The sequence below is a fragment of the Alosa sapidissima genome, chromosome 13, assembly GCF_018492685.1.
Source record: "Alosa sapidissima isolate fAloSap1 chromosome 13, fAloSap1.pri, whole genome shotgun sequence".
Classification (NCBI taxonomy): domain Eukaryota; kingdom Metazoa; phylum Chordata; class Actinopteri; order Clupeiformes; family Clupeidae; genus Alosa; species Alosa sapidissima.
In genome coordinates this window covers 812,845-1,044,937 of record NC_055969.1, presented here as the reverse complement: position 1 = coordinate 1,044,937, position 232,093 = coordinate 812,845, and the positions used below count along the sequence as shown (strand labels likewise).

The window sequence follows — 232,093 nt, the reverse complement described above, 5'->3', positions numbered from 1 at the left end:
TGTTGACAGTTTTGTCGAGAATAATTTGCAAAAGAAGCAGTAAACCACATAATTTTTCTTTGAATAAATTAGCTAGCTTTGCTTAATTTCCCCCCATTAACTATTGTCTATGTATAGTGGTAGTGAAAGCTTCGTCCATCTGATGTTTTGGGGAAGTGTCACTAATTGGCACTGGCCCGCTTCTTACCATCAGTCCTGATCAGTCCTTTCTGAGTCGGACAGGAATGCTGACCATTCAACTGGGTCAATCGGTTCTGACTATTGCTATTAAATCAATTATCATTATCGTTATCGCGGAAATATTAAATCTGATACAGGACTCGTATTTTGACATATTGTAACTCGACCGGAAGTCAAGACAGCAAGTTTGTGGCTCACGGAACTCTGATACTTGTTTAAGACGGCGGGTTTTTATGTTGACAAGGAAAAGAGACTGAAAGCGTCTATGCTTTCAATGAGACGTTGGTTGCCGCAACTTCCTGCATTTAGAAACGAACAAGTAAGTTTGCTTACTCAAGTCAGTTTCGCGCAAATATTTTAGAGCGTCATAATTACTCAAGTGCCCGTTTTCTATGCTCATCATGAAAACGTAACGTATGTGTACACAGTGTTGCTTGACCAGCACAAATGAAGCATATCAAATACATTTGCAGGTTCACGTCATTCGGCAAGTATTCTGCTTAAATTGCCTAGCCGTCACTCACATGGACATGATTACGTTTAACCAGAGAATGTCGGGCTCTGGTTTAAGGGTGCATTCAGAGCACCTCGGAATGACAAGGACCGCCCCCATGGCTACTTTCTTTTTCCGGCAGCAAGTGTTCAAGTGCTTTGCCATCGAATGTGTGACAAACACGGATGCCACAACAAAGGTTAAAACATACACTCACTAATCTTAAACAAACAACTGTATTGCTTAAAATATAGTGTAAGATGCTCGTGAAAGAAAGATATGCAGCTTTTCAAGTGATAAAAAGGGCAAATTCCCAAGTTCACATTAAAACTTGGACATGAAAGGCCACATGGACTACAAACGAACTACAACGTGATGACGAGCCTCTAACTGGGCAACTCTGTTAGCAAAATCTAGCCCCAGTTTCCGACCTCTGACTCACACATTAAGTGACGTGAATGACGCGGAATGATGATGTTTTCACTGGAGAAAGGTTTTTCCGAAGCCCATGAACGCTAGGTAACTTAGCCAAGGGGTTATGTCATTGGTTAGATCTTTCAACGTCATTTGACACAGGTAATGCGAGATACCGAAACTGACCATAGATATTCTGGTGCGATCAGTGAATTCATAGACTGTATAGAGCATTACAGTCCCGCTCACAGCCGATGCCGGAAGTAAAAATTCAATGCAATTTCTCCATTGACAATTGCGGTATAAGCCATAAAAACTTAACTGCACGTGGGTAGACTTAAAGGAATTATCCGGAGTAAAATGCACTTTAGATCGATTTACGGATTAATGGGAGTACATACGTTGAGTTGACATCCAAATCATGTCATTCGGATGTGTTTTGAGAAAGTTCGATGTTACCGTTTTTAGTCAAAGCTCGTTAGCGTGGAAGTGAGAAGGGCATATTATTTCGCCGCTACAAAACGCTATTTTTATACCTCTTCTACAGTTCCAAACAACATTGCACTTATGTGGTAGTGAGTAGAGGGTCCCTAAAGCCAAACCGAAGTATCCCGAGGTCTTTATGTGGTCGGATAGAGAGTCCAGAATGAATTTCATCAAGCCAGTACCTTTCTGGAAATGTTGCCATCTCGATTGCCAAGTGTGCTCTGGAAATTCACAATTTCGTCGCCGTTTAAAATACTACATCTGCTAATTTTGGAAAAGCTGGCTCAGCCTATTTCTGATTCTTGAGATAAGGGACAAAACATGTCCCCCATCAAAATGTTGCAATTTCCTTTAAGAAACAATACATTATTTCATTTAAAAAGGCTTTACAAGTTGGATATGAAAGAATTGTGTATGTTTAGACTTTTAGTTTTGGCTATATTTATATTATTTCATAGTAATTTCATAAAATACCGGCACTGTACTATGAAAGCCCATGCAAATGAACTCGTCCTCCGCAGAGGTTACAGTATCAAACTGCAAAAATAAAGTGTTTTAAAATGCCCAAAATGCACAAATATGATTATGAGGTTAATTGGATGGCTTATTAAAAAATCAGAAAATACTTAACGTGAACATTGCATTATTTTATACATTAACAACAGCCTTTCAAAATCTGTCCTCAATTCATGTCAACTCCGTCAGATATTTTTCAAATTTGAAATAAATCAGGCATATTTTGGTCAACTTTAACCCTGAGGACCCCCTTTGACTTCTTTCTGTTGATGGATGCAGCAGTCCAACACATGGTCTTATAAGTGTTTTTAAAAAAATAAATATTCAGCGTTGAAAGTTGAAATCCCTGTGGTCACAGCTTTTATGTGTCAACACTGTCTTCAAAGTAGAGCTGAATTCAATCAAGAAGTTTGAAATAAAAGTTGGTATTTTGGTTTAGTTTAGTTGCAGCTGGCAACTGAGAAAAATTAAAATGGCTACCATCTACTACACATGATTAAGTAAAGAAAACATGTTGTTTTGTCAACTCCATCAGACGTCAACTCTGTCAGATATTTTGTCTGACGGTGTTGACATGTAAGCTGACGGAGTGGAAAAGTGCTCCCAAATACTCATTAAGTAATGTATAACAACTACATAACATGATAATATGATCTAAGTATGCATGTTGATTGACTTAAAACATCTTAATATACCCAAATGCCAAATAACTTATAATAATAACTCATAAAAAGTATTGTTTTTATCTGTAATCTAGGCAGACAGGAGCAAAAACAAAGAAACAGTACCAGAGAAAAGGGAGAGAAAGAATTAACAGTGACCCAGAAAGCAGAAGGGACAGTTAGACAGTAAACAGCAGTTAGAAAAGGAGAGACAGAGATGGAAGGACAGGGTCCAAAACAAAAAAGTAAAACAAGTAGGAGAATTAGGACCCAGAGCAAAAAGGCACCGCAATAAGTATTGGAGGAAAGCAAAGAAAAGGTCCAGAGCTATGCAGAATAGATGGCTAAATGAAATAGACACCCCACCAGAATGTCCTCTGGACCAGGCTGTTGAGGAGCCTACTTCAACCCAGCGTGCCCTTGCAGATGAGAGAGAGAGGAGAAAAACCAGGAAAAGACACGCAAGGGAGATAAAAGCATTGAAAGAAAAGGTTAAGAAATTAACAAAAGAGCAACACAAACTAAGAAAGCAGGAATGGCGGAAAAAGAAGGCTCAAATAGAAAAGTCAAATGTCAAACTAAAAGATAAAATGATTGTAGATTCTCCATGAACAGAAACAGAGAGGATGATAACGGGAAGCCAACATTGGAACCCCAACATTAGGAGATGTCTTCTTTTCCACAAGAGCTGAGAAGGAATTATACACATTATTATTATACATTGTGGCACAGAAACGAGCCGTTGAAAAATCAGGCCACAGACAACTGGCATTACACTGCAAAAACTGCTTATCTAATAAAATCTAACCAAGATTATTAATCTTATCAAGATAAAAAACTAGCTTGTATTGTTTTCAGTATAAAGAGACTTACCAGTGCTTTCTCATGAAATCATTTGACTTTTCAAACTTTTCTTAAATTAAGACATTTCATCATGAAAACAAGCAGATTTGCCAGTGCATTGAGCAAATTTGTCCTAAAAACAAGCCAATTTGTCTGCCAGTGCGTTAAGTAAATTTGTCTTGATAAGACTCCTTAAAATAAGTCAAAGTTTTCTTAAATTAAGTCAAAATGACCTTTCAAGAGGTAAGTCTTTTTATACTAGAAACAATACCAAATAGAGTTTTTGATGTTAATATAAGATTAGATTTCATTTTTTGCAGTGTATTAGGCAAGGTTCTAAAGAAGTATCGGCTTCTCCATAGGCTTCGCCAGTTTGGTGTTAGCTACAGACTTAACATAATGATGACAGAGTTGCGACGGTTCCACATGAATTCCCTGCTACTTGAAAACAAAAAAGATGGATGCTGTTGCTGGAAAACAGCGGTCTTTGAATCACGACTGGAGTTAAGCTTTTTTTTTTTTAAGTTGGCAAAAGTTTGATCACTTGTGGGACTCCACTGGTGGGAAAGCGCATGGGACTCATGAGAAGTAGGCAGTGTTGGGAAGGATACTTTCAAAAAGTATTCTGTTACAGAATACAGAATACATGCCCAAAAATGTATTTTGTAACGTATTCAATCTGAGTAACGTATTCTGAATACTTGGATTACTTCTGCATTGATTTGCAATGCAGCCATCAAATCCTGCTTACTAAACAGGCCTATTCTGATGTGTTCTTCTGTTCCAAATGGCTAAACCCTGCTGGAAAAAAAACAGCTAGAAACCAGCTTATGCTGGTAGCTGGTTTTAGCTGGTCTGCTGGTTTTCTTCCAGCTCTTGCTGGTCTTTGCTGGTGTAGCTGGTTGGGCCACCAGCTGGATATGCTGGTGTGACCATCTGGGGAAGCTGGTCATGCTGGTGTGACCAGCCTCTCTTGTGGGATACAGCTGGTGCAAGATGGTCATGCTGGTGACCAGCCTGTCAAGCTGGTCATGCTGGTTTGCTAGAATGACCAACATAAGCTGGCATGGCCAGTTAAACCAGCACTATAGACCAGCAACACCAGCTAAAATGACCAGCTTGAGGTGGTACGACAAGCAAAACCAGCTGAATTACCATCATAAGCTGGGAAAACCAGCTGAAGGTATGTTTTCGCAAGAGTTTTGCTTGGCTAGTAGGTCAACCATCATAGGGTGGTCAAACAAGCTGGTCAACCAGCAAACCCCCTTTAGCTGGCCAGGCTGTTTTTTTCAGCAGGGAAGTGTTAGGCCCATATAGGAGAATGTAAAGTCAACAAAGCTACCAGATACAACTATAAAATAGCAAGGTGACCAGTAAAACTACAGCAGGCAACTAGGCTAGGAGGAGGGATGTCTGTTTCTGTCCAGTGAAAGATTTTGAAACTGACAGGGACCGCTTGTTCCCTGTTCAACACCTCTTGTCCAATGTCCAAGTCCCGCAGGTTAGACAAACTATTATATATAAATATATAATACTTGGCTCTACAGCGAAGGCAGTAATGACAGATAAAACATTATATGTACTTACTTGCTGAGAGAAATTGGAGCAAATCATAGAACTTACTTGCCTGAGGTCCTGTAGAAACTCTTTGTTTTAAGTTTGATACTCTTTTCCTTGATACTGCCATGTGAAAACTAGTCAAATATCTTTAATCAGTGTGATTCTCGAATAGTTTGTCAACACCGTCAATTGTCAACACCGTCAGTTGTGTGTCAACACCGTAAGATGGAGTTTTTTCATTTTTATAAAAAAATGTATATTTATTTTGTTCAATTGAGTGTGTTCATACATTAAAACAGCAACTTATCTACATGCATCAGTGTCTTGTGTGCACAAAACCACTAATTGTATATATTAAAAATTAAAAAATAGTAAACTAAATTAAGGTAATTTAAAATGGCTTATTTCAAAACAATGTAAAATGATATTAAAAGTGTATATAATGCAATTTATCACTAAACCTTTCTAAGGCACACCATTTCTACACCCTCAAAGACTTTAGAGTGTTGTTGAATTGATCAAACACACAAAAAAACATATTTTCATGTGTCAGACGGAGTTGACAAATGACAAGTTACTAAGTCAGTAAATGTCATTTTTTTTAAAAAGTGGTTAATAAAAAACCTGTTCCTTTTCAGGCATGATAGATAAGATCTATGTTTATGATGATATCCAATTCAAATTAATGTATTATTGATTTTTTGTTTGTCACTTTTCAAAAGTACTTTTGTCCCTTATCTCAAGAATCAGTGATATATATTTATTTGGAAAAGATCAATAGCTTCACTGCACAAGGCTCAATGAAAGTGAAGCTATTGAATACCCCCCCCCCCCCCCCCCCCCCCCCACACACACACACACAATATTGTAAGAATGGTGAGTGTAGTATGTTGCTTGGGACGCCCTAGATGTGTGTTGTGATTTTGGAAGCTATAGGCTCAATGAGTGTGGTGTGGAGAGTGGTGTGTTAAGATTGTCTTGGTAGTGTATAGGTCTAATTGAGTGCCTGTCACTTTAAGACGTTTGTGAGGGAACCCTTGCAATTGTAACACCGTTAAAAGGCTGCTGATGTGTGGATGCAATTCATAACGTTTTCTATGTAGTTAGTAAAAATAAAGGTTCATACTTCTCCTTGGGACAAGCACTTTTGAGTCTTGGAAAACACTTACATTCCATTTACATCGGGATTTTGCAAACATTCAGTGTCAGAGTCAATAAAATGAGCCCTGCATGAGTAACGAAATTGACAAGCAGCTGTAAGAAAGCATGCTAAACTCGACATCCAAACAGTATTCTAACGTTAGCTTTGAGATACTGCGTGATTGCATAACTTAACTTAGTTTAGTCTCCTCAATGTACTATGTTGTGATAAGCCCTCAGCGGTTAACTTTAATGCAGCAGTTTTGAACAAATTTAGATAGATAGATAGATAGATACTTTATTGATCCCCAAGGGGAAATTCAAGGTCTCAGTAGCATACAGACATCACACACAACATGCACTTACAGCAGAAATGGTAAATATAAGTATAAACATATAACCAAACTCCACTGTACAATAGAGACAGTAGAAGATTTAGAAAAACTAACAATACTAAATATACAATATAAATTAAATTTAAAAATCCACAGTGTGCTTGAGGGTGATCAAGCATGAGACGCTTGCAGTGACAGGGCCGGGACTGGCCTGTAGTTCTGTGTGCATGGTGAGGTGCTCAAGAGAGTGAGTGTCATGGCGAAGGTGCAAAAAGTAGTCCAACAGTAGTCCTGTAGTTCTGTGTGCATGGTAAGGTGCTCAAGAGAGTGAGTGTCATGGCGAAGGTGCAAAAAGTAGTCAAACGGTAGTGCAACAGTGCAAGAATAAGGTCTAGAGACCATCATAAATAATATGGACAAATAAGAGATTAAAGTATAATGTAGACAAGGTAATATAAAAAACTATGTCAGTGCAAGAAAAGGTTGAGGTAATAGGGTTACAGCCATTCAGTATTGTCAAGTCAAATTTATTTATATAGCACATTTCAAAGCAATAGCATTGCACCAAAGTGCTTTACATAAAATAATAATAATAAAAAAAATAATAATAACAATAATACATATACATACATATAAAAAAAGGGAGAGGTGAGGGAGTCTAGGAGGACAGTAAGGAATTAAAAGATCACATAAATACTGAGGTGCTAAACCATGTAAAGCTTTGAAAACAAACAGAAGAATTTTAAAATTAATTCTTTGTTCCACAGGAAGCCAGTGCAGTTTAGCCAACACAGGTGAAATGTGGTCACGTTTCTTAGATCCAGCTGGAGTCTGTTTAGAGTAGATTTAGTTACACCTACATACAGTGAGTTGCAATAATCAAGCCTAGAGGAAATAAAGGCATGTATAAGGATTTCTAAATCACTGTAGGAGAGAGAAGACTTGAGCTTTGCTATTGTCCTAAGTTGGTAAAAACTTCCCTTGACAACGCTGTTGACTTGCTTATTAAAAGTCAGAGAAGAGTCTAGGAAAACACCTAGGTTCTTGACCACACTGATGGTTAACAGACAGAGGGCCAAGATACTTGCTTACATTGTTGACAGAATTCGGTGGTCCAAAAATTATTACTTCTGTTTTGCTGTCATTTAGCTGTAATAAGTTGTTAGCCATCCAATTCTTAATGTCATTAAGACAAAGAAAAAGGTTTGTCAATGAGCAGGAATTTTCAGGGGCCACCGGTATATAAAATTGGGTATCATCTGCGTAGCAGTGGTAACGAATATTGAATTGATTGAAAATGGAGCCCAGGGGAAGCATGTATAAAGAAAATAATAGAGGCCCTAAAATAGAACCCTGGGGGACACCACACTTAATGGGAGCAGATGACGATGAAGCATTGCCTAAATGCACTGAAAAAGATCTATCAGTTAAGTAAGATCTGAACCAATTTAATACAGTGCCTTGCAGACCAACTTCAACAACCAGGCGTTTTAAAAGGATCTTGTGGTCAATGGTGTCAAAAGCAGCACTAAGATCTAACAGGACCAATAGGGCACAAGAGCCAGAGTCAACAGAGATCATTATGGACCTTAACCCTTAAAGGAGTACCGTCACACCGGTGTGACGGGAATGTTGGGAAATTAACATTCTAAAGAATATCTGGGTTCATTGAATTCAACATAGAATTTTAGAACCTTCGATTGTTGCGGAACTTAGAATGTTCAAAAACCTACACCTTTTAAGGGTTAAGTAAGGCAGACTCTGTACTATGAAGTGGTCTAAAACCAGATTGAAACTTGTCAAGGATATTAGAGGTGTTTAAATAGGAAGAGACTTGTGACAGAACAACTTTTTCTAAGATCTTAGAGAGAAAGGCCAGTTTAGAAATGGGCCTATAATTTTTCAAATCAATGGGATCAAGGGAAGGTTTTTTCACGAGAGGTTGCACAATAGTGTGTTTAAAGCCAGAGGGTACTACTCCATTAGCCAGGGAGCTATTAATAATGCTCAAGATAAAAGGGCAAATAGCCGCAAAAGCTTCTTTGAAAAGGTGAGATGGAAGAATATCAGAGTGGCAAGAAGAGGGCTTCATATGAGAGACCACGTCTGACAACTGTGAGGAAGAGACTGGTTGGAAATGTTGGAGGCGGCAAACTACAGACTTATACAAAGCAGGATCAGAAATTGAGGGTGTGATATGAGACTTTATGTTGTCAATTTTGTCAATAAAGTTACAATACAATTGTAGCAGAAGCCATTGGTCATGTGTGCTAATATAGCATGAAAAACAGTGTAGCAGTAAAACATAAAAACATTACATATAGTAAAAACATTAGGCTGTGGACAGTAGTAAAGCAGTAGTGGGCAGTCAGTACTCAAACATGGAGAGGGTGGAGAGGCAGACAGACTATGCAGAGAAGTCTATCTCTCCTCTTCCCTTCCCTTTAGTGAAGCATTGAACAGTTCAATGGCCCTGGGACAAATGAGTTCCTCAGCCTTTCAGTTGTGCATGGCAGTGAGCAAAGTCTCCAGCTGATCAAGCTCTTTTGCTTTTTAATAGTGCTGTAGAGTGGATGACATGTTGATCAGTTTGTTCAGGGTCCTTTTGTCAGATATTGAAGTGATGCACTCCAGTTCAGCTCCCACTACAGAGCCAGCTTTCCTTACCAGCCTGTGCAGCATTGTCACGATGCTAAGTGGATTTAGTAGCAATTTAGCCCGTCATCTTCTATGCAATGCTTCTATGTGGCAACAACAATCCTTTAACAATCATTAATGTTTTGTTAAATGCACATGCAGAGGAGGGGCAGCGGGCTCGTTACGAGAGAGAGTGGGGCGGGCAAGGAAAGGCTGCGTGCGTAAAAAGCGCAGCTCAATAAAAGGATTTTATGTTATCTTTAATTTCAGTTCAGTTCAGTTAACTTTATTGTCCCAAAGGGAAACTTGTCTCGCAGTCAGGTACACATAAATAGCACAAGATACACAAAGACACAAGATGGGGTTTAATATAAGTTAAGAAGGTTAAGAAAGAAAATAAGAAAGAAAGAAACTGTCTTCAATATCAATCTACGTTCCTGACAGATGCTCATCAGAATCGTTTCTGTGCAATAAAGCAAAATTGTGCAAATTTAGCAGGCGTATTGCACTAGGAATAAAAGAGTTGTTTGTCCTATTGGACTTATAAAATGGGACTCTTAGTCTCCGGCCTGAGGGAAGAGCTTCAAATGAACAGTGAAGGGGGTGATTTTTACAGTCCAGTATAGAACTTGCTTTCTGGATGACCTGCTTCTCGTAAATGGTCAGCAAGGACAACTGCGGATAGCCAGTCAACTTCCCAGCCACCTTCACAATGTGGCTAAGATTGTTTTTGTCCCTAAGACTGATGCCTCCGTACCAAGCAATAAAAGAAGAAGTGAGAACAGATTCTATAAAAGATTTGTAAAATAAAGACAGCATAACCTTATCCATATTAAACAAATTAAGCTTCCTAAGGAAGTATAACCGTTGTTGTCCCTACTTACAAATAGCCTCAGTATTTACATCAAATTTGAGCCTGTTGTCTAAAATTGTACCGAGATATTTATACTGATCAACCATCTCAATGCAGCTTCTATTTATATAAGTCAGTGGTGGAGAACATGATTGGTTTCTTCTAAAATCAATGACCATATCTTTTGTCTTTGAGATGTTTAACTGAAGAAATGACTTGTCACACCAACTGACAAACTCATCAACCACTGGCCCATGCTGGGATTCATGTTTATGCAGTAAACTAACAATGACTGTGTCATCAGCAAATTTCAGGATATGCCTATTTATATGCTGACTTCTACAGTCATTTGTGTAAAGGATGTAGAGCAGAGGGGAAAGTACACAACCCTGAGGAGAGCCAGTGGAAGAGATGCGCCTTTCTGAAAGACAACCATTGACCTTTACTCTCTGTGATCTGTTGGTTAAAAAGTCCATAATCCAGCCCACAAGATTATTCTCAAGATTAAATTCTGATACTAGTTTTCTAACTAAAACATGTGGCTGGATAGTATTAAAAGCAGAAGAAAAGTCCAGAAACAAGAGCCTGGCATGTGTGCCAGGACCTTCCAGATGACTGTACAGGAGGTTAACAGGGCTTAAATTTCACTGCGGGATTGCGGGTATTGCGCATAATTTGTTCAAGTCCCGCAGCTCTAGCCATCATAATGCGAGAAATTCCCGCATACACTTTTACAGCCTGTCTGATGACGTTAATATAGCCTAATCATTAAGTGGCGTGAATGCGGTACTATTGACCGGACTGATCAACTACCGAGTTGAATTGAACATAGCCTCATGCAGACGCACACACACACACGGAGAGAGAGAGAGAGAGAGAGAGAGAGAGAACCACTTTGCGCTTACGCAAATAGGCTACGCTACCATGGCAAACTTTTACATCGGGAAAGAGCTCCTTGTTAACTATCCTGCTAGCTCAGGTCACGTCAACACTTGATCCCAGAAAGATTGTCTTCGACATGTCAACATTTATTGTATCTAATGACATAGAAAACATAATGATTTGCATACACATACCGCACTATGCACAACTTTTATTCACTAGCGACTACAGCCTAAAACCGTCAGGTTGAAGGGGGGCTAATTACTCCATAGAATTACTCTCAGGTATTTTCTTAAAGTGACAGGCACTCAATTACACCTACTCATCACCAATGTGCACTCAATTGGACCTACACACCACATTAAAGATATGCCTAAGTGTTATAGGTTAAACGTCAATATGAGGCATTCAAATGACTAAATATGTTTAGCTAGTAGTAATTACTAGTAAAATGCTATACTTTAAAAAATGCATTATTAAATAAATACACTCTATATGAATTCAAAAATATATGATAGAAACATATCACATAAGCTATCATTTTCAGTGTGTGTTTGTGTGTGTGGAGAGAGTCAAGCAGAATCTAGGATGTCCACTGTTGTGAATGATCCCACTACAGTATATATTACTGATGACGTCAGGGTGGTGGGGGCCCCAAAATCAAACACTTTTTTAAAAAAAGTATCAAAGTATTGAAATCGCAATTCTTGACTTGGTATCAGAATCGACCCCCCCTCCCCCCCAAATTGTGTAAATCCCCCCTACATGAATAACCTAAGGGGAGAATTCCCCCCCATTTTGAAAAATGAATTTTAAGCCCTGGGTTAAGTAATGCAATTACTTATTATTATTAGCTCTATATTCAAACTGCATAGGATCCAAGGCCTCACCCACCCTTAACAACAATAACCATTTCACTATCTTTTCAAATGACTTCATGACCAGTGAGGTCAGTGCCACTGGTCTGAAGTCATTTAACGTCTTTATATTGTTGCCTTTTGGCACTGGGACTATAGTAGATTCCTTCCATATCTTTGGAACCCTTCTCTGTTTTAAGGACATTCTAAAAATATCAGTGAACACCCCACAGAGCTGTTCTGAACAGCACTTTAGCAATCTCCCAGTAATCCCATCTGGTCCTGGACTTTTATTGACCTTATTTCTTTTAAGTACTGACCTTACGTCTTCCTGTGTAATTAAAAATGTACATGTAGTGGATTTTACCAGAGATTGCTCATCAGTTAATTTTTGAAGTTCATCTGAAAAGTCATGAGTGTCAAAACGTGAATAAAAAGTGTTTAATGCTTCAGAAATATCTCGATCACTCTCATAAGCTGGGATATGGACTGGCTTGTTTTGTGTTCTATGCAGGCCTGTCATTCTCTTGACACCTTCCCATGCTGCCTTCAAGTTACTGCTGCCCAGTCTCTCCTCTATCTTACTTTTATATTGTAGTTTAACTTTCATGATTTCTGATCTGACCTCTTTTATTGCCTCTCTTTTTTCACCCTCATCCCCTTTGTGAAAAGCGCTATGTTTTTTCCTTAACACTTGTTTCATGGATTGAGTGACCCATGGCTTGTTATTCGCATACACTTTTACATGCTTTTTTGGAATAACAGTATCCTCACAGAAAGAGATATAACATACGGTGTCAGCCAGTTCATCAATATTTGAAGCAGAGTCCATGAAAACAGTCCAATCTGTGCAATCAAAACAGCCCTGTAATTGGGAAACGGACTCATCATTCCAGACCTTGATCTCTCTGGTTTTTACTTTCTCCCTCTTAAGCACAGGTCTATACCTAAGAGTGAGATGGATAGCATTGTGATTGGAGGAATCGAGAAGGGGCCGAGGGGAGGCCTTGTAAGCCTCCTTAATTGAGCCATAGGACAGATCTAGAGTCTTATTTTTCCTAGTTGGGCATGTGACATATTGATAGAGGTTGAGACTTTAAATACTTTAAATTTAAATAGTACAACATAGAAGATTAATGTGTGGCGGCCAGTTTTGATTTCATGGCGCCCCGCCACAGATTAGTCAACGTATAGGAAACGTCGCTCCATACGTCGCGCCAACACATGCTGAATCAGTAACCTACATTTAAACACAATTGTTGTGCAAAGTGGTCCTGCGTGCGTGATTGTTTCTGCATGGGGCTACGACCGCTACGTACAATTGAAGTCAGAGTTGGTCTGTCCAGTCAATAGTCCCGCATTCAGGCCGCTCCATTGACGTTATCAGACAGCGATGTAAAATGTGTGCACAAATTTCTTGCATTATGATGGTTAGAGTTGCGGGACTTTTTATTATTATGCGCAATACCCGCAACCCCGCGCTGAAATTTAGGCCCTGGTTTTAAATGCCCATCTTTTTTTTTTCTCTCACTCTCTCGGAGGTGGCCAGCTGAGCATTTGGACCTGCTTACTGCAGCTTCGGTCTGCATGTCCTTTTAAAACCGCATCTTTTTTCTCTCTTTTGAGCATTTAATCTGCTGCGGCTTGTCTCTTCCACATTGCCTATAATGTTTGATTGCATTGCATTCTCCACATTTGTAGCTAAATTTTCATGTACCACATCAGCATTTTTGTTCAGTGAATCTTTTGTAAATTGCTTTACATTTAACGTCGGGCCTATAGGCCTATCGCCTGGCTTGCCTCAGCTTCGGTTACGTCCTTTTAAAACTGCATGTTTTTCTCTCTCGTGAGCATTTAATCTGCTGCCTGCTTGAGACTTCACATAGCCCACAATACTTGATTGCATTGCATTCTCCACATTTTTAGCAAAATTTTCATATACCATATAGGGGTGTCACGATTCTCCAAATCCTTGATTCAATTTAATTTTCGATTTTAAAGTCACGATTCGATTCGATTTTTAAAAAAAATATTACTATACATGGATTTCTGTGCAACGTCACGAAAACATGCGTGCGCAACCAAGAGGCAGAAAGCACCATAGAACAGCATAGAGCAATGCAAAAGAGCAAAAGAATAAAATGAGTTTTTGTGCTGAAAACTGCACCAATTTGAAATCACGATGGTTAGAGAATGTTAAATATGTTCAATATCCCTAACGGAATGCATGTCTTCGCCAAAAGTGACAAAATACGATGTTATATTAATAATGCAAATGAACGGCAAACTTTGAAATATAGTCTGAAATGAGATGTTATTATCATTGAGACAACAGGGGTATACAAAAAAATCCGATTGTAGCTTACAGCAGCCGACTATTTAGGCTAAGTGTCTTCTGCCCCACGGCTGCGCGCGCATCTAGTTTTGTTGGTAAACGGAAACCCATGTATTAATGCATTCCTTATTTTATTTACTTTATTTTGGCCTTTTCCTTTTCTGTTTCGTGGGGCTTTTATTTTGAAACCGCTTTTTAATTTTGAAACGTTCCAACCGCAAGGTTGTAATTTAAACAGAACAAGCATTAGGCTAAACAGAGACATGAACATAGTGAAATGAAACACATGAATGATCATTTGATTGTTTTAGCACACTTGATCATTTTTTCACTTGCTACGTTGAGTAAGCTAGCAGCTAAGTTAACGTTAGTGTGAATTGACGTGAATGAACGACAAAATACTTCCACACTGGTGATTTCAGAGTAGCAAGAGGGGCTTTGATTTCGGTAGGTTGATGTGTAGCCTATATTTTAACTGGCTGCAGCGGAGGAGTGTTGACGTCGCAGTTTAGCATGTGTGTGTGCGTTTGTGCGTCTTGGCATGTTGGACGTGAGAGGGGGTGTGGCTGCATCGTCGATTCTACTTTTGAGTTCGAAGTTCGATATTAAGATATAATTTCAATCGATTTCGATATAAAATCGAAATCGTGACACCCCTAATACCATATCAGCATTTTTGTTCGGTGAATCTTTTGTAAATTGCTTTACAATTACCGTCGGGCCTATAGCCTGGCTTGCTTCGGTCACATCCTTTTAAAACCGCATCTTTTTCTCTCTCTTGAGCATTTAATCTGCTGCCAGCTTGTGACTCCACATCGTCCAAAATACTTGATTGCATTGTATTCTCCACATTTTAGCTAAATTTTGGTGTACCACATGGCATTTTCTTTCAGTGAATCTTTTGCTTTACAATTACCTTCTGGCCCTCTTCTTGGCTGCCTTGACTCCTTCGTCTTCATTAACATTAATCTTTTTGGCCTCAATTATGGAAGCATATGTGTAGCTTAATTCAAATGAGAATGCAACATGCAGTTCAAAAAGACATTACATTATGCAATTGCCAATTCATTATGCAATTTAATATTGCAATTTGCAATAATTTCCAACAAATTGTATTTTAATCTGCAAAGTGACAATGCAATCCTAAAATCAATTTGAATAATTTTGGTTAAAAAATAGAATAAACATGGATTGAATTGCATTCCATTTTGCCATGGTACTTCAGTCTCAAAATTCAAATGGCAATTCATTTTGCATTTAAATTTTCAATATTCAGTTTCATCATTTAACTGTCAATTCGTTTTGCAATTTAATACTCAAAGTGCAATGTAGGATTGCATTTTGAAAACATATTTGGCAAAACTGACAATGCCAGCCTGAAAACAATTTGGATTATTTTGGGCAAAACGTTTTGCCATCGTTTTGAGGCATTTTATTCAAATGGAAAAGAAATAGCGCCCCTTTACAGCCAATTCGATCTGTAAAAATGCTTAACATAATGATTGACGGCAGAGTTGCAACGGTTTGGTTTGAATTCCCTGCTAATTGAAAACAAATAAGATAATGTTGCTGTTGGCGAACAGTGTGACACGAGTTAAGCTTTTATTAAGTTGGCAAAAGTTTGAACTAGCCAGCTAGCTCCGCTGGTGGGAAACACATGGGACTCATAGCGCTGGCCTATTGCGTACAGAGGGAATTTGAAAGACAACCGATTATCCCGCCCCTCGGACTGAGCACTGCGAACGGTGAATGCCCAGACCCTACATTTTAATGTGGGTCTGGCTCGTCAGGCTAGTAGAACACCACCGTGTCAACGAGTCTGACTCAACGGACAGATTACTGAAAATTGACGACAGAGTGGGCTATCTAGCCCTACTTGTCCGATCTGATGTCAACCTGGTCCGTTCAAAGATTTCTGAGGCCTTACAGCTAATGGGCGCTAGCCGGTGGGGAGACCTTCTGTGGATATACCACTGGAGGGAATAAAGGGGTTACCTCTCTTATGAGGGAGATCGCGGAGCTCTTTGGAGTTCACAGGACAAGTAGGGCTAGATTGCCCACTCTGTCGTCCATTGTCGTTAGTTAGGCTAAAACTCACATAGCCTCTCCTTGCCCTGCTCACACACACACACACACACACACAACCTCCGTGGTCTGGCTAGCCTCTTAAGCGGACCGGGGGCTGCGGTCGCTCAGGGCCCACGGCTGCCACGACCGCCAAGGGGGCCCACGTTTGGCCAAATCTATCTCGCTGAATTGTTGTATACGATGCTTATTTGTAGGCTACTGATTACTGGGGGGTGATTGCTGGGGGGAGGGGGGTGCTACTAAAGATGCCACTGGTTAGACAGGCAAAGTTATCAGCAGCAACATAAGAGCCGTAATAATGTAAGAACACAGCTGGGTCTCGCGGACACTAGGCCTACTCGTGGTCACGGTTAACATTATTCATCAACTGTGACATGATATGTTTGTGCCACCAACACTCCTCCCCCAATAAAAAAAAATGTGCCCCCATGAATATCGCAAATGCCCCCTCTGTCACTGTACTCTACAGCGGGGTCTGTCGGCCAGAGACCTTAGTGCAGCTGCAAACTCCTCCATTGCAAACGCTACCTGGGTAAGACGTAAACACGGAAGTGACGTAGCCTAGTTCCCGCCTTGACGAGTGACTTGACAGATTACAGATCGAATTGCCATTTGAATTTTGCAACACAAAGAGCGTGGCAAAGTGCAATGCAATCACGGAGGGCGCTATTTCTTTTCCATTTGAATAAAATGCCTCAAAATGATGGCAAAATGTTTTGCCCAAAAATAATCCAAATTGTTTTCAGGCTGGCATTGTCAGTTTTGCCAAATATGTTTTTAAAATGCAATCCTACATTGCACTTTGAATATTAAATTGCAAAACGAATTGACAGTTAAATGATGAAACTGAATATTGAAAATTGAAATGCAAAATTAATTGGGGCCCGAGCACCGACGGTCTCGGCCTTGCGCACCGAGAGGTGCGAAGCCCTATTGTTTTTGGAAAGATTATTATTATTAGGGCCCGAGCACCGAAGGGCGCAAGGCCCTATTGTTTTTGTAAGGATTATTAGGGCCCGGGCACCGAAAGGCGCAAGGCCCTATTGTTTTTGTAAGGATTATTATTATTCTTTTTTTTATTATTAGGGCCCGAGCACCGAAGGGCGCAAGGCCCTATTGTTTTTGTAAGGATTATTATTATTATTATTATTAGGGCCCGAGCACCGAAGGGCGCAAGGCCCTATTGTTTTTGTAAGGATTATTATTAGGGCCCGAGCACCGAAGGGCGCAAGGCCCTATTGTTTTTGTAAGGATTATTATTAGGGCCCGAGCACCGAAGGGCGCAAGGCCCTATTGTTTTTGTAAGGATTATTATTTTTCACTATTATTATTAGGGCCCGAGCACCGAAGGGCGCAAGGCCCTATTGTTTTTGTAAGGATTATTATTATTATTATTATTATTATTATTATTATTATTATTCAGTATTATTGTTATTCTACTTTTTTGCTTTCCTGTTTTTGAGGTGGTTAACATGGTCGAAAACTCTTGAAATTTGGCACACACGTCAGGTGTCACGCATCGCAGTTAAGTACAAGAGCTTGACCCCGGGCGTGGCCCAGGGACTCGCTAGCGCCCCCTTAGGTGACTGATCCCGTGGTTGGCAAATATTTTGAGGTGGTTAACATAATCGAAAAGTCTTGAAATTTGGCACACACATCAGATGTCACACAAAGCAGCTAGGTAAAAAAGCTTGGCCCCGGGTATGGCCCAGAGACTCGCTAGCGCCCCCTTACGCCCCCTTAGATGACTGATCCCGTGGTGGGCATATACTTTCAGCTACACACACCAAATTTGGTAGGTGTCTGTATCTCCCCAAGATGAACGACTTTCGTATGTGCAATGCATTAGCCACGCCCTACAGGAAGTGTGGTATTTGGGATTTTGTGCAGACTAATATGTGATGAAATATGTGATGAATCATGCTGCCAAAAGAGGTTCTTCCTATGGGTGAAAACGCATGAAATTTGGCACACACATCAAGTGATACAGGGATAAAAGCTTGGCACCGGGCGTTGCCCAGGAACTCCATAGCGCCCCCTTATGTCACTGTGACTTGTGGTTGGCATATAGTTTTAGATACACACACCAAATTTGGTGGGTGTATGTAACTCCCAAAAACAAACAACTTTTGTATTAACATGTCATTAGCCACGCCCACAGGAAGTGAGGTAATTGAGATTTTGTGCGTTGTGGACATGATCAATTTTAACGTACTCCTCCTAGACGGTTGATCCCATTCATGTCAAAGTTGGTATACATGACGCCGAGATGTTCCTGATTATAAATTGTGAAGCCTTTTTTTGATATGTTGTAATTTGACGAAATGGCGAAATTATTAATTTTAATGCCCTTCCACATAAACAATAAATGTGTCATAATTCACCATGCATGGCTTGAAATGTTTTACATTTCAGAGGTCATTGAAGACCATGTTAATGATAATATTCACATGCCCATAATGCATGTTTGGCATAGCGCCACCAACTGGCAACAGAAAGAATGACAATTATGCTGATTTCACATGATCAATTTGAACATACTCCTCCTAGACGGTTTGTCAGATTCATTTGAAATTTGGCCAAGATGTCGCTGATGTTAAATTGTGAAGGGATGTTGTAATATATTTTATATGATTTTAATATCTCACCACATAAACAGGAAATGTGTCATAAATCACAGTGCATTGAATGAATGGTCTGAAACTTCTCAGGTTAATAGATATCATGATTATGATGATATCCAGACACCCAATGGGCCTGCCTGGCATAGCGCCACCACCTGGCCAAGCAGGAAATGTGCCAGAAATGGACAATGCCTTAAGTGATTGATCTGAAACTTTATAAAATATCGGATATCATTATTGTGATGATATTCACATTCGTAATTCACAGGCCTAGCATAGCGCCACCATCTGGCCAAGCAGGAAATGTGCCAGAGATTCTCTATGCTTTGAATAAATGGTCTGAAACTTCTCATGTTAATAGATATTATGATTATGATGATATCCAGACACCCAATGGGCCTGCCTGGCATAGCGCCACCACCTGGTCAAGCAGGAAATGTGCCAGAAATGGACAATGCCTTAAGTGATTGATATGAAAGTTTACAAAAAATGTGGATATCATTATTGTGATGATATTCACATGTGTAATTTCCATGCCTAACATAGTGCCACCATCTGGCCAACCAAAAAGTGTATCAGAAATGTTATTTGCTTAAAATGAATGGTCTGAAATTTCTCAGGTTAATATATATTATAATTATGATGACACCCAATGGGCCTGCCTTGCATTGCGCCCCCACCTGGCCAAGCAAGTACATGTGGCATAAAGTAAAATACAAAAACAAATAGCACACATATCAAATATATACATTTCACAAATGCACCACGTCGGTGCTTTGTTGGATTCCAACATGTCACGGGTTGCGGCCCACAGGTGCTCGGGCCCGCCATTGCCGCTTGCGGCTATATTTGCCATTTGAATTTTGAAACTGAAGTACCATGGCAAAATGGAATGCAATTCAATCCATGTTTATTCTATTTTTAACCAAAATTATTCAAATTGATTTTAGGATTGCATTGTCACTTTGCAGATTAAAATACAATTTGTTGGAAATTATTGCAAATTGCAATATTAAATTACATAATGAATTGGCAATTGCATAATGTAATGTCTTTTTGAATTGCATATTGCAGATTGCATTCTCATTTGAATTAAGCTACACATATGCTTCCATACTCAATAGTCCAATTACACAGTCTCTGTTTTTGGTTTTGGATTTTGTGAAATACATTTCTAAATAAATGCAACTTATACTCCGGTGTGACTTTTATATATGTTTTTTCCTGTTCATGACTCATTTTTTGACTGATGCGACTTATACTCCGGAGCGACTTATAGTCCGGAAAATACTGTAATTGGCTTCAATTAAAACACAGATGTCCTGTTTTTATTTGAGAATTGTAACCAGCTATTTTTTATTTTAACATGTGTTCAACCAAATTCACTTTTAGGAGTCTGGACAAACTTGAAAAATGAGTAGAGAAGATGACCGTGGTGTTGATGTGTCTGGCCTGACACAGAAGGTGGAGTCACTGGAACATGAGCTGAAGATGTGCAGAGCAGAGCTCCAGAAACTCCAACATCAACTTAATCAAAGACAGCAGCATGAAAACACAGATGACTACAATGAAGATCTCAGGCAGCAGGTTTGTAATTTATTCTGGTGCATTTCTAGGCTTTGTTCAAATAGTATTGTAGAGATGAGGAAATAAGCCGGAGTGGGAAGAAGGAAGCTGGAAATTCACAGCCCTTCTTCTCTGTTGAATTGCTCACGGAGTACATCACACAGATATCACACGCACATCACGTGAAAGAGAAGAACCTATGCTTTCCAGTGATATTAGCCGCCATCAGTTGCTGTGTTAAACGGTTGAAAATCAACATTGAATTTACATGAAATTGAATCATATTTACATTCTACACACAGCTTTACACCCAAATTACTCACGGTGGAATATCTCACAAACTCTTCACTCAACACATGTAACTGTAAATCAAAAACACAAACAGTATATCAAAACTAGATGTACCGCATAGCGGTACAAAATACGACCGCCGCTCAGTCCTGTACATCCGTTCCGCGAAAATAAATCACACTTCAATTTGTCTCCATATTTTACTCCATCCCCCACTCTTGAAACTTTTGTGTATGCTTGTTTGGCATGCCTGAGTGTGTGTGTGCGGCTGCACAGAAAGTAGCCTACTGGTGCTGAAAAGGTGAATAGATTGTAGAATAGCCAAAGAAGATGTAGCATTGTTATAAAACCTTTAAAATCTCTAAACAATCACAAGTAGGGCAGTTCATCACAGTTCATCCATTGCAACTTTATTTATTTATTTATTTATTTATAAATAAACAAAAACATCTCTCTCAGTTCCATGCCGTTTTCAACAGCTATCAAAAACAAAGGTCATTTTTGGATGGATGGATTTTTTGTGAATGTTTCTTCTACATAAGATTTTAGTCATCTTTAGTTCATGTAATACTTTATTGTCAATGCACAAATTAAGTAACAGTAGTCTGAAACGTTATTGTTAATGCACAAATTTAGTAACAGTAGTCTGAAACGAAATGCTGTTTTACATCTAACCAGTGGTGCAAATAACTGACATGTCCAAATGGGCCTTGATGAAATGCGTCGCTAGACTGTTCATACACATTTTAACGGGCCAAAGTTGAAGAGCTGTTGTCCGTTATTGTTTGTGCAAATATAGGCTGATTCATGTTCCCTTGCATTGTGTAACTGAGGTCCATGGCTAGTCTGGCTTTCACCAGACCAAGCTCAATCTTTTAAGAAATCAAAAAATAAATAGCGGGCAGATCAGGCTGGGTTCACCCAGCCTGGTCCATAGGCACCCGATATTGTTTAATTTTCCGATTGAGATATCCACGCTCTGGCTATTCTAAATGCAAAAATGCATCAGGGAGTTATGACAAAACTGTAACTAACAAACTAGATCCTAATAGAAAGCTGTTAGCTTCCCTAAGCTATAGGTAGGCTTATAAGGTAGGCCTATTTACAACATAAATTGTCAATAAGCTATGCTGGCGACACAAATAAAATCTCCTTTGGAAACCAATGGCTTACGCCTTACAGTATCAAGCGGACTTAAACTGCCATATCGTGCCGAAAAGTTGTAATAAAATTCACGCAGCTCCATGAGTCATGGAAAGCGCGAATCAAGTAGCCACTTCTAAATGGGACCCGCTACACAGTAGCTTAAGGTGTGTTGCTAAAGCAGCCATAATGAAATGAAGGTGTCATTGTTTGGATACTTCACACACACGTGCTTTTTAATTTCACAGACTACAACTACCAAGCTGGAATCAAAGCACATCGATTCCCCTCTCACACCCTGCACGCACGCAAAATAAACAGGCGTCTCAGTCTCAAGCATGTATAGGCAAAACTGTATCAGACCGGTGTAACGTTGGTAAATCTTCCATAGCACAGAATGATTTTTGTAGCACGTGCAACAAATGACAGTCGAAAGATACAATTACAGTGCTGCTATCAATTTGCTTGGTATAACCGCATTTATAGTTTTCTACAAATGCAATCAATCAAATTGGCCTCCATCACTCAACCAACGCTAACGGTAACATTACCTAGGTCCTTATTGATATTATAAGATTAACGTACCTGCAGTAAAAACCAAGCATGTCCGATAAACATCCTCAGATTTATTTAGGCTTCAAGAAGAAATGGGAATTACATTTCATGTGAACATCGTCCTATCCTTATTAGACGTTCTCTGCGGTAAACTTCAGTCCTTGTAGGAAGCGTCCATTCTTCATCCTCGGTGCCACGGATCAGGTAGTTATTTAGGAAAAACTGCTTTTTTTGCGGTTCGGAGGGCCCCCGGGGACGAAACAAAATTTTTCCGTAAAAGTCTAGTGGGGCTACATACCCACCAAATTTCATGTGCCCCGGTGGTTCGGTGTCCTGGGTATTGTTGACCAAAAATTCAGGAAGTAGATGACTGGGGGGGGGGGGACTTTGACAATCCCTATATGACCGCTTCGCTATATATAAACAACAGATCTTATCGAATATGAAGATATAAAGCATGCCCCACAATAAGCCATTCCCAAGCAAATGTCTACATTGTCTCTAACTTTGGACTGAAATTCTAATGTAATAGCACCCCAAAATAATAAACGTCCTTTCCATATCAAAGAATCAAAAGTTGGGCATAGCATGCAGAGATCAACTGTGCTTGTGGCTATATGACATCTGCTTATTTCAATGACATGGCAACTGCATCTTTGTTTCATTCACGTAACAGCGTGATAATTATTCACACAACTTACTCACCTAACATCTGTACAACATCTTAGCAAACACTGTTACTGCTTCATAACCCATTCCATGCCGTTAACCCTGAGAACTTCAGCGGCACGCCGCTGAGGCACCCTTGGGAAATTACCAACTTTAACAGACTTAACCTCGTTGTAGAGGTGCCACAGGTGTCTATCGAAAGGTTACAGGGATCACACTAAGCTGGTTTTCTGATCTGTGAAGTAAAAACAACGTTATTCTCATTTTAAAAACATAAAAACGCGACCGGAATGTGTCAAAGATGTTAGGAAAATATAATAGCGGGGGAAAAACTCACAAAACATTGTTTTATCATTATTTTTTGACCATCAAAACCACCAGGAAGTAAACTGAAACGACCATGGGACGTTTGTATGGAAGTCATTTTCTGTCCATGTTCTGTTCATTTTCTGTTCATGTTCTGACCTAAATTAACTAGGTCAGCAACAGCGCCATCTATCAATAGACCGCAATCCACCCATTGACTTGCATTATAGAAAGTATTATCAACATGACTTTGAGGAAGGATATCTCTCTGACTGATAGTTGAGGTAAATATGTCAATGGTATTTATTTCAGAATAAGTGTGTGTATGATTTCAATTAGTAAAAAAAAGTTTAGTCTATGGGTATGTGTTTTGCCCAATCATTTATTTAAAAAAAAAACAAAAAAAAAACATATTTTGATTTTGTTTTTTTTTCTCATGTTTGTGTATAGTTGGTTAAGAATGACAATTCTTTAATCATATTGATTAGGGTGTGCTGAGAAAAAAGGATAGTATCAGTATTGCACTTTCCTGAGGGGTCTGCCGAGAGACCTGCCCCAATGGGCATAATTAAGTTGGACCATTAAACCACACAATGATCCAAAACATACAGCCAAACAAGGCTCGAAATGGTTAACTGAGAATAATATCAACATTTTAGAGTGGCAGAGCCATAGTCCAGACCTAAATCCATCAAAAAAGTGAGCACAAGGCCAGAGTGATGGCAAATAATCGCTCATGACTGAAAACCCAGATTGCTGTTAAAAAGGTGTGGTCTAGAATCATTGTAGAGACATAGAGAGGCTTGGTAGATATTATAAGAACCATATTGAGAGTTGTGAATGCCAATAAAAATGTTTCCATTGATTATTTAAAAAGGGTATGAATAACCCCTAATGTTGAATCACCTGATGATCTCTGACTCTTCGTAAGGAGATAGAAGACCAGGTTAGCGTTATCTTGAACTGCATATCTTGTACAGTATTGTCAAATAAATTTAGCACTGATAAGTTGCTCACTAAATATAGGCCAAAATAACAAATCCATAACAACATTATTCATATTGCATGACTTATATGAGCTATAGTTTCACAGACTAAATTACTAAATGCAATTTACAAATATTTTTTCGAAAATAACCTCATTACCAGAAGGATTACTCGATAAAGTAGTGTATGACATCTTGTAACGTCAGCTAGGACATTTATGGTAGCTAGTAAATCGCGCTTGCAGTGGGGGTGGGGGGTGGGTACTGGAGTCTGTTGCAATATGCCTCACTGCTAGATGGGAGCATTTCCTCCAAGAATTAACCCATGAAAGTACACAATGTAGCTTTAATGATAGAGATGCCGTTACATCTGCTATTTACAAACATACCTGGTCTTCCTCATGTGTGATACTTTAAAGTTTGTTCAGCGTAATTGTCACAATTGATGTACAATCATTCTCTAGTTTGATGTGTCTGTGTTTCAATGTGATTTTATCCTTCAGGTTAACAAGTTAAGTGCTGAACTTTATGCACAACAGAAGCAAAAGAAAAAACTAACAGATGCAGAGACGCAGACAGAGCATCACACTTGGACAGAAATAGGTTTGTCTGATACTGCCTCATTGGGCTCTAATATTCATGAAAGTGCATGAAAGAAATCTAATTTAATTATAGATTGTATACTTTTTTGCATGCAGTGTTCTAGATTTTACTTTACTATTATGACAATTAAGCAAAAACATAAGTGGGAGTGACACACCATGATCGAGGAAACTATTGGAACGGATAGAGGGATAGCTGTAGAGGATATATATACCTGTAAATCCTGAGCACTCCGGTAGGGCGCACAGTTTCCACAGTATATGTCTCTTTGTGATAGAAAGTAAGCCATCTCTAGACAGATTTTGTTTTGCTACAGGAATATATAGGAATACTAGGGCTGGGCAATATACCGAATATACAGTACTCAATATATCGCAGTTTGCTGTACGTGAGATCCATTAAAGTTATATCGCAAATATCGAGTATTTCAGTCATCATTTTTTAAAGCGGCAACACAACACTTACTTTGCCGTTTCCACATCTCTCTTAACCTCTCCCCCTCCCTCTAAGTAACAGCGTGAACAACGCACATCACACACTCACCAACCAATCCTGAACAATCTATTCAGATGAGGGTGTGACATCTAGGTTTAGACGAGAAGTTCTGATTTGGTTACACAAAACGAAAAACGAAATACAAGAGATCTTCAAATTAAAGTTACAACGATATCCGTGCTATGTCTATGTGCACGTCTGACTGTTTTGAAACAACAGTGCACACATCTCACTCTCCACACATGCCTTTCTCGTGCTAAATGTTCATCTATGCTTCCCTCCAGATTGATTTTTAAATTAAATGTATGAGATCTGCGCATTGAGGCAGATTAGTCTATGAGCGCATCTGACTGTCTCAAAACAAAAACGCAACCATGTCTTATTTATCAACCAACAACCGAACGACTAAGTAAGGAAGCACGCACCACACCGTACCTTACCTTTCTTTTACTGTCTATGTATGTCAGCCATTATCATTCATATGGAGACATATTAGTGGCAGATTAAAACAAGTTAAATTTATTTGGAAAGTTGGATAGGCAGATGGGCAAGGAAAGAAGAAGAGAATGATAAAGCCAAATAACAGGCCATGAGTAATGCTCTGCAAATAGGCTAAAATAAATCAATTGATATACCCTATTTACTGTAGTTGTGTTGAACATTTTTCATTGTTTTCAAGAATTCAAAACTACACCCTGCTTTACCCCTGCTTTTACATGCAAATTTAAAATAGAAACCACCTGTGAATAACCAAGAATGTTTTAATGTGGATATAATTTGCAGGGATTGGACTGGTATGATTTATCCTAGCCTACTGCATCATACTGGCATGATTTAAAACATCACAGGGTTAAAATGTGAGAATTCATCCTTTCGTCCTTTTGAGAAAATTTGAAAATATCGAGATATATATTGTATATCGTGAAATAGACAAACAATATCGTGATATTATTGTTTAGCCATATCGCCCAGCCCTAAGGAGTACCATTGTTACTTTGCAGTTGAACTTTGTGAAATACATCCCAACTGGACAAAACAGGATGTTTAAGCCTGTTAGGTCTGTCAATTAGTGACCCCCATGACACTTTCTTTTCATGCCAACAACTCAACCATATTTACATAAATTGCTTGTGCATTTGCCATCTTTTTTATATTCCTAGATCACAACAAGTATGACTTTGGAGGTTACCATTATTCTGAGACAGAAACGGAAGTTTTAGAAGATGCTGCTGCAGAGAATTCCAGTACTGTTTACCACAAAAACATGAGCTTGTGCCATGGCAGTAAAGAAAGTGGGAACATAGATTCCAATAATTCTCTTCAGCCACAGGTAAATAAGTCCAAAAAGCTTTTCACTTTACATGTTCTAGAACAGGGGTGGGCAAACTGCGGCCCGCGGGCCGGATCCGGCCCGCCAAGCACTTTCATCCGGCCCGCCGAGCATTTCATTTGGTTATCAGGCTGCTCGCTATTTTTTTCCTGCGATAGAGACGACGTTGGTTAGCTTTACTGCAAACTGCTTTTCACTCTCCTTAGAGAACGTTTACAATGTCAATGTAAAAACATCATGTTAAATAGAGACAACATCATGTTAAACTAAGTTAACTCTTAGTTATCTCCTTTGCAGCAGATCTAACGTGAACATTATGCGATCCATTTAATTGGGAACGCGGGGGGGTTGTTGTGCGGCCCGCCGGCCAATTTTCAAAACCCAATGTGGCCCTTGAGCCAAAAAGTTTGCCCACCCCTGTTCTAAAACAATGTTTCATACACTGCCACAGCCACTGAAATTTTGAAATGCTAACTCCTTACCTTTTAGGTGTTTGGGGTGTGTTTGGGGGGGGGGGGGGGGCTGCCAACTGGGATGTAATGATACACTCAACTCACAATTTGGTACAATTTTAAGTTCACAATCCAAATTTCTCATTTTTTTAACAGAATAAGCTGCAGCCAAATTATGACTCAACAACATTCCATTAAACATAAACTGGGAGGAACACAAGACCTGAACTTGTCACCTTGTCCCAATGAATGCATATTCCAATTAATGCTTATTCTGCCTTATCTAACTGATATTTATATAAGTAATTGAAGATTATGAAAAAAACACTATTGCTAGTTTGAAGGCAGAAGCAGATTGACCTCCCCTGTAGCGTTGCTGCCAGCATGTTTTAATCCACTTACGTCTGCGATAAGGCATCTCGTCTTCATTTCAGTCACAAATACATTGAAGGAATCAATGTATGAAAAGTTATCGTGAGAAAACTGGTGTGAAGGAGTAAGATATGTGTCTGTTGCCTGAGCCGCTAGCCCTGCATTAGTTTATGTGTATCAATGCGTAGCTCCACGATAGTTTTTTAGTTTTTTAATCATAGCATACACATGGCAGCCTTATTTAAACGCAGCTTGCAGGCCGCAGAAAAATTGAAACTGGCCAGAGTACTAGCCAATCAGGCCAGGGGATGAATTTTACCGTCATGGATGATGTGGCACAATTAACTGATTTAAATGCATAATGAACTGGCGGAAATGGGAAGATATTGCATTAAATATCAGCTATTACTGGATATATCGCTGTTAGCTATACACATGGCAGCCTTATTTGAAGGCAGCTTGCAGGCCGCAGAAAAATTGAAACAGGCCAGAGTACTAGCCAATCAGGGCTTGGGATGAATTTTACCGTCATTACATTACATTACATTACATTTGGCTGACGCATTTTTAACCAAAGCGACTAACAACATGGTAACGGTTAAGTTTTAAAGTAATTCTCTCAACAATTTTAGGACAATTTAAAAACGGTAGAGTACAGTAAGAATAAGTACATCAGTGAGTGCTGTTTTTAAACAGTTGAGTGTCAGTTCAAGACGGGTGGTAAGTGCTAGGATCAACAAGACTTGTGGTGCTATGAGAGGAGATGTTCTCTTAAGAGCTGGGTCTTCAGGGGTTTTTTGAAAATGGAGAGGGATGTCCCTGCACTTGTAGGAACTGGCAGTGTGTTCCACCAACGAGGAACAGCAGATGAGAAAAGTTTGGATTGGCCTGAGCGTACCGGTGGTAGAGCTAGACGTCGTCATGGATGATGTGGCACAACTAACTGATTCAGATGCATAGTGAACTGGCGAAAATGAGAAAATATTGCATTAAATATCAGCTATTACTGGATATATCACTGTTAGCTGGCCTGCACTGCGGTCTTCTGATGAGCGTCTGTTGTGTCGACCAGCCATAAACGCTAGGTCAAATTCCAGACTCTTTTCCTCAGTGGTTCCTTGTTGGGGGAATGAGTTGCCCAGTGCTCTCCGTTCCTGTGATAGTTTTGGGTCTTTCAAGAGAGGTCTAAAGGCATATCTGTTCAACATGCACTTAGTTGATTAAGCGTTTCTTTGTTATGGTTTGTATATTATAGTATTTTTTTTCTATTAGGCTATTGAATTGACATTGTTGTTTATTATTGCCATTCTCCTTAATGTAGTCTTACCAACTTTTTAAATTGTTTACTGTTAAATTTAACTATTGTATTGTCGTTATTTGTATGTTGCTTTGGACAAAAGTGTCTGCTAATTATCATAACCATAACCGTAACGGTGGGTAATCCTTAGATTGAATTTTTGATCAATTGAATGTTATTACAGAAAATTGCTCAGTGATTTTAACAATAGTGTATACTTTCTGCATGTGTTAAATTGGTAATATTTTCCTTTGTTGACCCTGAATGAACATGTAACATACATATGTATATAACATGCCTATAAATGGATTACTTTATAGATATGTTTGTGTTGACAAGATAAAAAGGGTGTACTGTTTATGTGTGTGCAGACAGGTAATAGTGGATCTATTGCTGATATGCTGCGTGCCACTGCTGAAGAGGCCCTATCTCATACAGGATTTGTTTTTGATGAGAACTCTGGAATGTACTATGATCACAGCACTGGCTTTTTCTATGATTCGGTAAGTCTTAAACTAAGAAATGCTTGGACATTATTTAAAATAAAAATGTGTCCATAGACTCCTGAATCCATAAACACATGATATGGATTATGGTGAAAAATGAAAGCAATAATGGCTGATTCAGATGTAGTCCTACTTTTTGATAGATTGACTCAGTTGATACATGAAAGCCAATCAGTCAAAATGTCTATTACCGGTTAATGATTAAAAAGTTGGTTATGACCATCCCTCGTATGCAATATACAGTAGGCTGTATCTATACAGATATCTTTAAAATCATGCCCCCAGAATTTAGCACTGGCTGCAGCAACTCATGCTAGGTAGCACTGATTTCCCTTTTCCCCTTTTTTTCCTGTACTGATAGTACTCTGTGACGTCGGGAAACGGAGATCTATGGGAAAAATTGCCAGAGATTTCCTTTAAGGTCATCTGTATTGTCGGATCTAGTGTCTTTCATTTTCCTCTTGACAATACCCCATAGATTCTCAATCGAGTCCAGGTCAGGCGAGTTGTTTATCTAATCAAGCATAGTAATACCATAGTCAGCAAACCAGTTACTAGCAGTTTTGTCATTGTGGCCAGGTGCCAAATCCGGTTGGAAAAGGAAATCAGCATTTCCATAAAGCTTGTCAGGCACAATTTAGCCAGTCATTTTCTATGCCAACAACAAAGCTACCATGCTAGTTGCGCGTGTAAATCCTAACACCCCTAACCTTAAGAACGCTTCTTACCGCTGAGTTGGAAGCCTGGGCTTATAGCTCAGTGGTTAGAGCGTTCGACTCCCATGCCGGTGTGTGTTGAGGTGGCGGGTTCAAGGGCTGCTAACGGTGGGACGGACCGACCTCGGTTACACTAGGATATTCAAGTATTTTGATCCAGTGCCTGAGAGTACTTGGTCTTCTTAACCTTGGTCTCAGATAACGCTTGCTGGTGAAATGTTTGATCACATACTTATTAGACTCTTTACAATGCTAGTAGAACGCTCCACTGACTTGAATGGGATTTCCCATCATTCTACGGTAAGACCTATAATATAATTATATAAACATGTAATCACCGCTGTCAATGGCAACGAGTTTTGTGCTTCTTATTCACGTCTTACAAGTCACTCCGCAAGTAGTTTGGTTACTTCTTGCAATGGAACTTCATTCAAAACTGAAAGCAGACGGTTGATCGGTGTAATATGCGGGATAATGTATAGACAGAGTCATATCGTGTGGAGTTTATTTTTTCGTTTTGGCAAGTAGCCGTGTAAAAAGCAGGATAATGTAATGTAAAATCTTCATTGTTAAACACTACACTTAAATTATGTACCGGTATATGAATGTCACTGAATTGTACTTCTACTTCCTTGTCTTTGTTTTTTAACCTGCTTTTCCTTGTCCATCTTTCCCCACCACTCATCCAAGCTTAGCCCATCCAGAACATTAACAACCATGTCTTTTTATAAAAGTTTACAAGTTTGTAACGGTTGTGTATCAATTCACCCTTCGCTAAGCCACACCCGAAAACCGCCACAGGCCAATCGTGGCTTAGCAACCCGTCACTAGGCACGGGAGGTCTGACACGCTTTTCGAGTTTTGCCATGTTAACCTGTGGAGACTGAAGGCCTGTGGGTCATGAAGGGCACTTATTTGGATGTGTGGTGCCCTAACCCGTGTAAAGACACAGTGAAATAACATGTTACACTATAGAAACATGATATAATTGGGAACACATATTGTTCTAACTATAAAAAATGGCATATTGCATGACATTTCCATAACCGTGAGATACACGCTTCACGATAACGGCAAGAAGTTGTTAACAGACGTTCACCAGGATGTATAGCCCATCAGCAATCTATTTAAAATAACACCTATTTGAAGTACATTCATGATATGTTGTCAAATATTGAAGTTGTGGGAAGTACATAGCTTAAATGGTATGTTTCTTTCGTCCCCCATGCCTGTTCCATTCATTCTAGCCAGGAGAGTCGAATGAAACAAAATGCACATTCGACTTCTGCTAAAATAACTCATGAACGGTTTTGTTCAGAGATGAAATTCCAACTGTATTTGACAGAGGGCAGATGTAGGTTGCTAGTGACAAAATATTAGCTTTCAGTGTGGTAGATGTCTTTGTAAATTACATTTCATTGAAAAGTCCCGGTTCTCCCCCTATGTAATAGACGTGCAGGGTGCTAAAGCTTGTCAGGCATAGCAACAGTAACTAAGGAGGGCGGGACTTAGCGAAGGGTGAATTTGTGGCGCAGTTATTCTGAATGTTGGTCACAGGTGAATGGTTGCAGTGTTTTATAATGGCATAGAACACAGCCAATCACAATCAAGGACCGGTATTATCTATTTTAGAATGACTGTTTTATTTAACACAACCACACAAATAGTTACTTGTTTGTGTAGATTAAAACTATATAAATGTGAATGATGAATGTGAAAATGATGAATATCTTGAGAGCCAGTTTTATTTTTTTGGTCATATGGTCATATTAGAATTTGTTTGATGTCCCTGCTTAGGTAAATCAGCTCTACTATGATGCCAACACAGGGATATACTACTACTATGATGCAGACAGTGGAAAATATCAGTTCCATTCAAGGATACAAGTTCCCAGCACACAAGGTTTGGCTCAGGACCACGAGACTGTGGACGAGAAAAACAGTCAAAAGAACACTATTGGTGCTCTTGAACACAAAGATGGGGTAATTCCATGCTTATCGAATAATTTTGATATGAAAAATCTGAGATTTGGTAATAGTTTTATTTTAAATGATTAATGGAGACTGATAGCACGTAGAGACTGGTAGACCTGGAGCTCCAAAAGCCGACCACAATCTTTTTGGTCTTGAGGGTGTTCAGCTGTCTGTGGTTTGACCTGCACTATATCACATAAGCACACTTCTCATCATCCCTTAATAGAGCCCACAATTACATGTTCATCTGAAAGTTTATTTATGTGACATGAATCAGAGTTGTATTTAAGTCATAAGGGTAAATGGTGAACAATACGGGAAAGCACAGTCCCATGTGGTGTGCTTAAGCAATAAGCCCCGAGAGGCCATAGGTTATACTGATTTTAGAACAGCTAAGGGCCGTTGTTAAGGGCAGCTAAGGCATGATGCGCTAGCGGAGTGCCTAAAACCCCCTTAGCTATTCTAAAATCAGTGTAATCTACAGATTCAAGGGGCTTACTACATACAGTATAGCTGGCAAGATTTCATAAAATAAAGGCACAGCAATGAGATTTATTCATAAATAATCATTCTTCCACCAAGAAATCTGTTTCCTCCATCTGAATGGTTGCCAAGCAATGTTGTGACGCATCTACATTAACTTTTGTATCAAGTTATGGTAGCACAGTAATATGGAACAAAATGCGGTCAAGGTGTATGTTTGTACTGGATTTTACAACGGCATCGTACACGATTCAGCCAATCATAATCACGGACCGTTTTAGAATAATACTTCTGACTCTGTCTGTCTCCATGAGCTTTCCAGGACACCAGGTGTGAGCCCACCCTATTCTCTAACAGAAATGTACTATTATTTCATGTATATTACGCCATTCAGAGTGAATAGAGCTTTCTACCACTTTTTTACTGTGATGTTGTCTACTTTCAGGACAGGGTAGGAGAAAGACTGATGAGTGGTTATCATGAGTTTGACGCATCGGATGTAGTGTGCCAGAAGAGGAAGAAAAGTGTGAGCAAATGCAGACAATCATGCAGCACAAAACATGTGCAAAAAAAAAAGACATCCAAAAAAAGCCTCCACCTCTCTGTAAAGAAGAAGAAGACCAAAAAGAAGAGGATAGAGGGTGACACACATTCAGAAGGTACAAGGAGGAAGCATAAGAAGACTCAGAAGGTGAAAAAGATTCACAGGAATCAGTGCATCTTATTACAGCACCATGAAGATAAACAGAGCAGTACAAGAGATCCCAGCACAGATAGTGAACTTGAGGAAGGAGAAATTATGGGGTCGGGGGGTGATGAGTCAAATTCCTCTACCTCCTTCTCTTTGACCCCTAGTAGTCCCAACACCGAGGAAGGTGAGTTACCCTACAACTGTGTTAGTTTTTAATTTGTTAATTTTGCATGCATTTTTTTAAATTAAGGCATTAAGATCAATTCCAAAATAGGATTTTTTTTTATTCTTCTGTTTAGTCAACTTAAGCATGTGTATGCTAAGGGTATGTAAACTTCTGGTTTCAATTGTACATACGCCGTTGTCCCTGTCAGATGCCCTGGGATTTGAACAGAAATATTTTACAGACCTTGGTTTTGGGACTCATTGTTATATATAGACAAGCTTTGAACAAAATTTGAGACGGTGCAGCAACAACCTTGACATGGAATGACCCTTATGTCATACGGAAAACAGCAGCAGCACAAGTTAACCATCTAGCCTAGCGGCTAACTAGACACAAACAATCGCAACAGAACTCAAACAGAATTTCCCCCCTCCATATCACAACCCAAAAAGGATTGATCGAGCCGTCCCTACTTCAAAGTGATTAGTAATAATTGGTGTGTATATATTTGCTTCCCTTCAGGATTGGAATTTACTCATTGTTTTCAGTGTAAGAGTAAATCATCATGTTCTGTTTGTGGAGAATGCTGTACATTACCTGTGAATTGGTTTTTATTACTGCTACTCATGAACAAGATGTACAAAATTGGTTGTTACTTTGTGTGTGCAGTGGCTCCTGAGGCTTGGCCCCCCTGTGTACGTGTCACAGTGGTCCGTTCTCCTGCATTACAAATCGGAAGTCTTTTCATCCTCACAGCAGATGCTGCTGCTACTATTGGCAGGTGAGGAAATTAGAAAATTTAGATTGTTTCCTGTGTGTTGGTTATGTTTGTGTGTGTATGCACAGTGGCAGCACATGAAGGCATAGCAGGTTCTTAAGGTAGAGACTATGCTATGACGTTTTAGGGGAAACTGTGTAATTAAGTGGTATTATTATTCCCAGCGGATACCCAAAATACTGCTATACAAAACTTATAAAAGTTGCATGGGCATCTTCTATGCCAATTTCCTCAGTCATGCTGGCTGCAGCTAGGTATTACTCCTCGAAACAGATTTTTACCTCAACGAGAAATATTGTCACATTGTAATGTCGCGAGATCTTGTTAAATTCTCCACAACAAATGCACATAAAGATATTGAGGATAAAATAAGGTGTGATTGCCTAACTTGTTTTCAATTAGGAATAAAATAGTATGTGGGGTAGCTAGTAGGAGCACAAAATTCAATGTGTGAAGAGCATAGTTTAAAATAATTTTGTGTAGAAAGTGTCGATGATGTATTACCATACCAATGCACTTACTTAGATAAATTGTATACTTATGTTTTTTTTTATTTCCTTTCATTCCTCATTGTTTCTGAGGTAAAACAATGATTTTTAACTCTTAATTTGTTGTACAAAATTGGCACTATGTTCTCTAAATGGCCATACATTGAGGTAGGTTTCATGTACCTACTAGCTATCTATTAAAATGAATGGCTCTCAGGTGGAGAGGGTAGAGAGTTTCAGATATCTTGGTGTCCATATTACTAAATCCTAGATTCCTCAACTGAAAAACTTAGATATCCTCCACCCTTACAGTCCATCATGGTCCCTGTGGTCTTCTGACAAGGATCGGCTTGCCATACCCCGCACCAGACTCCAGACCTTTGGGGACAGAGCCTTCTGTGCTGCTGCCCCCAGTCTATGGAACAGTCTACCCCTCCACATAATAATATAATAATAATAATAATAAGCTTTATTTGTATAGCACCTTTCATACACAGAATGCAGCTCAAAGTGCTTTACATTTGAAGCATGTAACACAATAATAGTCAGTCAGTCATTATCAATCACTTTTCTTCATTGCTGGGGCTGTTTATGATCCACTCAGCAACATATCAAAAATATAGAAAATGACGTCATAAGACTGGCAGCCTTAACCCTCTTACCCCCCACAAGCACGCCATATGGCAACTGTGGCAAGGAAAAACTCCCATATTCCAGGAAGAAACCTTGAGCAGAACCTGACTTAATAGGGGGAGCCCATCTGCTTCTGGCTGGCTGCGCCCTCCAATAGTAGCAGATGTAGAATAATCTGAAAAAGTAGTCTACAGGATAAGATGAGTTAACTAAAAGCTTTCCTGTACAGGTATGTTTTCAGATCTTTTTAAAAAAATATTTACTGAACTCGCCTGCTTGATGTACAGAGGCAGGGTGTTCCATAGTTTGGGGGCATAATGGATAAAAGCAGCTTCTCCACTTTGTTTGTGGAGCACTTTGGATACGATTAAAAGATTAGAATTGGATTATCTAAGTTTCCTTTGTGCACTGCAAAAACTGCTTATCTAACCAAATCTAACCAAGTGTTATTAATCTTATATCAAGATAAAAAAAACTAGTTGGTATTGTTTTCAGTATAAAGAGACTTACCTAGCGCTTTTTTGTGATATCATTTGACTTAATTTAAAAGAAATTTGACTTATTTTAAGACATCTCATCTTGAAAACAAGCAAATTTGTCTGCCAGTGCGTTAAGCAAATTTGTCCTAAAAACAAGCAAATTTGTCTTGATAAGACTCCTTAAAATAAGTTAAAGTCTTCTTAAATTAAGTCAAAATGCTCTTTTGAGAGGGCGCTAGGTAAGTCTTTTCATACTAAAAACAATACCAAATAGATTTTTTAATCTTAATATAAGATCAATAACACTTGGTTAGAATTCATTTTTTGCAGTGTGGTTGATAAGATATTAAAAGCTCAGAGATATATGAAGGTGCTATACCATTCAGAGCTTTGTAAGTAATTAACATAACCTTAAAATCAATTCTATAGGAAATAGGGAGCCAGTGCAGTTCAGCCAACACAGGGGTGATGTGTTCTCTCTTCTTAGTCTTAGTTAAAAGTCTAGCCACAGAGTTCTGTATGAGTGCCAATTTCTTTAGATGTTTTTTGGGAAGACCAGTGAAAAGTGCATTGCAGTAGTCTAACCTGCTAGTGATAAAGGCGTGAATTAGTTTTTCTGCATCTTGTTGAGTTAAAAAGGGCCGCACTTTGGCAATGTTTCTCAAGTGGAAATAGGCTGTCTGAGTAACTTTACTGATATGGGGCTTAAAACTTAACTCTGCATCTAAGATGACACCGAGGCTTGTTACTTTTGGTTTGACCTGGTGCGCCAAGTTCCCCAGATTACTAAGAATAATATCTCACTTTAGTTTTGGTCCAACCAGAAGTACCTCTGTTTTGTCATCATTTAGTTTCAAAAAATGTTTGCTCATCCACTGATTAATGGAGGTTAGGCATGCAGTGAGGGAGCAAAGGCCATCTGGGTTAGTTGGCTCCACAGAAATATACAATTGGGTATCATCTGCGTAGCTGTGGAAGTTTACATTATGCTGACTTATGACGTTTCCCAATGGAAGCATATATAGAGAAAATAGCAGGGGACCAAGGCCGCTCCCCTGGGCCACAACAATACATACACACTGCTCCCTCCCTAGGCATGTTCAAAAAACACCCCTCCCTTTTGTTTGTTAACTCATTGCTAGAAATTGCACACCGCCTACTAACAATGGCCCAGTTTCCACATACTTAATGGCCGAAAGCGAATGATCGGGTGGCGTGGCAGAGTCTAGATGTTGACGTGAGCCAACTATTGGAGCTGGCATTGAGAGGGAGCAAACTTAACTTCATTGGGGACATCATCTTCGATGTATGCAGAGAGAGGTTTGGCGAGGTCAGTAGGAGAAAGCCCACATCCCCGGGCAAGGGAAGAAGAGAGAGAGAGATTGAACAGCTCATCAAAGCAAGGCGCCAGCTCCGTCAGAACTGGAGGAAGGCTGTACCCCAGTAGAAGAAAGGCTTGAAGGAGCTGTGAGATGAGCTCAGACAAAACCTTGCCAGGCTGTGGAGGGTGGAGAGGATCAGAAGGAGGAGGAAGAGAAGAGAGAAAGAGAGAACCAACTTCTTCAGAGATCCCTTCAAGTATGCCCGACAGTTGTTGGACGAGAAGAGAAGCAAGGAGGAGCTGGAGCAATACATCAAGAGCCAGTACAGTGACTGACTTTGCCTTGGAGTTCTTCCATGTCCCGGGTTGTGTAATATATAATATATCTGTATTATTTTATATCCTGATATAAAAAGAGAGAATACTGAATGTCCGATATTAATGACAGCACACGTTATGCAGGTTAGCCTATAGCCTAGGCCTACTGATTCCTCCTGCTGAACGTCAGCAAGACCAAAGAGATTGTTGTTGACTTCCGGAGAGGTCACACCCAACACCTGCCACTGACCATCGACGGTGCTGTGGTGGAGAGAGCGAGCAGCACCAAATTCCTGGGGGTGCACATCAGTGAAGACCTCTCCTGGACCACCAACACTGCATCACTGGCGAAGAGAGCTCAGCGCCGCCTGTACTTCCTGCGGAAACTCAGGCGAGCAAGTGCTCCACCAGCCATCATGACCACATTCTACCGAGGCACCATTGAGAGCATCCTCTCCAGCTGTATCGCTGTGTGGGGCGGAAGCTGCACTGAATACAACAGGAAAGCCCTGCAGCGCATAGTGAACACAGCTGGAAGGATTATTGGTGCTTCACTCCCCTCCCTGAAGGACATTTACACCACCCACCTCACCCGCAAGGCGACCAAAATTGTGAGTGATGCAAGTCACCCCGCTCACAATCTGTTTGATCTACTGCCCTCTGGGAAGAGGTACAGAAGCCTGCGCTCCCGCACTACCAGACTCACCAACAGCTTCATACACCAAGCTGTAAGGATGCTGAACTCTCTCCCTCCTCTCCCCCCTCCACCCTCAGCTACATAACATCCTGGACATTGGACCCACAATGGCCGCCTGCACTACTCCACTTGCACACTTGCACACTTGCACACTTGTACACTTTACAACTTGGTGTTGTTGTCCTGAAAACACAACACTTCTGCTGCTCTTACATAACTTGCACCACTATGCCACTTTCTTTCTTACTTAGGTCAAACAGAACTACCCAAGCCTTTTATTGGCCTGACTTTGCACTAGTATTTTATTGACTGTCTATGCACAATTTCAACCAAATTTTGCTGCTCTTATTTTTTCATTATTATATGTGCCCTCTTATTTACTTATTTACTTACTTTTTTTGTTTACTTGAATGTTATGTTTGTCTGTGGACCAAAATTGGTAAAATATGTCTTGTCTTCACCGTGGGATAGTGAGAAACGTAATTTCGATCTCTTTGTATGTCTGGAACATGTGAAGAAATTGACAATAAAGCTGACTTTGACTTTGACTTTGACTTTGACTATTACAACTTACAACTAGAATAGTTGGCTAGCTTATCATAGTCTACTGATTGGACTGTTCAGTTTCTCCATGTATGTTTAAGTTTCAAAGTACACTGCAAAAAGTGATATCTTACCAAGGGTTATAATCTTATATTAAGATAAAAAATCTAGTTAGTATTGTTTTTAGTATAAATATACTTACTTTGAGCTTTCTTGTAAGATTATTAAAATAAGTCGAAATCTTCTTAAATTAAGACATAAAAAACAAGCGAATTTATCTGCCAATGGAATAAGAAAATGTACCTTAATTTAAGATGAGATTTAAGATATAAGACAAATTGTCTTAAATCTTACATTTTAAGATATATTTTCTTAATCCATTAATCCAGATAAATTTGCTTGTTTTTTATGTCTGAAAATAAGTCAAAATGTTCTTAAATCAAATAATCTTACAAGAAAGCTTAAAGTAAGTATCCTTATACTAAAAACAATATCAACTAGATGTTTTATCTTAATATAAGATTATAACACTTAGTAAGATATCGCTTTTTGCAGTGTAATACTTGTTCTCCTTGGGACAGGCCCTTTTGGGAAACATTGGTATTGAAATCATCAGTCACCGTGAATGCAAGAGTTAAAACAAATTTGTGCCGCATGCTAATGATACTAAGCAGATTTAATAGTTATTTAGCTAGTCGTCTTCTATGCGTCCTTGCTTTCACAATTGTGAAAGTTTTATTTGGTTTGTGTTGGCCGAGTCGCACGTGTCCATTGAGCAAGAGAGGGATAGGGAGGGAGGGAGGGACGGTGAGAGAGAGCGGGGCAAGGGGGTTTACTTCTATACTGTTTGGTAAAGTTGAACACATAGTCTACAATGAAAGCAACGAGTGGTATGCAATTATTATTTATTTATTTTTGAACAACGTAGGCTACCGGTAAGTAAAGTGGGAGATGTGTGTTGCCTATGCGGCCGCGTAAGCTGCAAAGCATTGCGTGAAACTGGGTGTGTCGCGGTTCTGCCTTTTCACACCGCGACACAGGTTTGTGGATATGAGTGTCGCGAATCGCATATTGTTACAGCCCTACCAGATACTTCAGCAACCTGCATATGTGTTTCACTCCCACCATCTCCCCCATCCTGTTTGTGATAGCCTTTGAGGTAATCCTCATTGGGGCCAGGAAGGTAGTTGGAGGTATCAAATTACCATCAGATGTGAGGCTTCCAAGCATCCTTCAAATGGCTCCTTGCACAGTCAGGCTCCTCAAGCGTTTTGATGAACTTCTCACATGGGCAAGGATGAAGGTCAAGGCAGAAAAATCAAGAACTCTGTCGATAAGTAAAGGGATACCTCAAGTCCAGGACATCTTTGTCACAGGAGGGGAGCCCATTCCATGGCTGGATAAGAAACCTCTGCGAAGCTTGGGGAGGCAGTACATGGTAGACTTGACAGGCAGATGGGAAAGCTAGCCAAACATCAACTCGCTGGCGGACTGACTAAGATTGATATTGATTGCCTGGGAAGCACAAGGTGTGGTGTTACCAGCACATCCTGTAGCAACGTATCCTGTATCGCCTCATCAGAAGTCAGCAGAATGGATAGCCTTGCCAACAGCTACATACGTAAGTGGCTAGGCTTGCCCCGATGCTTTTCAGACGCAGGTCTCTTCGGCCTCTTTTGGCACTGACCCAGGGACGCTTCAGGTGGCACCATGATCAAATCCTGACAAAACTGGCTGAGATCCTGGAGAGCTGTAGTGTGGCAGCAAACCATTCACTGGCAACAGAAGAGCATGCCCTGGTAGGGTTTGTAAAGCCTGGCGGTACACACCAACCTCCTGCTCAGAAGAAGAGCATCATGCTCGCACCTGATAAAGAGTGGCAGATGTTGGCAGACCTCAGGAAGCAGCTGGTCTTTCCAAGAGAGATCATGACCACCACTCTCCGGCCAGACATAGTCATGTGGTCCACAGTGGCGAAGCGGGTCCTCATTGAATTAACCATCCCCTAGAGTATGACGGCAGCCCATGAAAGAAAGCACCTGTACTCCGAGCTAGCAGCTGAGTGCCAAGATGCTGGCTGTAAAGCAACTGTTCACCCTGTGGAGGTTGCTGAGCAACATTCCCATTGAGATTGGGCAAGATAATTTCTATCTGAACGATTTGGATACTTGGGAAACGAGACCAACCATCTGTGAGCTTCTGAAATGTTCAATAAAGATACCAGGGTCACGATAGTGAAGCGAGGGGAAAAGAGAAGCTTTGTATATCTTTTCACTCCGTTAAGTGTTTATGTTGAAACCCAAAATGGACATTTTAATTCATCAAATGCTTAAAAAAACAAAAAACTATGGATTCCCAAGAGTCCAAGCTTTCAAATGGTGTATAATATTACTAAATTGCATAACAATGTTTTTTTTTTTTAAAAAAAAAACGCCAGAGTTTTTTTTCTCGAAACGTCCAATTTTGACATTTTAATTTCAAAAGGCTATTTCTTAAAAGTGATGAGAGACTTTCTGTAAATTAGAGAAATATTAAGGATGACCCAAAGTTTATGTTGGGATTAAATTTTCCCATCTAATTTGCATATTATGACGTCATATGGTGGCGGCCATCTTGGATTATAGAATTTTCATGAAAAGTCACATGTTTGAATAATAAAATGCAGCACTTCTTTCCCCCCAAAATGTCCCTCACCTTCTGTATGCTATATTGCACAATAATGAATGCTCAGGTAAATAGTTTGTTTACTACTTACTATGTAAATCCTTACTAATAAATGGCAGAAACAATGCATGTAGCGGTAGGCTGGCCTTTTGCTGTAGATATTTTCCATTTACTACATACAGTAGGCACTCTGATTCCATGTATGGGGCACATATTATTCATATGACACAAGACAAGACCTGTTTAGTTCAAAAGCTCACTTGCCAAGGCAAGCCATCAGGAGTGAGATGACGAGATAAGACGAGAGACGATGTTAGTATTTTTTTTCTTTTTGTTGATTTTTTTTTGGTTGTTTTGTTTTAGCTGACAAAGACACACACATCACAAGGACATCAACACACAAAAAAGAACACATATTGTACACTACTAAATGTGACCAGGCGTGGAATTGAGGGTCGCAAGTGCGTTTTGAGGCATTTTGAGTTATTCACAGATTCTGAAAGTGTAGGTTTTAAGCTTTCTAACAATGTCTTACACATGGAAATCCGATAACATTGGAAGAAGTTGTAGCCATTTTAAAGTATACACATCTCAAAGCTACAAGCTGAGAAATCAGCAAGCAAAGATTGGCTACTTTCTCCCTGAAACCATGGGAGGGGAACACAATGGTCCTCATTTGCATGACATTAAGATCAACCCTCCCCCCTGTCACGGTCACTGATCTGTCAGCCTGCAGTGCAGAGTGTGTTGTAGTGGTCTGAATAATGGTTAACCATTGCAGTTACTATGTGTGTTATTTGATGGATGATGAATTAGAAGATACTTTGTTGAAATGAAAATGATTTTATTACCAAACATGACAATATAAACATAATCACACACACATAATCACAGACAATGACAAGGCACCAGGTACCTAACCTGACTCTCGCCAGATGAATTTCGTTCCGCCTAGCTCCACTCACATCCATCTGGGATCGCTTCCGTTGAGAGTGATTTCGGCAACAGATTTTATGGTAGAGCCAATCAGGACGCAGGGCGGGAGTTTCATAGATGTGACGTAGCGTAGAAGCGACTGTGAGACTGTTCTCAGCGTCACGGGTTGGCTTCAATGTGAGTGGTTGAAGTAGCACGTCAATAGATGATGGACAAGTGGCTTATCCAAACATATGCAAGGATTTTTGATAAGGCCCAGCCTTCTGAAACACCTCTCCAATGGATCGATCCCAGATGGATGAGTGGAGCTAGGTGGAACGAAATTCATCTGGCGAGAGTCAGGTTACCAGGTACCTGCCATCAGTCAATACAAGACATTCACACATTATTCAAATGAATTGCCCATCGTAACTAGTCGTCATATGATGCTAATGACCCATTGAAACTATTTGTAATGGGTTACAGAACCAGCTAGTAGCAATGGATAAAGTAGTCTAAAACAAACATGAGATCACGTTTGCACACTTTTGGACACAAAACGCAAAGGTAACGCTTTAGAATAACATGTGCTTATTAGGTATTAACAGTGCATAATAAGCAGTTAACAATTCATTACTAACAGTTAGTTAACTGTTGTTATCCTTTAATAACATTAACTAACTGTTAACATGCACCTTGTAAGTGTTAATAAGCAGCCTTTTAAGTTACTTACAAGCATATTTGTTAACAGTTGTAAGTGTTAACAAGCAGCTTGTTAATGCTTGTTAATGGTGTATAAGACAAAGAGGTGGATAACTAATACGCTTATAAGACCTTTCTTACCTATTTGTAGTACATTTTGCAGCCCCCCAATCTAAAGCGAGGACCATGTAGCCTATAGTTCCACAAGCCCAACCTTCTATCTCTCTATATACTGTATCTCTCTATCTAGCTCTCTATCTAGCTTGGTTTAGCTGTGAGAAATGCACCTTCGAAATTGTTGCAGTGAGCAGGACTTGAACCCCGGTCTCCCGCGTCAGGGGACTTGCACTTCTTGCACTTTAATTTAATGTTTATTGTCTATGGCTATGTCTATAGTATGTCTATGTCTGTATTTAAAGTATGTCTATGTCTGCATGGGAAAGTAAGAAACGAAATTTCAATTCTTTGTATGACCAGTGCATGTTAAGAAATTGACAATAAAAGCCGACTTGACTTGACTTGACTTGAAGTACGTCTGTTTGCTTCGAGATGCCCAATTATTCGCATGTCCTGCCACTCTCTTTCGGCAGCCAGAGAATCCAAGCGGTAGGTAGGAGGTACATAACCTCTGGAGAAAGTTTGTGCACTGCAAAAAATGAATTCTAACCAAATGTTATTGATCTTATATTAAGATTAAAAAATCTATTTGGTATTGTTTTTAGTATAAAAAGAAGTACCTAGCGCCTTCTCAAAAGAGCATTTTGACTTAATTTAAGAAGACTTTAACTTATTTTAAGGAGTCTTATCAAGACAAATTTGCTCAACGCACTGGCAGACAAATTTGCTTGTTTTTAGGACAAATTTGCTTAACGCACTGGCAGACAAATTTGCTTGTTTTCAAGATGAGATGTCTTAATTTCAAAAAATATTTGACTTATTTTAAGTCAAATGATTTCACAAGAAAGCGCTAGGTAAGTCTCTTTATACTGAAAACAATACCAACTAGTTTTTTTTTATCTTGATATAAGATTAATAACACTTGGTTAGATTTTGTTAGATAAGCAGTTTTTGCAGTGTGACTACACGAACGTGTACCAAGGAGAGAGTTTTCCTTTCTTCTTCCATAACATTTGCAGTCAAAGTTACGGATTTTTTCCATTTCGCGGTCTTTATCCCCGTCAAATGTAACTGTGGAGATAGCATCTGATATCTTACGATCTAGCTCCTCTGCTGCCAGACCAAGAGATAAACAAACAGCATGCTGGTTCAGTATGAGTAGCCATTAGGTTACTTCTACACTGCAAAGCTGCTTTTCTAACAAAATCTAACCAAGTGTTATTAATCTTGTGTCGCTATTACAGTGTACCTACCTAATTAGGTACAGTGGTACAACCTGTGTAACAACATGTACCATCAGGTACTATCATTGTACTTGCATTATGTATTTGTGAGTACCTACATATAGTTGTTACAAAAACTAGTTGGTATTGTTTTCAGTATAAAGAGACTTACCTAGCTTTTTCTTGTGAAATCATTTGACTTAATTTTTTTTAAAAAATGACTTATTTTAAGACATCTCATCTTGGAAACAAGCAAATTTGTCTGCCAGTGCCTTAAGCAAATTTGTCCTAAAAACAAGCAAATTTGTCTGCCAGTGCGTTGAGCAAATTTGTCTTGATAAGACTCCTTAAATTAAGTCAAAATGATCTTTTGAGAGGGCGCTAGATTAGTCTTTTCATACTAAAAACAATACCAAATAGATTTTTTAATCTTAATATAAGATCAATAACACTTGGTTAGAATTCATTTTTTGCAGTGATAGCATACAGCTGATTGGCCGACAGAACAAAAGAGCACTAATGGTCACGCCCAATTCAAACCAGTGGCGGCTGGTGGTATTTTTTTACCTGCCAAAGTTGGTGAGGTTGAATGTATGTGAAGACACATGATGACATTGAACTGTCTGCAATGGCATAAACAAAAGCTATGTTGTTTGATCAGTCAGAGAGCTCAGAGTAATTTGTTGAGAAATCAAGACCTGTTTACCACCATCTCAAAGTACAGGCCACAAATGGGGTGTAGTAGGCCTGACAGTAAACAAGGTTTATGTATTATTATTCAGTGTTTCCCACAGAATTGGATTCAATTTGTGGCGGTAGCTGACTTTGTAGTAGTGTATAGGTCTAATTGAGTGCCTGTCACTTTTTAAGACATTTGATGGAACCCTTGCAATTGTAACACAGTTGAAAGGCTGCTGATGTGTGGATGCAATTCATAACGTTTTCTACATAGTTAAAATAAAGGTTCGTACTTCTCCTTGGGACAAGCACTTTTGAATTTACATCGGGATTTTGCAAACATTCAGTGTCAGAGTCAATAAAATGAGCCCTTTAACGAAATTGACAAGCAGCTGTAAGTAGGCTAAGCATGCTAAATTCGACATCCAAACAGTATTCTAACGTTAGCTTTGAGATACTGCTTGATTTCATAACTTAACTTAGTATAGTCTCTTCAATGTAGCCTACTATGTTGTGATAAGACTTTAGCAGAGTTCACTTCAATGCAGCAGTTTTGAACAAATTTGCGCAGCATGGTCACGATGCTAAGCGGATTTAATAGCAATTTAGCCAGATGTCTTCTATGCAATGCTTCTATGTGGCAACAACAATCCTTCAACAATCGTGAATATTTTGTTAAATGCACATGCAGAGGAGTGGCAGCGGGCTACGAGAGAGAGCGGGGCGGGGCAAGGAAAGGCTGCGTGCGTAAAAAGCGCAGCTCAATGGCAATGCAAGGATTTGACCTTATATTTAATTTAAATTAAATTAAACATAGAATATTCATCTGTGGCGGCCGATTTTTATTTCGTGGCGCCCCGCCACAGATTAGTCAATGTATGGGAAACACTGATATTATTATTATTATAAGTTTGCATATTTTTGTTAGACATATTGCTTGCAAAGACTAGGCTATCTATGGTCATGCCCCCAAAAAAGAGCATCTCCACGTTAGCACTAATTAGTGACTAGGTAAGTCTCTATATACTGAAAACAATACCAACTGTCATAACACCAACTACCATAACATAGGCTAATGTTATAACACATCAGTGAACTTATAGGATGGCTACGTTGAGAAGCTGCACTTTCTAATGCATAGCCTACTTGGAACAAGATTAATCTTAACCGTAGCACCCACGAACTGTGTTAATTTCACAGAAAGTCTCTTGGTCTCCCCTCTACATTCACTCATAGGTCCTCATTTCAAAAAACTGTAAAGAATCCTCTAAATTGCGGTCAACGATGTTCATCGCCTGAAACTTCCGTCGAATCCATCTTGCTAGGACTTCGCGAGTCACTGACGTTAGCTGTGGGGAGACTGCTAGCAAGCTTTCCCCCCTCTGAAACACAGAGCTACACACAATACTTCTAAATAAAACGTTCTCCCCTACACAGAAAAAAATCCGATGTACCTTACAAAATGAATGTAAACAAACTATGTGAATGAGTTACACAATTCATAATGAAACTCTAGTGAGGTCACAGAAGGCAACTGAAAAGTGATGGCAAGCTAATGGAGACAGTGATTGGCCAGAGTGTTGCGTCAATCATATTCAATGGCAGGAAGTGTGAAATTCTGCCCAATCGGTCACTGCTTCACGGGTGGGACTTATCTGCCATAAGGATCAATTGAAACGGAAAAAATCCACGAGCCGTCTGGGGTTTCACTCGATTTACATTGAAGTCAATGGGGAAAGATATCTGCGTTTTGCAGTGAAGCAAAACGAAAAGTTGGTGAAGCAGTCTGATTCACTGTAATTCTCCGTTCCACCGCGGGTGATGATGGCGCTGTTGTCACTCACAGAATTGATTTCAGGAAAACAGTTCGTGTTAGTGACTGTATTTCTGTTTCAAAGGAGTAAAATTGGGATTATTATAAGATTTTTTTTGTGTTTTGTTTTTTACTTTTTTTTTGTGAAGCACTGCTTCACCTGTAGCCTTATAGAAGCCTCCTCTGATTCAAACGCTGGTTTACTTCTTGAAACTTAACCAAAATATACACTTTTAAAGCAACCAATGATGTTATCTGAAACATGGAATTGCTTCTTTAGGACTTCAACTTGCACATTCTGCAAAAAAACGAAAATAACTAATTTTGAAAAAAAAAAAACTTCAACGTCGTTTTTCGCGACTTGCGTCTCTGCGACTTGCGCCTGGAATTCCCACGCCTGGTCACAAATGGTCACGGAAATAGATAGTAAATCAACAGTGTAAATCATTACTAATAAGGCCTACTAGGCCTACTGTCATTCTCATTGCGACTCCCCACCCTGCCTCTACGTTAATTGTCATAACTGTCCTATGATCACTTCGACCTCGTCTAACATACCCAGTAGCATTAGACAAAGGCTCCACCACGTCACTGTTGCCGCTATTGCGGAGAGGCACAAGGTCAGAAGACAAAGAAGCTAGCGCTAGATGGACATTACCACCAGCCTCGTTTGCCACACCACTAACACGCCTGCTAACTTCCCTATGAACAATCCTACCCCATAAAACTTCGTTCCCACCACTGACATTGGGCAAAGGACCATCTACATTGGGCAAAGGATGCAACGTTTGTGCTTGGTGTAGGGCTAAACTCTCCAGCTGCACCATTGCAAGGCAGGGACGCATCTGAAGCCTGGTCACTAAACGAATCATTCAGTCATTTTCTCCGCGAATAGAAAACCCAACACTTCATTTCGGGTAAACTTTTTTGATACCATTAGATGATCATCTAATGCAAATACTCGCTGACGTTGACAATATCGCTCTGATAAAATGGCTTACACGCACATTAGCTCTGCTATTGCTCGCACTGATTCAACACGCTTTAGCTTGAAGATTTTGTTTAGAAGCATGACGATTTATGAGTCGTGGACATGGGTGTACTGGCCATCTGTCATACCGGGCATTTTCCCGGTGGCCATCAGAAGTTAATCGAAGTTGCCTACACGAAAATTGCGGCGGATGCCGGTAGTGACAATAGTGCAAAAGTAACACCAATGTAGAAGCTTCAAAAATACAATATTGCAAGTAGGCTAGCATATGTCAGCAACATGTTGAAGTTCGTTGAGTTTGAACAAGGATGTAAGCAAGCATACAGAGGGACAGTGAGCAGGTGGTGGAGCCTTGCGGCTACATGATAAGAACTCAGTGGTGGAGCAGGTAGGCTATGTGTGACATGCCATGCTGACGATGATGATTACTTATTTAATTGCGATAATGTAATCATAATGATGTGGTTATGATAACGTAAGGCCGTGCTGTGATTATAATAACAAACAGCGTAACTTAAATGTTCTAAATTAACGATTTCCAACCCCGGACAGCAAAAGAGTGTCAAATCGATGTTAATTGTTGGTCAGATTGATCAGTTTCCGTCAGACGCCCAAAATTCAACATCGATGGCATGAGTGGTGGTTGGTCTCTCAAAGTAGAGCGTCGAAAGTGTTCTATCTTGGAAGGGTTAATTATCATGGTAAAGATGGGCTAAAAGACTGTAGACTGACAGGAATGTAGGCTACAAAACATCAAGTCATATTCATGCACAAGCCAACTACTATACAGTAACCTATACGATAGGCTACTGGAAGACATTAACCCTTAGAACCCGATTGACGCAAAGTGCGTCAAAAAACACACCCTTTCTTCTCTGTTACATTGCTCCGCGACTGTTCATCACAACGAGATAAAACCTTTATTTTATGACAGAGAAGAAGTGGGGCTTTCCAAAGAGACTACACACTTGTCTGTACGATCAAGTATGAAAATTAAAAAAAATCATGAAATTAAATAAAATTGCATCATATTTAAAGTCTATACTTCTCGGCGTTCACCTGCGCACCCATTACTCTCGTTTGAATTACTCGCGAACCCGTGATCGCATATATGGCAAGCATATCAGATGAAAGAGGAGAAACAGGGCTATCCATTGGTACCATGGATATCGATCTTTCTGGCTTATAAAAACAGATTGCAAAGTGATTGCAAAATATTAACGTCATGTACACAAACCAACGCTGCACACCCATTACTCTCGGAGTAATTACTCGCGGACCCGTGATCAGATATATATGCCACATATGTTAGATGAAAGAGGAGACACAGAGCTATCATTTGATACCAAATACATCCTTCTGGGTTATAAAACAGACGAAGTGACAGCAAAATAATAACTTCATATAGCTGGACTTACCCCACGTTTTTGTCTGTTTTTGTGGCAAAGCATGTTTATAATCCAACGCTATTGTGTGTTTCTCTATGGCAAAACATGTTCATAATCCGGTTTTGAGATCCTAGCAAATTCCTGCATGGCATCCAATTCAAGGCTCACATTGCATCCCAATTTGTTGAACAAAGAAACACCTTTTTTGCCTTTACTTTGTTCATGGCAATGCAGTAAAAAGTTGAGAATCATCATGAGTGCATACACCATAGTCACACATGCTAACAGGCAAACTTGGGTCAAGTCGGGTCAGATCAGTTCGTGTCACAGATATGGAGCACAGAATGGTCATTTTTCATTGCTAAATAAAAAATGGCATTTATTTCCGTAAATCACACACAGCATATTTCTGTAAATTGCTCAGCCCCAGAGTATCCCTCCAACATGGCAATTATATTGCCCATTTCAGGACAGTCTGCCCTACACACACATGAAATGCATGTAGAGCTATGAGCTTGCTGTGGTGAGATACAGGTCAAAATATAAGAATTTTCATAATATGATTTTTATATTTTAATTCTTTAAAAATCTAAATAAAATCAATGCTAGTACTAATACATGAAATGATGATCTGGATAGCCTAGACTCTGCTGAAAAAAACAATATATAATATGTGTGTGTGGCACTTACAATGACCAGAATAAATCCTTAAGAATAAAGGTAGTGAAAATGCCCTAAAAACAGCTTAGGGTTCTAAGGGTTAAAGATAATTAGTTAATGTAGCTATAATGTTCCAAAATGTACCAGCAATGTAGTATGGCCTACAGGAATAAAATATTTCCAGCAACAGCCCTATTTATTTTGTGTTGTTTCAGTTGTCCTACAGTGATTAACATCTACTACAATCTAGGTAATTTAGCTCTTTACACATAGGCAAATTCAGTAACTGTTTGGTGATGCTGTCAGTTGAGCATTGTATAGTTTAAATGTAGCCTATTGAATAATTTTAAATGATGCTTTGAATTCAAGCAGAAACTCTATAATAATTGCGTGTATAGCCTAGGCTACTTGAATATGGAGATCATGTAATCCATGGCTGCCTACCTCTGATCAGACAGAGTGATAGCCAATGAGGCCTATCTCTTTCAGTGCTCCATGACAGTTGAAAATATATGCATATTTAAGGGTAATGCAAAGATTTTGTATTTAATTAGGTGTGCCCGACCGATTTGAGGGCCGCTTAGGCAAAAATATGCCGGAGCCGATTTTTGGACCCAGTCCGCCCCTGGTCGTGGATGATGTATGACATGTCTGCCATCTAGTGGAGTGGAGGTCGAAATATGACACCCTATTTGACAAAATCGGCACTTTTATTCAGTGCCGCATCTTGTCAAGAAAACTCGACTGTGGCGCCTAGAGGGTTAAACATCATAAAAATAGACTATGAGAGGCTAAACATATAAAAGAATCTTCCCTAACCCTACCTTTCTGTATTAATGTGCATTCATAAACAACACCAATGGTGCATACAATTGATTTAGAATAATTATTATTAAGTGTACTTGAAAAGCAGCACTTTGCACTTGCTTGAAAAGCAGCACTTTGACCAAGCCGAGTTCAACGCACCCTATGATGTCGATTTCTGCCATGATGGATTTTCCGCCATTTTGGATTTTTTCAAAAACCTTTAAAAAGTTTCACGCCTCACATAGTTTGTCCGATTTCCACGAAACTTAGCACATTACATCTTCAGACCAAGCTGCACAAAAGTTTATGATTCACGGTTCACGATATGTCACGATATGATTTATGGTTCACGATTTTTATCTTCGGAACTAAAACCGTTTGCCCGTAACAGCCAATCGAAATATGCGGCAAAGCCGCCAAACAGGAAGTGAGCTCATATCTCAGCAACCCTTTCATCTGTCATAACCAAACTTAGTGCATGGACTTATAACCCCATCAGTAGGGCACTCAAAAAATCTGGTGACCTTTGACCTCTAGGGGGCGCTGTAATTAGCGAAAATGCATTTTGGCCTGTAGCTGTTGATGTGTTTGGAATTAAAACATACTAGTGGTGTCTGGTAGTACTTTTGGATGTCCTTAGGCTGACCCAGGCCAACTTGTGATGTCAACATAATTGATTCGGCCACCATATTGGATTTAATCAAAAACACTAAAAAGTTTTCACAGGATTAATTTTCTGGAACAATTGACAAAAGCATTCGCCCGTAACAGCCATTTGAAATTGGTGGCGAAGCCGCCAAACAGGAAATTACCTTGTAACTCAGCCAATCTTGGGTTGTTTGGCATGGAACATGCTGTGACTGCTTAATGCTATATGCCTGATGCAACCACATTGAGTTACATGGTAAATTTGGACTGCTGAACTGCGCCTAGGCCCTTTGAGACAGAGACACCGTTCCAACTTTTAAAACGTCCGGTCAGTACCGGTGTAAGTTGCTCGCGAAGATGACGTCAGGTGAGTGTCGTTGGTCCGCCATATCGGATTGAACGGAACGCCACGAAACTTGACGTACATTATCCTTGGACCAAGCCTCACAAAAGTTACCAGAAGGATTTTTGATTTTCGAAAGCGTTTGCCCGTCACAGCCAAACAAAATCGGCGGCGAAGCTCCGAAATAGGAAGTCGTCCATATCTCAGGAACACGGTCACATATCGATACCAAATTTTGTATATGAACTCGGGACTTCAATGTGAGGGTGCATAAGCTAAAAAAAAAAAAGAAAACATTCCATGAGTTTCCAGCATTTGGCAAACCACCCACGGGTATTTGGTAACTATCACCTTTCACCTATGCAGTTGTACTTCTATCACAATGCCTTCCAAGTATGCACAATGTCTCTGGCCAGCCTTGCCCAATCATCAAATCCTTGCTCAGCCATTGGTGTTTATGGACTTACGAACTGAAATGGTAAGGAGAACATTAGCTATTTATTGCTGACGTAGTACAGTTATTTCACATTGACGGTATTCAAATTAAATTTTTCATTATTGTTAAATATCATGATGGGAGAGTATTATTAAAAATGGCACAAGTATGAAAATTCATATGTTTACGGGCATTTAGGTTTTACTGTGTTGTTTTGTTGTAAAGGCATTCTGGGCCATGTAATAAACAGTGGTCGGCAGTGGTCGTTCCATACGTATTAATATGAATAGGTGTTTCTGTAAGGGAACCTAGGGACAATAAACAGCTATATCTGTTACAAAAACGAGCTGGTAATCGCTCATTGAAGAGGGAACTATGATAAGATTGTTTTCCTAAAAGCATGGAGTTGACTAAAGAATTAGCAGGAAATGTTAAATAAACCTGAACGCTAGGTGGCAACGTTGTATTACATTTCACTAAATTTCGTCCTTTATGAAAGTAAGTGTTTTATAGAGTTACAGACATAATGAGTCATGTTGTAGTGGTCAACATAAATGTGCCCCTTCTGTTATTAGAATGCTTAAGCGGAGACTAAGCATGCTAAGCAGAGATTTAACATCATTCATTTCTTGTGTGGATAGAAGCTATAGTTATGTCATAGGGAGGAGATGTTGCTGTATGGGATTTACTTAGTAACTTAGTGGGAGTAACTTTAGGACTCCTATTTTTTTTTTTTTAATAAGGGTAATTCAGGAAGCATTTTAGCCCTAAAAGTAGCGCGAAAAAAGAGTCTGTGACAGCTTAAAAGAAGTCGTGAGGACTCCTAACTCACTAAGACCGATTCACAAACAATTTTTTTGTGGTGGCGTTGCAATGTTTTGAAATGCGTCTACAGGAGCTTCCAATTGCGAGGGAACAATTTTGCATTGTAGGCATAACTAAGGGATGCAGTAGGCCTAACACCACCACCCCAACAACCAAAACTAGCCTACTCATTGTCAACATGTACATTAAATGTAACATTTCATTGTGAATCAAATTAAAATGTTCTCCTCTTTGCAAACGTAGGCATAGGCGTATGGTGACAGATTAATTTAATAATGTTGCTGCGTGAATCACGGTAAGCACGAATGAAGTGGCCACTTCTTAATGGGACTCACTGTATGGAAGTAGGCTAAGTAAAATAGAGATGTTTCAAATAAGATAATTAGGATATGCCCGCTTGACAACGGCAGAGATAGAACTGGCCTTTGGCCATAGCAACCATCCATTTAGAACGACTGGCCTTCATAGCAACCAAAGATCTTAGCTGTGATTCATGTACAGTATGCATGCAATGTGATGCAAAGTATAGAAAGGTGATGAAATATACAGACAGGTCAAGATATATAGTGCAATGTAGACAGTAGTATACAGTTGATTTACAGAAGGTGGTTTAGAGTAATATGAATTAAATATAAATATGTGCAGTGTATTAGCAGTTACCTCATACAATAAGTAGAATAATGTATGTAGATGTAGCAGTAACACAATAATAGTAGAAATAATAATATAGATATATGCAGTGTATTAACAGAATCTAATACAACAGAATAAATATGGATATTCAATATGACAAATATATAACAGATATGTACATAACATACAGCTATGTGCAGTGTGGAAACAGTGTTATTGCAGAAACAACATTATAAGAGTAGTAAGAATAAGTCTATGTGCAGGATGAATAGTATGAAGATCAGTAGAATAACTATGTATAAATGTAATTACAGTAGGCCTATGTACATTGTAAATAAATAGAAAACTATGGGTGAGAGGGATAAATTAATTTTATTTAATCGTAAAAGTAAATCGCATTAAATTAAATTGCAATTAAAAATCTTTCCAGTAGGCTTTAATGACACGCAAAAAGTACAACCAAAGCTGAGCTTGATCAACTAGAACGTCTAAAGAACCAGAACTTGAGTGTAGTTTTTTGCTGGGTCCCAGGCCATGTTGGTCTGAGGGGAAAATGAGAAAGCGGACAGTGCTGCTAAGCAAGCCCTCAATGAAGAAGTCACAGAATGTCTAATCCCTGCCCCAGACCTTAAACCTATACTGAACTCTTACATCACAGATAAGTGGCAATCTGAATGGGATTAATGTACCAACAACAAGCAAGGAATGTGAATTTTGGCACGTTTTCATGATCCACTGGGTCGTTATGGGCCACACAAAATACGATGTTGCAAAAATGACTCCTATTGTGGCTATTAGAGACATGCGTTCATGAGTATCCAGCTACATTTAATGAGTTAAGTAAAATACATTCACACACACAAAAAAACATCACTAATGTTGTGGACATTCCTTTATTCTATAGATACATCAATAGGGTCTCAAAACATTCCCAAACAGACATAAGGTCTTTATAGAGCAAATCCATATAGATTATTTGTCAAATAAACCAGTAAAACAGAATTAGGGGATGGAATATATAACATTCACACTCATAGCTCATATTAAAATAAATCAGTGAAAAAGTATCCTGACAAACAAGCAGCATTTTAATGCCTTAGTCATATTTCATAATTTCAAAATTTTCTCTAGGTTATCTGATAGCCAAGTTTGAGAAGTGCAAGACGCGTGACATTATTTATTTTTTCAGCCAATCAGTGCTGTTGGTTTATTTTATTGATTTGATCTTAGTCATAGAAGCTAAATTCGAAGGCAGGCCACAGGTAAAATCCAACGAACCGCATTCACCCCGCAAGCCAATAGTTGAATAGCCCTCTCCTAGAGCTTTTGAGGTATTGCACTGCTCCAACACTGAAAGGCACTGTTAGAATGCTTGGATCAAGCCAGGTTCAGCATAGCGTATGCCACTGTCTGCTCACGTTGGTGACCGGACCAGGGCAAGCACACTTTCGCAGGTTCCGCCGGAAATGCAGTCTAGTTGTTGTTGTTGTTATTATTATTATTATTATTATTATTGTTATTATTAATAATAATAATAATAATAATAATAATAATAATAATAATAATAAAATAACTGGATCTGGTATTGGAAAATTAAGGAGATCCATAGGCCGATCCGTTCACTTCAATTGGTGGTCCGGAAATTTCATGGACTGAGCATTGACGCACAGGCAATGAGCAACCAGCTAGATAATAATCTCATGAGTATATTTCGATTTTTGAGGATTTCAGGAAACGATAAATGATCAGGGTTCCCACGGGTCATGAAATTGGAAAGTCTATTCCAGACATGGAAAGTCAGGTAATTTTATATTCTTGGGTGGAAAGTCATGGAATATCAGGGAATTTTGTTGTAGCAGTTTAACATTTACTTGCCAAAATACATTAATAAAATATTTCCACAGAAAACTGGTGTATATCTGGTTATTAGCTTTAGTGTTTGTTTGAGTAGCACAACTTTGTTTATTCAATGCCCATTTATTCATCTCCCGCTCTAGTCATTGGTCGGTGTATTGTACCATTCATTATATAGTAAGTCATGAAAATTAATTGTTTTATCAGGGAAAGTCAGGGAATAGTCATGGAGTGGGAACCCTGAATGATAAATCAGCTGATATTCATTTTTAACAAACACAATGTAGAAATTTACTCTAATATTCAGTATATTGAAACGTCTTATTCATATTGTACACCCAAGTCTGTGATGACTTTTCTCCATGTGCCCAACTTCCATCAAACTGCGCCCATGGATGTATCAATGAACAAATATAAGCGTGGTCTGGCGCTTGATCTAAAAATCTCTATCTTACACCCACTAAAAATCATTACGCCACCGACCAAGAAAAACCTGGTCTATAGCAAAAAGCACATATAAAGCACAGGGGTAAAGACACACTGTCACGAAATATAAGTAGCCCTAACAACAATGGCAATGACTGATTTTCAGGATGAATAAGCTATCTGTAGGATTTTTATTCATTTAGTCATTTGAACATTATTGGGGTACATTTTCCCTTTTTTCAGGGTAGTGAAAGTAGATAACTTTCTGTTTCGTTTTGATCTGTTTTGTCATTGCTTTTGAAAGTTAATTTCAGTTCAGTTTGCCTATAAGTTCAAAGTACTAGTACTAGTGGATGCATTGATTGTTAAAATACCGACTTGCTGTTTGATGTTGCGTTGCTGGCTCTTAAAGGAAATGGCATTTGAAAGTCTCATTGCTTTAAAGGATGTAATGCCCAAAAACGGCATTCCATTGCAGAGGACAGGATTGGTAACTATTCATGTAAATCTTTGCTTAAGACTCAAGAAATTACATGCATTTTTAATGTGTGTGCTTAACAATTTATACAGGGAAAAGGACCTGGATCATGCGATTCGAATACCAGAGGCTGAAGTGAGCAAAGTAAGTGATGCTTATTGGGTCATGTATACATATTATTAGCTATCTACAAACCTGGGAATCACATCCAAATGTTATCTTTCCCACAGAATTGGATTCAATTTGTGGCGGTAGCTGACTTAGACAACGGGGGGTGGGGGGCGTGGCGCTTCTTGGTAGTGTATAGGTCTAATTGAGTGCCTGTCACTTTAAGACGTTCGTGAGGGAACCCTTGCAATTGTAACACAGTTAAAAGGCTGCTGATGTGTGGATGCAATTCATAACATTTTCTACATAGTTAAAATAAAGGTTTGTACTTGGGACAAGCACTTTTGAATTTTGGAAAACACTTTTCCATTTACATCGGGATTTTGTAAACATTCAGTGTCAGAGTAAATAAAATGAGCCCTTCAACGAAATTGACAAGCAGCTGTAAGTAGGCTAAGCATGCTAAATTCGACATCCAAACAGTATTCTAACTTTAGCTTTGAGATACTGATATTTAGCCAGACGTCTTCTATGCAATGCTTCTATGTGGCAACAACAATCGTGAATATTTTGTTAAATGCACATACATGCAGAGGAGGGGCAGTGGGCTACGAGAGAGAGCGGGGCGGGGCAAGGAAAGGATTTTGTGGCGCCCGCCACAGATTAGTCAATGTTTGGGAAACACTGATTAGGTCTGTATCTATAATAGTTTTGAAACTACAGCTTTTTAAAATTTGAATTTTATGCATTTTGTGGAAGCAGCCAATAACGTGATCATGTTGGCCTTTTTCAATGAATTTGCATTGAAGGTATCTACTATCTACATAAGAGTGACATGACACTCATATCCCTAACCCTAACTTGTCATGAAAAAAAATGAATGACACTAACCCTAACTTGTCATGACAATAACCAAATAACACTTCACAGAAGTGAGTGACAGAAGCGTTATGTCATAAACGTTTATGACTTATTTGTAATGTTGATGACACATTTATGACGGTGTCATCCTTTTCATAACTTGCCAATAACGCAGTAACATTTCTGAACCATAACATTTAGCTTTTTGCCGTAGTGTTTTTACATTATTATCACCCAGACAGAAGAAATACTCTTTTCTGATTAGCTGTCTTCAGTCGGCTTCTTTTTAAACGGAACTGCTTCTTTCCTTTGCATGCTATAAAGGCTTATTACACGGCTCTTCACAAGGCAAGTAGAACGCTCCATTGGCTTGAATGGGATTTCCCAAAGTTCTACGGTAAAATATATTCATTTAATTACCGCTGCAAACATATAATTACCGCTGTCAATGGCAATGGGTTTTGTGCTTCTGATACGTCTTTCATATCACTACACAAGGACTGGAACTTCATTCAAAAGTGAAAGCAGACGGTTGATCAGCTGTGTTCTAAAGAATGTTTGATTCAAGTTTAGCGTGTGTTGATGCAAACTATTTGTTTCTCAGCAAATGCCACGATGAACGGTAACAAATAGGCTAGGCTATGTAGGCTAAAGTCATATAGTGGGGAGTTTATTATTTCGTTTTGGCAAGTAGTCGTGTAATAAGCGGGATAATGTATAGAACGCCAATCATTATTGGGAAAATAAGTCCCTTCAGGGCGGAACAAGACCCCTCCACTGCGCGTCGGGGTCCGGTTCGCCCTGTCGGGACTTATTTTCCCAATAATGACCGGCGTTCTATACATTATCCCTTACATAATTACCGCTGCAAAGTATATAAATGACTTTGTGCTTTTAATTCACGTCTTTCATTTCATTCACTTATTGCAATGGAATTTCATTGAAAGTGAAAGTCGGCAAGTAAGTCATTGCCACGCAACACCTGAAACTGTCAAGTTCTATCTGCGTGGCAAACTATTTATTTTTGTCAGCGGAAGCCACAAAACAGTAGCAAAATCATTTTTAAAGACCTATTGTGTTAAGTTTCTTTTCTCGTTTTGGCAATCCAATAGCCGTATAATAAACGGGATAATGTATCATCCATTGGCAATTATCAGAAAATAAGTCCCTTCAGGTTGAAGCAAAACCCCTCCGCTGGTCATGCCCCCTCCCCCCCTCCGAGTGGGTAGGCTGAAAGCAGATTTTAGGATAACTAGTCAACCTTTATCTGCATTGCACTGCAAATCACAAAATGTATGTCATGAACAGTGTTGGGCAAGTTACTGGAAATTAGTAATTTACAGTTACTAGTTACTTCTTTCAAAAGTAATTGAATTGCTTTACCAATTACTGTAAGCTTATATCAAAAGTAATTAGTTACTAGAGAAAGTAACTTCTGAGTTACTTCATGCTTTTAAAATTAAATGTCAATGTGAACAGTACTAAACAATCACACACACACATAATAAACATAATTTCTAGACCTTATTGTAGTCTTAATCATTCAAATCAAACAATAGCCTTGTACATGAGTTCTCAAACTTTTACTTTTGAAGAACCGGCTCAATAAGGTGTTCCAGAGAGAAGTTGTATGTTCCATTGAAGACAAATAAACCCATAACACCATGGACGTCAATTCCGATGTAAACATAGCCTAGTGCAAATAACTCAAGTCGTTATATTGTAGGCTATTTGTGGAGGGTTCTTATTTGGAAAAATCCGCATCCGATGTAGAAAACATCCAAAAACAATTAGCACACACATCAGATATGTGCATTTGACAAACACACCACATGTAAGTGCTTTGTTGGATTTCGAAATGTCACAGGTCGCGGACCGCAGGTGCTCGGGCCCACCATTTATTTATTTGGGAGCCAAGCAGCGAAGCTGCGAAGGCACCCATTGTGTTTCTATGTTTTCTTCCCTATTATTATTACACTTCTATCATTGAAGTCAATGGCAGCCCATAACCGTCTGGTAAAAAGTTGTGAAATTTGGCACACTAATCAGACACAGTGCCATGATTAAGGCGAGTAAAGCCGAGTTCAACGTCATTTTCCGCCATACTGGATTGGATCAAAAACACTAAAAAGTTTTCACAGGTCACAAATGCTGTCCGATCGTCACCAAACTTGACATACATGATCTTAAGACCAAGCCTAACAAAAGTTGTGGTGTTTTGTCTTCGGAACTAAAACCGTTCACCTGTAACATCCAATCGAAATTTGTGGCGAAGCCGCCAAACAGGAAGTGAGCTCATATCTCAGCAACCCTTTCATGTATCATAACCAAACTTAGTATATAGACTACTGACCCCATCAGGAGGACGCACAAAACATATGGTGACCTTTGAACTCTAGGGGGCGCTGCAATTAAGAAACATGCCTTTTGGCCTGTAGCTGCTGTTGTGCTTAGAATTAAAACACATTAGTGGTGTCTGGCAATACTGTGGAAGGCCTTTAGGTATACAGAGGACAACTTGTGACATCAACGTAAATCGGCCGCCATATTGGATTTAATCAAAATCACAAACAAGTTTTCGCAGGTCACAAAGTTCAGCTGATCCTCACCAAAATTGGCAGAGACCATCTTCAGACCATGCATTATTAGTGCATTGTTTTCTGGAACAATTGACAGAAGCGTTCGCCTGTAACAGCCAATCGATATGTGACCAGGCGTGGGAAAACCAGGCACATGTCTCCCCAGAGACATTTTGAGTTAGTGTAGTTTCAAAGCTATCCAATGATGTCTCACTCATGGAGATCTGATAATATTTGAATAAGTTGTGGTCATTTTAATTTATACCCCTCTGAAAACCTTTTACTGAGAAAACTGGCCTAATAGATTTGCAAATTCTCACCTCACCTGAGTCAAAGGAAAGACAATTGTGCTCATTTGCATCTCATTGAGATAAGCCCTCCTCTACAGATGTCACACTGTGACATCTGGTATCTGTAGCCCTTCCCCCTACAGGTGTCACTATGACACCTGGATCTGTTAGCCTGCAGGGCAGAAAGAATTGTAGTGTTGTTAATATTGATGTAGTGTTATTTTCATTAGGCACTTCACTGGACTTAGACAGAATTAGAAGGTACTTTATTGAAATGGAAATGCTTTTATTACAAAAGGCCCTGAATTGCATGCATTAATACACAGGATAAGATGTTACAATCCCATAATCCAAGGTATAAACCACATCTACAGTGGGCAGTGCTTCGACTTGGCCAGCTTCACTCGCCAACAACAACCAAAACTAGGCTAATCATTGTCAACATGTAAATTAAATGTAACATTATTGTGAATCAAAGTAAAATGTTCTCTTTTGCAAACGCGATTTAGGAGTAGCCTACTCTTAGTAGTAAGATAAACGCCTTTGTGAATAGCCTACGGCCCCAGTTATTCATCATCTTCCGTCCTTGTGTAGCGCACGCATTCTGAGACCTGTCACCTGTCACTCATCATCGTAAGGGAGGTGTTTGGAATCATGCCCAAGTTACAATAATCAGCCAATCAAGGTGGTCACGCTTGCCCATTTACCCAAATTAATGGTCGAATATTACTGATGATCATTGTTATTTAAGAACATGCAATGTGCGTAGGGTACCAAAAACATCTTGCTCGTAAAAAAGCATCATAACGCACATTATGGCGGGTCTGTTATTTACTGTAGGCTGCGCAAACCACAGGCCTTTATTTTGGGCATTCATTCATTCATTCAACCTTTATTTATTCTCGGAGGGCCATTGAGGGAAGCCCTCATTTTCAATGAAGCCGAGATTACAGAAGCGAAGCAAAGCGCTCTACAAACAAGACAACATTCAAGGCCTTCTGTTGAAGAATTTTATATAAAGCCTGCGCTAACAGTAATCCTCCTGCCCCTGATAGGCCTACCACAGCTGTGGATAGTGTGGAATGTTCAAGTAATAACACAATCCAATGTGTGTCTCAATTGTCCCCCGCTGACCACCTCACACATTTCTCTAGATTTTGCAATGAACTTACATGACACAATGCCATATAATATGCCAGTTTTAGGACACAGAATAATGTTTGTAATGATACCAGGTAGGCCTACGTTTAACAGTAACAAGTGTAATGAGCTATTCATTGTCGAAGGTGCATGGTGAAGTGAAATTCTTACTTTGGAAAACAAACATTTGCCGATATCATCGCCGATCATCAGAATATTGCAACAGATTCGGTGTTCTGGACTGCAGGTAACTTGTTAAGCCAGTGGTTCTCAAACTTTTATTTCATTCCCCACTTTGATCAAGGGTCATGACTGATGATAGTGGAGATAACGTGTTATCCCGAGGCTTTTGCAAGTCAGCATCTTCGACAAATATAAGTTTTCGATGTCCCAAACGGAGAGCCATACTTTATTGTTTTTAACGATCTCTATGCTACTCACAAAAATATAGGCATGGGGACATGATGAAGTAGGCTATCCAACTGTCGTGTGTTAAATTATTGTGATTACGAGCCAGTGGTTTTCAAACCTTATGCGTGACTCGGACATCTAACTAAATGCAACAGGCTCATATTGTCCTCGCATTCGCAAAATGAGGACCAGTGTTTTGTCAAATTGCAAATAGCTATTCGTTTTAACGATTTTTTTATGATAGCCTATACAAAAAGCACTTCATACTATCTTAATCTTGGAATATGGGGAGGGAAGTGGCGCGTCTGCAGTCAGCCAAATATGAATGTAATTCTGCGGCATAAAGCAGATGTATTTGTTTATTGTACAGAAAAATAAAAATGACATGTCAAGCAGTCAATTGACTACATTACAGTCAAGAAGTAGGGCAAATTTAGACACTGTTTTGATTTGCGTAGTTGCGTTACCCCCAACACCAATAACCAGTGGTGGAATGTAACGAAGTACAAATACTTCGTTACTGTACTTAAGTAAATTTTCCACGTATTTGTACTTTACTTAAGTAAAATTTGTAGTGCATACTTTTGACTTTTACTTCGTTACATTTTACAGCAATTATCTGTACTTTTACTCCGCTACATTTCTACAACAACATCGTTCCTTTTTACGATACATTTTATGATCAGTTTTTTTTTTCTCTCTGACAAACACGTTTGTTTTACCGGGGGGTTGCTACCAAAGATTCTGGAGCGCTACGTGCATTCTTAGAAACATAAGCTTCTAGTCTAGACCAGGCAAAGCGTGAGCTTGTAGCCATCTGCATTCGGTAGGCTATATTCACCAGACCCATGGCTACACTGTACATGCAACTGTGTTCTGTGCCTTTCTCTGTCTGTTATCTGCAGCGTTAGGGCCTCCTCTCCGATGAGATTGCTATCCGCGGATCAGCGAAGTTACAGGCTATGCCCATGCTTCTGTCACACGTCTGATCATTTGCGGCACAAATGAATGGTAGACTATTAATGAACCGGTGGCCGGAAAAAACGTAACATTTTCCAGATTAGGAAATATTCCTTAATTGTGTGTGATTAAATAAAGATGCATAGCCTACAATTGGGGGGTAGTAACGTGAGCGCTCATTCAATGTCTATGCGTCTGCGCAAGTGAAACTGAACTTAATCATAAAGACACCTTTCTCAGCAACTTTTCTGTTCAATCAGCATAATTGGCATTACGATCCACCCGACGTTTCCCTTGTCTACCCCGTTAAACTTCAGGCTCTCGTGTTTTGCTGAATGATATTACTCAGCAGATCACCCTAGTAGATAACCAGAATTACAGTCTCTAGAATTGTAGGTTAGAATGTAAACTGGGCCACAGATGGTAAGCACAATTGCATTAACTTAAAACTATCTAGTCGAGTATAACCTAAAACTAGCTTAATTAAAATGCCACAGCCCATACTGATTTTTCCTTTTAGAATATAGATATTAAGAGAATAAATCATTATGCAAATACTTTTACTTTTAATACTTAAAGTACATTTAAAAGCAGGTACTTTTTACTTTTACTTAAGTAGGGTTGTCATTGTGGTACTTTTACTTTTACTAAAGTAAATATTTCTCTGTGTATTTGTACTTTTACTTAAGTACTGAGGTTCAGTACTTCCTCCACCACTGCCAATAACATAGACAGCAAATTAAGATATTTTTTCGTTTTGTGGAGCGGCACCGGTAGGCTATCAAAAGCAGATTTCGATTTTCGCTACCACCGTGTAGTCAAGCCTTAAGCCATACCCAAGTAGCCTTAATCGAGGTAATGTTTAATTACGATTTATTTTGTTATTGAATTCGTAGGCTGGGATTCCTCTCGGTAACAATTACGTTTAAAGGTAGCCTAGCCTCCTGCTAGGGGCGGCAGTCAGGCTACTGACAGGGCGATGTACAGTGGCAGAGCGACGCACAGTGGCTGAAAGTGGTACTAAAGCTTCACGCAGCTTCACGCCTCATAAAGCGCGACTGAAGTGGCCATTTGAAAGCGATGCCCACTGTAGTTCCCAATAGAAGACCCAATAACATACACATACAACAAGCAGGATTGCAAAATGGAAGTCAAAATGAATCCAATAGAAAAATAAGAATAAAGATCCTATACACTAGACAATAAGAATAAAGATACTATAAAAAAGATACTAAATAACAAACAAGGTCCACATAAATGTGCTGAGGCTGTGTGATAAGGGTGACAGGGCAGGGACTGACCCTGTGGTACAGGAGAGTTCAGGTATTATTTGGTAAAGTGCAAAAAAGTAAGGCAAGACAGTGCAGTTTTAAGTCAGTAGACTTTGGAGGCAACACAATAAGTCAGAACTAGAGTTAAGTGAATTTAGTCCAGGCTGTTGGAGGGAGGGAGAGGCTGTGCATAAAGGCTAACATAGCAAGCAAGAGGCTGTGAAGGAGAGTCCAATTATTTGGTGAGATCACATCTGCATATTCTTCTGTGCACTCTTCTGTGCTGTGACCCTTGGCGCTGGGCATGTGATGTCTTTTGCCTCATCAGCACAGAAAGGCCTGATTTTTTCATGCAGATAGGTCTGCCTGTCAATGTTCAGTCCAGGTGGGACCAGGACAGGAAGACTGTCAACAGGGGGCAGAACCACTGAATTGTGCAGTAACTGAAATTCCACAGGTTCTGCATCACCGTGAGTTCTCGCAAGCACCACACCAGGTCTCTTGGCATCAAAGCTGTGACAGAAGAAGCACATAAGAAGACAATATGTAGCAAGACATTTTATGCATAAGGAATTTTGTTTTATATGTACACAATGTTAAAGTTTAAATATACATACCTGAAGTGCTGATAACTCTTGATCTGTGGGAGCCTTCGGAAGTAGGGACTCGGATGTTTCTGCCAATCAAAGGTCTTGACTAACACACTGCCATCTGCCATTCCAACAAGCTGTGGAATGTTGTAGTGACTCTCAGGAGAGCTGTCTACCTACCACTACCTCAGCGATGTCTGCCAAAGTGTTGACTCTGGTCTTCATGTATCCTTGCTTGACTAGTCCAAAGCCACAGTCAGGGGAAAATTTGGTGTGGCCAGCAATAAGGAAGTGGATGTCAATGTTGTTGTGAAGCTTGTGCCCAACCCGCCAGGCAGCGTACCAGAGCATGAAGTTGTTTTTGTTTTGCCCGCTGCAGTTGTCACAATGAAGATCCACATCTGTTTCTCCAACTCCAAAGTTGCTGAAGAAATGATGCATGTAGCTGATGACTTCATAGCTGCCCTTACTTGATGTCATGGCTTCATCAATCAGGAAATTCACCTGTTTGTGCAATCCTTCACAGGAAACACCGAACAGGCCACATTTCCGAGGGGTCAGGAAGTACATTGGCCCAGGCTGAAGAGGGTTTGAGGGAAAGTGTAACTGAAGAAGACAGAGGGACAGAAGGAAATGGGATTAGATTAATTGAAACACATCTATGTCTATTCATAACTAATATGTATAAATTACTTATTGCTATTATGCAACCCAGGCAGGCAGCAATCAGCTCGTTGTACAAAGACCTCTCTTTCTGCACAAGGGCAAGATGATTGTGTTGCTTCTTGACTGCTGCAGACTTTCTATCATCTGGGAGGTTTGCACTTCGTATCAGCAGGTCGTTATTACTTTGGCACTGCCAGCAGAGATCTGTGCGTGGCCTGCAACTTCTGATGTGTGGGAGAAGTTGGTTCCACAGTGCTAAAGCTTGTTCTACAAACTGCACGCTCACCTGAAAACGATGCAAGGCACCCTGCCATCAGTCAAAACAAGACATTCTCGCATTATTCAAATCAATTGCCCACCGAAACTATCTGTAATGGGTTTTGGCTAGTAGCCTATGGTGCCAATAGCTAACGACAGGCCTACGTTAGCTAAGTTTCTAACACACGAACTAAACAAACATGAAATCACATTTGCACATACATAATATGGTGCCAACAATTATGCAAACGACATTAGGCCTACTAAGCTAGCTAAAAACAATGTATAAGAAAAAGTATGAAAACGAATTAGGAAAATAGTCTATAAAACCACTTTGAATGGACACAAAACGCAAAGTAGATAACTTACCCCATAAGAAACATAAAGGTGTTCCTGCAGACATCAGTGCCTCCAATGCAATAAGTCGTCCGGGCACACTTTCTTTTTTTCGGGAGCTTTTTGGTTGATGTTGTCATCTCTGAAGTACGTCTGTTTGCTTCGAGAGGCCCAATTATTCGCATGTCCTGCCACTCTCTTTCGGCAGCCAGAGAATCCAAGCGTATGTTGTACATAACCTCTGGAGAAAGTTTGTGACTACACGAATGTGTACCAAGGAGAGAGTTTTCCTTTCTTTTTCCATAACATTTGCAGTCAAAGTTACAGATTTTTTTCCATTTCGCGGTCTTTATCCCCGTCAAATGTAACTGTGGAGATAGCATCTGATATCTTACGATCTAGCTCCTCTGCTGCCAGACCGAGAGATTCTTCCTCGTTGTAATTATCTTCGGCTAAGGTCAGCTCTAGATTAGGGATGTTCTCAAATGTAATGCAGTCGCCTTCATCATCAGAGGGCTCTTCGCAGAAGTACTTCCATACATCTGTATTGCTGCAACCACGATTCAGCTCATCTACAATCCGCTGTGCTTTGTCCATCTCCATTCCAATTGTAAACAAACAGCATGCTGGTTCAGTATAAGTAGCCATGAGGTTACTTCTAGCATACAGCTGATTGGCTGACAGAACAAAAGAGCACTAATAGTCGCGCCCAATTCAAACGCTGGTTTACTTCCTGAAACTTAACCATTTTCAAAGACAAAATATACACTTTTAAAGCAACCAATGCTGTTATCTGAAACGTGGAATTGCTTCTTTAGGACTTCAACTTGCACATTCTGCAAAAAAAAACGAAAAATAACAAATTTTGAAAAAAAAAACTTCAAAGGCGTTTTTCGCGACTTGCGTCTCTGCGACTTGAGCCTGGTTTTTCCGTGCCTGGTCACATATTTGCAGCGAAGTCGCCAAATAGGAAGTGAGCTCATATCTCAGCAACGCTTTCATGTGTCAAAACCAAACTTAGTACATGTTCCTCAGACCCCATCGGGAGGACGCTCAAAAAATTTGGTTACCTTTGACCTCTAGGGGGCTCTGTAATTGGCAAAAATGCATTTTGGCCTGTAGTTGCTGATGTGTATTATTCTGCAATGGAAGTCAATGGCAGCCCATAGAACCATCTGGTAAAAAGTTGTACAATTTGGCACACTGATTGCGGAAAGTCCAATAATTAATTTCACCAAATTTAATGCTGGCACCTCGAGCGCTCTAGCGCCACCAACAGGCCCCCTCATTGCTGCTTGTACCTATATTTCAACATGTGTTTGCTATATGGGCTGTTTTGTGCAGGTTCATTCAGTCTCACATACCAGAAACTATATACTGCCTTCCGTTCACAATTTGTGCAGTATAGATTTTGTATGCTTCCTGTCATAATTATGACGTAAGTGAAAAGAAGCTATAAAACCATTTGTGTGTTTGAAAAGTCTTCCTTGTTCTTCTTGTTTTGTTTCAGTCACATGCTGAGGTATACTTTGACTCTGACCAGCAATGCTACATGCTGGTTGATCTAGGGAGTCAGAATGGAACCGTCGTCAATGGCAACAGAATATTTCAGGTAAGATGCAACTCTTGCACTGAATTAGTAGAGAAATGTGTTGTAGCAAGCTTCTCTGTTGATATTTCTCAAAATTTGTCGTATACAGTTTTTGCCAGTTCCAGACTACAAAACCAATCCACAATTTAATGTCCTTAAATAATATAAATTGTGCAATTTTGCTAGTTACTGTTATCTTTTGACTAACATTCTCCAAAAAAAAGGACAGTATGGTAACTATGGTGCTCAGACTGGGAAGTGCCCTTGCTCTGATACTAGAGCTTTCAAATGGCAAAGCTTCGACAGCAGGGGAGACTTGCCCCTGTTTGACAGAGCTTATGGGCCAAGGTAGGAGGCTACCACCACCTCAATATGTGGCATAGTGATGAGTAGGGTTGGGCACCGAAACACGGTTCTAATATGGCACCGGTGCCGACGCAAACGGTAGTAACTGCATTGAATAACAACGTGGATTTCGGTGCTTAAATCGCTTTTTTTTTTTTTAATATATACAAGGTATCACTGCATGTCATGCGCCATCTCTAACGTCTTGCTCTGATAGCAACACATCCAGATACAGTTAGCTAACATAAACACTGGCTGGATGTATAAACAGAGGGGTGCACCACATAGGCGAGTGAACAGTGTTTGACAGCTTCCGTGAGCCCAGGTAGCTTACTTTAAAGATATCATGAGCTCCTGTCAAAATCTAGCAGTGGGCCTAACTACACACAAGCAAAAGGCTATAAAACAACATCAACAGTATACTTTACACAATGTCCTTGCTAATGCGCTAACTGCCATTTATTTGAAGTGTTATCAGCAAAGTTGTAAGGTGAAAACTTTATTTCACAGTGTGTTCTAAACAACACAATGGCATGATGTTAATCTTTCATGTGCATGAGGCCCATATAGCATCACAATGAATATGAAGATCATGTTAAAAGTTAGCTGGCAAAAACATAAATAGGTTACATACCTGATGTCACTGAGCTGTCAAAGAGGCTACGGACCCATCTCTGTACGTTATCGCTAATTAAACTCAGCTGACTGGTGTTAGCACATAGCCATAGTTGCTGTTAACATGCCTACTACAAGCGCTGAGAATCTAAACACTTCAACACCGACATAATGTAGCCTAATATGTTCAAAACTATTGCGTGTTATAGGGGAAGACATGAAATTTCTTGAAGCATTTGGGAACACACTGAATTAACTGGAAAGTGTCCCTGTTAGATTAGCTTGCTTGCAAATGCCGTTGTCCATGACCTGGAAGTTCTATGGCAAGCGGTTTTAACATACCTTATGGCAAACCGCCTACACTGGGTAAACTTGAAAGCAGAGCTTACCATTGTGTGTGCATCCATGGCAAGCTGTTTTAACATTTAAATGTATTATGCGTAGGAGCAATGAGATATTGATAGTAAACTGAATATAACAGTTCAATTTCATGTTCAAAATAGTCTTATAAAAAAAAAAAGGAATTCATGCTTTAGACCATTTTAATTTTTTAATTTAATAAAAACAAAGTACCGGTTCAGGCACCGTTTCGGCATCGGCACCGTTTTAAAAGCATCAATTTAGCACCGGTATTGAATGCTCATCAACGGAGAGAGACAAGCTTCACCAAGAGGATCATCCATATCTCTAACTAGACAAGGAATATTCCTTCCAAACAAAGGGGTCCACGACCATGGCACCTTTGATGGGGACAAAAAGGAAGCGATCATCCTCAGCTGTAACATTATAATAGTAGTAAGAAAAATGTAGATATATATAGATATGCAGTATATGAACAGAATATAATATAAATATGCATATTCAATATGACAAATATAGACAGATATGTACATAACGTACAGCTATGTGCAGTGTGGTAACAGTGCCATTGTAGTGCAGAAACAGTAACACTATAAGAGTAGTAAGAACAAATGTATGTGCAGGATGAATAGTATGAAGAGCAGTAGAATTACTATGTATAAATTAGTGCTATCAGTTAAACGCGTTATTAACGGCGTTAACGTAAACCTATTTTAACGGCGTCAAATTTTTTATCGCGAGATTAACGTTCTTTTTGGTGTAACAAACTTTGTAGTTTTTTCACAAGCTGTTGCAACAACTAGTAACGTTAGAACAACCACAACACCACACTGGATCTAGCTAGACCGTGCTGCATGTACACGCCCCCTTTTAGGGGAAAGGGAGCTGTTTGGATAATGGAAACCTATGCTGCATAGAAGTGGGGAGCGAAAAGGGGTTATACTTAATAAATCTGTGAATAAAAGGCACAAAATAAGGTTGGTGTAAGAGTTATCTGTGTGTTTATGGGATTAATGAGACCATTATGTTCCTATTTTTTGCTCTTTCCAGTTTAGCCTACTAACAGGAGTGTCACGAATGTAGGCACAGTCAAACTGCCCGTGGCTAACTATAACTAAGTTCGGCAAGCTTAACTTTACATGTCATAACATCAACTAAACATAAGTCACACATTCATTCTATCACTTGTAATATGAACGTAGCCTTTTTCCTACAACTAGGTGAGATAATTGGCTATGTCTGTTATACTGAAGTTCCACAGTTAGCTAGCTAGCAAGCTAACCGTTTTACATGGGATATGGTAAGTGTAGCTAGTAGGCTACGTGCTGAATGGGTTGTAATGTAGCCTACATCGTTTCCACATGAGTAGCCTAAGTAACATACACATAATTCTTTATAACTGCCGTGTTAGTAAAATTATTGAATGGCCTGTAAATTAATAACTAGATGTAACGTCAAGGTGTGTATAGGCTATCTGTCTTTCCCATTAAAATCAATGATATATGTATGTTAACTTGTTTTCCGTTAAAATGGGGCGTGATTCAGATTAAATGTAGGCTAGCCTATCTTTATGATGATGCGCCTTTAGTAGGCTACGTAAAGGCATGCTGCACACACTTGTTTGGGCTTACGAGCCGGCCAAAGAGTAGATTCGTACAATAAACACCAACGCAGTTCTGAACTCCTGGTCAGCTGAATGGTGTTTTAAATTGCTGTGGACACCGATGCCGACATGAGTGAGATGCACTCTGCTTTCGTCATTCATTTACTGTACATTAGATTCCATTCTTTTCAATACAACTCTGCACACCAGCATCGCACCTTGCCGCCGTGTAAATCACGATTCAGTTATATTTGGTCGACGCCGCTCCATAAAATCCATTGTTCATCCAGAGTTTTTGCGTGTTAAAAACTTCGGCGCTGATGTGTGTGGTAAGTGACAGCGCACCATAGACTGTAGGCCTATAAAATGGCAGTGTACTCATGTCGAAAAGTTCCTTATTTTCAACTGAACTCAAAGATAATGAATATAGTATTTTATGTTTGTTATGCCCTTTATTAGCTATATTTCTGAAGAATATATTGTGTTGCCTCAGGTCTGCTGCACGTCTTTTGAAATTTGATTTGAAATAATCAAATAGACCTACGTCTTAAAGTTAAGTTAATGAAGTAACTTGCTTTGCTTTCATTTGAATCCTAATCAGGATAGTATACACAATAATTGCTTTATATTGTTAACATGGACTCCTGGAAAGTTCAGAAATGCAAAATAATAGAATTTTAATCATGCGATAAAATATGTGATTAATCGTGATTAACTATAGGAATTCAGCAATTAATCGTGATTAAAAATTTTAATCGTTTGACAGCACTAGTATAAATGTAATTACACTATGTACATTTGTAAATAAATAGAACACTGTGGGTGGGATAGGGAAGTGCAATTGTAAAATTAAATTAAATTAAAAATATTTCCAGTAGGCTATATTTAATATCACACAAAAAGGATACAACCAAAGATTGTTAAGGCAGAGCAAGATCATCAGGAGCCACTTCCGGGAACCCGGATCGCACAAGGGGGGGGGGGGGGGGGGGGGTGTCAAAATCCCCCTTTATGCAGAGCAGAGGAAGCGACTGTTCCATTGAAGTCTATGGCCATAGCTCAGAATGTCACCACATATGCTAAGATTTTGGTTCTGTAGAGTTAGGATTAGGAATGTGAATTTTGGACACACTTTCATGATCCTCTAACCCTTCTGAACATTTCAGATTTTTCAAGTTTTTTTGAAGTTTATTTACCCGTGACAGCCAATAAAATATGGTGATGAAGCCGTAAAACAGGAAGTGAGCCCTTATCTCAGCAAGACTTTGATGTATGAAGTCCAAACTTGGTAAGGGTAGTTGTTAACTGATTGTGATGATGCACTAGGAAATTGGCATCATTTGGTCTCTATAGGGGGCACTACAATACAGGAAATGAGCTCATATCTCAGCAACACTTTGATGTATGAAGTCAATCCAGTTCTGGCGCAGACAAGAGTGGCAGCATGTCGAAGTAGCTCCGTGTCTGTGTTTTTTTCTACGTTTTTTGTTTACTTTTTACTTCGCCACTTTTTGGATTACACACTTTGAGGAGTGTTTTTATTCTATCCTATGGATATGGACCTATTGCAATGCTCCGGTGGCAGCAAACTTGTGTACACAAGGAATCAGCTGATCGCGCTACGACGGAATGCTGGCTGTGTTCACGTCAACATCCCAGAGGAACTGTGGTGCTTTCGGGGTTGCAGAGCGGGAGTTAAAGTGAAGACGAGGCGTCGGGAGAAGAAGTGGAGATATAAGCCCTCAGTTCCATCGATGGTGATGGGAAACGTGAACTCACTGGCTAACAAGACTGACGAACTGGCTGCCCTGGTAAGAAACCAGAAGTTGTACAGGGAATGTAGTTTGTTATGCTTTACGGAGACGTGGCTAACTAGCTACAACCCCACTCCTAACATTGAGCTGCCCGGCTTCAGTTTAGCTCGTTTGGACAGAGACTATAAACTTTCTGGCAAAAAGAAGGGAGGTGGACTGGTGCTGTACATAAACAATAGATGGTGCAGTGTTACAGTATGCTGCAAAGATGTGGAGTTACTAGCGGTTAGTCTCCATCTGTACTACATGCCGAGGGAGTTCTCGCACGCCATTGTTGTCTGTGTTTACGTTCCGCCGCGAGCTCTCCCAGATACAGCGTGTGACGTCATCCACTGAACTTCTGTATGGACATTGTTGTTCCCACCAGAACTGTACGTTGCTTTCCTAACAACAAGCCTTGGATAACCAGTAATGTCAAGACCCTTCTCAATAGACCGGTTTCAGGTCCCTAACAACCATAGTCAAGAATGAACTCGGAGGACAAGCACTAGTTTGTTTACACTGACAGCGCATAGAAAGCAAGCTGGCTGAACTTGATATAAGATGAAGAATAAAAACAAATTGCCGAAATATTTCGGTGTAGCCGAGTCTGGATTGTTTTCATCTAGAGGTGTAGCGGATTTACCTGCAACGGATTTTACAGAAGGTAGGCTAAACATTTGTCCAGTCACTGTAAAGTTAGGTTAGGGTTAGGCTAATGTTAACGTTATGGCTTCGACTGCACAAACAATTAGTTTATATTTAGATAAAAGTGAGAACATTACCTACTCAAAGGCTACATAATGACAGGGGTGGACAATCATTTCCCCCTGAGGTCAGAGGATAATTACTTTGATAAAGTAGCTTATGCTGGCCACACATTGAACGATTGACTGAAATACAATGCACAAAATGCATTGTGCTGGATATTAACTGACAGGAAAGTAGCCTATACGGATTAAGCTAGCCTACCTTATAGTAGGCCTATGCAATAACGTTACTTGCAAGCCCATGTCTTCTTTCTTAAAACAAACAACTACCCTGCATCTTGTCATTTGCTTGAAACGTAGGCTAACGTTAGCCTCTGTTCTCATGAATCATAAGTCTCTTATTAAAATGATATGCTGAGGAATATGATAAAACACTAATGTCACTAATGTTAAATAATGTTATTTAGCCTACATGAAGTTTTTCCTCTTGAGCATGGAAATAACATTCGTGGCATAACTTCGTAGCTTCATAATGTATGATTCATATCCAAATGTCTAGCACCTAGGCCTACCTACTTTATTGGCGTTTTAATTTTTTTAGCTTTGAACGGACACATCACAAAAAAATTAGATGTCTCCTGTACCACACAGGGGAAATTCAGTCTGCTTTTCTCTGCCAAAACGATTTTCAAGCACCTTGCATCTTTCTTTCAATGTATTGCTATATGGCTCTGGGTTTGCTTGTCCTCCGAGTTCATCCTTAACGACGGTTGTTAGGGACCTGAAACCGGTCTATAGGAAAAAGATGGCGTTCAGAGAGGGGGACATGGCAGAGCTGAGGCGCGTACAGGGGGAACTCAAAGTCAAGCTGAAAGAGGCTAAGGAGGACCACAGAAGGAAGGTGGAACAGAAGTTGCAGGAGAACAACATGAAGGAGGTGTGGGATGGTATGAAGACCATCACTGGCCTTTACCCTTAAGAACGTACCGTCACACTGGTGTGACGGCCGTTAACTATCCGTAACAGCGTACCGTCACACTTTTGTGTTTGGAATGTTGCTACATAAGTATTCTAATTGCTGCTTAACAATGGGCTACCACTTGTTGGCTAACATGGGCTGACATTGTACATTCTCAAAGTCAAAGATGGTCTCTCGCAAATCACTTTGCCACTACCATTTTGTTATGTCCACATTTTGCAGATCTAGTTTATATTATGATTGTGTGGTCGGGCTATACATGACAAAATCCACGGAAGTGGCAAGTATTGGGAAGAAGTTTACTTACAGGAGGCTACAAATGTTGCTAGCTTCACTGCCATTTATTGCCATATTTCTGAATGTCAGTCATTACACCAAGCACAATAAAACAAGCAAAATTAGTGATTTTTTAAAATTAAATGATGATGTTATTCAGTGTTTAGTCAAATCTCATGGCCACTGATGAGATGAAAATCAAAATGACCGCGAAATGTACGGAATGCTGGAAACAAACATCGTTCATTCACAAGCTATGTAGCTTTGAGTAACGCACGGCTCAGGAAACATAGTTTGCTACATTCATGACATTAAAACTCGCACAAGAAATGCGCATACATCTTTATCTTGTCCCATTATAATCACAGCTTTATTTGCGCAATAGCAGTGCATCCAACAAGTCCGTCAATTCAAAACATTACATTACATCTCGAAGTTCATTCATTCAGAAAACAATCATAGTATTTACAGACGCTATACAATTTCATCGATAATATTAGTCATGGCACATTTGAAAAGGCGTCAGCTTACTGATGAAGAGATCAGGGTTATTTTTACATCTAATGACGACTCTGATGCGGACATTGAACATCCGTCTGAGGTAAGAGCAGAGATATTCACATGTCCTGTTATCCTCGTGACAATTGTAACACGTTGTCAGCGCGACTTCATTTGCGTAATCAGGTGCATGCATGCAACACATGTGATCACATGATGAAAGCATGTGTGTGTGTGGTACTTTGCAATGTTCACGTGAAATAAAACGGATCAGGCCATGCTAACACTGCATAGATTGTAGGCCACCTAATAATGTCTATAGAATGTCAGTGTAGAACGCTAGTGACGCAGCCCAAAAAAACTCACCCAGTGGAGTACGTTGGTTTAAATAAAACCTACGTTCTTAAGGGTTAAGAAGAGCAGCAGCTCTGTGGAGGGGGACCTGGACAGGGCGAACCAGCTGAACCACTTCTACAACAGGTTTGACTGCGCTGCTCCAGCTCCAATGGCAGTGGTCTGTCCACCACCCCCTGCAGACTCAGACACTGCTCTTGCTTGCTTGCCTGCCCAACCCACACCTCCCCCCTCACTCTCAGTGCAACACTCACCCCCATCATCACAGGCTATCGCACCCATCCACATGGTGAACGGCTTCAGTCAACAGCCATCAGTCTCCAGCCAATGTGACAATGGCTTCAGTCAACAGCCATCAGCCACCCGACAACCCCCTCAGACGCACCCCTCCTCCCCCCCATCATCACTGCTGATCAGGTCAATGGACAGCTAAAGAAACTTCGACCTAGGAAGGCAGCCGGGCCAGACAGACTGTGTCCAAGGCTGCTCAAGGTCTGTGCTGCTGAACTGGGGGAGCAACTGAAGCACATTTTCAACCTGAGTCTCCGTCTCAGACGAGTACCAGCACTGTGGAAGACATCATGTCTCACCCCCATCCCTAAGAAGCCACACCAAAGTGAGCTTAATGATTACAGGCCTGTGGCTCTAACATCACATGTGATGAAGACAATGGAGCGACTGGTCCTGCGCATACTCAGACCCCAGGTACACCATGCGCTAGACCCGCTACAGTTTGCATACCAGGAGAAAGTGGGCGTGGACGACGGCATCACTTATCTCCTACACAGGACACATTCTCACCTAGACAATCCTGAATTACAGATTACCTGACGAGCGGCCACAGTTTGTGAGACTGAAGAACTGTCTCTCTGACAGTGTGATCAGCAGCACCGGAGATACACAGGGAACTGTGCCCTCACCTGTCCTGTTTACCCTCTACACATCTGACTTCTGTTACAACACCGAGTCATGCCACATGCAGAAGTTCTCTGATGATACTGCAATTGTGGGGTGTATCAGGGACGAACAAGAGAAGGAGTACAGGAGCCTGGTGGAGGACTTTGTGCAATGGTGCAAACTCAACCACCTTCAACTCAACACTTCAAAGACCAAGGAGATGGTGGTGAATTTCTGCAGGTCAAAGCCTGCTCTGCTACCAGTCTCCATTGATGGGGTCAATGTGGAGGTGGTAAACACCTACAAGTATCTGGGCTTACAACTGGACAATAAACTGGACTGGTCAGCCAATACTGAAGCACTCTACAAGAAAGGGCAGAGCAGGCTGTACTTGCTGAGGAGGCTGCGGTCCTTCAATGTCTGCAGTAAGCTCCTCAGGATGTTTTACCAGTCTGTTGTTACCATCGTCCTCTTCTATGCTGTGGTATGCTGGGGAGGAAGCACAAAGAAGAAGGATACTGGGTGACTAGATAGGCTGGTAAGGAAAGCTGGCTCTGTCGTGGCAGCCAAACTGGAGTGCATCACTTCAATATCAGACAAAAAGACCCTGAACAAACTGATCAGCATTGTGGACAATGAATGTCATCCACTCCATAGCACTATTGTAAAGCAGAAGAGCCTGATCAGCTGGAGACTTCACTCACTGTCATGCACAACTGATAGACAGAAGTAATTTGTCCCCAGAGCCATTGAACTGTTCAACGCTTCACTTAAGGGTAGAGGAGAGAGAGACTTCTCTGCATAGTCTGTTTACATGCTATATTAGCACATTTGCACAACCCTGGACTGTGGCCGTACTTGATGCTTAATTGACTTAATTGACTATCCCCACCCTTTCAACTGTATATTGAATCTTGCTTGTGTCTGTTGAGGGGCCCACGACCATGGCACCCCTGACGGGGACAACAAGGAAGCGATCATCCTCAGCTGCACTCTGAATTACGGACTTAGTCCCTGCCCTGTCATGCTTGATCATCCTTAAGCATCCTTAAGCACACTATGTTGATATTTGATATTTGATTTAGTTTCTATAGTATATTTAGTATTTTAGTATCATGTTTATCTTCTACTGTTTCTATTGTACAGTGGAGTTTTCTTATATGTATATTACTTTTTCCTACTGTAAGTGTATGTTGTGTGTGATGTCTGTATGCTACTGAGACCTTGAATTTCCCCCTGGGGATCAATAAAGTATCTATCTATCTATCTATCTATCTATCTATCTATCTAGGTACAGGGACTCAGTACTTGATTGTGAGGACATGCAAGGAAAGTGGTCTCATTTGGCCTCTAGGGGTGCTTTAATAAAGAAAGTGAGCTCATATCTCAGCAGCGCCTTGATGTATGAAGTCCAAACTTGGTACAGGGACATGGTAGCTAATTGTGAGAACGCACAAGGACATTGGTGTAATCTGGCCTATAGGGGCATTGTAACAAAGTAAATGAGCTGATATCTCAGCCATTCTTTATCCAAGTTGCTGTGAGTGCTTGCTCATCCCATGGCAATGCCATTCCTGCTAGTGTACTGCTAGCCCCCGACATTACTGCTTGCAGCTATATTTGATATTGTATCGATATTATTGTTTTTACTACTAATGTTGGCTTAATGTAGGCTAACCATTTTTTAAAATACTGTTTACTGTTCATTTTAACTATTGTAATGTTCATATTTTGTAAGCTTTGGACAAAAGGGTCTTCTAAATACCATAACCATGACCATCATTCTAAATAAGGTTGGTATAACTGCTAATGTCTTCTATTCTTTGCTAGCCCAAAGTTCGCTGTGAACCTTGTCCTCTCAGCCATGGGGATGAAGTCAGGATAGGAGAGACTGTCCTTTCCTTTCATATCCACCCAGGGAATGACACCTGTGATGGCTGTGAACCTGGACAGATTATTGCTCATCTCAGTCGACATAGAAAAGAACACAACTCAGGTAATGTGATGCGCTCATTTTCCAGTAGTTTCAATGACATGAATATTCACTCTGTCCATTTACTTCTTTGTTTCATTGATATTTGGATTTAACCCTCTGTAGTCAGGAGCTTTGTTTTGAGTCTCATTTAGATAAACAAACCTAATGGCAACTCATTACACCTGCATGATGCTGCTTTGAGCTCTCCCTCAAACAGGTTCAGCTCGCACCTCCCCTACCCAATTCAAAATGGTGGCTTGTGCAAGAACTGTTCATGCAGACTACAACTTGCGCGATGTAGCCTACACAACTTTGTTTAAAATCGATGCATTCAAGTTGACTTTGCAAAGTTAGTATTATAGCCTATCTATCACGTCTATCGCGTTGTCAATCGCAAACGCAAATTTATTTAAACATTTCTTGACGGAATTACCTGTAGCTTAACTTGTGGAGGTCGGAAAGAAAACACCTGTTTGATAAATGAGCCAGTAGTGGAGAAAGAACTAATCAGTAGCCTAGGGTAGGCTTCTGCAAAAAACAATGTTGTTGGCGATTTAAAGGTGCCATGTGTAAGAATTGAGGTAAAAATATCCAAAAAAAATGAGCTACACGCATCAAAAGAATGAGAAGAAATAAGGGCGATGATGTCATTAAAAAAATGACAAGGTATAGTGCTGCAGAGATATCAACCTGAATTAGCATGCTAAATTACTAGCCACAGCCTGACCGGTGTCATAATACCAGTTTCGATGATTCCTCTTTATATAGTATAATACCAGTTTCGATGATTCCTCTTTATATAGTATAATACCAGTTTCTGCCATGGGAGGCGGTATGCGGGCAACATAACCACCAGCCAAACTGCAATACACGTGTCTCGGTTGTTACTCTAGGGTAGACCAACTCACTTTCTGGAGGTATACTGCCCCCATCTTTTATGGAATGTGGAGTATGAATTGATTTTTTGCCGGACATTACACATGGCACCTTTAAACTATCTAGCGGACGTTTAATAGGCTACAAGCAATAGAGGCTTAGATAACTGTATGGCCCACGTCGAAACTGAATTTGCCCTACTTCCAACTCTTTGACTGCACTGTAGCCAATTGACTGCTTGACAGTAGGTTATTTATATTTTTCTGTAGGCCTACAATAAACAAATTTGTTCGTTCAACTTTATACAGCAGCTCTATGCACTTGGCCAGCCTACAGAATGGGAACATTTTGGACAGGGAATGAGAATGTATGCACGCAGGATCTGTAGGCTATTTGTGGCGGGTTACCAGCAAACAATGTTTACGTAATGCATTAACTCAAGACTTCAAACATTTTATAAACAACATAAACAGAAAGGATGCAGGCATCAAATGTAGAAGAGTCATTTCCAATGGAAGAACAAAATGTTGAACGAAGCCCAAAGCTTTACTGATGTCAAAGCACACACACATATCGGTAAAATAAAACTAAACAAAAGGTAAATTTAGCAAAGGTGACAAAATTAATATAGGTTATTGTTAGGCGTGAAAGTAGGCCTACTAGGCTACTTTTAGCTGACCAGTGTCGAATCTGAAATTGCGAATATTAACAATGTAGCCTAACCCTTTGAATGTTGCACCCTGGTTAGAGACCAACTTAAAAGTAAAGTAACGGTAACAAGTAACAAGATACTTTCCAAAATGACTAACGAGTAAAGTAATTTCATTACAATTTGAAGAAGTAACGAGTAACTAACGCATTACTTTTTTTGAGTAACGACCCCGACACTGTCCACATTTATTAGCCCTCCTCTTGGTGAATTGGCTTAAATAATAAAATAATAATACGTTTATTTTATATAGCGCCTTTCTCAAACCCAAGGTCACTTTACATAGTAGGAAGGCAAGGAAACACAATAACAAACAAACAAAACAATACAACAAAGACAAGTTATCTGTATGGAGCTATGTGTTGGGTGTGGAGGAGAAGTGATCATTAAACAGAAAGGTCTTGAGATGTGCTTTGAAGAAAGGAAGAGAACGGCAGGCACGAAGAGGTTGGGGGAGGGAGTTCCAGAGTTTGGGGGCCAAGGCACTGAAGGACCTGCGACCCAGGGTGGAGAGTCCAAGAGGTTTTGGTCAGAGACACCGTCTGAGTAATGATTAGACAACCAGGTGTTGGGCTTTACACAACATGAGCCCTGCCCCTCGGAGCCTGTTTCAAACCGTTCTCGCCGTGCACTTCACCCCAGCTGCCATTTGACATGCTTTTTGTAGGTCACTTGATTGTTGGGAGGTTGTTTTTAGCAGTCAAATTTAAATTTTCATGAACTTAACCATTAAAGGTGCGACCATTTGTAGGATTGTTACCGAATGTTCTGTAGGCCAAAATCAAAACACTGGTGAACGTTCTCAAGACTACCAGACGCGAGCCTCTTCTGGGTTGCCAGATGTAATGAAGACTTAGCTAACGTTAGTTGACCTGCAGCTGCTTTAACGTTTCTCCAACCATGACCCAGCTACACATTACGGAAACAGTGAAAAACAGTGGATTGTTTGATTATAGCGCTAACTGTTGGGACTGTCGCAGGAGACGTAGTGTAGGCAGCCATCGAAATTAATGCTCATCATGGGGTAATATTGTGGAAACAAACGTTGGGTAGGCTAAATTTATGGTCCATACTGTAGCATACTGGCGTCTGTAGACTCAAAGCGGCAAAAGCCGATGTTCCCCTGCTCACAAGTGCCACCTAGTGGTTGTTTGGGTCATTGCAGCTTCACTGGGGAAATATAAATAAAAGACGCGTGATTCACACGAGAAGCTGTACAATTGATAGTAGTTGTTAATTGCTAATTAATTGTAGTACCCACTGTATTACAATTACCATCACCAATTGAGTATTTCTGACATTCAGGTTTGATTGTGATCAAAGTATGTACTTCTTTCCCCAGGTCATTTAGTAGGAGAGAACAAAGAGATGCAGAGGCAAAGAGAGCTAAAACAGATGAAAGTCAAATATGGTCTCAAGGTCAGTTTCTGTTCTTTGCAGTGGGCATATTCTGTATAAGTATGACATTCACTATCTGTTAATTCCAGGAACATCTGTTTGTGTGTGTTTGTCTTTGTGTCTGTGTCTTGTCTGGTCTTTGCATGTCTCTCAAACCATTGGTCTGAGAGACCACACTTAGCAAGTGTATTGTTAAGGCCACATGAGAGTGCACAGTGTTGAGTTTGAAGTTGTTTGGCTTAGTAATGCAAAAAACAAGGCTTTATCAGGTCTTTCCCCTCTTGCCACTCACTTTCCCCCCTCCCTTCCTCTTAATACCACAGCACATCACTGCACACCTACAGAAAGTGAGTGCAGTGTTGAAGCTGTCTGGATGTTGAAATATGAAGGAAAATGTTAATAGGCAACATGTGTCCAACCTCAATGATGGAGATTGCCTCTGGATGCAGTTTACCTGTAGGCATGAACACATTTATGCAGGTCTTGCCCTCAGCGACATGACACCGGAATGCCGTGTCCAATAGAAACGAGATTAAATAATTTGTTCATTATCAGACACTCAGAACATACAAATCATTGTGTAGTAGAGTGTCACACTATTGAAGACTATTTAGATATTTGCTATTCTGGGAACCTCAGCTGAAGAGACAGAGTGGCAGAGCATGACATCATTTAACTAAGTAAAAAGGCAAGGCTGCACTGTTTGTTCTTGTAATTGTAGGCTAACTGCCTAATTACACCTAACCCCTCACTGCTCCCCGAGCACCGCTGTAGCAAAGCAGGTCACTGCTCCAGGTTAGTGTGTGCTTCACCTCACTGTAAGGGCTTTCAGACATTCGTGTAAGACCGTAGGTTCTGCGGATGTTAAACAGTTGGGCCGTATATCTGAACAACATAAACGGTCATATGGAAGTTCTACTGCTCCCCACCTAGTATTTCCTCCGGACATTATGTAAATGAGCTGTGTCTGAACGAAACAAAGAACATGCGGTTAAGTGGCGGGAGCACTTAAATGCCAGGGTCATGATGGAGTGGCATTGTGCTGTCCAGAAAATCTCTGACCAGGAAAGACGAAAACATCACGGAGCTACTGTCCATGAGGGCAGACAGCGTTGTGATAGAACACATGAAAGGAACGGCAAGAGACACGTTGATGTACAACCGCATCGCAAGGCCAAAGGAATTCAAAAGACCAAATCATCATAAGCAGTAGGTGACGACGAACAACGACGTTGTTGACGACAATAACAGGAGTATTTAATAAATTGTTAGCCAACAAGGTCGGTTTTCTGTTCATTGATAGCCTTCTCATGAACTCACTGTTGAGCCCGATATTTGTTGAGATTTAGAATGAATAATGCCTAGCTAGAGAAAATGAAAATGAAGAAAACCCAACTTTGTTCCACGCTCCTTACGTAAATGCAATAGACACATACAGTATTTGACTAGTTTGCAGGAGCACACAAAAGGCATCTGAATGGCAGATTATCATTTAGACTGCCATTCAACGAAATGCAGGCACACAGTTAGCAGGTGTGTATCCCACAAAAGGCACCTGCCATTGGGACGGGGGAGGTTGCTTTTTTGAAAAATAAACCATGAAAAAACGAACCACTTCACCGTTATGTTAGTATTTTTGTTTGTTGTTTAACCCTTTGCAGACTGTGCCGAACATTCCATTTTTTCATACTCGATGGCCTTATGGCACAAAAAGGCTTATTGTATGATTATGCTACATGACAAAAATACAATATACCCACCACTGTAATCAGGAGAAATAGCCCTTTCAAATGGTATAAAATATATCTAATTTTTCTCCCAATTTCTATTGTAGATAGAGAAAAACATAGAGTGTATGGGAGATTCACAAGTTTGTCCTCTACTCAGTGATAAAAACAGAATCAATGTGTCACCTTTTGTTCAAAAGTTATGATAAATGTATTAGACCTTTGCAGACGGCACAAAACATTGCGTTTTTTCATACTTGATGCCCTTGTGAGACAAAAAGGCTTATTGTGTGGCCATGCTACATGACAGAGATGAGATATACCCACCATTGTAAACTAGCCCTTTAAAATGGCACACATTATAGTTAATACATTTGAGTGTACCACACATTGTTTTTAAACAAAACCTGCAAAATTCAACATCAAAAAACGTGAAAATATCAATTTGTCAAGATGAATCTTTCTTTTCACCTAATGTCTGTTGTAGATATAGTGTGCAAAGGATAGCCAGTGTTGTGTTCTCCTCAGTGAAAAAAACAGAATCAATTTATCACCTTTGGTTCAGAAGTTATGATTAATTTACTCATAACAGTAACAAGTAGAATTTTTAAAGAGTAGAATGTTTTCATTTCCCGGTTTGGCATCTGACCTAAAAATACAGATATAATGGTCATGTAAAAAAATAAGATGTTTTACCATCAAAACAAGCTCAATATGGGATGTCTTACTGTACTCTGAGGAGGCTAAATCAATTGTGGGGAGGACAGATAAAGGCTGAAAGACAGACTAGCTGATTGTAACTGCCTCTCCGTGTGCTTCATTCTACTATGAAAACAAGAATATAGAGACACTGGCACATGTGTTAGGTTTACGAAAGGGGAAATAAATCATTTTATTTAGAAAAGTCTTAAACAATGTGATTAAATAACCAGGAACAACAACTTCAGGTAAATAATATAAACATATGTTTACAAACATGCAGTAACTAATAGAACTACAAGAATGACAAGACAACAGTATAACAAAGATCAACAAATCTTACATGGTGAACAAAACATCAATTCATACTAACATTCACACACATATATATAAACAATTAAAACGTTAGAAGAAATTCAATACATTTAACAACCATGCAGCATATAATTCGATACAATATATAATTATCGATATCATTTGCCCTACATATAAGGTGATACACTAACGCCACATTCACACCAGATCCGTGGTGTGTGCATTGTCACAGCTGTGGCGTGGTTGTGTGTGTGTGTGTGTGTGTGTGTGTCCATCTAAGCTTAGCAGACGATGGGGTGTAAATGCTATTGGAGTTGGTGTCTCTGTCTGTGTTGGAAGGATAGGCAAAGTGTATGCTTTCTACCTGACATGGGACTTGACCAAACTCAAAATAAAGAAATTGTCAGATAAGAAATATAGAAATTGAATTACAAATCTAACCAAACTATTATCACTATAATCCCTCTCATTATTGTTATAAGCAACACTTATCACAACCAGAAATGTGATAATAATAATAATAATAATAATAATAATGCATTTTATTTATGGGCGCCTTTCTGAACACTCAAGGTCACCTTACAAAATCAACAATAAAACATTCAATCCATTAAACAAGCAATCAGAGAAAACAAGCAATAAAATAACAAGATAATACTATTAATAAAAAAAAAAGAGCGAAAGAAAGAAAGAAAGAAAGAAAGAAAGAAAGAAAAAATTAAAGAGAGTAGGCCTGTCTGAAAAGATGAGTTTTTAGGTGAGATTTGAAAGTGGTTATGGACGTGGAGTGTTGAATGTAGTGGGGCAAAGAGTTCCAGAGGTGGGGGGCTGAGTGACTGAAAGCTCTAGACCCCATGGTAACCAGACGAGCAGGTGGGAGGATGAGCTGGATGGAGGAAGAAGATCTGAGAGAACGGATGGGTGTCTTGATATGGAGGAGCTCAGTAAGATACTGAGGAGCAAGATTGTTAATAGCTTGTAAATTATGCGGTATTTGAAGGGGAGCCAATGAAGTTGCTGCAGGACAGGTGTTATGTGACTGATGGAGGGGGTTCTGGTAATGATGCGGGCAGCAGAGTTTTGGACCAGTTGTAGTTTATGGATAGATTTGTCAGGTAAACCATAGAGGAGAGAGTTACAGTAGTCTAGGCGGGAGGTGACCAGGGTGTGAACCAGAATTTCAGCATTGTTGGGGGAAAGAGATGGGCGCAAGCGAGAGATCTTCCGTAAATGGAAATATGCTGACCGAGTGATGTTATTGATGTGGGGACTGGAATGACAAAGTGCTATCTAGGATGACACCCAGACTTTTAACCTGGGGGGAGGGGGACACAGATGAATTGTCGATGGAGATGGAAAAGTCATTTATTTTAGAGAGGATGGATTTGGTGCCAATAAGGAGGAGTTCAGTTTTGTCACTGTTGAGCTTGAGAAAGTTTAGGGAAAACCAGGATCTAATTTCCTGAAGACAGTTGGATAGAGAGATGGGAGGGAGGGATGTAGTGGGTTTAGTGGATAGGTAGAGCTGGGTGTCATCTGCATAGCAATGGAACTGAATGTTATGTTTACGGAAAATATGGCCAAGAGGGAGAAGGTAGATAATGAACAGAAGGGGTCCAAGGACAGAACCTTGGGGAACACCAGAGGAGAGGGGGGAAGAGTGGGATCTGAAAGTTTTGAATTGGACAAACTGAGTACGGCCAGAAAGATATGATTTAAACCAGTGCAGGGGTGTATCAGATAATCCAAGGGAGGCTAGTCGGTCAATGAGAATGGTGTGGGAAATGGTGTCAAAAGCCGCACTCAGGTCCAGGAGGATGAGAATAGTTAAGAGTCCAGAGTCCGCAGCCGTGAGGAGGTCATTGGTTATCTTAACAAGAGCTGTTTCAGTGCTATGGAGGGGACGGAAACCTGATTGGAACTGTTCATAAAGACTATTGTGGGAGAGGTGGTCATGAATCTGAGAAGCAACTGTTTTTTCCAGGATTTTTGAAAGGAAGGGGAGGTTGGAAATTGGGCGGAGATTGTTGAAGTTGCTGGGGTCAGCTCCAGGTTTCTTGAGAATGGGGGTTATTGCAGCTGATTTGAGGGGTGACGGAACAATACCAGAGATAAGAGAGGAATGGGTAATAGCAGTCAGGGGTCAGGGAGTGAATGCAAGCTTTAACCAGTGTAGTTGGGAGAGGATCAAGTTGGCAGGTTGATGGTTTAGATTTGCAGAAAAGGTTGGTTATTTCAGCAGCAGAGGGGAGGGTAAAATCAGAGAAAGGATGACCAGAAGATATTTGAAAGTCAGAGGATGGTTTGAGGTTTGAGATCTGGGGGGCTAACTGTTGATGGATACGGTCAATTTTAGTATTGAAAAATGTCATAAAGGAATTACAGGAGTCAGTGGAGTAAAAATGAGGTGGGAGAGAATCAGGTGGGCGTAGTGTTTTATGAACCAGTGAGAAAAGTGCTTGAGAGTTGCCAGAGCCTGATCTGATTAGATCTGTATAATAGTTGGACTTTGCAGTGGAAAGAGAGTCTTTATAGGAAAGTAAATGGGTATAAAACATTTGTTTGTGGATGATGAGACCAGTTTTTCTATAGAGGCGTTCCAGTTGACGATGTTCAGAAGTAAACCAGGGTGCAGATTTGGAGAAGGAAACAGTCCGAGTTTTTAATGGGGCCAGGGTATCGAGGAGATGGTGTAGGCCACAATCGTAGTGACCTGAGCAGTTCATCAGGGGTGGATGTGAAGTCGATGTTGGGAAGATTGGCAATACCAGAGTCTAGAGCTGCTGGGTCAATGGACTTAATGTTGCGGAAAGAGATTGTACGTGACAGTTTTGTTTTGAACAATGTCACCTTAGTATTAAATGAGATAAGTTTATGGTCGGAGATGGGAAGGTCAAATGCAGTACAGTTAGAAGGAGTGACACCAGAGCAGCAGAGTAGATCCAGGGTATGGCCTTTTGAATGGGTGGGGAAATGAATAAACTGCTGCAAGTCAAAACTATCAAGGCATGATGGACGCACACACACACACAAACATGCTTACCCAGCTGAGGATGATGGGAGATTATCTCCTCCTGTAGCACATCATTGTCATCTTCTTCATCCAGAAGCTACCCATCCATGTCCCATGTCCATGCCACCGTGGTCCTTGGGGTCATATTTGCCATCAGCAGTCGGCTGCTTTCACCCCAGTTGCACATACTTCTCTCCCTCCATCTAAAATAACAAAAAATTCACAGGTCTGATAGTGAATAGGTTGTTTAGTTTTATTTTACATTACTTCCACATAATCTTAATCTAACACAGTCTTCACGTCGGTAACGTAACGTTGTCATTCATGTCATATGTTTCTATCTAAGTATTAGTAAGCTAAGCAACTTGGCTACAAACAACTGTAAATTGTGCTGTACATATTACGAAGGAATGAAAGGTTTATTTGACAATAAAATACCGATTAGGTGTACTTGACATAAAGTTGACAGTCATGAAGCACGGGAGTGAACTTTATCGTGACTACGCGTCAAGGACATGTTGCAGCCTCTCCTACGACGGAGTATTAGGGCCACACATGAAGAAAAAACATTTTTTGCCATGGCGAGATTAAACTCGACATGTTGACTTTAAAGTCAGCATGTCAACATTAAACTCGACATTTCGAGAATAAAGTTGAAATGTAATGTCGACTTTAATCTCGACGTGTCGACATGCTGACATTAAACTTGCAATAGGCCCTACTGTTTAAACATAGCCTACACAGTTTAAGCTATGTAGCCTACACTAATACACAATATGTTACATGAAAAATGGGCTTCAAATAGGTGTTATTTCAGATAGATTGCTAGATTGCAGATATTCAGATAGATTGCGTCTTGTCTGTTAACTACTCATTGCCGTCATCATGAAGTGCTGTCTCGCGGTTATGGAAATACCATGCACTATGCCGTTTAGGCTAAATAGCTAGAAAAATATATATATCCAATGATATAATGTTTCTATACAAAATGTTATTTCACTCTGTTTTACGTGGGTAAGGCCACTGCACATCCAAATAACTGCCCTTCATGACCCACAGGCCATCACTCTCCATAGGATAACATGGCAAAACTAATTTTTCTAAAACTGCTTTTCCATGTCTCACCTGGAATACGTAGGCTATAGGAGGCTAGAAACACAGGTATAGCCTAAGCATATATACTATTTTGATCCCGGGAGAGAATATGTGCGCATGCACTTTATTTATGCACTAGGCTACACTGCAAAAAATGAATTCTAACCAAGTGTTATTGATCTTATATTAAGATTAAAAAATCTATTTGGTATTGTTTTTAGTATGAAAAGACTTACCTAGCACTCTCTCAAAAGATCATTTTGACTTAATTTAAGAAGACTTTAACTTATTTTAAGGAGTCTTATCAAGACAAATTTGCTCAATGCACTGGCAGACAAATTTGCTTAACGCACTGGCAGACAAATTTGCTTGTTCTCAAGATGAGATGTCTTAAAATAAGTCAATTCTTTTTTAAATTAAGTCAAATGATTTCACAAGAAAGCGCTAAGTAAGTCTCTTTATACTGAAAACAATACCAACTAGTTTTTTTATCTTGATATAAGATTAATGACACTTGGTTAGATTTTGTTAGATAAGCAGTTTTTGCAGTGTATGTGTGCATATGTGTGCATGTAGGCTAGTAGCCTACATGGGGTGGTCGGGAGGACAGCTTCATTCGTCCCTCCATAGACATTCAGCAATAGGCGGTTTTGCATCCATTACAAACAAGCAACGTGAAAGTCTAGGATTGGGGAGAGCGCCTAGTATGCAGTTGAACCTTTAGATGAAAAACAAGACTTTAATAATGGGCCTACAATAAATAAATAAACCGCTAATGACGTTTAGGCTACTTTTGACCATCGCATTTATCGCCTGTAGCTCCGTGATAGGCTACTTTGCTGTTAGGTCCTATTTGGCTGAGCAACGTAGGTTAATATGTTCTATGTTTTGTCCACATGATATGTCAAGTCAAGTCAAGTCAACTTTATTTCTATAGCACATTTAAAAACAACTGAGTTGAACCAAAGTGCTTACAAACAAACATAAAACAATGACAATGGTACAACAACAATATAACATGGGGGAAAAATAAATAAATAATTGAAATAATACACAAATTGGTCAAAAATAAAATAAAGAATAAAGAGTGTGTGTGGGGGGGGGGGGGTATTAAGGTAGATTAAAAGCTTGGGACGTATGGAAAAGAAGGTCGGCTTAAATAGGCCTACCCTGCGGCGGCAGTGGGTGAGTTAATTGCTGTCAATCATCCCGAAGGCTCCACCCGAACTTTGTTTATAAAACATCATTTAAAATTTAAAGAGGAGTCAAAGAAAAGATATAGTCCTATGTCTAATCATTGTTGCACTCGAACACTCTGAATCATTGTTGCACTAGTTGCATTGTTTCATTCGTCCTCCCTTTCAATCGTCTCGAGCGGTCGTTCTCTCTCCAAACTAACTTTATTCTCAAAATGTTGAGTTTAACCCTTTCGTGCCCGTGCCGAACATTCCATTTTTGGTGCTGGATGACCTCCTTACACAAAAAACCTTATTTCTTGAGTATAATACATACCATCAATGGGATATACATACCATTGTAATCAGAAGGGTCAGTTCTATCAAATGATGTAAAATACATATGGTAATGTTGATATAGTAATGAACAGTCTTTGAAAATCCTCTCCAAATGTATACCGAAATTCATTAAAATTGAATTTCATTCGCATAAAAATGAATTTTCATCATATTTCTATACGAAATAGAGAAAAATATAGAGTGTATGACATGTTCAGCAAGTTGTGGGCTATTTAACAAAAAAAGACTGAATTGGAATATCATTAACCTTTCAAAAGTTATGATAAATTAAGTGATAAGTGTAAAAAAATGCCGGAAACGGGATTTAGAATGTTGACAGAATTCACATTCTCTTTCTCACCAAAAACATAAATGTATGCATAAAAACTAATAATGAAGTCAGACACAATGGTTTAGATTTATTTGGTCCATAAGAATAAACCATTTATTTGTATATAAGCAAATGCTACAGTCAACAATAATGATATATAAAAGAAAAACATGTACCTTACCAGTAATACAGGAAGTAAGTATACTGTATATTATAAGATCAATTCTGAATAGAGACATAGAATACATTTGATTCAACAGATACAACTTCCTTATATAAATTAGTGTAATATGAAAATGATATACATCTATAAAATGTATTATTTATGAAAAGCTAGGAATACAATCAACTTCAACATCACTCAAAAATCAATGTGTCTAAACATTTGAAAGTGGATTACATAGAACAAGCCTGTTGAGAATAAACACATACACACACAAACTCACACACACGCGCACACACACACACACACACACAGAGGAGGATAGGAAAAGGTGGGGTGGGGAACCTGAAGGTTAAACACAGAAGACCTATGACTCATAACGAAACGCATCCCCTTCTGTAGAATGCCAAATCTGACAGCAATTTTGTTTACCAAAAAAGCAGTCACCTACCGCTAAACTCCAGGTCATACAAGCTACTTTAGTGTTATTATGTATTGTTTTTATAACAAAGCCAACCATTTTTCTTTGGCTCCTGCTGTACAGGAATATGTACTTGATGAAAAGATGACAGAGTAGTAGTTGGAGCAGCTGAAGGCGAGGCTGAAATTTTGACGGAAATGCCTGCCAGCTGTTGTGATAGATTTTTGCCAAAGTCTTTCTGGCTGTAGCTACCAAACCTAGGTTCAACACCAGATTCTGCATTGCCAAACTTGAAATAATAAGAAACTACTGAAACAGCAATGTCAATGGAGAAAAAGTGTACACAATATGTATTTCTCATTTGGTCAACGCTCCCTGATCCCTTCAGAGACTTGGTTCCCCAGTAGGAATGGATATTAGGGAGGGAAGTGAAGTCCCATGTCAATGATCAATCCCAGAAAACTGTGAAACTCTTCTGGGGTCTCTTCGTCCCATGCCCCTGCACTGTGTGTTTGCATACGACGGCCTACTAAGCACAACTTCCCACCCGTTCCGGTTGGTAAAACCACATATGCCTGGGACAACATAAAAATCAACATAACAAGTCTATTTCACAGTGTTTTAGTGGCAGTCTACACCACCCTACGCACGCCACCTAAATCTATACCTTCTTCCTCCATCCTCACATGGTCTTCAACATTGTGAGCGCAAGCTCATCAGCAGTCAGCTACCTCTTCAGGCCTGCAAGGAGGTCTGTGTAGGTCTTGTCATCCTCCATCTGAAACAACAGTAAAATCATACAAATGTAATACATTTATTAATTTAAAAAATAAAATCACAAAACTACAGATATGTGCGTGTGTGCACATACATACACAAGAAGAGGTAACCTAAACTATTGAAGCATTTTGAGTAACTCAAAAATATTTAGAAGTATGAAAAGTCATTTTATTACACATAGGTTTAGCTACCCTAAATCTGATTGCCTGGCTGGCATTAATATAAAGACAGATTACATTTCACCTAGTAACTAACTGCTTAAATGCAATAATGACATTTCTGGCATAATATGTGATTTCACATCATGTTTTCTATAAAACTACATATTGAGAAGAGTAGAATATCAAGTCATGCCATCTTGTTGAGACAAGCACGTCTGATGTTTGTCATTTAGAAGTTAGCAAGGTAAAACAGTTCACTACAAACTGCCTAGCGAGGTAACAACCCGAGGAGAGGCAATACGTTAATTAGCACTACATTTCTGACAGAATCCGTGATTTCACATCTTGTTTTCTACAACTACATATTGAGAGGAGTAAAAATATGCTCAACTTATTTCATGTAAGAGAACTCAACTTAGAAACGCGGCGCCCATTGATTTATTCAGCTTTGGTATGCTATACTGACTTGCCAATATAATGCTTACCTAACTAGCAAATTGGTACTAGAAAACAAACTTACTTACAGGTTATATACTAACAGGTTTTTAAATGAAATTGTCAAATGAAAATAACTGATATCAAAAGCAAACGAGAATACTGCAAGCAGTTCAGAGTAATGCAGCTAGCTAAAGTTACATGACGATGCACTTAGCCCCCGCTATGACATAATGTTGACGCTGATGAGAAAGCATATTACTGTCAAATAACATGATTTTATGACTACAAATTAAGATTAACCATAACTACAACCGATGTAAAAACATATATTACCTCAGTTTATCCAGCTGTGTGGTTTCCAGTCGAGGTAAACTCCAACGAAGTGCAGGTGACATCTGGCGGTCCATGTTAAAATGTACGACTGAAGTGAAAAGTTTTTTTCACGACTCATCTTCAAGTATCCAAAACATTTCGCGCCATTAACCCCTTAACCAATCATATCAAATTGAAGCTTATGTTGTCAGCATTACAGGGAAGATTTCAGAAATAAAATCAGTCATTGGACAGCTGAGATATTAGATGATTGGTCATCGTTAAAATTTTAACGAAATTAGAACGGTCGGGCTTGTAAGGGTTAATGTCGACACGTTGAGATTAAAGTCGACATGATATTTCAACTTTATTCTCGAAATGTTGAGTTTAATGTCGACATGGCGACATTAAAGTCGATACGTCGAGATTTAAGTCGATCTTATATTTCAATTTTTTTCTCGAAAAGTCGAGTTTAATGTTGACATGGCGACTTTAAAATCGACATGTCGAGTTTAATCTCGTCATGGCAAAAAAAAAATTTCCTTCATCTGTGGCCCTAATACTCCATCGTACTCTCCTGATGCTAACGTTACCTAACTTAGCTAGTTTTCTATCAGATGACAAGCAAGCAACATCGTTCAAAATAGAACAAATCGTTAAAGTGTCAGTCTTAGTAGGTCTGTAATCTTGGTTGACATATAGTAACCCCCCAAAAATGACTGAAAATGATGAGTTTACTAAAGATTACGGTGTGCTAAAATACCAGCTGTCATCAGCTGAAGTGAACACACACACGCATTATGTTACGGCCATGCATACAAGGTGTAATTACCAGCAAAAATAACTTTTAAAAACGATTTTGAAATAATAACATGGATAACAAGTAATAATATCATAAAAGGACTGGTTTTTACCTCAGATGATCCAGTAGTTTATCCTTTAGACGATGTCAAGATCAACGATGCATAGTGCTTCCTGCTGTTTTTCCTCTAGTGGAGGGAGACGTCAACTCTTGATTTTTCCTTCACGTAGTAAAAGAAATTCGCGCCACAAATCCCTTAACCAATCATATCGCCAGAAAGCCTATGATGTGACGTTTTTGAGGAAGTTTTCATTAATAAAATTGGTTGGGGTATGGCGGAGTTATTAGACTGAACGTCATCGGTACTGGGGTACCGAAATTAGAATGGGCCGTCTGCAAAGGGTTAAAAAAAATGTTGTATATTATGGCCTTGAAGTCTTGAGTTACAAGTTCTACAAGTTCATGCATGCTCTCTCCAACGCAAACCAGATTTGGGTTCCATAGCCAAGTAATTCTGCTACATAACGTTGAAAACAGATAAATGCCCCCCTCACTCGACAACCACACGGAGATTCTCTAATGTGTTTGTATGTCGTTCACACATAGGTCAGTATAAGGTCCACAGGTTAGCATCATATCTGAATCACCCGAAGGGTCGGACGTCCGTTTGACAAACCTCCGCATATACTCCAGAGGTTATGTCTGAAAGCCCTTTGTGTGTTCACTGTGTGCTCTGTGTGTTCACTAATTCACGGATGGGATAAATGCATAGACCAAATTCCTTGTATACGGAAGTATACTTGGCCGAGAAACCACATTTACATTTAATTGTAAAGTCATTTCTAGTGATGCACCGATATTGAAATTCTGGGCTGATACCGATATTTAAAATTTCACAGATATTTTTTTGATACACCTTTGTTGGTATTAAAATTACATTTCAATTTTTTTCAACAAGAAAATTAGAAGAGAGAGTAGGGCTTAAAATATTTTTTTTCAAAATGGAGGGAATTCCCCCCTAAGGTTCTTCATGTATGCATGGGGATGCAGGATGGGATCCATGTATTGTAAAACAAAGGTGTGATATGGTGCGATTGTGGAACCGTCTTCTCAGTCTGCCAGAGGAAAGGCTAACTAGGAAATGTTTTAATTGGGATAGAGCAAAGCATCACCCCTGGTCTGGAGAGGTTTCAATAATACAGTCTGCGTCTGACTTGCATATAATGTACCAAAATAATTTGCAATGTAATATAAATGTTGACAAAGATTGTCAAGTAAATATGAAGATCAATGGAAACAGGATATATGGAAGAAGCCAAAACTTTTTGTTTATGTTCAGTTTAAGAATGATTGTTACAGAACCAGATATTTTCCTTAATCTAAATTAAGGCAAACTAGTGCTCAATTGAGAACTAGTACCTTACCTCTGGCAGTGGAAGTGGGTCGATTTAAAGGTACACCTTAACACTTACGTTTGTGTGAATTCTGAGATCTTCAGGTTGTGGAAGATGAATTTCACGTTTTTTATTGTCCTTTATAGACCCTTTCAACAATAAAAACAAAAACAATGTTTGAACGTTCTATTTGGGCCCCAATCTACTTCCTCTGCATTAAGATAACATATGGAATGTTAAAATGGAAGCCTTGTGGGGCCAACTATGATGCTGATAATGGAACTGTCTTGAAAGGGTCCATACTGCGACTTAACTCATTGAATGCCAAGCTGTTTTCGGGAGCTTTGTCCTAGAGTGCCAGCAATCTAGACCATTGTTGATGATTTTTGTACAGCCACAGCATATTCTGTGTTATAGCTATGAACACATACAATGGCTTGATTAAAAGGTGAGACTTTAAGCTCTCGGTGGGTGCAAACTGTGTATTTCTACACGCCTCTGTTCCTGAGAAATCCTAAGCTAAACAGTGGCTAGTTTTCATCAAAATAGCTGTTCTAGAAATGGAGATATATCGTCTTTCATGAAATATGAAGTGTTGCCTGTTACTTACTTGTGTACTTTCCGGGAAGTGATCAGCGAAACCTGGTGAGACTGCCACCTAGTGATAGACCCACGAAAATGGCCTGGTTTTGACTTGACGTGCATGCCAGATTGTGCGTTTTCATGAGTTTTCGATCGTCATATATTTCATTTCCATTCATCACAGAGTTCCCAAAATCACATATAAGGTGTGTTAGAGTGTCTAGTTTCGTAATTTAAAAAAAAAGCTAAAAACGTAATGTTATGTTTTTTGGCACTCAACGCATGGGAAGGAAAAACGTAATATTACGTTTTTGGCACTCAATGAGTTAAGGAACTCTCTTTTTGAATCAATTCAGTTAAAAATTCCTGATATATTTTGGAAATATGAAGGGGAGATTTTGTGCTGGCTGTTTGAAAATGAGGTGAAAATGAGGAGAAAATGCCTGGTATCTGCGGCAAAGTATTTTGTATTATATCCCATCTCTATTTGTATGTATACTTATTTTTAGTGGTTTAGTTATGTTATGTTGGGTTCTGTGTTACGTCACGTGGTTATCTGGAGATAACTGTGAAATTATTATTGCAGTGTCTAATAAGCCCATGAGGGCTGGGCACCATGGTGTTTGACACTTAAATAAACAAATTAATCAATCAATCAATCAATCAGTCATGTAAGGGGGATTTACACAATTGGGGGGGGGGGGCAATATTGAATGTAGTGTTATCTAGACAAGTGCTATTTCAAGAAAAAGTCCTTGTATATGGGTTTAGAGGCATTTCTTAGTAAAAGTTGGAAACAGGACTTTTTATCATAATTAACATGTGCTGAATCCAACTAGCCCTGTTCCCAAGCAGAATTTATTTATACCATGTAAATAAATTAATATTGTTCACATCTGGGCATCTCAGAAATCTCCCGTGGGCAATAAATAAAAAGTAAAGGCTATGAAAAATATAAAAATGCAAAAAAAAACTAGTATTATGCTAATTAGCCTTATTATCACCTTATTATACTCTTGACTATGTTTACGGTCCTCTTTGGCAAAGAGTGTGGCCTGACTTCATTGGTAAACATCTTCTTCGTGGTGGGTGGACACATGTTTGGAGTTTAAAATCATTGGAGTTCCTTCGAACTAATCACGAACAACCGTAGAAATATCAGTAGAATATTGCTATGTTTAAGTGTAATAAAGTGTGTACATTATAAATATAAATAGAATACTATGGGTGGGATAGGGGCAAAATGTTCGCCTCCTTGTTGTCCCTGTGAAGGTTGCCATCGACATGGACACCTCAACAGGCACAGGCAAGGAGGCACCGGGGGGGGGGGGGTTGATGGAGGGGTGTGAGGAACCAGTGATGCGCTGAGCAGTTTTCACCATCCTCTGCCGTCCTTTCCAGTCGGAGGCAGAGTTCTTTAGTCTCCTCAGGAAGAAGAGATGGTGAGCCTTCTTGGCTCAAGGTAGAGGTGTTGAGGGTCCAAGAGAGGTCCACAGAGATGTGGACACCCAGAAACATGAACTGGTGACATGCTCCACCTCAGTCCTGTTGATGAGGATGTGGCTTTGTGTGCTAGCTTTTGACTTCCTGAAGTCCACAATGAGGTCTTTGGTCCTTTGGTGTTGAGAGCCAGGTTGTTGTCGGTGCTCCACGATGTTAGGTGCTGGACCTCCTCCCTGCAGGCTGTCTCATTATTGTTGCTGATGAGAGCAATCACCGTAGTGTTGTCTGCAAACTTGACAATGGTGTTAGAGCCATGTACAGGTATGCAGTTGTAGGTGAAGAGGGAGTAAAGGAGGGCTCAGCACACACCAGTGTTCAGGGGTGAGGGTTGAGTGGGTGAGGTTATCTAATCTAACAGACTGCGGTCTGTTGGCTAGGAAGTCCAGAATCTAGTTTCAGAGGGAGGTATTGATGTCCAGTTCACTGAGTTTGGTGATCAGTTTGGAGGGGATAATGGTGTTGAATGCTGAACTGAAGTCAATGAACAGCATTCTGTTCAGCTGGGAACAGCTGAGGGAGGAGGCTACTTGAAACTGTGAGTTTCGGTCGGTGTGAGCGAGCGGACTTTCAGTTGACAGTAATTAACACCCTTTTGAACAATCTAAGCTGTGCGAACGTCAGAGGGCGGTCTACGCTGATGCATCATTAGTGGGACAGGAGGACAGCTGCATGTAATTCCTAGAAGAATAAAAATAGTGGCAGCTGCTGAAGCGTCAGCATAAGCGGCAGCCTTCGTTTCAGCCAGCCTCGTTTAAGACGGACACGGTCAAGACAAGCAAGTTTACCTGTGCAAGTTCACCGAGCACAGGCATCGACAACGGCAAAATGTGCCGTTCCACCATATCTGTTATCACCGGCCATTGCAGAAAACGGCATCATGCCAAAAGGGGCAGAAATGTCAAAAGGGGCAGAAATCCCCTTCACCTCCAGGAACTTAAACGGTCCTCTCCGACAGAAACCTCCTTCTCCATGGGCTTGTGGAACTGTCAATCCGCAGTCAACAAAACCGACTTCATAGCTGGCTATGCCAACCACCTTTCGTTGGAACTCCTTGCTCTCACTGAGACTTGGATCAAACCAGAGAACACTGCCACCCCGGCTGCACTCTCCACTAACCTTACACTATCCCACACCCCTCGCCTATCTGGACGAGGAGGCGGGACGGGCCTGCTGATCTCCAACAAATGGAAATTCACCCCGCTACTGCCTTCAAACAAATATGTCTCATTCGAATTCCATGCCATCACAGTGATCGCCCCAGCAAAACTCTACGTGCTGGTCATCTACCGCCCTCCAGGCCAACTAGGCGACTTTATTGACGAACTTGACACTCTGCTATCCTCCATCCCTGAGCATGACTGTCCGCTTCTTGTTCTCGGTGATATGAACATCCACTTAGATGCCCCAGGCTCAGCGGACTTTTTGGCCCTGGTCCACTCCTTTGACCTCGAACTGGTTCAAAGCCCACCGACTCACAAAGCTGGCAAAGAGCTTGACTTGATCTTCACTCGGAACTGCAGCACAGACACCCTCATGGTGACGCATCTCCATCTTTCTGACCACTTCTTCATCCAGTTCAACGTCAGCCTGTCAGAACAGCCTCCGGCTCCTCAGCCGATGGTCACGTTCCGCCGCAACATCCGGAACCTGTCTCCAACGCACTTCTCCTCTGTGGTTGCCTCCGGTCTACCTCCACTCAACACCTTCTCCTCTCTGGAGGTTAATGAAGCCACTGACTCGCTCTGCTCCACACTGACCTCGTGTCTAGACGAGCTGTGCCCTCTTACCACAAGGCCAGCTCGATCCAAACATTCTCATCCATGGCTAAATGATACCCTCCGATCACAGCGCACCAAACTCAGAGCCGCGGAGAGGAAATGGCACAAATCCAAACTAGCTGACGACCTCAAAAACTACCAGACACTCCTGACCTCCTTCTCAGCCAGCATCACTGCTGCTAAGACTGCTTTCTACCATGACAAAATCAACAGCGCTACAGACACTCGAAAACTTTTCTCAACCTTCAAATCGCTACTCAACCCTCAGCTGCCTCCTCCTCCATCCAGCCTTACTGCAGATACCCTCGCCTCATTTTTTACAAACAAAGTGGCGGCAATCAGCAGTCAATTCTCTACATGCCCACTCAACGCATCTGACTCAGATACCGCACTCCTACAACCTCTAGGGACTGCTGGAACAACTTTTTCAGCATTCACGCCTCTCTCCGAGAGTGAAGTGTCCAGACTCCTGACATGCAGCCGTCCTACCACATGCTCGCTGGACCCTATACCTACGAGCCTACTTCAGTCCATCAGCCCGACCATCGCTCCAGCTATCACACATGTGATCAATGCCTCGCTAACCTCCGGCACATTTCCAACAGCGTTCAAAATGGCCCGGGTAACACCGTTACTTAAGAAAGCTTCTCTCAACCCTGCTCAAGTCGAGAACTACCGCCCTGTCTCACTACTGCCTTTCCTATCCAAAGGCATTGAACGAGCAGTCTCCAAACAGGTCTCTGACTTCCTTTCACAGAACAACCTTCTGGATCCAAATCAGTCTGGGTTCAAAAGCGGCCACTCTACCGAAACGGCTCTGCTGTCTGTAACAGAAGCCTTAAAAGAAGCCAGGGCGACCGCTCGGTCATCAGTACTCATTCTGCTTGACTTATCAGCTGCCTTTGACACGGTTAATCACCGTATCCTTCTCTCTATACTCGCTGACATGGGAATCTCCGGTTCTGCTCTCTCTTGGTTTGAATCCTACCTCACAGGACGCTTATTTAACGTATCATGGCTTGGTCAGCTATCCGCACCTCACCATCTCACCACAGGGGTCCCCCAGGGCTCAGTGCTGGGCCCCCTCCTCTTTGCTATCTACACCACCTCCTTGGGACAGATTATCCGTTCGCACGGCTTCTCATACCACTGCTATGCAGACGACACACAGCTCTATCTGTCCTTTCCACCTGACGACCCCCTGGTTTCAGCACGGATCTCGGATTGCCTTTCAGACATAGCTACATGGATGAAGGCACACCACCTCCAGCTGAACCTCTCAAAGACTGAACTGCTGGTCATCCCAGCTAAACCTACCATACACCACGACATCAACATCAAATTTGACTCCCTGTCTGTTTCACCGACCAGGACTGCAAGAAATCTAGGAGTTGTTCTTGACAACCAACTAAACTTCTCGGATCATGTTGCCTCAGTCGCCCGGTCATGCCGTTTTGCACTCTACAACATACGGAAAATCAGGACTTACTTGACTCAAGATGCTACCCAACTCCTGGTTCAGGCAATAGTCATCTCACGACTCGACTACTGCAATGCCCTCCTGACAGGTCTCCCAGCCTGCGCAGTGAAACCACTTCAGATGATCCAGAACGCGGCGGCGCGCCTGGTCTACAACCAACCCAAAAGGGCACATGTTACCCCGCTGCTCATCCAGCTACACTGGCTACCTATGGCGGCCCGCATCAAATTCAAGTCTCTAACGCTTGCCTACAAAGTAGTCTCCGGTTCTGCTCCCACCTACTTGAATGCCCTCATACAGACTTACACTACCTCCAGACCGCTGCGCTCCTCTGACGAACGACGCCTAGCTCTACCACCGGTACGCTCAAGCCAATCCAAACTTTTCTCATCTGTTGTTCCTCGTTGGTGGAACACACTGCCAGTTCCTACAAGGGCAGGGACATCCTTTTCCACTTTCAAAAAACTCCTGAAGACCCAGCTCTTTAGAGAACATCTACTCTCATAGCAACACTTACAACAAGTCTTACTGATCCTAGCACTCACCAGCCTTTTTAAACTGACAAGTAACTGTTAAAAACAGCACTTACCGACGCACTTACTCTTACTGTACTCTAATGTTTTTTTTAAACTGTCCTAAAATTGTGAGAATTGTTCTAAAACTTACTGTTTACCATGTTGTTAGTCGCTTTGGTTAAAAAGCGTCAGCCAAATGTAATGTAATGTAATGTAATTCTCACATAGGTGTTGCTATTGTCAAGGAGGGACAGGGCAGAGTGAATTGCCGTAAAGATGCCATCCTCTGTGCTCCTTTTTGCTCCTGCAAATTCTCTTGAAGCATTCTATACTGCAAACAAAATCTACCTCTGGGTACAAATAAAGTAACTTAAACTTGAACTTGCACTAGTTATAAAGTTATTCATCTAGCTATTAATTCACAGGACATGCAATCATTTTACTAACACAAATGTTCTGAAGAAATATGGGAAACACTTTATGGTAAAGGTACATGAATTATCATGAATTCATGCATGAATTAATTCATGATTTATGCATTATTTCATTCCTTTATATCCTAAGAATCATCAGGAATTGACATGAATTCATATACTCTCATTCATGATGACCTCATGTATGAACAAAGAGTAAGTTTTAAAGTCCGCACATCCAAATGTCTGACCTGGGAGCAGGACAAACAAACGACCAGACAAAAAGAAGGGTGATTACCCGAAACGTCACGGAAAAATAAAAACAAGTGGGAGCAGAAAACCCTGGTTGAAGCGGACTTTTTCTCATGTATGAACAACACATCAACTAAAGCATTAGGTGTGATGGGTATATCATTATGATTTATGATTTCTTAAGCATGATCATCATGATTACATAAATTTTAGGATAATTGCTCATGCATTCATCATGTCTGTGGCCCCTCAAATAAAGTAGTGAATAATGACATGTGTTTAGAGAACTCCAAAGTTATGTTCAAATCAGAATTTGAGCAGTGATGACCACATTATTGGCAGAAAAATAAAGTCATGATCATGGTTAATACATCATAATTCATAATGATGTGCCCACCGTACCTAATACTTTAGTAATGTGTTCATGTATGAGGTCACAAATGACAAACTATGAACTCAGTAAATTCCTGATGATTAATTAGATATTAATGAATTAAGTAATACATAAATCATGAATTAATTAAAGTACCCTTACCGTAAAGTGTTAGCGAAATGGGTAAAGGCCTGTGTAACTTACTCCGAGACTACATACATTACCAACCCAATTCGCTTCAATTATGTAAATGTAATGTAAATCAGGTTTTATGGCCAAGTATACTTGGGTATACAAGGAATTTGGTCTCTGCATGTATCCCATCCGTGAATTAGTGAACACACAGGTCACAAATTGAAGCACACATTAACCTGGAGCAGCTGCCTTGCTACAGTGATGCTCGGGGAGCAGTGAGGGGTTAGGTGCCTTGCTCAAGGGCACTTCAGCCGTGGATGTGGGCATGGGAGACTAGTGCTCAACCTTTCCACCACCCACATTTTTCCTACTGGTCGGGGATCGAACCGGCAACCCTTTGGTTTCAAGCCCGAAGACCTAACCAGGCCACAATTTTAAACTTTACATTTCATCACTACACATCTTTCTTGACCCTCAAAAAATGTAAGTCTCATTTTACAAATACCGTGTGCCTGCTCAGTTATAACATTTTAACAATTACATTTTTCAAAGGTTTTTTCAGGTAATTAACCCTTAAAGGAGTACGGGAATGTTGAGAAATTAACGTTCTAAAGAATATCTGGGTTCATTGAATTCAACATAGAATTTTAGAACCTTCAATTGTTGCGGAACTTAGAACGTTCAAAAACCTACACCTTTAAGGGTTAACATGGGCATAATACTAGATTTTTTTTCTTTTTTTCACAGCCTGTATCCTTGATCTATTGGCCAAGGAAGATTTCTGTGAACAATATGAATTAATTTACATGGTATAATGACATCCGCCCAATGAAAGTGCCCAAAATCGCCATTTTGGCAACCATTTTGTTTATGCTAATTCGATGGTCATAAACTCAAAATTCAGCTTGGGAACAGGGCTAGTTGGATTCAGCACACCTTAATTATGTTAAAAAGTCCTGTTCACAACTTTTACTAAAAAATGCCTCTAGAAAGCACATATCTCAAAAATATCACCTGTCTAATCCTAGATTCTGCTAAACTCTCTCCACACACTCACAAACACATGGAAAATGATGGCTGGTGTCATATGTTTCTATTTTATATATTTTGAAAATCATATAAAGTGCATATAGTTAATAATGTATTGTTTTTTATAATATGCATAATTACTAGTAGCTAAACATATTTAGTCATTTGAATACTTCATATTGATTTTTAAACTATTACACTTAAGCTTATCTTTAATGTGGTGTGTAGGGCTAGGTCTAATTGAGTGCACATTGGTGATGTGTAGGTGTAATTGAGTGCCTGTCACTTTAAGAAATATGTGAGGGTAATTAGCCTTCAGTCTCACGATTTTAGGCTAGTGAATAAAAGTTGTGCATACTGTAGTGCATAAGGATATGTGGATGCAATTCATTATATTTTCTATGTCATTAGATAAAATAAATGTTCAAAAAACTAAGAAGTTGAGGAAAATCTTTCTGGGATCATAGAAGAGATAAGTGTCTTCAAAGTCAAAGTCAAAGTCAAAGTCAGCTTTATTGTCAATTTCTTCACATGTTCCAGACATACAAAGAGATCGAAATTACGTTTCTCACTATCCCACGGTGAAGACAAGACATATTTTACCAATTTAGGTCCACAGACAAACATAACATTCAAGTAAACAAAAAAGTAAGTAAATAAGTAAATAAGAGGGCACATATAATAATGAAAAAATAAGAGCAGCAAAATGTGGTTGAAATTGTGCATAGACAGTCAATAACAGTCAGTCTTGCAATGTTCATTAATGATTTTAGTGAGCACTACTGACAGACGTGACCTGAGCTAGCAGGACAGTTAGCAAGGAGCTTTCTCCAGATGTAAAAGTTTGTCATGGTTGCGTAGCCTATTTGCGTAAACGCAAAGTGGTTCTCTCTGTGTGTGTGTGTGTGTGTGTGTATATGTGTGTGTGTGTCTGCGTCTGCGTGAGACTATTCAACTCGGTAATTGATCCATCTGGTCAATAGCCGCATTCACGCCACTTCATGATTAGATTAACGTAGCCTATGCAGGAAATTCTCGCATTATGGCAGCCGTGGCCCACTGGTTAGCACTCTGGACTTGTAACCAGAGGGTTGCCGGTTCGAGCCCCGACCAGTGGGCCGCGGCTGAAGTGCCCTTGAGCAAGGCACTTAACCCCTCACTGCTCCCCGAGCGCCGCCGTTGTAGCAGGCAGCTCACTGCGCTGGGATTAGTGTGTGCTTCACCTCACTGTGTGTACACTGTGTGCTGTTTGTGTTTCACTAATTCACCGATTGGGTTAAATGCAGAGACCAAATTTCCCTCACGGGATCAAAAAAGTATATATACTTACTTACTACTTTATGCGCAATATGGAAAGTTTTCAGATCTGCACTCTTAGAATAGGTTTGCGACGCTTATCAGCGATTTAGTCGTGGCCAGCATATTTGAAAATATCGGCCACTAATATTGGCCGTTTCGCAGATGGCCGATGGCAGCAAAAAAGTCCCATATCGGCCGATACCGATAGCCTGCCGATATATCGGTGCATCACTAGTAATTTCTTAGCCTATATATAGGCTATATGGTTCGTTCATATTTTTGTTATAGATGCGATGTAAAACACATTCATATTTCCCTGTTTCTCATACCACTGCTGCTTTGCACTCTACAACATAAGAAAAATTAGGCCGTACCTGACTCAATATTTTACTCAACTGCTGATACAGGTCATGGTCATATCCTGTCTCGACTACTATAATCACCCCTCTACTGTAATGCCCTTCCAGCCTGCACCGTATAAATGGTGCTGGTCTTGGATAGAGGAGGTGGATAGAGACGAAAAGCGCTTTGGAAGCAGGTGTCAAAAAACTCTGGTGACCAGGAGCATGTTTCTGCACTTTGTGCGCAAAGAAAATATTATATGGAACTAGAGGGGGGGGGGGGCGAAGTGTTGCCATGGCACGAGTTACACCCTAGTCATCAAGCAGTTGTCCGAGCAATTCTCCGAGCAATTCAACACGCCTCACGTAGGTGGCTGTTTACTCGGCCGCTCCTCCGCTCAATTTCGCTCCCTGCTTCACTTAAAAATCATCCCGCTGCAGTGAAATCACTCAACGCTCGCTCCAGTTTAAAAGAGGGAGAAATACAAGCCGAATTGTCACTTTAAACAGAAAACTTAAATCCCAAAGAACTAAGAGCAACGGCAATTTCACTCATAGAACATATTTTAATGTGTCGCTGTTACAGTGTACCTACCTATTAGTAATTAGGTACAGTGGTACAACCTGTGTAACAACATGTACTATCAGGTACTATCATTGTACTTGCATTATGTATTTGTGGGTACCTACATATAGTTGTTACATTGTAATACTGAGTGCTTTTACAAAACTTTGCCAATTTGCCTAAATTTTCATCAGAGGCAAAGAGCTGACCTGAGATCTGCTGGATGGGGTAAATCTGGTCATGATAGATTTGATATACAAAGCATTCTTAGCTCCAGTCAAGGCCTCATTGTCTTCAGTGTACATGTATTAGCTGTGCTGCTACAACCTTGTTACTTTACAACCCTCTTTACTCTCCGTAGTCATGTATGAGTATTGGGAAATTTTCAATGGAAATTCCACATTGAACATTCCCAATACTCAAATTAAAAACCATGTTTATCAAAAATTAGGCAATGGGTGAGGACGAACTTGATTTTGTTTAAAATCTTATACATTTGAGTTGAGAATAATACATTTGGAGTCATTTTTAACTCTCGTCTGACATTTTAGCCTCATATCAAGACTATCACCAAGACATAGGTTTTCCATCTTAGTAACTGCTAAAATGAGATACATTTTTTCACGGTGTGATGTGGAAACATCAATTCATGCAAAGTATGTTCTTGACTTGATTATTGTAATGCTGTTTTCTGGTCTTCCTGATTGTGCTATTAGTAGTCATTCTGTTCAGAATAGAAGCACATTATTTGGCAGAACTACTTAAACCATTCACACCACCACATCCTCTCCACTCTCTTGATGGTTTCTTGGTTTCTTATCATTGGTTAAGAAAAGCTGGTCACAGAGCATTCACCAACTGTACTCTTTATCTTTGAAATGGCCTTCCATTAAATGTTAAGGAAGTAGCATTAGTTGATCTCTTTGGGCCCTATTATGCACCTGGCACCAAGCGCAACACAAGGCTTGTTCATATCTTACACCAAGTTCAGTGATGAACCAGGCGCTCCTCTTCTATTGAACATTGCACCCATGGTTGTGTCAATTAAAAAAAATAGGTGTGGTCAGGAGCATGATCCAAAAATCGCTATCTCACCCTCTAAAATTCATTATGCCGCTGACCAAGACTCATATAAAGCACAGCTGAAGACGCATTGTCACAAGATGTAAGCAGCCCTTGGCAACAAGTCCCAAGCGATTTGTCAACACGATACGCTGTTTGATGTTGCCCAGCTTCCTCTTAAAGCAAATGACAGATGTCACTTTCATTGGTTTAAAGGATGTTACGCCCAAAACACACCCATGACTGATTAAGAAACATAAGAACAACCAATTTGAACTATGCGCCTGCTGTCTGATCACAGAATTACGTCATTAGATTAGCGAATGTGGGCTGGACACGCCAGAAACCTTGTGTCTCTGAACAGGTGTTTCATATCACTAAAACATTGCCCTAAAAACCTAAACTAAACACAAACTTTTACCAGCAAAAGTTGTTGGTGTGGTTGAATATTACAAACTTTTGATTGTCTCTTTTATATAAATATTTTTATATAAAATACTTTGCTTTACTTTTCCTGTATATTTCTGTTTTATTTTTTAAGTGATTTTGCACTATAAATAATAAATTAATTATCATGATTTGGATGTTTTACTGTAGTTGATGCTATTACATTTTTATTGCAACATTTCTTTTTTATTTTTATTGTAATTCAAATATTAAAAGTTGCTTGGGATACAAACTAAATACAATAACCATATTACTGTCTGTGATAACGGTCTGTACATACTCTTTGTGTTGGAAACAGAACAGTGACTTTGAGGCCACCAAGGCTCTTAATAACCCTATGTATAAAGATCGGGCTAAGACCAGAAGATGGATTGTTGGCAGTGAGGGAACCTTCTACAGGGATGATTCTCCTTCCTCTTTGCATGTGTGAGTGCCTTTGAAACACAGTTCCTGGGTATTTTTGCTGTCATTTTACTTTTGTTATCTCTTGTGACAACTATACCACACATGTTGCTCCCTACTTTTTTGTCAGTGAAATCAGTGAGGTCAACAAAGGCAGGAAAATCCTGGAGAAGATGGGATGGAAAAGAGGGGAAGGGCTGGGAAAGGACGGTGCTGGAATAAAAGATCCTGTGAGTAAAATAGCCCTGGCTTTTATTACTTTCATGCTGAAGTTTTTTATTACTTTCATGCACAAATCTAGTTCATGGTTATATTGTTAAATGTATTTAACCGATATTTTAGTCTTATTATTGTGTACCACTGTACCGCCCATGGTAAACCTATTTCCGGCGATAAACTCGCCTTTACGTATCTGTCTGTCTCGAGGCAGCATGCGGGCTTATTAGGCATCTCGCCAGAATTTAAAAGAAATCTGTCCGACAAGCATAAGAATAACATGTTTAAAATAAATGGTGCATATTTTGCAGAAACATGAATGTCTCCTTGTTCATGCCCTTTAGTCAATGGTAAGGCTACTAATCAATTCCTAGTTTACTTTGAAGTATTATAATTGCCACCCACTGACCTTTTTTGGTCTGGCTGTAGTATCTGTAGTCTCAGTATGCTATACAAGCAATAAGTATGCAGGTAAGTCCTGCGCATACTCAGACCCCAGGTACTGGGGCTGGGTATCGATCCAGATTTTCTGAATCGATTCGATTCCAATCCACAAGGTCACGATCCGATTCGATTCTCGATTCAATTTGATTCGATATCAATTTATTTAGGGATTTCTTTGTCAATAATAGTTTTTCTTGGTTATAAAATGACTTGAGTGGAGCATATCCCTATGTCAATGGCCTGTACTACAATACAAACTTTTCCAATAAGTGGTTATTAAGTACAATCTCCCTAATCCAATTGCTGGGTTGTCAATTTAAATTAAAATTACTTCTGCACATGAATAACTGTAACTGTTGACAGGAACTGTCTCGTGTGTGTGTGTGTGTGTATCTGTGTAAGAGGGACAGAGAGAGAGGGAGAGTCAAAGAAGTTAGGAGCAAAGAAGTTAAAGAATTAAAGAATTCCAGGTTTTATTTAAATTCTTAAGTTCAATCATGATCATAACAAAGTTAGTAGCCCTGTTTTGGCAATGAAATGATAACCACAAAAATGGTTGAGCAACAGTAACCATGAAATTAATTGGTTGAATAACAATACCCATGGCAGAGTTAAACAACAATGACCACATCTGGTCAAAGAAAAAAAAACAGTAGCTCAGCAACCACAGCAAAGTGCAGGAAATTCTGCTTGACTGATAGGACCATCCTATTCTTCAGGAATTACAACATTTTTCTGGAGGAAAAGGAGCTGGTCTACATGTGAGGCAGTTACTTTGAGCAGTAACAATATCACCAGCGGTTGAAAACACTCACTCAGATGGGACACTAGTCCCAGGTATGCAAAGGTACCGCTTTGCTAGGTCTGCCAGAAGAAGAAACTCCCCTGCATGCATGCTCCAATCCATGTCAGTGGATTTTGAGAAAGAGGAATAGATGTTACTTTCCTGTATCTGGTGACCTCATCCTGAGCTTTTTCAGTAGGAGTTTTCCTTAGTGGTGAAGTTTCTGGTGTGTAGGCTGACCCCAGTAAAGCCATCAGAGCAGATGAGTCTTTTGGCCTCTTTGGTTGAGTTGGAACAGGCACAGCCACATCAGCTGAACCATGGGAGGTGTCTTCTTGCTGTGCAGGTGTAGTTTCCTCAGCTGTCTGTTGATGTAGAAAAATATTAGAAAATAAAACCCAAATTCACCTGTTGAATATTACAAACTTTTGATTGTCTCTTTTATATAAATATTTTTCATATAAATACTTTGCTTTACTTTTCCTGTATATTTCTGTTTTATTTTTTAAGTGATTTTGCACTATAAATGATAAATTAATTATCATGATTTGGATGTTTTACTGTAGTTGATGCTATTACATTTTTATTGCAACATTTATTTTTTATTAGTGGGTTTGATCCAGCAAGCCCACTATTGTTCTTCTTAAGTTTACTTATTATTATTATTATTAGTGGGTTTGATCCAGCAAGCCCACTATTGTTCTTCTTAAGTTTACTTATTAGTGGGTTTGATCCAGCAAGCCCTGCGGAGCAAGCCCACTATTGTTCTTCTTAAGTTTTCTTATTATTATTAGTGGGCTTGCGGAGCAAGCCAACTATTGTTCTTCTTAAGTTTTCTTATTATTATTATATCTTCCTATTTGCCCACTTTTTGGCCGAACTACTGCTCCTAGACCGTTTGAGCTATCGACGCAGTTCGAACTCCAAAAATTCAGGCCGAACCGGTGTAACTTGCTTGTTACTTTCGTGTCGCTGGCCCTTGTCGTTTTCGCGGTATTCCCGTTTTTTCTGTGTTTTTGGGCCCCATTGAAATGAATGGCGGAATGTTCAAGGATTCTAATTCCGATTGTGACATCACAGCTCTAATTGTTTAAGCTTGCACCTGGCCGAGTTCTGAGCCATCTGGCAGAGCTCTAATGGGCTGGGCTGGGCTGTCTGTGTATATGAAGGTGTGTGCATGTAACTTTTGACCCGTATGTCCGATTTTCATAAATGAGGTACCGTTGGAATCCTCGAATGAAGCCCAGTTCAATGCCTTGCCAGCACCAGTTGTAAAGGTCATGTAAAAAAAGATGAGACAGCGCTTCTTCTTTTTTTAAAGCCAAACCATGTTCATATAGGTCATTAAAAAAAAAAAAAAAGTATTTTCCCAATCCATTCAGCCCAGTTCAATGCCCAGCTAGCTCCATTCAAACCTAGTCATGTGTACAGTTGTATAGATTATAACACACATTCACACAGATATTAAGCACATCCACGCAGCACTACCATTCATGTTAAGTTACTCATCATTGCCCGGCAAGAAGTCCACTATAGAGTGGTGAAGTCCCGCCCCTTCCGTTTGCCTCCATGGGACCTATCTTTCAAAAAAATTTGAACGGCAGTCTATGGCGAAAAATAAATTATTTTCTGGTCCCGGTTGACTTGTGCCTTGAATTACCCATATGATGTTTGTCAATTTTAAAGACAATTTTTCATGTAAAGACATTTGCAGTTTGTTTCGTAACTATTGAATTACAACATTGTGAAAGATCGTAATTCCAACGACTACAAACCCATCAGTCGCGCTAGTGACGTTAGCTCATTCACAGCCACACTAGATTGTACAAGCATACCAGCAACAGGTCTTAATTGGGCCTTCCTTGCCGAAGAAAATACCATAAGTCAGAGTTAACATTACATACTGTTAAGTGACATAGCAGGCAGCAAGATGCAACCGTTAACTAGCATAACAGCTCTTATCGTTTCATTACGTTGGTGACGTACATTGTTCGAGACGAGAGATGTAGTCCACTGAGTGGATTCGCACAAAACCAACATAACGTATCGAACAACAGTACTTTCTTGACGTGAAAAATTATCTTTTAAATTCACACACATCATATGTGAAATTTGTGGCACAATTCAAACTGGACCAAAAAATAATTGTTATCTCTCCATTAACTCCCGTTCATAATTTTTTGAAAGATAGGTCCCATGGACCGGAAGTAGAAGGGGCGGGACTTCACCACTCTATTAATTCAATTGACCGATCCCAAGCCCCTCCCCCTTTTACTATGTCACAATGAGGACGTCGGAGGACCTCGGTCAATTTTGAATTTTATAGTGTCCATTCTGTAGCCTACAATACGCCGGTTATGTGAATGCTAAATCTTCTTTTGCGAGTAGCCTAAGTAACTAAAGAGCTCAAAAGGTTCAAATATATGCCTGGGATACTTGTAGAAGTGACATCCGATATCCTGACCGTGTGAAACGTTGACAGACATAGGCCTAACTTTGCAAACTTTGGATAGGCTGCTACTTTTCAGTAAAGAAATCTGAGTGTGTACGAAAAATTTCCCTTTTTTGTGTTCATAACTACATACAAAAACATAACTAAACCTGGTTTCCACTGTTTAAACGACAACATAAGCCTACGCAAAAAATTATACCTACCTTGCAGGAACTGAACTCACAATCATACAATTGGAAGTACGCGCAAATAGGCTACACCTTCAATCACGTATCGCCTTACACACAATAAGAATACTTTCAGCTTTTAGGCATAGGCTACCTTGCCATGTTTAACTTGGGATAGAAGACTGTTCACAGAAATAAGCTAATGACCATTTTTTCAACAAACGGAATAGACTACTGCGATGCATCATTGATGGCGGAACGAGAGATAGCCAATGTCTTCTAAAGATCAAATCATGTGCCGATTGAAAACCTTGCTGTATAGGCTATGCAGTCTCGAAATCGCCAATATTAGGCCTACTACATTGCCCACATTTAAATTAAGTATAGCATAAGCGGGCACTGATGAAGTCTTGTGCAAGACAAATCACGTCTGCAAACTGCAGATATGTCGTGCGTTGTATGGCAAGACAACAACTGCAGTGAGTTGGGAGAGAGAAAGCAAGAACACATAGGCTACTACTGGCCAAATCCTCTCCAATTGTTAGAATTGGACTCTGGGCGTTTGGGAACAGCTGAGGGAGGAGGCTACTTGAAACTGTGAGTTTCGGTCGGTGTGAGCGAGCGGACTTTCAGTTGACAGTAATTAACACCCTTTTGAACAATCTAAGCTGTGCGAACGTCAGAGGGCGGTCTACGCTGATGCATCATTAGTGAGACAGGAGGACAGCTGCATGCAATTCCTAGCAAAATAAAAAATAGTGGCTACTGCTGAAGCGGCAGCATAAGCGGCAGCCCTCGGTTTAGCCAGCCTCGTGTAAGACGGACACGGTCAAGACAAGCAAGTTTACCTGTGCAAGTTCACCGAGCACAGGCACCGACAAAGGCAAAAATGTGCCGTTCCACCATATCTGTTATCACCGGCCATCGCAGAAAACGGCATCATGCCAAAAGGGGCAGACATCGCCTTAACCTCCAGGAACTTAAACGGTCCTCACCTACAGAAACCTCCTTCTCCATGGGCTTGTGGAACTGTCAATCCGCAGTCAACAAAACCGACTTCATAGCTGGCTATGCCAACCACCTTTCATTGGAACTCCTTGCTCTCACTGAGACTTGGATCAAACCAGAGAACACTGCCACCCCGGCTGCACTCTCCACTAACCTTACACTATCCCACACCCCTCGCCTATCTGGACGAGGGGGCGGGACGGGCCTGCTGATCTCCAACAAATGGAAATTCACCCCGCTACTGCCTTCAAACAAATATGTCTCATTCGAATTCCATGCCATCACAGTGATCGCCCCAGCAAAACTCTACGTGCTGGTCATCTACCGCCCTCCAGGCCAACTACGCGACTTTATTGACGAACTTGACACTCTGCTATCCTCCATCCCTGAGCATGACTGTCCGCTTCTTGTTCTCGGTGATATGAACATCCACTTAGATGCCCCAGGCTCAGTGGACTTTTTGGCCCTGGTCCACTCCTTTGACCTCGAACTGGTTCAAAGCCCACCGACTCACAAAGCTGGCAAAGAGCTTGACTTGATCTTCACTCGGAACTGCAGCACAGACACCCTCATGGTGACGCCTCTCCATCTTTCTGACCACTTCTTCATCCAGTTCAACGTCAGCCTGTCAGAACAGCCTCCGGCTCCTCAGCCGATGGTCACGTTCCGCCGCAACATCCGGAACCTGTCTCCAACGCACTTCTCCTCTGTGGTTGCCTCCGGTCTACCTCCACTCAACACCTTCTCCTCTCTGGAGGTTAATGAAGCCACTGACTCGCTCTGCTCCACACTGACCTCGTGTCTAGACGAGCTGTGCCCTCTTACCACAAGGCCAGCTCGATCTAAACATTCTCATCCATGGCTAAATGATACCCTCCGATCACAGCGCACCAAACTCAGAGCCGCGGAGAGGAAATGGCACAAATCCAAACTAGCTGACGACCTCAAAAACTACCAGACACTCCTGACCTCCTTCTCAGCCAGCATCACTGCTGCTAAGACTGCTTTCTACAATGACAAAATCAACAGCGCTACAGACACTCGAAAACTTTTCTCAACCTTCAAATCGCTACTCAACCCTCAGCTGCCTCCTCCTCCATCCAGCCTTACTGCAGATACCCTCGCCTCATTTTTTACAAACAAAGTGGCAGCAATCAGCAGTCAATTCTCTACATGCCCACTCAACGCATCTGACTCAGATACCGCACTCCTACAACCTCTAGGGACTGCTGGAACATCTTTTTCAGCATTCATGCCTCTCTCCGAGAGTGAAGTGTCCAGACTCCTGACATGCAGCCGTCCTACCACATGCTCGCTGGACCCTATACCTACGAGCCTACTTCAGTCCATCAGCCCGACCATCGCTCCAGCTATCACACATGTGATCAATGCCTCGCTAACCTCCGGCACATTTCCAACAGCGTTCAAAATGGCCCGGGTAACACCGTTACTTAAGAAAGCTTCTCTCAACCCTGCTCAAGTCGAGAACTACCGCCCTGTCTCACTACTGCCTTTCCTATCCAAAGGCATTGAACGAGCAGTCTCCAAACAGGTCTCTGACTTCCTTTCACAGAACAACCTTCTGGATCCAAATCAGTCTGGGTTCAAAAGCGGCCACTCTACCGAAACGGCTCTGCTGTCTGTAACAGAAGCCTTAAAAGAAGCCAGGGCGACCGCTCGGTCATCAGTACTCATTCTGCTTGACTTATCGGCTGCCTTTGACACGGTTAATCACCGTATCCTTCTCTCTATACTCGCTGACATGGGAATCTCCGGTTCTGCTCTCTCCTGGTTTGAATCCTACCTCACAGGACGCTCGTTTAACGTATCATGGCTTGGTCAGCTATCCGCACCTCACCATCTCACCACAGGGGTCCCCCAGGGCTCAGTGCTGGGCCCCCTCCTCTTTGCTATCTACACCACCTCCTTGGGGCAGATTATCCGTTCGCACGGCTTCTCATACCACTGCTATGCAGACGACACACAGCTCTATCTGTCCTTTCCACCTGACGACCCCCTGGTTTCAGCACGGATCTCGGATTGCCTTTCAGACATAGCTACATGGATGAAGGCACACCACCTCCAGCTGAACCTCTCAAAGACTGAACTGCTGGTCATCCCAGCTAAACCTACCATACACCACGACATCAACATCAAATTTGACTCCCTGTCTGTTTCACCGACCAGGACTGCAAGAAATCTAGGAGTTGTTCTTGACAACCAACTAAACTTCTCAGATCATGTTGCTTCAGTCGCCCGGTCATGCCGTTTTGCACTCTACAACATACGGAAAATCAGGACTTACTTGACTCAAGATGCTACCCAACTTCTGGTTCAGGCAATAGTCATCTCACGACTCGACTACTGCAATGCCCTCCTGACAGGTCTCCCAGCCTGCGCAGTGAAACCACTTCAGATGATCCAGAACGCGGCGGCGCGCCTGGTCTACAACCAACCCAAAAGGGCACATGTTACCCCGCTGCTCATCCAGCTACACTGGCTACCTATGGCGGCCCGCATCAAATTCAAGTCTCTAACGCTTGCCTACAAAGTAGTCTCCGGTTCTGCTCCCACCTACTTGAATGCCCTCATACAGACTTACACTACCTCCAGACCGCTGCGCTCCTCTGACGAACGACGTCTAGCTCTACCACCGGTACGCTCAAGCCAATCCAAACTTTTCTCATCTGTTGTTCCTCGTTGGTGGAACACACTGCCAGTTCCTACAAGGGCAGGGACATCCTTTTCCACTTTCAAAAAACTCCTGAAGACCCAGCTCTTTAGAGAACATCTACTCTCATAGCAACACTTACAACAAGTCTTACTGATCCTAGCACTCACCAGCCGTTTTAAACTGACAAGTAACTGTTAAAAACAGCACTCACCGACGCACTTATTCTTACTGTACTCTAATGTTTTTTTTAAACTGTCCTAAAATTGTGAGAATTGTTCTAAAAACTTACTGTTTACCATGTTGTTAGTCGCTTTGGTTAAAAAGCGTCAGCCAAATGTAATGTAATGTAATGTAATGTAATGTATGGGTAAACTCGGGTAGATCTAGAGGTTTCTTTTCAATAGCCTACATTTGTATCATGTTTATTTGAACTCTTCCTTCTAAAGCCTTCAAAATAATAAGTAGGCTATCGGCCTACCGAAGCGAAGCTATCTCTTCACCTCCCCAACATGAGCTGCTTAACAGGCTAGCCACTCTCCCAAGTTGCGTGGGAACTTGGATCTGCAGCACTTGGACCCGTCTTTAATTAATCCTCGAAATATGGTTAGATTTTGTTATGGACACGTCAACACCATATATTTGGACAGACCTGTTTATTGAATCAGTCACATCTGCAGCAAATAAGGTAAACTACCTGCTTGTGATAACGTGCTAATTGTTTATCCCCAGTTAACATGCATCCCATTAAGATCCGTAACACCAGATTGGGTTGTCCTCAATTTGTGGTGTTCCACCTCGTTGATAACAGCAGACATTGTGAATGTGTCCTTCCGAATACTGAAGGCCTTTCTGGCCTCTGTTTTTTGAATATATCAATATTACTTGACGCCCAGAAATCTAGCATACACTGTTACACTGCTAAATGGTGCAACACTGCGTACCCATGTTGAACACGCGTTCTCGCACACTTTCCTGCAAACTTGACCGACTTAGCAACAGTAACTATGGGACTGACAATGGGAGGAGGGGCTTGGGATCGGTCAATTGTCTTGCCACGATCTGTGGAGCTTACAGACAACGGTAAGCTATTATAGGTTCTATATGTTATTTAAAGCCGACCTAACAATGAGTCCAGAGAGGGTTAAAGCGGAGCGAGAGGCGCAAACGTTCGACAATTTCCGCGTTCGATTATTGCAAGGGGGAGGGGGGGAAATCCCCCTTTATGCAGACCAGAGTAAACCCTCGCTGCACTAATGTCAATGGAGACTTGTGGAATTTTACCAATAAATTGGTCATTATGTCTTTCTGGATTTGTTGAGGGTTTTTTGGAAATTTTTGTCATAATCTGTAAGTGTTTGGGATCATTTCAAGCCTAAAAGTGTAATTTTTTAGCGTTCGGATTTGTGATAAAATAACTTAATATCAGACCATGCTGCTGCCAGTTAGTGTCCGGTTGTTAGCATGCTAGCTATCCTCTTAGCTAAGGTAAAATTTTAAACGGAGAAGTGTAATTTCTTTGACATGACAACTAGCTGAATAACATTACTTACATTAGTTAAAGTGGATAGTTTATACTCAAGTGAATTTGCAACAGTATATTAAGTTTAAGCGAAGTCCTTCAACTACTAGTCACTTGTTAGCGCATAGCTGTATTGCCATAGCTACTCCCATCCACTTGTATAGCATTTTAAGCTAGCGTTAGCTAGCTAGCTAGCTCGGTTCACATGACTAATTAAATTATTCATATCATGTCCTAAAGAATGATTCATTGGTATCATACATGATTATAGACAATAATACTGTGAACACAATTAGGTTTATCTGTTCTTATTGCTTATTAAGAGAGAAAGTTTATTTAGTGACATAAGGTGACACTCCCACTTATGCAGACCGGAACTGTCCCGTTTTGCTCCCATAGTAACGAATTACGTTGCTCTATCTTGCTAGTAATCAAGGATCTTTGATGAGTCCCTTCATGACGGTGTGTTGCAATGCATTCTGGGTGCTGTGCTGTGATTAGAGTTAAAATAAATCGCTACCAAGGCTCCAAATAGCAACACACTTACACCGTAGCATAATGAGGGTATCTACATGTAAACCGAAGCATTGAGAACTGTGTAAGTCTACAGGCAGTTTATTAAAAAGAAAAACAGTACCGTTCACGTCTCGTTCACATATACAGACGGGCGCCATCTTGGGAAAACTCTCTGGGATGTGGCGTAAATCCATAGCGTAAATCTCGCGTGAAACCTTGTTGCCGGAACAGCAGGGAAGAGGCAACAGGATAACAGCACAAAAGATACACAGGATACACACGGAATTCGAACGAATTTGAAGACATCGAAGAACGAACCCTTTTAGTTTGATGGACGTCCTTATCAGTCTATGGTCTAACTTATGAACGTGTCGGGTCAACGTCAACAATAAGTAAGTTAGGCTAACGTAAACGTTAGCTATTTGCTGTTGTCATATGCAACCTATTAATGTTAGCTAACATGCTAGGCATTGAAAATGAATGCGTTAGCAATAGCCACTGCTTTTTTTGAGCTGACAAGCCCTGGAAATGCGTTAACGTAATCAGCCAAATTGATCACTTCTTAAGACCCTTGGTATGGTGTTACAGCGATGTGGAGTCGAAATGTAAATTGTTAGTATGGTTTTAATGTGTAAACAGACCAACCGCGATTTTGCAATGAAGTGAATGGAGTCATTTTAGGTACTACTTTTACGAGGTCTGTAGTTCTGTCAAAATGTATCTTATCTTTGAACAGACTACATGGTTATCTTACTTAGACTTCGTAGATGTAGTTACTGCAATTTGGAGGCGAAATTCGAAGTGTAATATGGTTTTAATGTGTAAACAGAACAGCCGCGATTTTGCGAGCTAGAAAAAAGGAAGTGAATGAATGAATAGTTACTGCTTTTCTGAGGGCTGGCGTTCTCATAAAATCGACGTAATCTTTGAACAGACTACATGGTTATCTTCCGTAGTCTTCGTAGATGTAGTTTCTACAATTTGGAGTCGAAATTCGAAGTGCAAATATGGTTTAAATGTGTAAACAAGACGCCTGATGTTTAATATATGTTAATGAATGGGCACAGTATTATTGTGTACAGTAATGGGCTATCAGTAGTATGTAAACAGTTCATGTGTTATGTGATTTACATAAACTAGTAAACAACAGAAATGTTAAAAGCTGGTATTGTGTTTCCTGAATTCTTACATTCAGGCATTCAAATGAAATGTAATTAAATAGCATATATATACTCTATCAGTGTATGATGCTTGCATGAGGGAAACATCCCAAAACAACGGCACCCATATAATTGCTGTTGTTTTGAGAAGTATTTCTCATGCAAGCATCATGCAACAATGCAAAAACAATGAAACTAGTGTAGGCCTAATTATATTTTACATTAGTAAAGTAGTACTCTGATGTGCATGCTTTCACAAACTTTTGTGAACAATCTTAGCACTTTAAACATTGACTGTTTTGAAGTGCATGTATAGCAATATAGTAAAAAAATAATAATAATTGTGATATCATTACAATTTGATGGAGGGGGTGGGTTCATGTAGGTGGGCCCTATGACCCCAAAGTATGCCTTGACTGGACCTCAGGTCAAAGAAGTTTGAGAAAGGCTAATGTAGACGACAAAGCAGCAAGGAGGCGTCGTGTGATCATTTAAACAAGTTTTATGACAAGGTCGATGAGGGTGGGAAAAATCGTACATTTCTGTGCAAACTAGTCACATTCAGTCACATTGTCTTTTAAGAAAATGCAGTCCATTTTTCGGTTCCAGCAGCCAACAACCTCAAAACTGACCCTTCAGGCCTCTCAAGAGGCACTGGCCTTCTAACCTAGCGACTACCATAGCAACCAGCATGATTGCCCTAGCAACCAGCATAGCAACCACGTTATTTATGCGTTTTAGCTTAGTGGATGTTGCGTTAATGCAGATAACTTTTGATCCATGTGCTCGATTTTCATAAATGAGGTACCGTTGGAATCCTTGGATGAGGCCGAGTTCCATGCCCCTGATCAAACCCACTCTTGCAGTTCCTCGGAACCGCAATTCTAGTTGTTATTGTAATTCAAATATTGATATTGCTTTGGATACAAACTAAATACTATAACCATATTACTGTCTGTGATAACGGTCTGTACATACTCTTTGTGTTGGAAACAGAACAGTGACTTTGAGGCCACCAAGGCTCTTAATAACCCTATGTATAAAGATCGGGCTAAGACCAGGAGATGGATTGTTGGCAGTGAGGGAACCTTGAGGGAATTCAATTGATTTGCTTTTCCAACACAATAAAGATAGCAAGTCTAAATATTCAAATGTACATATTTCTGCAAACTTACATCAGTTGATTGATTCAGATGAGCAGCTTCAGAGGTCAATTTGAAGAATACAGCAGCCCATGGCTCATCAGACAGGAATGGTAGAGTCTTGAAGCGTGGATCCAATTATGATGCCAGCCACAGGTTATCCTTCAGGGCTTCATATCTAAATAGAGGAATAAATATCACTTGTACATATATTGTATGAATGCATATTGTATGGATGTGTAACTAAACCAAAGTACTAGGCCTAAAGTTAAAGCATACAGATGGAACAGACAGTCATGCAAACACACACACACACTGTTATATAATTGTACAGTCTAAAATTACAGGTTAAATGGTTGCTCTGGGTAAGAAATTAATCAATCATTGACATGCCAGAGAGAAGTGTGTTTTAAGTAAAACTCCATGTATTTGTTTTAAAACATTGCAACTCAGTGCTACTAGATATGCATGTTAAATGAGCATACCTTGGATTCAAGTTGTTGTAAATCGCTGTTTTGAGCTCCTTAATCACAGAAGAGTCTTCTACAGTACATCTCATCTGAATCAAAAGCTGGGACTGCAGTGGTGCAACCATGGACATAGTTGGAGAAGCCTTTTCAGACATAGCTAGCGTGGCTGTCTTCATTGGCCCTAGATTTTTCACCACGTCCTCTGCTGTGGTTATGTCCGTCTCTGTCAAGGTGCAGATGTCACTTTCCTTTCTGCGCACGTCAGATGATAGCAGCGCTGCAGAGATGGCTGGTTGCTGTTCTAAGAACTGTTCCAGCATCTCTAGGGAGCTGTTCCATCGAGTAATGACATCCATCACGAGTGTATGTTGTGGCAACTGAAGAAGTATTTGCTTCTGTTCTAGCACTTGCTGTGAAAAAATGAGACAATTCGCCTTACTCGCCCCAGTAAACGCGTGACTGCTGTAGTTTTTAGATCTGCTTGTGAAGCCAAGTTGATAAGGTGCGCAAAACACCCCATGTGGAAATGGCCCATCAGCTATACAGCCCTGACAATGTTCACAGCATTATTTGTGACAATTGCAGGGTCTTTGTCAGATATTTCCCACTCTTGTATCGCTTTGGTTAGCAGATCAGCAAGATTGCTAGCGGTGTGGCTCATTTCAACAGCTCTCACAAATGCATTTTCTAGCTAAAACTCTGTGGTGCCTGGATAAGTGGTTTCGGAGATTTGTGGTATTGCCACTATATTTTACCTGAATTTGACACAGTTTGCAGATTGCATTTCTTTTATCCAGTTCCTCTCTATCTGCGTAACTTCTAAAACCGAAGTGTTTCCAAACGTCGGCCTTTAGGCCAGAAGGTGATTTTAATGGGGCAGCTTCAGCCATGCTTGGTTCGCTCTGCCTTAGGTTTCGGTTTCGCCGAAGTGCTTTTAACACCATCCAACCCCTCAGACTGAGAGACAAGCTCTTGCAGATGGGTGTGGACGCTCATCTGGGATCCTGGATCACAGGTTACCTTTACCTTACCTTTACATTACCTGACCGAGCGGCCACAGTTTGTGAGACTGAAGAACTGTCTCTCTGACACTGTGATCAGGAGCACTGGAGCTCCACAGGGAACTGTGCTCTCACCAGTCCTGTTTACCCTCTACACATCTGACTTCTGTTACAACACCGAGTCATGCCACATGCAGAAGTTCTCTGATGATACACTCCACAATTGCAGTATCAGGGACGAACAAGAGGAGGAGTACAGGAGCCTGGTGGAGGACTTTGAGCAATGGTGCAAACTCAACCACCTTCAACTCAACACTTCAAAGACCAAGGAGATGGTGGTGAATTTCCGCAGGTCAAAGCCCGCTCTGCTACCAGTCTCCATTGATGGGGTCAATGTGGAGGTGGTAAACACCTACAAGTATCTGGGCTTACAACTGGACAATAAACTGCACTGGTCAGTCAAGCACTCTACAAGAAAGGGCAGAGCAGGCTGTACTTGCTGAGGAGGCTGCGGTCCTTCAATGTCTGCAGTAAGCTCCTCAGGATGTTTTACCAGTCTGTTGTTGCCAGCGTCCTCTTCTATGCTGTGGTAGGCTGGGGAGGAAGCACAAAGAAGCACAGTTTTAAATAGGCTGGTAAGGAAAGCTGGCTCTGTCGTGGGAGCCGAACTGGAGTGCATCACTTCAACTTCAGACAAAAGGACCCTGAACAAACTGATCAGCATAGTGGACAATGAATGTCATCCACTCCATAGCACTATTGTTAAGCAGAAGAGCCTTATCAGCTGGAGACTTTGCTCAATGTCATGCACAACTGAGACTGAGGAAGTCATTTGTCCCCAGGGCCATTGAACTGTTCAACGCTTCACTTAAGGGTAGAGGAGAGATAGACTTCTCTGCATAGTCTGTTTACATGCTATATTAACGTTTTTCATGTGACGTATTCTAGGTTCTATAGCATTGTTTACATCCACCTGGTAGGCAAGGGACAAGTTGAACCCATTGAACATTGTTGTCTGCAGCTGCCTCTCAGTAGGCTACATCTCTGTATTTCAGCAATGTCAACATTTCAGGCATCAATAAAGGTGATGATGAAACGTTATCCCATTGTTCAATATTTGCTAGCCTGTCACAGGAATGTTATTTCGCTAAAATCGCCCTGATTTGGTGCATTGATCTGTATCGATAACGTTATGGGAGAACCTGCATGTAGCCTATGGTAGCCTAACTTTTTTTTCTCTGTTCAAAACTCGGTTTACACGAAGATGATAGACTTTCTTAGAAGCTGTGAAATTTGGCCAGAAAAGAACATGTCTTCCCTCTGAAAGTTGACACAAAATCAAACAATATTTGATAATTTAACTTGAACTGAACAGCGACAGGTTTTGGTAGGCAGTAGACTCAGCAGACGTTAAAACGGTAGCCTACATAGCCATGCAGCGTCAGTCAGCATCATGTAGCATTATGACGTTAAAGTCATGAATCCTGTAACATATTATAACATATAACAGTGATGACTCATTCAAAGACGATCTGCATGGATATATAACCACCCAGAAAAACTCAGAATGTGAGGTGATAAAGTTCATTAATTGTATGAAACCTTTTTACTATAATAAAGCTTTATTTGTATAGTAATAATAAAGCTTTATTTGTATAGCACCTTTCATACACAGAATGCAGCTCAAAGTGCTTTACATTTGAAGCATGTAACACAATAGTAGTCAGTCAGTCATTATCAATCACTTTTCTTTGCTGTTTATGATATGCTCAGCAACATATCAAAAATATAGAAAATGACATCATAAGACTGGCAGCCTTAACCCTCTTACCCCCCACAAGCACGCCATATGGCAACTGTGGCAAGGAAAAACTCCCATATTCCAGGAAGAAACCTTGAGCAGAACCTGACTTAATAGGGGGAGCCCATCTGCTTCTGGCTGGCTGCGCCCTCCAATAGTAGCAGATGTAGAATAATCTGAAAATGTAGTCTACAGGATAAGATGAGTTAACTAAAAGCTTTCCTGTACAGGTATGTTTTCAGATCTTTTTTAAAAATATTTACTGAACTCGCCTGCTTGATGTACAGAGGCAGGGTGTTCCATAGTTTGGGGGCATAATGGATACACGCAGCTTCTCCACTTTGTTTGTGGAGCACTTTGGGTACGATTAAAAGATTAGAATTGGATGATCTAAGTTTCCTTTGTGGTTGATAAGATATTAAAAGCTCAGAGATATATGAAGGTGCTATGCCATTCAGAGCTTTGTAAGTAATTAACATAACCTTAAAATCAATTCTATAGGAAATAGGGAGCCAGTGCAGTTCAGCCAACACAGGGGTGATGTGTTCTCTCTTCTTAGTCTTAGTTAAAAGTCTAGCCGCAGAGTTCTGTATGAGTGCCAATTTCTTTAGATGTTTTTTGGGAAGACCAGTGAAAAGTGCATTGCAGTAGTCTAACCTGCTAGTGATAAAGGCGTGAATTAGTTTTTCTGCATCTTGTTGAGTTAAAAAGGGCCGCACTTTGGCAATGTTTCTCAAGTGGAAATAGGCTGTCTGAGTAACTTTACTGATATGGGGCTTAAAACTTAACTCTGCATCTAAGATGACACCGAGGCTTGTTACTTTTGGTTTGACCTGGTGTGCCAAGTTCCCCAGATTACTAAGAATAATATCTCGCTTTAGTTTTGGTCCAACCAGAAGTACCTCTGTTTTGTCATCATTTAGTTTCAAAAAGTTTTTGCTCATCCACTGATTAATGGAGGTTAGGCATGCAGTGAGGGAGCAAAGGCCATCTGGGTTAGTTGGCTCAACAGAAAGATACAATTGGGTATCATCTGCGTAGCTGTGGAAGTTTACATTATGTTGACTTATGACGTTTCCCAATGGAAGCATATATAGAGAAAATAGCAGGGGACCAAGGCAGCTCCCCTGGGCCACACCAAAAGGCAAGTCATGTTTTTCAGATACATGATCTCCTAGACTGATATAAAAATCTCTGCCAGTAATGTAGGTTTGAAACCAGTTTAGAGCATTATCAGAGAGACCCACCCACTTCGCAAGGCGGTGAATTAGGATGCTATGATCAATGGTGTCAAATGCCGCACTCAAATCCAGAAGAATAAGGATTGAGACTTTGTTTGAGTCGGTAGCTAGTCTGAGATCATTGACTATTTTTACTAGAGCCGTTTCTGTGCTGTGATTTGATCTAAAACCTGATTGGAATTTTTCAAGGATACTGTTTTCGTTGAGGAAGGTATTTAACTGATTACAAACAACTTTTTCAAGTACTTTGCTCAAAAACGATAGATTTGATATAGGCCTGTAGTTGCTCAGATTGGTATGGTCAAGATTTGACTTTTTAAGTAAAGGTTTCACAACAGCGGTTTTAAAAGCAGTTGGAAATATACCTGTTTCTAATGAGGTATTTATTACCTTGAGAAAAAAGGGAGCTAAGCCATCATATACTTTTTTGAGGAATGTAGTAGGGATTGGATCTAAAACACATGTTGAGGAGCCGGTTTGAGTTATAATTTTACCAAGCTCAGATTGAGTAATAGTGCTAAAGGACCTTAATTTTGGGGGGCTGTTTTTGGGTGTACTATCAAACATATTACTAGTTCATTGCAGCATCGGCTATATTAGGCTGTTATGCTAGCTCAGCCTTTAAATATGCTGTTATTTTATTCATGTGGACTTGATTAAACGGGTAAAGATAATTCATAAACTGCTTATTTCTTACATGACTGAAGCAGTAGCCTAGGTTCAACAGTGGTGTTTGAGGTTGCTGTGTTAAGTTGTTGTGTGTGATCGCTAAACAATTCATAGGATCAAATCAGTTTATTTTGACAGACGGGAGTTAGCCTAACTGACCTGTAGGCTATAGCACATAAGCCTATTCTGTTTTCATTTATTAACATTTGTTGTGATTATATAATCAAATGACACTCATGATAACGTGAAATAGAAGGACAGGAGATAGGTGATTGATGTCCACAAGCACGAATTTCACGAGACAAATTAGAACAAACTGTAAAAAAAAAATCTTGCCATGTTTAAAATGTTGCACTTTTTCCCTTCATAGCCTATCTCTGGCAATTCATTTTTGGATGACTGTAGATAGTTGTATTTTAGCCTACGTCTTCGTAGACAGTAGGCTACACCATTAGGCCATCTTGAGAATAAAAGACTTCACAGCTGCTAACGATCATTCTCCACAACCACGAGGATAGGTAGGCGAAACAGTCGTTTGTCGCCTTTTTGCTTCTTATTGTAAAACCAACTGTTAGGGCATACACAAGTGGTCGGCATCCCGGTCAATATTTGATATTAAAATTTCAATTTTGAAGCTATTTGTAACTATGTGTCGCCTATGCAACCCGACTGCTGTAGGTTTGCCTACCACTCTCTGCAGTGCCTTGCCTACCATTCTTGCCTACCACTCTAGTTGTAAACAAACGGTCACATGACATTATGACGTAGGTGCAAAACCTTAATTAGCACATTTTCACAACCCCTCCCTCCCCCTGCATAGTCTGTTTACATTCTATATTAGCAGATTTGCACAACCCCTCCCTCCCTCCTGGACTGTACTTGATGCTTAATAACGGTAACGCTTTAGAATAACATGTGCTTATTAGGTATTAACAGTGCATAATAAGCAGTTAACAATTCATTAGTTAACTGTTGTTATCCTTTAATAACATTAACTAACTGTTAACATGCAGCTTGTAAGTGTTAATAAGCAGCCTTTTAATGTGTGTTAAGGTGTTTAATTTCCATAATCTTTGTTCAGTGAACGCATAAAACAGTTTGTCAGCAGTCTAAAGATATGCCAGCTTTGTATATAGTTTGGTTACCTAGCAATCAAATGCTTAAAGACGATAAGTGGGTGCGTTCAAAGCTCTGGTTCAAAGTTGCAAACATAGGCGAACGTTCGTGATCGATCTGAAACATGTTTCAGTTTGCCTTGAACAGAGGCGAACATTCGTGGTCTGTTGCTGCATTAATTAAACACCACTTTTCCATCAGAAACATATTTGTAAAAAGCATAGTATAATATAGAACATCGGAAGTAACATCAACAAGTAGCGATGCACTCTCTGACGCAGGAGACCGGGGTTCAATTCCTGCTCACTGCAGCAACTTTGAATTTCTCACAGCTAAATCAAGCTAGATAGATAGATACAGTATATAGTGAGATAGAAGGTTGGGCTTGTGGAACTATAGGCTACATGGTCCTCACTTTAGATTGGGGGGGGCTGCAAAATTTACTACAAATAGGTAAGAAAGGTCTTATAAGCGTATTAGTTATCCACCTCTTTGTCTTATACACCATTAACAATCATTAACAAGCTGCTTGTTAACACTTACAGCTGTTAACAAATATGCTTGTAAGTAACTTAAAAGACTGCGTATTAACACTTACAAGCTGCATGTTAACAGTTAGTTAATGTTATTAAAGGATAACAACAGTTAACTAACTATGCACTGTTAATACCTAATAAGCACATGTTATTCTAAAGTGTTACCTTAATACATTATACTCAATACTTGACCAATGGCTGTAACCCTTTTACCTCAACCTATTCTTGCACTGACATAGTTTTGTTATATTATCTTGTCTACATTATACAGTATTCTCTTATATGTCCATATTACTATCCCCACCCTTTCAACTGTATATTGCATCTTGCTTGTGTCTGTTGAGGGGTCCACGACCATGGCACCCTGGACAGGGACAACAAGGAAGCGATCAACCTCAGCTGCACTCTGAATTACAGGATCAGTCCCTGCCCTGTCATGCTTGATCATCCTTAAGCATCCTTACGCACACTACAGTGGGCATCGCTTTCAAATGGCCACTTTAGTCGCTCTGCCTGCCGCCCCGTCTGAAAAAGCTTGATTTACCTCGATTTAGGCTACTTGGGTATGGCTTAAGGCTTGACTACACGGTGGTAACGGAAATCGAAATTTGCTGTCTACATTATTGTCAGTGTTGTGTTAACGCAACTACGCAAATCAAAACAGTGGTGTGATAATTGAGCCAGTAGAGGCTACGCTATACAGTAGAGGCTTAGACAACTATGACCCACGTTTTGGTTTTGTAAATTAATTTGCCCTACTTCTTGACTGCAATGTAGTCAATTGACAGCTTGACATGTCATTTTTATTTTTCTGTACAATAAACAAATACATCTGCTTTATGCCGCAGAATTACATTCATATTTGGAACTTACATAGTCCAATGCATCGTTACACTACGTTAGTGTTTCCCAAAACCATAGTAGCAACAAACATTCGCAACCACTATCGTAAAGTTGTGTAGTTACAACTACACCTCTCGACCTGTGATAGAATGCTAGTAGAAGCATAGTTCCAGGGATGTTCATGTCAAAGACGTCACTGACGCCAGTTATTTGTTTGCAAATTAATAATTATAAATATATTTAGGTTTCTAATTGATATTTACACTTCTAACCACCATACATCCATATTTTAAAATGTCCAAGGCAGACAATACATAAATTAAAAGTCAATTTGCAGCCATGTGCACGTAAGTAAAAGTCACACACCTGCAGATAATAATAAGGTGGTGCGCACTTTTTGACGAGTCAGCTGAGAATATGTAGCCTTTGATTTTCATGGAGGGGGGGGTCCTTGTTAGTTTACTCAAACCAAGCCAAGAAGGCTGATTCTGATTTTGATAATATGATCTGCACAAAAGATAAACTTAGGTAAACAACAATGTCAATATTGTTGTCAAAATCTTAACCTAGATTCGAACTCTTGGACAGGGGACTGGCAACTGCTGTGCAACGGCGGCTGTCATCTGCCGGCCTTAACGCAATGCGCCACAGAAGTATGTGCAGGTGCCCGTTCACGTGCTACTAAACGTCATTAACCACCTTAGTCCAGACTACTGAAGTTTGGAAACTATCATGGTCCAAACTTACAGTACTATGTAAGTACGACAGTTTTGGGAAACAGTCGTAAACGTACATGTTGGTTAGTTGAACGATGCATCCTGTTAGTAAAAAGCTAACCTCCATTGCAGGCTTGCCCAAAAAAAGGCCTGTGGTTTGCGCAGCCTACAATAAGTAGGTCTTAGTGAGTTAGGAGTCCTCTAGACTTCTTTTCAGCTGTCTCAGAGGTGGAAAGTTGCGTTCGTTGGGGGCAGGGCCGGATTAACAATTCATAGACCCTTGGGAACAAATGTCTGATGGCCCCCCCTGCCCCCCAGCCAATGTGAATCGGGCGGTCAGTTAATAGGCCTATCGTGAAGATTTGTATTGCCATTTAAGGCACGAGCGCATCTGTGAGGCCAAGCCTCACCAAGTAGCCCGTTTGTTTACAACTAACATTACATTTAATTAAACTGCTTATAGGCTATGCCGAAATAGTTTCAACATTTTGAATATCAGGGTGAATTAGGAAATGCCTTATGGCTGAAAGCTGCTTGGGATCCCCCCCTGTCAAGCAATAACCATACAAAAAGTTAAAAACAGATGACATGATGCGCGTCACTGACATAATGCGCAAATAATATAGCCTAGATATTCCAATATATTCGAATACATGTGTTTATTTTAGAGGGGATATTCGAACGTCATTTTTGAGCAATTTTGACAGCCCTAGTCCACTGTAGGCTACGCCAATCGTCTATTAACACCTTCCACCTAACCCCGGTGAGTGGGGCTCGCTATAATGCGTGTGAAATAGCACCATTGAGTAGCCTATGCGAAATAGCCTTAAAATCGTTCCGGTGTTGTGTGCCTTCTGGTTTCTCCATCTACTGGTTTCCTTGCGCGTGCATGCGCTGCAGCAGTTGTCAGACATTCACAAACAAGTTGTTTTAGGCGGTTTGAAGTCGCTTTTCATACGCCATGAGCGCTCGGCTGCATTACAGCCACTCGGACAAAAGACATGTAAAAAATATATGTTTTGAAAACTAGCATTAAACTGGATTCGATCCCGCAAAAGCAACACACGCGTGACTCTCTCCATCCTGATTCCCTACTCTTTGAGCCAACTAATATGTTACGCGAATCAATTAACTATTGTAGGCTAACATTAATTAATAATGTATGCAACACCCAGGTAACATGTTGTCCAGGCTATCTGAAACAAGGGGTTGCCTCTCATCTACAACAACTGGTTACCTTGGGCTGCTACAGTCGTCAGTGCACTGTGCACAGTAGGCCTATGCTACTCTTTGTGGTTGATCAACTAAAAATAAAAGATGTATTTGGTGATGACGTTATTGTAGGCCTAGTAGACCTAAATTCTGAGAAATTAAATGGTACGAGAAACGATCTACATAGCGCACCAGACCGCGATGTCTTCAAGGGTTGAATGAAGGGAGTTTGCAAAAATGAGTGTATTTTTTTAATAGTAAATTAAAAGTCAATAAACATTCTTAATTTTCGAATGTCTTTGTCAGGGAACATCTAACTTTTAAAAAACCATAGGCCTGGTAGTTGCTCAGACAAGGAGTTATAAGATAAAGGCAATACCATTTGTGTCACCTAATGCAGTTCAGTGAATTAGCAAGATACCATCAGAAGCCAACAATCATAAAAAGCACCTGTGCGCGCGCGCACTCTCTCCCCTGCGCATGAAGCTGTCTGCGTGTTGTAGGCTAGATTTGCGGGAGTTCTTTCTATCTGCTTTACTTTTGTGAGTTGCGACCACCTAGGCTATGTTATAGACGTTCTATGAGGTACCAGTGTTTAGCTGTGTCACAAAACGATAAGCTTTGTCAGACTACTTTTAAAATGATATTCAGGGCTATATACATTTTAAACATTCGGGGCTGAAGACCCGACAAAGACTCGCGTTAATTCTTCAGGTGGGAAGTGTCAGGAATTTTCATACGAGAGACGCTCTCATTGGTATATGGAGTAGGGAATTGACAGCAACATTATGAGAGATGCTGAATTTAACATAAACTGCAATGTTTGATTTTAAATTAATGTAAATTTAGCCGGGACTGTAAGCTGGCACACGTGGGTGCTCGATGTTTTCAGTGGGTGCCCGAGAGACGGAGCACCCACGGTATCGGCGCCTATGACAAGCGTATCTCGCGGTTGCATCCATTACAAACAAACATGCAATGTGAACGTCTGGGATTGGGGAGAGCACTAAATGCTCTTCTGAATAAGCACGTCAAGCCTTTAAATGAAAAACACTCTTTAATAATCAAAATAAACGCTAATGAAGTAAACTTGTGACCATCAAAAATCGTTTATCGCCTGTAACTCTGTGATAACAGGACGTAACAGGAAGGCATTTGGCTGAGCAACGGAGGTTAATATGCTCTATATTTTGTCCAAATGATGTCTGTCTATCATCGTTGCACTCGGAGAAAACCAGAATGTTTAATTTGTCCTGCGTTTCTTCTACGGCTGCAAACGGGATTCACTCGCCGTTAACCAAATATTTCTTTATTAGGGCAGGGCAGGCATATTTCTGGCTATTAAATTATATCTAAACCAGTCTGCTAAAGTCTGTAGTGAAGTCTGTGTAGGGTTTTCCAGCTCCATTTCTTTTTACGAGACACCCTGCTCACTTGAGACCTCTGCCGGTTGTTGCAGCGTCGTTGCAGCGTCACTGGAAAAATACAAATTAAAGTCGCGTGATGCCGCGTGAAGCACTGCCCACTGTATGTTGATACTTGATATTTGATTTAGTTTTTAAAGTATATTTAGTACTTTTTCTGCTGTAAGTGCATGTTGTGTGTAAAGTCTATTTGCTACTGAGTCCTTGAATTTCCCCTTGGGGATTAATAAAGTATCTATCTATCTATCTATCTATCTATCTAAGTGACTAGTTAAAAGCAGGGATGAATTAGTGAACAGGCCTACCAGGCCCAGGGTCCTAGGTGCTCTGGTGCTCTACACAAAGATGCTACTGTAATATAGGTTTGTATTGGGTTTGTTCATCTCAGGTCTGAATGATGTCCATTTATATCCACAAAAATCACTAGAATCTATCATCTAAGGGACTATTTATCAAAATCTTCTCCCAGGGGAGCACACCCCTGGATCCTGCTTGACAATTCTATTAATCAGGGCATATATCTTGGCTTAGGGGCCCGCTTACCTCCCAGGGAAAAAAGTTTAGGCTCAGGATTTTTTTTCTACTATCACACCTGTTACTATGTCTCAATTAAATTTAATCTAAAATGCCCCCCCTCCCCTTCCTCTGCCTTTGGTGCTTCCCTACCTTCTTGCCATAATGTATATCCTTAGCAATGTATAGATGCATCATATTGGGTCTTGCAATGTCCACAAGAAATAGAATATTCATGTTTTATCCAATATACATTGTGCAGATGTATAGTCCATCTTATACACACCTATTGAATCAACAAAAAAATGCAAAAATGGAGACTTCAAAAGATAATTCTGACTCTTTCCGATACATATTCATGATTCAGTGCTAGGACACATCATCAGTGATGTTCCCTGAGGTCTTTGGGTGTTTCAGGTTTTTCAAACATCATACACCCTCACTCATGCGACCCGACCAGGGCTGATCAAACCCTGGCCTGTGCCCTAGCAGCAACCTCTTAGCACCAGTCTCACTAGCAGTCTCTCTCCCATTAAGCCGAGTGCGGTGTATGCCTTGCATAGTGACTGGCCTGCAAAGCCTCGACAACCGATCTCCACGGGCCAACACTTGGCTCTCCAGCTTCTGCTCTGGCAACTGGCCTTCAGCTCCTCATACTTCTCCCTCTTCCGTTTATCCGTTCCTCCCATGGTATGGTGAGCTTGAGCATGAGGACCTGCTTTGATGAGTCAGACCACAGAACGATGTCTGGCCGCAACCTCGTCTGTCTGATATGGGATGGGAAGCACAGCTGTTTGCCTAGGTCTGCCTCCATCCTCCAGTCCTGTGCGGTGAAGAGCAGCCCCATCAGCTTCTGATATTGTTTTGCTTTTTCCCCCTCTTTGACAAAGTGGACGGTGTTCCTGACTGCCCCCGTCTTCCGGCAGATGCTGATGTCGCTGCAGATTGCCTCAGCAATCAGCCGGAGGACCTGGTTATGCCGCCACCGATAGCGGCCATCGGCGAAGGCTCTTGGGCAGCAGCTCAGGATGTGTTCCAGGATGCCAGTTTTCCCACAGAGGGGGCTGGCTGGTCATTCTGTGAGGCCCCAGCGGTGCAAATTGGATGGACTAGGAAGGATGTCATAAACAGCTTGGATGAGGAACTTAATGCTGTGTGGATGCATCTTCCAGAGATCATTCCATGTGACCTTGCGCTCCATCACTTGCTCCCATTTGGTCCAGGCACCTTGTTGTCTCATCGCTACTGCTCTCCCCGTCCTCTCATCTTCCACTGCTGCTTTGATCTCCTCTTGGATCAACTGTCTTTGCTCATTTCCTTGTGCTTTGTGAAATCTGGGAACTTCCAGGCTTCCAAGGCCAGCTCTTTCCCTGGCGATAGCTCCCACCAGCACTTTGTGGCGCAACCGCACTTCTCTTACTCGCAAGACTTTGAACTCCTCCTCAATGGATTTGAGGGGGAGCCTCAGTTTGCAGCTGTTCCCATACAGAGCAGTGCTGTTGATGTTTCTCGGTAGTCCCAGCCATCTTCTCAGGAACCGGCTGACTACCCTCTCCAATTCAGTGACCGTAGAAATTGGGAATTCATAGAGCAGCAGTGGCCAGAGGATCCTTGGTACTATGCCGTGTTGGTATATCCATGCTTTGAACCGCCCTGGGAGGCCAGTCCTGTCAACCTCTTTCAACTATTGCTCACACTCCCTACAGGTGTTTCTGATTGCTGCCTTGTCCCTGAGTGTGGCATCAAATGTTTTCCCAAGGCTTTTGATGGGGTGTTCTGTGATGGTGGGAATTTGGATGTCCTCTATTGATTTCTCGATAACTCTTCCCTTCTTCAGCACAACAGATCTTGATTTTGCTGGCTTGAAAGACATCCTGGCCCACTTCATCAGACTCTCAAGCCCCTTCAGAATCCACCTAGGACCAGGCATTGATTCTGTTGTAACCGTCAGGTCGTCCATGAAGGCTTGTGGATCCCAGATCTTTTGGGCACCAGCCGATTTAACCAACATGTTCTTTGCCAGGGCAAACAGGATGACTGAAATGGTGCAGCCTGTAATGATGCCAACTTCAAACCTGCACCAGTCCGATGTTATCGGTCCTGTTCTGACTCTGAAATGGAATCCGTTGTAATAAGTCTTCTGATACTATATGGAACATAATGCTTCTGCAGTTGTCAATTTCTGCAGTCTCATTTCCACATCACCCTTGGCTATTGATTACAACATCAGGTCCACATCCTCATCAAATCCCTGTCATTGTGCTGTCTGGCTGGCCTTAGGCCATCTGATCCGCACTGTCTGTGATGGTATTCAAGGTGGCACAGTTTGCTGCATATGGAGGCTCTGTGTACTGTGGGGTGCTTCCTGACCCTGCTCCTCTTGTCTCACCAGATTGGGAATCTGCGCATTGTGGTGCTCTCTGCTGCTCTTGCATTGACTGGTGAATTTTCAGACCTCTCAGACCTACACATTTTGCCACAGATGCACTGAATACTCGTTGTCGATACTGCATTGTCCTGGGTCGTGAGCCTTGTGTCCCCCAGGGAAGCCACACCCCCCCCCCCCCCCCCCCCCCTCGGGCTTCCCTGGGGCTATCTTTCCATGTTGTGATCCGTTTAACGCTATATCCGTTTAACGATTAAACGCTTTAAAGTTAATGGTATTGATATTTGCGAAGATCTAACTTTCTTAATGATAGCTTGGGTTCAGCTGACGCAACCATCTAACAGCCATTATCTAGAACCATACAATGATACAATTATTTATCATTAAGAAAGTTAGATCTTCGCAAATATCAATACCATTAATTTTAAAGGGATGATAGAAACCGAACCGAACAGTTCGGTATGTAAAATAGATAGATGATAGATAGATAGATAGATAGATAGATAGATACTTTATTGATCCCCAGGGGAAATTCAAGGTCTCAGCAGCATACAGACAACACATACACATTCTTTAACAGCAGAAAAAGTAATTCAAGTATATAATATAAAAACACAACTAAGCAATAAGGACAGTAGAAGATAAAGAATATACTAAATATACTAAAATACTAATTATACTAACTAACACTTAATTAATAGTTTTAAACATGTTACATATGCTGGTGGTGAGGTGTTTCGATTTCCAGCGCTAGTAGGCATTTTAACAGCAACTAAAAAAATATATTAAAGAAATATATATATATACAGTTAGGCTCATAAGTTTTTGAACCCATGCTAAAGTTGACTAAAAAGAGGAATATAAAATCATCTTTTGGAAATTGATCTTAATGCCTTGTTCCCTTGGTTCCCTCCCGGATGAGCGGGCTTTACAGATGTAAACAAATCCATGTGGGACTGCTTGGTTCAGGTGGAAGATAGATAGATAGATAGATAGATAGATAGATAGATAGATAGATAGATAGATAGATAGATAGATAGATACTTTATTGATCCCCAGGGGAAATTCAAGGAAGAAATCATTGCTCTGCTGCCATGTTTCCACGAGGCATAGAAAGTCTAGTTTATGGTCCACAATGAAGTTGCTGACGAGAGAAGCTTTGTTGGTGAGGGATCTTATGTTGAACAATCCAGTTTTCAGTTGGTTTGACTGACTGTGCACATCCGATCTGGGATCTTGTCGATCAGGCTTCAAATGAACGCGATCAACAGTCCAGAGACAGGGTATTATTTTGCCATCCTTGCAAGCCATGCAGATTTTGTTGCAACGAGATCCTTGGTGGACATACTTTGGATGTCGGAGAATGTTGCATTGACACAGAAGCTCCGCAGAAGGTGCATAGTTCCCCCATAGCCTGTAAAGTTAACTTATTAAATATTTCCTCATCCTTACTCCAGCAGATGAGGCAGATGCATGAATTTGTTGTGGGTAAGTAGGCCTAGTCCTAGAGGGCTTATGGCTTAGGCTAGGCTACTGCGGTGAAGTTTACTTGCATCCTCCGGTCAAAGACGCAGGTCAGGCATGTCAGACGTCAACCCCATATTAAAACAAGCACGGTGGAGAGAGGATAAAATGTGTAGCTATATATAACTATTGAACTTTGTTAATGAACTGAGTATGAAAATCAAATAAAATGATCAATATATTTGTGAGAAAAAGTAAAATTACAGTGGGTACTAGGTAAAAATGGACACTTCATTCACGAAAAATGTGATTCACGCAGCTGCGTGAAATATAAGTACAACTGCAGCTGCTTGGGGGCAGCATAAGTTCGCTGTGGCGTTCCCCGGTCGAACCGGACGGAGCGTTCGACAGCAAGGGCTTTGATTGGCCGAGTTTTCAGTGTGTTGTTTGTCAGTGTTTTTAGCAGCCCCTGCAACATGCTAGTCCACTGTAGCCTATAAGCTTTGTACATAATGTCAAACATAGTTTTGGATTCAGTGGTAGGATTTCTTGATTGTACAGTGCCTGTCTCTCAGTAATGTTTTAAAATGAGAGCTTCGTCAGCTGGCAGTAGGCTACTTTGTCGGCAGTCATGAGAAGTTCGCTTGCTAACAGAACTAGTGTTGCACGGTGTATCGATACTAAAAAGGTATCACGATGCCTTCACGCAAAAAAACGATACGATTTCCGATGTTTTTAGAATCGATACTTTATTAAAATTAACGTTCTGTGTCTGCGTGAACTGCTGCTCTCACTGCTCCTTGCACGCATCTAGGCAAGTGGGCGTGTCAAGCAGGCAGCTCTGAGTGAGTGAGTGCGCAGCCAACGTCAACATACAGTAGTTCTTTGCCGACCGTCCTCGGCCTTGTGGATAAAACAAAAGGTGAAAAGTGAAATCTGCAACTATTTCGGATACATCGCGAATAGTGAAGGCAAGCCATCAGGTACACAGAGGCCCGTTTGTGAAATATGTTTCAAAGTCATTTAAAAGCAGTAGGCTACGCATGGAACTTGGCTAAACACCTCGCAGACATATCCCAACATTTTTGTTCAAAGAACGACAGGTTAACGAATATGCTATAGAAAACACGACTGCATGGTTAGTGCCAAGTTCTTCTCTTCTGTTTTAGTCTAGCCTAAGTGAAACGAGTATGGTACTCTGGGATAAAGCGAACCTTCCTTCATCAATGAATTTTGACGAGACATAACGAGCTGTAATCATTTTGACGAGACATAACTAGCTGTAATCATAGGGTGCTAACGTGATGAAATCGCAATGTTCACGCCAGAATAACATTACCATAACTTGTAAACAATCTATTTCATGTTCGGTCAGTACTACTGGTAATATTTGTCATGGCATGTAGACTGCAATTTGTTCAATAAGTATTGCCCAGATGTAGGATAGGCTACCCGAAATGCGCTAATTAAAGCCCACAGCATATAATACCACCAAAGCGTGTTGAGTCCTAATAATAATAGCGGCTTATTGTTACGTGGTAGCAAATCATGTTATCAAAGAAATAGACGTAGGAATGCACACAGACATATTGCAACAGGTAATGTTGTAGGCCTATCTCACGAAGACCTGAGTGGTTGGAACGTCGTACTTGTACACTGGGCGCAAAGAAGACTATTCTCACATTTTTCCCTTTGCAACTGTCAAAGAAATCCCATGAACACGGGATGGCCTAGGAAAGCCTATACTGTACATCAGATGGCCTAAAGATTAGGCCCCTCTGCATAGCATTCAATGATTTGCATGCAGTAATTTCAACACTGACCTTGATCTAGCCTAGTTTGGCTATTTAAAGCTACTTTATTGGCAAAACACAACACAATGTAAATGAGCTATAACAAAAAATAAAGGACTTAATCACACAAAGTAGGCCTACTATTTTACTGACTATAAAAATAATTATGTAGGAAGTTTAGAACCCAGAATTGACCTGCACACTACAAAAGTGCACCGAATTCAACACAAATGACTCAATACACTTGGAGGAGGTATGAGTCCTTTCTTTTCCAGATATCTTAGGATTTCGCCGTAGTATCGTTTCAGTATCGAGCATCGTGATATTTATGGTATCGTATCGAAGTCATAATTTTGGTATCGTGACAACACTAAACAGAACATAAATATGCTGCCCAGAAACCTCGTGAATAGTAATATTTTTTTTTTACTACACTAACGAGGTTGAAATATATAGCCTTTCCTACAGCATCTCCTTAACAGTAATGTTAACAAAATGACAGCATTTATATGACAAAGGAAAACGAATTCGGTCACTCAAGGCTGTGCCACAGCAACCAATGTACAGTCCTACCCAATAGGCCTACTCAAAGCAGCTAGCGTTCTCTGACAGTCGAGTGGGTTAATGCACGTATTTCCAGAACAGGTCTGCAGTCCTGAGTTTGAATCCAGGCTGGAGTAATGATGCGACGTTTTTCTTTAGAAATCTTTTTATTGAATCGAAGTTGTAGCCTACTACAGACAGTCGATTAGGTGTTCTGAAGTAGCCTAGGCTTAGACTGGGTGTATGTTACTTTGAAACTTCTGCGGGGTAACGGGAGCATTTGTTTTTAAAACATAACTTGCATCTTTCCATTCCAACCATTATTAGGCCTAGGCCTATTTTTTTATTTTTTTGCAAGGTGTTGCTCCTGACGTTTGGTGATTAATTGATAGCTGTTTTTGGGACACGTTGAACTTTCTTTATAATGAGCACATAGCCTACGGGGAGTAAAATGACTTGTTGCCGTTTTGGGACATTAAGCTACATGGGCTCTGAAAGTCTCCTGGGCTGGTCTGTGCTAAAAGTGTCAAAGGCTGTTATCACTAGCAGTGCATATGCATATGTAAACCATTATCTGAGTAGGCTATTATGATAGTCTAAATTTGTTGTCAGTTTTTAAGAGTAAGCTATCATGCACACAAAATAAGTAATGTAACAGGGCTCAGGCATGGGCCAGACTGCTAAGTTCTGAAAATGGCCTGGATATAGGCTAGGATTATATCTTAAAAAATGTCTGATAACCTTATGGTACATATTTGCTTTAAGCTCTGAACAATGTCTAAACCAAAAAAAAAACTCAAATAGATAGCAAACACCCAAATGATATTACTGTAATGAAAATAGCCATATGTAATTTATAGAATATTCTTTACCACCCACCCCCCCCCGGAAAGAGCAATGGCCCCTTAAATGTCTGTGCACGGTCCCTGCTCTTAGATCTAATCATTCTTTCTGTGGTGTCTTAGATCCAACTACAGGTACGGAAGGCTCAGTCTGGACTTGGCTCCTCTATGTCTGTGGTTGTGGATTATGCATCTTTGTCTTCAACCAAGACCCATGAAAAGTGGAGGAAAGCCCAGGAGCGCTTTGCGGAGACTTGTCAACCACCTCCTCTGACTTCTAACGCAGTTGAAGACAAATCATTCAAAGCCTGGGTAAAAGGGGAGTCCACAGACTGACTGCAGAATATGGTTGTTCTTTCTTGTATGTGCAAGTTAAATTCATAATAAAATTAGCCAGTTGCAACTGTTATTGCAGTCTTTTCATGTGGTGTCTACAAAATGCCTGTATGATGTGGCCCTTTCATCCTTTAATTTGTGAAAGATACAGTATCTCTTTATTTCTAGAAATAGGTTGCATTGTTGTTCACTGGCATGAAAGTACTAACTATTAATTGTTTAAATGGCACTGAAGTTATTTAAGCCTACCACATGAGGGAAAGTCTCAAATGTTATATATTCAAGGTAGGCTATGCAGACGGATTCCTTTATCTTTGTCAGTTAGCCTACAGCCAGCTGAGGAGGCCAACAAAATTAGATGAAAAACCTTTGTCTGTCACACAATAACTTGAAGAAGAATTTTATTGTAATGACAAAACACAAATTATTGAGTAGATCACTTTATATTGAGGTATGCCTAGGTCAAACTAAATTGTGACTCCTTTGGCGGAATATTCCTGATGCTTGTTAAACGACGCAAAAACAGAGTTGTTTTGTCAAGTGGAAGAGCCAACTAAATATGAATAAGAAATGACAAATATTATAAGTCACATTCACATGGTGAAAATGTGTATTGGTAAACAAACAACAAGAAAAACTCCAAGCATACATTTGACAATAAAATGAAGGGCTTTCCTGAAAGAGTACACCTGAAATCTTTTTGAAATTCTGGGGCAATTAGACATTTGTAGAGAAGAATACTAATGGATGAAATATAAATATGATAGACTTAATGATGAAGGAAAAATAGTAAACAAAGAAGATCCCCTGAATGTCATAGAGTGTCTCGGCATTCTGATTCTTGGCAACTGATGAGTGTGAATGTTGATTGGCTGATGTCATTCAGGTGCTGTTCAATGGTGTGACTCTTAAATGACCAATAGCATGTGCAGCTTGATCCTAAAGTTCTAACGGGGATTCGAACACTCAACCTAAGAAACACCAGTACAAGGCATTATCCCACTGAGCCACCAACAATCATACACATTGAGCAGTCACATTCACATGGTGAAAATGTGTGTTGGTAAACACACAAGAAAAACTCCAAGCATACATTTGACAATAAAATGAAGGGCTTTCCTGAAAGAGTACACCTGAAATCTTTTTGAAATTCTGGGGCAATTAGACATTTGTAGAGAAGAATACTAATGGATGAAATATAAATATGATAGACTTAATGATGAAGGAAAAATAGTAAACAAAGAAGATCCCCTGAATGTCATAGAGTGTCTCGGCATTCTGATTCTTGGCAACTGATGAGTGTGAATGTTGATTGGCTGATGTCATTCAGGTGCTGTTCAATGGTGTGACTCTTAAATGACCAATAGCATGTGCAGCTTGATCCTAAAGTTCTAACGGGGATTCGAACACTCAACCTAAGAAACACCAGTACAAGGCATTATCCCACTGAGCCACCAACAATCATACACATTGAGCAGTCACATTCACATGGTGAAAATGTGTGTTGGTAAACACACAAGAAAAACTCCAAGCATACATTTGACAATAAAATGAAGGGCTTTCCTGAAAGAGTACACCTGAAATCTTTTTGAAATTCTGGGGCAATTAGACATTTGTAGAGAAGAACACTAATGGCTGAAATATAAATATGATAGACTTAATGATGAAGGAAAAATAGTAAACAAAGAAGTTCCCCTAAATGTCAGAGTGTCTCGGCATTCTGATTCTTGGCAACTAATGACTGTGTATGTTGATTGCCTGATGTCATTCAGGTGCTGTTCAATGGTGTGAATCTTCAATAACCAATAGTATTCGAGCTAGAGCCTAAAGCACTACCGGGGATTCGAACTCTCAACCTAACAAACACCAGCACTAGGCATTATCCCACTGAGCCAGTGACAATCCTACATATTTGTCACATTCACATGGTGAAAATGTGTGTTGGCAAACACACATCAAGAAAATTCCTAGCATACTTTTGACAATAGAATTAAGGGCTTTATAAAAAAGAGTACAGATCTGAAAATGTGCACTGTTAATGGTATCCACATAATGATGGTTGTATGGTTGTTCTCCAAGGGAAAAAAAATTACTCATATAGGAATATAGGTGATATAGGAGAAATGGGCTGAGTGGTCGAACTTTATTGGTCTATATCTCTGAAATGGAAAAACATATCCAAATTCTTTTGCTTTGTCTAAACATTGTCTGTGAGAATTTTGGTGAAGATTTGATAATTTTTGAAGCCTGTGAAACTTTTTATGATGTTTGGCTTTTCTCTGAAATTGTGGCAAAAGTAAACATTTTTAGAGCATAAGACCAGGGTGAAAAAGATGCATCTGAACGTAGAGATTAATATGATGAAAAAAATTTGAGTCTAGGTCAATCTGGTAAGGAGAAATAAGCATTTTTGACAAGAGCGCCACCTTTGGGTGCAGTACCCCCAAATTTTGGGTTATGGGTAGTGGGGGGTACTGGTAACAATACTTGAAAATGTGAAGTTTCTAGGACTTACGGTTAATGGGAATATAGGTGATCTAGGAAAAATGGCCTAAGTGGTCTAACTTTATTGGCCTATATCTCTGAAATGGAACAAAACATCAAAATTCTGAGCGATAACTTTTGTGAGGCTTGGTCTAAACATTGTCTGTGAGAATTTTGGTGAAGATTTGATTATTTTTGAAGAGTGTGAAACTTTTTATAATGTTTGGCTTTTCCATGAAATTGTGTCAAAAGTAAAAAATTTTAGACCATAAGACCAGGGCCAAAAAGATGCATCTGAGTTTAGAGATTAATATTATAGAAGAATTTTGAGTCTAGGTCAATCTGGTAAAGAGAAATTAGCATAATTAACTTTTTTTTTCCAACAGCGCCACCTTTGGGTGCAGTACCCCTAATTTTGGGTTATGGGCAGAGGGGGGTACTGGTAACCATACCTGAAAATTTGAAGAGTTTTGGAGTTACGGTTTAGGCTGCAGTATGACTTTTACAGATTTTTGGCCAAAAATGAACGGTACAGAAACAATAGGGGTCCTGCAGCTACGCTGCTCGGACCCCTAATAATAAAAGTAATTCATTGTTTGTTTCAGTTTAGTTGTGTTCAAAAACAAGGCTGTTTTCTAAACGTCTGGGTCCAGTTCTCAATCTGTAATGTCTTTCAGGGGGAATAAGCTGGAAAAAAGTGGTGGTTTGGGTTAGAGGGATCTTTGATCTTTGAAAGGGTCTTGTGTCATGTCAGTTATATTATTTTGGATTTATTAGTTTTACTTCAAAAGGCCATCGCGGCAGGCTAAATGGATTTTAATGTTTTAATTAGCATAAATTAGTAATAATGAATAAGGAAATGTTTTTAAATTATTTAAAGCCTTGTGACAACATCAACATTGGTCTGACACAAATTCATCCCTCGTAACCAGTGCTAATTTTTTTTTGGAATGTGTCAAATATCCAACATCCTATATCAGTGATATTCAACTGGGGGTCCGCAGAGGTACTGCAGGAGGTCCGCCAAATTATTTCATCTGAAGCATTTTTTTTCTCTTCCAAAAATCCACACATCCGATAGGAAATTCACAATTTCGTCGCCGTTTAAAAAAAAAAAAAAAAAAACATAGTCCAGTCCATACAACTTCATTTCAATTTCAAAAGAAATACTGGACTATGTTTTTTTTTTTTTTTTTTTTTTTTAAACGGCGACGAAATTGTGAATTTCCAGAGCACACTTGGCAAACGACTCCTACGGACTTTCCCCTAAAGATGGCAGCAAAGATGGCAACATTTCCGGAAAGGTACTGGCTTGATGAAATTCATTCTGGACTCTCTATCCGACCACATAAAGACCTCGGGATACTTCGGTTTGGCTTTAGGGACCCTCTACTCACTACCACATAAGTGCAATGTTGTTTGGAACTGTAGAAGAGGTATAAAAATAGCGTTTTGTAGCGGCGAAATAATATGCCCTTCTCACTTCCACGCTAACGAGCTTTGACTAAAAACGGTAACATCGAACTTTCTCAAAACACATCCGAATGACATGATTTGGATGCCAACTCAACGTATGTACTCCCAATCATCCGTAAATCGATCTAAAGTGCATTTTACTCCGGATAATTCCTTTAAGGCGAGACACGGCAGTTGAAAACATTGTTTTTTCATGCACTGGTCAATTTCGAGATTTTGGGCTAGATTGCCATCATGTATTCTTTCACACTAATAGAACAAAAAAGTCTGATTTGCACATTTATGTATTTATTTCATTACATTGTGTTAACTCGCGGCTGTATATTTTTCCTAAATTCACCAAAAGTTAGCATTCTAACCTTGCAGGCATGACCGTGATCCAAAACATATCATGTGTTCACTAGTTCACATTCCTGAATTTGCATAAAGACATAAAAGCATAATAGAAAAGCATGTTTGGCGAGGTCTCTGGTCATGGTCCTGAAGGGCTTCGCGGAATCGTGCCGGAGTCGACTGCGCAGGCAGGAGTTGGGCAGGATTCCGCCATACACCCCAAAAATTACATTTGAAGATGAAGGACCCTATGGCAAGAACCACGCTGAGCAAATTCAATGGAAGGGGAGTACAGCTTGCAGTTGCAGAGCTCGGGGTCAGTGCAGGGGAGTACAGCTTGCAGTAGCAGAGCTCGGGATCAGTGCAGGGGAGTACAGCTTGCAGTAGCAGAGCTCGGGACCAGTGCAGTGGGAATAGAGGACTGATGTAGTTGCTGATGCTCATGGCATGTGATTCGAAGATTTGTGAGTGATTCATAAAGTTAACATTCCAAATTACAATCTACAATTCTGCTGTTTGGCAAGATCCCTAGCCAGGGTCATGGAGTGTTTTGCAGGGATCTTGCAGGAGTGTACTGCGCTGGCAGGAATCAAGCAGGATCCATGTCATGTGATCACCCCAAAAAATGCAACCCAATTGAAAAGACCCTGGCTAGGACCATGTAGGCTATAGATAAGGTGATATGAAAGGTATCTAAGGCGCCTAGAGTATTTGAGCAAGTGCTCGGGTAGACCGTTATTTGCCTGAATGAAACATAAACGGTCTGTGCCAATACCAATATGCGTTGGTAGATATCAGAGTTGCCCTTAAAACCAATGAGGGTTACATGTGCAAAAAATGTCAAATATATGCTATAAGGGGAACTTAGACATTACATAGCGTACACATGGTCTGAATATAAGGATAGTTACTGAAAGGTGATAAATGGGTGTTACAGGTTTCTACTTTGCTGTATTAAGTTTGTAGAGAACACTGAGCTACCTAGCATTATGGTAGCCGATCTAGAGAATAAATATGAACCTGTAGCAAACAGCAATAGAGGCAGTTTGCATTCAAGAGCATGAGAAGAAATTTAGAGAATGAGAGAAAGCAGCTAGGCTGGAGTAGGTTAGGCATGGACATGAAGATTAGTACAAGTGAAGAGCCTGAAGAGCCATCTTGAAGCTAAAAGAAGGATGCGGTGGATAGAAGGATGCGGTGACCAGTGTTTCTCACAGAATTGAATTCCAATTGTGGTGGTTGGTTTGCAGAATTAACTTGAATGGAACAGTTTTTATCAAATTAGCACAGCGTGGTTATGATGCTAACCAGATTTAAGCACAATTTAATACAACCTGGAAAATCATTGTGTGGTGGTCAGTGTTGATATTGTGGTAGGCCGCTACAAATAAGTCAATGTATGGGAAACACTGGGTGACCCCATGGGTGGTGGCACCAATCCAGGGAAAGAGGGGTGAGGGAGAACCAGGGACATGCATTTGAAACCAGAAGCAAGTGACGGAGCACCCGTTGTCTGTAGCAAATGGGGGATCTAATGGGGATGCGATAGAGGAACGACTTGAATTAAGACAGCCAGGGGCGCCTGTCGTCTATGGCAGATGGAGATCATGGGTGGTGGCACCAATCCAGGGAAAGAGGGGTGAGGGAGAACCAGGGACGTGGTCCCTGGCTGGGGAAGAGACACGGGCACGAACGCGGTTCACACCGGTGGGAGATGATGGGGAAAGGGAAAAGGTAGTGATGCGGTCGCTACAGGGGAGGGGGAGGAGGTTGGGTCTGCAAAGAGAAGAGGCTTGATTAGCTGGAATAGAGAAAAGAGACCGCAGTAGTGGAAGGCAAGGTAGAGGGCTGCACGTGGGCACCCATAACTTGCTGGGTTGACAAAGCATGTTGCATGGACAAAAGGAGAGACGCCAGAGGAACAGCTCCACACTACGGCGCAGGTGCCTTGCTGATTGGCTAGCAGGAGGGAAAGAGAAAAGGATTGAGCTTAACACTCTGACTGAGGACAAGTTTTAGGAGAAAATCGGGAAAGTGTTGGCCTTGATTTGAAATTGTTTAAGAATGTATGTTTCATTTTAGCCAACACCTATCAAGCAATTCAAAATGAGCGAATTACATTTAGCCACAAAGTACAATGGAGACGATAGAAGTCTAGTAGTTGTAGGCTGTTGCTTACAACATGCTTTGATGATACAGGTCTAACACCCCAGGATAGTGCATATAATTACATAGAGTTGTGATAATTGAATTTGAGTAATCCAGGGATAGCAATAGCGCCAATTTAGCAATATGAGGTGCTATGGAAACGGGGAAGTAATTAAAATACTGTAGCTAACGGCAAGAGAAGTGGTGAGCAGCACATTATTAGAGAGGATTCCAAGGAACAGCAGAGCTACACGCTGGTGTAGGTGCTTCCATGGTCAGCTAGGAGTGTAACAGAGCAAAGCTACACGCTGTACCTGTGCTCCCATGGTCAGCTAGGGAATTCAATATGCTGGCACTCTCAACACAGAGGAAGGCGAAAAAACTCCCAAACACTTTAAAGGAGAAAAAATTCCTTCCTTGCCCTCTTAGCAATGAGCGACAGAGCAACAGCTCCTGTGTATCAGCTGCCTTACGGCCAAAGCCGGGATTGAGGTGGGGGTAAAAGCGCTTGCGCTGGAATAGCCTCCCTGTCTGTGTGACTACAGATATGCGTCTGAAATGTCAGCTGGAATGTACGGAGCCCCGGATATGTCATGGGGAAAAAAAATAATAAGTTGTGGCCACAAAATAGCAATTCGTTCCCACAAAATAATAAGTTGTGGCCACAAAATAGCAATTCGTTCTCACAAAGTACTAATTTGTGGCCACGAAATATTAATTCGTTCCCACGAAATAGTAATTCGTTCCCACGAAATAGGTAATTTGTGGCCACGAAATATTAATTTGTTCCCACGAAATAGTAATTTGTGGCCACGAAATAGGTAGGCCTATAGGCTGTGCACTGGACAGCTGGATGAGCAAATCAAGCGCAACTCCTCAAACAGGAGCAGTCGCTGGTGTTGTGCTATTTTAGGCTGGAAATGAAATACAAAGACATTTTGAAAAGCCTGGCATTGGAGGGATTCATTATTAGCGAGAGGCATCTCCACAGACTATTAAGAGCCAGGTCGCTGCACCGGCGTAGGTACGACTTGAACGTGTCTCTCTCGTTTGTGTTTTTTTTATAAGGCGGCCGTGAACATTTCCATTAAAACATGCATCAGATAGCTGGAGGTGAATCTTCATTCCCCCCCCCCTCCTCACTCTCACTTTTTCCCCATCCTCATCTCATCTCACGCCTTCTACCCACACACCCATCACTGTTCCATTTCTTAGTTATTATTTGCATACGCCGCGCCCTGATGAAATCATATATCGGGCACTTCTATCTTTTGTAAAACGTTGTGTCGCAGAGGTGCGCTGACCCGAGGACCTGTGCCGAGATAGATGGACGGTCAGGAGCAACGCCGAGGCTGATGGAGAACCGGGACAAATGAAACACTTGAATGAAATGAATGAATTGAATGAAACGTAATTTACAAAGACATTGTAAAACACTGAAAGTTAATATTTTGTCACTAGCAACCTACATCTGTCCTCTGTCAAATACAGTTGCATTTACAGCTCTGAACAAAACCGTTCAAGAGTTATTTAAGGAGAAGTCGAACGTGCGTTATGTTTCATTCGTCCCTTCTGGCTGGGACAAATGAAACAGCATGGGGGACGAATGAAACATACAGCTTAAATTATGTAAACTTCCCACAACTTCAATATTTGACAACATACCATGAATGGTACTTCAAGTATGTGTTATTTTAGATAGATTGCTGCTGGGCTATAGGCCTATGTATTGGTTCATGTCTGTTAACAACTCATTGCAGTCATGGTGATGCGCGTATTTCGCGGTTATGGAAATAGCATGCACTATGCCATTAATATAGCTAATAATGCATGTTTCGAATTATATAATGTTTCTATAGTACAAAATGTTATTTCACTCTGTTTTTATGTGGTTAAAGCCACCACACATCCAAATAAGTGCCCTTCATGACCCACAGGCCGTCAGTCTCCATAGGTTAACATGGCAAAACTCGACCCCCTACCTGATAGCCCCAAATATATTTGCATCTTTCTAAAACTGCTTTTCCATGTCTCACCTGCATAAAATATAGTATAAACACAGATATGTGTGCATTGACTTAGAATAAATGGGGTTTACTGCCTGGTCGGGACAAATAGGTGTTTCAATCGTCCTCCCATAGAAATTTAGCATAGGCTGTTTTGCATCCATTACAAACAAACATGCAATGTGAACGTCTGGGATTGGGGAGAGCACTAAATGCTCTACTGAATAAGCATGAAGTCAAACCTTTAAATGAAAAACACTCTTTAATAATAAAAAAAAAACGCTAATGAAGTAAACTTGTGACCATCAGAAATCGTAAGGCATTTGGCTGAACAACGGAGGTTAATATGCTGTATGTTTTGTCCAAATGATGTCTGTCTATCATCGTTGCACTCAGAGAAAACCAGAATGTTTCATTCGTCCCCCGTTTCAATCGTCCCGGTTGTAGCCTACTGCAAACCAGAGAATTGAGAGCTGGTGGGGAGTGATGAGAAAAGACACGACAGGCTTCTACTGGCACTCGATTTGCTCACCCAGCTGTCCAGTGCACGTTAGATTATACATATTTCCAGACAGCTAACCTTGACATTCCCCCACCAATCTCAGAGCTGCTTAATATTCCCTCTCCCAAAAAAATACTCTCCCAAATTTACAAAATTATATCTCGTTCAGAAAAAACAATTGGCCTGCCATATCACAAATGGGAATTAGACTTATCAATTACTCCCGGTGCCGACTTCTGGACCAAAATGTGCAAAAACATCTACCTCATGACAAAGAATAGTAATCTACAACTAATACAATACAAGGTTCTTCACAGATTCCACTTCACTGCACATAAATTGGCTAAAATGGGGTTTGGCTCGGATCTTTGCACTCACTGCACACAAAATAACCCAGATACATACATTCATGCGGTTTGGCATTGCACTCCAATCAACCACTTCTGGGTGAGTGTCACAAAATCTCTCTCTTCCATCTTTGGCTGTCACATCCCAGCATCCCCTTCCTTATGCATACTTGGTGATACATCCACAGTCAATTTAAGCAACTCCTGCAATAAAACACTGCTGGTAGCGCTGACTATCGCCAAGAAAACAATCCTCATGAACTGGAAATCTAAGAAAAAAGCTCACATCACTCATTGGAAAAACTTGTTAACAGACTATATATCATTAGAAAACCTATCAACTACAAACTTAATCAATACTCAGGATACAACCTCTCCTTGGTACCCCTTTATCACCTACTTACAGTCCTGACCCTCTTTGCCTGAGTTCCATCTCCACACGATCATAACACACTTCATCAACAGATACACATATCATCGAACACTAGGCAGGGGAGGGTAGCTGGAACTATTATTGTTATTATTATTATTATTATTATTATTATTATTATTAGTAGTAGTAATATAAATAGCATCCCCTTCTTTCCCTCCCCCTTTTATTTACATTCTCTGATAACTTTACTAATTTCACTCTTTCTCTCTGCCTCTCCCATCGTTATTCTGACGGGGCCCCATTGGATGGCTTGGGAGACTCGGTCCTGGCGGGTCGCTGTGTGGTTTTGGCATTGGTTGGGTCCTGTGGGTTATCTATTGGCCCTGGGCCCCCGGTGTGCACCCTCCTCATACGCTCATGCACATGCCTTGTCCTGGAAGCACACAGCACGCTTTACTCTCTTTTAATCGCACTACATGTTAGGTGACATACATAAACAAAAACTACAAAACAGGCTAGGGTAAGAGTGGAGTGCAGGTAGATGCCTCATCAGGTGTCTATCTGCATGCCTCACTTATTTCAATGCACACATTGAGGAGGCATACATCTTACACAGGGTAAGTGTGGTGTGCATGGGGAAATCCTGACAGATATTCACCATGCATGCCCACTTCTTTTAATGCTACACTCTAGATAGACCCCTCAACCTAGCCATTCACATACTGTACATATTTAGGTCAAGAGTGGCGTGTTGGGTGAAGGTCTGGGGGCGAGGTGTGGTTGGTCGTGGTAGTGGGGGATGTGTGCATACGCTGGGGGCCTGGGGCGATGGGTGGCACGCAGGTCCTCCCCTCTGTCAGCTCGTCGCAGTATAACTGCAGGGGCTGGGTGGAACTGTGGCCATTAATGGGTGCCCAGGTTGGCAATCAGTCAGGCAATCAACCAGGCAATCAGTTATTCCTATTATTATACTTATCTTTAATTACAACTCCTCTCCTCTGAAACCCTCCCTCTCTATGTTCCAGCTTCTCTCCTCCTGGCCCAACAGCAAGCCAGCCTTATACATATGCGCACACACACACACACACATACATCCTCACATACTCACTACCCCTCACCCCCCATCCCCACCCCCATCCCAACACCACCTCATTCACACTCTTAGAGCTACCATCCGCACCCCCCCCCCATCCCCCCTTCTTTTCATTCCGGTCATCAATTTCATCCCTGATAATCATATCTGTAATCATCGTGGACGCAAATCATCCTTAGCCGAATTGCTATTTCGTGGCCACAACTTATTATTTTTTTTCCCAAAGACATATCCGGGGCTCCGTAGGAATGTGAGCCCGGCGAGGAGAGATGCTTATTGATGTCACAGGTGGGCTAGTTGAAACTTTCAACTTCTGTCAGAAAAAGACGTTGAGATTGGTGTAGCAACGTAGCATAGGCTGTTTTGGATAGCGACATTGGACAGAAATATAGACATAACGAGTTCATTTGATGAAGAATACGTGCAGTTTGAGCCATCTAGATCGACAAAAGGTGAAGCAAATTGGCATACTTTATCAGTATAGCAAAGGCTAATGTGAATAGTTGAATTAAAAGCTCCTAAAATGGGCTGGTGCGTTTTGTCGAGTTCAGAGACAAAAGCAGTGTTTGACATGGTAATGCTGTCTTTTAAGAAACGTTCAGTGCAGTAGACATAGGGTGTGTTCGAAACGGGTAAAGTTGCTGTCTTTTAAGATATCTAACTGGGGAGCAAGGCAGCAAGTGCGGTTCGAAACCGAAAAAACAAATTCTGCTGCCTTTTAAGATATCTTAGAATTCCCAAATAACGGTCATTTTTGAAGGCAGCATCGATGCACACTTCATGCTGCCTCCTACCCATAATCCCTTGCGGCAACGTCTGAAACAGCTGTGAAAGGTAAACAAACATGGCGGATGACATCGGTAATGGCTGCTGAATCTGTTTAAAATGTCATTTGTGTGAACTTATTTTGCTTAGATTTGCAGATTACAGATTAGAAATAAACAATTTACTATCTGATTATGCCATTGTTGTAACCATTAATAGCGTCTGGTCTGATATATATGCCGGCCGTAAAACTAATTTATACCGTTAGCCTGCTAGCTTACGTAAGCTAATTTAGTTTAACGTCAGGCCTTTGCTAACGTCATAACGTTTGGTGTTAACCAAAGATTCTAGAGTGCTACGCTCATTTTTAAAAGATGCATTTAATCCAAAGTCATGTCTAGTGAGACAGCTCTCTATGTAGGGAGGGAGGCAGTAGGCAGCTGTCTCCCGTTTGGAACACACCCCTAGTCTACTCTACAGGGTTTAACATGTATGTGAACACTGGTCACACAACTTTATTGGTTGGTTAAACACACTAGCACAATCCCACAATCTGTAAGTAGCCTAGGCTGCAGGTTAAAACATTTCAAACCAATTTTACAAATTAAAGCCTAGTCTACCCTACCCAGTTTATTTATTACCTGGTTTTGTCCAACAAATATTCAGACTTATCTTATTCAGACTTATTCTAATAGTCTACTATTAAGTGTCCATTAGAACTATGAAATCTTCAGAAATGTCTGATAACTTCAGGCATAAAGAAAGAAAGAAATAAAGAAAGAAAACTTGTGTAGATCCGCCTTAACAATCTTTGCAATTACCCTTGGCAAACGGCAGCAGTTAGCCTAGTACCAACTTCGTGTGTAGGCTAACCATTAGCCATCTGCAATGAGGGAAAGCTAGTTGCTTGCTAAAACAAACAAAGTGACAAGAGATGTAACGTGTTAGAAGTTACAAGCTGGGACCCACGCAAATCACGGAATACAGGCACATTGGCTACTGAAGCAAATTTGAGTGACAACAACTTAAAAGAAGTGTCGTGGCACACTCAGAACTTCAATATGCAGTAATTTTATTACTGGGATTGTACAATGGCGTGCTTGAAGGAGGAGGGGACAGTGCCATTTGACAGAGCAATTTATCATGGCTAAATGAGGGGGCTGATTGCAGGAAAACGTCTTTAAAAATGTGTGATTGAATGACATCAGAAGGACAACATGTTGCCTTCATCTTTGCCACAACTTCAAACAGCTGGGAGGGTAAGACTGGAGTGAAGTATTGGAGATGGCTATCTGAAAGAGTTTGCATCTCCGGGTAATCCGAGAATTAATTGTATCGAACAACACCTTTGGTCTTTGGGCATTTCTGTTGATGATATTTGACGGCTTGCTGATAATGCTTTAGCTGGTCAAGTAGAATTTCATACGTGATTTGGAGTTTTACTTTTTTCCACCTACACTCAGTCTGCCTACACCAGGGGTGTCAAACATAAGGCACGGGGGTCAGATCAGGCCCGCCAGCAGGTTTTATACGGCCCCCATATTTTGGGTAGGAAGGGAAAATTAGAAAAAAAGATATTCACATCCAGTTGTCTTCAACAATGTGTAATAAGCAATATCTCTATGATAATTGATAAATTGATTAACTACAAACCATCCTCAGGAAGGAAGAAGCAGAAAGACTAACATGGAAGCAGGGCATTTCAAGACAGAAAGAGCAGTATATGACAGCAGTACATTATTTGTACTTGTTTGCTCATAAGTGATATCATCAAATAACAAAATTATAAAGACCATGACAATGACCCCCCCCCCCCCCACGAGGTCTCATTCCAACAAATCCGGCCCACTACCTAATATGAGTTTGACACCCCTGGCCTACACTCACGTCAGAGTGCACGAGTGATCTTATTTAGCCAAGGAGAGACTGGGTTAGTCTTAGGTCTCTTAAGTTTAAGAGGGCATAAAGGCAAAATATTAGCCTAGAAATCTAGACGCACCCTAGCAGCAGCAAATTACATTTGCTTCTAGGGCTAGTCTAGCAACTCTCCGTTGGCTTGTGAGCTCGAAAAATTAAACTTCTATCAGGCCAATCAAATCGTGTATAGAGGCGTTAGGCGGGCTTAACATAATGATTGATGGCAGAGTTGCAACGGTTTGGCTTGAATTCCCTGCTACAACAAAGAAGATGGATGTTGCTGTTGGCCAACAGTGTGACACGAGTTAAGCTTGTTTTAAGTTGGCAAAAGTTTGAACTAGCCAACTAGCTCCGCTGGTGGGAAAACGCATGGGACTCAGCGCTGTCCTATTGCGTGCAGAGGGAATTTGAAAGACAACCGATTATCCCGCCCCTCGGACTGAGTACTGCGAACGGTGAGTGCCCAGACCCTACATTTTAATGTGGGTCTGGCTCATCAGGCTAGCAAAATATAGGCATTTTCAGTTCCTAGGTTGTATAGCCATATACTTAAGTTCCTAGGTTGTATAGCCATTCCCTGACTTAATGTCAACACTTTCTTTTTTATTTAAATTTAGTGTATTCTCGTCTTTCCAAAATTGAAAAATGACTGGGGGATTTAGCCTCTGTGTCACTTTATTTTCATACCTTTGTGAAATAGAAAGTCATGAACTACTTCGGAAAGTTCAAAGACACTTTAATTAACTTAAAGAATTAATTAAGAAGAAACATTTTGTATGTAAGCTTATTCTTGGGGTGCCAATAATTGTGAGCAACGTGTTTTTGTTAAAAATATTCCTTTTTGTATGAAATTTTCCTTTTTCTCAAAATAAATTAGCTTCCCTTCAAGGGTGGATTTTTCCTCTTTGTTTTCACTGTGAGTTTACAATAAATTGCCAAAAGATTCATTTATATACCCGTTTTTAGTCAACTTTACCAGATGTGCCAATATTTGGGCAGCCGTGGCCTACTGGTTAGCGCTTTGGACTTGTAATTGAGGGAGGGTTTGAGGGTTGAGGGTTGCCGGTTCGAACCCTGACCAGTAGGAACGGCTGAAGTGCCCTTGAGCAAGGCACCTAAACCCTCACTGCTCCCCGAGAACCGCTGTAGCAGGCAGCTCACTGCGTTGGGATTAGTGTGTGCTTCACCTTACTGTGTGTTCACTGTGTGCTGAGTGTGTTTCACTAATTCATGGATTGGGATAAATGCAGAGACTAAATTTCCCTCACAGGATCAAAAGAGTATACATACTTATACTATATATAATAATTCTGGAGGGTACTGTACATATTTTGGTAACTTTTTAAGACACAAGGTGATTGTTCCGCCCATAACCAGAAGTCCATGCGATACCAATGAACTATTTATAAAATGTACATTATTTACATGCAAACCGGGTCGATGCCCAGCAAGATGCAAAGGCTAAGCCCGAAAGGCAGAAGGGCTGCTCAGGTGGGTCTGCAAGATGCAGGAACCAACGCTAGAACACAGGTAAGATGCCGCCAGGTGCAAAGGCCAGCCCTGTGTGGATAGGCAGCCCAGGTCAGCCCACAAGACACAAACCTCTCCTGATGCATTATCTGAATGGGGGTCGCCTCAGCAGTAGCCTTCTTCTGATGGGTATGCATTGTCAGCTGCAGAGTGGGGTGCAAAGAAGGACCAGATATCAGCATCTTCTGGATTGTCCTCCACCCCATGGCAGTGAGGCCCAGGTGTAGACACCTTCACCTTGCCAGGGGGTAAGAATGAACGTGCTTCCTGTTAGATGCGAACAGCACTTAAAAGTAAAATTCAAAAGTGGTCTGCACCAGTATGCACACGTACTAAGCAGACCTCCACTAACCCAACAGACTGTGAACAGTGATATAATAGGGCATTGTACATAACAGGACGGTGATATAAAGTTTTTAAACACTTTAATTATTTACTTACCTTAGTGTGTCATTTGTCGTTTGTGTGCTAGCTAGGGTAGGGCACCGAAACTCGGTTACCGAGTACTCAGACTCTTGTCCAAAGTGAGTGAGTCTGGTGATACCATTCGTATGTATGGAAGTACTTCACCAGAAAATGAGACCTGTTCCACAATGGCATGTCATTTTTGTGCAGCTGTACTTGTTGTGTGCAGCTAGCTGTAAGTATAATAAGAACATATCCTGTCAATAACCATCTAAAGAAATGAAATATTTGCTGCCAACAGCTAGCCCTATCAGTGATCACCTTGACAATGCATGCATATTTGGGGGTCATTTTATGCATGATACATAGCTCTGAAAGAGCCTTGTGTTTAAGATTGGCAGTCAGCTATTGTGCACATGCAGTCTTGACAAATAACTCTTACAGTATGTTCTTTTTGTAGAGCACTGTGGAAAATCTTTTTTTATTATTATTATTATTATTATTATTTCAGTATCAGTGGTATGGAAACATGCCAGAAATTTGGTAGACATTTTACATCACCCAATACCAAATTAGAAATGACTGTACCTTTGTGAATCTTCTAGTATGTTTGGCACCACTGACTTCTATTAAGCCCTTAGAATTGTCAGTGTTTTTTACCCGTATTGTGGATGTATTTCAATGGGATGATAAAAAAAACATGTTTTTTGGGAACATGGAATATTAAATGTTAAGAACTTTTCGTTACAATGATATTGCATCTATGGATTAATGGGGTAAAGTCTTGTAGCTTTGTAACTAGCACCATTGGATTCCCTGACCCTGGCAATGTGGGTTTAGCAATTACAATTCCAACATTCCAGCTTATGCCGAGATATTACAAATTAAAGTAAAAAAATAAAAAATTCAACATGGCCACATAGACTTCTGGGCAAATGCAAAAATCGATTTTCTGACTCTTATACAATAACCTTTCCAAAAATGTATAGTTTACCAAATCCCCCAAAAATTCCCACAAAAATATATAGTGAACCTGACTATAATTGGCATCAACAAAGTTGTAACGTGAAAACTTTGTTTCACGATATGTTCTGATAACATCCAAACTACATAATGACATTACCATATTTTCCGGACTATAAGTCACACTTTTTTTCATAGTTTGGCTGGTCCTGCGACTTATATATCAAAATATATATAATTGAACATGTTTTTAAATGTTAGTATGTATGAATTGACATGAACCCTACATGAAACATTACCGTCTGGGTGCTCTAGGCTTGTGGAATGAGATCGGGAGCTTGGTGAAGTTGCGACAGGTCAGACATTTTCGTACTTAAGTACTTTCGTATTTCGGGGGTGTCACCACTGGGAAAATGTATTAAATATTGTTATGTAAATGCACAAGTTCTGCGCACTTTCAGTCAAAGATTAGGGCTTGCACTATGCCTAAAACACACAAGCGGAAATACTCAAATTTATGGGCCAGGATTCTATTTATAAATAAAGGCCAGCTCCCAAATAGTCTACAAGACGGAGTAAAAATTGCCTACAATGTTTCGATTTAACTCAATGAAATAAGAGCTCTTCTTAATATTTTATATTGTTGGTTGGTTTAATACTGTTGCCAATGAAAAGTTGTTGTCTTACACTGGATTTTCAACACATCACTCTCCAGCTACCAGTCGCTTGCCAGCGGTTGGTTGATGCAGTACTAGCCTACTTTTAAACACAATTGTTGCTACGAAGCCTTCCAGCCTACGAATTTAATAAAAAAGTAAATCATGCATAATTGAAAAAAAAAAACTCAATTTAGGCTACCGTAGGCCTACGCAATAAGGTTTCCATTACAGCACAGCATACGTTTGTGGGATCATTTTTATTTTTCTCATTGAATGTTTAGTATACCTTATATACATGTAGTGAAATCTAATTGTCATCTCCTTACTCTGACCCTTGTGTTTTCTGAAACTCCTATGTTAGAATGTTTAGTTAAATTAACCCCTGTGTCACCGTACTGTGGGCAACCCTCAGGATGGGGGGTCGTAAACATTTCTAACCTTTGTTAAAATACCAGATGGTTAAGATAGATAGATAGATAGATAGATAGATAGATACTTTATTGATCCCCAGGGGAAATTCAAGATTCAAGGTTAAGTGGGGTCGTAAACATTTCTTATCTCTGTTAAAATACTAGATGGTTAAGTGATCACTGGAGGGTGACAACTTGTGATTTTCCATAGGTGTGGGGTAAGGGTATAAGAGTTGGCTTCACCCACAGATGTGTGGGCTTGTTACTTTGACATTTCATGTGTGTAACATGCTCCCGGCGTCGTGAATAAAGCTGCAGTCTCACACCAGTTGTCTTTTTTGACCACATTAATGGCGACGAGGATGGGATTACCTATCACTTCCTCCTTTAAGGATAAAGTGTATGGTAACAATAAAGTATGTGAGTTAGCCTTTTGTGCCAAAACAACATTAACAGGAAATAATGACACATGTTGGGTATGCCAAGACAAATCTTTTCAGGTGCGAGTATTTCCATATTGCACTTTTCAGGACTCTGTGCAGCCGCCAGACTATGTACTAGGCCTCAATGTCTTTCAGGAGTAGGGTTAGAAAACATAGAGAAATTCTTGCATGGCTCATCCTTGAATATTATGTTGACCTTAATGGATTCAGTGTGGTTAAATGAAACAGGAGAGTGGTCAAAAAGAAAATTAGGGTGGATTAACTCTGAGGTAGATGCAAAGTATAAAGACTATTGGCCTGTTTCAATCACAAAGGGACAAGCGATGCCTCAAGCAGCAAAACCTTATACTGTTTGCAAGAATAATGGATTTCCTTTGAGAGTATCCGGATGGAACTTAGAATGCAGGTGCCTGCTACTAAAGGTTTTGTGTGTTTGTCTGTTAGGTCCTTTGGCAAAGATAACATGATAAGGAAACAATTAGGACATAGTAAAGGCCAATATTATCTCAAATCAAATTATGATCAACTTGATTCTCCTGATAGCAAAAGTGAACCTGGGATTTGGCTGGGAGGGAATTATTTTCCTCTCATAAGGTATAGCAGTGTTCCAAGTCCAAACTTCAATTTTGCACTTCCCATGGGCATGTATTGGGTGTGTGGTAAAATGGCCTACTCATACTGGCCTCCTAATGCTGTAGGAACCTGTTGCATAGCTGCTATTGCTCCTACAATGTGGATTTACATGGATTTACATGGAAAATATTCTAATCAAAAACAATCTACTAGATTTACCCATAGAGAAAAAAGAGAGATGACTTATACATCAGGAGGTATGAGTAAATGGAAAGGATATGTTATAGCAGACCCATGGACAGGACAGGGAGCTACTGTGGGTTGGACTTTTTCTCTCTGGGGTGGTGTAGTAGCAGCTTTACAAAAAAAAATTAACGGACTAGCTTATCACCTGCAAAGTGTAGTGAATGAAACAGCAGCAGCTCTTTCGATGCTGAATGAGGAAGTAAAATCTATGCGAACTGAGCTAGTAGCCCATAGAATGGCCCTAGATTTGTCGTTAGCAGAGCAAGGGGGTCTGTGTCAGGTCATTGAGACCTCATGTTGCTTCTTAGTGCCAGATGAGTACAACAATATCACCCAATATATTGAAGACATCCGAAAAGCTGTGCCAGATCCTCCTCCTGTTACTGCTTTTGATATGTTTCTCGAGGACTTTGAAAAAAGATTTGGTACCACTGCCTCAAACATCCTGATGGTAATGTTACGAATTGGATTACCATTCCTTGTCCCTGTGGTGGTCGTCCTTATAGTACTTCTTATAGGGAAGTTCACATTAGCTTGTATATTTAGAGCTCTAAACAGAATTATGTATCGGTTACTGCGACTGGAATGTATGAAGACATCTTCCCATTCAGGGAAACACCAGATATTGAGATAGAGGAAACATGTTAGTAAAAGAAGTGTACAAATGAGTCTGACCCTATGTACCTGGTTTAAATGATGATGATGTAACTTTGTTTTTCATTTTCTGTTTTCCCTTTGTAATTTAGATTTAGAACTTCAATAATCTGATAAATTATAGGAAGTAACTTTTAACCATTGTTTGGTAGGTTTAAATACAATATTGATTAGACTAGTTGTGTTAGTATGTACACATGTAGAGTACTGTATTAAACATGTAGCTTTACAGCTCCACAGGGGGGAATATGTGAGATAATTTTTATTTTTCTCATTGAATGTTTAGTATACCTTATATACATGTAGTGAAATCTAATTGTCATCTCCTTACTCTGACCCTTGTGTTTTCTGAAACTCCTATGTTAGAATGTTTAGTTAAATTAACCCCTGTGTCACCGTACTGTGGGTAACCCTCAGGATGGGGGGTCGTAAACATTTCTTATCTTTGTTAAAATACCAGATGGTTAAGTGGGGTCGTAAACATTTCTTATCTCTGTTAAAATACCAGATGGTTAAGTGATCACTGGAGGGTGACAACTTGTGATTTTCCATGGGTGTGGGGTAAGGGTATAAGAACCCCTCACTGCTCCCCGAGCGCCGCTGTTGTTGCAGGCAGCTCACTGCGCCGGGATTAGTGTGTGCTTCACCTCACTGTGTGTTCACTGTGTGCTGAGTGTGTTTCACTAATTCACGGATTGGGATAAATGCAGAGACCAAATTTCCCTCATGGGATCAAAAGAGTATATATACTTATACTTATACCATAACACAGACCTATGGTGTTGGGACGGTGTCCACTTGAGTGATGACAGAGGCATGCTTGTGTTGGTGGACCTTCTGTGGTGTGCTTCGTACCTGCACCTGAACCCCCCAACACCACCTCCAGCCATTGTATCAAGGCCAAGGTCCGTGTCAAGAGTAGCCCCCCCAGATTGTGGTCTAACAGGCCTTCTAAGTAATGTGTACTTTGCAGTTCCTGCTGGTGGTTTCTATTGTGTAGGTCTGGTGTCCTTTGGCGTGGATGACATGTTGTTAGACCTTGTCCGAAGTGCTTTACACTGCTGGACAAGGGTAAGTACGCTTCAGGGTAGGCTAGACTGTGGTGTTTTCATGCTCCCAAAATATGCAGTAGACTAATGTAGTAAACTGATGTTAGAGAAAGCATTGCACATACAGTAAGTTATAAAAAGCAATGCATCCATCATGATTTTAACAGTGTTTTGCGTTTTTGGTGTGGCTGCTCTGAACGCTCACTTGAAAAACTGCGCAGACCGACCTGGAGCTTGCGTACAAGTGTAGGCTATTTGCGTGTATTTCTGCTGTCACTTGCCATACACATTAGGCTATAATAGCGCAAGAATTGGATAAACAATGGATTTTATTAACATTATTTGCTCTCGCATCGCATGTGTAAGGAAAAATGAACGCAATGTATGGTACAGGATATCGCCACTGTCCTATGCAGTGGCCGAGATCTGAGCTCACAGGTCACTACCACAAGACGGTCTTTCCAGACCCATTGACAGACAAGAAGGTGAGTTAAGTTTAGTACTACTTCAGTTAGGATAAGTTATAAGTAATGCAATTTCAATCAGGGTGCCATACGAAGATCGCTATAGGTTTTTGTAGTCTGACTATTCCATTTAGGACTTATAATTTAGAATAAAGACATTGTAATTAGTGCCTTGCCACTAAAACTAAATTTTTGACAACTGGTTGTGTGAGCTATTTGACTTGTCATTTGCAAATGTGTGCATTTCTTTAGTTTGTCATGGTATTTGGGGCTTCCCATCTTCGATGTCTGGTAGATGGGATTGTGACCATGCCGGTCAGCGGTTTGACCTTCAGGTTCGACAGCACGCCGGGGGCTGCTGCTAAAGCTCTCCGGCAGGAGTTACAGGCAGTCACCATGCCACAGACTCCTGACCTGGTATGTATTACGGCTCCAAGTAATAACATAACTTGGAGTCGCACAATTGAAAAGGCCGGGAAGGATTTTGAGAACCTTGTCCGAAGTGCTTTACACTGCTGGACAAGGGTAAGTACGCTTTAGGGTAGGCTAGACTGTGGTGTTTTCATGCTCCAAAAATATAATTGTAATTGTCAGGCTATGTGTGATTATTTTGTAGCACTGTACATCCCTGCTGTTGGGTGTGGTGATACCTGTTGAAAGGTGGTGCAAGGCCATTTTAAAAGTAGATGTTGTCTAGCGATTAAAACCACACTCATCACAGAGCCGACATTTGCCTCAGAGTTATGTAAAACTCCTACGGCTTTGTGCTGAACAAAATAATACGATAGAACAATATTTTAGAGGGTGTTTCATCTATCCATCTAGGTAACCACAATGATCCAGCAGACCTTATGTACCCCATAAATTTAGGCCCGAGAAAGGCAGTTTTGTGATAAAGATGAAAACAGAACAAGTTGAGACAGAGCCAGAGGAAGGCTGGAGTAAAAAAGTATTCCACAAAATTTAAAAAGGTCTTATCAGTCTCCACCGTCACCACAGACAAGAATGTGTGGGTTAAATGAGAAGCAAGCGCATATAAGGCTTAGTCGAAAAAGGAAACTTTGCCCCAAATCTGTCCAACTTGTAACAGATTTGAGAATCGTATGAATAATCGCTGGTTTAATGCTGTAACGCAAGCCATTTTAAATGTAGGTGTTGTTATCCAGCACCTTAGAGCGCACCCATCACAGAGCCGACATTTGCCTCAGAGCTATTTAAATCTCCTACGGCTTTGTGCTCAACAAAATAATTGTACAATCAGCATGTCACACATAATGCCCGTGTTAGAGGACATTAGCAGGCTGTTCCCATCTATCGATCTAGGCAACCACAATGATCCGGCAGATCTCGTGTACCTCATAAATTTATGGTTTAGGGAGAGAGATTTGTGCATTTGTGTAGGTTAAACATGCATTTCAATGTGGTTGCACGTAAAGACACCATACTGTACGTTTTACACACATTCCTGACATTTTAATTGTAATCATCCCCGGGGCAGGTAAGAAAACAGTAATTAGGAAATCCGTGTCATACATCCATAATGCAATATCAGTCAACTGATGTGACCTATGATCTTAAATCAATAATATATCACAGGGGAACACCAACACATGGACATTATTGGACCATTCTTTGCCATCGAGATCTGGGTATAAAGGCAGATGGTGTAAATAAAGAGATCATAACACGCGATAAACGTCATTATAAGGAAGGTGTCATTTCAATGAGAAGCAAGAAAGCTCAGTGTGTAGGCTTAGTCGAAAAAGGAGACTTTACGCCAAATCTGTCCTATCATTCAACCATATGAATAATTGCTGGTTTGATATTGTAACTCAAGCCATTGTAAATGCAAATTATGTTATCCAGCACTTGGCGTGCCGTAACCCTGTGCTGTGGTCAGAGGTAGACTATCAGACTTCTGTTTTCATGTGCAGTTATACATAATACTTATGTCGACAATGGTGAGAATGTATGATAGCAAAGCCATACATGGTTAGTGTAACGGTCAGTGTTTTGTAAAGGTCAGCTGTGTGCGGTGTGAAAAAAAATTACAGCGCAGACAATTTGAGGTCAGTAGGGTGAGTAAAAATGCAATGTAGGCAATGCAATGTTCTAACTTTTCAGCATGGCAAAGGAATTGTTTTTGTAGGGTTCGAATGGTGGCATTGTTTACCACCTCCTGGGTGTAGATGTGCTCCGCCATTCCTAAGCATTAACTGGGCAGAGAGAAGAAACCATAAGAAAAGAAAAGGCATAAGACCAGACAGTCAGGATAGGAAGGTAACAGGTACTGTAGGGACAGTTGGAGGAAGGGCAAGTCACACATGGTTACAAGTGTTTTGTAATTGTCAGGCTATGTGTGGTGTGAAAAAGATTGCTGAATTCCTGTAGTGCAGCAGCTCTTTTGCGTTTCGATGTCAGACACCAACACATGGACATTATTGGACCATTCTTTGCCATCGAGATCTGGGTATAAAGGCAGACGATGTAAATAGAAATCATAACGTGATAAACGTCATGATAACAACGGTATCATTTCACCTTTGATCTTAAATCAATAATATGTCACAGGGAAACAATGCGCCTGGCCATCCTCGTCGTCCCCAACTAAAAACCTGGAACGCTGCTGTGCTGCTGCTTTAACCTGGCAGCTCGGGGTCGGGGGGAAGGCTACCTAGCGAAATTCACTGGCATGTTTTCCTAAATATTGAAAAATGAATTTTAAGTGGGTATACTGTATAACACTATAACATTTTAGGTGGAATAACCAAAAATTTGAGGTGGGTATACGGCGTATACCTGCGTTCTACGTAGACTATACCACTGCCTTCATGAACAATAACAAATTAGCGTAGATAACGGTCACACAAGGAAACCAGGATCACGAAAATGACGATGCAGTAGCTCAAGGCTTCTTTAATTTCCAAAAACCACAATGGGCAAACAAAGGATGGACATGGCGATGAAAACAAAGACTTGACTAGAACTCACACAGCGTCTTCTGTAGAACAGAGAATATCACACAAAGACAACTGAGAGGAGAAGGACTTAAACATACATAACATAATGAGCAAACTGGAAACAGGTGAGTCCTACTAAAACTCAGGTGAGGCTGAACGGACTAGGCCTGCATTTGGAGCTGGAGCTGGAACCCGGACTGAAGTAGAAGAACGAGGTGCGGCTGCTGTGACAATAACTACGGAGCCCCTAGAGGGGTCATCGCAAAATGTTTTGCATGTTGAGAGAATGTGCGCTCGTTTTACTAAATTGTGCTCTTGTTTAACTAAATTGTGCCCTCGTTTAACGATATTGTGCACTCGTTTTACTAAATCGTACACTCGTTTTACTAAATTGTGCGCTCGGTTTACTAAATCGTGTGCACAATTTACTATATTGTGCTCTCGTTTTACTATAGTGTGAGCTCATTTTACTAAATTGAGCTCTCATTTTAAGCATAGTAAAACGAGGGCACAATTTATTAAACGAGTGCAATATTTACTAAAACGAGCGCACGATTTACTAAAACAAGGGCACGATTTATTAAAACGAGAGCACAATTTGTGAACATGGTTATAGAACATTATGTGCACGATCTACTTAAACGTGGCCACAATTTGTAAAACGTGCACTCAATATTGTCTTGACACATGTAAACATGAGCACGTTAGTATATTCGAGATCTCGATCTACTAAAACGCACCCACGAATAATTAAAATGTGGACTCGAAAAAATTAAATTGTGTGAACAAAAACATAGTGTGGTGTCAAGGGGTATCCCCGGGAATGACGTCGGGAGGTGTGTCGCTTGTACCCACACAGCAAAAGGACTCCACGGCGGATCCGCCGCGGAGGTATGACGGCTTCCGGAACGGACCCGTATCGGAGTCCAGATGCTCTCAGGAACGGATCCGCTACGAAGGCGGATTGCGGACCCGCCGTGGCTCCGCACTGCATCCACTCCGCATCCGCGATTAAAACCTTACCTCCGCGGCGGGTCCGTTTGGGATCCGCAAATTGATACATACATCCGCCGCGGACCCGCAACGGACTCAAAGGCTCATCTGGCCCGGGTCCGTTTTGGACCCGTTTATCTCATTTTCAAAATTCCTTCTGTTCTTGCTGTAGGATAAAACTAGGCAACTATAGGATAAAAGTGAAACTATCACCAGGCCTAGCCTAGGCTACTACAGCAATATAGGCCTATGATTAATCTGCATTGCCTCGTATTTTTAACTTAACAATACTGTCAATAAACCTGTCAATAAAACAGAAAAGGTTTAAGTCAAGACATCAATTTACTGTACAAACATGATCACTACTCAATGGAAATATAAAATGGACATTTATGGAAAGTTACAGGTTATAAGCTATTCTGTTTTTGTTAAGTAGCCTACATTGCCTAGGCTACTTTACATTCATTTTGTGGTCAAAACCTAATTTAGTGCTTTATAGGCCTAGGTCAGTGCAGACATGAAATATTTTATCTAATAGGCTACAACTTCAATGAAATACTGCGCTATGCACAGCTAAAATATCAGAAAATGAATAACTGGTGAATGACAAGAAGTTCAATAAAAAGATTGTTTAATGCTTATTTCTCATATTACTCCATTTGTGTGGATGGAGGCGGAACACATCTCCTCGTTGCCCGATCCACCGCCGATTGAAACACCTGATTGCGTGTTTGGTGACTGCAGTGTCCGTGGCAGACTGTGTCACCATGTTTTTCCTCACAGCACCTGTAATCAAACAGACAGATATGTTTATGTTTATGGTATGTAGCATCCAAAGCCAAGTATGCTTACACAATACAATATATGAGATAGGTATTAAGGAGATTAAATTTAAAAAGAAACATGACTTACAAAGCTCCTCTGTTCGCTGCACGTTGAGGGCTGGTGTGGGGGTGGAGGGAGTTGAGGAGGGACTGCTGTTCCTGGCCCATAGTGAGGTGGGCGGTGTGCGAGAGGGGGAATTTTTTTTTATTAAATGGTAGTTATCTGTTAACCATGACTGATAATACACATAGGGCCTTTCTATTCACTAATATTTCAGAGATCAGTCCCTACCTTTAGTAACTCTCCGTATGTTAAATGCAAGTGCAGGTGCAGGGAGTTGAGGTGGTGAAGAGTGTTGCGGTCCTGCCCCATGGTGAGGTGCTAAGGGAGATAAATGGTTGTGATCTGTTAACCATGGTAGGCTGAGAGCTACAGGGCCAAACAATGGCAAACAAAAACAAATCTCTGGTCATGCTGGACATGAATTTGTATGTTTCAATATTTTGGTATGCACTATCTATATCAACTCCATGAATGGATTGACATTGAAATCAATGTGTTTCAATACAATCTGATAATAATGAATGAACTTTTCAGGCAATATTGCATGAATGCAGATGTTTTAACTGACAAAATATTTGGCTGAGATTTTGAAAGTAATGGATAAAGTATGCAGAAAATCTGAGATGGTAATGCAGATGCAATCTGTTGATCTGAAATGGAGTGACTACTGCTGTGTTAATATTATTAATATTGGTTATTGCAATCCCAACATTTCCAAATATGCATATAGTACAAGCAGCAGACACAAATTCACGGACGGGCATTACACCTTTCCAGGGGGGGCACTGGAACTTAAATTGATCACGGTAGTTTAAGCTTACACTTGACCAAACATTCCAATATGAAAATGTAGATCCAATTGTTGTTAAATGGTGCAGCTCCTTTAAGAAAGCATCGTGCGCAGGGATGGAGAGAGAGAAAGAGAGAGGGGATATGTGTGTTAGAACTGAGATGCGTGTGGAAAAAGTAGACAGGCTGTTGAGACTGGAGCTAGTCATATTAAAAAAAAAATGCAAAAATAAATCCGCAGATAAAACCAAAATCCTCGTTCATTTGCTAACCACTTTCAGATAGAGTGTTAGGGAGTTAGCCCCGAAGTTACGGATAACTTCGGCCCTGGAGTGGTAAGCTCCCTGTTCTCCGACTAGGTCAGAAGAAAAAAACTGTAAAGGTTAACGCTATCAAACAAACCCAGAAACTACTAGGCATACTTCTACTAACTACGATATGAGATATAGCCTACCTGCGAGCCGATAAGCTATATTTGTCATCGATGACAGGGGTTATAGTGCAGAAGTGAAGTAGACTGCGCCACGTAACCTCCTCTCCATTTAGGTGATGGGCTTACCTAATGTTCCTGATTGATTAGCTACGGAATAATACAGATTTTACAAGTTTTATTTGCTACTTGCTAGACTGTCTGACTTGTCTGAACTGACAAACGATGATTAAAATGCCGAGGCTTTCATTACAAATATGGCAGATAGACACTAAAGTTACGTATGAGACCAAACTTGGCAAAATGCAAACGTTAATGCACAGCCAGCTAGAGGCTAGGGCTAAACCATTATCAGTGAGTCAACATGCTAAAGTTGTAGCTATCATAGCAGACGAGTGCTTCACTGACTTCATTGACTGAAATACCAGTGCCAGTATCACCTTAATCAAGGTTTGCATCGCAAACGTGATTTCAATATATGTATAGCACTAATAGACATTAGCAATAACTTATGCAATTGCGCCTAGCAGCATGCTAGCTAGCAGCTATATGCCGCTAGCATAGTAGCACTATATGGACAACAGCGACACATTAAAACAGACAAGACCAGACTAATGTTAAATAACAATGTGTGTTTTTTAAATCACACTACCATAACATATTCTGCCGAAATTGCTATCCCATTTTAAATCAGATAGGCTACAGACTCATATGAGCATCACAGCTAACAATAACGTTAACTTAGCTTGTTGCACAAAATAACAAACGTCTCTGGTTGCACTAACGTTAACGTTAGTCCTAATATCAAACAACATCATTACAATCAATAAACATGATGATTATAAAACCACAAAGGCCAATGTTTAGCTATTGTGAATGTCGCAATATATTAATAAATATCACTTACTCGAGAGGGTTCAGCGCAACTAGTATGACTCTTCTTGGCTCTTGGTGTACAGTCATGTTCAACCGTTACAGTAAAGGCGCGTCCGCGCCCGCGGATCCGACATGGGTCCACTCAGGATCCGCTGTTTGACAGTAGAATTTACGGGGCCGCCTGGAGGCGGAGCTGATCCTCTGTGCGGCACCAAAACGAATGCGACAGTCACGCGGGTTTGGCGACTTGAAGGCGGATTCGGATTGTAGTTGAATTTCCCCATTATGAGTCTCCATAGCTGGCGGTTGACACCACAGTGCCCCTGCTACAAAGAGTAGAAGTCCGCTATAAACCATGACCACCTAGCTGCCTACGGTTATCATCACATTACCAATATGAACTGTTACAGACAGCTGTAGGCCTAGTCCATGTCAAGGTAACACGAAGTTGCCACTGTTATATTTTATGTTGTACTATTAAACTGTTAATAGTTGCACGTCCACAGAATTAAATCTCGGACACCGGTTTCCACTGCTTGTCGTTTTACTCCCAATTCCAAAAGCAAGTGTAACATTAAACAGGTTCCCCAATTACACTTTATAACATAAAGTTCCTCTTAAAGAGATAGCTCTCTATTCAGTACATGACATCCCCCCTTTACTTGGACATAAATTCTTACGAAATAAACATGTCTTCTTTCAGGGCAATGTTCTCTGTCATGAATACAAACACAACTAAAATGTCTTCTCAAAACTTACTGTTTGTTTCTCATTTTAAAGTTACCCACAGCATTTAAACTGGTTACTCATAAATCATCTGTAAGATTCAAACACTGGTTATCAGAACTCATATGTAACTCATCTGCTTTAGTACAGCAAACATTTACATTGACAAAGAACAGTCAATTCTTTCTTTTTTTTCCAATCAAAACATGTGACTTAAGTCATGACAAAGTCTTTTAGTCTCTCAGGTGGTTTTCTGTGGCGCTGAGGCCTAAGAGGTGCAGGAGGGCTGCTCTGTTCAGCTGGCACAACAGGATTACTGGAAGTGTCCATAGCTGGTTGTTGCTCTGGGTTTGACCCAGTCTCCCCGTTTCCCACCTCTTCTGTTCCTTGTAGGTCTGTAATGTATTTCTTCACACTGGTTGTGTTTCGGCTGTACTGAGTTCCGGCAGGTGATTCCACGGTTACTTTGTTCCCGTACTTGCTTACTACTGTATGTGGTGTTTTGTTGAATGTTGTAGTGAACTTATCCACTTTCTCTTGTCTCATCAGCACTTGATCTCCAACATCCACATCAGAGTATTCTGCTTTTCTCTGCTCGTCAGCGTACAGTTTATATTTCCCTTTTTGTTCTGCATCTTTATCGTTTACTTCCAGATCCATTTGAGCAGATGTGATTTCCGGCAGCTTGCCTCGCATCTTCCTATTGAACAAGAGTTCCGCTGGACTTTTCCCTGTTGTGTTGTGTGTGATTCCTCTGTAAACAGTGGCATATCGCCTAAGCTCTTTCTGCCAGTCAAGTCCATCTGACTGTGCAATTCGGATGCGTTTCATGATTGAAGCATTCTGGCGCTCCACTTCACCATTCGCTTGAGCCCACTTTGGCGTTGTTCTCACATGTGTAATTCCATTCTCAGCACAATAATTTCTGAATTCATCAGACTTGAATTGTGGTCCATTATCGGATTTCAGTGTTACAGGTAGTCCATGTCGACTGAATATCGACTCAAGACTGTCAATCACTTTTTCAGTCGTTGTGGAAGTGAGTATATCATACTCATAGTATCTGCTATAGTAATCTACCACAACTAGGATTGAGTGTTTTGATGGTAGTGGTCCAAGTAAGTCCACGGCTAAATCTTTCCACGGCCCATCTGGCAGTGGCGTTGGCCTTAGAGGTTCGGGTGCATCAGGTCTTGATGTTATCTGACACCCATGGCATGCTCTACAATGTCTTTCTGCAGCTTTGTCTATACCTGGCCACCACACTTTGCTTCTCAGATGTTGTTTGGTTCCAACAATCCCCAAATGTCCCTCATGCGCGAGCATGAGTGCTCTCGCCCGTAAGGCTTTTGGTAACACAATACGGGTACCGCGTAGCACAATGTAGCCAACAACACAGAGTTCATTGACTGTTGGTGCGTATGCCATGCATTTTTCAAAACATCCAGTCTCTATTGCTTTTCTCACCTCTATCAGCTCCATATCATTCCTTGAGGCTTCCTCCACCTCTCTTGTTGTCAGAGCTATAGGGGTGGCATTCACAGCAATGAACCGCACATATTCTTCAGATCCATGTGAATGTTGCTCTTTTATGGTGGTCTTCCCCAACATGCGTGACAATGGGTCAGCGATGTTCGCTTTTCCTGGCACATGGACAACTTTGAAGTCGTATGGCTGTAAACGTAAGACCCATCTTTCCACACGGGCACAGGGTTTCGATCGCGGGCTGTATATTGCCTCCAATGGTTTGTGATCAGTGACAAGCTCAAACTGTCTGCCATATACATAGGGATGAAGTCTTTCACAGGCCCACACCAAACCTAAGGCTTCCTTCTCTGTTTGAGAGTATCTTCTCTCGCAGTCACTCAAGCTTCTGCTCACATAGCAAATAGGAACCATCTCGCCCTGCTGGCGTTGCACAAGCACAGCGCCGAGTCCCACTGGGCTGGCGTCCGCGATCACTCGTGTTGGTGCATCCTTATTATAGTACGCCAAGGTTCCAGCTTTCGCCAGTCCATCTTTGAGTGCATTAAATGCTTTTCTTTGCTCTGGACCAAACACAAATTGAGTGTCTTTTCTGATTAGACGTCTCAATGGCTCCGCCAGAGTCGCAAATTCTGGAATGAACCGGCTGCTGTAACAGGCAAGACCTAGAAAGCTTCTCACCTCTGAGGCATTTTCTGGCTCTCTGGCTTCCACTATTGCCCTAACTCTCTCTTCAGTAGGTCCAATTCCTTTGTTTGTCAGCAGGATTCCCATGAAAACTAAGCGATCCATATTAAACTCACATTTTGCAGGATTTAATGTAAGTCCACACTCCCGCAGGCGCTTCAGGACAGCATATAGACGCTGGTCATGGGTTTTCTGGTCTGCTGCATGAACTACAATGTCGTCTGAGATGTTTTCGACTCCCTCTATTCCAGCTAATGCAGATGCAATTTCATGCTGGTACTGCTCACTGGCTGAAGACACTCCGAAGATCAGTCGTTTGTATCTGTAGACTCCATTGTGGACAGCAAATGTTGTGATCTGGCGTGATGCAGGTGTCAACTCCAGTTGGTGATAACCCCACTTGAGATCCAGTTTGCTGAACACCATGGACCCATTCATGCCTTGCAGGATTTCATCCACCGTAGGTATAGGGTATCGTTCTCTGACGATGGCACGGTTTGCTTGACGCATATCCAGGCATAATCTGATTTCAGAGTTGGCTTTTGGTACAACTACTACTGGGTTGACCCATGGAGTAGGACCATTCACTTCTTCTATTATGTCCGTGTCTAACAGTTCTTTTATTTTTCTCTCTACAGGTCCTCTCAAGTTGAACGGTATTCGCCTTAAAGGCTGTGCCACTGGCTGGACATCAGGATTGATGTATAGACTGACTTGTTTGTCTTTTAGCTTTCCCACACCCCGAAACACATCAGGATACTGTGCCAGTACAGACTGTTTTAGATCTGCTATTACTGCTATATCCGTTCCAATTCTCAGTACTCCAAGCTTTGCTGCTGTGTCCTTTCCTAATAATGGTTCACCATGTCCTTTGATGACAATAAACTCAGCATATTCACTGGAATTTCCAATCTTAGTTTCACACTTGAAAGCTCCATTTACTGTCAGTGGCTGGTTGGACGAATAAGCATATAGCTTCCTGTCTGCTGAGAGATAGGAATGGCATTTTATGTGTTCATTTTTCAGTTTCCCCCATGTGTTCTCATCAACTATATTGCAGGTAGCACCAGAGTCTATGAGCATCTTCAAGTTTACTCCTCCCAGGCACACGTTCAGCCTATTTTGCATGGAGTTGTCTGTCACCAAAAATGCATAATCTGTCTGTTCTTCCACATTATTTACAGTTTGTTTCCTATTCTTTTTGGTCCTGCATACTTTGGAAAAGTGGTCATTTCCATTACATTTGTGGCACTTCTGACCTCTAGCTGGGCATTTTGGATCTTTGCCGAAGTGATCTGTATTTCCACATCTATAGCATTGGTGCAGTTCTGACTTACTTTTCTGTGTATTTTGAAGTCTCTTAAATTTAGCTTGATTGTGCTTTGGTCCTACCCTGTTCACACGTTCTGTATTTGCACTTGCAGCTTCTCCTCCCGTTGTTAGAGACAACTGCTCCTCAATCCTCTCGCAGAGTGATGCGACGTCCAACGCACGTGCCAGAGTGAGGTCGTGTCCCTCTTCCAAAAGTTTTCGGCGAACGTAGCTGGAGGAACATCGTGCCACGACTGCGTCACGAATCTGATTGTTCATATCGGCACCAAATGCACAATCCCTGGCCTCTTGCCTGAGCCTTGTTGTAAACTGTTGCACTGTCTCTCCTTGTTTTTGCGAAAGTGCATGGAATGACTGCCGCGCAAAAGCAGTATTTACACGAGGTACAAAGTAATCATTCAGGGCTTGCGTTGCAGCTCCGTAATCAGCCACACCACCCGTGTTAGGCAAGGTAGTAAAAATGTCCTGTACATCAGGCCCTGCATGGTGTAGAAGTAATGCTCTCCTGCGTTGTAAAGTTGCAGCAGGTGTATCTCTATTGACTAAAAGTCCTTTGCCGTCGGCAAAAAGTTCAAATGAATTTAGCCATCGAGTCCACCGTCGACCTAATGTAGCCGGGTCTTTGAAGCACTCAAACATCGGGATACTCACTTTATCCATATTAAAATTCACGTTTTCTCCCGTACTTGTGCTCGCCCACTTCTCGTCGCCAATGTTATATTTTATGTTGTACTATTAAACTGTTAATAGTTGCACGTCCACAGAATTAAATCTCGGACACCGGTTTCCACTGCTTGTCGTTTTACTCCCAATTCCAAAAGCAAGTGTAACATTAAACAGGTTCCCCAATTACACTTTATAACATAAAGTTCATCTTAAAGAGATAGCTCTCTATTCAGTACATGACAGTCGTCAGGTGGAAAGGACAGATAGAGCTGTGTGTCGTCTGCATAGCAGTGGTATGAGAAGCCGTGCGAACAGATAATCTGTCCCAAGGAGGTGGTGTAGATAGCAAAGAGGAGGGGGCCCAGCACTGAGCCCTGGGGGACCCCTGTGGTGAGATGGTGATGTGCGGATAGCTGACCAAGCCATGATACGTTAAACGACCGTCCTGTGAGGTAGGATTCAAACCAGGAGAGAGCAGAACCGGAGATTCCCATGTCAGCGAGTATAGAGAGAAGGATACGGTGATTAACCGTGTCAAAGGCAGCCGATAAGTCAAGCAGAATGAGTACTGATGACCGAGCGGTCGCCCTGGCTTCTTTTAAGGCTTCTGTTACAGACAGCAGAGCCGTTTCGGTAGAGTGGCCGCTTTTGAACCCAGACTGATTTGGATCCAGAAGGTTGTTCTGTGAAAGGAAGTCAGAGACCTGTTTGGAGACTGCTCGTTCAATGCCTTTGGATAGGAAAGGCAGTAGTGAGACAGGGCGGTAGTTCTCGACTTGAGCAGGGTTGAGAGAAGCTTTCTTAAGTAACGGTGTTACCCGGGCCATTTTGAACGCTGTTGGAAATGTGCCGGAGGTTAGCGAGGCATTTATCACATGTGTGATAGCTGGAGCGATGGTCGGGCTGATGGACTGAAGTAGGCTCGTAGGTATAGGGTCCAGCGAGCATGTGGTAGGACGGCTGCATGTCAGGAGTCTGGACACTTCACTCTCGGAGAGAGGCGTGAATGCTGAAAAAGATGTTCCAGCAGTCCCTAGAGGTTGTAGGAGTGCGGTATCTGAGTCAGATGCGTTGAGTGGGCATGTAGAGAATTGACTGCTGATTGCCGCCACTTTGTTTGTAAAAAATGAGGCGATGGTATCTGCAGTAAGGCTGGATGGAGGAGGAGGCAGCTGAGGGTTGAGTAGCGATTTGAAGGTTGAGAAAAGTTGTCGAGTGTCTGTAGCGCTGTTGATTTTGTCATGGTAGAAAGCAGTCTTAGCAGCAGTGATGCTGGCTGAGAAGGAGGTCAGGAGTGTCTGGTAGTTTTTGAGGTCGTCAGCTAGTTTGGATTTGTGCCATTTCCTCTCCGCAGCTCTGAGTTTGGTGCGCTGCGATCGGAGGGTATCATTTAGCCATGGATGAGAATGTTTGGATCGAGCTGGCCTTGTGGTAAGAGGGCACAGCTCGTCTAGACACGAGGTCAGTGTGGAGCAGAGCGAGTCAGTGGCTTCATTAACCTCCAGAGAGGAGAAGGTGTTGAGTGGAGGTAGACCGGAGGCAACCACAGAGGAAAAGTGCGTTGGAGATAGGCTCCGGATGTTGCGGCGGAACGTGACCATCGGCTGAGGAGCCGGAGGCTGTTCTGACAGGCTGATGTTGAACTGGATGAAGAAGTGGTCAGAAAGATGGAGAGGCGTCACCATGAGAGTGTCTGTGCTGCAGTTCCGAGTGAAGATCAAGTCAAGCTCTTTGCCAGCTTTGTGAGTCGGTGGGCTTTGAACCAGTTCGAGGTCAAAGGAGTGGACCAGGGCCAAAAAGTCCGCTGAGCCTGGGGCATCTAAGTGGATGTTCATATCACCGAGAACAAGAAGCGGACAGTCATGCTCAGGGATGGAGGATAGCAGAGTGTCAAGTTCGTCAATAAAGTCGCCTAGTTGGCCTGGAGGGCGGTAGATGACCAGCACGTAGAGTTTTGCTGGGGCGATCACTGTGATGGCATGGAATTCGAATGAGACATATTTGTTTGAAGGCAGTAGCGGGGTGAATTTCCATTTGTTGGAGATCAGCAGGCCCGTCCCGCCTCCTCGTCCAGATAGGCGAGGGGTGTGGGATAGTGTAAGGTTAGTGGAGAGTGCAGCCGGGGTGGCAGTGTTCTCTGGTTTGATCCAAGTCTCAGTGGCAAGGAGTTCCAATGAAAGGTGGTTGGCATAGCCAGCTATGAAGTCCGTTTTGTTGACTGCGGATTGACAGTTCCACAAGCCCATGGAGAAGGAGGTTTCTGTTGGTGAGGACCGTTTAAGTTCCTGGAGGTGAAGGGGATTTCTGCCCCTTTTGACATTTCTGCCCCTTTTGGCATGATGCCGTTTTCTGCAATGGCCGGTGATAACAGATATGGTGGAACGGCACATTTTGCCTTTGTCGGTGCCTGTGCTCGGTGAACTTGCACAGGTAAACTTGCTTGTCTTGACCGTGTCCGTCTTACACGAGGCTGGCTGAAACGAGGGCTGCCGCTTATGCTGCCGCTTCAGCAGCAGCCACTATTTTCATTCTGCTAGGAATTGCATGCAGCTGTCCTCCTGTCTCACTAATGATGAATCAGCGTAGACCGCCCTCTGACGTTCGCACAGCTTAGATTGTTCAAAAGGGTGTTAATTACTGTCAACTGAAAGTCCGCTCGCTCACACCGACCGAAACTCACAGTTTCAAGTAGCCTCCTCCCTCAGCTGTTCCCAAACGAGTCCAATTCTAACAATTGGAGAGGATTTGGCCAGTAGTAGCCTATGTGTTCTTGCTTTCTCTCTCCCAACTCACTGCAGTTGTTGTCTGCAGTTGTTTTCTGTTGTCCAATATACGGACATAGAAAAATAAAGAAAGAAAAAAGCACTATAATAGGCCTACAAGAAACCAACACGCACCACCATCTGAAATGTAATCAAACGTAAATAACGCACAAATTAGTGACCTAGTGATGGTTCCAGAGTAGCCTACAGCCCTGAGTGGTTTGTTCTGGTGGTTTCCGTTTTTCGTTAGTGGCGTGCGCTCATAGGCGTGCATACATAGACACTAGGTGGTGCTAAAGCACTAGGAAGTTTGCCCTTTATCAACGAAAATGCTCTTTTGAAACTTTTTTTTTTATTATTATTAATATTATTAAGATTTTACTGAGGTCGGTTTTGAAATTATCTTTTGAAAACCTGAGCCATTAAAAACGACTGAAACAATGCCCTGAAATGAGACAACTCCTTGCGCACATCCGACCAGCCTTGTCACGTGAACTTGCGCGATCGCGCGCAGGGCACGCCAGATGCGCAGCACCATAGCAGTTCAGTAAGCGTTTTCAGATAGCAGGCATGGTCGCTGACAGGCTGCTTCTACCGTGCCCCATCAGCCAGGTAACATACAGATCAAGCAAAATCTTACAGTTTGCCCTCTAAACCCAACATGTAATAATTTTGTTGTGCAGTAAAATGTCTCACTCAGCACCAAACAAGCATTTTTGCCGACTGGTCACCTGATAAACTAGTTAGATGAAGCTAGATAAAGTTTTACGCTGTAGCCCAAATCAATGACAGATAACGTGACGACCACATACAAATAATTTCGGTAGAATTTGCAAATTTATGTGTTAAGAAGAACGTTTTCTGTTGTAGGCTGACTAAATGGACTCGACACGACGAGAGCCACGACGAGGCGGGAGGATAGGACTCCTGAGCCGTCGCGTGCCTATATGTTTTGTTAGGCAACATGTATTAACACATTCATTTGTGACAGAAGAAACGGGAAGTTCCCCATTACCTGTGAAAAATGCCCATCTGCATTCATGTAATGACAACAGTCAGCCCACTATAACTCCTTCTCGTACTGTTTGGTCTCTTTATTGTCTTACAGATCAAGTAAAATCGTACAGTTTGCCCTCTAAGCCCAACGTGTAATCATTTTGTTGTGCAGTAAAATGTGTCATACAGCATCAAACAACTAAGCATTTTTAGCCGACTGGTCACCTGATCAAGTTTTACGCTGTAGCCCAAGTCAATGACAGATAACGTGAGGACGACCACATAGGCTACAAATAATTTCGGTAAAGTTTGCAATTGCAAATCTATGTGTTAAGACGAACATTTTCTGTTGTATAGGTTTTGTTAGGCAACATAAATTAATACATTTTGGTCTTTTTATTGTCTTAATTGTATTTTGATTTACTAATTGCAGCACAAGTCAAATTTCATTCAACATGTGCGTGTAATTTTTTTTTATAATTAAGTGTTCCACGTGCGCTAAAAAGTCTGTGTCTGTGCACGCCACTGAATTTATCATTTATAACAAAAGAAACACACTGATAACACCTACTTAAATAAGACTCTATTAAGGCGAGACACTACAGGTGAATAGGGTAAAATTTCATCATGAAACTTCCTCAGTTGATTACTTACACTTAGTATGAACAAAATTTTAATGTTTAATTATGCAAATTATGCATTATCTCATTAAATATGCACGGATTTGCATACATTTTTGAGAGATAGATCTGAACATATGATAAAGCCAGGTACAAAATTATTTTTTCATTTTGTTTACACACAAGAGGAAAATAAAATTACAGAGGGATTTCAGGATATCATTACCTAGGAAATCAAAATATACTGTCCCTTAAAAAAATCGATTTTTGCCATATTTGATTGATTAAAATGTCACATAAATCAGGCCAGGAATGATTTATTAACAAATCCCTCTGTAAATATCTTCAAAATACTGCTGTATTATAACTGGAAAGTTTGGTGTACATAGGTGCTACATAGGCTGAGATGTTTCTACTGAAAAATGAGAAAAACTCAATTTGAGAAAACAACCTTGGAACACAGCAAATGAGATTCCGTTCTCAGCATAGACTCGCCTTTGAACTTTCGCGATTGGTTGCGGATACAAAGGAAGTGTCCATATTTGGATTGCACAACGTCATACAGGAAAAACAGAGCTTTCCAACGGAATATGAGATATGTTTCGTATCACGGTCGTGGTAGAGCCTGAAACGTTAGAAGGCTAAGTTTTGGTGAATTTAGGAGAAATATACAGGCACGAGTAGACAAAATGTAATGAAATAAACACCTAAATGTGTAAATTGGACTGGAAAATTGTTGTAGTAGTGAGAAAGAATACATGCTAAGGTAGCAAATTAGCCCAAAATCTCGAAAATGACCAGTGCATGTAAAAACAATGTTTGCCTTTAATGAGGAAAAACATATTTGTTAATCCTTAAGTAATGTTGAAAACATACTTAATAATGATGAATGAAGTGTTTGTTAATGCTTAACTAGGCCTAATACTTAACTAATGCTTATTTGTGTACCCTTATTGTAAAGTGTTACCAAGAAGTTTAACACTCTAGTATAACGAAAGTGATTATATCGATAGAAAATATCATTATAGTGATATAATATGATTTATCACCCAGAGAGAAGAAACAATCTTCTCCGATTGGCTGGTAGGGTGGCTATGAAGTCGATCTGGTAAAAAAAGTTGATCACAATTTCATATCAATGCTGTTTTCAATGGTAACTAACAACCACAGTAAACAAAGGTTTAACCTGAAAGCAGGCTTCGCAACAATGGAATCAACCCTAAACAAGCTACCCGTCACTATCACTGTCACTGTCAAAGAAAGAAGTAGGCCTACAACAAACTGAATAAGTTTATTTTTAAACTGAACTGATTGTCTTCTTTGTGTACTATAAAGGAATGACTATTGCCTATGTATAGAGTGGCAACTGGGGAATAAGCGAGATGACGGCCTTCGAGGTGTCCCAATATACGGAATTAATGGACTTGGTGGAGGAAACTCCACTGGGCATCATGGAGCTCTGCCTCCACCTTGTCCATTAATTCCGTATATTGGGACACCTCAATTTATTAACAAAACATAAATCAGAAACACTGCAGAGTAGAAACAGTGCAGCTTTACTACTTTGCCTCCAATAAGAGAAGGCAGAAACAATGGGTGAATTTCACTTGGCCCCCAGTAAAAAGGTGATGAAAATAATTGTAGAAGCCAAATATGTTGCTACGGTTGACGTCTCATGTCCCTTTCTTGCACAGTGTCGCTGTGTATCTGTGTATCTGTGCATCAGGTATGAGCGTACTGTATATAGGTAGTAAGCCTGCTGTTGTGGTTAGGTGTTGACCCCGGAAGGGCAAAAGGTTTTTGACCGTTCTACCGTGGAGGTGCGTTTGCCATGCTGTTTTTACATTGTGGAATAAATGGATTGCACTTTGAAGCAAGGACAACGCTTGGACTCTTCTTAACAGTAACAATAGCTTAGTGCGTCAACCAGCTCATTCCAGGGCCGAACATGTCAGTAGATCGGCGGTAGGCTGATCTTCTATAACAATAACTAAAGGTAGAAAGACAATGATATCCTACACAGTAATCTGCTTGGCCCCCACTAAAGGTGTTCAACTATATGTAATAACTTTTTTAACCTTCCCACCAACGTAATAACTTCCTGCATACGTAATAATTATTACGTTGGCAGTAGGCAACACCCAGATAGCAAAATCAGATTGGCAGATAGTGGACTTGTGGTCCGCCGTTGGACCACCATCTCTTTAAATTTAACTTGTCACAAATATTAAGAAAAGTTAATAAAATGATATGGGGTATAACTGAACAAATGAAAAAGACTTTAGACCAATAGTGGAAAAATATTGAGCAATTTGTCTGCAACCCGCCAGCGGACCGCCAGAGAACCAATGAGCAAAATGCCAGCGGACCGCCAGCTATCTGGGCAATTATTACGTTGGCAGGATTATTATGTTTAAAACGTGCAGATTTTGTGCAGATTTTTATTATGTAGGTGGTTTATTACGTTGCTGGGAAGTTATTACGTTGGTGGTGTTATACACCTTCTAAAGACACGAGGATAGACACGTTTTCACTAAATCAACAACATTAAATCTTTCGGAATTAACTATACTTTAATAGCACTGAATAGCATTTCCACTTAACCAGAACCTGTGAAGGCAATTAATCGAACTACAGATTTAACAATAAATGCAAATGTAAGAAGAATGTGGATGAATGAAAGAATGTGTAATGCAAGAAGGAATGGGTAATGTAAGAACATGGAAACATGACACAAATGTTTTTAGTGTTCAAATTCTAAACAAAGTCTGAAATGTTCTCTATGTTTTATGTTAACATTTTGGCAGATATAAGATGGTTTATGTGAATAATTTGTAATTACAATATTTAACCTTGTGTTACATTAATTGCCCTTCTTTTTCTGTTGCTCTTGAAAGAAGTCATTACATGCTACTGTGAGTGCTGCTACAAGTACAACAAATTCATTGAAGTCCACTTCATTGTCTTTGTTGGAGTCCAAGTCATTCATTATCTTCTCCACCAGCATTGGATCTTTCTGAGACTGAAACATAACAGAGAATATGGTTTAGGTCAGAAATGTTTTTATAGCACGCTTGTGTATAAGACCGACTGGATAAAGGCTCAGTTTCTCCTGAGAGTTGGGCCATGGTGGCATGCACCCTCTTCTACATGCCGTTGATGGCCTAAATTGATGGCCACCATCTATTCCCCCATCCGCCTGTGATGATATGATTCACACTGCACTATTTATTTAACTTATTTTCACTATTCCATTAAATGTTTTTATGCTTAGTTATAAGTCAGTGGTAATTGTTAGACTCAGTTGTACATGTTAGACTCAGTTGTACTCAGTTGTACATGGCCTTTGTTATGCCTTTTTTTAAATTATATTTTTCTTTATTCCTATTCTTCCATACATTAATACATGTGTTGTTTCATTTCAGTTGCACTTGGTGCATATAGGGTTGCGTATTGTTTCAGTTTTATCTGATACCGGTGCTAAATTAATACTTTTAAAAACGGTACTGGTGCCAGGATGCCTGGATTGCTGTGACCCAGAAAAAAGAAAAAGAACGGTGGCTACCCTACACATAGAGGTGTTTCAAGCTTTTTAAAAATTCTGGGATGAGGGAGATTTCACCTCCAGGATTTAAAAAAAACCCACACAATTTTAACGCAATTTGGGTGGGACAGAAATACCTTTACAGAGCAAGCAGCTCTGGCCATATCGGCTCTGGCTCACATGACGTGAACATTTCTTTAAATGCATTATCGCTTCACTACCCCACATGCGAACAAGGGAAAGAAAAGAAAAAAGAATCCAATGAGCTTATGTTACGATTTGCGATAGGCCTAGGCCTAACAATAAGGATTTGCTTACACTGCTGTTTTGTTGTCCCAACGAATAGGTTTTATTTGCTCTGTTTGTGAATGAAGTTGTAGCTCACTTTCCTTTGATCAATGTGCTTGTTGAACTATGTGTGTCCCTATAGTCCAGGCAAAGTAACTCATTTTGTAGCCAAAAATAGAACTAATTGTAAAAGATTTTTTTTCAGCATAGATCATTTCTATGACGTACGGTGGAGCATTGCATTCACATCACAAAAAAATAAATAATCAGGTTATCTCATAATTATTAGATAATTATCTCATAATTACGAGATAGTATGTCATAATTATGACATATCTCATAATTACAAGATAATTATCGTAATTAATTATCTTGTAAATCATCTTGTGGGCAGCCGTGGCCTACTGGTTAGCACTCTGGACTTGTAACCGGAGGGTTGCCGGTTCGAGCCCCGACCAGTGGGCCACGGCTGAAGTGCCCTTGAGCAAGGCACCTAACCCCTCACTGCTCCCCGAGCGCCGCTGTTGATGCAGGCAGCTCACTGCGCCGGGATTAGTGTGTGCTTCACCTCACTGTGTGTACACTGTGTGCTGTGTGTGTTTCACTAATTCACAGATTGGGTTAAATGCAGAGACCAAATTTCCCTCACGGGATCAAAAGAGTATATATACTTATACTCATAATTACGAGATAACTATCTCATAATTACGAGATAATCATCTCGTAATTATGAGATAAGGATAGGATCCATGCTGAGGATCTAAACAGCCTTTCAATAAAAGCAAGCACATATTTCCTACTGATTTCCTGCTTTGAATGACTTTCGTACTTTGAGAGATTAACATGTCTTTAAGTGGCATGAAAAATAAGCCTGTCAAATCGCCAACAACCCCAAAGCAAAGAGTAAGCTTCTATAGGCTACTCTTTGCCCAAAGGCAATACAATGTTGCACGTTACAGTCCTAACCAGTAGGTGGAGGTACTACTACGCATAGGGCTACCTCCATCCACGTTGTCACACGCACGCCTATTGTTTATTTTGTGCAGCTAGGCTACTTGTTCAAGTGGCATTGATGAGTTAAACAGTCACATTTTTCCTACACATATTATATTGAGAGAAAATAGTCAGTTGTAAACAAAGAACTCTTCTTATGTAACCCTTTTGTAAATGGACTGAAGTTGGCTCTACATATCTAGTTTTATTACAGTGCATGAAAATGCACTGTACTGTTATTCCAAGGCTTTTTATAGTGCATGAAAATGCACTATACTGTTCTTCCAAAATTTCTTATTACAGTGCATGAAAATGCACTGTACTGTTCTTCCTAGGCTTCTTCTTATTCTTATTCTTATTATTCTTCTTCTTCTAACGCACTTAATACAGCTTCAACCGTTTAACGTAGAAACTTCATTCAAACTATGTTACGTAGGTCTTACTTAGGACATGGGTGCTATGTATTTTTCAGCTTTGTAACTTTTATACTTTTTAAACTATTAATTAAAAACTATCAAAATTTCCCCATTGACTTAACATTATGATTATGACATCACAATACGGCCGTTAAGCAATTAGAATCCTATGGCAGGTGTTCGGGCCACCTGGACCAACTGCCAGTCTCAGGCTTTAAGCATACAAACTGGCCCTATTAAGACTACACATCCTGTTCAACTGCTTCCTCTGCAAAAAACTGTTTCAAAATAAAAGTCCTCTCTATAATATTTTACTGTTAAACAATTTAACCCTTTAAACTACTAACTGTTCGGCCATTGTAACTGTTACTTGTCATCAACTATGACTCCTACCCACTGTAGCTAGTTAGCTAAGTTAGCTAAGTCACGTGGTTAGCATAATTAGCATGCTAGCATGTTAGCATGCTAGTTAGCATTTTTAGCAAAACTGCTAAAAATGATTAGCTAAGTTAGCTAAGTAACGTGGTTAGCATAGTTAGCATGCTAGCATGTTAGCATGCTAGTTAGCATTTTTAACAAAACTGCTAAAAATGATTAGCTAAGTTAGCTAAGTAACGTAGTTAGCATAGTTAGTATGCTAACGTGTTAGCATGCTAGTTAGCATTTTTAGCAAAACTGCTAAAAATGATTAGCAAAGTTAGCTAAGTAACATGGTTAACATAGTTAGCATGCTAGCATGTTAGCATGCTAGTTAGCATAGTTAGCAAAACTGTTAAAAATGATTAGCTAAGTTAGCTAAGTAACATAGTTAGCATGCTAGCAGTTAACATGCTAATTAGCATTTTTAGCAAAAAAACTTGGTTAACATTATTATCTTTGATAACATAGTAGCATAACTACTAGCAAACATTAGGGCCATTCCAACTGTTAGTTATCGTCAATTATCTACCTAAATAATTTAACTATTTAAATGATCCACCTATTTAACCGTTCAATCATTTCAACTATATTAAACCTTATCTACCAAGCAAATCATTTAACTATATAAACTATCCACCTATTTAACTGTTCAGTCATTCCAACTATATTAAACCTCATCTACCTAGTTCAGTCATTCCAACTATATTAAACCTCATCTACCTAGCAAATAATTTAACCATTTAAACTATCCACTTATTTAACTGTCCAGTCATTCCAACTATATTAAACTTTGTCTACCTAGCAAATAATTTAACCTTTTAAACTATCCACCTATTTAACTGTTCAGTCATTCCAACTATATTAAACCTCATCTACCTAGTTCAGTCATTTGAACTATATTAAACCTCATCATGTTGGTTGCCAATTAGCACATCATCTGTTTTAACAATATATTTCACACCATATGTTTTGCATTTTCATGCACTGGTAATTCCCTGGAATTGCGTTTTCTAGTTCTTATTTTTCTTCTTCTAACGCGTTTAATGCAGCTTCAACCGTTAAACGTAGAAACTTCATTCAAACTTTGTTACGTAGGTCTTACTTAGGACAATTGGGCTATGTATTTTTCAACTTTGTAACTTTTATACTTTTTAAACTATTAATTAAAAACTATCAAAATTTCCCCATTGACTTAACATTATGATTATGACATCACAATACGGCCGTTAAGCAATTAGAATCCTATGGCAGGTGTTCGGGCCACCTGGACCAACTGCCAGTCTCAGGCTTTAAGCATACAAACTGGCCCTATTAAGACTACACATCCTGTTCAACTGCTTCCTCTGCCAAAAACTGTTTCAAAATAAAAGTCCTCACTATAATATTTTACTGTTAAACAATTTAACCCTTTAAACTACTGAACTTTTTAACTGTTCAGCCATTGTAACTGTTACTTGTCATCAACTATGACTCCTACCCACTGTAGCTAGTTAGCTAAGTTAGCTAAGTAGCATGGTTAGCATAGTTAGCATGCGAATTAGCATTTTTAGCAAAACTGCTTAAAATGATTAGCTAAGTTAGCTAAGTCACATGGTTAGCATAGTTAGCATGTTAGCATGCTAGTTAGCATTTTTAGCAAAACTGCTAAAAATGATTAGCTAAGTTAGCTAAGTCACATGGTTAGCATAGTTAGCATGCTAGCATGTTAACATGCTAGTTAGCATTTTTAGCAAAACTGCTAAAAATGATTAGCTAAGTTAGCTAAGTCACATGGTTAGCATAGTTAGCATGCTAGCATGTTAGCATGCTAGTTAGCATTTTTAGCAAAACTGCTAAAAATGATTAGCTAAGTTAGCTAAGTCACATGGTTAGCATAGTTAGCATGCTAGCATGCTAGTTAGCATTTTAAGCAAAACTGCTTAAAATGATTAGCTAAGTTAGCTAAGTAACATGGTTAGCATGCTAGTTAGCATTCTTAGCAAAACTGCTTAAAATGATGAGCTAAGTCAGCTAAGTAACATGGTTACCATACTTAGCATTTTAACATTGTTAGCATGCTAGTTAGCATAGTAACTTGGTTAACATTATTATCTTTGTTAACATAGTTAGCATAACTACTAGCAAACATTAGAGCCATTCCAAGTGTCAGTTATCGTCAACTATCTACCTAAATAATTTAACCATTTAAAGTATCCACTTATTTAACCGTTCAATCATTCCACCTATATTAAACCTTATCTACCAAGTAAATCATTTACCTATATAAACTATCCACCTATTTAACTGTTCAGTCATTCCAACTATATTAAACCTCATCTACCTAGCAATCAATATAGTTTGTTTTTACTCTGTATGATATTTGACATCATATTGTTTGCATTTTCATGCACTGTATTTCCTTCAGGAAATGCTTTTCTAGTTCTTCTTCTTCTTCTTCTTCTTCTTCTTCTTCTAACGCAGTTAATGCAGCTTAAACCGTTTAACGTAGAAACTTCATTCAAACTATGTTACGTAGGTCTTACTTAGGACATGTGGGCTTTGTATTTTTCAACTTTGTAACTTTTATACTTTTTAAACTATTAATTAAAAACTAGTCAAAATTTCCCCATAGACTTAACATGGGCTGATGACATCACAATAGAGCCGTTAAGCAATTAGAATCCTATGGCAGGTGTTCGGGCCACCTGGACCAACTGCCAGTCTCAGGCTTTAAGCATACAAACTGGCCCTATTAAGACTACACATCCTGTTCAACTGCTTCCTCTGCCAAAAACTGTTTCAAAATAAAAGTCCTTACTACAATAATTCACTGTTAAACAATTTAACCCTTTAAACTACTGAACTTTTTAACTGTTCAGCCATTGTAACTGTTACTTGTCATCAACTATGACTCCTACCCACTGTAGCTAGTTAGCTAAGTTAGCTAAGTAACATGGTTAGCATAGTAAGCATGCTAGCATGTTAGCATGCTAGTTAGCATTTTTAGCAAAACTGCTAAAAATGATTAGCTAAGTTAGCTAAGTCACATGGTTAGCATAGTTAGCATGCTAGCATGTTAGCATTTTTAGCAAAACTGCTTAAAATGATTAGCTAAGTTAGCTAAGTCATATGGTTAGCATAGTTAGCATGCTAGCATGTTAGTTAGCATTTTTAGCAAAACTGCTTAAAATGATTAGCTAAGTCAGCTAAGTAACATGGTTAACATAGTTAGCATGTTAGCATGCTAGTTAGCATAGTTAGCATAACTGCTAAAAATGATTAACTAAGTTAGCTAAGTCACATGGTTAGCATAGTTAGCATGCTAGCGCTAGCATGTTAGCATGCTAGTTAGCATTTTTATCAAAACTGCTAAAAACGATAAGCTAAGTTAGCTAAGTAACATGGTTAGCATAGTTAGAATGCTAGCATGTTAGCATGCTAGTTAGCATAGTAACTTTGTTAACATTATTATGTTTGTTAACATAGTTAGCATAACTGCTAGCAAACATTAGAGCCATTCCAACTGTCAGTTATCCTCAACTATCTACCTAAATAATTTAACCATTTAAACTATCCACCTATTTAACTGTTCAGTCATTCCAACTATATTAAACCTCATCTACTTAGCAACCAATATAGTTTGTTTTTACTCTGTATGATATTTTACATCATATTTTTGCATTTTCATGCACTTTATTTCCTTCAGGAAATGCTTTTCTAGTTGATTATGCTAACCGTTAGCATCTCTATGGGATTTCTCATATACATTAGCCATAAGCTAACACATTAGTTTCTATTCTGTAACTTGAAATGCTAGTCTACATGATTGCTCTTAAAACATCGAAGGAAATAACTGAGATGTACTCTGTTGGTCTGCATAGTTTTACAGTGAATCCTAAGTAAAGGTTTGAAAGGAACTTCAGCTTCAGACTTTCTCTTGGGAAGCTGTTAGGTCTATCTTCTCTAATAGACCATGTCATTGCCTCACACAAGTGGGGGCAGAATTGGAAATGTGTCATAAATCATGATTATCTCGTAAAATTATGAGATAATTATCTCGTAATTATGAGATAATATGTCATAATTATGAGATACTATCTCGTAATTATGAGATAATTATGAACTTGCCAACTCTGAACTCACACTATACAGACTTTGCACTCATTCACTCCTCAGCACTCATGACCCCCCCCCCCCCCACACACACACACACACCTACATGACTTTTAGCACTTTTACATCCCTCTCCCTATGCCGTATAGACCTTTTATTTATTTTCTTATTTCATCACACGTCAAAACACACACACACACACACGCATCTGACTTTCTCCAACTTTTGCACATCTCCATAGAACTTTTTATTTATTATTTTTGATTTCTCCTCCATCTATCTACCCATGTCCTTGATTGCCTAGCCTTTCTGCCCCCCCCCACCCCCATCCCCAACACACACACACAAAAAAAACACACACCCTTACATCATCACTGTCATCACCACACATACATACAGCACACTGCTTGCTACAGTAAGCCTCCTCTACATACTTGCTGCACACTGCCCCCCCCCCCTACATACACAGCACATTGTCTTCAGGATCTTCTCCAACACACATCCTCTACTTACTTACAGCACACTGCCCCCACCTACCCACACACACACTGCACACACACACACACACACAGTCACTGCTCCACTCCCCTCCCGCCCACACACACATCTTCACTGTCATCACTCACATACATCATACATACAGTACTCTGCTTGCAATAGTAAGTCCTTTCACCATACTTGCAGTACACTGCCCCCCCCCCCCCTTCTCCCCTACATACACAGCACATTATTTCATCAGGAAGCAAACACTTCATTTTATGTTTGGGATATCTATCTATCTATCTATCTATCTATCTATCTATCTATATCCTCATCCCCTGCTTCATTCCTCTTCTCGCCCCCATAAGTCTGTCCCAACCACCGCCGCATTTAGTTTAATCTTAACTTAATAAAAAGGAGATATCAATCATCATCAACAATGACAAGCCAGCTGGAACCTGCCACTCGTTTTCTCTCCCTCTCGTGCGTGCTCAGACGCATACTCAATTAAATGGAGTAGCATAGGGCCTACGTTCAAGTTGGATCTTTATAGAGAGGGCCCGAAAAGTATCATCTTTCAGGGTTCCCATTCTAAGTCAAATGTAAAATTCCCTGCCAAAAAAGAAAAAGAATTTCCATGACTTACTATAGGCCTACTATTTACTAACGTATAGTGTTACTTTTTAGAGTGGGAGATGAATAAATGGGCATTGAATAAACAATGTTGGGATACTCAAGGAAGCAGTAAAGCAAATAAACAGATATACAAAGTTATGTGTAGAAATATTTGTATTAATGTGTTTTGGCAAATACATTTTAAACTTCTACAACAAAATTCCCTGATATGACTTTGACCCAAACATGATAAAATTCCCTGACATGATAAATTTCCCTGGAATAAACTTTCCAAAATTCCATGATATTCCAGAAATTCCATGACCCGTGGGAACCCTGATCTTTATGTAACATGCTTTTGGTGCATGTTGATATTGTATACTTTCTCGAATAAGAGTGAAAAACAGTTTGCAGCACAGCTATTTACTGGCTAAATGTTGGTCCCTCTTTCTCTCTGTGCCCTATATGCACAGTGCGTGATGCGTGTGGTGGTGGTGATCACTGATCAGGCAACTTTTTAAAACTGAAAATGTTTGCCTAAAAGCTCCTCACGTTCCTCTACATCTTCAGCTACTGTAATTCTAGACAATAAAATAAACGATCTTGCTGCTTTAGGTTTTGCAGCCTCCGTTACATGACATCAGCCCCCCACAAAGGAAATAGGTAAACACAATGCGTTAATTGCGTTAGTATTTCGTAACGTATTATGTATTTGTTATTATGTACAAGTGTTATGTACTTTTTACTTTACTTTACTGGCTAACTCCCTCCTCTTTCAGTCTATGCTCTTGCTTTGGCTCCGTCAATCGTTATTCTTCTAATTCCTTGTGTTTTCTGGTAGACGCTCCGTTCGTTTCCATGGTCTCTCGCGCTGGTTTCACGGCAAACTTCACGTAGCATTACGGCACAGTGGTCATGGGAAATGTAGGAAGTACTGCCCGGGGATAATAACCAAGAACAGTGCCTTATGTATCATGCATGTAATGCCTCATGCATCCCCGGCCAAACTGGCTAGTGCGTTTTTATTAACACCCGCCAAAATGAATTTTAACCCGCATTTGGCGGGTTGGCGGGTGTTAATTTAGAACCCTGATTGTCTCATGAGGAAGCTTCTCCAACACACATATTGCACACTGCCCTCTCCCCACATACACAGCACACTATCCCATCTCCCTTGTCATCCCCCCAACACAAACACCAAGACCCCTGGCAGTTAGGTTAGCCCCTTGAGCTGTGGATCTGCCCAAGGTTTCTTCCTTGGTAAGGGAGTTTTTCCTTGCCCATGTTGCTCTTGGGTGCTCCTTGTTGGTGCCCCCCCCAATCCTCCCCCACCTTTCTTATGCAGCCCTTGCCACTTAATCTACTAAACCCCTCTTCTACTGCCCCCCCAATAAATGCACAAATAGGCTGACACATAATTTCACTGCATTTCTTACTTCCAGTAACTATATGCATGTGACAATAAACTTCCTTGTATATTTATGTCATAGTGGAATTTATTGAACGCATTTGATTTGTCATTTGACAGCTGACAAATTAGGCAGAAACATTTTAAACTGGAGCAAACAATGCATGAATGTAGGCCTAGCTTTGGAGCATCACATGAAACACAATTGAGACCAGATTGACCATATTGTACAACTGCAAAGCCTTATCATAGGCATGTTACATTCATGACATGAAAAGTAGAACTTATTGAACAAAAATGGCAAATTACGCAGTCGGCTAAACATTTTAAATTTGCTCAAAACGGCATGAACCCAGCAACGGTGCTTCGCATAACTTAAAACACAAACTGAAGCAACAGCTTGGACAATCCTACTGCAAAGCCTTTCCTTCCATAGGCATGCAACATAAAAAGTTGAATAGCTCTGTTTGTGAATGAAGTTGTAGCCCCTCTTTCCTTTGATCAATGTGCTTGTTGTGAACGATGTGTGTCCCTAGTTTCCCTGTCATAGCTACTGTCTTTAGTGTAATCTCATCAGAAGGCTACTGCAGCTGGCTGCCTTCCAATGACGTTGGCGACAAATGATGATCTGAGCTGATAGATCTAACATCTAGGCCTACTTCCCTAACATGGGCTGATACTACATAGCCTAGGCCAGTCATTACTTCTATATTCATGGGGCAATGCTTTGAGCGAACGCGATGTTCATAAATGAAACAGGCATGAGAAGGGAGATGATTTCCTGTCGATTCAACGAAACCGAGTTTGCCATTGTTGCGCAAGTCGCCCAATTTCTCGCTATAGACCCTTTCAACAATAAAAACAAAAACAATGCTTGAACGTTCTATTTGGGCCCCAATCTACTTCCTCTGCATTAAGATAACATATGGAATGTTAAAAAGGAAGTCTTGTGGGGCCAACTATGATGCTGATAATGGAACTCTCTTGAAAGGGTCCATAGTTGTTAGACAATTAATATTTTCGTCGCTAGGGATGGCCAAAATTAGTCGCTAGATCTAGCAACAAAGTCACTAAATTGTTAACACTGAGCACTGACAGGTCTAGACCAAGAAAGTGACTTGGATAGACTTACAGGTCACAGAAATCGGAACAAATAATTATCAAAATCAGTTTCGGCGTTATACTTTTGATTTGACCATGAAATCAAAAGCCTGGAAAACAACGTGTTATTTGTTTGTTTTGTTTGTTTTTTAAAACACCTCGAATGTTGCTGCTGGCGTTAATGCTAGCAATGCTGATGTTAAAGTGTAATTCTAGTGAAAATTGACTCAAGGGTGTTTTTCTGCATTAAAACACATCAAATAGGCTGTGGAGACAGTATTTTTCATTGATCAACCACTACAGAGCTTGCTCCGGTATACAGTACGCTATAGCCCCAAATCGCAAACAGTGGATTAGCTAAGGGCCATGAGCGAAACACTTCCCAAATAGCATTTTTTTAACCAGTAATATTGTACAAAACAGCATCAAACCTCATCAGTAGCTTGCTCAAGGTCCCTACACATAAAAGAAGCACCAACAATGTAGCTAACGTACCCGGAGATTATTACAGAATACTGTTAATCTCACAGAAGACTGAGATCTCACAAGGAGCATGACGTCTGTTGCCGGAAGGTAATGCATTATACGGACTTTCCTTCGAGAGGAGCTGATAGGGGTACAGTTGGTAAGTGTTTTTAACAGTCTTCTGTAATAAACTCCAGGGTTCGCTAACTACGTTGTTGGTGCTTCGTTTTATGTGTAGGGACCCTGATCAAGTTACTATTAAAAAAAAAATGCCGGAGACTTAAGTGGCATCGAAATGAGGCACCGAAATCCACACTGTTATTTGATGTCGTTACTACCGTCTGCCTCGGTGCCGGTTACCTTGGCAGGTAATTGTTAATTGGCAGGTAAGGAAGGGTCCTCATTTGAGGCACAATATATGCATCTAGTAAGTCACCACTGTGAGCAATTTTGATATTGAAAGTGGTGTTTGTTTAATAAGTCCAGTATGTGCCTCTAGATCAGCTCTATTTCAGAATCAGGTTTATTTCCAAGTAGGTTTTCACCTACAAGGAATTTGCTTTGGTCTCAATGTGCATGACATACAATAATTAAAATACAGAAAATACAATAACACAATAAATACTGTAGACAACATGTTAGGACAAGACAGACACACTGAGTTTACAAACAAACAAAAAACAATCAACAATCGCACAAAGAAACCAAGGCAGCCATTCGTGGCGCCATGACTCAACTACATGACTCACAAGACAAAAGATGCCAGACGGAGCAGCGTATTTTGTAATAACTTAATATTGTGTTGTCAATGTGGCACAAACAAACAAGGCTAGGCTAGCGCCATGGCTGCCCCTAAGGTGACACTGTGAGGTGACACTCCTCCTCTGCTGGACATTGAGAGTGATGCTTGACCAGATTGCTGAAAGGTGCTGTGCTGTGTAGAAGGCCACTGGCCGAAAGCAAGCAGGGCAGAGCCAGTGTCTGTAGCCCGCCAGGAAATGCGACCAGAGCCACGATGTAAATAAGGCTTCCGATAGGAAATCCCCACAACTAGACAAACACTGTGAGTCTCATCACAAATGCTGGCTTTACAGTAGTTCAGCAGCAGTGTACCGTAATGCCTATTTTATGCTTCTGTGTCGAATCGACGGCGTATCCCCGCAGACCCCTCTGCGTCGCCGCAAACCCCTCTCCGACCCCTCCGCCGTAGCTCGACGTGCACCTCCAAAAAATTGTAACTTTGCGCCGAGGCAACACAGACCGCAAGGACTGTGATTGGTCAACTCGACAAGCTTTGCAAATAAACTCAGACATATTTTGGTTACAATGACGGGGTTATCCGTTTGTAAAGTGTCTATATATCAGTAACATTTTGAAATTAGCACTTCACCAGTAAACAGTACTTTGTTGGCAGTTGTGCTAAAGTTCGCTTGGTCCCACAACTTAAACTGGCTGGCAGACACCTCGCAAATAACCTCAGACTTATTTGCTGGTTACAGTAACTAAGTCAATGGATTTTACTGTGTCTATTTCTCAATACTTTTTAGAAAATGTAAGCAAGAAAAGGCCAAACGTTTTAGCACGTTTTAGCAGTCTTAGTCTTAGTCTATGGGGTTTGCGATTCTGAGTACTGTTTTGGTCTTACAGTCTATTGTTTCGGTGGTGAGCGACGCAAACACAGGCGACACCGAGCGTTATGGCGGTGAAATGCACCGCGATGGAAAGCAACCCGACACAGAACCATAAAAGGGTCACAACGCCATAGCTACACCGTGGAGTTGACGAAGAAGCATGTTGAGCCCTTAAGGCCATCATGACCAAACAACACAAACAGGCCTTAGTTAGCACAAACCCAGATAGCAAGCACACGTTGGCCCAACATAGCAAAGCAGCCGTTGGCATGACGTTGTTTACTGATGTTGGGCCAACGTCATTTTGTCCAGTGGGGTAACGCGTTGGTGTGACGTTGGCATTTGTTGGCATTTCAATACAAAATCACTAAACAATCTGCACCAGCGTAGACCACATATTGGATGCATAGCGGAGGTCTATCACTTTTAAATTATCTTTATCAATGCAACATGGCAAGGTTATAATGTAAGTGTAACGGTGTAGTAACGGATGCCAGCTAGTGTAACGGACAAGGGCGTCAGTTTGTTTTTAGAAGTGGTGGGGACAATAACCATAAGCTGGAGTGTGGTTTGAAAAGTGCGGGGTACCCTTATGTAAGCTATTCATCTATTCAACGCTGCATTACAATATGTTCAACAGTAGTGTTGTGCCGGTTAAGGTTTTTTAACATCCGCACCCACCCGAACCGTCAGGAGAGTCGATCTGCACCCATTCGACCCTAAAAAATATGCACTGATTAACTACCCGAACCAACAAAAAAAACCAATGTGCCTATAGCCTAGGCTATCCTTTGCAGTTCATATTGAGGTAGAGACAATGCTTTCTTATTAACTAAACACTAAAACAAGAAGAATTTGCACTGTAGGATATGCTTCAACAAAAGGCCTTTTCACACAGAGATCACGCTAAATTTGCGGGAATAGGAGACGTCTTTTTGCCGCAACGTGTGTCTAAAAACGAGGTGAAAATTTGCAGGCCTGCTGATCTGTTCACATGATGCGCCATTTTGGGGAGCCAGGAGGCAGGATCAGCTATTAATGTGACATGCAACAGGGGCGTGTAGAGTGATAGTCGTAGGCCTTATTATGCATGGGCCTTCAGATGCAGCAGGTGTGTGATTTTTTAAAAACTATGGCGGGAGAACCGACTGCACTTTGGTTAGCTTGCATTTGCTTTGCTGTTGCTTAGAATGTTAGATTCTTGCGATAGATGTCTTCAGACAATAAAAAGTAATTTGAAAGGGAAATTAAAGAGAGAAGAGTTGCCCCTTGCGTTGGCCGTGATTCCCCTTTAAAAATCAGAGGTTCACAGGCTACTGTGGCCTTGGTCAGTGACTAATCCTGTAGTCTACGCACTGTGCATACAATTTATTCATAAAATCATTCAATATTACAACAATAAAAATAGCTTGTGTACTGTCTTAATTGAAACATGCTTCAGGCACAAATGATAGCCTAGGGCAAAGAGAATGGACATCTCAACATAAGGATACATTAGAAGATGATGATTGGTGTAAACTTTGTCACACGACGTGATAAGCTGTTCTGGTGCTTAAAAACGCAACGTTCCATTCAGTCATAAATCATTCAAACGTAGGCCTAGTGCTCGTCATGAAAAGAAAACAGCAGCTTAATATTTTTCAGGTGTTTAACAGTAGGCCTAGGCGCACTGTTAGCAGTTATGCCGTAGGCAGTGAGATTATTAGGCATTGCATCCTGTCACTCTGTTTGGAACATCGCAGTTTGGGTTGATAAGATTCAGTTAATGCGAGTATGGGTTGTCTCAAAGTTTGGGACAACCAAACAGCAGAGTAGGCAAAGCAAATCCTAATTGTTAGGTTACCAATAGCTGTCTTTTCTCTAGGCCTAGGCCTATCGGAAATCGCGACATAAGCTCATTGGTTTCTTTTTTCTTTTCTTTCTTGTTCGCATGTTGGGTAGTGAAGCGATAATGCATTTAAATCAATGTACATCAGAGCCGATATGGCCAGATCTGCTGCTCTGTAAAGGTATTTCTGTCCCACCCAAATTTGCTGAATTACTTGCGAAGTAGCCTATTCATCACAGACATCACATGTATCACACAAAAGAGCTTTTTCTCAACTTTTAAACAATGTTGGTGGTTAGTGTAATGGCATGATATGACCACTTGGTGGCACTCTGAAGAGTTGACGTTGGAATGTAGAACAAGTGAAGAAATATAACTAGAAAAGCATTTCCTGAAGGAAATACAGTGCATGAAAATGCAAAAATATGATGTAAAATATCATACAGAGTAAAAACAAACTATATTGGTTGCTAGGTAGATGAGGTTTAATATAGTTGGAATGACTGAACAGTTAAATAGTTGGATAGTTTATATGGTTAAATTATTTGCTAGGTAGATGAGGCCTCGGTCTGAAGCTCTTTTCCTTTTCTTTGCGTCTTCCGTCAAGGGTTTTTACTGCTTCTTCGCTGGCTCTGCCATTATACACACGTTTGCAACAATCTCTAGCGTTTCGTTAGCCTGCCTCTGTGCTGTAAACTGATCCTGCTTCGGTCGGCGGGTAGGATACACCGAACTTGCAAGTGGGATATTCTTCCTACAGGCAGTAGGGGCGGGCGAGAGAGCCTTCATTCGCCCCGTAATGAGTCATTTAACCATATAACGACTTACGAAGATGATTAATTAACACGAAAACGTTGCCCGGTGTCCCTTTAAATAGGTGGATAGTTTAAATGGTTAAATTATTTAGGTAGATAGTTGACGATAACTGACAGTTGGAATGGCTCTAATGTTTGCTAGCAGTTATGCTAACTATGTTAACAAAGATAACAATGCTAACCAAGTTACTTAACTTAGTTAACTTAGCTAATGTTTTCTAGCAGTTTTTTAAAAAATGGGAATAATGCTAATGCTGTTAACTATGTTAACAATGCTAACCATGTGACTTAGCTAACTTAGCTAATAATTTATAGCAGTTATGCTAAAATGCTGACATGCTAACTATGCTAACCATGTGACTTAGCTAACTTAGCTATTCATTTTTAGTATTTATGCTAACAATGTTAACTATGCTAACCATTTTACTTAGCTAACTTAGCTAATGTTTTCTAGTAGTTTTGTCAAAAATGATAACTATGCTAACAATGCTAATTAGCATGCCAACTATGCTAACCATGGGACTTAGCTAACTTAGCTTATCATTTTTTATAGTTATGCTAAATATGCTAACTAGCATGCTAACAATGTTAAAATGTTAACTATGCTAACCATGTTACTTAGCTAATCATTTTTAGTAGTTATGCTAACTATGCTAACTAGCATGCTAACCATGCTACTTAGCTAACTTAGCTAATCATTTTTAGCAGTTTTGCTAAAAATGCTAACAATGTTAACAATGGTAACATGCTAACTAGCTACAGTGGGTAGGAGTCATAGTTGATGACAAGTAACAGTTACAATGGCTGAACAGTTAACTCATTGAATGCCAAGCTGTTTTCGGAAGCTTTGTCCTAGAGTGCCACCAATCTAGACCATTGTTGATGATTTTTGTACAGCCACAGCTATTCTGTGTTATAGCTATGAACACATACAATGGCTCATTTAAAAGGTGAGACTTTAAGCTCTCAGTGAGTGCAAACCGTGTATTTCTACACGCCTCTGTTCCTGAGAAATCCCAAGCTAAACAGTGGCTAGTTTTCATCAAAATCGCAGTTTTTTTTCTAGAATTGGAGATATAACGTCTTTCATGAAATATGAAGTGTTGCCTGTAATCTTTCCAGGAAGTGATCAGCGAGACCTGACGAGACTGCCACCTAGTGATAGACCCACGAAAATGGCCTGGTTTTGACCTGACGTGCATGAGTCACTGATTCGACCCAAAGCGGCAACCGAGTTATGATAAAATGTCCAGATAAAATGTCCAGATTGTGTGTTTTCATTCGTTTTCGACCGTCATATATTTCATTTCCATTCATCACAGAGTTCCCAAAATCACATATAAGGTGTGTTAGAGTGTCTAGTTTCGTAATTTTAAAAAAAAAGCTGAAAACATAATATTACGTTTTTGGCGCTCAACGCATGGGAAGGAAAAACGTAATATTACGTTTTTGGCACTCAATGAGTTAAAAAGTTCAGTAGTTTAAAGGGTTAAATTGTTTAACAGTGAAATATTGTAGTGAGGACTTTTATTTTTAAACAGTTTTTGGCAGAGGAAGCAGTTGAACAGGATGTGTAGTCTTAATAGCAGCCCGTTTGTATGCTTAAAGCCTGAGACTGGCAGTTGATCCAGGTGGCCTGACCACCTGGCATAGGATTCTAATTGCTTAACGGCTCAATTGTGATGTCATCAGCCCAATGTTAAGTCTATGGGGAAATTGAGTAATTTTTAATTAATAGTTTAAAAAGTATAAAAGTTACAAAGTTGAAAAATACATAGCACTCATGTCCTAATAGGAGATAACTCAATTGTGTCCTAATAGGAGATAACTCAATTGTGTCCTAATAGGAGATAACTCAATTGTGATGTCATCAGCCCAATGTTAAGTCTATGGGGAAATTGAGTAATTTTTAATTAATAGTTTAAAAAGTATAAAAGTTACAAAGTTGAAAAATACATAGCACTCATGTCCTAATAGGAGATAGAAACGCGACAAAGTTTAAATTAAGTTTCTACGTTAAACGGTTGAAGCTGCATTAAATGCGTTAGAAGAAGAAGAATAAGAAGAAGCCTAGGAAGAACAGTACAGTGCATTTTCAAACTGTAATAAAAGTTATCTAGTTGCATCCTGATCGTTGTGTCCTTGAATATAGAGTATAGAGGAACAATACATGGTGTCAGAAGATCATAACTCACGACAGAAGCAGTCTAGAGGCACAGATAACGTGTTGGAGAAGTTATAAGGTGGAAAGTGAAAACGGGTCACCTGCAGTGCAAGAAAAGCAGTGAGTCGGCGAAAGCTAAGAACAAGCTAGCGACTAGCTGAAAGCACGAAGCATGGATAACGTATTTACCATTACACCACCGGGACCGTTCGATTTCGAGCCAAGCTCGTGGCCCGCATGGATAAAAAGATTCGAACGCTTCAGAATGGCTTCTGGTTTGACAGAAAAAGACAGCGCATACCAAGTGAATTCTCTCATTTACACAATGGGGGATAAGGCTGACGATATCCTGAGTTCATTGCAATTAACAGAAGAAAAACTAAAGGACTATAAAGAGGTAAAAGAGGCTTTTGATGGACATTTTATCGGAGTGCATAACGTTATTTATGAATGAGCCAAATTTAATAAGAGATGTCAGGAAGTCGGCGAATCCGCAGAGAACTTTATCACCGCTGTGCATAAGCTAGCTGAACACTGCAAATATGACCTCTTACATGAGGAGATGATCCGAGATAGGATTGTTGTCGGCATACGTGACGCCAAATTGTCTGAAAAATTGCAACTTAATCCAGCGTTGGATTTAGCTAAAGCCATTGTTCAAGTGAGGCAGCACGAGGTGGTGAAAAAGCAACAAGCTGTTCTGCAGTCAGTCTGAGTCACCAGGGCAAATGGATGCAGTTTCTCATAACTATAAGAGACAGGCTCATAAAAATAAATCTTGGCAACGTGTAAACCATTCTCAGCCTCATGCTACCACAACAAAGTCCAAACAATGTGGAAAGTGTGGCAAAACCCCAAAACCTTCATGGACTGAGTGCCCAGCTAAAGATGTTGAGTGCAGAAAATGCCATAAAAGGGGACACTTTGCGAATGTGTGCAGATCAGCTCAAAAGTTGGAATCCATTGAAGAGGACACAGCTGGGGCTTATCTAGGAGCTGTTGACCATCCACATTCGTCTACATGGACAGAAATACTTACCATAAATGGCAGCCCATTGCGTTTTATGGTGGATACTGGCGCGTCCATGACTGCTATCCCAGAGACAGAATATGTACAGGATCGATATGGCAACCACACAGCACCCCAAAGACCACTGCTAGGGCCCGCCAACCAACCTCTGGATGCTAAAGGGCAAGTGCATAATGTCATTCAGAGAAGCGACAGAAAGATTGAGGAGGAGGTGTTCATTGTGAAGGACCTGAGCACACCCCTTACTGGGCCTCCCTGCCATTCGCAGACTGCAGATGATTCCACAGCTCCATAGCATAGACGACACAGAGGCACACTTTCGCTCAACCTACCCAGATGTCTTCACAGGGCTAGGTAAACTTAAAGGAGAGTACAAAATTAAGCTGAAAGATGATGCAGCACCCTACATTCTCTCTGCACCACGTCGTGTAGCCATTCCCCTCCGCAGCACAGTGAAAGAGGAATTGGACCGGATGGAGAAGATGGGGGTCATAGGCCGCGTGGAAGAACCAACTGAATGGTGCGCAGGCATGGTCCCTATTGTGAAAACATCAGGGAAAATACGCATTTGTGTAGACTTAACACATCTGAATGAGAATGTCATCAGAGAGAGGCTCATCTTACCGGCAGTGGATGAGACGCTGGCCAAGCTAGAAGGAGCCAGAATCTTCACAAAGCTCGACGTGACATCAGGCTTCTGGCAGGTACCACTTCATAAAGACTCAATGCTGTTGACCACATTCATCACACCAGAGGGACGCTACTACTTTAAGAGGCTCCGTTTTGGAATATCGGCTCCAGAACATTTTCAGAAGAGGATTTCTCAGCTGATTGATGGTGTTGATGGTGCCCTGTGCCATGCTGATGATGTCCTTGTCACAGGAAAGTATCGGGCAGAGCATGACGAACGGCTGCACAAAGTGCTACAGAAATTCAGAGAAGCTGGACTCACTCTGAACGAGAAATACCAGTTTGCTATGGGTGAGATTCGATTCCTGGGCCATGTCATAAACTCAACAGGCATCAGAGCAGACCCAGATAAAATAAAAGCGATTCTTGACCTACCTTAGAACAATAAGGTTCTATCTGACATTTTTGTCAAAATGGAGTTGTTTACATATTTTTATTCTTTATTTCTTAAGTTCAGATGAGGTGTTTCTTAAAGTTGTGTACATATTTGGACTTTATATCAAAAAGAACTTGTTCCATTTACCATGTAACTCTATGGAATTCTAAAACTTTGAAGCTCAATATCTCAGAACTGCTCAAACCGCAGATAGAACCTTATTGCAAATTTTCACCACGTCTGCCTGACCTGACAAAGCCCATCCGTGACCTGTTAAAGTCAGAGAACAGCTGGACATGGCAAGGCACCCCAACAGAAAGCGTTCCTGGAGACGAAGAAGGAACTAGGGTCAGAGACTGTGTTAGCCCAATAGACCTGTAGTTTTCATTTCTAGAAGTCTGACCAAGGCCGAATCGCGATACGCCCAAATAGAAAAAGAGGCTTTAGCTGCGACCTGGGCATGTAAGCGCCTGCGAGGATACTTGAGTGGGCTGGATTTTACTATAAGGACTGATCACAAGCCACTTATAACCCTCCTGAAGTCCAGAGCACTGGATGACCTCCCTCCGAGGATTATCAGATTCAGATTTAGATTGCTCAGATTTAATTTCGACATAATCCATGTCCCAGGCAAAAACCTGATAACAGCTGATGCCCTGTCGAGAGCGCCTCTTCCAGCCACAGCCACGGAGGCAGAGCAAAACCTGGAAAAGGAATGTAAAGCTTACCTGGACAGCGTAGTAGAAAGCCTCCCAGCCACACCGACAAAGCTGGAACAGATTAAGAGTGCACAAACCTCAGACAACACATGCAAATGTCTCAGTCGATACATTGCAAATGGCTGGCCTGAACACAGACGAGATGTACACGAGCTGCTGCTGCCCTACTGGCCTGACAGATCAGTCCTGCACGATGGAGGATTACTCATGAAAGGTGAGAGACTCATAATACCTGAAAGCATGAGACCTGATATCTTGCAGAGACCAGGGACATCAAGGTATCAACAAATGCCTAGCTAGAGCTAGAGAATCAGTCTGGTGGCCAGGCATTACGTCTGCTGTGAAGCAGATGGTTGAGAGATGTGAGATTTGCGCACGGGAAGCTCACACAGCAGTCGAGCCTCTGCTCACTACCGACCTCCCAAACAGACCATGGCAGAGAGTCGCAGCAGATCTTTTCCGATGGCAGAATGGGAACTATTTAGTTATGATAGACTACTTTTCTCGCTTTATCAAAGTTTGCAACCTATCCAACAGCACATCTGCAAAACAGACTATTGCAAGAATTAAAGCTGTGTTTGCTAGGTATGGATGCCCAGAAGGGCTTGTCACGGACAATGGTCCACAATTTTCCTGTCACAAATTCGCTCTGTTTGCGCGAGATTATGACTTCATGCACGTGACAAGCAGCCCCCGTTATCCCCAGAGCAATGGGGAGGCTGAACGGGCCCACAAGGCTCTGTTGGTCTACAGGGCCACCCCATTGGCACATGGGAGCTCCCCAGCACAACTACTGATGGGGAGGAGAATCAGAACACCAGTCCCTGTGTCACCGGAGCAGTTACAACCACAGTGGCCTGATCTCAAGAGATTCAGAGAAAAGGACACTGCCTTGAAACTGCAGCAGCAACAAATGTTCAACCGGAGACACCATACTCAAATCCTGCCACCTCTTCAGCCCGGACAGCAGGTGTGGATCAGACCCACACGCACCAGAGGGACAGTTATGGGGCCTGCACCTACACCGCGCTCATACGAGGTGGAAACCCCGGAAGGAGGACGGATACGGCGCAACCGTTCGCACCTCAGAGAGGTACCAGTACCTCCAACATCAGGTGATGTGACAATGACTAGGTCAGGGAGACTGACCAGGGCTCCTGAGAGACTGGACCTTTGAACAGTATACGCACATGCACACCACAATGGACAAGAAAGAAAAACAATAAGACATGTTAAAAAGAAGAAAAAAAGTCCCTATTTTCCTGTTTGAAAAATGAAATGTTTATTAGAAAAGACATGTTCTGATTATTGCAAACTAAAGGTTTATGTAATAGCCACAGTGAAATGGAATGTCTTCTGTTAGCCTCTCAGTTTACATTTACTGATGAATATATTACAATGATTTGAAGTTCTGCCAAAACAGTTAAACGTTCATCTAAAAGGGGGAGATGTAATGGCATGATATGACCACTTGGTGGCACTCTGAAGAGTTGACGTTGGAATGTAGAACAAGCGAAGAAATATAATAAAAGTTATCTAGTTGCATCCTGATCGTTGTGTCCTTGAATATAGAGTATAGAGGAACAATACAGTTAGTTGTTGTGGTAAACGGTTTGTGAGAAAAGTAGCCTAACTTTAATTTAATCATATTTTCTGCGTCCGTTTCCCTACCCATTCATCTTGGCTTCGCGAACTTTCCCTCAACACATGACAAACCATATATCAGAATAAACAGCAGACCTTACCGAACACAAAGGTGTAATTAAAGTTTAATGTTTTAATTAAAGTTTAAAGCACTCCCCTTTGCAGCAATGTCTATATGCATGTCTCCAACTTTGGGGTTCACAATGTGTTTAAATTGTTCAATAGGCCTACATGATTTTATACCAGGCCAAATACAAAATAAATGTTACAAATATCGCCTAGATATCTGTAAACATTACAATCAGAGGATATACATATAAGCAAGTGCGCCGGAAGCACCGGTGCAGGGGGTGCGAACGCACCCCCACTTTTTGGGGGTAAAAAAAAAACGCAGTTGTTGACCACAATACCAACACGGCATTGCATTGATTAGAGCATGAACTAGATCTAATTACAGCGCTGTAGCTTTAATTACTTCTGCTCTAGTCTGGCCTCTTGGTCATGGTGTCATGCTCAGCCAATCAGATATCTCGCCCGAAAACCAGGTGACTGGTCCAGGAAAAGGGTTATCGAGCACAGGTGCGTTCGTAGGGCTACAGAAAAATGCTACTTGGACAAATGTGTAAACAATGATTCGACAAGCTAAGGTACATGTTAGAGTATACAGTACAGTTTGAGAGAATGAGATGTAATTTTTAATCGATTCAATAAAAACAATGTTGTCATATCACTGTGTGCTTATATGTTATTAACAGGCTATCTCTTATTAGGCTATCAGGTGTGATGGCATAGGCGCCGATTTATGTTTCTGTCGGTGGGCGCTGAAACAATTAAATGCCCGATACCAATGCCCATGTGTATTGTTGCCATACGGTTTTTGAGAAGTAATGTAGGCCTATGCACTTCAACATAGTGTTAATTTTGTCACCTATTTTTAATTTAGTCTTAGTCTTAGTCATTCAAATATCATTTTTGTTAGTCAAGTTTTAGTCGACTAAAAGTCTCGTAATTTTAGTCTAGTTTTAGTCAAAAGAAAACTAAAGGTATCTTAGTCTTAGTCAGTTTTAGTCAACACATTTTAGTCTTTTTTTTTTATAACAAATTATTTCTGATTACCATTTAAGTCAAATAGTGTTTCACACATCTCAATTTTCCAACAATATTGTGTGTCCACAGGGCTACTCGTCTGTTATAATTACTCATTCTGATTTTTTGTCAGTCAGTATGTTTGCATGCACAGGTAAGTCGAGCTACAGTTATAGCTCGGCTGGGATTTGACCATAGACAGTAAAATATTTGACTGGACCACTGTCATATTCGTAGTAGGCCTATTGTGTTGACTAATTATAGGCTACTGTTGAAGTAGGTCTAATCTTTTTTTTTTTTTTTAGCTAGGGTTAGTTAAGTGGTCCTGAAACTGAAAAAGTTCGACACTGACACTGTCATAGGCCAAAGTATTAATGTTTTACTCCGCCTTGCTAGATGGCGATATGCGCCCAAACACAACACATTCCCCAAACAGACTCTCCATCTTAGCCATAGCTAACTTGCTAGAGAAACTTTCCATATTAGCTTACTTGCTAGCAGACTTTGCATCATCAGTCTAACTAGTTAAATAGTTGACATTACATGATGAACATTTTCGTATGGTCATTCTGGGGGATGTTAATTTGTATGAGAGAAGCTTAAACTTCTGGGTATGTAGCATTGTGGCATAAAGGTAGCTTTGCAGAAAGGTTAGCTTGGCAGAAATCTCCAGTGTTCTTGTTCCATGTAGTTTCGTGTTGCAGCCACAGGGTTGGAGCAACAGCACGTAGACTACAGGAAAGCTGTTGTATGAACTCATTCGGAATATTTTGAAAACATAACAGCTAGATATTCTGTCTTCTCATTTTGTAGACGAAAATGAAGAGAGATTTTATCTTAGTTTTTATTTCATGCAAAACATTTTAGTCTCGTCTTTTTTCGTCAACAATAATGCATCTTAAGATAGTCTTAGTCAGTGTTTCAGGACTGCCGTCTCGTCATCGTCTCGTCTTAGTCATGAAAAAAAAGGTCGTTGACTAACATATTTCCTCTCGTCTTGTCTGACGAAATTAACACTACTTCAACACTTTAGGAAATCAACAGCGGCCGACACAAAACGCCAATACAGTTTGCGGGAGTCCATGGGCGTCACCCCCGGACATTTCTTAAATGCTGTTAAGCAAAGGCACAATTTTTGTGCACTTTCAGTCACCTACACTACGCCTAAATCACGCATGATCCGTCGTTTGACTCCTGAACAGTTTATGTAACTCAGAAGGTTAGTTGCGTTAACCCAAACTAAAAGGAAAAACACTTTGCTTTGTTTTTATAAACAGAAATTATATTTTGTGTTGACATCACGTCGTTAAAAAAACGAGATATAGCCTATCCATCCAGAAGCGTGCATTAGCCGACAGTAAGTGGAGGCAGTGGTTCTCAAACTTTGCCATATCCTACACTGGTGTAAAAGACGTGTATGGTATCGTATTTTTGTAAAGGTCTGCCAGGGATATTCTTAGGCCTATGAATGGTGTGCCTTCTCACAAAAGCATAGTCACTGGACTCAGCTAGATGTAGCTTTCTCCTTCACCAACCTGTGAGCCTATGAGGCAGTCACGTCGTCAGTGGCACTCTCAGGTCCTTCTCATCTGCTAATACAGCAACATGAGTATTCAACTATAGCATTGCTCCTCATTGCCTTACTCCTTTCCTTTTCAGAATGTTCTTTCCATCCATAATCAAGTCTTTCTTCAGTGAATTAGCAAGATACCATAAAACACCTGTGCGCGCGCTCTCTCTCCCCTGCGCATGAAGCTGTCTGCGTGTTGTAGGCTAGATTTGCGTGAGTTCTTTCTATCTGCTTTACTTTTGCGAGTTGCGACCACCTCATCACATTAATAGGCTATGTTATAGACGTTCTATGAGGTACCAGTGTTTAGCTGTGTCACAAAACAATAAGCTTTGTCAGCCTACTTTTAAAATGATATTCAGGGCTATATACATTTTAAACATTCGGGGCTGAAGACCGGACAAGGCTTTGCGTTACTTCTTGAGGTGGGAAGTGTCAGGAATTTTCATACGAGAGACGCTCTCATTGGTGGTTAGGATAGGGAGTAGGGGATTGACAGCAACATAATCACATTATGAGAGATGCTGAATTTAACATCAACTGCGATGTTTGATTTTAAATTAATGTAAATTTAGCCGGTACTGTAAGCTGGCACTCATTGGTGCTCGATATTTTCCGGGGGTGCTTGAGCGACGGAGCACCCACGGTATCGGCGCCTATGTTATAGGGCTCTTGTAAAATGCAATGAAATTATAATATGTCAGTGATTCACAGGCCAAAATATGCGGGTGCATCTTGGCACTGAGAATGGGAATGACTTTGGCTTGTTGGGTGGGTGCGGATCGACTGTCCTGACGGGTCGGGTGGGTGCAGATGTTAAAAAACCTTAACCGCGCAACACTACTCCACACATCCAGGCAGGTGTGTATGCTGTGAGGATGTGATTGTGCGCGCCTATCGCATGGTTTAGACTCGATGATTTCGGTATGTGGGGATTTTTTCGGTCGCAATTGGTTTGCACATTTTTAGAAGTGGTGGGGACAAAATTCAAATTATAAATAGTGGTGGGGACATATCCCCCCCGTCCCCCCCCGTAATCTATGCGTATGGTAACGGATGCCAGCTAGCTTAGCTGTGCGTGTGAAAAGTTAGTAAACCTCACTCCCCGATACCTCAAGAGTGCTGCTGGCATGTGAGCTTGTAGCCTGGGCTTTTAGCTCAATTGTCAGCACACTTGCCTCCCAATCCGAGGTGCTGCTGTTTCGCGGGTTGAGTCCGGGCATGTGCAGGGCTGAATCGCGCAGGTTCAACACAACGCAGGTTGCATTGGTGCCGTGACCCGGATCGGGAGTGAGGTTTAGGGGGGTGAGTGTAACGGATGCCAGCTAGTTAGTAAACCTCACTCCCCAACGCCTCAAGAGTGCTACTGGCCTGCGAGCTAGTAGGCATGTGCAGGGCTGAATCGCGCAGGTTCAACACAACGCAGGTTGCATTAGCATAGACATCAAAACAACAATGCATATCAACATAGCTTCATACTCATGAGAATGCAAAGTCTGTTGTAACATGGTGGCGTGAGCTGATTCACGATGAGCGTCAATATCCATTCTCGGCGGGAGGAACACCTAGCTCACACATTCAAAGTTAAATGATTGCTATTTATAGCCCTTTTGTCCACGTACATAACGGTCATGGTGACTCTATAGTTAATATTTTTGTGGGTAACACTTTACGGTACATGAATCATCGTGAATTTATGCATGAATTAATTCATGATTTATGTATTACTTCATTCCTTAATACCCGTTAAACTCCAAATAATAGCCTGGCCAAACTGCACCGTCTAGTATTAGAGATAGGCGTCTATATGAGACAGGCTTTTAATTCCCTTTACACAAAACTTTTCCTCTGCAAAGATGGAAAATATTATCGAAATAATTATTTCAAACACACTGAATGTCTACCCATATGACTAGGCTTGTATAACAACATGTACTATCAGGTACTATCATTGTACTTGCATTATGTATTTGTGGGTACCTACATATAGTTGTTACATTGTAATACTGAGTGTTTTTACAAAACTTTGCCAATTTGCCTAAATTTTCATCAGAGGCAAAGAGCTGACCTGAGACCTGCTGGATGGGGTAAATCTGGTCATGATACATTTGATATACAAACCATTCTTAACTCCAGTCAAAGCCTCATTGTCTTCAGTGTACATGTAACAGCTGTGCTGCTACAACCTTGTTACTCTTTGATACAGTGGAATAAACCTATTAAGTGTACCAGTTAATTACTTACATGTACATATGACATGTATGTTATGTCTTCGATTTGTTCAAGCATAGACTGTATAGTCTATGTGTTCAAGAGTGAAGCCAATCAAACTCGCAATTGATTAGCATTGTTGTTTTAAATGTACGCTTTCATTATTCTCCAAATTCTGTAGGCAATCTATTCTTTTCTCTCGATGTTAAATTTGATGACTTTCGATGAAAATCCTGTAGATGGCACTTGCCAAATCGAACAGAAATCGTCTAGTATTGTCTTAATTTTACGACATATATCCTCTTTTCGTCAATCTACTGTTTTGGTCTACTGTCTACAGAGATGAAGCTGAACTAAACCTCGCTTGAATAAACGAGGCCAAGATGCCGCTAACTTGAGTTAATGGAACGGCTTGAGCCCCAAGCGAAAGTCTACGCTAGTTCAAGGCAGGCTATTTCTGTTAAGCGCCGCCTTCATTAGCGAGGTTGATGGAATACCCCCCAGATGTCTCGCTAATGGCAGAAAAAAACAGCTGATTACCGGGCAGCGCAAGTAGAACGCAGAGGCAGAAGAAGACTTTGGGTAAAAAAAGCCTCCTCTCATAAGGCTGATATAATAATTAAAAAAAAAGGAGAAACCTTATTATAGAGATGCTAGTTTACACATACATTCAAGCACTCACACACTCAATACTGAACCTGATATAAAACAACCCATTACTGAACACTGGCACCATCATTAAGTTTGCTGATGACATCAGCATAATCGGCTGTATCACGAGTGATGATGAGTTTGCTTACAGAGCAGAGGTGGCAACCCTGATATCCTGGTGCTAAGACAACAACCTGCTGCTCAACGTCAGCAAAACCAAAAAGTTGATTGTGGACTACAGGAGACTGAAGGAAGAGCACACACCCATCTTTATTAGAGGCACAGCAGTAGAGTATAGCATATAGTATATATACTCTTTTAATCCCGTGAGGGAAATTTGGTGTCTGCATTTAACCCAATCCGTGAATTAGTGAAACACACACAGCACACAGTGAACACACAGTGAGGTGAAGCACACACTAATCCCGGCACAGTGAGCTGCCTGCAACAACAGCGGCGCTCGGGGAGCAGTGAGGGGTTAGGTGCCTTGCTCTTCAGCACTTCAGCACTTCAGTCGTGGCCCACTGGTCGGGGCTCGAACCGGCAACCCTCCGGTTACAAGTCCAGAGTGCTAACCAGTGGGCCACGGCTGCCCCAAATCAAAAAGAGAGAGTCAGCTGCTTCAGATTCCTTGGAATTAACATCAGTGAAGATCTGAAGATCTGAAATCACTGTCTGAAACTTTGGCATCATGTGGCTGTCCTTAACCTTTGGCAATCCTTTAAGTAAAATGCTTGCCTTTACAGAATGCACAGAAAGCACAGGAGTCATACATGTTCTCACAGATTGTCACTAAAGTATGTTTTGATGTTTTGATGTTGCCAACAGAGCCAGCTGGACGGTAGCTGTGCAGAATGTACGTTGGTAAACCTCCCTCTCCACGCTACTGCGTCTCCCTAAGCATTCCCTCTGTCAACAACTTTAACTTGTACTGGGAGAGACCCAGCCTGCTGTAGCACCCACCCAACCACATGGAGCCAGTTGCTCTCTGACATCACAACCACACTGAGGCATTGACATTCTGTAGAAAATATCACAGATTCATGCCCCCTAGATATCGATAACGATGTACAGTACATGTAAATGCATCTGAAAATGTTTTCTACAGGGTAACTTATAGTACTATTACTTCTCTAGATCAAGCTGCTTAATATAAAAGCATGAAATGCACTTAGTTCTATTCAGATGTTGTTTTCTGCCCAAAGTACAGTATTGTGAAAAGCAAAGTTCAGAGCGGTGCCAATCTTTTAACCGGAGTTTAAACGGCAAACCGGTAGGAAAAACTATATCGTCAAGACATTAGGCAATTAGGCTACTGTACCCCGGAATACAAAAAGAAACTTTGGGAAGACAAAAGTTTGTTTTCATAAAGAGCCTCAATGACCGATGCATGGATTTACCTGTAAGTTGAGTTCATTCACTACAGCTCTACAAACACAGTCTAGGCTATTTTAGCCTAAATCACCCATGAAGATTTCTGAACACGTTAGCTAGATTGAATATTTGCACTGAAAGCACTTAAATGGAATAGTAAGCTAGTTAGAGTTAAACTGTTCGTTGTCACCCTCAACTCTCTCTAACCCACTGCCTACTGATGCTTGGATCACCTCTCTCTTCTCTCTTCTTATGTTTCATTCCTTTTGCTCCCCCTACCCACCCATTCTCTTTTGCTCTCTCAATGTTTAATGTTATTCATGGTGTTTTGTCTATACATGTTTGCTTGTGTGTCCTGTCTGTTTTTGTTTATTATGTCTATAGGCTAAAGTCAAATTATGATCTGTATGTTTTCAATGCTAAACAGGAAATGTTCATGCTGTCACCACTCCAGAACCAAATTCCTACCTCTTTATGCTCTATATTCTTCTCAGCCCCTACCCTTTACATCTCATTCGCACACCACATTACATACCTATTCCTCCACCCCCCCTTCCCCCTCTCCTATCTAACTGACACCTGCACACACTCTCACACACACAATACCCACCTTATCAAACATTTTCATAACTGTACAATCACAACATGGTACCACTTACATTCCTGACCTGGAACATCCGTGGGATTGGATCTCAGGCAAAGAGGCTCAAAATCTTAAATAATTTGGATAGTTTAAAAGCTGACATATGTCTCCTACAAGAAACTCATCTCTCAGAATTAGACTACACCCGCATCAAATCAAGACAATTCAATCACATTTTCTCATCTCATTACAATACAAAACAAAGGGGAGTTTGCATTCTGATTAACAAAAGAATCTCATTCATCCATAACGCCACCATCACAGACCCAGAAGGACGTTTTGTCATCATAAACATCTCAATTCACAATACCCCTGTAACAATTGTTAATGTTTATGGCCCTAATACAGACAACCCAGTTTTCTTTCAGAACCTCTTCACCTCCATCTCAACTCTATCTGGCTGTCCCATCATAATTGCAGGCGACTTTAATACAGTGTTAGACCCCACATTTGACAGATCTGATCACTCTAAAAGCAAATGAATCTGGCAATCCACAAAAACAATAAAACAGTTCATGAGCGATTCTGGCCTTGGCGATTGTTGGCGGCTTCAGCACCCAGACTCCAAATGCTACTCTTTTTTCTCTACGGTCCACCACTCCTATTCCCGTATTGATTATTTTCTAACCAGCAACTCTATAATGAAAAATATCTCTGATTCAACTATTCATCCCAGTCATTAGCGATCATGCCCCAGTTACAATTAAATGGAACATAACGAACCAACAGCGACCAATTAGCAAATGGCGTTTTAATACATCCCTCTTACAAGACCCAAATTTCATCAGTTTTGTTGGGAGAGAGTGGGCATTCTTTCTAGAAATGAACGGCTCCCCTGAATCATCTCCTTCCCTTCTGTGGGAAACAGGAAAAGCAGTACTCAGAGGAAGAATCATCTCATATTCAGTATACAAAAAAAGAAGGAAAAAGAACAGGAAGTAGAACTCAACAATAAAATTAAACAGTTAGAAGAAACCAATGCAAGCAACCCAACTGAAGAAACACAGGCAAAACTTAGGAAACATAAATTCAAACTCAATGAAATACTCAATAAACACACTCAATTTATGATTCACCGTCTAAGACAGGAAAACTTCCACCATAGCAATAAATCAGGTAAATACTTAGCAAATCAAATCCAACGTAACAAAGAAAAATCAACAATCCCGGTCATAAAGAACTCAGCAGGGAAGCTAACCAGCTCACCTGAAGAAATAAATCATGTTTTTTACCAGTTTTACAATAAACTATATTCTTCAGAAATAAACCCCAACCAGGAATTCATAGACTCTTTCCTAAACAGCATCGAATTACCACAACTCAATGAGACCGAAATAAAAAACCTAGAATCACCTATAACTCAACAAGAACTGTTTGATGCCCTGAAACAGATGCCCGATAATAAAGCACCAGGTCCGGATGGCTTTCCTGCTGAGTTCTACAAACAATTTTGGACCATCTTAGCTCCACTTTTCATCAGAATGATTAATGAATCAAAACAGAAAGGACGTCTTCCAACTAGTTCCACCACAGCCTCAATTTCACTGCTCCTCAAGCCCAATAAGGACCCAACATTGCCATCCAGCTACCGACCAATTTCTCTCCTCAATGTGGACAATAAGATAATCGCAAAAATGCTAGCACACAGATTAGCAGAGGTCACCCCATCCATTATCCACCCAGACCAAACAGGCTTCATTAAAGGTAGAATTTCATCCACCAACACCCGCAGACTGTTAAATATAATGTATCACTCTACAAATTTTCAAGATAATACCATCATAGCAACTCTGGACGCAGAAAAAGCTTTTGATAGGGTGAACTGGAATTTCCTGTTTTCCACATTAGGGAGGTTTGGCTTCGGGGAGTCGTTCATTAACTGGATTAAACTTCTATATACCTCTCCTTCAGCCACAGTAATCACCAATGGACTAACATCACAAAGTTTCACTCTTCACCGGGGAACTAGACAGGGGTGCCCACTCTCCCCCTCACTATTTACAATCTTCATTGAACCCCTAGCAGCTGCCATCCGTCAGAACCCCCTCACCAAAGGTGTCCAGACTCCATATATGCATCACAAAATCAGCCTTTATGCTGACGACATTCTTCTCTTTCTTCAAGACCCCACAACATCAGTAGAAGAAACCATCAAACTCATTGACACATTCTCTAAAATTTCTGAATTCTCAATCAATTGGAATAAATCTGCAGTTCTCCCATTACATCCCAACAGCTGGGATGTGACAGCCAACTCTTCACCTATCCCACTCTGCACTAACTATATCACTTACTTAGGGATAAAAGTCTCCCCCAGGCTGTCAGACTTATTTAGCCTAAATTATTCCCCTCTACTCACTTCAATAGATGATGACCTTCAACGCTGGAAGAACCTCCCATTATCCATCATGGGCAGAATCTCAGTAATCAAAATGACAATACTGCCCAAAATAAACTATCTATTCTCTATGATTCCAACCCAGCCCACCACCCTCTGGTTTAAGTCTCTCGATTCATTAATCACTAAATTCTACTGGAAAGATAAGACCCCAAGGATCAAACTCGCCACTCTCCAAAAACCAAAAGCAATGGGAGGACTAGAGGCCCCACACTTCCAGCACTATGCCCTGGCCAACCAGCTCCACTTCATCCACAAATGGCTACACCCCACCCCCTCAGACAACACCTGGTTAGACCTAGAACAAACAATCTGTAAAGAAATTAAAATCTCAGATCTCCCTTTCTGCAGTCAGTCGGTCAAAAAACATCCATCCTTCAAAGCCCCAACAATTTCAGCTACTCTGACAGCCTGGTGGAGATTCTACCACATCACTGATTCACCTATAGCACCATCAATTCGCACCCCGATTTGGAATAACCCAGATTTCACCGTCAAAAAAAAAACACTTAACTTTCACACATGGATGGGAAAGGGCATCACTCACCTTCAACACATTCTTCAAGACAATAATCTGGCCTCATTTTCCTGTTTGGTCCAGAAGCACGGCATCGAGAGTAAACACTTCTTACAATACCTGCAAATTAAATCATCTATCCTAGGAAAAATTAACATCCAGACAGCTAACCTTGACATTCCCCCACCAATCGCAGAGCTGCTTAATATTCCCTCTCCCAAAAAAATACTCTCCCAAATTTACAAAATTATATCTCGTTCAGAAAAAACAATTGGCCTGCCATATCACAAATGGGAATCAGACTTATCAATTACTCCCGGTGCCGACTTCTGGACCAAAATGTGCAAAAACATCTACCTCATGACAAAGAATAGTAATCTACAACTAATACAATACAAAGTTCTTCACAGATTCCACTTCACTGCACATACAGTGGGCATCGCTTTCAAATGACCACTTCATTCGCGCATTACGCGGCGTGAAGCTGCGTGAAGCTTTAGTACCACTTTCAGCCACTGTGCGTCGCTCTGCCACTGTACATCGCTCTGCCTGCCATCCCTTACATAATTGTTGCCGAGAGTAATCCCAGCCTACGAATTCAATAACAAAATAAATCATGCATAATTAAACATTACCTCGATTTAGGCTACTTGGGTGCTTAAGGCTTGACTACACGAAAATCGAAATCGAAATGTGCTGTCTACATTATTGTCAGTGTTGGGGTTAACGCAACTACGCAAATCAAAACAGTGGTGTGATAATTGAGCCAGTAGAGAAATAACTGTTCAGAATTAATCTGTAGCCTTGGGTAGGCTTCTGCAGAAAACAATGTTGTTGCCGATTTAATACTATCTGGCGACGTTTTTAACAGGCTACGCAATAGAGGCTTAGACAACTATGACCCACGTTTTGGTTTCGTAAATTAATTTGCCCTACTTCTTGACTGCAATGTAGTCAATTGACTGCTTGACATGTCATTTTTATTTTTCTGTACAATAAACAATTACATCTGCTTTATGCCGCAGAATTACATTCATATTTGGCTGACTGCAGACGCGCCACTTCCCTCCCCATATTCCAAGATTAAGATAGTATGAAGTGCTTTTTGTATAGGCTACTATCATAAAAAAATAGTTAAAACGAATAGCTATTTGCAATTTGACAAAACACTGGTCCTCATTTTGCGAATGCGAGGACGATATGAGCCTGTTGCATTTAGTTAGATGTCCGAGTCACGCATAATGTTTGGAAACCACTGGCTCGTAATCACAATAATTTAACACACGACAGTTGGATAACCTACTTCATCATGTCCCCATGCCTACATTTTTGTGAGTAGCATAGAGATCGTTAAAAACAATAAAGTATGGCTCTCCGTTTGGGACATCGAAAACTTATATTTTTAATAGACTACCGTCGAAGATGCTGACTTGCAAAAGCCTCGGGATAACACGTTATCTCCACTATCATCAGTCATGCCCCTTGATCAAAGTGGGGAATGAAATAAAAGTTTGAGAACCACTGGCTTAACAAGTTACCTACAGTCCAGAACACAGAATCTGTTGCAATATTCTGATGATCGGCGATGATATCGGCAAATGTTTGTTTTCCAAAGTAAGAATTTCACTTCACCATGCACCTTCGACAATACCTGGCCTACCTGGTATCATTACAAACATTATTCTGTGTCCTAAAACTGGCATATTTTATGACATTGTGTCATGTAAGTTCGTTGCAAAATCTAGAGAAATGTGTGAGGTGGTCAGTGGGGGACAATTGAGACACACATTGGATTGTGTTATTACTTGAACATTCCACACTATCCACAGCTGTGGTAGGCCTATCAGGGGCAGGAGGATTACTGTCAGCGCAGGCTTTATATAAAATTCTTCAACAGAAGGCCTCGAATGTTGTCTTGTTTGTGGGGCACTTTGCTTCGCTTCTGTAATTTCGGCTTCATTGAAAATGAGGGCTTCCCTCAATGACCCTCCGAGAATAAATAAAGGTTGAATGAATGAATGAATGCAGGCTTGCCCAAAATAAAGGCATGTGGTTTGCGCAGCCTACATTAAATAACAGACCCGCCAGAATGTGCGTTATGATGCTTTTTTACGAGCAAGATGTTTTTGGTACCCTACGCACACTGCATGTTCTTAAATAACAATGATCATCAGTAATATTCGACCATTAATTTGGGTAAATGGGCAAGCGTGACCACCTTGATTGGCTGATTGGCTGATGATTGTAACGCGGGCTGGCGGGCATGATTCCAAACACCTCCCTTACGATGATGAGTGACAGGTCTCAGAATGCGTGCGCTACACAAGGACGGAAGATGATGAATAACTGGGGCCTTAGGCTATTCACAAAGGCTTTTATCTTACTACTAGGAGTAGGCTACTCCTAAATCGCACTTACAGATTTTAGATTGGAGTTTTCTCTTAAAAGTTATTCACAAAGCCTTTCAGACAACTCCTAAACTAGGAGTGAGTCTTCGTGGCTATGGATGATGTCATTACTCATGCACGAGCTTGACTGAAGTGACCACCTTGATTGGCTGACGATTGTAACGCGGGAATTCCAAACACCTCTCTTCCGATGATGACTGACAGGTGACAGGTCGGAGAATGCGTGCGCTACACAAGTAGTGCGAAGGACGGAAGATGATTAATAACTGAATAAAAAGGCCTAGCCTAAATGAATAAAGAGTAAGGCAAAACAGATAGCTTAGTAGCCTAATGAAACATAGGCCTATGGATTGATGCAGTAGCCTACCTTTGCAACATTATTAAATTAATCTGTCACCATATCCCTAGGCTACGTTTGCAAAGAGGAGAACATTTTAATTTGATTCACAATGAAACGTTACATTTCATTTACACGTTAACAATGAGTAGTTTTGGTTGTTGTTGGTGGCGTTATTGCATCCCTTTTATGAATGCAAAATTGTTCCCTCGCAATTGGAAGCTCCTGTTGTGTATAGGCTATTTCAAAACATCGCAACGTAAAATGCCACAAAAAAGCTGTTTATGAATAGGTCTTAGTGAGTTAGGAGTCCTCTCGACTTAAGCTGTCCCAGACTTAGGTGCTACTTTTAGGTCTAAAATGCTTCGTGAATTACTTTTTGTGAAAAAATTAGGAGTCCTAAAGTTAGGAGTGACACGCCCATTATTTTTAGGAGTTGCTCCTAAATTCGCCAGTTAGGAGCTACTTTTAGCCTTAAAATTCTTTGTGAATACGGCCCCTGAATAAAAAGGCCTAGCCTAAATGAATCAAGGCAAAACAAATAGCCTAGTAGCCCAATGAAACATACGGATTGATGTAGTATCTTTGTAACATTATTAAATTATTCTGTTACTATGCCTACGTTTGCAAAAGAGAACATTTTAATTTGATTCACAATAATGTTACATTTAATTTACATGTTGACAATGATTAGCCTAGTTTTGGTTGTTGTTGACGGCGTTATTGCATGTTAGTTATGCCTACAGTACAATGCAAAATTGCTTCCTCGCGATTGGAAGCTCCTGTAGCTGCATAGGATTTCAAAACAGCAGGTTTGTGAATAGGTCTATGAGTAAGGAGTCCTCTTGACTTCTTTTAAGCTGTCAGAGGTGGGAAGGTGTGATTTTTTGGGGGAAGGGCCGGATTAACTGGGCACAATTGTCTGATGGCCCCCCTTCCCCCCAGCCAACGTGAATCGGGTGGTTAGTTAATAGGCCTATCGTGAAGATTTTTCCTGCCATCTAAGGCACGAGCGCATCTGTGAGGCCAAGCCTCACCAAGTAGCTCGTTTGTTTACAACTAACATTCCATTTAATTAAACTGCTTTATAGGCTATGCCGAAATAGTTTTCAACATTTTGAATATTAGTGTCGGGTGAATTGAAATGTTCTCAAAGTAGCCTTATGGCTGAAAGCTGCTTGGGACAACCCCCCCCCCCTCCGTCAAGCAATATAACCATACAAACGCGCTTCCTGCACTCATTGTTTCAAAAGGAGTAATTTTGGCTTTGTCAGAACTGAAGAGCTGTGGACGGCACGGCACGGTATGCCCAATGAAAATAAATTAACGCAACGCAACACAACACAACACAGACCCCGCTTCTCTCGCGTCAGTCACTGACGTGAACGAAACACAGAACCCGCTTCTCTCACGGCAGTCACTGACAGTAACCTAGAATAAATGCATGGGGAAAAACACTTCCCCATGACAAAGACATCGTAAAACACTGAAAGTTAATATTTTGTCACTAGCAACATTCATCTTTCCTTTGTCAAATGTATTATGTTCCAAGTACCCTATGCGTAATTCTGCTTCATAAAGTTGAACAAATACATTTGCTTATTTCACAGAAAAATATAAATAGCCAGTCTACAGTGCAGAGTTGGTAAGTTATGGTAGGCCAACTTGCAGTGAACATACAAACAGGGGAAATTATTTCTCTTGCAGCTGAGTAGCCTCAGGTGCGCACGTAGACATAAGGCCGAACATGCAAGCGCCAATGAATCGTGCTTTCGCGACAATCGCGCCGTTAAACTTAAATAGGTTAACATCACAAGTTCGCCTTCAAGCAAAGAAAACGATGATTTGAAGACATCTGTTTCGTTGGAAGGGCAAGGGGTAGCAACAGGGCAACACAGAGACAGGCCCGATGGCAGGGCTGTTATGAGAGTATTAAAATATGGGATATTCTACGGGAAAACATTAAAACGGCAAGACAGCGGGGAAAGTTAAAATACGTGATAACCACGGAAAAAGTTGGCATGCATTGTTTCGGTCCCCGTGCACAGGGATTATTTGTCATACTATTAATCACATATGATTATTTGTGAAATTGTGCAAACAGGCGCAACACATTTGAAAAGGAAGGACTGCTATGCAAGCTCACGGGAAAGATTGATTTAAGAACGTTATCACAAAGTGTGTGGCTGTGGCGCGGGCGGAAGACAATTGGCAGGGGAGGGTCATGTCTTTTTTAACAATTCTGTCGGAGGGTCATTGAACAATTTCTAGCAGGCAAGAGAGGGTCATGCAACTTCCAACTGAAGCACTCAAAATTCCTCCGGTGGCCCCTTCAATAACTAGATGTACCGCATAGCGGTACAAAATATGACCGCCGCTCAGTCCTGTACATCCATTTCGCGAAAATAAATCACACTTCAATTTGTCTCCATCTTTTACTCCATCCCCCACTCTTGAAACTTTTGTGTATGCTTGTTTGGCATGCCTGAGTGTGTGTGTGCGGCTGCACAGAAAGTAGCCTACTGGTGCTGAAAAGGTGAATAGATTGTAGAATAGCCAAAGAAGATGTACCATTGTTATTAATTCTCTCTAAACAATCACAAGTAGGGCAGGTCATCACAGTTCATCCATTGCAACTGGATTGATGAAAGGTCACTTACACCTGTAGGCTACATTGTATTTGGGAAAAGCAAAAGGTATCAGCATAATGTTATTTATTTATTTATTTATTTTGTATGTATTTATAAACAAAAACATCTCTGTCAGTTCCATGCCGTTTTCAACAGCTATCAAAAACAAAGGTCATTTTTGGATGGATGGATTTTTTGTGAATGTTTCTTCTTCTACATAAGATTTTAGCCATCTTTAGTTCATGTAATACTTTATTGTCAATGCACAAATTAAGTAACAGTAGTCTGAAACGTTATTGTTAATGCACAAATTAAGTAACAGTAGTCTGAAACGAAATGCTGTTTTACATCTAACCAGTGGTGCAAATAACTGACATGTCCAAATGGGCCTTGATGAAATGCGTCGCTAGACTGTTCATACACATTTTAACGGGCCAAAGTTGAAGAGCTTTTGTCCGTTATTGTTCGTGCAAATATAGGCTGATTCATGTTCCCTTGCATTGTGTAACTAAGGTCCATGGCTAGTCTGGCTTTCATCAGACCAACCTCAATCTTTTAAGAAATCAAAAAATAAATAGCGGGCAGATCAGGCTGGGTTCACCCAGCCTAGTCCATAGGCACCCGATATTGTTTAATTTTCAGATTGAGATATACACGCTCTGGCTATTCTAAATGCAAAAATGCATTAGGGAGTTATAACAAAACTGTAACTAACAAACTAGATCCTAATAGAAAGCTGTTAGCTTCCCTAAGCTACAGGTAGGATTATAAGGTAGGCCTATTTACAACATAAATTGTCAATAGGCTATGCTGGCGACACAAATAAAATCTCCTTTGGAAACCAATGGCTTACGCCTTACAGTATCAAGCGAATTTAAACTGCCATATCGTGGCGAAAAGTTGTAATAACATTCACGCAGCTCCATGAGTCAAGGAAAGCGCGAATTAAGTAGCCACTTCTAAATGGGACCCACTACACAGTAGCTTAAGGTGTGTTGCTAAAGCAGCCATAATGAAATGAAGGTGTCATTGTTTGGATACTTCACACACACGTGCTTTTTAATTTCACAGACTACAACTACCAAGCTGGAATCAAAGGACATCGATTCCCCTCTCACACCCTGCACGCACTTAAAACAAAATAAACAGGCGTCTCAGTCTCACGCATGTATAGGCAAAACTGTATCAGACCGGTGTAACGTTGGTAAATCTTCCATTGCACAGAATGATTTTGTAGCACGTGCAATAAATGACAGTCGAAAGATACAAACAGTGCTGCTATCAATTTGCTTGGTATAACCGCATTTATAGTTTTCTACAAATGCAATCAATCAAATGGGCCTCCATCACTCAACCAACGCTAACGGTAACATTACCTAGGTCCTTATTGATATTACAAGATTAACGTACCTGCAGTAAAAACCAAGCATGTCCGATAAACATCCTCACTTCATCCTCACTTACACTTCATGTGAACATCGTCCTGTCCTTATTAGATGTTCGCTGCGGTAAATTACAGTCCTTGTAGGAAGTGTCCATTGTTTTTCCAACCCACTTTTAACTTCCAACAAAATTACGTCTCACTGCAACGATGCGCCATCTAGTGGACAAACGACTACTTATCGCCAATACTGAAAATGCAGCCATGATAATGATGATGAATATTTTGGCTTTCTTTTGATCCTACTGAATTTGTAATTATGTATCGGCCGTTCTAATACCGATAGTATGTGGGTGCCTGTGTGTGTGCATGTTTATATGTGTGCACCGCCATTTGCAGGCCAATGAGTGTACAGTCACTAAATGTACACATAACCTAATTTTTTTAGCCCCCCCCATGGATGAAATTCTACGAAACTTGGCATACCCCCAGACCCCCAGAGAATGCCAGGTCAATCATACACATAAAATTTGGTGCAGTTCTGAACATCTTTTGAATGACAACTGAAGATAACTGAACTGAAGATAAGGGCGATTAAAGCAGAATAATATTGCATTTTAATTTTTTACCGGGGGGGGGGGGGGGCAAATCACAAATGAGTGATTATGAGCCAGGTTGATGTGGGCCCTTGAGACCAACATACCATAAAAGATTCACAGAGAACTGTGTCTGCCCTACCCTCCTTTCGGGGGGTCCAGTCCAGCGGGGGGGCTGCAGATCAAAACGAAAAATGACGGTTCCATGCTATCCATGTGGGGGTACATGCCCACCAAGTTTTGTGTACCCCGATCTTTCAGTGTCCCGGGAATCCTTGTTGGTGTACGTCACTAAATGTACACATAAATTATTTTATTGTAAGGCCCCCCATGAACGAAAGTACACAAAACTTGGCATGCATTCAGAGGGTGTCATAATGATCCTACACTTTTAATTTCGTGCAGTTTTGACCTTGTCAGCCAGAGATATTGTGATGAAAACACCTCATTTTTTGCTTTTTAATTTTTAACTAGGTGGCGCTATACATGAAATAAGTGGTAATGGGATGGGTTGACATGCCCCCTTAAGACCAACATACAAAAAAAAAGGTGGACCTCCTAGGCCCTACGGTTCTCGAGATATTCACAGAAAACTGTCTCCGGCCACCTACAGGCCAGTTGGTGTATAGTAACATAAATTAATTTATTGTGTGGCCCCCCATGAACGGAATTCCACAAAACTTGGCGTGCATACAGAGGGTGTCATAATGATCCTACACTTCCAATTTCGTGCAGTTTTGACTATGTTAGGTCACAGATACCTTCAATTACACCACCTCATTTTTACTTTTTTGTGTTTAACTAGGTGGCGCTATACATGAAATGAGTGGTTATGGAATGGGTTGACATGGACCCTTGAGATCAACATACAAAAAAAAATGGTCCTCCTAAACCCTACGGTTTTCGAGATATTCACAGAAAACTGTGTCTGCCCTACCCTCCTTTCGGGGGGTCCAATTCAGCGGGGGGGCTACAGATCAAAACGAAAAACGATGGTTCCATGCTATCCATGTGGGGTTACATGTCCACCAAGTTTTGTGTACCCCGGTCTTTCAGTGTCCCGGGAATCATTGACGGAAATTTGGGCATGCGAAAAAGAAAAAAAAAAAAAAGAAAAAAAAAAAAAAAATCTGACTAAACCTATATGACCGCCGCTTCGCTGCGCGGCGGTCATAAATAACGATCAGTCACTAGATTGCTGCTGGGCTATATGTCTTGGTTCTGTTAACAACTCATTGTCAAATGCATAGCCTATCTCGCGGTTGCATCCATTACAAACAAACATGCAATGTGAACGTCTGGGATTGGGGAGAGCACTACATGCTCTACTGAATAAGCACGAAGTCAAACCTTTAAATGAAAAACACTATTTAATAATCCAAAAAAATAAACCGCTAATGAAGTAAACTTGTGACCATCAAAAATCGTTTATCGCTCGTAACTCCGTGATACCAGGACGTAACAGGAAGGCATTTGGCTGAGCAACGGAGGTTAATATGCTCCATGTTTTGTCCAAATGATGACTGTCTATCATCGTTGCACTCGGAGAAAACCGGAATGTTTCATTCGTCCCCATTTCAATCGTCCCGGTTGTACCTACTCAAAACGCAGATAGAACCTTATTATTCTAAGGTAGCGAAATAGCGTTCAGCATGATTCATGCCCAATTAATTCCCCCTGTTAAAGTGTTCGCCTTTGTAGTTTGGTTTCGTGATAGCCTATGATAAACGGCTTATGGGCAAATATGTGAAAACGTTAAAATACAGTAGGCGATAAACCCGGAAAAAGTTGACAGTGATTTTTTCATAATCACTTTGGAGGGTCATAGAAAAATGTATTGCTGGCGAGGGAGGGTCACGTCTTTTTGGACTAATGCTCCCCAAACTCCTCCGGTAGCCCCTTAAATAAATAACGAACAGTCCCTAATGAAGTAAATTTGTGACCATCAAAAATCGTTTATCGCCTGTAACTCCGTGGTAACAGGAAGGCATTTGGCTGAGCAACGGAGGTTAATACTCCAAATGATGTCTGTCTATCATCGTTGCACTCGGAGAAAACCAGAATGTTTCAATCGTCCCGGTTGTACCCTACTGCAAACCAGAGAATTGAGAGCTGGTGGGGAGTGATGAGAAAAGACACGACAGGCTTCTACTGGCGCTCGATTTGCTCACCCAGCTGTCCAGTGCACGTTAGATTATACATATTTCCAGACAGCTAACCTTGACATTCCCCCACCAATCTCAGAGCTGCTTAATATTCCCTCTCCCAAAAAAATACTCTCCCAAATGTACAAAATTATATCTCATTCAGAAAAAAACAATTGGCCTGCCATATCACAAATGGGAATTAGACTTATCAATTACTCCCGGTGCCGACTTCTGGACCAAAATGTGCAAAAACATCTACCTCATGACAAAGAATAGTAATCTACAACTAATACAATACAAGGTTCTTCACAGATTCCACTTCACTGCATATAAATTGGCTAAAATGGGGTTTGGCTCGGATCTTTGCACTCACTGCACACAAAATAACCCAGATACATACATTCATGCGGTTTGGCATTGCACTCCAATCAACCACTTCTGGGTGAGTGTCACAAAATCTCTCTCTTCCATCTTTGGCTGTCACATCCCAGCATCCCCTTCCTTATGCATACTTGGTGATACATCCACAGTCAATTTAAGCAACTCCTGCAATAAAACACTGCTGGTAGCGCTGACTATCGCCAAGAAAACAATCCTCATGAACTGGAAATCTAAGAAAAAAGCTCACATCACTCATTGGAAAAACTTGTTAACAGACTATATATCATTAGAAAACCTATCAACTACAAACTTAATCAATACTCAGGATACAACCTCTCCTTGGTACCCCTTTATCACCTACTTACAGTCCTGACCCTCTTTGCCTGAGTTCCATCTCCACACGATCATAACACACTTCATCAACAGATACACATATCATCGAACACTAGGCAGGGGAGGGTAGCTGGAACTATTATTGTTATTATTATTATTATTATTATTATTATTATTATTAGTAGTAATATAAATAGCATCCCCTTCTTTCCCTCCCCCTTTTATTTACATTCTCTGATAACTTTACTAATTTCACTCTTTCTCTCTGCCTCTCCCATCGTTATTCTGACGGGGCCCCATTGGATGGCTTGGGAGACTTGGTCCTGGCGGGTCGCTGTGTGGTTTTGGCATTGGTTGGGTCCTGTGGGTTATCTATTGGCCCTGGGCCCCCGGTGTGCACCCTCCTCATACGCTCATGCACATGCCTTGTCCTGGAAGCACACAGCACGCTTTACTCTCTTTTAATCGCACTACATGTTAGGTGACATACATAAACAAAAACTACAAAACAGGCTAGGGTAAGAGTGGAGTGCAGGTAGATGCCTCATCAGGTGTCTATCTGCATGCCTCACTTATTTTAATGCACACATTGAGGAGGCATACATCTTACACAGGGTAAGTGTGGTGTGCATGGGGAAATCCTGACAGATATTCACCATGCATGCCCACTTCTTTTAATGCTACACTCTAGATAGACCCCTCAACCTAGCCATTCACATACTGTACATATTTAGGTCAAGAGTGGCGTGCTGGGTGAAGGTCTGGGGGCGAGGTGTGGTTGGTCGTGGTAGTGGGGGATGTGTGCATACGCTGGGGGCCTGGGGCGATGGGTGGCACGCAGGTCCTCCCCTCTGTCAGCTCGTCGCAGTATAACTGCAGGGGCTGGGTGGAACTGCGGCCATTAATGGGTGCCCAGGTTGGCAATCAGTCAGGCAATCAACCAGGCAATCAGTTATTCCTATTATTATACTTATCATTAATAGAATAATTACAACTCCTCTCCTCTGAAACCCTCCCTCTCTATGTTCCAGCTTCTCTCCTCCTGGCCCAACAGCAAGCCAGCCTTATACATATGCGCACACACACACACACACATACATCTTCACATACTCACTACCCCTCATCCCCCATCCCCACCCCCATCCCAACACCACCTCATTCACACTCTTAGAGCTACCATCCGCACCCCCCCCCCATCCCCCCTTCTTTTCATTCCGGTCATCAATTTCATCCCTGATAATCATATCTGTAATCATCCTGGACGCAAATCATCCTTAGCCTTTCTGTTATTAATGTTATGTTGTGTTATGTTTGTGGAAGCCAAGTCAATGTGATGTCTTGTTAAGTTACAGTATGTGTTTATGTAATGTACGTCTGTTTGTCGTATGTAGTATTCATGTGCATGTCGTAGTGTTGCATTTTCTGTAATGTCAATGATGTTTGCAAATAAATTAAAAAAAAAAAAAAAAAAAGAGTTAAACTGTTCGTTACAACAGCAAGCCTAACCAAAAAAAAATTTAGCCACCTAAATTGACCAGCAAATATAAAACAGAGATGTAAGACTAATAGGTTAGGAGTTGAACTCGCATGTTTCATGCACAAAAAAGACCTTCCTCAACATCAACAGATGTTAATCAACACCCCCAAAAATAATACATATAACAAAAGTAATGCTGTTTTTCGTCATATCCCCTAGCATATACACATGCACAACACACACACACACACACACACACACACACACACACACAAACACATAAAGCACTCACACACAGAGAGGCTACAAAATGTTCATAAATGATTATGGCATGCATTGCAAAACAGGGGGGCTACTTGGCTTCCTTGTTGAAACAATTAGTTCAACTAGTGGCTTAATAAGGATTTACAAAACAAGTAAATACAAGTATACAAAATTATTCAATAAAGACGTAATAAATATGCAATGATGCTTAATACAGACCATTTACACAATTACATACATACTCAAGAAAAGTAAATCTATTAACCATGTACATCTTCCAAACACTTTTTCTAACCAGTTATTATTCAGTAATAAGGCATTAAGATATTCAAAACATTTTAAGATTTTCATAGGATATAAAATATAGATTTAATGGATTAGAAACATTGAAAGGCTGCAACAAATATGTGCAATAAAAAACTCTTAGTTTAACCTCTTTTGGATAACACAATGATTTTTGTTTGAACAAAACAACAATGAAAAAACTTACCCGTAAGAAATCAGTCAGCTCACTGTTTAACAGCTCTTTAAGTTCACCCTTGTTAAGCTTATTCTTGTCACCTTCGTTTCCAGAGTAGTTGTGAAAGACAGTTATAAGAGCATCCATGGCACCCTCTAGCTTGCTCGGCATAGTGAGTAGTTCAACTCCAGGCAGCAGATATAACTGAGGCATAAGTCAACAGCAGAAATATTATAAATATTATAAAAACGATCCATCAGCATTAGTCATATTTGTTGCATTCATTTTCATACTGACTTAATGTTAAAGGAAGATCAACATCACATTTCTGAGCCTCTGCTGATGAAATTTGCTCTTCAGTCAGAGAAAGGGACAGCAGATGGGTCTTACCAGGTGAGTGTAGCCTGAAGAAGTGTAAGGCAAGAGGCCTCAGTAGAGAGTTGTTTATGTGCAGACCTATGATAGGAGTAAACCTTGCACCTGTCTGTAGTTTTAATTAATTTCCCCAGTGAGATTGTCATGGCAATATTATAGATGCAGAAACCTGTGATGGAAAACAGATGGCTGTAATGTTAGGTCACAACACACATATGCAAATGCCCTGATACCAAATGATAACTTGTTGTCCTAAAGGAAAATCCTATTCAGACCCTTTAAACATGGTGTTCAAATGTGAAGCAGTTAATGTGGAAATATCAAATTGGCTTAAAGAGAAGTAAGTAGTACCAGACAGTAGTCTAAATCTTTGCCATGCATACAATATCTGTCTGTTATCTGACTTAATCAGTGCAGCTATATACCTGCAGCTATATACCTCATTCACTTACCTATACATAAATAGAAGTTTGATTTGTCTTTCAAAAACATCTGAAGAAAATATTATCTGTTTGTTCTGCATACAGGTGGGTATTTTATTTCAAATATGTCTTTCATTATACACTCAATTAATTTAGCTTATACCATGCATATCCTTTGAATTGGAAAGAGAAAGAATAGATCAGTTGTTTTTCTGTCGTCCCTCTTGACTTTTCCACACCCAGTGGACTACCTTTGCATGTTAAAATGATGAAATGTTTCCCTTCTGCCCCTTTTAGGCATTTCCCCAATAAGCTACTGAAAAATAAATTTACTCTTGGATAATGTCTTTCTGGCAAGGAGACAGAACATTTTCCCTCTTTGTTTGGTTAATTTATTGAGAATATGGCAGTTCTCTAAAAACACACCAGGCTATTTAAAGGCACATCAATAACTAATCCTCTGTGCACAAAGTATGAAATAGCATTATTATGTGTTTGTAGCTTCTCAACTTTTTGTTTGTTTTGTTTGTTTATACAATACCATTTTCACATGATTTTATAGTTCAAATAACAGATCTTGTTTGTGATCAACAGGGTTAACCAAATCAAATCTCATAAAATCATTATTCAGTACTTTTATGTTAAATTTAATACAATGGAACACTCTGCTAAACATATATTCTATATATATATATCCACTCCCCTTGGGTATTTCCCCTTTTACTGCTTTTATAAATGGAATCTTGATCAATTTAATTTGCCTTTGTTTTATTTTAATTTACCAAAATCCACTCTTTAATGTCAAATCCCAATCCTGGTGATGTTGTCCACAATGTTGGGAACAAAAGCTCCCAACATTGCCCTCATTGTTCAACTGACCCTCTCTGTGAGGTTTGTTTAGAGATGTGCTGTGGTCAACTATTGTGATATCCCCTACGACTCACTCAGTTTACATTAGATCATTTGTAAATTGTGGGCCTTGATCCGAGACAATGTATGTGGGTATTCCCCACCTTGTGAAAATGTAATTTCTAAGGATGTTGCATACAAGTGGTGTTTTGACATTTCTTCATGCAAACAACTCTACCCATTTTGAGTAATAGTCCACCACTACCTTTAGAATGGTATTTTTTGCTCTGCTCAAAGAAAACGGTCCCATGAAGTCAACTCCAATTATCTTTCCTGGTTCAGAGCTGTATTTTCCCTGATGGCATGATGTTGAACGACACTTGAACGACATGCAGCCCAATTTCTCAGTCCATATGGTGTTCTACTTCTGTAGCAATGGCTGGACTTCTTTAGGGTGAGACTCTATGTTACAGTTTCTCAGTCGCTTTGGTGCTTTTTTCAGATCAGAATTAAAATTCTCATAACTATTAGTTCAACCTCCACAACATTTAGTCATTTGTGCACATCATAGTAGCAATTTCTCCTTCCTCTGAACAAATTGCAAATACTTTTGGACATGTATCAGTTGCTTTCATACAATTCTCTGCTGTTTTTTAACATTATCATTTGCTTATGTCATGTCAGTCAAAATGAACTATACTTATGAATGCTGAATAGTCGTTCCCAACTAATAGTCTTCATTTCATTGCTTGAGTCATTACATACAAAATTGTTGAACTAGTTATCAAATTCTGTCACAATGCTGTAGAATTGCAAAGAGCATACAGTAAAAATGTACGTATTCAGTGTCTTGTACTCACTTACTCACCTAACTACAGCAATGTGTAACTTTACTGTAGTTTTCAAATGGCTGTACAAGTACTGTATAGTGCTGTCTTGAGCATGTTCAGGTAGTGTCACCGAGTTCTGACCTTTTTTTGCTTTGGAAAACACTGAGAGAACTGTCATAATGAAAACATGACAAAGCCATTTGACTATCTTGTTCATAAACGATGGTGTCAAGACTCATTTTGATGACACTGACAGTTTCATTGACATGAATACCTGCTTTTGAGGAATGGACTATCCATTTTGAGCAAGTGACGTGCTTTTGCAGGTCATCCACTAGGTTTTGCAGTTTGCACTAATTGTTTTGAGAATTGCACTAACTGCTGTGCAAATGTTAATATTGATGTGAGAAAAGCACCAAAGCGACTGAGAAAAACTGTAAGGCATTCATATGGAGATGGATCAGGTTTCTCTGTGGCCATAAGATAGATAGATAGATAGATAGATAGATAGACTTTATTGATCCCTAGGGGAAATTCAAGGAAAATTTGTAGACCACTTACAGTAAGAGAGTTTCTGGCCCACAGGTATCCAGTACTTCGCTTGGACAGGTTGAATGGTCATCTGAGTAGCACAGAGAAAGTCCAATCCTAACAGAATTGGCATGTATATACTGTTATCCCTTAAAGAGAAACTATGCAGTTTTGGTCATTTCTTCGCTTTTTGCTTGCAAGTTTCACTGCAGAGCTCTCCCCTTACAGCCTCAGTGTATATAATTTACGACTGTATACAGTTAGAAACAAATGTCATACCCCTGGCAAATATTGATTTATGTTGCTTTTCTCTTGACCAATATGTTTGTTCTGACTGAAAACGACACTGCCACATGGCTAAAGGTTTTAAGACAATGTGGTAGAAACATGGAATCAAAAAAGAAGCATTTCCAAAATTATTCATACCCCTTACCAAACAATCTTATAGGATTTCCATTAGGATTCAATGGACAGAGGAAATTCTACAGGATTTCTTAATATTTCAATAGGATTCCAACATAATTCTGATTTCAATGTCGGTATTGTAAAGGATTCTAGGTCTAATGGATTTTAAAATGTTCAATAGGATTTTCATCATGATTATACTTTCTAATAGGATTTTGTCATGGGCGTAGGTTTAGGGTGGGATGCTAGGGACTAGTCCTAATCAATATTTTGAGATGACAATAATGTCCCCACCAATATTTTAGCGAACTCCTTTGTGCTATTCTGACGGCCAGGACGACAGTAAAAGAAACACTGTCATTTGATTGGCTGAAACCAAAGGGGGTTTATCTGACACGCACAACAGCGTCAATAATAATAATAATAATAATAATAAGCTTTATTTGTATAGCACCTTTCATACACAGAATGCAGCTCAAAGTGCTTTACATTTCAAGCATGTAACACAATAATAGTGTCAGTCATTATCAATCACTTTTCTTCATTGCTGGGGCCGTTTATGATCCACTCAGCAACATATCAAAAATGTAGAAAATGACTGGCAGCCTTAACCCTCTTACCCCCCACAAGATAGATAGATAGATAGATAGATACTTTATTGATCCTCAAGGGGAAATTCAAGCACGCCATATGGCAACTGTGGCAAGGAAAAACTCCCATATTCCAAAAAGAAACCTTGAGCAGAACCTGACTTAATAGGGGGAGCCCATCTGCTTCTGGCTGGCTGCGCCCTCCAATAGCAGCAGATGTAGAATAATCTGAAAAAGTAGTCTACAGGATAAGATGAGTTAACTAAAAGCTTTCCTGTACAGGTATGTTTTCAGATCTTTTTTAAAAATATTTACTGAACTCACCTGGTTGATGTACAGAGGCAGGGTGTTCCATAGTTTGGGGGCATAATGGATAAAACCAGCTTCTCCACTTTGTTTGTGGAGCACTTTGGGTACGATTAAAAGATTAGAATTGGATGATCTAAGTTTCCTTTGTGGTTGATAAGATATTAAAAGCTCAGAGATATATGAAGGTGCTATGCCATTCAGAGCTTTGTAAGTAATTAACATAACCTTAAAATCAATTCTATAGAAAATAGGGAGCCAGTGCAGTTCAGCCAACACAGGGGTGATGTGTTCTCTCTTCTTAGTCTTAGTTAAAAGTCTAGCCGCAGAGTTCTGTATGAGTGCCAATTTCTTTAGATGTTTTTTGGGAAGACCAGTGAAAAGTGCATTGCAGTAGTCTAACCTGCTAGTGATAAAGGCGTGAATTCGTTTTTCTGCATCTTGTTGAGTTAAAAAGGGCCGCACTTTGGCAATGTTTCTCAAGTGGAAATAGGCTGTCTGAGTAACTTTACTGATATGGGGCTTAAAATTTAACTCTGCATCTAAGATGACACAGAGGCTTGTTACTTTTGGTTTGACCTGGTGCGCCAAGTTCCCCAGATTACTAAGAACAATATCTCGCTTTAGTTTTGGTCCAACCAAAAGTACCTCTGTTTTGTCATTATTTAGTTTCAAAAATGTTTTGCTCATCCACTGATTAATGGAGGTTAGGCATGCAGTGAGGGAGCAAAGGCCATCTGGGTTAGTTGGCTCCACAGAAATATACAATTGGGTATCATCTGCGTAGCTGTGGAAGTTTACATTATGCTGACTTATGACGTTTCCCAATGGAAGCATATATAGGGAAAATAGCAGGGGACCAAGGCAGCTCCCCTGGGCCACACCAAAAGGCAAGTCATGTTTTTCAGATACATGATCTCCTAGACTGATATAAAAATCTCTGCCAGTAATGTAGGTTTGAAACCAGTTTAGAGCATTATCAGAGAGACCCACCCACTTCGCAAGGCGGTGAATTAGGATGCTATGATCAATGGTGTCAAATGCCGCACTCAAATCGAGAAGAATAAAGATTGAGACTTTGTTTGAGTCAATAGCCAGTCTGAGATCACTGACTATTTTTACTAGAGCCGTTTCTGTGCTGTGATTTGATCTAAAACCTGATTGGAATTTTTCAAGGATACTGTTTTTGTTGAGGAAGGTATTTAACTGATTACAAACAACTTTTTCAAGTACTTTGCTCAGGAATGGTAGATTTGATATAGGCCTGTAGTTGCTCAGATTGGTATGGTCAAGATTTGACTTTTTAAGTAAAGGTTTCACAACAGCGGTTTTAAAAGCAGTTGGAAATACACCTGTTTCTAATGAGGTATTTATTACCTTGAGAATAAAGGGAGCTAAGCTATCATATACTTTTTTGAGGAATCTAGTAGGGATTGGATCTAAAACACATGTTGAGGAGCCGGTTTGAGTTATAATTTTACCAAGCTCAGATTGAGTAATAGTATAGTGCTAAAGGACCTTAATTTTGGGGGGCTGTTTTTGGGTGTACTATCAAACATATTACTTGTGTTACCAATAGCCTCCCTTATAGAAATTACTTTGTTTTTGAAGAAGTCTGCAAATTCTTCGCATCTTAGAGAGGATGCCCGACTGAGTGTATCAAAAGGTGTTTGATGCAATAGCCTATCAATGGTAGAGAACAACACCCTAGTTTCCACTGTTTTCAGCAATTACCTTAGAGAAGTGGTTCCTTCTCTCATTCCGAATAGCTCTATTATAATTTGCTATTTTTTCTTTTAGAATGGCACGGTGAACCTGTAACTTAGTTTTTCTCCATGTTCTCTCAGCTTTTCTACATGATCTTTTCTCGTCAAAGCATAGCATAGGCCTACTTCACTTTGTGGTGACACTGGCAGAAAAGTGAGCGAGTGTGTCGGTATATAAGTTATCAGGGATGTCTACCAATACATAACCCTAAAAGGCCAGTGTGAAAGATTTGTAATATTCCCTTTGCCCTTCAGCATGCACATTTTGCCCCTTTTGGTGCTTTGCAGATCAGTTATGCCACCAAAGAAGAAAAAGAACATTCAAAGCTTTTTCATTATGCAGAGTATAATAGGCAAAGTTACTAGCCATACAAACTGGCAACTGGTGACCAGGCTTTCAAATGCGGATTTTACTGTGGAAAATAGCATTAACTGTTAGGATATTACCCAGGATATTGTCACAGCTAAACCTAGCTTCTGTAATCGTTCAACCAAGGTTAGGAGCCATGTTGAATAAGGGTGTGCTGCAGGACAGTCGCATAAAGCACAGAATAAAAGTTACCATGTCATTGACTGTTAATTGGGCTACCAATCTTGCAGTCCAATAAACAATGGATCCGAGACATTTTCCTGTTCCTGTATTCTGTTTATGTAGGCTAATGTATTTGTGAATGTAGCCAGCACAATGCAAATAAATAAAACATAAACTATGGTACATTTCCATACTCATAGAAATGAACATCGCGAGACACTTATCTCATCTATGATCTCATCCCAGAAAGATTTTCTTTGACTTTTTTATTTGAACATTAATTTTAACTAATGACATAGCAAACATGATGAATTGAATCTACATATCCTTGCACAATGCAAAACTATTTTCCACTAGCCTAAAACCGTGAGACTGAATTGCGTTACGTTCCTCTTAAAGTGACAGGCACTCAATTAGACTTACAGACCACAAATGTGATGATATTAAAGAAAAGTTATCATTTAAATATCAATATGATGTATTCAAATTACTAAATATGTTTAGCTATTAGTAATAACAATAAAAAGTTAGTATGAATTCCAAAATATGAAAACCTATGACAACCATCACTTTCTGTGTTCACTTTCAAATTCTATGATTGCCACTGATGTAAATGATCACACAATATTCAATATTACTGATGGTGTCAAGGTGGTGGGGGCCCCCAAACCAAATAATGTTTTTAAAAATCGCAAAAGGACGACAAAAGTATCGAAAAGACGGCCAAAAGTATCGAAATCGTGATTTTTCACTTGCTATTGGTATTGAAACAATAATGTTGATATTGTGACAACAGGAGTTGGGGATGTGTCCCCAACAAAGCTGAGACCAAACCTACGCCCTTGGATTTTGTATTGCCTTTCTATTGGATTCTTGGCTTGAACTCGTATAGGCCTAGCCTAATATATAGGATGTCTTTGTATTTCAATAAGATTCCAATAAGATTCTGATTTCACTGTTGGTATTTTAAAGGATTTTGGAGGTCTGATGGTGCAGTCCAATAGGATTTTCATCGATACTTTCTTATAGGATTTTGTATTTCCTCTCTATTATATTCTTAGCTTGATCTTGTATCGGCCTAGCCTACACCCACTGTGATTTTAAAATCCACATTTCATACACACTATCAGGGAAACCAATTCACAAGAATATATAATGTATATATACTCTGTATAATGTTACTGTCAAAGAATCAAATAATACTATTTAACAAATTAATAAAAAACAATAAGAAATAATAGCAATTGATCAATGGAACAACAACAAAACGTAATAATAATAATAATAATAATAATAACTAGAAAATCATTTCCTGAAGGCAATACAGTGCATGAAAATGCAAAACATATGATGTAAAATATCATACAGAGTAAAAACAAATAATGTCGATATAGTTGCAATAGTGTTGCTATGGTACATATGTTGGTTGTTATGCCAAATTAAGTGGTTGCTATGCTGGTTGCTTAGGTAATCTTGTTGGTTGCTATGGTGGTTGCTAGGTTGAAGTTGTGATGGTTGCTAGGCTGTTGCTAGGGTATTTGACATGGTTGCTAGGCTGTTGCTATGGTACTTGAGGTGGTTGCTAGGCTGTTGCTAGGTTAGTTGTGGTGGTTGCTATGCTGGTTGCTAGGTTAAACCCATTGGTTGTTATATTGGTTGCTAGGTTGTAACTGTGGAAGTGGTTGCTAGGCTGTTGCTAGGGTATTTAACATGGTTGCTAGTCTGTTGCTAGGGTACTTGAGGTGGTTTCTAGGCTGTTGCTAGGTTAGTTGTGGTGGTTGCTATGCTGGTTGCTAGGTTAAACTCATTGGTTGCTAGGTTGTAACTGTGGAAGTGGTTGCTAGGCTGTTACTAGGGTATTTGACATGGTTGCTATATTGGTTGCTAGGTAGATGAGGTTTAATATTTGGAATGACTAAACAGTTAAATAGGTGGCTAGTTTAAATCAGTGTTTTTCAACCACTGTGCCGGCGCACGCTAGTGTGCCGTGAGAGATCATCAGGCGTGCCGCAGAAAATTACCCAAATGTCACTCACTGGTCCAGAAAAGCAACTGTTGCAACAAAGAATTTATAACCACATGCTCTCATTGATTGTATGATTGCACTATTTGTGGTATGCAGGCATTGTACAACGGGGCCCCCATATCCAGTATTCACAGAATCATCACATATCCAGTTCATAACAACAATTACATTTTAGATATAGTCAACTACAAATGAAACAGAAGGCGCTTGTTTTATTGAGCAGGTCTTGCATAGAAGCCATAATAAGGCCGTATCTGTGTATTATTTTAAATTTTAGGCTATGGTATGTTTATTTTTTTTTCACACAGGATGTTAGTGTGCCGTGGGACATTTTAAGTGTCAAAAGTAAAAAGGTTGAAAAACACTGGTTTAAATGGTTAAATTATTTGCGAGGTAGATGAGGTTTAATGTAGTTGGAATGCCTGAACAGTTAAATAGGTGGATAGTTTAAATGGTTAAATTATTTGAAAGGTAGATGAGGTTTAATATAGTTGGAATGACTGAACTAGGTAGATGAGGTTTAATATAGTTGGAATGACTGAACAGTTAAATAGGTGGATAGTTTAAAAGGTTAAATTATTTGCGAGGTAGGCCTAGATGAGGTTTAATATAGTTGGAATGACTGAACAGTTAAATAGGTGGATAGTTTAAATGGTTAAATTATGTTGTGGACAGAGGAAACGAACAAGATGTGTAGTCTTATTAAGAGAATGAGACTGTATGCTTAAAGCCTGAGAAACTGACAGTTGATGCAGGTGGCCGGAACACCTGGCCTAGGATTCTAATTGCTTAAGTGCTCTATTATAATGTCACCAGCCCATGTTAAGTCTATGGGGAAATTTTGAATAGTTTTTAATTAATAGTTTAAAAAGTATAAAAGTTACAAAGATGAAAAATACAAAGCCCACATGTCCTTAGTAAGACCTACGTAACATAGTTTGAATGAAGTTTCTATGTTAAACGGTTGAAGCTGCATTAACTGCGTTAGAAGAAGAAACAGAAGAATAAGAAGAAGCCTAGGAAGAACAGTACAGTGCATTTTCATGCACTGTAATAATAATAATACTTAGCTAATGTTTTCATATTTAGTAGTTATGCTAACTAGCATGCTAACATGCTAACTATGATAACCATGTTACTTAGCTAACTTAGCTAATCATTTTTAGCAGTTTTGCTAAAAATGCTAACTAGCATGCTAGCATGCTAACTATGCTAACCATATGACCTAATCATTTTACGCAGTTTTGCTAAAAATGCTAACTAGCATGCTAACATGCTAGCATGCTAACTATGCTAACCATGTGACTTAGCTAACTTAGCTAATCATTTTAAGCAGTTTTGCTAAAAATGTTAACTAGCATGCTAACATGCTAACTATGCTAACCATGTGACTTAGCTAACTTAGCTAACTAGCTACAGTGGGTAGGAGTCATAGTTGATGACAAGTAACAGTTACAATGACTAAACAGTTAAAAAGTTCAGTAGTTTAAAGGGTTAAATTGTTTAACAGTAAAATATTATAGTGAGGACTTTTATTTTGAAACCGTTTTTGGCAGAGGAAGCAGTTGAACAGGATGTGTAGTCTTAATAGGGCCAGTTTGTATGCTTAAAGCCTGAGACTGACAGTTGGTCCAGGTGGCCCGAACACCTGCCATAGGATTCTAATTGATGTGATGTCATAAAGGC

General features: G+C 40.5%; 3 protein-coding genes and 1 long non-coding RNA gene across 4 annotated transcripts; 1 reads left to right on the top strand and 3 right to left on the bottom strand.

Moving 5' to 3' along the window:
- Nucleotides 1–364: 364 nt before the first annotated feature.
- aggf1 (angiogenic factor with G patch and FHA domains 1) lies at nucleotides 365–137,215 on the top strand. Its single transcript, XM_042058545.1, has 15 exons — nucleotides 365–499; nucleotides 20,298–20,492; nucleotides 24,925–25,024; nucleotides 26,680–26,849; nucleotides 29,342–29,473; nucleotides 31,990–32,175; nucleotides 33,095–33,524; nucleotides 34,176–34,287; nucleotides 56,457–56,508; nucleotides 67,345–67,446; nucleotides 77,686–77,851; nucleotides 80,758–80,834; nucleotides 106,051–106,178; nucleotides 106,285–106,384; nucleotides 136,930–137,215. Exons 2-15 carry the CDS (start codon nucleotides 20,319–20,321, stop codon nucleotides 137,140–137,142), a joined length of 2,142 nt encoding a protein of 713 aa, XP_041914479.1. The 5' UTR covers nucleotides 365–499; nucleotides 20,298–20,318; the 3' UTR covers nucleotides 137,143–137,215.
- Nucleotides 76,167–92,890, bottom strand: LOC121679657. Its single transcript, XR_006021375.1, has 4 exons — nucleotides 92,697–92,890; nucleotides 86,598–86,770; nucleotides 79,552–79,557; nucleotides 76,167–76,177 (listed from the first exon to the last, which is right to left on the bottom strand). It is a non-coding gene; the product is annotated as an uncharacterized LOC121679657 (long non-coding RNA).
- A 28,642-nt stretch (nucleotides 137,216–165,857) lies between the features above and the next one.
- On the bottom strand, nucleotides 165,858–169,406 carry LOC121680444 (uncharacterized protein K02A2.6-like). The gene has a single exon (XM_042059832.1). The coding sequence runs from the start codon at nucleotides 169,404–169,406 to the stop codon at nucleotides 165,858–165,860; it is 3,549 nt and encodes a 1,182-aa protein (XP_041915766.1).
- Nucleotides 169,407–176,780: 7,374 nt separating this feature from the next.
- On the bottom strand, nucleotides 176,781–222,314 carry s100z (S100 calcium binding protein Z). The gene is made up of 3 exons (XM_042058556.1): nucleotides 222,166–222,314; nucleotides 221,806–221,979; nucleotides 176,781–177,214 (listed from the first exon to the last, which is right to left on the bottom strand). Exons 2-3 carry the CDS (start codon nucleotides 221,944–221,946, stop codon nucleotides 177,056–177,058), a joined length of 300 nt encoding a protein of 99 aa, XP_041914490.1. The 5' UTR covers nucleotides 221,947–221,979; nucleotides 222,166–222,314; the 3' UTR covers nucleotides 176,781–177,055.
- Between the last annotated feature and the right edge of the window lie 9,779 nt (nucleotides 222,315–232,093).

What these genes read in the sequence shown, in the direction of transcription:
- aggf1 (XM_042058545.1), top strand. Translation starts at nt 20,319, where the DNA reads ATGAGTAGAGAAGATGACCGTGGTGTTGATGTGTCTGGCCTGACACAG. An exon ending in GCTGCTGCTACTATTGGCAG is followed by an intron (nt 34,288 to 56,456) that starts GTGAGGAAATTA and finishes CAATTTATACAG; the next exon opens with GGAAAAGGACCTGGATCATG. An exon ending in TAGAAAAGAACACAACTCAG is followed by an intron (nt 77,852 to 80,757) that starts GTAATGTGATGC and finishes TTCTTTCCCCAG; the next exon opens with GTCATTTAGTAGGAGAGAAC.
- LOC121680444 (XM_042059832.1), bottom strand. Translation starts at nt 169,406, where the DNA reads ATGAACAATCAGATTCGTGACGCAGTCGTGGCACGATGTTCCTCCAGC.
- s100z (XM_042058556.1), bottom strand. Translation starts at nt 221,946, where the DNA reads ATGCCGAGCAAGCTAGAGGGTGCCATGGATGCTCTTATAACTGTCTTT. An exon ending in AGCTGACTGATTTCTTACGG is followed by an intron (nt 177,215 to 221,805) that starts GTAAGTTTTTTC and finishes GTTATGTTTCAG; the next exon opens with TCTCAGAAAGATCCAATGCT.